Raw genomic sequence first — 286,853 nt, forward strand, 5'->3', positions numbered from 1 at the left:
CACAAAGAGTTAAAATAGACTAATGTTCTTTCCTTTCCATTACATCATATATCCTCTTTAAAGGCCCACTGGTAAAAAATAAATACATTTGTAGTAAGAAATGTGCAGGCACTTGAAAAAATTAAATGCAACATAAATAAAAGAAAAATGAAAATTCCTTTACCAAATGTAAAGGCATCTAGCTATTGATGTCCAGGAATCAAACAACATGTAGCTGTTACCAACTGAAAGATGAAAGTCCATTTTGACAGAAGGTAGAAGTTACTTGTCAAAATATCCATGAAACACCTGTATACTGAAAGAAGAACCCCTACAGACTCCAAATACCGAGCTCGTATTTTTTGTGGCATAAAGCCATCATTAACTCCTTCACAAATTTTATGAGATTTTTTTTACCTTTTCTGCTAGGATCAAAAGGTTATTCATTCATTCATAAAGGAGCTTGAAATGTGTACTGCTGCTTTGTGGGTTTTACCCCTCAGTTTCAAGAATGAATGTTGGTCCCCCTATCAACAAGAAACATCCACTCTTGTTTAGACTATGTGCACAATATATTGTAATGGAATTGAGCCTGAAATACATAAGTGAATGACTGGATGTATGAAGAGACACAATAAAGATAAGAAAATAGTTCCTGACTATTGCAGGAGTGAACCAGAAGGATTAATACAATTCACCAGTTGCACATCTAAAATAATCTTGACTGCCACACCGTAGGTCAAAAAAACTGTAGAAGCCAGCTTTTACATGACTATGGCTTTTATTTTCTTGGAAATAAAAGGTTTTCTAAAAATCCATTGTTAGCCAAAATGGTACACATTGGTACAAGAAAATACAGCCAAAACAGTAATGGCACATAGGAAATGAGGGTCACTAACAGCTAAATAGCTGTCTGACGTTCTTTATTGTGTCCCCAAAGACACACATGTCCCTAAGCCTCTTCAGATATTGTGTATATATGTATGCACACACATACACACACGCGCGCACATATAGAAAAGCAGAGAGACAGCCTATCTGGCCACCTACTGCATTAAACAGAACACAATTCAGATAAAGATGAGTGGAACTAAAGAACTAAAACTCTCATTCTAGGTAATTCCATTGATTTCCACAGCACTCATATGAGACTGTTCTGTGATTTGGATTTTTAGATTACAAAAATCATCTAAGCAGCATAAAATCAGCTCTTCCATTTTGTCATAATTTTGAAATGAGAGGGTTTAGTTTTATTCAAAACTGTAGAAACTCAGTTGAGTTTGGCCTATGTACATCTTGGAATAGGAGGGAGGGAGGATCACTGGGCACCTCTACACACACATTGGAATTTGTAGTGTGCTTTGCCTTTCTCCAAATCATAGTGAAAATAATACTAATTCCTTTGAGAGAGGCCCATTTACCTTCAACAGGTGATATGCACATAGCCTTCATTCCAGTCAAAAAGAAGAAGAACATCTCCATGTCTGGTGGCAGAAATATTAATGGGACAAAGTAGACTTGAAAGTAAGAGGACCCGGAGCTGAAACAACATTCTTCTAGAATGGTCAACTACACACACATGTCCTGTCATGCTACCTTTCTTATTTTAAACACATATAGCTTTTAAGCACTTCAGTTAGCATTTTAGCTAATGTTTCTTTATGTGTGGCTTTTCATGTAGTAGGAACAATAGAAGTACTTATTATATTTTGTGAGGGTCATTCAAATAGTTTTAATGATGTTCAATAACCTACACATCCAGACATTCTTCAACATTCTTAAAAATCCCCTACTGTTAAGCTCACAAAGATATCTCTTTACGGCTTCAAATACCTTATGTTAAATAAACATCTAAGTCTTAAAATTCAGAATTGATTTTTAGCAAATCAGTAAGAACATCCTGACTGCTTTGTGCATTTATTTAGCTGCCTGAAGTGTAATGTACCTTGTAGTTTACAGAATTATAAATTAATAATTAAAAAGGAATGTTATGGCAGCCCAAAACATATTTCATAGCAGAACTCTTATAATTCATTTTTAGATGTCAGAAATGAGTAATTAACTAGATTCATCACTTCAATGCACTACTGTTGCTTTCTGACATGCTGTTCAATCAGGTGTCAGGAGTAAGTGTTAATTTTGCCTTAGTGATAAATAATTTCCAATACTTACTAGTATTCAGCTCTCTAACAAATATATTTTAATCTATATTCAGTATTCCTAAATAAACAGTGGTATTTTTGTCTGTATATAGTAGATATCTTTCAAAATGGGTCTCAGGGTTAAATTTGGAGTAAGCACAAGGGCTATTTTACACTCACCTCCTATAACCATCAAACAGAAGTACCCACTCCTATGAGTGTCTTATGAAAGTCTTTCCCTCGATCTCCATTTGTTTTGAAGTGCTCATACCGAAACAAGTGAGTGAAACTGAACTGTGCTGTGGGAATTAAAAGCAGAAGAATGTCTGTGGCCCAAAAATTCTTCTTCCTAAGAGTTCAGTTCCTAAGTGGACAAATGTGAGGTCTGTGCACTTTGCCCACACACACAGGAGCACAATGCAACCTACCAGGGTAGCAAGGCAAGGATTTCTTTTTTTCCATATAATGGGCTTTTCTAGTTATATAAACACTGATAAATGCCATTGTTTTCCATATGGGTAGGATAAACAGTACAAAGCAAAGAAAAACAACAAGGAAATAAATACTTATATCACTGCAAGAGTCACTGGCACTGTGAATGCAGTAGAATGGCTCTGGGTGGCTCTAACTAGAAGTCCTGTCTGATAAAATCAGATTCAGCACCCAAGAAAGCAGATGCCTGGATATAATATGGATATATTTTAACTTCTTTCAAATGTGGCACATATAGAATTTCATGCATTTTTTGGTCTTTTTCCTTGAAGACTGCACCTATTTAAGATTTTGCTTAGTTTGTTTAAAGCACTGACTCTTGGTAACCTGTCAGATGGTATAAGTCTGAAGAATGCATGCCTGCTGTGATCTAGCTCAGGAAAATACATGAGAAAATTCACATACTGCTCAGGGCTGGAGTCCTTGGGAGAGGAGGATGTCTACCAAACTCAGACCAAAGGAAAGCACTCTACGTCAGTTTGGGCATCTCCCCAGTGTTCACACACAGCATCCTACTGACAGGGGCTCAGAAGGGAGTCATTAAACCCACGGAGGTTCCTGACCAAGAGGCAACCACAGAGCCCAGGCCCCAGCAGAGATGCTGATCCCAAGGTGAAGCTGTTCCCATGGAATGAGTAAGGGTCAACGCAAACCCGTGGCCCCTCGCTCCCCCTGGGGTGACTGTCTCAGGTCCCCACAGCCTAGGTGCTCAGGATCTCACCAGCAGCCCAGGAGAGTCCCCATTCTGCCTGATTCTTGTCTTGTCTTGGTTGCCACCTGTCTTGCCAGCTGGGACCCCTGTGTTAAAGGACAGCAGCCCGGCCAGCCCAGTGTTGGGCCTTGTCATCACTGAGTTTTGGTTGGTGACAAGTGGGACAGAGGAAGATGCAGAGGTGGGAACTCTGCCCTGTGGTGGACAGAGCAGCACCCCCACGGGCTGCCCTAAGCTCTCAGCTCCTGCTGGGAAAGCTCAGCTGGCTTGGCTCCCCAGTTACTGGCAGGTCCCAGCTGCTCCCTGGGTGCAGCACTGACCTGCCCCCCTCTGCAGACTGCCACCCTCTTCTCCCATTTTCAGCTGTTTCTCTAATGAAGCAGGTGTCTTGCTATGCTTGATGCCACTGAAGCCAGCAAGCAGCTGGAAACAGCTGGGCTCCTGTGGGTCCCACATGGGGTTACTGGGAGACCATGGTCTTCCCCCAGGTTAGAGAGCATGTCATTGCTCAATGCCAGGGACTTTTTCTCCATGTGCCCTGGAGAATTTGGCAGTGCCCTCTGCCACGCTGGCCTGGGGGTCCAGGTGAGTCATCTATAGTCCCTGGAGGAGGTCCCTCTGCCTGGGAGCACTGCAGAGTCACCCCAGGACTTGCTGGGGTTGCTGCAGTTTGTCTCTCAGTACCACAGAAGAAGAGTGTTTCATCATTTGTGCCCCACTCCTCCAGAGTTCACGGCTCTGTGGCTAGGCTGCAGCCACAGTGGCTCCTTGCTCCTTATCCCCTGCAGTGGTCATCTGGAGCCACCACAACACAAACATGACCCCAGTCATGAGGTCCTGCTTCCTGCTCAGCAGTCAGATACTGTGACAGGGACTGGATATTTTTTTTGCATTCCACTCCAAATCACCCTGCTGTCATTGAGACGGACATCATTTCAGCTCTGAGGAGCATCTTGATCAGCAATCACCAGCCTACAGTGCTCACACTGGCAGAAGGGAGGAGGAGGTAGGTAGGTAGACCGCAGGATAACATGCTCGGTTGCTCAGCCATTTCCTTTGACCCTTTCCTTTGCAAGATGAAATAAGGAGAAAAGAAAGGCCATAGACATCCGTGGAGATTTGCTCAAAGTACAATGAACAGTAATCAAGTCACACAGAGCCTATAGTCTAGCAGCACACAAGAGGGCAGCACCCTCAATAACAAAATTTCAAAAGAAAAAGCACAGCTTGTAGTGCCTATTCGGTGCCTTAAGGTGTTTGGCCAGTTTGCCCTAAGCCAAATTGGCCATGGCTAAGCTCTGTGGAGGAGAGCTGTCTTAATAGCTCTGCATTTCAGAACAACCACACAGGCTTCCCACCATATTATGGATTTGGATTTTAAAACTGTGGGAGGGGAAATCTCAGCCAGAGAGCTGAGCCCATGTGGTGATGAAGTGTGAATGCCAGATTCTTGTCTTCCTGTTAGAAAGAGCATACCTTTGTGTAACAAAGAAACTGCCCCTGCTCCAAAAGCTTCACATGCAAACTCATGAGCAGCCCATGGGCCCCTGAACCAGAGGAGTGGTATTTGGTCTACAGGGGTAACCACAGAACTGGTGGAAACGCAGCGATGAACCAAGAACAAAGCAAAACGATACTGCCAAATTAGAGTAAGTATCTGGGCACTGAAGATATCAGATAAACTGATCTTTGCCTGATTGTGACAGCCTCCAAGGCCTATTTTTTTTAAGACATCTGGGCAGAGACAAAAACCCTCATCTACAAATCCTCCATGGTGTTATGCATCTCAGAAGTTGCCTGCAGACAGCAGAAAAGTTAAGAGACAAACAAGGTAAAATCTCTAGCTGAGAAATAAAACTTACCCAAAGCAATATAACCTATAATACCAGAAACAGTCAACTGGAAGCACAAAATAAGTACTTAGAAATGAAATTACAACCCCATATCATTGCCAAAGCTCTGCAGCAATGACAACAACTGTTCCAAACTGACAAAATAGGTCCAGTCGTTTATGACTGCTGTGTATGAAATTGTTTGAGATAAATACATGGTGTGATCCAGACCCCAATCCCCCACCCCCTGAACACCCTGTGATACCCAAGCCCCCATCCCCTGAGCACCCTGTGATACACTCCTTGACTCAGAGGATGACAAAGTTGAAGGAGTAGCACCAAATAAGTACAACAGAAGAGCCTGATGCACTGCCAGGACAGCAACTGCCCCCTGCTACTATTAGTGCCTGTGGTTTCACTTTGCAAGAATTACCTCATTTACAGACTCAATTTGCCATGAAATCTGGAGAAACCTATGTCCATGTGAATAGTTTATTAAATTGTGCAGCAGGATGGGCCTGTATCTTACCCGTTAGTGACAAAGGAGGTAAAGATGGATGGCTTTGGGACAATGATAGCAAATTAGAAAAGGCAATATTAAAATGTGCTGTCTAAACTTGCTAAAAAGAGGAATATAGGTCAGTGGTGGACAAACTGCTCTGAATAACCCATGGTAGCAAGACGCCACCATAGGTGGACTCCATCCCATAGTAGAAGAGGCTGCTCCAAAATCTAAGCCTCCAGCACTGCCGACCATGGCAGCTGTGTGTGGGTGCCAACACTCAGTGGCCAGGAGCCCTGCAACATGTCCTGGCCATATTGTCATTATATGACAGTCCAAAAGCATCACCTAAAGTCTGAGTAACACAAACCCAGGAAAGGTCTGACACTATCCCCACAGTCACACCACCACCACCACAGGAAAGCCATGGGCAAGCCAAAAAAAGCAAACAACTTCTGATTGCTGTCAACAAGGCAGGAAGCCGGCAAGGCTGAGATAAAGGTTTAAAGCAGTTGCAGCTGCAGGGTCTTTCCATAGCTACTCTCAAACAATTAGCAGGAGAAAACGTGCCAGTGCAAAATGTCCAGGAGCTCCAACCAGCAGCTGCTTCAGCCCCACTCCTCCAGGTCCCCACCTCGACCTCAGGGACCAGGGCTGGCCAGGCCCCACTGCAGGGCTGGCAGCCATCCGAGCAGCCCACCACCATCTGAGTCCAGAAACGTTGGTCAGTGACAAGTTCTCCACTGTCTTCTTAATAGATGCTGGAGCCCAAATCTCTATGATTCATAAGGACATACATGAAGAAAGAGCCCCCCTTAAATGAAGCAAGGACTCGGTAACAGGAGAAAATGGCAAAACAGTCACATATCCCATGGTTAAGACTAATTATTTCTGCCAAATATCAGAATGGTGAAACCTCAGGTCCTGTTAGGTACCATGATTATCCTGGGGATGGACATCCTCAGAGGTCAGGCAGGGATAGACAGCTAGGGAAAATGGGAAATCATATCACCACCAGAGCATCTTAATATGAACCAAAAGGAAGCTCACACCTGTCTGCTCCAGCTTGCCCCATCTCTGAAAGCAAACCAGTATGTATCCCACAATACAGGTTACCAGTAGTACTTGCCTTGTGTCTGAACAACTAGAATGGTATGGAATAATAGAAAAGAGATATTCACCATACGATAGTCTGGTGTGGCCAGTCAAGAAACATGATGGTACTTGGCAATTATGTACTGATTGCTGAGCAAGACCTTAACCATTAACAATTAGTACAACAGGGCATGGATGTAATTACCAAACATGTCTCAACTCTAGGGATAGCAGTCCCAGACAAAAAAAGACAAGGTCCTTGTCAAAAAGTAGTGTTTGTAAGAACTAGGTATGTAGGAGGAAGAAAAATATAATTCCTCATCCTGTTTTGAATGAGATTCAAATAAAACAATAAAACAGGATTAGAAGCAGGAGTAGGCACTCTGGGTTTCTAGTGCACTCATATTTCAGGATTTAGTATATTAGCCAGATCCTTACATGTTCTTTTAAATTAAAATGCCTTTCAGCAGTGGCTTCCAAAGCATCAGGCAGCCCTAAACATGTAAAAAGATGATCAGTCTCTAGGACTTTTACACCCTTCACACCTCTTTCTGCTGGGGTGTTGTCTTCGGTCCGGCTGAGACAGAATTTGTTTTCCGCACAGCGGTCCTCATAGTGCTGTGCTGGAAGGGTGTTTGTAACTACTGTTGGTAGCTGGAAGGGTGTTGATAACACACCAGTGTGTTGGCTGCTGCTGAGCGGAGCCAAAGCATTAAGACAGCATTAAGGCTGTCTCTTGGGAGGAGACATAGCCAGGACAGCTACCCAGACTGACCAAAAGGATATTCCATGCCATATGACATCTGCTCAGTGGTAAAAGCTAGGAGAAAGGAGGAGGAGGTGGGGGGCATTCATTGTTTATGGTGTTTGTCCTCTGGAGCAACCGCTGCACATGCTAGGGCCCTGCATCCTGGGGGGTGGCCAGACATTGCCGCTGATGGGAAGTAGAGAATAAAATCTTTGTGTTTTCCTTCTGCTTTTCTACATGAAGACTTTGCTTCTGCTTTCATTAAACTGTCCTTATCTCAACCCATAAGCCTTTTGTTATATTTTCTCTCCCCCATCCAGCTGAGGAGGGGGAGTGATAGAACGGCTTTGGTGGGCACCTGTTGCCCAGCCAATGTCAACTCACCACAGGTGTTCAGAGCGAAGCAGCACCATATTTCTCTAAGCGTTTGTTTAATTGTTTCTTTATTTCTCAATACCAGAATCTGTAATTGAAAGTTTCTTAGTTGGCCATAAATTAAACTAAGGAAAATTCCTTGACTCAGAACTGGTTTGCTGCCTGCGACACCAATCATTTAACTAAAATTAATACAGTCCAAAAAGCCTGTAAGGAGTGGTTAGGAAGGTGGCTGCACAAATGGCTAGGACTTAAGGGGGTTTCAAATCTGTTTTAACACGAAGGCAAACAGGCATGTCCTGTAACACATACTTTAGCTAAACAAATAATAAGTATATTCATGCCAGTTTGTTAAACTGGGACTTGATGCATAGCCCACGGGCAACAGTATCCTAACCTGAGAAAAGGGAAAGTATTGCACAAATCTGGCAAACAGATTACACAGGCCCTTTGCGGAGGACTACCAAGGGATGGCAGCATATGCTGATGGGTAATCAGTGGCTTGGAACATGTATATCCAGCCCGAGGTGCCACAGCAGCACCTCCAATAATAGGATTAAATTAGCAGTTTGCTACACTCCCATTGTCTCAAGAAATACAGTCTGATAATGGATTCCATTTTAAAAATAAAGAAGTACATGAATAGTGTTCATCAAGATGGGTATGACAGACTATCCATCTATCATATCAACCACAGAGTAAAGGTTTGTAGAAAGACAGAATGGTCTGTTAATTAAATAAAAATTCACAATCAAAATCTCCTAAGTAGGGAAAATTCTTGTGGAAAATTTCATGCTGTTAATTAAATAAAAATTCACAATCAAAATCTCCTAAGTAGGGAAAATTCTTGTGGACAATTTCATGCTGTTAATTATATAAAAATTCACAATCAAAATCTCCTAAGTAGGGAAAATTCTTGTGGACAATTTCATGGCATTTGAACAAGCACCAAACACTCAGAGGAAGCCCCATTAATTGAGCATTTGAATTGTCAATAACCTATCCAACCCTGTGACACCAACCCCAATCTACCTAGAGGTCAGGAGATGAAATGTTAGATGTCCATGCTGCACTAGGAACCCACTGGGTTACCTTATTGTGCAACCAGGGAAAGGGAATATGGAAAGATTTGAATAAGTGTAAAGGGAAAGAATTAATAAGAGCTGAGGCTTAGATAAACTCCAAGACTGAGATTTGTTTTCTATCATTACAGGAATCAATATGAAATGGCAGATGCAGAAAAAAATCAAAATGGGAAAGGGAATGCCAATATTCCAGACTAACAGACACCCTCACAACATACCCACCATCTCCTCCTTCTCCTGCATTTGTTTTGAGTTGTCTGGGACATCTTCATTTATTAATAGGGAAAGTCACATCTACACCTTACCCTGATGTTCCACCTATTACTCAGACCCAAGAACAATAGGCAATTGGAGCCCAACCCTATGTCTGAATATACCCAACAGTACTATTGAGAGGAGACTTCTATACTCATAGCCCATATTCGTCTGACAGAAAAATCAAGACAGTATCAGATATCCCTATGGTGTACTCTGGTGCATCTGCGTTAATACAAGTGATTGGCCTGGAGCCTCTCCATGGGGAAAACAATACCACAGTATTCATGTACCAGATTCCTCTGCTATCAAATCTCTGCCTGACTTGGAACAGTTAGTGTCCAATTGTAGAAGATGAGAAATGTTACAGAATTTTTAACAAATCAATCCAAATTGTTTTCATCTGGGACATATATTCATAATATAATGGAGGGACTACAAATAGTTTTCACTCTACTTTTACATGATATAACTTGAAGTCCAGTTGTGGAACAGGCCACCATCCCTTACCCTATGCTATCTGGAATCTTTTGAGTGGTTTCTCTAAGGATCTTGATAAAATCCCCATTCTGATGTTAAGTCAAGGCCAGAGATTACAGCACAGAAATGGAGGACACTTGTACTTCTGGATTTCTGCAAATCCCACAGCTAGTAAAACTGCTCCTTCAGGAATGGGAAAACCACCTCCCAAATCTTTTGTACTCTTTCCCTCGATTTAGAGTGATATGTAACCACTGTATGGGAAACAAACATAACTAAAATATACCCATGGTACAAATTCAATTTTACTGGCTTGGGAAAATTCAGTCTCATTGCTACCTTGAGGGCAGGTCAGGGAACTGTTGGAACTCTTTGGGGATCAGCATGAACAGCTGGAGCAACCCTGAATGCTGCAGATCTTGAAGCTGTCTGGAATAAATTAACCAGGCTATGACAACTTAGCAGCCAAGCCATATAAAGACGAGTGATGACTAGAGTTGCTTATCATGAAAATCATGTTAAAACTCTCAGAATAACTATTCGGCCTTTGCAACAAATTAAAAATACCCTAGTGGCGGTAACAAACAGCACTGCCTCTGCTGTCGCATGTACCGTAATGCAATTTTTTGCTGTTTCACAATATGAGCAATCAGCATTATTGGTTAAAACTGAAAGCTTTGGAGTTCCATCAAATTCATATTCTGCATGGTGTCCTGAATGTGAAGCCCTGTTTACAAAAATTATTTTATCTGATATTACTTCTCCCTCTTGTGGGGACATCTGCACACACTCTGTACCCCAAGATGCACGAGTACACCCTCTTTATGAGTGTGTACCAGTCCCCTTATTCTTGAGAAACTGCTTTTGGTCTCCTCAGAGTTTAGCTCCTTGGCTAATCAAAGGACATTTGTCCTGGATCACTGATAGTGACAACAGTGGGGGCAAAACGAACGGATGGGTCCCCAATGAAACATCTTTCTAGATTCCTGTCAGTTATACCCAGACATTGTGGGAAAGTATATACGGGATACTGTTGTTGCTGGATGTATGTGTATAGCTGCCACCACAGGACCAGAGTAGGGCTAGCCCACAGTAACATCCCTGAAATGCTTTAAGTAGCACCAGGTAGCCCAGATCAGCTGCTTCACTCTCTAGATCTGTTCCTGTTGGAGCACATCATTACTAGCTATTGTAAACATCAGAAAGGACCTTCATTTTCATCTGACGTTATCATGAATCAAGAAACCAAGGGCAAGATATCTCCTTCCATAATCCTCTTAATTACATTTTCGACCCAGTCAACTAATTGCTTTTTAGAATTTTCTTTCGAAATCATGAGTTTAAAAAGAACAGATCATAATCTTTCAATTTTCTTTGCAGAGAACAAGTTATTTTACTGCAATATATTTAACTTTACCTTTAAGTTTTATAAGCAACCACAGTGATTTCCAGGCAATTTCTAGACCAGCACCTATATAATATCAGACAAGCTATGTCTTGTTCTCCTCAGTTATTGCAACATATACTTCCTAAAAGAAAGTAAAATTATGTTTTCGAGGTCACGTGCAGCCTAGACATTATGGAATTCATCAGAATACCCCTGAAACTACTGCAAAACTCTTGGATGGGATAAAGTGCCATGGGTTTTTTTATTAGAAAATAAACCAATCTCTTACCAAAAGTAACAACTGTATAGGGCAGAATTTAGCTCACACTGACCAAGCCTTTTCCTTCCTTTTTATTGAACAGTTTTGTGGAATGTGGGAATACGTTACACACTGAGGTTTCTAAAAAATAAATCAACACTACCTGCTGTGATGTCTCTTAACTTGGCATGTGAACCTTCTAAGGCAGCCTAAATATACAACTTGCATGCCTAGTCCCTGAGCTCCAGCTGGTAATCAGAAGTTAAGTGTTTGCAGGTGGCTATGTGGTTGTACCCACTTTTTTAGCCTTTTAATGATGAGACAAGTATTATACTAAACTTGTCAAACTGAAATATGGCAACTTAGTTTTTAGCTTTCCTGTAATAGTGTCATATAAGAAAAACTTAATTTTCTTTTTAATATTAAAAATCTACACCCCTCTTTTTAAGTGATACACAAGAAGCTCAAGAAAATGTTTAAATGGTCTCAGTTTTTATCTGCAAAACAATATGTCCAGTTATAAAAATAGAATCCTATTTAAAAAAGCTTTCCACTGCCTTGAAAAGTAAGTGGAGCTGTTTTTCCTTATGTGTTTTCATATCTTTGAGAGAGCAGAGGCCTCTGAAGACCACTGCTATAGTGAGTTTAGATTATTTATCATTTGATAATCTATCTTGCTAGCCCAAGTAAATGAGTTGTATGGTAAGCAGCTCTAGAAAGACTTTGAATCTTTACCTGGATGCTGCTAATGCCACCATTTAAGGATATACCCTCCCTATGCTGCTCTCCCCACTGCCACCTCTGCTTTCTACTGGGTGCTTAGTGCATATTGTGTGAGAAAGCATGTCTGTGCGTGTGTGTAGAACAAAGCAGCATCTTGAAGTGAAATTTCAGTACCCCTTTCATCCAGTGACAATCAGTGTAAAAGGAGGAGGAGAATCACACCCTGCCAGCATACCTCCAAGGTTATCTCAGTCTCTAGTGAAGACGACACAGCTGGAGAACCATCTTTCAGATCAGAACAAGACTGTTCATAAAAAGAATGATTATTTTTTGAAGCCACAAAAAAATTAAACCACATACAAAATGGTGCTGAAACACACCTGAACTAAAGATGTGTGATTACGGACTTACAGCAAGAAAACCCTGACTTGATTGAAGAAAAATTCCTGCATCTGCAGTTTATATTTCTGCTTCTGACTCCTCTTCATGAGAATTATCTCAGGAGTCAACACAATCTTCTACAGGCAGTAGTGGAAGGTAAGCAATGACAAAGTGCACAAATATGCGAGTGTTAAGTCACATAGGAAAGAGGAACACTGAAGAAAGTTAACCATCTAGCAATGCAATAACCTGACTGGTAGCAAGGTGGAGATAGAGTGAAGCAGTATAGCAAAACAGTCCTAAGTTCTCTGAAGCCACAAGTTTCATATCTTGAAGAATTTACTATGTTCCAGTTCACTGCCTGATCTTTCTCATCCCTTTAATTTTGTTAAACTTCTGATATTTTAGATCAGCTGGTGAGATAAGAACACCTATGAAAATGAGAAATAAGTATACATACTCTGAAAGGGCTTAGATTTTCTAATTTAGACTTTGACTACAGGAAAGGATAGTCAATACAAACAGGAATTAAATAGCTCTTGCAAGAATCTTGTACTCTGATGCCCATAATAATATGTACCACAACACTTGTAAAGATGGTACTGCTTTTCCCAAGCTGAGCACAATTGGGTTGACAGACCAACAGGATCTTACTGGAGAACTTCTGCACTTAACTCCATTCCCTGGAATTAAACAGGGCTGAAATCCCCTGGTAAAAATCCATCCTACATATGTGTCCTGGGAAACTAATAAAGCAAATTTAATGCTACTTAAGCACATGGAATTCCGTTGGTTTTTTTTATGGCAACAGTGAAAGTATGCATGTCAAACAGCACAAGAAAAATAGGACAGGGGAACCGCTGCACTAGGCTCATAGGGAAAAAAGTTTGACTCCATTGAAGATAAATCACGAATGATAACTGTTAGCTAGTACAAAACCCAATAAAATAGGACAATAAAAAACATCCATTTTTGTCTTCAGCATTATATGGAGGCACAAGGAAAGCAACATGTAGGGGTCATTCCAAGACCAAAGCCTACTCTGTGGATGCTAGCAGAAATTTCCCTGGGGACTCAAAGATAGTCTAAGGAGGATATATCAGCATCATTGCATAAATTCTCCACACCCTGTAGAATGCCGAAACATTCTTCCAGAGTTCAGACACCCAGATACTGCAAGGAGAGTGAAAGCTGAACATTTCTCCCTTTGACCTCCACTGTTAGACTGTGAAGGAGTAGTACTTTTTCTGCATTACATGGCACCTTAAAAAGCCTTCTGCAGGGAGGGAGCGAACACCTCTCCCTTAAAACTTGTCTGAGCAAAATAAGGCCACAGCACCAGAATTGCTTACAGGCTGGATTCCAAACTCATAACCAACCACCTGGACCACTTCTCTGTAGGGAAAGAAAAGAAAAGAAGAAGCAATCCCAAATTATTTTCTCTCACTCCTACACCAAAGAAAGCAAACAGGTGAACTTCATCTTAAGACTTAGTTTAGTGTGTCACCCACACTACAAAGTTCTCTGAAAGTCTATTGCCTAACATTCGTAGAGCCACTCAGAAGCAAGCAAGAAAGGCATGGAAGCTTGATAAGGGAACAGTGTATTTCAACAGATGCTTCTCTCTAGATTTCCAGAGATAATTAAAGTTATTAGAGTGCACTGAAGATTCTGTTGGAAATTATGAAAAGTAAATAAATGCATATTTCTCTACTACTTGTAACTAGGATAAAGGGTAGGGCCACATACTGGATACCAGGAAAAAAGAAAAAAAAAACAACTGAACAATTACCCACTAAGTGAGAACTGCCAATTAACTGAATGACAGAAGGGTCCTGGGTGGAGGAAATCACATGGAAGAAATGACAATCATGACTATTTCTTATTTTAGCTTATTGCACAGCTGAACTATTAGCTATATTCTCATGTAGGCAGTACTTAACCACTTCAGAGTTGGAGTTGTAGTACTGAAATTCAGATGTACCTATATCTAAGAACATACATCAGGAACACGAAAGTTGTAATGCCAAAAAATTCTCTCCAGCTGAATGTAAAAAGACTTAATGAAAGCCATTTATGGTGAGCAGTACAAGTTTCCTCATCTGAGGTGCATCTATTCCTTTGTTCCAACATTGAAATTCTACTTTCTCTACTTTTTTTTTGAGAAAGAATTGAAAAACATATTTTCTATTATATGAAAAAAAAAATATCTGTGACTGTTTCAAGAATTTCTACCCTATCTAGCAGAATAAAGGATAAAAAGAAGGACTGTGCTACCAAAAAAACCTGAAAGCCCCTTTCCCCTCCCTGCTCTCCCCCAACAACGGCCATTCAGTTTCATGTGGAATTATCAAAACTTTACCAATCACCTGGTCAAAAACAGTCTTTGTTGTGGCCTTTCTCCAGGCTCTGTGGCGCAGTCAGGTGCACCACAGTCTCACCTTCCTGTATGCAGTCCAAAGGGGGCTTTGTCTGATTTGGATCCAGGCACAGGGACATATTGTTTATTCTTCCTTTGAGCAGGAAATGTGTCCAGTCCCATTTACTCTTCTGTGACAGGCAGAGGTGGCTCTTACCCTGGTAGCATGGAGTCTACCACCAGCACAGCTTAATAAACCCCTGTAATATTGGTTTTAGATGCTTTCATTATTTTTGATAGCAATCAGGAGGCAGTGCCAGGCCAGAAGTTCTGTCGAAGGCTTTTCCATCATGATGAATTAGTCATATGTGTAGCTCTTAATGAGTGTATTCAGCATGATGGTTGTTTCTCACATTCTTCTGAATATGTGTACTCAATGTCTATTCAGAGTTCTGTGTACCCAGCTAAGCCAGAGCAATGAGTTGTTCTCCAGGTCTGGAAGAAGCAGCCAGACTATGCCATGCTGGCCGAAATACGGCCTTCCAGCATACCAAGGCCATGGCCTCTGCTCACCATGAACACAAGAGGGTGCTGGTTACCTTGTGGAGACGTTTCCTTTAGGAAATGCTGTGTCTCAGTATCGGAATGGGATATACAGAGGGAAATGTGCTGCCCTGATGAACTATGAGCTGAGAACTGAAGAGATATGACGAAGCTAAGCAGGTTGCATGAAATCTCTGAGGGAGTTAATCAAATAAGCTTCTTTAACAGTGTTGAAGTTACAGATGAACCTTATGCCTTTACTGTTTTCATCCCTCTTCCTTCTTTCTTTACCCTGCTTAAAGAGAGTAGTATTAAAAAAGGATGCAGTATCATTGTGGCGTTATAGTGTCATTGTGGCAGGATCTAGACATTTGGATAAAGTTGCTATGGATTTCTCCTGGGTGATGCCTCTGCAAAGCTACTGAAGCTCAAAAATAATGCTGAGGACCCCTCATGTCCCCAGAATTGTGAATGAGATTTTCTACTCCCTTTCGGCCTGGTTTGCTACTCATTATGAGATTATGCTCACCCAGGCACAGCTGATGAATCTACTGATGAATTCTTGCACCCTGTTTTACAAACGCAGCAGATGCAGGAAGCGATGGAGCGTGCCTGGTGTGTGTGTAGTGTTGGGGATATTTTCACAACTGATACAGAAATGGCCCTATGAACTTGCTGCATCATGTATAGGTAGGATATCTGCAGAGATGAGTAGCCGGCAGCCCTGATTAGCAGATCCCGATGATAGTGACTTCAGTAAACCTGGCACACCGTCCAAAGATGTACTGCTGAAACCAAAGTGAGTTGAGATACACAGTTTGGAAAGAATAGCAGGAATGTGAAGATGGACATGAGATGGGCATGGACTTGTGCTCTTGATGATAATTTCTTATGAACTATAGGAATTTATTAATAATTTTTTTGGTGATAAAACAGAGATAAGGTATGAAACATTCAATCTATTCATAGAAAGTGTAGCTATACCTTCTAAGGAAGAGACATTTATTTGCACTGATGGTCTATTCTTATGTTTGTGCTTCATGAAACACTAATTTTGACATGCAGAAGCTAACTGAGGAAGGAATACAAAAGCCATCAGGTTTCATGAGAAACCATCAGTTAGGGGAATCAGAATGGATCCAGCAGCCCAAGAGAGGTGAGGCTGCAGTAGCTCCATGTCCCCAGGTCCAGCTGCTAGTGAGGCTGACTGTGTGTTCCCAACAGACACATGCACACATAGTATTTATATACAATGAGTGTACGCATATTTGCACATGGCCAGCCACACAGGTAACACAGACAAACACGCAGAGCACTCACATGGACACTAATAGTGCCAACAGTCTCATCCTGCTCCTCAGAACAAGAACAGTAATATGTTATTCATAATAGGGACAGTGACAAGGGGAGATGTTTAGTTGTTTCACAGGAGGAAACAGAAGAAATGGCTAAAAATACACAGAGAAACTTGTTACAAGGTGTCCCAGCTTGGCCAAGTGTGACACATTTCCATAACATGGAGGCCATGGTGGCCTGTAGAGGCTGATTATAGCCCTGCAGGCTGTGTCAGCATCCTCTGCACCCAGAGCCATCCTGGCCCCAGGTCCCCAAACCCTGCCATAGGAATCAAGCAAGGGTATGGGGCTTCATGAGCCACGTGTAGCTAATATTCACTGCGTACCCAGAGGAAGAACGAGCCACTCAGCTGTGACCATCTCCAGTCTCTCAGGAGTGGCCCCAGACTGGGTTCCCTTTGTATGGAGAGCAATGACCAGAGCCCCGTGACTTACTTTCTTTTCAAGAGTGTTTTTTTGAAGGAGTGACCGTCATCACTGTTGAGCTCCAGTAATGATTTGGTGTTGTAATTTACTTTCTAAGTTTTAGTATTAGTTTGTGCTTCCAGTTGACTGTTTCTGGTTTTATAGGTTGCATTGCTTCGGGTAAGACTCTCTTTCTCACTTCCTAGCAAAGACATTTTACCTTGTTTGTCTCTTAACCTGTCTAACCAATGTAATCCTGACTTGCCCTTTCCTTTCTTCAATTTATTCTGATGTTTCCACCTTTTAAACCTGACCAAATTGCTACAGGATCAATTCATTTTTCCTCTACACATTTAGTAAGCCTAGTGTAGGTTATCATATCTCCCCTTTAGAAACTTTTGCCCTAAATCTTTCCATATACCACATACTCCACACTTTTACCTCATGGCAATGTTCCCAGTAATACTGGTCTTACTGCTCACTAGTATTTTTTCACCTCATGAGCCATGCTAAACACTCTTACTGGTGAGCTACAGTGGTTTGCCAGAGGGATCCTACTGACTACAGCAATTTAATGTCATGGTTCTTTATAATCCTCCCATCCAGCATACACATCACAACACAATTCTGCTTAGGTAAATCAGGTATTTATTAAGTATCTAATTAGTAAATAAATTATAATAATGATAATAATTATTATTATAATATAAAATGCTATTAGTAATACAAATAGTACTTATACTACTAATAAAATAATATTAGTAAACTTAACGATCTTACACTATCTCATGTTATCTTATGGCCTTAACAAGTCACTTGCTGCTCTCCAATTATTCTCTATTCAGGCCCAACACAATGTGGGGGTTCTCTCCCACAGGGGAGCCTGCATACGCATCATCCAGCAATGTGGGATACGAGTTCTCTGAATGCTTACTAATATGTTTGGGTTTTTTGTTAGGGCTAGATGAGAATGGCTCGGACCATAATACCCATCAGCTCCTTTTCTGTTCACGTGAACAGTACGTGCATTTTTATGCTGACTTCTGCATCTTCATCTGGCATCCCCAAAAGTCCTTCCCTTTTGTTCAGGAGCACCAGGATTCCTGCATCAGTCTGCACCAGGCAGCTGGGGAACTGAGACTCCTCTGTTGCTGCTGAGCGGATGGCCACAGACTGCAGAACATCAGATAGCCACACCAAAGCCTGGAGCATCCAGGCTCTGTCTAGACAGAAAAATCGGAGTACAGAAGTTGAGCTGACTTGTGGCTGTTTACAAACACTAGGAAAAAGAAGCCAGACAGCTGATTTCAAGTATCTCTTCTGAGTGGCCTTAAAATGCTGATATGCTATACATAATGCAACCTTGTTTCTGCTTCTAGAGGAATACTGATTGAGCTCATGGTCTCTTTTAAGATACTCTAAGTTTATGTCTGAGTTGAAGACAGACAGGACTTTGAAGAATGTATTGACATTTTCTACTGCATGTGCCCAAACATGTCATTGGAGAGATTGGTCTTGCTTTAAAAATATTTACTTTGTATGATTTTAATTGGTATTGAAGGGAATTTAATTGTTATCAGTGGATTCTCTACAGTATTATTATTTGATCTTTTTAAAAGTTCTCTTTTATCTAATTTTTCAGGCTAACTTTTCTCCTTTTTAAGTCTCTGTGAAAAGATTTCACAAATTGTCTAGTTTTCCAAAGTTTCAAAGAGCCAAAACTGAGGTCACGTGAGGTAATAAAACCATCTCAAGGTTGTGTCACAAATACCTTTGACTTTACATGCATTGTTAGTTTCACATGCTATATCAAAAGCATGTGAATGACACCTTGTCATTGTAATCTTTTTTCTTGTGTACTCCGGCTACCAGTCATTTATAATAGTCACTGCCATTTTCTGGATTGCATTGTAAACTCATCGAGACAGAATCCTATCTTTGCATTTCTGAAGTGCAAGATTTACTTAGGATGCTGACTAGGTAAATAGGTAATACCATCCATCAAGTTTGACATTCAGTAAACCTCATGTCAGCAGGACAGCTCAAACTTCCTCACATAGGGGAAAAAATATTCTGATGCCAGGAAGCAAGCTGGTTCCATCTCTGTCCTGGGGCAAATATGGGAAAGTTCTGTAATTCCTCTGATCAATGTCAATATTTGTCCCCAAGAACTCAATGGCTATAAGGAAGTTTTAAATCTTATGTTTAGAGATTCCATAAAGGAAATGTCTGTTTGGTTTGCTTCCTTGTTGACAGGGAGTTTGCTAAGTTTTTCATAGGTATGCTGATTTGAGGGTTTCTAGTCCAGGTGGCTAATAAATAAGGTTTTATTTTGAAAGCATTACATTGCTTAGCTGTAACCGACTGCCGAGTTGCTTTGTTTCTTTCCCTACCCACCCCAAAAAAGAGGGGTGGGAAGAGAGAAAGAGTGCTAAAGTAGGGTTTCATGTTTTTTTTTGTAGGGGCATGAATTCAGGAAGAGTCTTCTGTGTCAAAAGATTAAAAAAGTAAGATATACAAAGTGCCCTTTGATGATGGCTTCAAGAGATTTTTAAGCCAGACAGCAAAGGTCAAGGTCCTGACAGAATCTTCTACAGAAGACTATTAGCAACTAAAATCCTGTACTGCCACCACACACATATTGCAGTTAAATGTCATTACTACCATGTGGCTGATGCAGCATGAAAAACAACTGCTAAGGTATTCAAAAGGATGTTTTAGTGTTTAAAGACAAAGTCATACTCCTGGTTTTGCCGCTTGCTGGTTTTCAGTTTTCATATTTCGACATTTCAGAAACTTTGGGTCTCTTATCCTGAATGTGGTCCTGCAAAATACATAGTGCTCTTTCTTCGTGGTTTGTTTTTTTTTTTTTTTTTTTCTGAAGCAGGATTCAGCTTTTGTGGTCTAATAATATAACACCTTTATGTTTACTGGCACTACTTGCAATGCAATTCTCAGCAGAGACCCAGTGAAGCCACAATGCTGAAAATAGGATTTGAGAGTAGTAATTTGAGAAGTTGCTAATATGTTCCCCCTCTTGAAGTTTATGTAAAATAATTCAATATTTCAAACAGATTTGAAAGATCTTCAGAGCAGATTCTTGAAGAGTAGGAATGCATAACTGTTTAAAATCTAACATAAGAACATCACATGTGGCCATTAACTTTCTTTTTGTTACTTCAGTATGTCTATACAGGATAGCATCTCAGCTTTTGATAAGTGTTAAGGGGGTTGCTTTTTAAGACTACTAGTCATATAAAATAATTGGTTATCTGTAAAATCACAGTTTCAGTGAACTGTGTTCTAATGTGGCATGCTCACAGATAGCTGGGTCCACGACAGGTTATAAAAAAAAGCTTACTGTTCTTTTTCTCCTTGTCTATTCAGATACTTAAAAGTATAAAATTGCATTAACTAAGAAGTATTATTTCATAACTTTGTTTGACTGTGGTTATTTTTGAAAAATAAATGGGGTCTTAAAGCCAGTACATTGAGTAAACAAAGGGAAAAAAAAGGAAACAAAAAGGAAAAAAAAAGGAACAACTGCGGAGCACATGATTTTGTGAAGGTCAATATTATCTGCATATGAATAAAGTGGACAAATTCCTGCTCAGGTGCAATGTTTGGAGAAAAACAAAAAATCAATACAGAAAATTCTCTTACAGCTCTAAGATTTCCTTCCACAATAGCCTTTTTGGTTAATAAAATTCATGATTGTTAGATAACATGAAGATGAATTCTTCACTGAATTTGAGTATGTGTGTTTCCATATGTTTAAGGAGAAACAAACACTACTGCCATGGACTCTCACTATTAAAAGTACAAAAGCAATTCAAAGTTTTGTACTAGACATACTTTTATGTCTTAGGATTGATGACATAAATAGCACCAGCTGACAAGTGAGTCTAGTGACTGCAAATGCATAGAATTACTAACAGTGATTGCATTAGAAATACTATCTCCCTCTGTTAGAGCAAATCATCAATCATCTTAAAAACCTAAACCTGGATAAACCAGGGTACCGAATAACATTAAAGAAGCAAGTTATGTCATGAGCCAAGAGAAATCTGTAGAGAGTGACAAAGTGTTAAAGGAGAACAGGTCAGTATAAATCTTAAGTGACTTCACCTTAGTAGGAATGAAAAAAGGATGCTGCTTTCACCAACTAGAAATCCTACCGGTTCACTTGCAGCAACTGTATGAGGACCAATATCCTTTTCCCCATCAAGACAAACCAGCTTATTTCCTATAACTCTATTTTTTCTTAGCTATGTATATTTTCAAGCATAAGTATGAAGTTTTCCCACCTAGCATATGTATTGTTTCCATTTATTTGCAACTGTCATAGCTGTTTATATTTGAGTATGTATGTAACGAGTTGGGTGTTAAATCTAATGCTCAAATATCTTGGATAATTTGAGAGGGAGGAATGTACTTATATTTACACAGGAGATAGATAATCATATGCAAAGTATTTTACAAACATTTCTGCTGGCTTCTGAGCAGATACATGGCAGTATCTCCCTATTGACTTCAAGAAATCTAATGCTCTATATGAGAGAGAAAAGTAACTACAATCACCATTGCACAGACTGGGAAGCTAGCTAAGAAGGGTGCAGTTGCTTACCCAAAAACCAGAAAGGGACTTGGAAGCTGATGTATCCCACCATTTTGTTCATTCCTGTGACACTGCTGTTGAGCAATGAAATTCTCAGAAATGTATCTGCCAAATTACAAAGAGTAAAAATACAGCCTCTACAAGAAAGTGAACAAGTAGGCAAGCCTTTTAAATTTTCTTCAGAAATAGTAGGCCCAAAAAGTAGCTTTGTTACAGGTGTCCTGGTAGAAAAGTTACCTGCTTCAAAATAAATAAAAGAAACTATGTTAGCACATAACATCTAATACGTTTGGCCTTTCAAATGTTTGTTCCTAGTTATAAGAAGTGCTATTGATATTTAATCACTGGGTTATAAAGGTAGTCTCTATGCCAAAGGATGCACCTTCCATTTAGTGCTCATGAGATCATAGGACAACTCAGACTGGCAGGGACTGCAGGAGGTCTCCAGTCCAACCTCCTGCCCAGAGCAGGGCCACCTCTGGGCTCAGACCAGGTTGCTCAGGACTTTAGCCAATCAGAGCTTGAAAACCTTCAAGGATGGAGAAGACACAGACTTTCTGGGCCCTGGTTCACAGCTGGGCTACCCTCACAGGGAAGAAGTTTCTCCTGATGCCCTGTCTGCATCTCTCTGGTTTTAACTTATGCCTATTGCCTCTTACGCTCCCACCACACACTGCTATGAGGACCCCAGCTCTAACTCCTCAGTCCATTCCCTGTGTATGATGGGGGACTGCACACACAGGTCTCAGTAAACCTGCCTCTTCTCTAAACAAGCCTCTCCTTGCAGATCCTGTGCTCCAGCCCACAACTATCATGATTCCTCTCTACTGAACTCACTCCAGTTTATCAGCATCTTTCCTGGCCTGGGGGGGTGGGGGGGAGCAAACTAGATACAGTATCTAGATGTTGTCTAACAAGTGCTAAGAAGAAGTGACAACCCCTCACTGGGCTCTCAGGGCCATGTTCTGCTCACACTGCCCCAGGCACCGCAGGCCCTCATTGCCACCCAGGCACACAGCTGGCCCTGGCTCAGCTTGCTGTCCACCAGCATCCAGAGCCATCCCTCAGAGCTGCTCCCCAGCCCCACCAGCCCTAGCCTGTGTCACTGCAGGGCTCTGTGTTTTCAGTGCAGGACTCCATATTTATCCTTGCTGAATTTCTTCGGGTCCCTGTTGGTCCATTCTTCCCATCTGTACGGGTGCCTCTGAATGGCAGCCTTGCCTTCCACCATATCAACTGGTTGCTCCCAATTTGTTGCCATCTCCAAACTTGATGAGAGTGCTTTCCACCCACTCTTCTGAGATGTTGAACAGGACAGGTCCCATGATAGACCACTGCAGAAGCACTCTTGGTACAGGCCTCCAGGTAGGGTATGCCCCACTGGCCATGATCCTATAAGCCATTTTTTCTACCAGTTTTCTACCCCATGCAGTTGTCCTCCCATTCAGACTGTAATATCCTAACCTCAATACAAGAATACTGTAGGAGACAGGAGATTGTGTTAAAAGCCTTGTTGAAGTAGAGGTAAATGGCATCCACTGCACTTCCCTCATCTACAAATCCAGTCATTTTACCATAGAAAATGATCAGGTTGGTCAGGCATGATTTATCTTTAATAAATCCATGCTGTTTCCAGTCACTGCCTTCTCCATGTGACCAGACAAAGAACGTGCCTTGCCCCATGATATTCTGAGGGACTGAAATGGTGCTAACTGGCCTGTAGTTCCTCAGGTTAGTTTTTACCCTTTTCTGAAGATGTGTGTGACATTTGCCTTCCTCCAGTCATTGGGGGCCTCCCCCAGTATCCACAGCCTCTCAGAGCTGATGGAGAGTGGCTTTGTAAGGACATCAGTCATCTCCCTCAGCACCTTCAGGTGCAGCTTATCAGGTCTCAGGGACTCATGTGGATCAAGTATTTGAAATTAATCCCTGTCTCAGTCTTCATTGCCTGCTGGTAGCTCATCTCTCCTTGAGCCCCATCACTAGTTGCAGAGGCCTGACAGATCTTGCTGGTGGTGACAAAGGCGGCAGTGAGTACCATTACCTTACCTGTGTCCGCTGCCTCTATATCACCTGCCCCATTCAGAAACAGGCCCAAGTTGTCCTTGGTCAGCTTTTTACTGCTAACAGTAGTAGAAACTCTTCTTGTTTCTCTTAACATCTTTTGCAAACCTGAACTCCAGCTGAGCACTAGCCTCTTTGACATTACACCTGCATGGCCAGGCAATGTTTCCCAATTCCTTCCTTGTGGTCTGTCTCTAACTCCCTGTCTTGTAGGCAGTTCTTTTTGCCTAGGCATCTGCCTTCTTCTATGTCCCCTTGGTTTACTGAGTATTGGGATGGGCCATGCTTACTACATGGAGGATGCTCTCCTTTAAAGGCTGACCAGCTTTTCTGGTCTCCTTTGCCCTTCAGAGCTCACTCCCATGAAACCTCACTTGCCAGTCCTCTGAATAAGCCAAAATCTGCTCTCCTAAACCCCAGGGTCTGAGCTCTGCCACTGTCCTGCCATCCTCCCTTGCCTCAGGAACCTGACCTCCACTACATCAAAATCAGCCTGATTACCCCATCCCCAATCAATTCTTCCTTGACAGTGAACAGCAGATCCAGCTGTGCATCACCCGCTGTGATGCAGCCCCCCTTGGCCCATCCAGTACCTTGAAGTCCTCCAGAATATCTCCTGGATGGCTTGCATCCAGCCATGTTGCTCTTCCAGAGATATCAGGGATATCCTTCTCCCGAAAGAGAGTTTCTATGACACTAAGACTTCTCTGAATTTTTCAAAGATTTCATCCTTTTCCTCACTGTGATCAGTACTAACACACCCCCACCACAGTATCACAGTTAGTCATCTCTCCTCTGACCCTCACCTGCAAATTCTCATGCGTCCCATAGAGGAGTCTCACATAGCTGAGCTGCTCCTTCAGACAGAGGGCAGGCCCTGTTCCTGTCTCCTCTGCCTGTCTCTCCTGAAGGGCTTGTATCCATCTATTGCAGCACATAGTCAGGCAAGCTGTTCCGCCACATATCAGCAATAAGCCCAGATATTCCTGGTTTGGGTTACAAACGCAGCCATCATGCAAAATGTGTACGTTTCAGTTCAGTCCTCTTCTGTAAGGCCTTTGACACGCTCCCCCACATCCTTCCCTTTAAACTGGAGAGATACTGATTTGATGGATGCACTGTTCTGTGGATAAGGAATTGGCTTGATGGTCGCATCCAGAGAGTTAGTGATTCAACGGCTCAATGTCTGGATGGACATCAGTGATGAGTGGTGTCCCTCAGGGGTCCATATTGGGACCAGTGCTGTTTAATAACTTCATCAGTGACACAAAGAGTGGGATTGAGTGCATCCTCAGCAATTTTGCAGACGACACCAAGCTGAGTGGTGCGGTTGACATGCCTGCGGGACAGGATGCCATCTAGAGGGACCTGGACAAGCTCAAGAAGTGGGCCCATGTGAACCTCATGGGGTTCAACATGGCCAAGTGCAAGGTCCTGCACCTTGATTAGGGCAATCCCCCGTGTCAACACAGGCTGTGGGATGAATTGATTGAGAGCAGCCCTGTGGAGAAGGACTTGGGGGTACTGGTGGACGAAAAGCTGGACATGAGGTCACAACGTGCGCTCACAGCCGAGAAAGCCAACCATATCCTGGGCTGCATCAAAAGCAGCATGGCAGCAGATCAAGGGAGGTGGTTCTTCTCCTCTACTCTGCTCTGGTGAGACCCCATCTGGAGTACTGCGTCCAGCTCTGGAGTGCCCAGCACAAGAAAGCCATGGACCTGTTGGAGCGGGTCCAGAGGAGGGCCAGGAAGATGATCAGAGGGCTGGAACACCTCTCCTAGGAAGAAAGGCTGAGAGAGTTGGGTTTGTTCAGCCTGGAGAAGAGAAGACTCCAGGGAGACCTTACTGCAGCCTTTCAGTACTTAAAGGGGGCTTCTAAGAAAGATGGAGAGAGACTTTTTACCACAGCCTGTAGTGACAGGACAAGGGGCAATGGTTTTAAACTGAAAGAGGGTAGATTTAGGTTGGACATAAGGAAGAAATTTTTCATGAGGAGGATGGTGAGGCACTGGAACAGGTTGCCCAGAGAAGTTGCGGATACTCCATCCCTGGAAGCATTCAAAGTCAGATTGGATGGGACTTTAAGCAACCTGATCTAGTGGAAGGTGTCCCTGCCCATTGCAGGGGGCTGGACTAGATGACCTTTAAAGGTCCCTGCCAACCCAAACCGTTCTATGATTCTGTGACTCTTTGCAGTTTCAGGTACTTGGAGTGACATGGAACATGTGATGAAAAAGGATCTAGACATTTTTTCTGCTTCCCAGATTAAGACAAGTCAGTAAAAGGCTACAGAGAAAGCAATGTGCAGACCCAAAACACAGAGAACTTTGAGCTCATGAGTTAGTCATTGTAGGTTTCCATTTTTAAGACATGAAGTAACAACTTGTTGCTTTAGACTGAAAATAACTTCTTGTTCTGATGTAAGTGCTTTTTTTCTGCTTGTATTTTTCAAAGTTAAAAAGAAGAGCATGTTTGAAGAAATCAGAAATAAATGTCAAGATTTACGAGATCCCATTGACTAGATGAAGTACAGATACCCTGTTTTCACTTCTAACAAGTAAGCTGCTGGTCTGATAGGGCTGAAATCTGTCCTTTGATGGAGCACTTTTGGCTGCGTTTCGTGGATTTGGCAAGCTACGACTGGAGCATCTACTCTGAGGCCCTGAAGTATATGAACACAACATTTTCCAGTGGCTTGGTATTAGTAAGCTTTCAGCATATTTAGAGTATCCGCAATTCTGTTTTCATTTAACAGAATAAAAGGCAAAATCATACGAAGTGTCATATGTTAGCATGTGTACAATAGTCTTCAGCCTCACATATATGATTAAAGTTACATGTTTACTAATTAATGGCTGAGTTAAAGACTGGGAAGGGCATACAGTCATATGCAAGGGCAGTAGCACTTGGGCAGCCCTCTTATGCAGTCCCTGGTGTTAAAACCTATTGCTCCAAATCCTGGTCCATAAACCCTGGCATAAAGGTTGATTTGTGAGGGCTTGATTGCAAGATGGTGGTCAAGGGTGGCAGGTGATTTTTTCTTGGTAAGGAGTGATCTAAATCCTGAATCTTCAGGTAGAAAGTGAACAGAGATGCACGAAGGATGTAACTCCAAAAGCAGTCTCTCTAATGATGAATCTTCTTCTTTCTTTGTATAAGACCTTATGCGTTATTGTGACACAGTTTCCTTTCCCGAGTGCTGCAGAGGAGCGAGTGCTGTCATCTGAGCCAATGACACCTTTAACACGGCTTGTTTTCCTATAGTATTAAAAGCTCTATTTTTCATATCTGAGATTCTCTGTTTTTCGAAGTCATGTCCAGACAAGCCCAACAGGTATAAAATTGTTTTGGCTGAGCTGGTGAGAGCAGCACACACGGCCGAAGTAAATTCCGGAGTCTCTTTCCTTGAAGCGCAAGTGGAGGAGAAGGACAGACCATGGTCACAGCAAGATTTTCCCAAGGAAAACGTGGGCGAGGAAAAAGCAGACCAACGAAACTCCGCCGGGTAAAGAGATTTCTCTGCCCTTATCTTTGCTCAGACAACATGGCATCACGCACACATAGACAGACACATCGTTTTGTCTGCCAAACCTCCTCCTCTCATCGGGAAGGGTGCCAACAATGCGAAATGCAATCCACCGGTCCCCCCCCCCCCCTTCTCCCAGGAAGAGTTATTTTAAAACTTCAGGCTTACTGCTCGGTAACAACAGCGACCAAAGGAAAAAGGGCAAGGGAGGAGGGGTGGGAGGGAGCACACTGACAAGGGGAGGGGAAAACCCCGCCAGGACTAGTACAAAACGGTCCATGTAGCAGCGGCAGCAGGGAGACTCATGCCGGGACGGGACGGGGCGGGGCGGGATGGGACGGGACGGGACGGTTCTGCGGCCGGGGGAGCCCGGGGTGCGGCGGCGGGGCGGGGGCGGCGGCCGGGGGTCAGGCCAGGCACCTCGGGGCGGGCTTGATGCCGCGATCGCCCGGCGAGGAGGCGAGGTGCCGGGAGGGGAGCGCCGCAGGAAGTCGGCGCCGGGGTGGGCTGCCGCAGGGGCGGCGGAGGGGCGGCCCGGCCCGGCCCGGCCCCGCCCGGCTCGGCCCGGCCCGCCGCCAGCGGACAGCAGCGGCCGCCGCCCCCCATGTCCCTGCCGGTGGTGCTGCCGGGGTCCTGCTGCCCCGTCCCGGGGCTGGCCCCGCCGCCCCAGCCGGCGGCCGCCACCACCGCCGCCGGCCCGACGCCGCCGGCGGGCTCCCTGTCGGCCGCGGCCGCTCTGCCGCGGCCGCCGCCCCTCCGCCCCGGCGGCCGCCGCCCCCGCTTGCCGCCACACCGCGACCCGCGACCCGCCGCCCCGGCCCCGGGCGCCGGCTCGCTGCCGGCCCGACCCCTGCTCTCGCTGGGGCTGCTGCAGATCGTCCTGGGCTGCTCGCTGCTGGCGCTGAACTTCGGGGCGCTGTCGCTGAGCAGCGCCCCGCAGGTGAAGAACGCCTGTCCCTTCTGGGCCGGCTCCTCGGTAAGTCACCGCCGCCCCGCCGGGCGCCCACCCGGCCCCGTCCCGGCCTGCAGCGGACGGGAGCTGCGAGGCGGAGCCGCTGCCGGTCAGCGGGCGGCGTTTGCTCCCGCTTCGGTGAGAGCGAAGAGCTTTCTCTTACTTGGAAGTAATTCGCCGTTGGCTTTGGCTAAGGGTTGTAGCAGGGGGACGGCGTGCACCCCAGCGGGACGGCGAGCGCAGGGACAACCAGGCGGGGCATTTCTTTCCTGGTGCGCGTTTTAGCCTAAAAAAGGGGACTCGGTTATTATGCGCAGTCTTGAAACAGGATTTTCTCAAGTCGTGGTGTATGTAGATGTTGTGTATTGCTTTTGTGCGTTCTGTACCGTTGCTCTAGTGAGAGAGGGATAAAATAGCGATGTTCCTGGGGAAAAAAAATGGATGGGCTTATGACATTTTCGTAAAGAGTAGCGAGACAAGTTATTCCATCTCCTGTTGGGCCCTGCTTTAAACTTTAAATTTATAAATATGGAATATATGATAGTTTGTATTGCAGAACCTAGGCAGTAACAAGCAGAAGTTAATCGGAGACAGACAGATTGCGCCCAGTTTGAGGGCCCTTGAGCAATGAGCAAGTCATGTTCTGTGGCTGGCATGCTCTGCTCCTGCTGCTGGTGTGAACAGCATCAGCCTGTCCCTCGGTTTAAATGTTTAAATTACGTTTCCAGAGTTGTTCACAACCTGTGGAAACACGCTCGATGATCTGCCGTTTGGGGATCAAGTAGTTGCTATTCATGTGCGCAGTGTGATGCTCATCCCTGAAAGTAGAGATAGCCTTTATGCGGGATGGGGTGGGAAGGGGAGGGAACCCAGACCATCAAACACGTATGTTTGGTATCTCTCTTGTGATCTTTCATCTTTTTTTTTTTTTTTTTTTCTTACCCTAGATTAAAACAACTTTAAATATATGTAAGCTATGGACTTTATTTGAACCTTGCACACAGAACCATGCTTATGCTTTTAAAATGTTTTAAAATTGCATGTGTAAAATAGAAGTATTTGGTCTCTTAAATAATGAAGAAGGGCATTTACTTTTTTAATGCTAGCTCTGAAACAATAATATATGCAGTCGGAAAAGCTACCAAAAATGCCTTTTGGGTGTAACAGCACAAGTGAAAATTCTAGCCCAGAAGCAACCTGGAAAGGTAGAGGCAATTAAAAGCGGGAATTGAGAGTGTCTCTGTTTTTTTTTGTTTTTGTTTTTTTTTTTTCGTTTTAGATGCAACATGCTGATTACAATGCACTGGTTAAGTGCGGATCAGGAAAACTTTGAGAAAGATTTTCTTTTCCTATATCTTGAAGGTTTAACAAACGTAATGAAATAAGTCTTGCTGTCCTTAAGGCAAAACAGCAATTCACACCAGTACTGGTGTGCTTTGTTATAAAATTATGTGACTATTTTCCACACACAGAATTAAAAAAAAATAATTTGTTATGAAACTGCAGGGTTACATATGTGGTTTTGCAACACCAGTGACGATATCAGTAGGTGTTTTGGCCAAGTCATATATGCATGTTACGCTAAATCAGATTGATCATGTCAAGTGAATGAAGTTACGGAAAGGATTTATTAAAAATGCTAGTGGGCAACGTCCTGTTTGTTCTAGTCTTCTTGTTTCTTTTTAGGACAGGAGTTTGGTGTGAATTGGCTTAGTCATAAAGTCTCACGAATTAAAAGTATACCCACTTATTTGCGGGACCTGCTGAAAAACTAATTTGCCTTTCTTTATAGGGTTCCCATCCTTACTGTGAGAGAGTATTTGGGTATGCTGTTTTCTTCAGTTCTACAGCAATACTTTCTCCTTCCTTAATTGTTTTGCCCTATAAGGTGAAGAGTCATAGGGTTCAGTTCTGTGATTCAGCAAGTTTGGTGTAACGACTGCTGATGCAGAAGGGGATGCTTTTACTTTCTCCTCTTTCCTCGTGCTGATACTGGCATTCATCCGACTAAATAGCAAGTTGGTTCAGGGAGATAGTTTTGGTGCTCTTAAGTGTTTTTGGTAGGGTTCATGCTCTGGGAGTTAGTTCACCGAAATGGTCACAAGAGGGCCAGAGTCAGCACAAGGGAAGAGGCAGGAATGGGTACTCAAAGGCACATAATGAAGTGATGGAGTGATGACCGAGGGTGGGGAAGAAATAGCCAGTTTTTAGATTTGCTTAGCCATGTTGCAGAAAACAAGTACTCAGTTAGCTGAAAGTAATCTTTATCGATGATCTGCATGGGGGGACTGAGTGCACCCTCAGTAAGTTTGCAGATGACACCAAGCTGGGTGGAAGTGTCGATCTGCTGGAGGGTAGGAAGGCCCTGCAGAGGGACCTGGACAGGCTGGATCGATGGGCTGGGGCCAACTGCATGAGATTCAACAAGGCTCAGTGCCGAGTCCTGCACTTGGCTCACAACAACCCCATGCAATGCTACAGGCTGGGGGAGGAGTGGCTGGAGAGCTGCCTGGCGGAAAAGGACCTGGGGGTGTTGGTTGACAGCCGCCTGAACATGAGCCAGCAGTGTGCTCAGGTGGCCAAGAGGGCCAATGGCATCCTGGCTTGTATCAGGAATAGTGTGGCCAGCAGGACCAGGGAGGTGATAGTGCCCCTGTATTTGGTACTGGTGAGGCCGCACCTCAAGTACTGTGTTCAGTTTTGGGCCCCTCACTACAAGAAGGACATGGAGGTGCTGGAGTGTGTCCAGAGGAGGGCAATAAAGCTGGTGAAGGGTCTAGAGCACAAGTCTTATGAGGAGCGGCTGAGGGAGCTGGGGTTGTTTAGCCTGCAGAAGAGGAGCATCAGGGGAGACCTTATTGCTCTCTACAACTACCTGAAAGGAGGTTGTAGCGAGGTGGGGGTCAGTCTTTTCTCCCTAGCAACAAGCGACAGGATGAGAGGAAACAGCCTCAAGCTGCGCCAGGGGAGGTTTAGGTTGGATATTAGGAAAAGCTTCTTCCCCAAAAGGGTAGCCAGGCACTGGAACAGGCTGCCCAGGGAAGTGGTTGAGCCTCCATCCCTGGAGGTATTTAAAAGACGGGTAGACATGGTGCTTGAGGACCTGGTTTAGTGGTGGACTTGGCAGTGCTAGGTTAACCGTTGGACTCGATGATCTTAAGGGTCTTTTCCAACCTTAATTATTCTAGGATTCTATGATTTTAGGCAATTGTTGAGGTTGGAGTTGCTGGCATAACTTCTTGTCCCCATGCATGTTTTCTGGGAGGAAAAAATAAGAAAACAGCAGATTCAAATTTGATTGTGTTATTTCACAGGATGCTCTTAGCAGTGAAGAACCTCACCAGCACAGGCTCTTATTCTCTGCTTTGAAGTGCATCTTCCTGTCTTCCCAGCATTGTTGCAGTGTTCCAAAGTACCTTTCATGAGAGCAGTGACAAATACCATGTAAATGGCATTTTGTGAACAGTTGTGTGCTTCTTGGTGATGCCGTGTTTTTTGACGTTGTAGGTAATCTTGTCTGGAATTTTAGGCTTAACGACATGGAAGAGGCCGATGATGCTTTTGGTAAGTATAGATTAAAACTTGTTATAAGGAAATTATCAGAAGATGATCCTGATGTAATAGTCATCGGTTAAAAAAAAACAAAAAAACAAAACACCAAACCAAAAAAAAAAACCCAAAACCCCCAAAAAACACCCAAAAACACCCCAAACCAAGCCCCATTCCCTGCCCCCCCCCAAAAGACCCCAACACTTCTTTCTGCTTGAAAAAAATAGTCTGTTGAGTCTCTTTTTTTAAATTGTAGAATCATAATTATTGAAAGAGGAGTCAAAGCCAGTGAAAGACTGTTTTCTTTCCTGCATGGATGGAGTTCCCAGTAAGGGCAAGAGTGGACCATGTCTGGAGGAAGTGTTAATGTTGTTTACAGAGCACTTTTTGTTTTTGTGTAGATCTAAGAAAGTGCTGGTTTAGTATAAGTAATTTAGCTCTCTGAGGCAGTGCTGCTTAAGCTTAAACAGAGGAGCTGGTTTTAAAGCTTAGCTCAGTTGTACTGTTTTAGTGTCCGATAGCAGGTTTGAGATCTAACCTAAGTATTGCCCTCTTACAGTAAGTATCCAGTGTTACCGTTTCAAATGCAGTTGACATTACATCACTCTGAGAGAAGCAGATTGATGTGCGGGGTGTGTAAGCTGTTTCTGTTTGTAAGTGAAATCTGAAGCTGTGTGGCTTTCAATGTTTTAGAGTTGGGATTTGAAAAAAAAAGGTTTTGAAGTGTTTTTTTGTTTGTTTGGGTTTTTTTTTGTTTTGGTTTGGATTTTTTTTGCCTTACTGTCACTTCTGAAGACTTTTTCCAGGCCAAAGCAGTTGTTTTATTTTTATGCAGTGCTTCTTTGGAATCTGCATGGTCATCAGTGAGGAGCACCAAGGATCAGATGTGTGAGCGGTGGATGAATTGCTGTTTCTCAGTGGTGCATTGCTTAGCACAGGCAGAGCAAAGCAAGTTTTTTACCAGTTCTGTGGATAGAAAGAGGAGCTTGACGTCTGTGGCTCCCAATCTGGAAGGACCATATTTTCATGAAAATAAATGTAAATGCCATCTGTCTCAAAATGGCTGAGGCTTGCACAGTGTTCCCTGTTTCTATATTGCCTGTGTTCTGTGCTGTTTCTACAGCATGTTGTTGCTGTAGTTTCCTTTTGTCTGTTGTTGCTCTTTCACTCTTTCATAGTCTCCTTTGTATAAACCTTGTGGGCCCTTCCTAGTTTTACTTAAATATGAAAGCACCAAACTTTTCCTAATCCTTTCCTTTATATTAAATTATCTTTAGGGTGGTTGAGTGCTGGAGCAGGTTTCCCAGGGATGTTGTGCAGCAGATGGGGAAGTTTCTGAGATGAGACTGATTAAAGCCCTGAGCAGCCTGCTGTGGTCTCGTAGCTGACCCTGCTTTGAGCAGGAGGATACACTAGAGTCCTCCTGAGCTCACTTGCAGTCACAGCTATTCTACGATTATGTGATTCTATGAACCTGTTTTGTTTTTTTTTTTTTTCTTATTTATATGTGTATTTTATAGAGGTCTGATTTTTGAAAGCCAGATTGGATCGGACTTGACGTTGGGAAACATTTCTTTACTGAGAGGGTGGTCAAACACTGGAACAGGCTTCCTAGAGAGGTGATCGACACCCCCTGGCTGTCAGTGTTTAAGAGGTGTTTGGACAATGCTTTTAGTAATAGGCCTTAACTTTTGGTTGGCCCTGTATCGGTCAGGCAGTTGGACTGGATGGTTGTTGTAGGTCCCTTCCAACTGAAATATTCTATTCTGTGTGCAAAAAAGTAAATTAGCATCATGAAATGTTTAATGCTAAGGAAATCATGTATTGAACTAGCTACGGTCTATCAAAGGTGGATTGTTAGTTTCTGTGAACATATTTATTTTGGGCTAAATTTTTAATATATCTGCCCTCTAGTAACTTGAACATTTTTTCTTGGGAGTTATGAGGAGTTGTATGAGTTGTAAAAGCAAATTTCCTAAATACATAAGCAATGAGACTCCTTATACAGCCATGGCTTGGAGTTATGATGTTCATAACTAAAACTATAAAATGCATTTGGAGCTAAAACATATCCCTTTTCCAGCTGTGACTGCCTTCCTCTTTTTACTCATTATGCAAGGCCCTTTGCGCTTATTTCTTGTAAATACACTTCTAATGGATTTCTCTCTCCTGACTTCTGGACTGAATCCCTTTTCCCCTTGCTTCCACTGAGCCACCTGCCTGCTGTGAAGGAAACAGAGGTCACACAGCTGTCTGCCTTAACTCAAGCAGGTGCCAGGTGTAGAAATGCCTTTATGCAGCAAGTGAGCTTTGTGGAAAGGATTGATTGCACATGAAGGTGGCTTTATAAGATTGTTACTGAACCCAGATATTTAGCATGTTGGGTACCTGTGCTAGAGCCACGCCAGAAATCTGAGGAGTGATATCAATTACTATGTTTTATGTTGCAGCAACTTATGTCAGCATTTAGTTGTCTTTATCCAGAGACTTTGGACTGTGCTCAACAGTTAAAGTGTAAAGTTTGTGGGATTAAGTGGTCATTATTCTTTGTCATATATAGTTCTGTCTCAATCTACAAATGTTCTCTTGTTCATAAGGGCGGGCCTCATCTCATCTTTCCTTTTATGCAGAGCTGTTTTCAGTCACTTAGTTCAGTTTCATAATTTCTTCAAATTGTGCAAATACCCCCTGGAATTCTTCATATGCATCTAAATCCCCCAAAATAGCTTTGTTTTCAGCCCAAGTTGGATAATTATGTCTAGATTTTCATTTATTGTGGTGTGTACTAAAAGCTTTCAGTTTTAGCAGTTAGGCTGTAATTCAGGGTAAATGGTTGAGCTCCATCATTTAGCCCTCTCTGCTTCCCAGAGCTGGGTCTTGAACAGAATTATGGTGACTGGTGGGTGCCACACAATTTGTCCACGAGGAGGTGCCAGTCCTCAGACCTGTTTGTGCTAGGGTTTATGCTTAAGAACATGGTAATGCTGTTTCTTGTGGCTTCCTGTATTATCTTTTTCTTTTTATTGTCAGTTTGCGGTACTTATGGAATTTTATAATGAAATTCACATTTATCTGTGCCCCCTTTAAAAATACTAATTCTTTCTAAAAGAAACCTCTTTGCTACTCTGATTCAGGATTCAAGATTTTAATCTCTGAAACCTGCCGGAGCACACCTATTTGCTTGCAGTTCCTTTGCACGGCAGCAGCCTAGCTCCTCCAGTAAAAGGGTGGTGTCTCGGCTCACAAAACATTTATCTCCATCTTCCCCTTCTAGGTGATGATTTCTCACTGCCTGGGTTTGTTTCTTTGTGAACGGCCAGGCTGTCCTATGGCTGCCACTTCAATCCGAGGCCTTAGTCGTGGGGAAAAACAACCTAGCTGTTGGTTTTTTTCCATGATGGCAAGGCACTGGTGCTGGCTCTTGGAGAAAGCACAGGGCTGCAATGTCATGAGAAAGGAGCTGGGGACGGGCTGCAGTGTCAAAAGCAGAGAGGGCTGCTGTGTTTCAGTTGCTTATGTTTTTCCCTCGGAGGGGAGAAAGGAAGGGAAACCCGTTAGTTACAGCTGTAGTGGACCTTGAGTAGCACCATCTGTGAGAGGAAACCAGTCTTGAAGAGGGATGGCTTTCCAGTCATGTACAAATTAGTTGCAATCCTGTCGAATGTGCTTTTTAGGAGGCTTTCTGGTTGTGGGTTGTGTTGTTTTGTTTTGTTTTTTTCACCAACCGTAACAAAGACTTCAAGTTAAGCATATCTCTGGTGGCTGTTTGGTGCTTGTGTGCTGCTGCTAAAGAGAAGATTTAGCTGTGATCGCATGAAAAGTGACAGGAGTGCAAGCATACAGGATGACACCAGGCTGTTATGCTGGGTAGAGTGTAACTGCAGCAGCTGCAAATGCTGGGGAGCAGTTAAGTACCTGCAAATGCATGGGATCAAGAAATTAACAGAGCGGATGCAGGCTGGGTGAATGTGACTCTGGCTTTCAGCTACATCAAGTGCTTTATGATTCTGCTGTTAGCTAGCGTGCCAGCTTTTGTGTTCATACATGTTGTCAGTTTTCATGTCAAGGTTTGACTCAGAAAAATCCAAGTTGCATGTTCAGCATGAGTCATTCAATCTGGATTCTTGTAATGTTTTACAGTGTGGTAACTAACATAAGGATTTGAAATTTTATTAGAAACTTTTCTTTTTAAAATTCAGAAGTGTTAATATTTTTGGGGTTATGACAGAAATTTACAGATCTTAATTATAAAACAGAAAAGTTTATGGAACTCAAATATTTATTTAAAACTTTGAAAATTTTTGAAGTATAAATTTGTAGTAAACTTCTTATTTAATTGAAAAATTTTATCAGAAGAAAAATATGTCCCAGCAACTTTAAAATGAAGATTTTTAGGGCTAGCTACTGCCTTCTTGATATCTCTACCTTGACTAATTTGCATAGATTTAACCTAAATTTACTGTTTAGACCAAAATACTTAGTTCTGGTGCAAGTGAAGTGACGTTCATAAATTTTAGCCCTGCTAGTAACAATATAAAGCACTGTGAACAGAAGCTGCATATCATGATCCTAATGCTGGGGAAAAAAAAAAAATCTCTGTATCCGTGTTCGTCATAATAAGCAAAGTCATTTGGCTTTGGTGAGAATTACTGTAGTAGTGCCTGTTTGTCTGGATTTTAGAAGTAAAATAGCTCAACATTAACATTTGGCTCACATGCAGGTCTCTACCATTAAGTCAGTAAGTGTTATTCATACAGAGGTTTTAAAGTCAGTCTAAGCAAATAAATATGCTTTTAAGTGTGAGACTATGAAAAGCCTTAGAAAGGCTTTTAACTTTTATAATCAGGTCAAAGTCAGATTTCTTCTTATTTTTTTAATCCTATATTTTTAGGCTGAAAAAGCTTTTCTCTCATTCATATGGGGTGTTTTAATGCTGCATTTGAAGTATGTGACTTTTTTATGAAATGAATTAGTTTGTCTTTTACTTTTGTGTGGCTTTGTTTTGTTCACAGTTGTGCGGCAGGTCTTGCTAAGGTACAATAAATAGCTCTCACAATGGATAGAAAATAAGGTACCATAATTAATGCTTCATTATTGCTATTGCTGCTGTGTATATGGAAAATTAATACAGTGACTTGCCTTTTCCTAGAAGGATGTTCATAAAGTATATATGTACGACGTAAACGGATATAAGAGTTGATGATTGTGGAGCAAAAGTTTCTCTTTCATTTATTTTTTAAGTGCTTGCTTGGGCATCAGTCCTATGTGTGTATATTAAAGTGAAAGCAATTCCTCACTGGCATTAGATATTAGCTTCAATGGCTGCGGCAGCAGCAGCAGGACAACATGCAGTCTGCCCATGCAGAATGAAAGATAGGATCAGAGCCTTATCATGCAAATTTATGCTGCTGCAGAGTCCTCAAAGTGCATGATGGATTTCTTTTTTTTTACCTGGAAGAGATCATGTATCCAAGACATTAGCAAATACTGTGTCTAACACTAGAATACACTTTGTTTTACTGTAGTTTAATTCATATAAATGTTCCTCAAGACTTTCTGCAGCTGTTCACAGTCCATGTGTATCTAATGCTCAGAAGATGAGGGCTGTGAGCCAAACTAAAGCCATAATTTGAGTTGTTTCCATTTTTATCACTGCAGTTAAGACTAGTTACATCTGTTTTGGCTTTTAAAATAGCATGTTTGCCTTTGCCTATTTATTCTAAGTTCAGGAGTACTTTACTTCTGGTTTACCTGTGGGTAGGATCTTCTTTCACTGGGATAAAGTGGAACACCTGTTTTTACTTGTACGTGAATAGTGATGGAGAAGATGTTTAAATTTGGATCTGCAGGAGAATATATCTTATAAAATAAGCTGACAGAGTACACGTTAGATAAGTTGACAGTGAGGTGGATTGAAAACTGGCTGAGCAACTGGGCCCAGAGGGTTGTGATCAGTGGCACAAAGCCCAGCCAGAGGATCGTCAGCAGTGTTGTGCCCTAGGGGTGGATACTAGGGCCAATACTACTTAATATCTTAATGAAAGAGCTGTACAACGGGACAGAGTGTGCTCTCAGCAAGTTCACAGGCAATACAAAACAGGGAGGAATGGCTGATACACCAAATGTTGCCATTCAGAGGGACCTGGACAGGATGGAGAAATGGGCTGAGAGAAATCTCATGAAGTTGAACAAGGGGAAATACAAAGTCCTGTCTGTGCAGGGAAATGACCCCAGGTACCGGTACACACTGGGGAACAACTTGCTGGAAAGCAGCTCTGCAGAGAAGAACCTGGGGATCCTGGTGGATAACAAGCTGACCATGAGACAGCAAAGTGCTCTTGTGGCAAAGAAAGCTAATGGTGTCCTAGGCTGCATTAGGCAGAGACTTGCGAGCAGGCTGAGGGAGGTGAGCCTTGCCCTCTCCTTGCACTGGTGAGGCCACACCTGGAGTGCTGTGTCCAGTTCTGGGCTCCCCAGTACAAGAGAGTCATTGGACATACTGGAGCAAGTCCAGTGAAGGGCCATGAAGATGATGTGAAAGGACTGGAGCATCTCTCCTGTGAGGAGAGGCTGAGAGAGCTGGGACTGTTCAGCCTAGAGAAGAGGGCTCAGGGGGGATCTTCTCCAAGTTTATAAATAGCTGATGGGAGGGAATGAAGAAGAAGGAGCTACACGTTTCTCAGTAGTGCCCATTGACAGGACAAGAGGCTATGGGCCCAACTGAAAAAATAGGAAATTCCATCTGAACACAAAAGACAACTTTTTTCCTGTGAGAATGGTCCAAAACTGGTCTAGGTTACCCAGAGCGGTTTTGAAGTAGCCATCTGTAGAGATACTCAAAACCAACTGGTCATGGTCTTTGGCAGCCTGCTGTAGGTGGCCCTGCTTGAGCAGGGGATTGGACTAGATGGTCTCAAGAGGTCCCTTCCAACCCTGATGGTTCTGCGAAAATGCTGACCAGCGATGGAGCAGAAAGAAAAAGTATTTTATCTCTCAACACTAAAGTACAACATATTCTCTTGTCCACTATTGGATATGTAGTAGCAAATGTTACAGTTATGGTTCAGATCATGGTAGTTTTTTAGATTGTATGTAGAAGAATTATTTTTATCTTCTGCCTCTTAAATGGGATTGTCTGAATATTAGGTTACGCAGTCAAGAATAGACTATACCTATAATAAACAGATCAAGATTTCATTTTTGTATGGTAGAATTTATTAGAGCATAAATGTAGAAATTATCATCCTTGTTTTGCATATTTATAATAATGTTCCTTTTCTTCCTCTTTCTTCTTTGATTTTAACATGTTTCTTTAGAAAAATCTGTGTGCTTTGTATTCAAGATTTTGTAGACAATTACATTAGGAGTCTGGATTTTATATACAACTTTTTGTATACATGTATATAAAAATATATATATACCTGCATATATAACTTTATATACCTGTATACTCCATGTTTCTATCACAGGTTCTGTACCAAAGGAGAAAACTAATATGTGAATTTGCCTTTTTTTTTTTTTTTTATTTAAATCTTTCTTGACTTACTACTTTGGCCAAGTAACTTCTTTGCTCAGGACCTTCATTTCTTCATCAGTTGAAAGAGGATAAATGTACTTCTTGTTTTCCTTAATATTGTTTCTTAAGATTTGTACTATAAAAGTGTTTTATGTTGAAACAGCTTTTGTTTCACTTATAAAACTGGCTAATTTCTAGTTGACAGTGCCCTGTGTTGAATATAGATGAAAAGTTTTCTTTTTATGAAATACCCATGTCTACCAATTTTCTTAAAGGAGTTTTAATCGAAAGGGTAACAGATTATCTAGATAAAAGTGTAAGAAATGGTATTGATTCATTTGAGTGCTGAGCAAGGAGTTAATTTAAAAAAAAAAAAGATTAAATTCTGTATTTGTACAGAAAAACAAATGACTCTCAAAGTTCTTACTGACATTAAAAACCTCTTATCTGTGGTTTTATGATATTTACAAAGTTAGGAGAAAATACTGTTCCTCTTAATTGAGGAACTGAGTTGTTCTCAGTATGTTGAACGCAAAATAGTCCTGATCCTCTTCAGAGAAGTACTAATAGCTACCTTAATTATTGTTTTTTTTGAGGTTAAAACCTACCTAATGTGATAATGTTATGGTCAAGCTTCTGTAAAACCTAATGATAATGAGATGTTGTAATTTAAGGAATGAGCTTGCACAGTAATGCTCTTTGGCTCTCGTCCATTCAGGGGTGATTATTTTTCCCTGAACCTCAGTAAACAGGATCGTAATTTTTGCAACAGCTCTGATTTATTCTTGGTCCAGCTTCCTAGGTAGCTAACCATGGTACGTCAGCTACATTAATTTGGAAAGCGATTGTTGTCTTTGTGCATGTTTAGGAAATCCTTGTTGCTGGATCTGCTGTAAAGCTATCTGGAGCAGAACTGAGCCCGTGTCCCTTGTGATTTCCTTCTCTTCCTCAGCTTTTTGTCATCTCCTGCACTTTTAATTTAGGCCATTTTGATACAAAGGAATCTGAGTGAGCAGATTGTTACTAACAAGGATTCTTTTGGGCATTAAAGACCTGATACTTGCTTTGTAGGACTGAGTGCTTAAAATTTAAACATGTCACGAGAGGAATCTGTTATTTTTATTTGTCTCTAAAGTAGTAGTCTTACCCATAGTACACTCTCCTGAAGTACAGAAAAAAATTGCATGTGGGGACATGCAAAATCTTGAATTAGGACAGGAAAAGTTCTAATATGTGTTTAAAATCCATATCGCAAGTCTCCTCTAAGCACAGATTGCAGATCGTAAGGGCATACGTGAAAGTAGGACTTCATTTTATCCACTGCTTCTGCTTGTCCTTTTTCAAGTACTCTATTACTCCTGCCATTCCTGGTCTTTCGGATGGTTTATAAAACTGAAGGTATTGTCTGATTTATGAACGGAGGTGTTCTGGTTTTAGTAGCTAGGAGGAAATAAAATCATATAACCAAAGTCCCTTAAGTGTCTCTGTTCACACTGTACTGGGACAAATATTTTTTATTTATTTGTGCTGCAAAATAGTTTTGGAAATTCTATGCAGAATGAAAGTCATCTTAAGATATTTCCTCTTCAGGTTTCTTACTGATCTAAATGTGTTGAGAGATAAACTTGGTGGAAGGATATGACATACGATGGAAGCTGGACGGCTTGGAAATTATACTTTGCACTCCAGAAAAACCTTTAGCTGCCTGTGCTTTTCCATAGTTGCGTGTATTTTATTACCACACAACTAGTACAGAATAAGGAGGGAGAGAAAGACAAAGGTATTTGGAGTAACCATCTGCGGGGTTAAGATAAGATACCCTGGGGGACTGAAGTCATGGGGAGTTTTGAAAAGAAGGGGAGTGTCATTCCCAGCTTCAGTTTGGGAGTGGGATTTGCACTGACATAGGTTCCTTGAGTTGGGTTTGTGATTCTGTTCCCACTGCTGTTAACTTTGTTTTGCTGTTCCAGGCTAACCTATTTGTTCTGCTGTCTATCATCTGTGTTCTGCTGAACCTGGCTGGATTTATATTAGGATGTCAAGGCGTTCAGTTTGTGTCCAGTGTATCCAGATGCGATCTGGTGAGCAGACATACTGATTTACACATATTTCTTCACAGCATGCCACGTGAGCTTGCCGTGCTGGGATCACAAAATGTGCTAATGTAGAGATGCAAGTAATGCAGCTACAGCATGGTGGGGGAAAAAATAAAACTCTGTTTCCAGCCTTGAGTAATTTTAAATTGTGAACAGACTCAGTGAAATCTGCAACAGTATTTTGATTGTCTGTGTTCCTAAACACTTGGGTTTTTTTTTGAGTTGGAGTCTTCATAAGGTGGTCAGCTCCTAAAGCTGAAGACCCCAAAAGGATATGTTTTGAAAGGTTTTACTCTTCATTAGAAGAGCATACTTAGCCCAGCAATGGTTTTGTTTGACTTCATTGAAAGCTGGCCTCTGTCTTCAGGGTCCGAAGACACAGCTGATTTGGTACAAGGCTTTCTGAACAATTTTATGGGGCCATGCAGGAGGGAATCCCAAATATATCTTTAGAAAATCCCTCTTGCCAGCATTATATACTCATTTTAATAGCGTAGTAATTTAAGAACTAGCATAAAGGATTTTTATACTAATGTGATAAAGATAAACTGTTGAAAAAAGCCTGAGTGGGTACTGGTGAGCTACCTACAAAAAGCTCAGCCAGAATAATCTGTGGGTGGGATTACGTTTTCCTAGTTTGCCTCACCTAGTGAGGACAATTAGTGTTGATACCTTACAGCAAGAACTGTGAGGAAAAAATTAAGGTAGATCAAATTATACTAGCTTTCCAGAACACTTCTACTTGAGGAAGCAATCTGCACAAGAAAGGACAGAATGCAAAAGATTTTCTCAAATGGGTGTCTTTATGAACCAGGAACCTTGGAATAATTGAAATGGAAGGATACAGGGTCACTTGGTGATAAACGTGATTGTGTGTAAAGGCTTGAAGGACTTTAAGGGTTAGTGGAAAGATCTTTGAATATTTATTTTCGTTCATTTATTGCTTCAAGAAAGCTATTGTTGGTTCCTTAACATGCCAGTAGGTGTATTGCAGTGAGAGTGCAAGTTTAGAAGCACTTGGCAATCTAGATTCACCCAATATCAATGTACCGAAGCAGGACTGAGAATTGTTAACGTTATTCCAGATGAGATGGTTAAATGTTCCAGGAATTTTGGAGCCCTCTGTGGCGGGACGCATAGCATACAGCCGAAAGGCATTCCTGAAACCATAAATTATTCTGTAGAGTGGTTTATGTAGGTGGAAGACCTTTGACACTATGACTCTCTAGAGTTTGACATCTAAAAAACCAATTATCTCTAGATACAGAAGTACTGAATTTCGACCTGAAAACTAAGATGACAACATTCATTTGAAAGTTACAAACAATAGTGGTATACAGATGTAACTATTACTGATTTGACTGGGTTGAAATTATAGTTGTGGGTTTCATTCCATCCGTAGAGATGCAAAATATACTCATGAATCAAAGAAAACACATACACTCCAGATACAGTGGCTTACACATCAGTCAAAGAAAGAATTTCCAGGCTGCTATGCATCTGAAGGAGCATGGGTCCTAAAATTGCATAGTAATCAATGCAGCTTTGATTGCAGCTAAGTTGTATTTAAATGTCTTGAGCTTACCAGTAATGCTTCCTTTCAAAGAAGAATTATGCGTAATATAGCTTTATAATGCATGAATCATTGGCATACCAAACTGTACAAATTTCATTTTATGAGCCTGTATTTCCAGTCTGCTTTGCAGTCAGAAGTATAGTTTAACACATAGGCTCTATATTATGCAAGTAAAAATGTTGCACAAAACAGGTAGCAAATTAAAAGGTGGAATTTTGTGTTTTTAAAGGTGGATATGGGTGAAAACAAGATTTGTTTCTGCTGTGGAGAATTTCACCTCACTAAATGCACAGAAGAAGAGGCTGTGCTGAAGCTATACCACGTGAAGTTGTGCGGTGATGCTCACCTTCTTCTCAAGGTACTCTACACACACTGCTTAACCTGACTGCTTTGATAATGTCCACACTTGTGCGACAGTGCAGTGCTGAGGTGACTGCTGTGGTTACTGTGAAAAATTCTGTTATTTTTGTGGTCTTCCACACTGGTCAGATGCTCTTTATGGTTCTATAAAAGTTGTTTGGTGGTTTTTTTTTTCTTATCTCTGGGTTTTGACCAGTGCATTGCTGATCCAATATGGAGTTCTTGTCCCTTCTGTGTTTTATGCAACCAAAACTACAGCTGAATTCAGACAAGATTGCGTGGGTAAATATAGTGTAAATTTTAGCTAATGATTTGATGCCTTCACTGGTCTTTTGATCTTCTCAGCCTTTCTTGGCTTACAAATGCAACTTCCAAAGACAAGCATCTTCAAATATAAAAGTGCTTTAACATTTCTTTAATGGTGAATATCTCACATCTGGATTTCCCACAGAAAAGCAAAGAGGAAGGTTATAATTCTTGGATGAATAGATGGACTATAAATCACATCTGTGCAGTATTAAACCCTTCTGGATCTCTGTCAGGACACACAATAGGGCAAACCAAGTTTTTTCAAATTACTCCAATCTTGGAGGTTACCAGTCCTGACGACTTCGTCACATATTGTTTCTAAGAACTAATTGTCATGGTCAGCGTTGTGGTTTTTGTTTGGTTTTGCTTTAGTTTTTTATTATTATTATTTTGACATTTACAAATACCTTGATTTAATCTTTCAATTTCCATAATCTTTATGTTCTTCAGAAAGTGCTCTTTGCTCTTTGTGCCCTGAATGCTCTCACCGCCACAGTTTGCTTGGTAGCGGCTGCCCTGCGTTACTTACAGATTTTTGCAACAAGAAGATCATGCATAGTAAGTGAGTGCAAGGTGTTGCCTGCTATAAACAGCTGTACTGACTGTATTACTAGATTACACAGTTCAGCAATTTTTTATATCTCAGGAGGTTTTTAACAGAAGTTTCATTTGATTAGGATGATTCTCAGACTGGCGACCAAGATCACATTTTGGATCCTGATGATTTTGTCGCACCTGTGCCACCTCCCTCATATTTTGCAACTTTTTATTCTTGTACTCCACGAACAAGTCGCAGGTAAACCTCTACACTGTCTTCCTTTCTTTTAGTGTCTGTGGAAACACTGCATAATCTTCATTTTAAGACCATTTTCTCTGTTATTAACTTAAAAAGGTTGGTGACTTCAGAAAACAAACAAACAAACAAACAAAACCAGTTAGGAGACACTGTAAATATAGCGTGAGTGAGGGGTATAATTTTGTGGTTTTCACTTTAGATTCTGTAGGAACTCTTTCTGGGTAAGAGAAATACTGCAGTTTGACATGGCTGAAAACTTCCACGATGCTGTCAGGAGCAGGTCAGGGCAGTGATGGAAAGCCAGGCGCAACCTCTTGGCAAGGCTTGTGCGAGAGACCCCTGAATGGCAGCCTGGCCCCCCGCAGACCTTCCTGCCAGCATGACTCCGCTTCTCCCCCTTTGGCAATTAGGGCTGACTGGAGGGTATATTTTGATTGTACTGCCAGGCCATGGAATCACTACCCTTATCTCTGTACTCTTTGCACCTGGTGCTATTGCTGGACTTCTCTGCAGTGGCAGCTGCGGGATGGAGGAGGAGTGAGAGTGAACATGGGAGGATGAGTTCATGTATCAGAAAGAAACGGAGCATAGTCACAAGTCACTGCAATTCCGTGCCCCTCCTCCCCCCCTTTTTTTTTTAATTCATTACTACAAAGATGAGGGAAGACGGATTGGGAGGAGGATAAAATAATAGTTGTATAAATTTTCTTGTGAGTAAGAGAAAATGCGCAGAACGTTTTTATGTTGCAGAAGGCTGCCTTCTTTGGTATAGTTAGTGTTATGGAACATAAAATGTACATATGGTGGGGGGTTTCTTGTGTTGTTTTGAAGAATAGGGCTAAAAATCATTTAGCTAGTCCATTAAGTGTCAGCTCTGTTATTTTGCTGTGCTGGGACTTACTAGTGTCTATTTCTTCCAATTCAGTGGTTACTTGTGAGTTTTGTTATCCTTCATTCTGGAGATTCTGGAGGTGGTTATACACTGTTCACAGTAACTTGCAGGTTAGCTTTGTTTATTAGTTTATAACTCAGGTGGGGCTGCATTATTCTGCTGTGAACACACAATGTTTATACACAAAATATCATGATGCTGAAGCAGACTGTATCACTCTACTCTTGTTTAAAACTCCTGCTTTTTGCAGTGTGCAGGACTATTTAGTTAATTTCACTGTTTCATCAGGAATAGTGTGAATGACTTTCAACACTCTGTGGTCCTTGCAGAGGTAATTACAGATCCTGGGATTACCTAGAAAATCGTAACATGGCACAGGAATAGATTTAAGAATGAAAAAGTTGTCTAAAACACCAAAGACCAGGGTTGAATTCCAGACATTACTAAAAAACTCGTATGTGAGTCTTGGTTCAAGCTAGTTGTGAGAACAGAATGGTGTGCGTAATGATCTCTTTGGAAGATTAGGTATTTATTGAAATATGCTTGTCACAGTTCCCCTGCTTTAAAATGGGGCTGTCGTTCTTTGTCTGGCATGTCATTCTAGATGGTTATCTCCTTCCCAGCAGCAATGTTCCTCTTTGTCTATTTTCAGCGCGGCAGGGACTGCTGTACAATATTTAAGGCTTCTGCCATCTAATATTGGGTAGCCACCTCGTCCGTGACTGTGCTAAAACTTGTTCATAGTAACATTTAAGTGATGGTGACATTTTTCTGAAGTCAGGCCACTTGTTTCGAGGTGCTCAGGGTAGTTATGCAGCAGTGCAGAAGTTAAAGCAACAGACAGGCTTAATTTCCCTTCTTGGCAGATGAGGAAATATGACTCACCCCAGGCTGGATCCAGGGTGTCCAGCAGAGTGGCTGAGATGGGACCTGGCCTTCTCTCAGTCAGCCTCCTCGCACTTCTCCCTCCCCTCCCTGCCCGGTCTGTACGCCGAATGCCATGCTGTGTCTGTGACCTGGCTTTCTGTGCCGAGCTCCCACGGACCCCGCATCCAAAACCTTTGTGTGACAGGAGGGTGAGAGGAACTGCATTCCAGGGTGGCAAGCCACCATCTGCAAGCTTCACCTGGGGCGACTCCAAAACAGATACATCCCTTTGAGAAAGGAAACACTGCGGTGATCAAAACATGTGCCAAGGACATGTTTGGAACAGGTAGCCGTTCTCCTCCCTCCTTTAAATTGCAGAGCCAGAGGCACTGCTAACAAAGCCAATTCATTGGTTTGTTCATTTGTTCATCGGAAAACTTTTGCATTTGTCTTATTTAGTGGCAGACAAAACAAACTAGCATTACCAATGCCTGGTCAACTCTTACCTCTAATCTTGTTATTTCATAAATAAGGAAATAGCAATTAAGTTATTTTTCAGGATTGACACAACAACATGAACAGTTGCAGCTGAGTTCCCAGGTGAAGAAAAAAAATACAAAGTGTTATAAGGCATGTGAATTTAAGGGAAGAGGCAATCCATGTGGGGCAGCAAACCAATCACCTGCGGTCTAGAAATCTACCCCAGTCCAGTTTAAAGTACCGTTTGGGGACTAGATGCGTTTGCCAAAATGCAAATTTGCTTATCCACGTCGTATATTCTCAAATTCAGTATGTGTCTCAAATGGGATGCAGATGCTGCTGACAGTTGTTTCTTAACCACTGAATGTGTTCCTACTATTGAAACACTGAATTTTCCAGGAGGTCAAAGCCCTGGTGCTGCTGTTCAGCTGAGGTACGATTGCAGAAGGTGGGTGAGAGGTGGCTGAGGATGCGCTTTCCCCCTTCAGTGTCCTGCTTACCAGCAGCAGTACAGAGCCTCCTCATGGTTTGGAGCAGTCTCTTGGCAGTGGGGTTCCCTGAAAAAGCTCTGACTCCTCTTTCCTTCCTTCCTGTATCATTACTTCAAAAAGCTGCTGGCTTTTTGACTAACACAAAAATTCACCTTGCTTACTTAAGAAGTGAGAGTGGAAATCAAGAAATAAAGAGCAGATTGACAAACGTGCCCATCCTGGAAATGACTTTTATATTAAGTGACTTAAAAGAATGCTTTTCTAGTTGCATGTTCTGTAATAAGTTTTAACATGATGTAATTCTTGGATGCAACATTCATTTTCAAGGTGCGACTGAGCTGGGTGAGCCAGATCAGACATGTTTAAGAACAAAACTAAGGTTCAAGAAGTATATAATTTTGTGGCCTGCGTTGAATGTAAGCTCAGCATGAATGTACTGGAAAAATGTGAAGAAGTAATGTCAATGGAGCATCAATCTCCATCATACTCCAAACTTACTCTGAAGCTTTTAGGGGCAGATGAAATAGACTGAAATTAAAAACTTCTTTAACATGTTATATTTCCCCCATTTTTAAGATTAAAAAAATAAATGATCAGTTATCAAAATCTTTTCTTTCTTTCCTCAAATTTCTCCATTCATTACCTCCATTACCTCGGCAGGAGCCTTTCGCGAAAGTGCTCCCCAGTTTTCTTTTTGGAAGTTTTATTGTTTTCTTCTGTACGCAGCCTTCCATAGACATTTCCATTCACTCTGCCCCTTCCTCTCAGCTTGCAAGAAAATTTTCACAGTCATCTTTGTTCCCTCAAGCCAGTGTCCAGAGAAGCCCTAAACTGTGGGAGGAAGGACTTGCTCTTGTGTAATGTTTCTCTGTAGAGAGATCACATCAGCTAGTGATAGCTGTAAGCCTGACATGGGTCCACACAGCAAAGCGCGTAGGCTTCTGTGTGTTGCTTGGGGTTCCTGCTCAGTACCAAATCAGCAATTTAAAGGGTAATAAAAAGCAGAGAAAAACTGAGACGCTTTGGGTCACAGACTTCTCTGAAGATTGTGTGGGGAAGGTCCCCTCGGCAGCTCTGCTGTCAACCACCATGCTTTGTTCCAGTGTTAATGGGGTAATGTAAACTTATGTTATCAAAATCGATATTTGCCAAAAAGAGTTTCTCCAGACACTGTTCTGATTTCTTCCCTCTCAGAGCTACCTCCTAAGAGGAAGATGATACAGCAAAAGGTCTTTGGGATTTCTGCTGTATTTCAGGTTTCAGAAAGCTCTTTGAAAACTGAGAATTAAGGTTAATGAGGTACATTTGCCTCATGCAAGCCTTTGTGAATTGATCAACTATAATATTCTTAGCCAAGCATCATCACAAAAGTAGTGTTTGGTTTGAGTTTGCCTTTTTCTGTGCACCCGTATCTGACCATAAAACATGGGATCGGAAGTGTCTTGAATTTCAGTTGTAATTAAGAATTTAGTGGTTCACAAAAATCAGAGCGAGGCTATCACATTTTGAATTATCACCTGTATTTGAATCTCTTGAAACAAAACTGAATCTCTGAAGTAAAACTGAAATGGGTTCCCAGGCTCGGTACTGCCCAAAGACAGTTGTAGCTCTGGTGAACGCTTTGGAGAGGCACCTCCTAAGGAACAATTTCCTGCCATCTTCTGGGAAAACCTCTGCCATCTCTTGGCGAGTTCATTAGCTGTGATGGAGATCCCAAAGCCTGAGCTGGCATGGGAAAGGTAGTGGAGTTTGGTAGCTGACGACATTTTTCTGCAGCTGGAAAGCCGTACTGATGGAGCTGCTCGGTGTTGTTTGTTGCAGGATGCTTGGCTCTGATGTGATACCGTTGCCTCATATTTACGGAGCGCGAATCAAAGGTGTTGAAGTGTTCTGCCCTCTGGACCCACCTCCTCCTTATGAAGCTATCTGTAGCCAGAACAGCTCTGAGCAGGTATGGCCCACGGAGTTTAAAGTGTAACTTGTTTTTCTGCTATAAAGGTAAGGTTGCACTGAGGCACGGTAAACATGAGCCAGGTATCTTTTCAGTTCAGAATAGCAGGAGAATGTGTTTGGCTACAAACGTGGCTTGCTGTAAATTTCACGCAAGGTTTTAGTTAGTCGCTTAGCTTTACAGTTGAAAAGTTTTCCCCAGTTGGAAAACCAGGTCCGAGCACGGGAGAAGGAGCAAAATACACTGTGGAGCAGACCTGTTGCTGGTTATTCTAGAGGACCCCTGTGGTGCCTCCTTGCTTTACCTCCCTTCCACACCTGCACTCCTCCCATGTGGGACTAGTTCAGGCTTTTGGCATGCTCGCTGATTCCTTTTCACTGTTGTTTTCAGAAGACAGGTGCTTTTTCCCAGAAAATACTCAGCAGGATAAAATTGGCTGACCTGGATGATGGACATTAATTTTAGACATTCACTAGTCTTGGTTTTGCAGTGGAATTGAACACATATCACATAGTCACTGCGCAGTTAAGCAAAAGTGTTCACTTTCTAAGGTGGATGTTGCAGTTCTTAGGAAGTACCAGAAAAAAAGATGGAGGCTTGTGACTTTTCAACTTTTTTCTATTTTATTCCAGGCAGGTGCAGTACAAATAAGTGTCATGGAAGCTGTTGTTGATCCGGGGGGAGTGAGCGACAGACAGGCTTCTCAAGGTAAAAAGTACATTTTAAAGTTTATTCTAGAACAGTTATACCCAACCCAGATGACTTAATGTAACAGCAGCATTATTATTTCTGTGAAAGACAGACACCATCTTGCAAGCCAGAGATACAGATTCGTGATTGTTTTGGGGAGTAGGAACAGGGATTAATGTTTAAAATACATAAAAAGTTGTTTGCTCTTAAAATACAAAAAGAAAGATATATTTCCTTCTTAGTAATCTACAAGTTATGTCCATACGTTTTAAGAAGTGATGTCCAGGTCCAGTGCTTCCATTTGTTTTGTATAGATGATGGTGCCTGTTGACATTTTGTTGCTGATGAAAATAGGAAAAGGATAAAATAATGCTGTACTGTGTTGAGCTAAATGTGGGAATTACTCTTATTATTCAGCCTGCACTGGAAGCATTACTAAATACTTTCTGCATACTGGTATGGGACATAGGTAGACTACATGTACAGGCCACATCAAGCTTTGCTCAGCATTGTTTTAGAAAACCATGGAAATGGTTCCAGGTTGTTTTCAGCCTGATCTTTGTTGCAGCGTACACTTGTGGTTAAACATTATTGCCTCCCAGATAAGTCACAAGAAGCTTTTCCAGTACAGCGCTGGTGAAAATCTGTTCTACTTTTCATTTGAACTTGCCATTATGGGGCAGATTGTCTTTTGTGCAACAGACGGCTGTGTGCCTGTCTGCACAATGTTCACATCACAAGAATATACAGAGTAAAGACACGTGGGGGGCAGGGGAGCAAGCCCCAAATGTTATATTTGGCTGTGGCTTCTTCTCTGCCAACCTACTTCTCAAGCTATAGGAAAGTTTTGGTGTGAATTTTATCAGTTGAAATTGTCCCTACGAAGTGGTGGCAGGAAAAAAACATTGTTTACATAAAACCATACTTCAACCAAATAACAAGTCTTTCAAAGTTCCCTTACACTCTGGCAGTCTACCTGAAACCTCTGAGAACAAGCACTTGGATGCTTCTGATATCTCATCAGTTGTGATAACCAGAAAGAAATTCAGAAGACTTGTAGCAAAAAGTTTAATCGTCAAGGAGTTTGGATTGATAAAACTGCTATTGGTTTCTCTGGGCACTTTGAGCACAAACGAAAATAGGATATCAAACATAGGGCTGCATGGTGACTGCTTAAAGTTATGAGAATGGAAAACAGGAAAAGAATACTGTAGAAAATGCAACTGTTGTGAAGGAGAGTCAGGAAAGTTTTTTTAAAAAAAAAAATAAAAAAGAAAAAAGAAAAAGCCATGATGAGGCATTGTTTGAGGTATTGTTTGTATTTAAAAACTTCCTTTGCAAGCAAGCAGACGTGAGTACATGTGATAAATTGTACCCTCCTCCCCATCTTTTTGACTGGTTTGCCCATGGTTTTTGTTTTTTTTTCTTAAATGAAAAAGCCTGTAAAGAGACATTTAAATCTTAGCCTGGCTGTTACATTCAGATAAAGAAGAAAGTGAGCATCTTAATGAAGAAAATTAACACTGCCAAAGCTTCCTAGGGGCTGTGAATTCAAGAAAAGAAAATATGCTGAGCAATATCTCTTCCTTTATATTTGGAGAGGTGTACTGGGTCTGGCTGGGATGGAGTTAATTTTCTTCATAGCAGCCCATATGGTGCTGTTTTGGATTTGCGACCAAAACTGTTCCTAACACACCAATGTTTTAGCTCTTGCCAAGCAGTGCTTGCGCAGCATTGAGGCTTGCTTCATCTCTTGCTCTGCGCCCCACACCAGCGAGCAGGCTGGGGGTGCACAAGAAGCTGGGAGGGGACACAGCCGGGACAGCTGACCCCAACTGACCAAAGGGATATTCCGTACCATACGATGTTATGCTCGGCAATAAAGTCTTGTGGGGAGGTTTCCAGGGTTGCCATTGCTCAGGGACTGGCTGGGCATCAGTCAGCTGCTGGTGAGCGATTGGTTTTACATCACTTGTTTTTTCTTTGGTTTGTTTTGTTGTCGTGTGTCCCCCCTGCCCCGCCCCCAACTGTCTTTTTATCTCAACCCACCAGTTCTCTGACTTTTGCCCTTCCAATTCTCCTGCTCATCCTGCTGAGGGGGGAGTGAGTGAGCAGCTGTATGGGGCTGAGCCAACTACTGGGGCTAAACCACAGCAGGAGGGAAATACAAAATGAGGGGATATGTTGGAATTGTGGCAGAGTAACTCCCTGCGTTGTCTCAGCTGATGTAGAGTAACAGTCTATAAATAAAAGCTGAACTTTCGGTTTATGCCGGTAGTCTGTTGTGCCAGGGCATTTGTGTATGATGCCATGATTTCCTTGGCATCATCAGGACTGATCGACTAAGCGTAGGTCCCGACGGAAGTTAAAGCTATGCACTGCTCTCTGCCAGCAGAACCAGGCGAGTCCTGGCTGCCTGCTGCAGGAGGAGCTGTATGGCTCTCTGTGCCAGCTAATGTGGTTTTACTGACTTCAAAAACACTCCTGTCAAGCAAAATGGGACTTTCCCTGCTGACTGTAGTAGGAAGACATGCAACTTTCTACTGATGGCTGGGGATGCTTGGCAGCATCACATACTAGGTGGGTGCATTTCCAGTGCACACCAGCTTACGCCAGTTATCTCTGACACGTGAAACCTTAATATTATGAAGAATTATCATAAGGTTATGAAATTGGTTTGTTCATCTGTTTAGTATTTTAATAAAAACAACTTCCCCAGAGCACCAGCAGCACTGTGCCTCAAGGACTGACTGCTGGCACAACTCCACTCGTGTTAAAAAGTTTATATTGGTGATGGATTCTTTAACCCTGCCTGATTCTTGATGTGCCATGCTTTGTTGCTGGGTCCTACCTCCTAACTTTCCAGGCTGGTATCTGCTTCATATAAGTTGTGTCACTGTTTCTTTTCTTTAGAGATTTTAGGTTGCATTTGTGTAGGAGATAAGGTGCTATGCTCAATGGGTACATATCATCCAAGCTTTAATTTTCTCAAATGTTCCAGTCACTGGTACATTTCTGTTACAGTAGCAGCACAACCATTTGCCATCTTCTGAATAAGAGACTATTTACATTAATTTGTCTTTTTGCTCTTGCACGAGCAAGAACATTCCTGTTCAATATCTTCACTGATGATCTGGATGAGGGGATTGAGTGCACCCTCAGTAAGTTTGCAGGTGACACCAAGCTGGGTGGAAGTGTCGATCTGCTGGAGGGTAGGAAGGCCCTGCAGAGGGACCTGGACAGGCTGGATCGATGGGCTGGGGCCAACTGCATGAGATTCAACAAGGCTCAGTGCCGGGTCCTGCACTTGGGTCACAACAACCCCATGCAATGCTACAGGCTGGGGGAAGAGTGGCTGGAGAGCTGCCTGGCGGAAAAGGACCTGGGGGTGTTGGTTGACAGCCGCCTGAACATGAGCCAGCAGTGTGCTCAGGTGGCCAAGAGGGCCAATGGCATCCTGACTTGTATCAGGAATAGTGTGGCCAGCAGGACCAGGGAGGTGCTAGTGCCCCTGTACTTGGCACCGGGGAGGCTGCACCTCGAGTACTGTGTTCAGTTTTGGGCCCCTCACTACAAGAAGGACATGGAGGTGCTGGAGCGTGTCCAGAGGAGGGCAATAAAGCTGGTGAAGGGTCTAGAGCACAAGTCTTATGAGGAGCGGCTGAGGGAGCTGGGGTTGTTTAGCCTGCAGAAGAGGAGCATCAGGGGAGACCTTATTGCACTCTACAACTACCTGAAAGGAGGTTGTAGCGAGGTGGAGGTCAGTCTTTTCTCCCAAGTAACAAGCGATAGGACGAGAGGAAACGGCCTCAAGCTGCACCAGGGGAGGTTTAGGTTGGATATTAGGAAGAACTTCTTCCCTGAAAGGGTAGCCAGGCATTGGAACAGGCTGCCCAGGGAAGTGGTTGAGCCTCCATCCCTGGAGGTATTTAAAAGACGGGTAGACGTGGTGCTTGAGGACCTGGTTTAGTGGTGGACTTGGCAGTGCTAGGTTAACCGTTGGACTCGATGATCTTCAGGGTCTTTTCCAACCTTGACGATTCTATGATTCTGATTGTTTCCTGTAATATGCTAGGTGCTATCAGGTGAAGGTATAGAACCAGGCTTGGTGAGAAATATGCAGCTTCATCCTGTCGTGTTCACTAAAAGGCAGTTGTGGGAATCGCAGCATATAATTTCACCCTAAGGAACAGGAGGAATGTTGATTAATTGGAAAGATGAAACACATCACAAGAATTCAGGAAAATCTTTATTTTAATAAAGAACCTCATGAAACAAGATTTTTAATTCCCTGGGACTGGATTTACAAGCTATCTATTTGCAAACAGTCACTGACATTTGTGACCATATGCTGTCATATCTTGATACAACTGCTTATATGCAGGAGGATTTCAGGCTCTGTGAGATTTAGTTTTCTCTCTAAGAAAGCTTTAGCTCCCTTCTCTCTGATCAGGTAGTTTAAGGTGAGGTTTATCCTAGGCAAAGCTGTATTTTTTTTTTTTTTCTGCTCCAGTGGTATAAGGCTGAACAGGTTTCTGCAAATGTTTAAGCAGGCCTTAGAACAGTGTTACTGGTGAGTGTGGGCATATGCACACATACACGCACCTCTAGGCTTTTGTGTCCAATCATTACAGCTTGGGGGGAGGGGGCGTTAAAAAAATCAGTAATAATCTCTAATAATGGCTTCTACAGATCTGCTTTATTCTGACTACTTTTCCTTCACCTTTACTATTCCTGATTGCGCAGGTGAAGAAATTCCTGAGTCTTCCAGCAGAGCGAGCCTTTCACCTTCAAATGCAAGCTTGCTGCCTGCAGAAGGAGCCAGGAGAGCCTTCAATCCCTTGCGTAAATGGTCTAAAAGTGACCCTGTGCTGCACTGCTGGTTGCTTCAAGGTGACTTGATTTTCTCTATCAGTGCTTGTGTAATGAGTCCTTAAAAGAACATTTGTCAGAAGGTTCATACCTTGAACCTAATATCTGCAGAAATCAGCTACTGTTGCCCAACAGAGTATCAACATTACAGCAAACGGTTTGTGCTTTGCCAAATCTTATCCACCCAACACCTCAGTCTTGCTGCTCTTTTGGCTTTCACATCTAGGAACAGGGTCTGTAGCAGGCATTGCTAGTTTGGGGAGGAGGGAGGGATGGTGGAAGATGAGGAGGAGGGAGCACATAGTATTTTTCAGTGTATTCATACACTGGCATCTAAAAGCTTGCAAGGGCAGTTGTCAATGTGAGCAATTTAAAGCACAGTTAGCTTGGGTATTTGGTATTAGCCTATAAATTTGCACCCCTTTTCTTGCTCCTCATAGCATCAAAAAAAACCCAAGAACTCAACACAAAAAACCCACAGCAGAGAGCCAGTGAAGTCTGTCACAGCTGCTTTGGTGTCAGTGATCCGATTCAGTGGCTGTGGGAAAACTGCTAGTGTGGCTGCAGAGTCCTTGAGTCTGTTGACACTCTCAAAAATCCACTAGTCAAGAGTCTTGCAGTTTTTATTAGAGGACATTAGAATCCCTATAGTAGCTGCTGATACATATTAGCACTCACAAAATGTAAGCGGGGAGGGAGCATGTTAGTAGCAACTATTTACTTTGAATATTGGGAGCATGCCTGTCTGGATTACACTTACTATTTTGTGGAATGTTTTTATGTGTCTGCTACATCATGTGTTTTCTCTTTTCCTCCAACCAACTTCCACCACAGCACCCCGGAGAATCTGCTGCTGAAGCAGTAGTTACATGACACAGAGCCTATTCATAGCTGTGAAAGCGGAGCAGAGTGTTTCTGCTGTAGAGAGACTCCCATCAGTCAGAAGCATTTGGGCACTTTAGGCTTGGTGTAACTGAGGCTAGGTCTGTGCAGCACTGGACCCGAGAGTTAAATACATGAGCGCTGCAGAAAGGGAACTCGGCTGCAACAGAACAACAAAAGTTGCTTCCAGCGAGTTAGTGCTCGTCTTGCTGGAAAGTTCTGGACCTCCTCCTGGTGTTGTGTTTGGCATAAAGCCAATGCTGAAGTGCTTCTTGAACGACCTGTAGGTGCTCTTATTTGTTGTTTTTAACAGGGCCAAAACCTGATGATTGTTATTTAGACCAAAGGCAGTGGATTTTTGTTTGGACCAAAGGCAGTGGAATTGATTCTCTGCTGCCCCTTGTTTAGTCCTTGCAAGGTAATTTTGAATATTTTTTTTCATTAAATTTCCACTTTGTAGTATTACTAGCTTCCAGCTTGACAAGCAACTATTTTCAGATATTTTGTAACTAGCCCTCTAGACTGGTAATAACTGGAAGTTACAAAAAGTTTAGGAGAGATCATAAAAGCCTTCAAGCTTTGCTTAACCTGCTTGGTATAACTGTGTGTTAACATTAACACTGAACGCTCATTTCAGGTCTATTCAGAACAGAAGCAAAAGAGAAAGGAACCGATGTACAGAAAATGGCAAACAGCTTTCCCAGAAATGTCCTTCCAGACCCTTTGATATGTGATACATGCTTAACCATAGCTATGAACTACTCTGTTTTACAGGCATTTTCTCTAGTGTAAATCCAGTACAGAGGGAGCCTTGCGTGCTGCCCTGACCATGCCAGACTGTTAAGTTTTACGTGGTTAAACTGTGTGCTGCATCATCACTGAATCAGGATGGAAATCTCAGGGGATACTTGTTGAACAGTACCGTGAACCAAGTGGATTGTTTGCTTTGTTTGGTCTTTGTCTTCAGGGGCAGTGCTCAGCTGTGAAGCTGCCACGCAGACTGAAGTCAGACCACCACTCTGCGCTGTCACCTTGCGGAAGAGTTTGAGAGCAAAAGCTTTGAGGGGAAGACCCCTGTCTTTGATAGACTACAAGTCTTACACAGACACTAAACAGCTTGTGGCGTGGATCCTAGAGCAGTCCTCCTGCAGCATGAGCCCTGACGTACATGAATTGGTGGAAAATATCAAGTCTGTTTTAAAATCAGATGAGAAATATATGGCCGAAGCTGTCACCAGTGCCACCTTCCTTGAGCAGGTAGCTTTATTACTTGTATTTATCGGGTGATGTGGAAACCCAAGCTGGCCTTGGTTTGGGAGTACACATGCTTTGCTCTGTGTGTCAAAAGTTTTTGCACCCAGTTAGCTTCCTTTGGTACTTTAGTTTTATTTAGAGAGTGTGCGAGAGGCTGTGCAGCCGTGATGTCTCTTGCTCTATCAGCCATAAAGCCAGGAAGGCTTTCAGAAGACTGAATACATGTGTATTTAAAAGCTGAAGGAGATGGTCTTTTGTGGTAGAATCATGAACTGTAAATAACATGCTGGCGTTTTATGCTGAGCGTGGCAGGGGAGAGGGAAGACATGTTACAAAGCATTTACTATTATAAACTGGAAGGAATGGAGGCTGACAAGGTAATTTGTCTGTAAACCCACTAGAAGCAACTTTTTGTAATTGGCTCCCAGGATAAAAATAAGAGTACTAAAGGAAAAAAAGCAGAAAGTAGAAAATATGTGTTTACATTAATGGAATCAATATTTAGAAGTTTCAGACATTACAGACTTCATCAAACAAATGTACCTTACAGACCATTTGGATAGACAAGTTGATTCATGGTTGGTACAAGTGATTTGCTTTGACTACTGGTTTTGGTTTGAGTTCTCACACAAAACACATCGAAGATTTTAATTTAGACTCTGCAGATAAAGTGAGATTTTTCCACTGCAGCCTACAGGCAACAAAAGCCTTAAATTTGACAGAAACAGCTGAAAAAAAAATTCCTTATGAGAACTTAATTTATCACACTGGCCTGAAGCTTATTACAGTCCAGTGACTTCTGCAGGAAGCAACATTTAGATTCCTATTAAGCAATACTTGACATGCCATGGTTTGGGGTGAGCTAATTCTTGTGCAGCTTTAAAAAAAAAAGGGGGGGGGGGGCGGCAACACTCAGTCCTTTGCCCATTGGGTTTGCTTTTCCCATGCCTCCTTGACAAATAGCAGTTTTAGTCTCAGCACGACAACTAGCTTCTCCCTAGTTGGGTAAGAAACCATATTAATGGAACAAGAGCCTGAAAACAAATCTGATTTACATTTTCTTTTTTTTTTTTTTTTTTTTCCTTTTAAAGGTGATGACACCTGCCCAGCAAGCCATGTCATCACGTGACGGTGTGTTACCTTTCAGACGGCACCCTGGATTCCTGCACCTGGAGAGCTGTGGTGACCTGAGTACTTTCACCACAGATGAAGACAGGCTAGCAGAGAGCAGGATCCAGAGAGCAGAGCATGAACGGCCTCACAGTCTTATTGGTGTTGTCAGGGAAACTGTACTTTGAGCTGGTTTCTGTCTGTCTTTGAGCTGGTTTCTGTTTATTCCTCAGTAGAGCACTTCTGTCAGATATACATGCTGCACAGGAAAATCACCTCTGACAAGTGGGTGGAAGAGTGTGTTGGTAATCCATTTTTTTTATACCCTCACACTCAGACTCCTAAGGGGAGGCTCGTTCTACAAAGCCTATTAAGCAAATTGCAAGCTGGCCTTTATTGGGCTGCTCAGGTGCAACTAGTCCATGATACAGTACTGTCCTGTTGCATCTCTCTTGTCCAGCACCACTTAGGATGGTTTTACTTTTTTTACTCAGCTTTTAAACGAGAGATGGCAGAATGTCTCTATGCCTGGGTTTACTGGGGTGAGGCAAGGACAGTTAATGCATGTGTGCACTTTGTACCTCATTGGAGACCAGGGCCAGTGTCAATGCCTGCATTCATCTGGTGTGTGTTACTGTAGCTCCGCTGCTTTATTTATTTATTTATTTTCTGGCATGTAGCAATTTACTTCCTCCTGGAGGTGCTTGTTCTGTACCAGCTGCCACCCATGCAGGAAGCATGCATGCAGCCACCTCAAATCCCCTGCAGGCGTGCAGGTGACTACCTAACGTTGTGTTGGCAGTCTTAACCAGTAGGCCACAGCGACCCATGAGCTGACACCCTCTGGTTAATAAATGTATATGCCAGTTGGCTCAAGCTGTTGACTGCAGATAGTTTGTTAAGCTCTGTTCTACATGTATGCTGCTAACATGGAATACACTAAGTATTTTCAGAAGCTGGGATCAGGCACACAAGTTCTATTTGCAAGGCTAGTTGCGTACTTCTGTGTCTCAGCAGGATGGCTAAATATTCCTGCTGCTATTTTAATGATAAAGCTTCATTTAAAAATTATTAAACAGCTTTCCCACTGAAAACCAAAAAGCTTTAAAGTGAGTTATAATTAAGGTTGTTCAGAAGTTGAAACTGTGCAGTATGGCTTGACTCACTAAAGATGATACCTGGAGTAAAATAAAATGCTTTTCTCTACACTGGACTTGGTCTTTTATTTTTCCTGTCTACTAGAGGAAATACATTAGGGGTATTGAGTTCACTGGAGCACCAGCATATTGGTACATTCTGCTCTCGGAAGTAAGAGCATAGCAAGTAAAAACTGAGGGGTTTTGTCCTGGAGAAGAAAGAAAACACCACAAGAACACACTGCTTCATTATGCTAGCTTTTACCTCGGCTCTGTTACATATTTTGCAATTCCATCACATGTAAAGCTCCAACTATTCTTGTTACATGCATCATCTTATGTGGGAGTTCTTTCAGATCTTCAGTATTGGCTTTCTTTTCCCAGTTAATCATTGCCCTTCCAAAACTTGGTTGTGGAAGAGGAAAATCATGTTCACCTCATCAGTACAAACTGTACTTCCACTAGCACATGATAGCTCTTACCTTGCTGTCACACTCTATATATAAACTCCCTGCAACCCTACTGGGAGAAAAGTCTGCAAAGGTCCCTGGGTTGCAAACCAGAATGCAATGTAAGCTTATGCTTCAGAAGACTTGATCACAATTCAATTAATTGCTCGTTATCGCAGTGGAACGGGACTAACCTGAGCTAAAGTTATCAGCTATTGGACAGTGCTTCAAAAAGCAGGTACATGTTTCAGATAACAAGAGAGTAAAAATCAGTTTTCAGTAAATTATCTGCTTATTATAGCTCTTCATTTCTAACCAGGTAATTACTCTGGGATGAGTGCCACAATTATTTATAAAACCTATCAATCAAGTTATTACCCAGGTAAGCTGTTTCCTTAGTGACCTGCAGAAAACATGACCTGTTTTTCAGCTGGTTATGCTTTAACAGGCACTAAGAGAAATAATGTGGCAACAGCAGCTGTTCCATTAGAGGAAAAAGTAAAAAAAAAAAACCCACATATATATTTAGTCATCAACTTTTCTGAACAATACTCACCTTTCTGTTATCACAGGCTTCTCTAGAAGACCTGTTCCCTGTCCCAAAGGAGTGTTTCAGAGAGATGACAGCCAGGTCTATGCCCAGGGTGCACTATGGGTAACCAGTCTCACTTCATATGGTGAATGCACAAGCTGAGGCACTTTGTGTCAGGGTAGGAGCCTATCTGTTCTCCGTGTACCTCATGTAACATACCTGGAAATTTTGTAGCTGAATCAGTGTGTAAAAAATACTGAAATTCCCACATTTCTTGGAAACTAGCCTGAACACCAAGCAGGCTAGTTTCTGTAGCCAGGCTGTGCTCTTTTCTGCACCAGTGACTTGACAACCTTACTGGTTATGGACTGGATAGGCAGGTCCTTGCTATGTATCATTCAGGACTCTGTTTTGTCCACTAGCCCAGCCCCTTCAGCCACTACACCTAATAACCGCACCTTGACTGCCTTGACCTTACAGCTCGCCCCACACACCTCTCTGACTGTGGCACACCAATCCAGAAAAGATGAAATACTTTCTAGATGGGAAGCAAGTCTATTGCAAAACAATGCTCTCACAAACTGAGTAGTTTTCCAAGATGATACAAGTTAAGTTTCTCTACAAGTATTAGAACAATAACATCGCAAGTTTCAAAAAAATTACTTACCCATACACCCAAACAATGTAGCAAGGTTTAAATGAATTATCTTCAGGCACTGAGGGACACAGTAGCATAGGCAGTTTCTTAGTCATAATTAGACTCTCAGCAAGAACTAATGTCAAGGACACTTACCACACTTAATGCTATTTCAACAAGTTTAAAACATGCAAAGATTTCAAGAACTGTAATGTGTCTGCTGGCTAACTTTAATCACCACAGTTCCAGTTACAGTGCAGCCCTTAGCAACAGAAAAATAATTTTCATTTCCTAAAGTGTTTTTTATCCTCAAGGAAAAGTTTAATGCAAATGTCTTTCATCAGAATCAGTCTCCCACCAGCAGCTGCTTTAAAAAAAAAACAAAAAACAAATAACCTACCAGCTTTATGAGCTATCATATATTCAAAAGACACACTTCTCACACCTCCACACCTCTTCCCATTTGCAAATGCGGTCTCAGTTGCTGTCCAGGCAGCCTTCAGAACTAATGGCAAAGTAAGTCTCCTGTCATCAACAGCACTCTCTCAAACAGATGCCTTCACCACTCCTCCTGCAACTCTCACCCAATGGAAAAGCCACCAGTTAGAGCAATGGGACTTTATTAGTGGGTGAGATGCTGCCCTCTTAGTCCCAGACTTTCTCACTTTAAAAGAGGGGGGCACAAAACAGTGCAATCTGTCATACTGTCTCTCTGCCCACTGCTGCCCGGGTACGTCTCCTGAACTTCCATGGTCTTGCTTGAAGATGCCTTTCTGGAGAAGGAGCGTCATACACATCTATCATCTCCTCACTCAGTGGCGAAATTCACAGAAACCATGGAAGATACTGTATGGGATGGAACAGGGAGGAAAGGCAGAGCGCATGCACAGGGTAAAGATGGGAGGAAGAAGCACCAGTGGATAAGTGATAAGTGGATGCTTCTTATAAGGATAAGCATGAAAGATGGACTTAAAGTGGAAAATAAATTGTACCTGGTTTCAGGTTACTTCTCTGAAAGTCATTCATATGTCTTTGCCCTGTTCCCCCCACCCCATACATATGTGCATGCAGACGATCAATCATCAGAAATGCCAGGGAGGTGGAGGGAGAGGGCACAGGCCTGTTAGCCAATTGCCTAGGATTCAGAGGGCCATTTTTCTGCCATCTTAATTTGCTCATCAGTAAAATCATTCAGTGGGGAAAAATTCTGCACAAAATTGCTGCTGCGAAAGCATGAGAATTAGCATAAATGGTATGTTGCCTGGCTGAGCTGAAATACAAACATTTAAAATAGACTCTAGGTTTCAAGGGAGGGGAGACTTCTAGGAGAGCAGTCACGCCAGGTGGTCAGTAGCAGAGAAAATGAGGGTATCCAAAACCATCGTACTAGAGAAGGAAAAAAATGTCCCTTCTAGAGTGTTTTAAAGAAACAGAAGTAATTAGGATTGACATTTACAGCAACAATCAGCCTGTTTAAGAATGAACTACAGCACCCTTCCCATACGTGCTGCAGTTACTTTCCATTAGGTCTGAGAAGCATCTCTCTTAATCGACATGCTGTTAAAATTCTTTGGTTTCCTAAGAATGGTTGCTGTCCTCCCTCAAAAAAGTCAGCGTGCAGATTCATGGATACTGTCCTTATACATAAATGTTTGCTAGATGTATATATACACCTTATTCTTGTACACCAAGCTCATCAATATCTAACAGTTTCTCTAATGAGCTATGACTATTACATACAACTTATGACCTACAGTCACACTTCATTGTGGAGGCCAATGAAATCACTGTTCAGTGCTTGTCACATTGCTGAAAAGCCAGGAAGAACATCTAGCAGGATGCACATTCACAATCTGGGCATTTTATGTGCCACCTTATTTGAAGTTACAAAACAGAAACATTTTCTTGGCTCTGAAGTTTGGTTACTGTGCAGTTATGGGGTATGATTATACACCATTCTTGTGGAAGGAGCTATCAAAAGCAGTATCGAAGAACCTTGCAAATTATCAGTACTATGGTTTAAGTTAAAAGCTCCAGTCATAAAATGCAGACCTTCAGATACAAAGCAGGCTTTCAGTAATAACTAGTGTTCAGAGTTCTAACACTATCCTTTATAAAAGAAGGTTGTTAATTTGCAAACTGTAATTAAAATACAAACTGTCTGAAAGAAGTTCTCTTTTGGCTCAGTGACCTTCTCACTTAATGGTAAGACATTATTCTTGCCGAACTGACAGAGCCAAAACCAAAACTCCAAAGTAAATGTGTTTAACACCAGGAGGTGCTGGTTTGTTATCATCCCAGTAAGAAAGGCACTTGGACTCTGTAAAGTCTCATTTAAAATGCTATTTATTAGATCTAATGCTATAAAGAAAGAGGATAGTATAGATAATTTTATATCCCTTCAGATGCTGGGAACCCCAACTTGTGCAGCATCAAACAGGACTATGATCAGGGCACAACAAGTTGCGCAGATCCCATCCATGCAAGGTTAACCCATTTTGGTCATTTGAGCTATTACAAGATTTTCTTAAAAAAACTCCATTCATCACTTCTACTCTCAAACAAAAAGGATGTTCATGTGAGAACTTCTTGCTGCACTTCTAGACACAGGCAAGGACACACAGGTGGTGTCACCACCAGTACCAAGCCGGAGCTGGCAGCAGGCTCCTCTCCTCTAATCAATCAGCTGCCAGATTTATGCTGTGGCTAAGGGATCTCCCTGAAGGCCATGCTGTACAAGCAGCACCGACCAGCACACCACAGGCCTGGGCCTTACTCAGGTTAACTGACATGTGGACCACCAGCTCCTCCATGTACAGTGTTCTTCAAGTCAGGATTGCTACCATATGCTCCCACACTGAACATTTATCTAAATCACAATCCCAGTCCTGTTCTCAGACACCGTCAGTCCCCCCAGAGTATCAGCACCACCTCTCCAGCCTGCAAGGCACCACAGGGTGCTGGAACTGGGGTGGGGTGGGGTCTGCTCATCCTCCTCGTGTGGATCCAAACCATTAGAACACTGGAGCTGAGGGCAAGAAAAATGACCCCTGTGAAGACAGCAAATCTGTGAGATTTATATCTGTACTGCTGAAGGAAAAGTCAGACATAGGTTTATCCACTGAAATGCAGAAAAGTTTGTAATATAGAAATAGGAATGTAAAGCTTTAACAAGAATGGTAATAAACAGGAGGATGGAGGGTGGCACGCAGGAAAACACAGAAAGCAACCTCAGCCTGTCTGCTGCACCATTTATCAAAAACTTTACTATTTCTCCAATCTATCATTTGAACAAAAAAGGTAAAATACTTCATTCTCCCATATTGGCAATATTTGTATTTCACATTATGAATAGCCACTCAGTGGCTGAAGGCCCACGTTTAGTTTTCTTCTGAATCAGCTGTGGCGTATGTTTTAATTTCTGTAGTTTCAAAGTACTCACGACAACCTACGAAGCACAGAAAATCCTATGAAGCCTCACCTGAAGAAATGCCCCTTTGTTGGCTTTTGCTGGTTGACTTTCAAATACCATCATGTTTTTCATCATCAGTCTCTCATTATACAAACATTTGTTAACCTTAGCACAGGCAGTTCCAGGATTTATTCTAAGGACAGACATATTACAATTCTACTTTTTATTTATTCAAATGGTATAGGCCTTTAAGAATAAACCGTGCTGATGACCTTTGTAGAAGAAAAGTGGTTTCAGAAATTATAGTAAGTGTAAAGAATTTTTAGCAAGGCCTCATTTATGAAAAAAGCATATTTAAAGCTATTCAGACAATGAAATAATACTTTTTTCACATAAAAGGCATCCTGAAATAATTTGGTTTTGGAAGATTCAAACATGGTGATATTTCATATGGTAAAAACTAGGATGCAACCTTAAATAAGGAATCAATCAGCTTCATTTAGGAGCACTAGTGTCATTTATTACCTGAAAATAATGCTGTTTTAAAAATAAAGTTAATAGCATTGGTTCACATCTGCAGAAACACATAAAGTATTACTCCAGACTACGTGGCAAAAGAGAAGTTCAGACACCTTCCAAGCATTCATGCATTCAGTATTGGCAAGCCAACCCCTAGACCAGTATGAGCAAACTCTCAGCCTTGTCTGAGGTATTTTTGTTTTGTATTTTATTGTTGCAAATCTTACAGACATCAGCGCTCTGTTAAATAAAGGAATGTAGCACAGTAAATACATCACAACAAAATAGCTGGCCAGAAAAAAACCCACCCTGCCCCACCCAAACCAAAAAGCCCACTCCTCTCTCCCCAGCCCTCCCCCCCCAAATCAAACCACTGCAGCTTCAGTAGAGAGGTCAGAGACCTGTGGCAAAAAACATCAGAGGAATTACATTCAGTAGATGTGCAGTATCAACATTCCAGGCTCACATATATTTATATATATATTTATATTTATATATAGATATCATTAAATGTTTACAAAGAACAATATTGTTACAAATACAATACTATACTTTTCCCAACGCTTTACAATAATTTCTATTCACCCTCTTTACAGAACAATAGTACAACTTCATAGTCTAGGTACTGCGCTAAATATATACAAGAGATCTCAACCACATTGCTGTCTTCAGAAATACATTTCATTTAGAAAACAAGGAAAGCAAGCAAACTTGGAAATCCCCATTGAGTCTCAAATTCAAACAAGATTCAAAACAAATGTGTGAAACTTGCCAGTAAAAAAAAAAAAAAAAAGGGATGTTTCATCCTTAATGTAAACACTGAAGAGTTAATTAGACTGTATGAAGCAGCAAGGATGAAAAAGAATTCAGGTCTATCACTGAAGAAGGAATGTAAACCAGCAGTTTGTTCCTTTGAATCTGTTAAAAATTCACGTGTGTAATCTAACAAACCGCTGCAAAAGTCTAGAGAACCGCCAGCTTTCCCTTTCGAGCGCCTTTCTCTTGAAACTCTTTCTCTTTACAAAGTAAAATGGGATTGTTTACAAGACTGTTACCAGAAGTGTTCACACACTATGGACCTTCCAGTTTAGAAATCTTACACACACATTGTAATTAGAAAAAATCAAGATTTTTTGCTGGACTCTGATCCTGCAAGCATTCACTTGCTTAATATTAAGCACCTATTTACCACGAACTATTGAAGCACTCAAGTGCCAGTAACTTTGCAAAATCTTGGCTGCAAGATTTTCAAATAAACAGTTGTTTCATCCCAAAATACATTTGCATGTTCAGGTCTTCATCATTTTCCAGTGAAATGAGTTAAAGATCCCACCACGTGAGCTGGACAGAACCACAGAAACAAGTGAAGCTGAGGGTGTAAACACGGCAGAAACCAGAAGCATGATAACTGTGTCTTCAAGAGTTCACTGAGCTTCCTCAGGCAACTTATGGAAAGGCTGCACTGTATATAATCTTCTAAATTGTACATGGTTATATATCTTATTTACATATATTACTATATATATGGAAAGTTCTGGAAAAAAGTTCAAATGATCATAAACCAGATGTCTACAGTTAAACAATATACTCACAATTCATTCACTATCTAGTTGCATCAGTCAGGTAGCAGAGGTAAGTACTAACCTGGAATTCTAACACCGCTCACTTGTGCAATCTGCTATTCTGGAGATTGGGATTAAATCATATAACAACAAGAACTGCAGCAAAATCAAGTCATTATACATTAATCTCAACACTAAAACTTATTCACTTACTACAATAGTTTATGCACCACTTCATTATCTCCCTTAAATATTTACTGCCCACTGAAATACAAAGTTCATTCTCTACCTCTGATCACCCCATGGATATCCATGATTTCTGAAAGCCAAAAATGGACCTCTGGCAAGAGCGCTCAATGGCTCTCAGCAGTGTTTGCACCAAGTGTGCATATGCATGTACACACACCCCCCCCCCCACTTCCATGAATCTCCATAGTCATGTCTACGTACTATTACTGGACTGCAAACAACGGTTACGTTGCACAGTCCACCTCACAATAATTGAGAAACAAGTGACTGTGACCAACAGCACATTTGCAAAGCAGAAGTCGTGCGTGGCTGTGTGTGGCCTGCTCTTGTTTCCATCTCACTGAGCCTTTCTACCACAGCAAACAGCAAAAACTGTTTCTTCAAAAAAAATCAACATATTAGCCTGGACTAAATGCATGGTTCAATTTCAGCATAAACACCAGTATACAGTCCTGGTAAAAAGTAACTACAGATAATGGAGAATTTTCCTCTCTCTAGGAAGAAAAGCCATGGCTTCTTCCCCCCTGGCCCCCCCTCCCCTTATAAAAAAAAACCCAACCCAACCCCTTTTTCCCCTTTTGTCTCTAGCATGCAAGTTAGAGGCCAATCAAATCCTAGATTTCACACATCCCTACAGTTTATCATCTTCATACAAGTGCATATAGTACACACATATCTCCTTTAAGTGCCATACATATGGAAAAAAATCACAAGTTAAATTATATGACAAAATAAATAAGTTTATTCCCACCTCATCCCTTCCACTGTTATCTATATAATGAACTAAAGAGAAAGTCAATAAAATTAGACAGGTCTTTGGACAAAAATATATGTTAAAACTGGCTCAGAGAACAAAATTACTTAGAATAGTCTGCAGATCTCTTATATTCAAACTTCATAAATAGCAAGCACAATTTTAAAAATGTCTATATACACCGGCACACATGGCTGTGTGCACCAAATTCAGAATTAAGAGCCTAGAAAAAGTGTAGCTATTCAGGAAAGCCCCTCGCTATTTCTCTTGTAGATATTTAAAGATCCTCCCCCCCTCCTTTAACCTCTAAAATAGGCAAGGGACTATAAAAGACTTGTTGTATTTAAAGACAAAGTAGAAGAAAACAAAGAATTAGAAACCTGGGGGCAGAGAGGGGGAGGCAGCTGTAAAAAATGCCTCCCAAATTACTTAGTGTAAGTAATGCAAGTGTAACATGTTTCAGCAACTCACAGAGTATGTTTTGGGGTCCTACTATCATGAAGAACTGATGGCAGAGGGGAATTAAAAGGTGTGTATTTGGGCAGTCCATTTTACAACAGCAGCATTTACTGAGTCTTCATAAGTAGGAAATTCGTGCTGAGGGCAAAACTATCCTTTTGGTATTCTACTTTCCCTACAGACATAAACCTTTAATACTGAGCTCAGTGCCTGTGGGAAAATAGGGCAAGAAAAGCAAAGTCACATTCAGGATATCCAAGAGTACACTTTGCACCCTATACTTTTATCTGTTTGGTAAAGACATCTTTCATTTAGCAACATTTAATTTACTCAGTTTGTCAAATTATAGCCACAAAAATAAAACGGATTATGTAGCATGAAGCAGAGTCGATCTTCTTTGTGAATCCTGCTGAGAACAATGCTGCCGTTATTTTCCTGTTTTGCATGTGGAAGTGCATAAAGTTTCACTTGTAAAAAGACGCAACAAAATAGTCCCATAGATATATTTTGCCCCTTCCCAAAATACAGGAAAATGGTGGGGGGAAGAGGAAAAAGGGAGGGAGGAGAGAGAGACAATGTGTTTGTGTCTGTGAAGGAGAGAGAGAGAGAGAAAGAAATGTCTCTGCAGACACAGAAATGCAGCACTAGAGAGACAAGCACTAATGAGGAAAAACATCCTCCATGCACATTGTGACGGCGAGGTGTCGGCTTTAGATGTAAACTGGTTGCTCTTGTGCAGTCAACAGCCTGTACATGGCAGCTGGCATAGTCTTCATATGAATCTAGAGGAAATATGACAAGTTAATCAATGTTCCTAACATGCATACTACAACAGAGCATTGGTGAAGGAACTAGCTAAGGTCATACAGGGCAGAAGGGAATGGTAAAGCCCGAGAGTTTTCATACCCTTATTAAAGTATTGCAGGTGGTGATTTTATGAAACAGTACATTTAGTATCAACGAACCACCTAAAGTTGCAGACACTTTGTATTTTAGATTAGGGTTCATCTGAAACATAGAAGAACTACAGGTAAATAATAAAAGAAATGGTATGTTGCCTTGCTCTCACTTCCACTTTTTAGATTTGAATAGCAACAGGCTCATAGAGGTAGAATCACAGAATTATGGAACAGTTTGAGTTGGAAGGGACCTTTGAAGATCATCTAGTCCAAACCCCACTGCCATGGGCAGGCACATCTTCCACTAAATTAGGTTGCTTAAACCCCCTCCAGTCTGACTTTAAACACTTCCAGGGATGGAGCATCCACAATTTGTCTGAGCAACCTGTTCCAGTGCCTTACCATCCTCATCGTGAAAAATTTCTTCCTTAGGTCCAACCTAAATCTACCCTCTTTCAGTTTAAAACCATTGCCCCTTCTCCTGTCACTACAGGCTCTGGTAAAAAGTCTCCATCTTTCTTAGAAGCCCCCTTTAAGTACTGAAAGGCTGCAGTAAGGTCTCCCCGGAGCCTTCTCTTCTCCAGGCTGAACAACCCCAACTCTCTCACCCTTTCCTCATAGGAGAGGTGTTACAGCCCACTGATCACTTTTGTGGCCCTTCTCTGGACCCGCCCCAACAGGTCCATGTCCTTCCTGTGCTGAGGACTCCAGAGCTGGATGCAGTACTCCAGGTGGGGTCTCACCAGAGCAGAATAGAGGGGAAGAATCACTCCCTCGATCTGCTGCCTCGCTTCTTTTGATGCAGCCCAGGACACAATTGGCTTTCTGGCCTGCAAGCACACATCGCTGGCTCATGTCCAGCTTTTTGTCCACCAGTACCCCCAAGTCGTTCTCTGCAGGGCTGCTCTCAATCACTTCACCCCCCAGCCTGTATCAATGCTGGAGATTGCCTCAACCCAGGGGCAGGACCTTGCACTTGGCCTTGTTGAACTTCATGAGGGTCACATAGGGCCTCTTTTCAAGCCTGTCAAGGTCCCTCTAATGGCATCCCTTTCCTCGAGCTTATCAACTGCACCACTGAGCTTGGTGTCTTCCACAAACTTGCTGAAGGTGCACTCAATCCCACTGTCTATGTCATTGATGAAGATATTAAAAAGTATTGGTCTCAGTATGGTCCCTTGAGGGACACTACTTGTTACTGGTTTCCACTGGTTGTTACGGGTGACAGTGATGAACTATGTTATATTGCCTAGACATATTGCCTGCTCTTACCTCACCAACAGCATTTGAGAGAATGTGAACAATTTTCTCATGAGGTGTTGCTACAACACTCTGTCCATTGATTTCAATGATCCGATGGCCAACACGCACACCTCCTCGCTCTGCTATACCCCCTCTCATAAGGCTACAGATCTGGAAGGGAAAGGACAAATTTATCAGGGTCTAGATAAGGAACAGAGGCTTTAGATTACCCATTTTTGCCTGTAAACTGTAAATCAGCATTTAAACACAAAGGCTTGCAACAATTTCTAAAATGTGATTGACCACTGATTCAAAGTAAAATCTGTTAGTGACAAATAACTACTGGATATTCTCTTCCAAGAGCAGAACAAACTGTCAGAAAAGGCTGTTTGTGTTGTACCTCACAGGTGCTGTGGTTTGGAAATTTACGAGTGTATGAAAGACCACAGTTTAACAATGTTCAGGATGCAGATGCCTTACAACAAAAGAGGATCAAGGACAGTGTTTCTCTTTTGAGATCATGCTATGGCTTGGTTAGAGACATGAATGATGCAGATTGAAAGCAGCCTCTGCTACACATTTTTGTTTCTCTAATCTAAAACAGCTTTTCTGTTCCTCTGGATGACTGTAAAGTTGTGAAGTAGAGTCAAAGACAAAAAATAACTCTGATTAATTCAGCTTTTATATCTTAGACTTAACACATGTGCAAAGTCCTGCTTGCTGTAAGGGACAAAATGGCAGTTTCTCCCCTCCCACACTGAAACGTACCCACAAATGGATAAGAAGTTTTATGTATATTAAAGCTTAACCAGAGAGTGTGGAAGCTACTTACAATCCCGTTCTGCACACTGAAGCCCAACTGATATCTGAGGTCCGGTCTCCTGATCAAGACTGTGGTTACTGGAGGACACCTAACTATGTTCAGTTTAACCCGGGCCTGGTTTTTCAAACCCTGCAAAAAGAAATCACTGTGAAAAATGCTGGCGAAGACAGAGTGAAATATTCAACATAAGCACTGTGGGGGAAAAAAAAGTGTTAAAATATTGACATGGGAACAGCCCTGAATAAACAGCTCTTTGTATGCATTGTAGCAGAATCTGATCACTGAATGCCAGACAGAAGCATCAGAATATTCAGTGAATGAGTGATAAAATATAAAATTTTTCTTGCCAAGAAGCTGACACAGTTGTTTTAAGAAAACTAGCTTCCTGTTGGCAATTTCTTCATTTGATAACACAAATCATGTATAAAAAGACTATTAAACAGGTCTATGCAGCTCACCAAAAAAGCCAATGACTGTGGATGGGAAATAAAATTTTAAATAAGTAGCTAAGATGATAGTTACAAATAAGTGGCTTCCCTAATGGGATATATTAAATTCTGTCAAGCAAATGGCAGGTCCTGCTCATACCATGCTTGTATTAGGAGCAGTGCTCCTAATTTCTGTTCCTTCTCCCTTCTAAATGAGTTATATCACATTCATCATGAACTCCTTGCTAACAGAAGAAAATTGAAGGAGGAAAATTTATTTTTCCTGTCAGGGTGGTAAAACACTGGAACAGACTACCCAGAGAGGTTGTGGAGTATACAGCCTTGGAGTTATTTAAACCCTAGTCGGCACAGCCCTAAGCAACCTGCTCTACTTTGAACCAAACTGTTGGTCTAGACCAGCTTCAGCAGTGACTGCCAGCCTCAGAGACTCTCTGACTGTACAGCTCCATGAAAACTCAAAATGTAAAAAGGCAGATAACTGCAATCTGACCCCTTGTACAACTTCAAGTATTCACAGCTCTTGCAGATTGTTAAGATATTTTTCTGAAATGCTTCAGTCACACAAAGGATAAGCCATAAATAAATACATAAATAAAATCCACATCAAGAAAGAAACGTTTTATAAAGAATACAGCAACTTCTATCTTACTTAATACAACACCTACCAATTCCAGTACCTACTTCTGAATTCCTTTTGTATGTACAATTGAAATCTGGGTCCCACTACAATTAACAGGTGTCTGACACTGACTTCAGAAAGCTAATTCTGAAAAATAATTCCTACTATAGCTAAGGTAATACACTGAAGTCTCTACATCCAGTTTACTGCTGCTGATTCTGTTGAGCTGAACTCCAGATTCAGCAGTGACTTGAACAACTAGACTGGCATCCTGCCAGGGTGAACTGCCTTAGAGTCTGTTTTCTTGTCAGTGCCTTAAACTGGATGCAATCACCACCAGGGAAAGAGCTGCCCTGACTTCCACGCAGTGCTGAGCTCAGCTTGGCTCAATATTGAAAGTGGCTCCAAGAGAATGGGCATGTGAACACAAAATGACAAAGCACGTGGCTGCAGCGACTGCCTTTACTCCACTCTCAGGAGAGAGAAGGTCCGAACTCCATCTCTTCCATGACTATGGACTCCTCCACTCCGGTGAGGAGTGAGCAGCATACCACACATGCTCAAGGGCCGTTCATCTTCTATATGCAGGTCTTCACAACACCACACATAGCAGAAGACAGGGACTAATCAACCTGTACTAAAGTGTGGTTACAATGTTTATGCAAAAGTCTGAGGGGCTTTTACTTCAGCCTTCTAAATCCAGGAGGGTAGGAGTCATGCAGAGTACTGGAGATGCCCATTTCTATGAGGAATTTAGGTGTCTAACTTCAGTCATCTGAGTTCACTCAGGTTACAGGCCCTCAACAGCGTTGATATCATTGTGCTCTTACTTTCCTGATGAATGTGCAACTTATTTATATGTATTCCTTGAAAAAAAAAGTAATGTGGTCGCCAATGAATAATTTTCAAATTTTACAGAAAGTGCATATATTTCAAAAGTGGCTCATTTCCAGTATTATGCAGACTGGGAATATATGCTGATCAGAAACAAAACAATTGCATCATTTGACCAACTTATTTGCTTATCTAGTCCCCAAGTCTGCTTCTGATAGTAGCCAGCACTAGATGCTTCTGAAAAAGATACAAGTAGCATGATACAATTAAGGAATAATCACCACATATGGAAAGCTTCTTCCAAGCTCTGTCAGTTTGCAATTGGTTTATGGTCAATTAGTAGCAGAGATTACATCCATAATACTGAAATTATCTTATTTGAAGTGCTTGCAACATATTCTTCTTATGTACATAATATTCTCATCTTTTCATAGCAGCCCTTACAGCGTGCTAAAGAAATCTGCAATCCTGAGATACTTCTGCTGCATAGTGGTAGATATACTTGTTCCCAGAAGTACTATATGAACAGCTCCAGATGTATGGTTATGAAGATCTGCAGACATGCAGACTATCTTCTCTTTAGAAAGACAAAATAAATGGCTAGCAGTTCCTACGGCGACAGCAGTAAGTATCAGTGAGGAAGAGACAGGTCTGCAGAAGCTGGAAACAGCAAAGCTGGTTGTTTCTTTTTTTGAGAAAGTACAGACGAGCACAATGAAACTCCCCCTGAAAAGGCTCTGAATCAGAGAAGTGTAATTCATCACAGTTTTAGAAATAAAACTGATGTGGGTTAGGAAACAAGTATGGCTAACAAGAAAAGCCTAAATTGGCAGGGAGTTTTGTTCCAGTGAAGCTGGCACAAAGATGTTTAGTATGGGGTTTTTTTCCCCTTCCTTCACAAACATAAGACTGGTTTTGCCATGTTTTTAGTACGTTACACTTCCAGGCTATCATTTCTACTCACTGAATCTAAAATGGCTGGTTCAGTGAGTTATGCATCTATTACTCATCATAACTCAGCATTAACACTTTTGGAATACAGAATGGGAAGTCTTTATAACAAACATCTTAATGTAAGTATTAAGAAACTAATCCATAGACAAAAAATTTACTTTGTAAATTTACTTTGTAAATGCAAAATTTACTTTGCAATTTAGAAATGTACAAAATGCAAAAAAACATATTACATAATACAACTTGTTACAAGAAAATTGTCTAAATAAAAAGTTTAACAGGCATATTCCTAGAAATCAGAGAAGGATTTCTGTATAGTACACCACCAGCATTACATTACGTGTCTACATTTTATGATCTGCAAGAGCTCTGAGGGGCTATTTCGATAAATAACCAAGTCTGTATAGCTTCATCTCAAACATTCCCTAGCGATGCATCTTTCCAGCTCTTGAAACTCTGATGTTTAAATATTTATTCCCTTGTATGCTATAGCTACCCCAGACATTGTTCAGTTCCAGTTGACCTACATGCTTTTTGCAAACACATACTTTTCTGACATGTAGGAGAAAGCTCTTCTAATTAAAATATCTCATTTCGCCAAGTGAAGAGAAGCATCACACTTTCAAATAATTTGGGGAAAGTTTCTACAGAGGATAAGTATGTCTTTAATTCAAAGTTTAAAAGTTTTAAAAATAGTTATAAACAACAAAAAAAGCATCAGCTGTATTTCAGCCAGACGCTAGCAGGTATTTAAACAGCTAATATGGCCTAGGACAATATTAGGCACCTGTGCCTCCATTTGTTACATAAAATTTTAAGTTTCTTCAGAGGTATATCTGTTAATATCCTCCTTCTGAACAAAATATTCTCTTGTGGAGTGAAGTTCTGCAGAGTGAGTCCTTGTCTATACAAGTAAATGGCACAGCTCTTTTTTTGGGAGTCAGAAAATTGGTGTAGCGTAATTCCCACTGTAGTTTAAAGATCATGAGATGGAGTGCTAGACAAACATTTGGTAAGAATTTACTTAAGAGTTCTACACTTTCTGCTCTCTTATTATGTAATCCTTTTAAAAATGTGTAACTTCCAGAAACATTCTCCATACCTTTATAATGCTCTGACATGTTGAGAGTGGTAAACCAACCAAACTGGTCCCATTAATTGACATGATCTGGTCCCCTATGTTCAGCTTCCCAGACTTCTCTGCTGGTCCTCCATGCATCATATTGGCTATGATAACTGTAGGCAAAATGGATCCCCAGCCAGACTCCACAATCACTACACCTAGGATTTCTCCCTTTTGCTTTTCAATGTAAACCTGTATCGTGAGAAAAAAGTGTTTCAAAAAAAATGCTTCCTCACACCTATGGGACTAACAACCCCCATCCCAAACATTCATATAGCCAACCAACACATATCTCTCCTGAGTTGCAACCTGTATTTCTAATTCAAAGGCAAAACAAAACAGGGTACACATTTTACTACATTTCATTTGTATTCAAACACAAAATAATGAACATTACATAATATAGATTTTGCTTATTGCGACACACCCGTCACAACTTATTTCTGCATATGAGCAGAGTAAACTGGAGTGGAAGAAACCCTGGTGCCACAGGCTTCAGCGGACAAAGCTAAACTGGAAGAGATTGCAGGAGTTTATGACTGTGGATTGGAAAACCACTACCTGCGTGTTGCAGTGGTGCACTCGTTCATCTTTACTAACAAAGCTGCAAATCCTTTCAGCAAATACAGTCCCTTAAAATCTGGAATCAGCCACTTTCACAAACACCCGTGCCTCTATAAATTTTATATTGTTTACTGTAATCTGCTAAATTGTATTGCTCTGTTAATCTGTTTTAAATTCATTTCATTAACATACAATGTCACACATGTCTGAAAATTGTTTGGTAAAAGAACACAAACAGATGGTAAATCATTTCACTGCTGATAAATTTTGGGTTCGCTGTTTGCCTTTGAAGCAGAACTGATGACAGGGTGTCCTACTTGGGAGGATATTCTAGGCTCACTGAGGTCATTTACAGGAAGTATTAATGGTTTCCTGATTTCTGCCTGCGTGGGCCTGCAACTGGTACAGAGCAGCTTAATGCTGTTATGGAAAGAAATGAGACATACATCTTTGCAGTTTTCAGATTTGGAGAAGTGAATCAGGTCATCATTGTACATGTCCTGGGTATTGAGCAAGTCACTATATTCCTTCTGGCTAAGGTCTTCTGGGTTGATTCCGTTCGCCCTCAGAAATTCCTGGTAGGCCACACTAAACGCCTGACCTATGGACTGTGCAATCAGCTGTGCCTGTAGCAGTTCCCAGAGAAAAGAAAAGAAAAAAGTGAAACATTCTTATGGTCTTGTCCACTGACACTTTCTCTGTTACAATCACACTGTAAAATGGATCATCAAGTCAAGCTGACAAACCTGGAAGTCAAGTTACTACAATCCAGTTTAAAAAATATTTGTGCATTGAAAATTAATTTCAAAGACCCACAAAATGTCATCACATTCACCTGTGCCATGAATCCAGCTTGGTAAGCAATTATAAATGATAAAAATAAATAAAGCCATCCTTTGACAGGTAAAAACTGCTAATATAGATGTAAAGGTATACCCACTGCAGTGACTGTAGCTCGCACCTACAATTCTTCCCACACGTGCACCTCCCAGATGGCTCTCCCTTCTAGCAGAGGCAATGCCATTCTCTGACAAGCCAGCAGTGAAAATGAAAATGTCTGCTAGAAAACACACAACCACATTTAAGAGGATATTTCTTCCTTTTCTTACCCTCCTTTAAAACCATCACGTCCATATTGGCAGCTCCTACCTCAGTCTCAGATGAAACAGGAGCAGGTCAGCAACTAGTGACCAGATCCAGGCCTTGAAGTGACTGGAAATGGTCACACACATCTCCTTCTCCACCCTGCTACCTCCTTCAGTCTCTGCCCCCTACAATTCTTGTTTCCCTCTCTCCAAATCCCATGACTCTGCCGGTTCCCTGCCCCTTTCCTTCTCAGCCTGACCTTTGTGTGCACCCTCTTGCACCTGCAGCTTCCCATAGCCTTCTCTGCACCTAAATCCACCAAATACGCCACTCACTACACTGCATTGCTCCCACTGTGAGCTGTTCTACATATACACCAGTGGGAGAGAAATTGCGCACAAGGCAGACACGGGGAAAGCTCTGTGTCATGCAAGGTGCATGCAGCTGGAACCAGCAGACCAGAGGGATGCCTCTCTTGGAGGCAGTGACCATGGTTAGTATGAGACAGGTAATGGACAGGAGAGGAAAGCAGCATAGCAGGCTGCAGGGTATTGCTGTGCGTAACTGGGGGGATACGTGCAGCAAGCACTGTGTAGCACACAGCAGCTGGCTGGCCATGATGTGTACTGAAATAGTCCCTCGGAGCACCGTGCTGGCTGTGGCGAAGGGAGGGAAGAGGAGTGCTCCACAGCTGACAAGGTAGCCCTGGGGGAGTGCTGGTGATGAATAAATACTACTGAGGTGTACTTTTACACAGCCTACCAGCTGTATTTAAAGTCCAGTTTGGTCCCTAATTAAGGAAAGGTTCCCAACCCTGAAACAAAAAGTTGATGGTATCCCAAATCAACTCAAACTGGCGCTAAACCTGCTGATGAGAACAACATGACTGCTGTTGCTGAAAAGCCCAGTATCTAGACTGGCAGTATTTTACCCATGCTCAGATCAACCCAGTTTTGACAGCAAGAACAACAGAGCAATAAAATGGGAAAACTACACCTCCATAGGTGAGTAACCTAGGTGAGGAGACAAATGCCGACTTTACATTCATACACATATATCTTCTCTCCAAGAAGAGATCAGCTCCCATTTCGACACCCAGCATTTGGACACGTCACTAAGTTTCAGCTCATTTGAAGATCCAGCTCTAAATACAGTTGAAAATTTGGTGCTGTCCTCCTCAGATAAGGACTCTTCCAAGCAGAGACACATTCTGGCCAACACCTGCTTGAGGGCTTACAGCTTCTCTGTCAGTTACTGGGTAAATTCTTCTAAATACCCAGCTGCCTCAGAAGAAGAAAAGGTGACAATGATACATACATGAGTTTTATAATATGAACAGGCTGTACTACTCCACTGGATGTACGAAATCTTTGACGCTGCCATCTCCGTGCTGCTAACAGGTGCTACAATGTTTCCATTCTAACTATTAATCATTTGGGTATTTGAGACAAATTTTGCAAGCTATTTGTGAACTCAGGAGAGCCGATGTAATCTGCAATTTCTCAGCATATTTTCACATCACTGAGCAATGCCTTTATTGGACCTCCAGGCATGTACTTTCCAGGCCAATACCTAGTGGCACAGGCACATCTGACACAAATATGGGATGATCCAAAACACACCGCAGAAAGTAATGTCAGTGATCCCCGAAAAGCAGCATGGATTCCAGCCTGCCGACGTATTAATAGCAGCCTGGGAAACAGATCCAGGAAGTCTGGATGATAGTCAGACCACCGCATGCCGAAGGAAAATAAGCCCCAGCCTCTGGCATCTGACAGTTCGATTTTTGCTTTTTCTACTGGCCAGTAAGAGAGCCGGCAGTGTCCAAACTCGTGGCTAGAAATACAGCTACAGCAGCCTCAAAGCGGGCACCGTATCAAGTGATATTAAGCCAAAAAAACATGGGCTACTCTTTATTTTCACACCAGTTTCTTGAAAGGCTTTGCAAAACTGGCTTACATGTTATTTTGGGGAAAACAATCCGTAATTTTTTATGCTCTCTGTCAAAATTTTATTAGAGGATTACTTCTATCAGTGCTCTTGTCCTGACTTTTTAACCTCAGCGGTGGGTCGTATATGTACATTCATCTGCAACTGGATAATTTATCCACACATGGGTTTAGAACAGATTCATCATTACATAAAATCAGCTGCTTATTCAAGAAAACCTTCCCATCTCAAAGGCCTTGCCGATACACTGTAGAGTGGAAGACATATGAGGATTTTATAAGAAACTGATATTTTCACCTTACTTCTCTTAAGAAATACTCTGCTATTTGGAGGGCTCAGAACTGAGATTTTTTTTTTTCCCCAAATTATTAGGGCTAACTTGATTGTGAACCCGACAGCTACACATTAGCCACCTCAATCTGATATGTTTGATTTTACCTTTCAGTTACTAAGCATTAAAAAGTGCATAAAATCAGCAAGTTATGCCCTTTGGTTGTGAAGATAAGATACCAGTTCCTGTATAAGGTAACTTAGTAACCTGCACCATAGACTAAAATTTACTCAGCTGTGTCTCTATTCAGCATACTTTGGGATTGCTGGAATGACCAACTTTCTTTGCTGGCTTTTTGATATGATGTCAGCAACTACTCCCCAACACAAGTCCCCTCCTCCTCCTCCTCCTCCTCTTAAAAAAAAAAAAAAAAAACCAAAAAAACACCTTTCTAGTATGTATCAATGATCCTTGATGCAATACTTGGGATTAGAATTTCCCTAGGAAAATAAGCATCTCTGATAGACTTTCACTCTCACATGCAGAATCTGAGCCGGTATTTGTAAGCTGTGGCAACCGGACCCTCCTGTCGTTGTTACTGGGAGGCACTGAAGGAGCTTAAAAATGGGAAGTGTTTCTATAAACATCAATTTCATGAGTAAAATGTCAGATCCAAACATGCAAACAGAAGGCAAGTTCCTCTGTTTAGATGAAATATTTGGTTGCAGTTAATGAACAAAGAGGACCACTTTCAATGGACTTCAAGCCTACCAAAATGGGCCTACATTTCCACCCCTAGAAAATTACAAGACAGAGTAATTCCTTACATCCTCAGACTCAAAGACATGGCAAATCATTTTGTACTGCCTCTTTCCGTCTTGGGAAGGATGAGATGCTTCCACATTATCCTGGGAGTTAGACCGTGGCATTCGCCTACGAGCCATCAGAACAACTATATTTCCTATATCTGCAATGTAAGAAATGGTCCGCAGGGGATGATCCATCATGGTTTCCTGAGGAATACAAAAAACAACATGACCCACTGTTTCAGCAAAGTTCTTATTGCACACATAGTATTATGAAAAGAAACAAACGGCAATATAAGACCTTTGTTAAGTGAAGCCTGTAATACCTGTCATGCATGAAGGTAGATGCCAATAGAAAACAAGAGCTTTACTTTCCAAAAGCAAAAAGCAATTTTTACAAATTAAAGTTATGTTTTCTGTGGAAAAGCACATAAAAACCTCAGTATCAGAACCTGAATATGCTGGGTATGTATGTGCAAAGGACTATGAACTTCAAATTTTCACAACCAAACATCCTGGGCTATTCTGGGCACAATCAATACTTGACACATCATGGCTCGTAAGAAGTGAGCTGACTGCAATTAGCTTACCCACAAATTCTAATCATTTTTACAGTCAGACACACCAGAGTAATTGCAAGTATGACACAGTTCTTGACCATGGATTTCTTACTAGGAAATCCTGGAGTGAAATACAAGAGCCAGCAGTTTTTGAAGGACAAATTTTGGCAGGTAGGTGGAAGTCTATTTTAGTAGCCCACTACCACAATACTGACAAAGGCGTCTTTGTCTATACCTGTGTGTCTGCATTCAGTACTTTTATTCTCTGTGTAGAAATGAAGAGGTCCACTTCAGTCATGGGTTGAGATTCACCTTCTGGAGCCTGCAAATAAATGTATTAGAGTCAAACAAACACATTAGGCAACATACTTACTAATGATGTTAGCTCACGAACAGGGGCGCACTAAGACACAGTCACCAGAACAGCAATGCAAGGTAGAGTATTAGACTGCAGCAGCTAAAGATAAACACAAAGATATGGAAACTATATATATATACATGTGAAAGTGAATTGGATATTATTTGAAACATAGTTAACCCCATAAAAGCTTCCCTGATATTTTTCCTGATTCAGTAAAATTATACCTGACTGCAGCATGAACTATAAGAAGATTTCATTAAAATCAAAATGATTGTTCCATTTTCTCCACACTATGGATCCCACTTTAAAGAAGGTTTTTCACACAAGCCATAGAAAGGCCTAACAGTGTATCTTGCCTGAGGAATTTCTGTATAGGCTAACAGTGACTGCCAAGACCAATGGAAAAACCTGTACCACAGGTGGGTACAGTTTAAGCAATTCATAATGCAGTTCTGGTAAGAAGACCTTCACAGTCAGACAACATACTATTCAAGCACTAACACACTTTAGAAGTCATAGTTTGTTAACAGAAAGCAAACACTTGTAATTTTTTAAAAAATTAGATTTGTTAAAAGATACTTAAAAACTCCATAAACGAAACTTATTACTGAGTCAATCTCAGCATATTACTGCGTGTATATACATAATTTTTTTTTCTTTTTTGCATCCAGCAATTTGACACGTCTGTGAATCAAACAAAGCACTCTTATAGAAAGATAAAATTAAAAAAAAGACTTAATTTTAATCTATCATTTTACAGAGTTAAAACCTTTGCCATGTCAGTCCTGTTTCTTTAGTACGCATTTTGCGTACTGCCTGTAACCATTTAATAAATCCAATCTTTACTCTACTTCTAACATGAAATGGCTAATGATAAGCAACGAAAAATGGCCAATCAGGCAACTGATTTCTGAGAAATGTCAACTTGTATGGTGGCTCAGAAATAAATCTTAAAAAAAACTTGCTGGATGCAGAAAATAAAAGCACAAAATAAAAAGAAAGGCAAAAAACCCTCCCAGAAAACAAAAGAACAGGCATAACATCAAGCTGATGGAGTTTGTACTGCACCTTCTTCCTGCTTTTGGCTAATTTCTGGGCCATCTGCTTAGCATGGAACAAACAGAGACAGGAGAATAGTTAGAAAAGAACTTACAGAGACTCCAAGTCAAGCAGGAATCTGCATGCTAATGCCAGGGCTCACAGACTACTACCTGTTCTAAATCAGTCCCTGCTTAGATTAATTTCCTCCTTTTCCTTTTGGCTTAAAAAAAAAAAAATCAAAAATTTCATGTTTAGCACAATTACTCTAAAAAATGAAAAGAAACTGCACCAAAAGAGTCAGGAAGAACACAAAAGGATTTTTTTTTTTTTTCATTTAAAATGTTACTTGCAACAAACAAGGGGTTTTTTTGGTGGGTTTTTTTCTTGGGGGTTTTGTAAAGGAAAAAAAAAAATGGAGTTTTCCCTCATTTACAGCAGTGTAAACCATGAGATTACTTCTTTTGAAGCAAAAAGGTGAGAGAAGAATCTTAACCATTATCATTCCAGCTTTTCCAGATCTAAAGATTTTAGATTCAGGTTTTCTAATGCTCTCAAACTTAAACAGTCTTCAAAAAATAACCTCCCTAAAACCACACTACTTTTTCCTAGAAAAACAAAATGACAGAAGGTAACTTTCACCTCCATTTTCTCCTCCTTCTGTGCAAATATACGCATACCGATGTTAGCATTGCATATCTGGACAACAGGTTTCCCTGTGACACCTGCACAAAGATATGCCCATACTACCACATTTTTTCTAGAAGGCAGTGGAGCACGTACTTCAGTTGTACAAACACCTGAACACAGGTCTCTTGTCACTAAGTAGTTTAATTGATTTACATCCAGAGATATATCAATCCATTGCAACAAACTGATTCCTTATGTGCCACTACTGTGGCAACAGTAACACCACAAACAAGCATCATTCTTACAGTCTTGCCATCGTTCATTCAAACCAAGGTGAACTGAACTTACAGACCTGCTCACTGAAGAAATGCAACACTCACCAGGCTGGCAGATATCCTTTTACTTTGAACAGTAACAGCCTCTTATCTAATTAAATTAATAGGTGTTCTTGTGGTGGGAAGGAGGCTTACTATTACAGGCTTCCCAGAGATTCATGGCTAGCTACTTTTATGAAGAACAAACAGGAGGCCTGAATCACAAGACACATCAAATGTTTTATACTGACGGTCACAACTTAAATCTGTCAGGTTTCATCTTAACAAATCCCAAAGCAGCTACTGAAACTTTAGACTGTGCTGCTTATTTACAAATATAAACATTCTCATACCAGCTTTTAGTCACTTTTTTCAAACTAAAATATTTGATAGCATAGTGATTGCAAACTATTGCAAAAGCAATTAGAACTGCCTTATGCTGCTCTTAATTACATTAATATTAATTGACATTGGTACTCAGAAATAATATATTTATCTTCAATAACAGCTGCCTGCTATACACTAGGCAAGAGTGAGACACTCATGAGATAGAGCATTTAAACTGCTTTCCAAAATCAAACTGCCCTTCAGACAATTCCCCCCCCTCCCCAAACCCTACAGAGTGATGGACCTCACAAAAGAAGAAAAGCACAGGCCAAAAAGAAGAAAAAGGGGGAAAAATCATTGAGCTAGAGGTTTACAATGCAGAATCAAAGGTTAATCAAAATACACTATCATTCAATTTATTGAAAATTCTGCTCTGGTCTTAGTGGTATTGCAATTTTTTGAAGAATAACTTTCAAATATTTCATAAAACTAAGGTAATGATATGGAACAACCAATTTCAATAAGTGATTTAACACTGCACAGAAATGTCATAAAAGAAGTTATGGTCCATGAAAAAAACCAAATTAGGATAATTCTATGCAAGACACTTTATCAGACAAATCTTCTTTTTCACTACGTAATTTTGCTAATTTAGATCAAAAGATTCTTTCTATATTCTTAAAAAAACCAGAAAATACCTAATCTAAACAAAATATTATTTTTTTTTAATTTACAGAGTCCAGGCTTTTCATTTAAGGTAAATGAAATGTAACTATAAATCCAGTAGGAATTTCCAAAATTATAAATTGTTAAATACCAGCAAGCTTCCACTTTTGCCTCAGGGATGTCTTAAACATACCCAACTCATTTAACCTCTACAAAAAATGTACTGCAACTCAGTGAACACCGAGATGACACTGAGTAAACAAAATGTGAAGAATATTAAACTATTTCCACATATGGGTTCTATCTTAAATTACATTCAGTAATTAAATCAGTTGTTATCTAAAAATGTTCAAACCTGCCACACAGCTCATATCTGCTGATGAAAAATAAAAATGAAGGTTAATTGTTAGTTCACATACGAAACATAACAGCACAGATCAGCTGTGAATTGTAACCATGACCATCATCTCTTTTACTGTTATTAAGTATTATGGATCCACTCCAAGTAAAATGTGAAAAGGTATTTCTTTCTATGGTATCTGAACAAATGAGACTACAGTCTGAAAATGGTGAAATACCTTTTCTATTACTAAAAGTACCTCCCAGTGGAAATATGAAATAACTGTGTCTGACAAATGCCTTCAAAGCAGTGTATCTGTTTTAACTTAGCTGGACTTCACAGAGATGAACACCCAAGCAAGAAAACTCCCAACTCATGTACTTTTAACTGAAGAGATACTTGTTTAAAGAAGCAGCATGGAAAATTGTTTTCAAAATCTGTTCATATTCTAAACGAATGAATATGTGGTCTGAAGGCTCTGCTAAATGGAAGCATTAAAGCGATTATTAAATTCAAAAGGAACACACTCATATGGAAGGTATGTGTACACAGTGGGCCTTAAACAAAACTCTTTCCCCCTTTTTAATGCTCTTAACTTCCAAGTCTGAAGATTTTGAAAAGCTCATTCTTAATTCATAACCTCTGTTTTCTTTAACTAGAGAGAAATGTTTCACATGCAACACCTAACATACTCTAAACAAACATGAGTAGGGCACAAGTATCATAGTCGTTGTGCGAGCAATATTTTACACATTTGGGCTAAAGGCCATCTTATGCAGTGAGGAATCTAGCAGCAGGCACTCCATCTGTCATAATGAATTTCTCACTAAAAAAGTTTAGCTTTAATGGCAATCAGCAAGAAAATCCACCAAAACCAACCCTAATAAACCAAAGGTGCAGGGAGGTATACTTACACTACCTGAGCTTTGCCTAGAAGCAGAAAAGCAGTAACTGTCAAAGAAGTGTACAATGGTATTGTGCGCCATGCAGTAAGCCAACAGTTTTCTAAAATACACTTACGGTTTCAGAAAATTACGCACACGAGCTAGGGTTTTACCAGGTCAACAATGCAACTACTTGGGCCTCCACCCTGGGACAAATTTACTACAACCAAGAATACGCATGCCTGCTGATTTATATGGATGTATAAATTATGGGGTTTATGAGTGAAATTGCCTAAACAGATTTCTTCTGTTTTGAGGTTTAGCAGTGCTGAGGCATAACAGAATCCTCAGGAAGAACTTTATTTTGTTAAGGAATTTCTAAGAAATACATTTAGTATCAGAGAAAGATTCTACACTCTTATACCTCATAGATCCGCTTTGAATCAATTCTGTTCCAGTTTTCTGTAACATATCCCTTCAGTCTTCGTCTATTGTGTACTCCCGCAGAAGCTCTACCTCATAGGTGCGAATTTCCTGCCCAGCCACAGGCTCAAGTTCAGCTCCTGATAGCAGTTGCCTAAGACAGCTGATGCTAATCCTTCCTTTCAACTCCCAGTGATGCATCCCTCCTCGATCCAGCCTCAGCGAAGCCCTTATTTCTCTCCCTTCTCTATCTTACCTTTAGTTTCCTGTGCATTCAAATCAGATAACTTTTCTACCATGCAGCCAAGCATCAGGAAAGAACACACGGGGACTACTAAACAGACAGGCACAGCCTTACTTGCACCCAGAGCAGGAAAGAAGCAGACTCTGTAAGGGAAAGTCTCCACTGTGGCTTTGGGAAGAACCCACCAAGACCTGCTGGGGTTGAGAAAGCTGAGTGAAAAATCTTTTTAAAAAATGTCACTGAATCCAGTCTCCAATGAACACAGACAAATCACTCTTTTTCAAAAGGCTCATAGCTGCTTAAGTTTGTAGAAACTTCTACAGAGATGGCAGAAGATGACTTATCTGTAACAGGCAGGCTACGTCCCTGCCTCCTCCAAAATGCTAGAGTGTTAGTGATTCTCAGAGACAAGGTTACAAGAACTGATGTATTTGAACATCAGCAAAATTACAACTTCTGGAAGTGTCTCAATGCTTCTCGTTGGAGCTTCCCTGTGAAAGTTTCATACACAGACTGAACTGAACACCTGGCACGGAAAACATTGGAAGGAATAATAACAGTAGGAAGCATCAGGTGACCTTAATAGACAGCGCTATCGGCCTTGCTGATAACGTGCTGTCTCTCTTCCTCTCTCTCTTATACAATTGCACACAGAGTCTGAGTTGGAATTCAAAATAAACTGTACAAAAGAAGAACACACAAATATTAAACTAAGGAAAACTTTCAGATGAGATTGTGTTGGTTAGCTGAATTAGCAGAAGATGAAGTTGTGTGCCTACCACCCAGTCATGTATGGGTAGCAGGAATATTGCAGCATACTCTACAACCCTGCAATATTTCATCCATACACCTTAATTTCAGCTGACAATGTCATCATCGTAGCTTATAACAAAGCAGCATACCCATTGCTTGTTGCGGCCTGTACAGAAATCGGTGGGCATTTCTGTTTTCCAAATATTCAAAGCAAACATACCAGATTCCAGGATAAATTAATTTTTTCCATACATCTCTGTACCATCACAGGCTTTTTTTTTTCTTTTTAAATCAGCTCATAGCTGTTATGTGGTAAACAAACTAGTATCCACAGTAGGGTCAAAAATAACTTGAAATATTACCACAGTACCAGTTCCATCAAGTGCCAAGCCAGCTGCAGTACTTAGTAGTTATACCCTAAACCTGTTTTCCCTCAACACCTAGGTAATATATAACTTAGAACCATACTCACTTCAGATTCTGGCTTAGAGTACACAGCACAAGTATTACTATAGGGAATTAAAATGATCTGGTAACTTTTCCTTATCAGTCTTGTTCCAAAAGCAGCATTAAACACGTGATTTATTTTGCAGAAAGAAAGATGAGTCACTTAACCCTTCTGAAACCACAGATAAGCCCACATGAAAAAACTACCGCATGCATAAGAAGTTCATATCCACAACCTTAAGGCACCCATATGAGAAGCAGCAGGAATTACTCCTCACCTTGATCCTGCTGACAGCCTCCTGAGCTTGCATCATTCTCACATTCTTGGAGGGGGTTTTATCAGAAAGGAGTTGAGTCGAGCCAAGGTAATTGGCAGCAAAAATTATTCCATCGATTAAGTCTTCAGGATCGCAAGGTCCAGGAACTGTAACACAGGAAAGCAATCACTGAAGGAAATCATACTGAACCACAGCAAAACAGCAGCACTCTGACAACGTGAGCCTGCACCTGATGGCTGCAAATCCTCCTCTGAAATACTTCAGTTTAGCATGGTGATATGGCGCCCAGTACTTTCAAACGTACAAAACACCAAGCAAATGCTCTCAACATCTCTCCAGCAAAAGTTGTAATTGTTAATCCAGCCTGTCGCTCACGATAGCTCGTTCTTTTGTGAGCAGGGATCACCCTGGAGCAAAATAATCTCTGTGAGTTTTCGCTGTTTGAAAGGGACAGACACAGTTACTCAGCTCGCCCCTCACCCACCAAAACCGGCCTCGCGGTTCCAAGACCAACAGCCACAAGCAGGCAGAGGAAGGGCGCCATTTCATCGCAGCCGTCAGCTGCTGCTCACTCCCGTGTAGCTGCAGTTAGCGCAACAGGCGGAGGAACTCCCCGGGAATGCTTTACAGGTACAACACGGCTCCCCTTACCAAGAAGACTGACTGCCCAATTAAGCAACGTACTTTTATGCCACAGACCTTTAAAAATCATTCTTAGTCTCAACGAGGCTATTGAGGTAAAGTATGGAGTTAAATAAAAACGTTGTTAAATACACAGAGCGCGGGCTCTCCTGATGGCAAAACAACTGTCTCGGTCCCACAGATTCTTCATGATCTGACTCCCATCAACTTCTGCGGAAAGTTAGAGGGTGGTGAAGCGTTTAGTGCCTCACGATGCAAATACTTACACAGCATTTATGATGTGTAAGTGTTTTGGTGTTTGGCGACTATATCTAGAAATTATATACATAAAAATGTTCTATTTTAACACCTTGCTACGTGTTAAAATTGTCATGATCCAAAAGGGAGGCTGGTTAACCTAAGAAGCTTCTTGCTTTCTTACAAGTAAGGAAAAGCAACTGACGTTCAAGACAAATGAAAATGCAAATCATCTTAAAGAATGCTAATGGTAAAAATGTCTATATTTTATCACCAAAAAAATAAACTGTTTTCAGGTTTGCCTTTTTTTCCTCTAAGAAGAAAGTGAAAACCCTACAATATCAGAATGGAGTTTTTATTAGTTCAAGGGGTATCTTGAGATATAGGGTCATGGGGCTTAACGTTTCACATTACTCAGAATGCCAATCTTGTTCTAATTATAACAGAAGAAATTAACAACCACTCAGAATGAGCATGGGTAACTTTGGCCCCAAAGAAATGTAAGTCATTATTAAGATTAAAATAACAGAAGGAAGAGCTGGAGATAAGTATCACACTGAAACTATACACACAGACAGAAGTAGATGTATAAACCTTAAGAGCAAGCTTGTCTCCTTTACGGCTTCTTTAAATATGAAAATTTATGACTAGTAATTTTTAGATGCTCATCTCCAGTGTGCAGAATTTGTTCAGATACTATGTATTTGGAACACTCTCAAAATGAATGAGTCACTTTGAATACATGACCCAAAGAAACGGAATTTTTTCCTTAGTGAAATTTATGTATCTGGAAATACTACATATTTGCACACTCTTCCAGTCCTAAAACTATATGGCATTTTAAGTGTTGCTATTTGTTACTCTACATGTCAAGGCCTTTTCACCACTTCCACCACTACACTAGAAAGGGTACAAAACCCTTTATAGTACAATTTCTGATTAAAACACAAAAACCATAAATATAGACTGACAAAGGTGTAGGTAAGACTCACGGAAGGAAGCACAGTAAAACCAAAAAAGGTGTGTGCTCTGTTTTTATCAGAGGTGAACACACGGAAAGCACTGTTTTTTATAAGACCTCCTCCATTTATTACCTCTGACAATGAAATTATTATCTGAATGAAAGTGTAGCATAGCTGGTAGCAAGTTTTTCTTGGCCTGCTAGTGCATAAAAATGGAAAATTTGTTTTTCTAAGGAATTTTGCACTGGACCAAGATCTAAGAAAAGTTTAGTTTGCAATTTTTTTTTTTTTAAGGAGGGGAGGATTATTTAAAATAGCCCTTGACAGACAGGGCTACCACTAAGAGATGAATTTCAATTCTAAGAAAGATCCTTCATTGCTTTAAAATTCCAAAGCTCTCTTAGTTTCAAAACAATATATGAAATTTACATTATTTGACATTCTGGCCACAGACTCCACAATATGTAGCTCATACACTGAAGATGAAACCAATGATCAATTTGTAGTCTAAAGAGACTGATCACATAATTGTTTAAACACAACACACTGTAAAGCAATCCAAGGAGTTCCAAGACAGTCCAAATGATGTATCACATGAACTGTATTTCTGGCATTTCATCAAGCATAGGGAACAACTGCTACCAGAGGCAAAAAAAAAACAAAACAAATGAAACTTTGAATTTTCTGCTTCTGTCATGCTCTCAGAATGAAATAACTGGGTTTTACAGCATTCAGTCTTCCTGTGTACACAGGATGCAGACTCTTACAAAAGGTAACAGCAGTTCATGTAGCAGGTAACTTGCTTTTTCACATTGTTCTGAATAAACTCAGCACTACTACAAGCACAACCTTAACTCTAAGACAGGAAGCACTATTTAATTAGAGCACAAGTAGCTGTACAGCAGTGCAGATTTCCTCTGGCAGGCCTGCCAATTAATCCAATTAATTCAATTCTGCTAATTAATCCAACTGAGATTGGATTGAGCCTGCCAATTGGAATCAGTGCTGGAGAGAGCACTACACTCTTCTTGCCTAATGTATTTTCCTTGTCCACACACATTCACATGTGTTGTGTAAATATCATAAAAAATTAGTAGTGCTTTAAGTGATACTGATAAAGAAACGGAAGAACTGAGACAGAAACTATGAATGAAACTCACAAAAAAAATAAAAGCTCCATGTTTCTGAACTTCTGAAAGAGCATAGTAGGATTTAGCTTAGGTTCCAGATAGGACACAATTTAATCTAGATAGTATACCCAACCATAGCAGCTTTTCTATTCAGCAAATAAAAATAAAATTGTATACATTATAAATACTGGATTTTTTTTTTTTTATGTGAAAAAACATTTAGAAACTGTAAAACAATCTTACCTTCAACATAGGTTGGAAATGAAGCCAAGCTTTTTCTGGACTGTAATCAAGACAAAAAAGGATTTCAAACAGAACAGAGCATGCACAAATATGCATTAAAAATTTCTCCACGCCAAAAAAAAAAAAAGTAAAACAGCCATAGTTATTAGCAAAGGAAGATCATCATTTATTATGATTTATTATTATATGTAGTATTTTCAAACTCTAAGCACCTACTAGAGTTAAATTCATTGTATTCCATTTCTGTCATTATCTATCAGGCAAGACGCTAGGCTCAGTTTTCAGTCACTTGTTGGTGTTCAATAGTATACCAGTCAGTATACCAGGTAGACAGTCAACCGTCTACCAATAAGTGCTCTACTTCTACTAATCAAGAAGTATGCAGGAAAATACATCATATCTCAAAGACACTGCATCTTCCAACTACAAATAAATACATGCAGGAATATATAAAATTACACTATATTGTTATTATTCGTGACTGAATCTGTCAGCCCAGTCAGTTATTCATTAACAAAATTCTGTTATTGATTATCCAAATTCCATTATTCATTAGGACTGTTCTTAGATGCTCTTACATTAATACAGCCTATAAAAAGCTTTCTAAATTTTAACAGGTTAGGTAGCAACCTGTATTCTGTGGGATAACTGAATTCACTAACACTTCACCAACTATCTTTACACTGTAGCACGAAACCACACCTGGTAGCTTCAGTTTCATAAAAGGTGAACAAATAAAAAAAATCCTGACTTGCATACGTAAATACACAGTCTCAAGTAAGACTTTAATTCCAACTGCACTTTTATGTGAAAGACTCTGTGGCTAACACTTGAAACACCTGAAAGCTACAACTTTCAGTGAGTAGGACTCACCATTTTGTTATAATCCATAACATAAAAGACATATGAAAATTTATCAAAGAAAATTCTGTGTGGCAATACATAGATGGTAATAGATATATTGAAATATCCGCTGTTGCAGATAAGAATTTTGGATAGTCCAAAGATTACAAAACTTTACTGAATCTACAACTGATCATATTAGCAGTAACTCTTCCAATGGCTGCTTAATATAGTTTTATTAAAAGAAAATCTATATATGATCACAATAATGCATAATATCTTAGATAACTTCCAGTCTATTTCCAGACAATATCCATTGAAATATATGCCAAATTAGTTTCCTTTATGATGGGCAACTTACTAGGTTCTGTGTATTAGTGGAAAAAACAGGTAAACTAGGAAGGTCACAGTTACGTGACAGGTCGAGTGACTAACCCCAGGGACTGTTTTCCACTGTGACAAATAGAAAATGGATGCAACAAGTAATATTTTTCAACCAATGATGGTCGTCTTGCTATAAAATAAAACAACTTGTGAAATAAAAACAAAGGGTGCGTGACACAAACACCAGAGCCTGCGCAGCAGCCTTGAAGTACTTGCTGTTCCTTATGAAAATGACTATGCTGTAATGCCAAACCAAGAAAGCTCTCCATCAGAAATTGTACTAACATAAATAAAGATGTCAATAAACAACGATCTCCTGCTGCCAAAGCGTTTAAGCTGCTGTGAGGACACCGACATGCCTTTTCAGATCTGTGGCTCTTTCATCTCTTCAGATGAATGTTTTTACTGGACCACCTACCCATAGAGACTTCAACAATTGCTTGTAATTGCAGCTGGTGTAGCGCTAAGAGGGTGATTCGACCACTGGACTTTGACAGGCCTAGAGGACAAATCCCTTACACACCAGAGACAGCTCATGCATATAAATGCCCTTTCTATAGTACTTTTATTTATTTTATTTATTTTAAACAGAGTGAACAAAGTCTGTAATTACAGGCTTGGCAACTATTCAGCAATCTGACTAGCTGATGTAACTTCTTTTCAGGACACAGTGGTGTAAACTGTCATCATATATGCTTTAACTGCAAAAACTAACACAAAATTAAGTTTTTTTGTTCATTACCCAGGTTGAAAGACATTCTACGAAAACCACAGGAATAGTAAAGTAACAGGTAAAGTTACCAATAGGAGGAAAACTACACCTTTTAATTTTACATAGCCATAAATAATGAAACATCAAGGTCATTAATGTTTCATTACTCTTGTTAATCTTGTTGCCACCTAGTATTATAAAATCTATATTTTAAAAAAACTTTTTACTAGGACCTAAAAGTCATTCCCCAAAATTATGAGGCTGTTTTGTCACTGTTCTTGCATTGGAAGTACTAAAGCAGGCATTATTGCTCATCTGAGGGAAACAAACAGCCTGACACATCCTACAGTGAAACCTGGTTTATCACCTCTGACACTACGTACAAGCACATGCTAAAAACTGAAATAAGTAGCGTCTTCTTTGTTTTCTTACTTAGGGTAAGTTTATCGGTATCTGAAAACTGGTAAAAGTTAGGATATATATGAAGTCACAAAATCTGTACTGAAGAAAGCTAAAGGCTTTAACAAACTAACAATATAGCAGATGAAAATTTAATGGCACAAACTATTGTTGAAGGCTTTAGCACATGAAAAATTAGTTGCTTAAGTCCTTTGAAACCTTTCATTACTTTCTAAATGCAAATACAGACTAGTGCAAATACAGACTAGCACAAATACATACATGTTAGAAGCTTTTTTATTCCTTGATAATAACAAAAGAAAAAGAGAAAGAATGGATTACTAATTAGTGTTTCAATTTTAATCAGTATTTCTAGTTATAGTAGAACACTTTTTTTCATTGTGGAAAATAACTCATTCATTGCTATCAGTAACAATATGGCATCTTGTTAGACTACAGTTTCTAGATTTTTTTTAAGTTTAAAAGACAAAAAGCAAATAAACCAAATATTTGCAGATTTTTCTGTTTATAGACCCAGCCATTCTATACTAATCCAAATACTTTTCATGCCAAATTATTTTCTTTTCACACTGCAACAAGTTCTACTCACTCATTTTGTGTTGGTGGAACTACTGCAGTGTAAAAAGCTGCCAGGTGAGGGGAGAAACAAAAAAAAAAGTAAGTAAGTATTTAGCTTTATTTTGAGGAGCATGGAGTTAGGAACTGAATTCTGGCTGTGAATCACTGGCAGGTCAGTTTCTACAATGACAAAATATTAAGCAGCATAAATTACTACCTATTTAATTTTTTTTAAGCAAGCTTTTTCACCTGACTGAGAAACATTCTTTTCTTTGCGGGAAGACATTCTGCATGGAAAAAAGAAAAGGGCTTCTTCCTTTTGCCTCTAATACAGAGATGATGTTGGCTGTTTGGTAAATCAATACCTCCCAGCCTGTTAAATAAATTTAGTGGCAGCTGAACACAGAGTCAGAAATGCCATGATAAACAGTCTTAAGTAGGTTAGAAATTCAGTCAGACAGCCAGGCAAGCGTAAGGGAAAGGAGCTACAAATCAGCTTTTCAAGTCTGTTGCAATTTCAGGAGAAGGGATTGCACAGGTACAAGGGTGCAAGGAAAATAAAAAGGCATAAGCAGCATGAACAAAACTGTGGCTTTTAAAAAGATTTCACTCTACCTCTTTATTAGTGGAGGCCTCCGCTGTACTGCAGACATCCTGGTGATGTTGCCTACTTGACGATTCAGCACCCCGAGGTGAAGAGGAATCTGGAGATGGAGACTAGACATGGCAAGAAAATTAAATAATAATCTAAGTGACCGATGTAGAAACTGTTCTTTCGTATTTTCCTTTAACTTGGAAGTGCAAATAAGAGATGAGAGGGGGAAAAAAAAAGAAAAAAACAACACAAACACTTTTAAAAGGTTGTTACCCTTGCTTTTTATCATAATGATCACATATCAGTATCTCAGTGGACTTATTCTAAACAGCTAAATCTTTTTAAAAACACCTGTGGTTATTTGTCAGTAATGTATGAAATGAAGCAGTTGGAAAACAAAAAGCTGTACTCAGTGGCAAGCAGCGTTCAGCCAAAAAGTGTGTCGTAAAACTATTTTTGCAAGGTGAATGGAGGATTGTCTGATACTGGTATTAGGCCAACTGCTTACACTTACTGTCAGCATTCAACTAAGCTGCAGTTACAGGACTTTCAGTTGCACAAGTACATGCCTATTGCACGTAGGCTAATGACTGTGAGCTTACTGAAGGCTGCTTACTGAAGGCAATGCAGACTGTTGTCTTAAGCTCTGACATTCTAGGAAAGAAAAGATAAAATCACTAAGAAGTAAGCTGTGATGGGACACAGGTGAATTGACCATGACCAGAACAGAGGGATTCAGCTAAAGATTACTTACTTGTCAAATTGGGGAGAGTGAAGAAAAGACTGCAATTTCCCCATAAGCACACATGCTCTCAGGTATAATTAACATGAAGTGCTAAACTAATCTAATCTGAGCAGAGGTAGGCTGCAGTGGTTGTCCATAAATGTTATTCTGTCATCTTTGAAAACAACTTTTATAAATTGCAGAGAGTAATACTAACGTATTCAAGGACTTATGGATATATTCAAGGACTACTCAATATAAGTGTAATCAAGGACTATGATTCCTCATCCTAGATACAGCGCAAACTTGGACAATATTTCACAGTTCATGCTATGATCTTAGTATTATACATGCTCTCTAGATCAGATTTCCTCATTTTTCTCCCTGCGCCGTAAACAATTCAGTGGAGAAACTGTCTTTCCAATCATGTCCTAGTCGTTCATGATCATCAAGAATGTCATAGCACAAAAACAAAGGAACAGCATACAAAAGCAGTGTCATGGAATATTGAGATCTATGTGATCCATCAGCATGTATCTTGGTAAAGGGAAAGAATGCTTTGGGAAAGGACATTCTAATCGTAGGCAATTCCTAATGAATGGTGGTGACACTAAAAAGCTGTAGTGAGGTATCTGAAGTCCAGACCAGGGGGACTGGTATGGGAGTATGACAGAGGAACACGGAGTCTGGAATTAATGAAGGTGACCAAAACGAAAGAGAGCACAAAGCTTCAACCCAGCAGGCATTTTTAAAGGCAGATCTTAAGGAGATATCTGCAAAACATGTCAGTGCACATGCCAAAATGTGAATTCTCAAAAGAAGGTTTAGCATTTAGCTATGCAAGCTGGGTGTTTAGACCTTCAGGTCTGGCATTCTACACTCTCCTTTGACATAGGGAGCTTGGCCCTAGCTTTGCCAGCTCATCAGTTCATCACTGATGGCAAAAAGGTCAAATACTACCCTTCTCGTTTCATAAACAATTACATGATGTGGCTTTTCTCTAAGCCAATGAGTCATACCAGAAAAGGGATACACTTCCAGTGCTCTGAGCTGGCAGCAGCTCCAATCTAGGAGTGCCCTCCTGCTATGCCTCCACTCCAGCTGAAACACTGAGTTCCACAGTAGTGTGGGGGGAAAAAAAAATCTAAGTTAAACCAGTTGGTTGCTGACATCAAGAAGTTTTGCACCATTTAAAATGTATTAACAGCTACTCCAGTAGCACTACAAATACCTTTACTCAGCTGTTTTCATCTACAAAGTATCAGAATTAAGCAACCATCAACATAATCACACGGCTTTCCATGTGCTCTGCTTGAATGTCTGCTCACATTTTTCTAGGGGAAAAAACCAAAACAAAACCAAAACCCACCAAACCCAACTATCAAACATCCTATAAAGTTTGCTACATGACATGACATGAGAGCTGTCCCCAAAAATATTTGTACAAAAAATTTCAGTCTTTGAAGAATAAACACTCAGTTCTCTTCTGCATCAAAATGCATTTTTAGAAGTACCATATACAATGCACAAGGAAAGAACGCAGTCACAGCAATAACAAGAAATATTTTGATACATCATAGTGGATAGACAACTTCTATAGCTGCTCAAAACACTGCAACTGAAGTCTAAAATAAATGCTTCGTTGTCTCTTAACAAAACAAGTTTTAGAAGCCTAACAAAAATGCTGTCAGAACAAACACAGTAAGTTCATGTGAAGCACGCTGTTACTACGTAGAGAGTTCCATCAATGGAATTACAAAGTGTTTTCTTAAGTGCAGACAAAAAAGTACTAGTTACCCCAGTTTTCCTCTTGAAAATCTACTTACATTTTTCTTACGATACTCAATCTGGTACATCCAAAAATTCTCCATCTCAATTTCGGCGTTGTTTGACTCTGACTGACATGCAACCCACTCCGCCTGAGAAACCTTCCTTGCTATTGTGCAGAGGGGTTTAGTAACAGAACTTGTAACAGGAGAGGATTGTGTTGCATCCTGTTGCATCTAACCTTTCCAGGCCAACCCAGCTGGCTACTGAATAGCTCGTGAAGACAAACATAACTGACACATCTTCAGACACAACCACCTGCTCTTGTTTTATAACAGCAGTGGTGTTGTACCTGCTTTTAGCAGCAGCTTATCTGAAAAGAGTATAACCTAGTGGGTCACAGCATCACATACAAGGCTGGGACAGAGGGTATGAAATCAACAAATACTTCAGCAACACAAGATGCACTTAAACAAAAGGCCATTACTTATATGACACTTAATGTCCCCCTACAGGCTTCTTGGCAGAGGAATAGCAAATATAATCTTGTACATTAGTTCAGAGGAGACAACTGGATAAAGCAAGGCTTTTAAATTTATTTGATTTCAGTCATAAAAAGTCTTCTCAGAGGTACGCATACACATTAGACAAAGGTCAAAGCACTGTGAAACATTCAGGTCCAACATGCAAGTATAGTCAGATGCATAATTTCACAAGCACTGCCCAGTACAGCACAACTATGGCAGTAAATCTCTTACGTTTTAGCACAACTACATTGTGGCTGAATATCTACTGTGATTTGAACAGTTCAAATTCTACTCAACAAAATGTAGACTGAGACCATCAACATATGTTTACAGCTTTTAGACGGCATAAAGTACCCATAAAGGATACAGCTGAAAGCTAAATTTCCTTACAGTATAACTAAACATCATTATTGGTTGTCTTTGTTTAAACTTGCTTTAACTATAGTGTTAAAAATGGAGGGTTTGAAAAAATAAAACCAACTCAGAACTATTGTACACATATATGCATACTGTGGCACAATCTATGTAATTTAATTTATAGCTATGACATAAGGATGAGACTTAAGTTTGTACTGTAGTGTGGTGTAATGGTAATCATGGTGTAACTGCCTCTGCACATACCCAGTGAGCTTACTCATCAGGTTACTGGGTGGTCCAGGACCTGGCCCCTGCCAGTTTGTGTACAGATGATATGACCAGTTGACTTGAGACCAGGCAACTGACTGAACTGCTCACTTCTGAACAAAGCGTTTGACCAATTGCTATAGGACTTATCCACACAGGAATTTCAGGCAGCCTCAGAGATTCCCCCAGCAGGCTCCTCCTGTGCATATGGCAAGTGAGAGGCACAACTGATCACTTCAGGGTGCTAACTACCATCCTGGGCAGGGACTCTGGCTGACCCAACAGCTCCCCCACGCAGTTTCTGCTGCAAAAATGACCAAGGATGAGTAAGATACGTGCCCGTAGTCAACAGAAACTATTTCTGTAGATGCAGACAAGGTCACGTATGACAGTCTTATGTACACAGTTAACATAGGAGGTGTTTTGTATGTAGCTTAAGGTAAACTACAGCAATGAATCTTCCATGCTAGAGTGGTCATGTAGGATCACAGACCAGCTGTATGTAAGACCTGAGAACAAATGCAGTTTGGGGAGTCTTAGTTTGGGGAATCTCCCCTGATCCAGCCGACCATGCCCTGCAAGGACAGAGCCTCCTGCCACTTGCCACCATCTGGACAATGACTGACCATTCCACTTGAGAGATCTCACTGTCCACACGTTACTGTATGCAAAAACTCCAAATAAACTAGCTTTTTTAAAACAAACACACTGTCCTTGAGTGTCTGCACAACACTACTGAGTTGTAATTCTTCAGTAAAATTCATTGAAGTTACCAAAAGACAGATTTTGACTTAAGCAGTAACTGTGTACCTCTGTCAAAGTCTTTGAAGAAAGACCCCACCTGTTACTGTTATATTACTAAATCTCAGATATAAAATAAAAATATACCTAACAATACACAGAAGTTTTGATGACACAGAAAAGTCCAAGTGAGCAAACAATAAATGTAACTGAGCTTCTTTGGGCAAGATGCCCTTTATTTTGCCCATTTCAAAGAGTCTCTTGGCCATATGGGTCAGTAGCAGTAACCATGCAGTACCACAGTGACACTTTGTGAGCTGGTAACTTCTCTTTGAATGAAATCTTAGGCTGTACAGACACTGACTGCCCGTCAGATCACACACAGAGGCTATGCAGGTAGGGTCTGTCCAGCTGCATGCAAGCTGGAGGGAAGGCTGCCAGCGCAGCAGGGCTCCTGGAAGCTGGTTCAGTGCTGGCTGTTTCTCTCTCTCGAGTACAGACTTCCTTAGCTGTACTTTCACTTGAACTTGTAGTTCGAATGCAGCTTCATGTGTCAGTCTGAAAAAATTGGTATGGATCCCTCCTGTGTTTTCAAAAGACCTTAACAAGTGCTGTTCTAGTTTTCAACAGCACAGAAAAATCACTTGAAATTGCTTTCATCTTTCAATAATTAAAAAACATACTAAACCAAAAAGAAATATTCAAGGGGTTATGTATCCAGTGCCCACTGTAATTTAAAAGCCTGTCACTCATCTGGAGAATGTTTGTCTTCAAGCAGACTAATTGATAAATTTAAGCTTTTTTCTGTGTGACTGATGAATCAGCATAAAGCTTTCTGCCCTGGATATTAAAATGCTTTTTGTTTACTTTTTTTCTAAATGATTTTTGGTTTGGGGCTTTTGGGGCATTTTTTTTCTGTATAATTTTAAGACTGTGGTCTCACATAGATGATGGAAAGATGACCTGTGTTCTGTGTGCTCAATCAACAGTTTTAAAAGGTCTGCTCAGAAAAAGAAAACAATATCCTACCAATATAAACTCATCTTTTATTTAATTTCTTTTCTTTCTCTTTTTTTTCCTCCTTTGTTCACCTATTACTGAAACCTGATTAATTATTTAAAACAGACTTCTCTATTGCCTTGTTAATAATACATTACTCCTGCTGTGGAAAAAGTGAGGCAAATTCATCTCCATGAAAACCCTTCACTTCTGGAGTTATCAGAATTGAAAAAATCCTGCAACTGGGAACTCAAAGGTTTAAATAAAATATACGTAACCAAAAAGAACACAGAAGAAAAACAATGCAGCTCAGTTCTGTTCTACCTGAAAGGCTTGTCTTCAGCTCTGAATTTGTACTTCACAAATCCAAACCACCCATGTACATGGTTTTACTTTATATTAGCGTTTATTCTAACACTGCACCACCTCAAGTGACTGCAGAGGAACAGAGACTGTGAACACTGATGAGAGGCCTTTGCAAAACTGAAATATTGGTACGCTGCAACAAACCATGCCCTGCAGGTCAGCAAAACTTGGCTTTCAGATCTATAACCCCATGGATATCTGAATGGACCTCAGAAAAAGGTCATGGTATGTAGCCTCTGAAATGGCAAATTTCTCCCTCCAAACCACTGTTTTCTCCTGATTATGGCAGAAGTGAAGCAGGCAGCCTGCTTCTCTTCTCTGGACATGAGAGGACAGAAATTCTCTTTAAATCCCAGCCAAAAAAAAAATCTACTTGAGCTTTCCTGCCTTTCAGTGCTTTTCTCAGCAGGTCTCTGTACTTTCACAGCTAAGCAAGACACTGTTCTCAAAGCTCTGTGACACATTAAAGATGCTTTTTTAGACCTTCCATACTGTTTATACACCAGAATTTTTAATTGTATTCTGAGGTATTTACTACACAAAGCAATTCCCTTTTCCACTTGAACATGTGTTCATCCTTAAGTCCAGATCATGCACTGCAGATGCCTTCTATTTAGACCGTTAAACACCACTGTTTCTGTGCTTGGCTAGGCAGATTCACAGCAGGTTTCTGGTGGAGAATGTGACAGAGAAGAATGATGGGCAAGACCTACCTAAATGGGATATGGGCCTTCCCTTCCAGTGGGATAACTGTGTGCGTCTAGAAGAACACGCCTTCCTAAAAGGTATCCCCCTCCACCACTCTCTGACACATGCATACCATAAGCTCCATGCTGGTCTCCAGCTATGAACATTGTTCGGTATGATGTGAACAGATTCTCTCCCATTTCACACTCGGAAAACACAACCTAACTGCAGTTCCACAGTCTTTTCAATCATGGGTGTCAGTTTCCTGATGTCATATTTCTTGCAGTTGTGCAGCTCTAACTGCTATTGTATTTGAAAAAGATCCTCACAAGGCCATATCCACGTGATGGTCTGCTTTGGTTTAAAAAGTTTTCTGATAAACAGATTTTGGGAATATAAGTCAATTGTTCATATCTCATATGTGTGGCAAATTAAAAAAAAAAAAAACCTTACTGCATTTATTCAAAGGACAATGAGAGAATTTTTCAGCTTTTATCAAATACACAAGCACAATACCTTCCCCACAAACTACATGTCCAGACCGTCTCCTATTCAAGTGAAAGCATGCATCACTGAACCAGGGTGCACAAGGCATACAACAGCAAATACCCTCCATCGTTAAATATCAAGCAGGTACTTCAGTACACTATTTATTTATTCACAGAAGTCTGCTACCTGCCTCCTACATCACAGCCTACCAGAGTTTTTTACAATAGAACTGTCCATGGGCTGTGAGCAATTTTCTTTCTTTGTATACCTACCAAACATTTCTTGAGAATACATGGAGAAATACATAGGAATGACTGAAATTCCTAGCAGATTAAACTGTGTATAAACCAGGGGTACAGTGATCTGTAGCTTTCTTACCATCACAGTCATTGCATGTCTTTCCTAACAGTCCCAAACTATACCCAGCTGCAGGCTAGCTGAACACTTCTGGATTGTTAGCTTCTCAAAATAGTCGCTGGACACTTCCAAGTGGTATTCTACCAAACATTCTGCTGTGAATGTATCATCCAAATACTCAGCACTGGGGAGTAAATTCACTTTCTTGTGAAAAAAGGCAAAAGAAGTTGCCGTATTTAATGAGTCTCCGCTGCAATTCATTATTCTGACTTCCTGGCTTCATCGCTCTCTCGTGGAGAACGTTTAGCTGAATAAAAAGTGACTGCTGTTTGGATCTAAAGAGGTCTTACCAGTTTTAGTATCACATGATTAACAACACAAAATGACTACAAATATTTTCAAGTAAATTCTGTCTTTAAAAGCAAAACGGTTTTGTTAAAAAACAATGCGGGGACAATTTTCAAAGCGGACCTGCAAAATAACTGAAGGTAATAAAAGCACCCAATTTGCATCACTTATCTGCAGCTCCTTGATACTTCTGCGGGAAGAAAAGGGTGTTTGCCTGAAAGTATAATACTACTTATGTAATTCCTTCTTATTTCAAGGCCAATGTTGCAGATCAGACCGAATAACATCTCTGGCATATACTGGTTACACTGAAAAGCTCCTGTCTGAGATCCTATTTCTTTCTCAAGGGAGACAGAAGAAAAATCTACATTTAGATGAATGGGCTTCAACTATATTTTTATTACAATTGATCACTCATGGTCACTTAGTCAACACAACATAATTTTGCCCAATTTACTGCTAAGCAATTCTAGGAATGCTTTGTTAAAGAAAGCAGACCGTTCAGACTGTTCATGAGTTGGCATCTGAATTAAAGAATCCAGTAAAGCAAATACATACTTCAGTGAAAAACAAAATTCCTGCCCAGTCCCAAGTACCTTCCTCTACAACATGTATTCCCCTCCATCTGCTACAGATCTTCTAAACTATTTGCTTAATTTACTTCCTCTTTCTGAAAACACAGACTGTCTGCACATCTACAACCATCATTTATCTTTGCACTGAGCTATACTAACTGTCATTATACATCACTGTTTTGATTACAGCCAGCACTGAAAATCTCAGTCAGGTTCTTATCTGACAGGCTATGAAAAATATCGAATGAGAAATTAACTTTTGGAGCAAAATGGAAACCCCTATGTACTTAAATACCTAATGTAAATACAGCCCAACAGAAACACCGCTTTTGTTTACTATATGAACATACCAGGCTGAGTCCTACCAGCACACCTTAGAGAAGTTAAATTCTGCAAGGTGCAGCAAGATTTTGGAGAGCAGCTGGAGCACCTTCAAGAAGGACTCAGTGCTCTCAGGATCCTCAGCCTGGTGTCACTGAGACCATGATGGTACCGGGTGTTACAACCTGACAATCAGGGAGCAATGGGAAGTTCTTTGATCCTCCTAGATAAAGACAGCACTTACAAACACAGACAATATGGTGAACAAAATGTACAGCAAAAGAGTAATGCGATCTATTTGAAAAAGGGGAGAGAACTGTTTACAGCTTTTGGAAATTTTTGAAGAAGTTAAGTTAAAAATAATTGTTCTCCCATCTAGAATAATTTGGGAAGATTGCTTTAGCCCTCCATGTGACTGCTAATCAACTCTGTAACGGACATAGTTTTTAAAATATTTGTAGAAGTAATTTTTGCAATATAGATTTAAAAAAAAAGTTTCAATGAAACTATGAAGAAACAAAAAACCAACCCAAACATACTAATCATTGTGTGTTTCCAACAGTTTTCAAGGAAATATAAAATCTGGAAGTTACATGTCTCTATCAGCTTGTGTGTCTTTTCAGCAACTCAAACACCATGCTCCAAAAGTCTCTTCCCATTTGTAGAACACTAGCCTTCATCGTTTTGAAGGCAGATAAAAAAATCAGAAGCCTGTCATAGATCTACATGGCATGGGATCTTTTTTCACCATCTGAATTCCCTTTGCAGAGGCTGAGGTTTTTTGGATAGTTCTCATGCATTCCTAGAACATTACAATAATTCAGTTTAAAACACCAAACAACACACAAAAAGTTCTATTTTCAGTGTTCTTCCAAAAAAACAAAGGTCACAAAAAACATTCCACAGCAATAAAGAGGATGGAGCAGATGTTTGCAGTGCAGTTATCCTTCAAATAATAGCATGTGTCCCTATGACAGGCATTTTTTGGCCAGTAAATTTAGCCTACCAGCTCTTTTCATATCAGGCATAAAGTTAATGCAGTTAACAGTTGTTTATGAGTTTATTTTATTAGAAATTGAGAAAACCCATAAAACTTCACGTAAAGATTATCATACAGGCAGCTGGAACCACAAACTGGGAACTGATTCTGATCCAAGTTAAGCCTCATGCCTGAAGTACAGAGTTTAAGAAATGCTGATGCTGTAAATCTGAATGATGGCCTTCAGTACTCAGGTTGCTGGAGAGTGAATACACTTTACAGTAATAATGTAATATACTGAGGTTCATAATATATTTCTAGAGCCTGCAAGTGGACAAAAAACCTGCAGCTTTTCTGGAATACGAATCTGATCTATGATACCATCATGAGAATATTAATAGATTTCTGATGGAACTGTTAGGACTGTTATGTGACAGAAAATGAAACTTAGAAACCTAGAATTAACAGAAATGCACAAGGATAGATAATAGAAGACAAAGTGTTGGGTAGCTATTCTAAAATATCCCCATGGTAGTAAAAAATGTAACAGCATTTTCTTCAGAAAAAAACAAGTAAAGAGCTTCATGTGACAAATTCTTGTATAGTACAACTGCGGTCAGCGGCACTTCATAAAGAAAAATTTGGCCCACTGATAATGCACGTGCTTACCTCTGACATGCTCTCTAGAGTACAAATCTAAAATAGACAAAGCACTACATACTTTATTGAAGGGTGAGTCACGGAACAAGAATAAAACGAACCCTCCTTCACTGCCACGTATGTCACCATTAAAGGAACGAGACATACATAACCTGAGAGCTGAAAGCTTTGTATACTCACATCTCCATCTAGTGGCCTCTGGTCGTCAGAGTCCCTGCTTGGACTGATGTCCTGCCTCATCACCCAGATAGGCTCCTTAGGTTCATCAGGGGTATAAGGAGAACGGATGGTCCTTGTCTTCACTTCCTCAATAGCCTCTTTAATATCCTTGATGGCCAGTGAAATTGCATCTCTCTTTTCCTTGCTGTACCTCTGTACAGATTCTCCTGAGCTGGATGTAACTCGAGAACCAGCTGGGAGCTGGCCATTACTTTCATGTCCACCACCAGCAAGCGCATGACCATGCTCCAAACTCTGCTCCGCCTCTGGCATGTCTTCAGCTGCCTTGTCTAAGCTCTGGGAGCTCATGCTCTGCTTTACCTCTGCTACAATCTGATCAATGTCCTCCTCTTGTTCGTAACTATCCATTCTTGGGTAGGGCGCAAATTCTGCCTCCTTCTCAGGGCTGTCAGACTCTCCATCAGACCGTTCATCATAATGGTGAAGGCGGGCACCAAGTGCCTCCTTGCGGTAATTGTCAGCTTCCTCCCTTTCCCGCTCATACTGCTGGATCCCCTCTCTAACATCGAGGTCTGGTGTATCTCCTATCTCCTCATACACATGCTCCTGCAGTCCGTAGTCGGCGTAAGGCTCAGCATACTGTTCATCCTCTCCTCGATGGAAGAGCCGATGTGTGTAGACATAACCCGAGTAGGCTGCATTCATGGCTTCCTCATGTTCAATGGAATGGAAATGTAAGTGATTGGGCAATGTTCGATTATGAATGGCCTCGCCATGCTCGGCCTCGGCATTCTCCGTGTACTCCTCAGACTCAGGCCTGTACTGCACCGCATATGCGCTCTCATCCTCATTTTCCTGAACTCTCTCTGTGTCATAACTGTCCTCCACTGTGGCTATCACATCCCCTTCTGCAGTATCCGTGTGATTGTGGAAACCACTCTCAGTGCTGGCTGAACGAGCTAGCATCCCTTCCTCCTCCTGCCCAGACAGGCCCCCTTGGCTGCTGTTTGTATGCCTTGGGTAGCGAGTTGCATACCGCTGTTCCTCTTCCACCTCTGAGTGCTCCAGGTCAGCCTCCACTGACTCGTTCACTGCTCCATTTGCTGGCTCTTCACTTACCTCCCCCTCAGGCGGTCCAACCAAATGGTTCATGGCAAGTTCTGGTGGGTAGGTAACTTATTCTATTGACATTTTGTCTGTCACAGCTGGAAAGAAATAAATAAAAAAAACCCTCTGAAGTTACTATTAAAAAAAAGTGGAGTCAATAAGCAGAAGCAACAAAAGGCACCCTTCCTTCCCCAGCAGACAAACGTTTGACTTCATCAGCTCTGAAGTCAGAGGACAGCCAGCACAACAGTATGACCTCCCATGCAAATGATCTCCAACAGCAGCAACCAACAACAACCCCCCTGGGGACTGCACTTCTCACTTCTACAGACAAATTCTTTGTGGAAGAATCATTTCCAAGCAACTCCTTGGATATGATTCCATGGACTGCTGTGGCATTTCAATGACATTGGCAGGCACATGTTAGAAAAGCTACCTTTTGCCAGGGCCTCAACCATGGTAGAGATATGACAGAAATATTCCACCTTTGCTCCACCGCTCTCCCTACAGCTCACTAACTCGGTGCAAAGGAAGGATGCTGTAATGTAAAATGACAGACTTAGTCCCATCACAGGAGTCTGCAATTGCTCAGATACATGACAGCTATCCATACTGCACTTCTTCAGTATGGTATCTTCAGCTGAGCTAGTCTTTCTCCGCACTTTTAAAAAATCATTAGAAATAAAAATGCACTCTCAGATATCTAAAGCACCTGTTCCCTCTCCCTAGAGAAGCACATTGTCAATAATTGTAAATATACAGGCCATAGAAACAGGAAACTCCATCAGAATACAGATTAGCTTCTACAAGTTTCATAGCGCAAACAGGCCTATCTAGCTCAGAAGGTTTCATTTTTATGTAACAGCTTCAGCTATTTTGAACCTTGCCCTCTGTTTTTAAAATGTAGTGTCATAAAAAGGACATTTTATGTCCTTCTAGGTCCCTAAGTCAAGCTACATACCTGTAAGTAAAATACAGCTCTAGCCTGTGACTTATTGGTAAGTACTAAAGGAAAAGGTACCTGTTGGAAGACGTATAACTTGAAGGGTCTATAAAAGCATGTGTCAACTACCAATTAAAAAAATTTCCGTGAATGTAAAATAGAACTTGAATCAAATCTACTGAACTGCGGCAAGGAGGCTGAGGTGACACTTTGCTGACTAAATGAGCTCTCTGCAAAAGAGCGGGGGCAATAACTTCCTGTGACGAGAAACCAACAGGAATTTCAGCTGCCCTCTATTGGAAAAGTTGATAGGCAGGCAAGGTTAGGTGGGAGTTACTTGCACTATACTTCCATTGGAAATCTAGTGGGTGCAGCTTCCAGCCCAGCAAACACTCCTTATCTTTGTCACACCTAATGTTTTAGCCTTAAGACCTTAGGAGTCCTTTAAAAAAAAAAAAAAAAAGGAAACAAAATACAACTTGGCCCTTGTTCCAGACAGATCTTTTCATTTTCAGAAACAGCTTATACACAGCTTTTGCAAATCTAGCATGCTGTGTTTAACCTCTAAGACTTGCCTTTCCTACCATCATCACAAGGGAGAAAAATGTATAGTATATCATACAGTGTATCAAAAATGCAGTTGTAAAATAATAGCTAATAAATCACATTAACTGAACAGATAAAGATGTTCTACACAAACTAATCCTTTTTCAAAAGAACTATGAAAAAACTCGGTTTCTTTTTTCCGGCTAAAGAAGGTACATTAGTAAGAAGGCTTCAGTGACAAGGCAAGGTCTTTTCCAGCTAAAACTTCCAAGAAATCAGGGAAGAATGGGCAGAGTACAGGTGTGTATGCAAGTGTGTGCCAAAACTAACAAACGACTCTCCTCCCCACAGCATATGACATATTATTTAAGTAAACAAGAACAACAATACTGGAGAGCTTTCCATTTTAAGCCCACAAAAAGAAGGGTGAAAATGCCAAGGCAAAACAACCCTTTGAAAAGTCCATTCCAAGCAGGATTTCCTGCTTCCATTGAAGTCAGTTATAAAATTTCCATTGCTTTGCACATAGACAGAATTAGGCTAAAACAGAGGACTGTTTAAAAATTCTACCTTAAATCTGTTGCATTCAAAGTAGCCCCTGACTCACACCTAAGTGTCATTGGCCACCCACAGAAAAAGGGCAGTACTAGTTGAATGAAATGAAGTTACACATAAACACAGGATGATGACCAACTTTCTGAAATCTTTATCACATGTATCCTGCCACATCTTTAACTGAATTATCTTAAGTTAGAAAAGAAGGCAAAATTCAACTGCATGAAGACTAGCTATACCTCAAGTCAAATAAGGTGTCAGATGCCACAATATTTATGACAACGGATGTTCTGGTAATATCTGAAAATATGTGATCCTGTTTTAGAAGTCTTAACACAGGCTCACAATATAATGCATACAATGGACAGACAGCATCACTGACATGTCTAGCTGTGAGAAACAAAATATGGAGATCACAAACCATACAGAACATTGTTAAAAACCACCTGAGAGCCCCAATATTTTCCTTTTGCAAACTCAATGTTTCCAAAGTTCCACTTGTGAAATTGCCCTTATCTGAAGAATGATCTCGGGTTAATTTCAAATATTGATATCCTGAAATTTTCAAGATTGTGTCTTTTGAGGGGATGAGGAAGAAACTTTAAGCTTTACTTAAAGCTTTTTACTGAAAAAGGTCCTCTTCTGTTTGCCCTTCCTCCCATAATTTCAATTTAATTTCACTTCTTAATTTTGCAAACAATAAAATATTATTTTAAAATGTATTTTGAAATTTTCAAAAAAAGAGAAATTTTAATTGTTAGAAGAGAAGATAAGTTTACTTATAAAATTGTAGATCTGAATAAATGCCCTTCAGTCACCTAAGCCCAAATAACCTTCAATGAAAAGTAAGCTGCTAAGTCAAGTACATTTATTTGACTGTTTAACAATCAGTCTTCAGGACAGTAATTAAAAGAACCACCTATTAAGGTTGGAGGTTATAAGCACTAAATCCCTTTTCATATGTGGTAGCTGGAAGACTACTAAAAATTACTTTTTTTTTATTCTTAGTAGCATTTCCCTCAAGCAAATACAAGGTCTGCCTGATTTTTCTCACCCGGCCTTCAAGAAGCACTTTACTTCCAGCAAGCAAACAAAAATCAATAACCTACACAAAATGCCATAGACAGAAGAGAATATAAGCAAGAGAGGTCATCTGACCTTGGAAATAAAGACACAGCACCCATCTGAAAGATATTATACTCTCACATTAATTACTCAGAACAGCAGCTGTGCACCAGTAATCAAACATAGACGGCAAAGTGCTCTCTAAGCACTCTTAGCTTTGCACTCAGGACTTGATGGATGAATCTGTCTCCAAAATAGAGAAATCAGAGGTTGATTACTACTGCAACTAGCTGTTTGCTGAAGGTTAAACTATCTTCCTGCCTGTAAAGAAGAAAAAGCAAACATCTCCACATATTTGTCAAGCAATATAAAGAAAACGCTGGAAATTTAAGGATTTTTCTCTGCTACTTTATATTAAGAAGTATGTAAAACACAACCAAAAGGCATACTATCATCTCAGAGCAAGACTACAACATCCATGCCCAGTGCCACTCAGGAAAAGACATGCAATAAGAAAAGGTGAAAATGTGAGTGTTCAGATTCCAGTTCGGTTTTTTATTTGTTTCCCAAGTCCAGACGTATCATTGCTTTCTTGTGCCTGTAGGCAGAAATGAAGCTTTTTAAATTATTATTCCAAATATGCCTTTCAGAGTTTACTTTGTAAGAGCACTATGCATCGTATTTCCACAGTCTAATCCTGACTTTTTGTAATAAAAGATCCCACTTTCAATAGGTCTGAATACCATTGTTACTGTCTCAAAACAAACCTGTGTGCCGTGTGGAACCAAGACTACACCTACACACAGACATACGCACTGTTTTGTGTCACATGGAGGACAACAGGATAACTCGGTTAGGGAGGGACCGCAGGAGGTCTCCACTCCAAGCCCTGCCCAAAGCACAGCCAGCTCTGAACTCAGACCAGGCTGCTCAGGGCCTTACCCAGTTGGGGTGTGATAACCTCCAAGGCTGGAGAGAGCACAACCTGTCTGGCCCCCACTGCTGGGCTGTCCTTGTGGGGAAAAGGTTTCTTCCTTATAGTCAGTTTGAATTTGCCCTGTTTCAGCTTGTGCTGGCTGTCTCTAACCCACCCTCCCGCCACACACTGCTGTGAAGAGCCCAGCTGCATCTCCTCCATCCCCTGGGCTGTTGCTGGGTGACCCCGAAGCCATGCCTCCTCCCAGCTAAACCAGCCCCAGCCCTGCAGCCTCCCCTCACAGGGCAAGGGCTCCAGTCCCACCGTCTCGGTGGCCTCCCCTCACCTCCCACGAGTTTGTCAGTGTCACCCCTGCACCGGGGACCCAAAGCGGAGGCAGTACGCAGGTGGGGTCTGACAGGCGCTGAGCGGAGGGGACAGTCCCTGCCCTCCCCTGGCTCTCAGGGCCATGTCCTGTTCACACCGCCCCAGGCACCGCTGGCCCATTTTTGCTGTCCAGGCTGTGCGCCAGAGCTCCTCCTTGGCCCCACCAGCCCCAGCCTGTATCATTGTGAGTCATATTTACATACAAACATTTTTTAAATTAATTTTTTCACCTCTAAGAAGTATAACTGTTTCCTCTTATTTTGCAGAACTTTTGCAAATGAAAAGTTAGTATGCCAGGTGACCGTGTAAGCAAAAATAGTTTTGTCTTCCCTGAAAAACTTTGGACATATTTACCCATGTCTTCCATAAAAATAGCTATCCTTTGAACATATTTACCCATAACTCCAAGTCACACTAAAAGCAGAGAGATGTCTGACTGAAATTGCAAAGGCATCCCACCCCAAGTGCAGGTTGTCTTGGCACATTCTCTGATGAATTTCACAAAGCATCTATGTTTTTCCAGACTCCAGCAATACACCAGTATTTCACTTGTACAGATACAGTTATCTCAACAAACCAACATAGCCTTTTAGCAAACATGTGTCTTTGAGACACATCTTCAAAATATTTTCTTTTTTTTTTTAAAAGAGCCCCTATGGTATAAAATGGCTGAGAATTTAATAGCATATGCAATGCCCCCTTAGAGAGAATCCCCATCTCTCCTATATTACACAACTCTCTCTTTTCTGAACTGTAACCTGCTTCGGAAATCTGATTGCTTCTGCTGCCATGTGCTAAGTAAGCTCATCCAAAACAGCTTTAAACAAAAAAAAGCTGAGAAACGTATGTTTCTTGCCAGTCAGCGAAAGCAGCACCTGGAAAGTGACATTAACACCCCACCACATGCACACACATACACACATTGGTTCATACTGGTGAGGCTGAACAACTATGAACACTCATAACATCGTAACTGTAAAGCAGAAGAGCTGCACGCACAATATTGCTCTGCACACACAATTTGCTACAGGTGCCTGTGGAATCCTTGTATCACTGTAATATTTTAAACAAGTTAAACACATTATAAAAACACTATAATTTGCCTTTAGCATTTTCTGCAAAGTCTTTTACTCCAATTTTGTTCATAATAACCTTGGAAGCTTCCATTTCCGAGTTCCAGGTCTGCTGCTGAACTCAGCAGGAGCAAAGTTTAAAACACACTGCTCGGTGTTCAACAGAAAAGCCTTTTCTTGCCTGGTAAGGTATATAAATTTCACAAGGGGGTAGCTTCTACCTGCATCAGTCTTTTCTGACCACAACTAGCCTAAAAGAGTACACGGACTCCTAATAAAAAGTAAGGAAATAAATACTGTTATTAAAATAAACGAGAGCTGTACACTGGCCCATGCTTACAACATCAGCTTGGCCATGGCACCTAAAAGAAGACCTGTGCCTAACGGAAGAGCTACAACTAGCCAAAGATCAAGCACTGTGGCACAAGACTTAGTGGATTACCATTCCCGTTTCCCCACAACTGAAAGCACAGAGCGCAACAGAGGAAAATAACGCAAACCCATGAATTTATGACCAAAGAACCACTGAGCTACTAGAACATGACCGTCACAGAAGTCTGCAGCAGAAAAATAAACAAAACCTACAAATTCTGGGGAAGACATAATTACATCTATTGTTTAGATACGAGTACTTATAAACTTCATCACATATAACATGACTAAACATTATGTTATTAACACCAGAGATCCATACGGAACAATAATGAATGGAGTACACAAGCCACACTGGAATGGAAGAGAATTGGATTAAATTGCAGTGTGCACCTGAGTAACTTAAAGGCAAATCATACATCAGATTTCAGTTTCCCACTGTTTCTAAATCTACTTTGGCTCTCACCAGAATATAAAATTCTGTGGTGGAAAGGGTGACCCAGAAGCAGACTTCCTAAACCACATCATCTCAGACTAACCCTGTGATTACAGGGAATTAATCTGAATTTCTGCTTCCAATTTAAAAATTGTTTACATCAGCTCCTAAATATCTCTTTAAATTGAACTGACATCATGACTAAAGAAACCTGAACAAGTCACACAACTCTCTTGTGGAGTCTGGAAATGTCGCCACTTCCCAGGTAACAGATAACAGAGTACTAGGATCACACCATGTTTTTGCTCAACAGCCTTTTTAACTCTCTGTTTTTTAATTCTATGTACCTACTTTTGTTTTTGAACTTTTTGTTTTGATAGCACAACTTCACCCTTGCTGCAAGTCTTCAAAAGCACATTCCCATTTCATCTACTGCAGCACATAAATTGGTGAAGCCACAGAAGACCAGTTTAAAAAAATGTCAATTGATCTGATAAATGTCTTTACAACTTTTCGTAAGATTTGAAAAGTACTTTAGGAATAAAAAGATAAATTATTATATTTACAAATTTAACAGCTTATTGAAAACAGAAATTATTTACTGCCTATGCAAATCACCTCTACCTGTTTTCATAATATGGGTTTAAAACAGGTAAGAAGAATCATTTTACAAGTCTTCAATTAATAAGAAATTTTTTAGAAGAGTCATAATTAGCTTTAGGCATCCTAATTATTAAACTGAACATCTGAAAAAAAAAAAAAATCGGTTTCCAGTTCCAGTGAACGTGAGCACACTGAACAGCTGATGACTGGTACACAGTCAACGATGAAGCCAAGATAACAGACACAGGATTAAAAAAACCCCAAACCAAACAACAGCTCCTTCATTTCCTGCCCATGGGCCTACTTCCTCCAGGCCCATGCTTGCCTCCATGAAAAGAAAGGGGAGCTGAGAGAAACCTCGACCTGACATAAAAGAACCCCAAACTTTTGTTAATAGTAAACAGATCTAGAATTACCAGAGTTAGAGCTCTCAAAAAACATTTAACTTTTCTCCCCTTCCAATTCCCACCTTATTCAAAACTAAAATTTAAACTTGAGCAAGAAACACCATTCAGTAACCTTCAGTGCAGACAGGCCAGATCTTGTAATGCTTTACAGCACTGGAGAGAGAGTGCTCTGACCAGAAAAGGAACAGACCTTTCCCATCACTTTTTAATGCTGAAGGCCTGCCTACACAAGAAACAGAGCCAATGGACTCCAGGAGTATCTGAAGCCATCCATCTGCTGCCAGAGGAAAGTTAACTGATATTATGGCCCAAACAGAAGAGGCGAACCAAAAGCACTAGAGAAAAATCTTGGCAAGGATCCACAGGCAACCTCTGCAGTCAAGTATGAAAATTAGACACACTAGACCAAAGACGCATAAAAAATACAAATCACAAATCCCAGATGGAAATTGGTTGAGGGAATAAATCTGACCACTCTCACCAACCAGAATGATTAAGCACCATAAGTAAAAGTCCTATAACAGCTAAGCTAAGGAAACGTGTGTTTCTCTCTCACTCTGCTGTGATTCTCTGACAGGTTACTGCTGGTTTTGCTCCTGGGTGTATTATGGATTGCATCTTTAATTAGCGGCCAGATAATCTAAAATTTTGACCACTGAAATTGTTTCTCTGGTACTTAAATCATGGTTACTAATAAAATCCATTTCCAAAGAGAAAGAGCAATTGAAATAGTATATAAACAATGTTAAAGCAGAACAACATTTAAGATCAATATTACAATGTGAGACTAGCTTCAATCTCTGTTATAGGTACAATCATTAAAACCATATCTTTACTAAATCTGAGTATATGGTTGTTTGTAATCTACCATTTTTTCTCCTCTGTGTAAAAGGGCAGAAGTGTCTCAGGGAGCACAGTGGAAAATGCTGACTCCCCAGTGATGAATTCTGAATTCAAATGATGTTATTTTTACACTAGTGACATTTTTATAGCAATGAAAACTATGCATTTCTCTCTATTTAAACAAAGAGGGATTAGATCTATGCTACAAAAAAAAACCCAGATCGACCCAGCAAGCCCAATACCCTTTCCATTTCCTTTCAGATGCCATTAATAGTGCAATATAGAACAACTGCAGACAGAGCTAAAAAATATGATCCAGTAAGCTACCGGGCATGGCTATCCTCAAGGTGAGTAAGAATGCCTCAAGCTTCACTCACAGAGAGGGTAAGAACTAGTATGTCCGAAAAGCCCTTGGATTTTCCTCCTCTGCCTACACATAAAGACTTCATCCAGTCTTTCTGGTTAAGACAATCTTACTCAGCCGTATTCTTGGTCAGTGTTGCACAGTCTTGATGCAACATATCTTTGACATAAGTGAGACAGAAGACGTATCAGCCAAGAATCAAGATTGAGAACACTCTGCATCTGTTGAAACTTTTGAGTCACTTAGTCGTCTTGATTTAATAATGGGAAATGATGCTGTGAGGGGAAAATCAAGTTTATCAATTTTGTTATGGAAAGCAAAGTTTTCAAGTAAGTTAAACTCTAGATTTTTCAATTCTTTAATGCAAGCAAGCCACAGGTTGTGTCAGGTACAGAGAAATATTTGGATGGTGTTGAGACCACTTCAAGAAAAGGAGAAGGGTCTGCTAGAATGTAAGAGAAGGCTCTTCAGCAAATATGCAGCTTTCAGGAAAACCAAGTTAAACAACAGACAGGGAAGTCCAGCTAGTTAGTCTGTTAGTCTAATTAGCTTCCTTCAGCCAAGGGAAGCAATTTGCAGAATACTGTTTCCAGGAGAGGTTGTTTCAAAGAAAAAAAGGCTAAAGTAGTGGAACAGTACACATGTGGAGGGAAAAAAGCTTCTGGGACACCTAAGCAATAACTTTTTTACTTCTTAAATGTATCTGCAACAAGTCTAGTAGTTACCAAGACAACTGAGCAACACATCTTGATCTCAAAATCTGTTTCCTATCTTCCCAAACCCAAATCCCAAAGTACAGGATCAACTCATTGTAATGGTACAGAAATAGTGCTGAAACCCCAGTAACTCCCTAGATTCTGTCGTACGGTTGGTAAAACAATTTGTTCTGAGGAACTCATTATTACCCGAGAGCTTCAAGCTAAGGATACTCCCTCATGAAAAGCAATCATGGCTCAGACAGCATAAAAATAAGAGACCTGATCCTCCTTTAATTCATTTTATTTCACAAGTTTCAAAGGAGCTAAATCCGAGTTACGCTGGAAAAGGGGGATAGCGGGGATACAGAACTTGTTTACCTTTCATAGTATAACATGTACTTAGAAATGTACCACTGCCTGGCAACTGTAACACCTAGCTACTGAAAACACGAGGTTTTACAATCCCTCCCTCCACTGCCACCTTCATCCTAGAAAAATGAAAACCTCAAAACCAACAGCTCTTATTTCAGTTATTATTTTGATTAGACTTACACTTTACTACATAGTTTTTGACAATGACTTTTTCTAGAAAGCCTTGAAAAAGGCAATATGTAAGATGTGGTGATTTTATTCAGACTTGGGAAGAATGAGGAAGACGGAGAGATGAGGTAACTGAAATTCCAAAGTATTTGATTATGGTGGGCATATCAGCTCTTTTCCATCCACTTCTCATTATTCGAAACAACTCAGTTAACACCTTCTATCTGCCATACTATAAGCTACTTTTCAAGGACCTGATGTATGCCTGGATTGCATTATTGAGAAGAAGGTTTTACATATTAGCTAGTTTGCCTCTGCTTTCTGAGTGACAGCAAGACACCACAGCCTATACCTGCTTCCATTCACCGAAATTAGGTATGTAAGGGCTGCAGACTATGAAAACCTCATGAAAAAACAGTGAAATCCCACAAACAAAGAGATTTCATTTAAAGGTATAGTCACAGCTGAAAACTTATACAGTTACAACCCCCTCTCTGCCTCCCCCCCCCCCAAAAAAAAGATAAAATCTTAGTGGTTTCAAGCTGCAATATTGCTGGAATTAAATGCTACTTCAATAGATTTGAGCTCGTATCTACATAACTTTAATTCTCAGGAAAAAAAATAAAAATCACAAGAAACAAAAACTATGGAACAAAACAACAGATGCAAAGGAGAAGGAAGTCGGAATGCACAGATGTAGGTTACAGGAGATTAAAATTAACCTTTTTCTTTCTTTACTTGGCCAGCTTTCTCTTCTACTGTATTTTCTGTTACCATTTTAGCCCACATAGTAAGCCCAATCTCATCTCCAGCCATCAAGCTCTAATAACAGCTGCAGATCCTTTTACTTCTTCTACTTCAAGGACAAACTGCTGATTCAGTCCACTTTAAAAAAAAAACCAACAAAAAATAAACAAACCCAAAGCTGCACAGACCAGCTCATGAGTTTCCAAAGGCTTGAAGGAAAACTGATTTGAAACTTGCATTTCCTTATAGATTTGCAACTGCGTTACAGTGCTATACTGTAAAAACAGACCCCCATCCTCTCCAAAACCACATGGAAGGATGTCACACATTTACTTCCCAAGCATAGTCCTGAGCGATCAGAGAAAAAATTCTGAAGAACATCTTCCACTGCTATGACCTTTCTGAAATGCCGTGGCCACTTGTCAGCACCGGGCTAGAGGCACCACTAGGCACTACACACCAGATTTCCAGCTGCAAGGGGCCTGTCTGGCTAGACCAGCACCTCCCTGCATTTGACTGGCCTCACCAGACCTGCCTGCCTGTTCCAGGCTCCCCAACAGCAAAGTTTTTTCTAGCCTGAAACATTAACAATTTCTGCACCTTCAGTGACTTAGGAAGCAAGACACACCCTGTGCTCCTCCCCAGAGCTGATGAGAGAAGGGTTAATTACTCACACAGGGAGGACATCAACATCACTCGGTTTTCTCTGCACTGAGGCAGATCTTGACTGAGACCTACTTTTCAGCACAAGCACATTTCTGTTAGTGGAACTAGCTGCTCCAAGGCGACTACACATGAAATCTGTCCCCCAGACATAATTAAACTCTAATGGAGGCTGGCATTTCTCCACAGCTGCAGCAGAGAACAGAACTTGAAGAATATTAGTAATTGCGCTATACACAGCTCAGGGTCCTCAGATCTGTCTCTCAAACAGCAGCTTGCTCAGAAATGACAGTCTGAGGCAAGGGAGGTGGGAGCGATGCCTGGCTACAGCAACAGAGGTCCCATCAGGTTAAAAAAATAAAATTCTGTTGATGCTAATCGAGTTAACCAGATCACACACTGCTGCCAGATCATGAAAATCAAAACCAGATGCATTCTGTCAAAACCACAAAGCTTTCCATACACTTGCCAGTCTCTACCCACTAAGAAAACAAACTTACCAGAACACAATTACAGAGGAAAGAGTTCAGAAGAAAACAAAGAAAATTGAGGGGAGTCACCTAAACATATTTTACGTATCCCTATGCAACATTTACAGCTAGAACCTCCATGCAAACCAGTCCAAGTCAAGTAAATACATAGAGACATGGGAAAAAAGGATATAGTGTACCAGCATTTAAGGATGCAGTCATAAGCAAAACACAACATAAGTAAAAGATTTTCTAAACACATGTAGGGTGGCAGTTGTCTTCTTTTTTAAATTATTTCCCCGCCCCCCCCAGTGCTTCTGTCTCCCTTCCAAATAGAACTGACTTCAAAAAAAACTTCTGATGGCTCACATTTCTGTAAAAGTAGGTTACTTTGTCTTCCCTTTTAATATAGCAATACTTAGATTTTAGTAGAAGAGTATATTCCATCTAAAATATTTTTACTATGCATTCTTAACCTTATCAGATCTTTTTATACTATTAACACATCCAAGTATTGGAGTTATAGCAGAGAAAAGCAGCAACTAAAAAGGGCAGCTGTAAGGTAAAATACATTTCACATGGATAAATTTACAGGAAGAACAGTACAATCCAGAAATGTTTCAATACTTGAAGTAATTGAAATATTTACATATTCATCTATTAATATTTTTCTCATTTTTGCTTGCAGATAGTCTGATAGCCAAAGGCTCCTTTCACTTATCCTAGGAAGTTATTATTAAGGCAATGTATTTCAAAGAGACTCATGATCCTTTCTCTCCAGTAAATGGAAGCCGTAATTATTTTGCCGTATTATGTTTTATAAAGAGAAAATAAGATGCCTTTTAAATGTTCCATGAAACCTAGACAAGAGGGATTCTATAATGCCAGGGAATGGTATATTTAAAGTTATTCTGCTTTATCTTTTTATTCCTTTTCAAGGAAGGATCACCCCCCCTTACAATAGAATGTCATTCTCTTCTGACACCCAAGCTTAAGTGTGGTATTTAAGGCTCTATTCTCTAGTGGTATTTAACTCAAATAAAAACCCATGCTGGTCTGGTCTCTGCTATCCATCAGGGAAAGGTTTGGACCTCTCTTCAAGCATCTGACCTTTGCATAAATGACATAAGCATGCACATAGTAATTTCCCTTTTCTTTGCTATAGTATAGCACCATTTTGGTTTTAATTTCTTAAATTCAGGACAAAAAGTACTGAGGATGCGATCTCTTTCATGGAAACGTGCTTTAAAAGGAAGATAGGAAGCCACAGAATTAACTTGAAACATGGAAGTGGATTAAAAAAGCAATGAAAATAACAAAAGAACTATTTCTCATGGCTCTGTAGGTTGCTACAGGATTATGTTGATTACCACTTTGTTGCTCGTAATTGAGAAAACCCTCCAAACAAATGACAAAGTCCCGTTTAGAGAGCTGACATTGCTTTATTCTGCGCAGAGTGCTCGGTGGAGATTCCACAAATCAAGCACACCATCGTACAAAAACCACAACATATTTATCAGGTTAAATGATTAGTATAAACATGCCTAAATCAACACTTACTGGTTAGTGATTAACATTTCACACACTGTTGGTTAACTATATTTAAGTGAGTCTTGCTTGCTATGTAAATCAGCATGCATGCTCCTTTCGGGGGGGGGGGGGGAAGAAGGGGGGGAAGTCTTTTCGGTCCTGAATTCAGTCGGTGGTCACAATCTCCCCTCGCCGCATTTACCTTTCACCCAGTTTCTGCAGTTTTACCAGACTTCATGCTTCTCTAGCCACCGTTCAGTCTTGGGCGCCAAGACGTTCCCTTCTATCAGCTTGTTAGCTCTTCTTCAAGGTTAGAGCTGTTAATTTTCCACGGTTCGTTACATACACAAACACTTCCATATCTTTTAGCTCCCTCCCAAATTCCTTTTCCAAGGCACAGGTGGCTAGTAGTTTTGCTAATTGGAAAATTAATGATGTCCTGCAGGACATCAACTTTGCTACAGAATTTGACACTGTTTCAAATCAGACAGGCTGCTGTTGGTATGAAGTTACATGGACTTCTCCAGACAAGTAAAGCTTTTAGCTCCATAAAAGTTTTAAAAACCCATGAAAATCAGTAAATCCAGCCTCCTAAAAAGCACAAACCATTATGACCCCCTGAGCTCTTGCTTGCTTGAACTGCAGCATGAACTATTTAGAAAGACCTGCAATTTTCAAAGTTTGTCAACCCACAGAATCCATTCCATTACCCTACACAGGACTGATGTTAAGCTGTCACACTACAATTACCCAGTCATTCTTCACCTTTTAAAATACTAGCACAACATAAACTTCCTTACAGTATTTTTTGGGAAAAAAAGAGAGAAAATTGATATCTAACTTCTTTAAAGGGTATTTTAATATTCCATTTTTTACTCCTGAATATATTGTGAAATTCATTGTATGGGACCATTAGACATTGGCTAAGGTTCATCTGGTGGCACTGAAAATTTTCAAGAATCAGATTTGCCTAATTCAGTTAAAACCAGACTTCTGAAAGATCATTATTTTACAGTGGAATTGTTAAGTGAACTACAGCTCCAGTATCTTTGCATGCATGCAATGTTTCCTAACCAAAAGACTGTAACTTTCATGTAACCACATTTGAAGATGCTATCAAGAGATTCTTCTTTTATGCACCAGGGTGTGGTGGGTTGCCCTTGGCTGGCTGCCAGGTGCCCACCAAGGCGCTCTACCACTCCCCTCCTCAGCTGGACACAGGGAGAAAAATATGACAAAAGGCTCGTGGGTTGGGATAAGGACAGGGAGATCACTCAGCAATTACTGTCACGAGCAAAACAGATTCAACTCAGGGAATGTAATTAATTTATTGTCAATCAAAAGACAGTAGGATAATAAGAAATAAAACCAAATCTTAAAACACCTCCCCCCACCCCTCCCTTCTTCCCAGGCTCAACTTCACTCCTGAATTCTCTACCTCCTCCCCCCAAGTGGCGCAGGGGGATGGGAAACGGGGGTTGTGGTCAGTTCATCACACATTGTCTCTGCCACTCCTTCCTCCTCACACTCTTCCCCTGCTCCATTGTGGGCTCCCTCCCACAGCAGACAGTTCTCCATGAACTTCTCCAGCATGAGTCCTTCCCGTGGGCTGCAGTTCTTCACAAACTGCTCCAGCATGGGTGCCTTCCATGGGATGCAGTCCTTCAGGAACAGACTGCTCCAGTGTGGGGTCCTCCATGGGCTGCAGGTGGGTATCTGCTCCACTGTGAACCTCCATGGGCTGCAGGGGGACAGCCTGCCTCACTGTACTCTTCACCACGGGCTGCAGGAGAATCTCTGCTCCAGCGCCTGGAGCACCTCCTCCCCCTCCTTCTTCGCTGGTGTCTCCAGTGTTCCTCTCACATATTCTCACTCCTCTCCTCTGGCTGCTGTTGTGCCACCCCAGCAGGTTTTTTTCCCCCTTCTTAAATACGATATCACAGAGGCACGACCATGTGGTGGTGCATTCCCCTCCCTGCCCCTTCTTGTGCACTTGGCAGAGCATGGGAAGCAAACCTGCTTTACAATCCCTGTAACTCCCGTCAAAACTTGGCCTTTGTGTAACGAGTTTCGCAGTTAAGTGTCCCTGGACTGTACCAGAAACTCTTACATGGCTAAGGTGGGAGCAGCACTGTCTGTAGCAGGGAGGCAGCCCTGACAACCTTGGAACATATTTTTCATCTTTATCAATTGCCTCCTGAGAGCCTTGGGGCCTATCTTATCTGGGCTGCAACTTGGAAGGATCTGTACCAGCATCACGGGAATTTTTGAGAACTTTACTAATTTCCAACACGTGTTATGAAAGTAGAATGGAAATTTACTCGTGCCTAAAGTCAATCATCTTGTGACCCTATAAACAGCGGTACCAAGTGAGACCCTTTGAGCTCTCCTGGACCGCAGTGGGCTGCGCCAGTATCTCCCTCTGAGCAGGACGCCTCTCAGAGCTGCGAACTCTTTAAGTTTGCATACGGAGGCCTGGCGACAGGACCTGGGCTGATCTCTGGTGCTCTTTGCTCCTTGAGGTTTGACTTTCACCCAGTCTCTGGTGCTCTTTGCTCCTTGAGGTTTGACTTTTGCCCGTTGAGACAGTCATTTAAAGTGAGTATTTCACTAAACCCGGGGGGGAATTTTTATTGATGCCTTTAACTGAGCATATTTCAATAGGTACCTTCATCTGTGTATATAATGAGTATTTAGGCCTATTGTGTGTGTGTGTATCGATACAAATATTGTAGTAAACCTCATTTAATCACTTTGTAGATGATAGATTAATTAATGATTAATTATTGCTAAATTCTTGTGATTCTCTCCTTGCTGCAAACAAACCATAAACTGCTGCTAAACATATATAATCCTTAGACATAAACTGTTGACCAAGTCTGAGACTAGGATTGGATCCAGCCACACCTAGGCTCCTCTCTGAGAAGATGTTCAGAAAGCAAGGGGGTCCATTCTGAACCTCGTGACTCAATGGGAGGGCTCCCCTTTTCCTCCTTGTATTTTATTTGAACTCAATTTCCTCTTCCTTTCTCTTTATATATTTATATTCCATTCATTTAATAAGTGATAGAGTGAACCTTGTCATCCAACTTTGTTAAATCACTTTTATAGATTCTATTAAAATCACTATTTGCAAATATCTTTGGCGGTGATTCTCTGAGCAGCCTAACCACTCATCCGTGACACACCACCGTCACTGATGGGCTCAGCCGTGGCCAGCGGCGGGTCCATCTTCGAGCTGGCTGGCATTGGCTCTGTGGGGCACAAGAGTTCTCGATCCCCAGGTGCAGGAAATCAGGCAAGGAAGGGAAGAGGCCGGCATGGCTGAGCCATGACCTGTGGGTCAAACTAAAGGGCAAGAAGAGATTGCACAGGCCGTGGAAGAAGGGACTGGTACTCGTGGGAAGAGTACAGGGATGCTGCCCAGTGGTGTAAGGATGGGATAAGGCCAAGGCTTGGCTGGAGTTGAACCTGGCAACAGATGCGAAGAATAACAAGGTCTTCTCCAGGTACATTAACCAGAAAAGGAAGGTTAAGGAAAGCATACCCCCTCTTGATGAGCAACAGTGGCGAGCTGGTAACAACAGACAAGGAGAAGGCTGAGGTACTCAACAACTTTCTTGCCTCCGTCTTCACTGGCAATCTCTCTCCTCACACCTCCTGAGTCAATGGGCCATTTGATGGGGATCAGGAGGGCAGAGGTCCTCCCACTGTAAGAGAAGATCAGGTTCGTGACCACCTGAGGAACCTGAACGTACATAAGTCTATGGGTCCCAATGAGATGCATCCAGAGTCCTGAAGGAACTGGCTGATGTAGTTGCCAAGCCACTCTCCATGATATTTGAAAGGTCATGGCAGTCAGGTGAAGTCCCTGGGGACTGAAAGAGGGGGAAATATTGCCGCCATTTTTAAAAAGGGTAAAAAGGAGGACCCTGGGAATTACCGACCTGTCAGCCTCACCTCTGTGCCTGGGAAGATCATGGAACAGATCCTCCTGGAATCTGTGCTAAGGCACATGGAGGACAGGGAGGTGATTCAGGACAGTCAGCACGGCTTCACCAAGGGCAAGTCCTGCCTGACCAACCTAGTGGCCTTCTATGATGGAGTGACTACATCAGTGGATGAGGGAAGAGCTACAGATGTCATCTATCTGGACTTCTGTAAGGCCTTTGACACGGTCCCTCACAACATCCTTCTCTCTAAATTGGAAGGATATGGATTGGATGGGTGGACTGTTCGGTGGATAAGGAATTGGCTGGGTGGTCGCATCCAGAGGGTAGTGGTCAATGGCTCGATGTCCAAGTGGAGAACAGTGACGAGTGGTGTCCCTCAGCAATCCGTTCTGAGACCAGTGCTGTTCAATATCTTCATCAGTGACATAGACAGTGGGATCGAGTGCACCCTCAGCAAGTTTGCAGATGACACCAAACTGAGTGGTGCAGTCGACACGCCTGAGGGAGGGGATGCCATCCAGAGGGGTCTGGACAGGCTGGAGAGGTGAGCCTGTGTGAACCTCATGAGGTTCAACAAGGACAAGTGCAAGGTCCTGCACCTGGGTCGGGGTAATCCCTGGTACCAGTACAAGCTGGGGCATGAAGGGATTGCATGCAGCCCTGCTGAGAAAGACTTGGGGGTACCGATAGACGAAAAGCTGGACATGAGCTGGCAATGTGCTCTCGCAGCCCAGAAAGCTAACTGTATCCTGGGCTGCATCAAAAGAAGCATGGCCAGCAGGTCGAGGGAGGTGATTCTGCCCCTCTACTCTGCTCTGGTGAGACCCCACCTGGAGTACTGCATCCAGCTCTGGAGTCCTCAGCACAGGAAGGACATGGACCTGTTGGAGAGGGCCCAGAGGAGGGCCACAAAAATGATCAGAGGGATGGAGCACCTCTCTTATGAGGAAAGGCTGGAAGAGCTGGGGTTGTTCAGCCTGGAGAAGAGAAGGCTGCAGGGAGACCTTATTGCGCCCTTTCAATACTTAAAGGGGACTTAAAAGAAAGATAGGGACAGACTTTTTAGCAGGGCCAGTAGCAACAAGACAAGAGGTACTGGATTTAAACTAAAAGGGGGTAGATTCAGACTGGATATAAGGAAGAAATTTTTTACAATGAGGGTACTGAAACACCGGAATGGGTTGCCCAGAGAGGTGGTAGATGCCCCATCCCTGGAAACATTCAAGGCCAGGCTGGATGGGGCTCTGAGCAACCTGATCTAGTTGAAGATGTCCCTGCCAATTGCAGAGGGGATGGACTAGATGACCTTTAAAGGTCCCTTCCATCCCAAAGCATTCTATGATTCTATGGTTCTATGGCACAGGGGAAGCTTCTGGCAGCTTCTCACAGAAACCACCCCTGCAGCCCCCCTGCTACCAAAACCTTGCCATGCAAACACACAGGGTACAAGAGTACAGTGTACCAATTTTACCAACATAACGCTTCAGTTATGGTCAAGAAGGCACTTTTCACTACTTGAAGAACAAAACAGCTTTCTGAGTTAATTCTCTTATGCTCTTATTCCTGACAGGTAAGCACTAGTCTGCATGCATGCACACAGATTTTTTCTTAGGACCTAGTGGACCAGTAAACCATCTTGCCTGACCTCCTACGTATTACAGGCCAAAAAAAATTAATCCTGTAATTCTAGAGCAGCATTCTGTCTACATGTTGGTTTGTTTACAGGCTCCTAAGCGTACTCACACTACTCCCTAAAACGACTAATGATGCTGGCAAGATGAGGCTGCAGCACAGTCTTATGACTCTTCCCTTGTACAAGCACAAAATTATGGCCTTCAGAGCAGCTTTGGGGCAATTCTCAAAAAGACACCTACAAGCCTTAATAAGGCATTGTAATTTACCAAAAGGGTCTGATCTAACACCTCGCAATACTGCACTTCTGTAAGTAAATTTACCTCTGAACCACTGGAAGAAAACTGCTTCAAGGAACCATAAAATTAAGGAAATGCAGTGATGTCCAACAGATTAAATTCACCCCTGAAGCAACTGCACCAATTGCTCTGTCACTCTCTCACACACACACATCTTTAGGCAGAATGAAGAAGCATGGCTCGTTGTGCAGAAATTGAAACAATTTATGATGCTTTTGCATGAGATGAAACCATGCCACTCAAAACTCCTTCTCAAAACTCTTTCTTCTTTTACCTGCCAGAGTTATTCTGTCTTAACAATCACTGATGGACATCAATGGATTCTGGAAAACATTTCAGAGTTTCAACTTCTGCATCTCTTACTGTGGTACTTCTTGCATGAAGATAGAGTCAGAAATTCCACTTCGGGTCCTACCAAAATAATCTAACAGGATACCAAAAATCAGGCTGCACCTTTGCAAAAGAAAAATATCCACAACTAGATGAATGCTTAAAAGTAAAATACTTTCCCCCACGAGTTATTCCACGCAGCTTTGCAAAAAGACCAAACATTTAAGGAGAAAAAAACAAGACAAAACAAAAAAACAAACAGAAAAGGCACAAGCAGAAAAGACTTGTCCATGAAGCAGATTAGGGCTAATGACAGTGTTTTCTTTCAATATTACTTAAGATTTGACAAAGATGCATGTCTTTTTTAATAGCACTTACTTTTTAAAGCAGTGTTCGAATCCTCTTTCTCTTCTGTGTGTGGTTCTGAGCTAAGAAATGCACACGGATAGCTGCTTTAAGCTAAGCAGATCTCACTTGTTGTCAACCAAGATTACAGTAGTGTGTTATCTGGCAATATGAAAAAGGTAACACTGTCCACAGGTCAAGTCCCCAGGTTATACGATCCCTGTGATAACACAGGGGTTGGACTAGATGATCTTTCAAGGTCCCTTCCAACCCAAATCATTCTATGATTCTATAAAAAATGGGCTAAAACTAAGCTCAGTGTAGCTTCTACATCTCTATCTCACACAAAAACTCTCTTTTCCAGCCTGCAGATTGGCTTTTCTGTCCTCTGGAAACGTATTTTTTTATAGCTAGCTGCATCACAAGAGGGATTGTTAAATGTGTAAACCTCTTTCAGGAAAAAATGGAGCAATGTATGAATCTGTATTCAGACTAGGAACAGCCAACACAAGATTTGCCTACAATTTTTGCTAATATGGAGGAAGGACCCTTGTAAATACAGACATTTCTGATGTGATTTGTTTGTAGAATTATATTTATCAAAAGAAAAACTAAATTCCAAAACTTATGTGACCTATTCCCTTCTGAGTCGTACCTTCAGAATTATCTCCAGTAACAAAAAAAATAAGATGTTCCATATAAAACCAATTTTTTTACTCTTTGACTTACTAACATTCAGCTATTGTGAAGCTCAGTACGAAATTTGGTTCAAATATCTATATACCAACCACTTCACACGCTGTAAGAGATTATCAGCCCCAAAGTGGAGATAAGCAGTGGGTCCAATCTACATGGATCAAAGCATACACGTGCAAACCTCAGATCAGGTTGGAAGGTAAGTGTACAAACGAAAAGACAACAAGTGCATAACAGGCATTTGGAAGGCACTGGTCACACGATTTGACATCAGGAGGTTATTTTAATCCAATGAGACAGGCAGTCCAACACACACAGGAAAAGCTGCAGGACATTATGGATCAGAGAGTGGGAAGGGATCAAATGATATCATGTCCTGACTCCTCTAAAGCAGTTCCATTGAAGTGGAACAGACCGTTCAGATTTTCCTGCAAACTTTCCAACTAGGGATTTCACCAGGCAAAGATGCAACAGAGGGACAAACTCCAACATCACAAATCCTCTAACATTCACGCAGAAAGGAATCTCATGATGCCCTGCCATGCTGCTCTCTGGGCATGTCTTTGCAAACCCAGCATATTGAACTGTAAGCTACTCAAGAGTCACAAACACGTGAAATACTGCAGAAGCAAACACACCCCAACCAAGCTGTAAGGTGGAGGCAAGCTTTCAAAACCTTCCTCTTAAAAGCAGGTTACAAAAAACTCAAAGGGTAAAAATAACTTTTCCTCGAATAGCTCAAACTGGACTGAAGAGTCTGGCAATAGGTTTTTGCACCCTTGGGTATGATGCCAGAGTATATAAAACAAATACCAAGTATTTAAATCAGACAGTCTGGAAGCAAGCAGCAAACATTCTGCATCAGTTATATCGGTGTGCAAAGTCACCGAGAAGAAGCAAATTAGTACATATTAGCCTGATTATTTTCTCAAGGGGACAGTGTGTAACCGTAAATGGTAACACTGAAAGCTAGAAAAAGGTCAGCAATAGAAAACTGTGCAGCTAAACTCTGACCTCAATTCTTTTATCAAGTATAGAAATGGACCTATATAACAGCAGCAAAGCAAAATTCCCAACTCTGCATATGATTCCAAGCACATCAGAACAAACGTGAGCATTGCATCGCATGTGCAAAGCAAGATACATCTTATGCAAATACCTGCGCTAGCAAAATTGAGAGAAAATACAAAATAGATAAAGTTAACCTAACAGGAAAAACCTAACAGAAAAAAAATCACTGTAGTGCCAGAAAAAACTGCTACTTTATAAAAAAGAACACAGAAATCCACTTTCCTTCCTGAAGATTCAAAAAAACCCCAATTAATTCTTTGTATGACAATATTTAATTCCACATGGTTTGGGAATAACAATACCATTCATAATTCAGGTAACCAAACATGCTGAGAAGCCAAAATGCAGATTTATTTTTCAGTTTATAGGAGTAACAACATGCAAATAAACATTTTAAAGGGCTTATCCAGGAAACCTGAATATTACAAAAAATAATAAAAAAAAAAATTCAGCAAACCCACGAGTCCAATTCAAGGCACAACAAACCAGAGTGAACCGCAGAGTCAACAAGCTCAAGATTGATAATCCATACCTACCGTGACGAACTAAACCACAGGAAAATATTGCAGGAAAATAAGCAAGAGGGCATTGGTTGGGACCACACAGGGAACAACAGCATTTGAGTGAAGGCTGCCAAGCAGTGACAATACAACAGCTCCCTCGGTTCTCAGCCATGGCAAGCACAGCTAAATCCCATCCCCACATGCTCCCCGTGGGTCCCAGAGGGGTCGGCTTTGCCCGTATCAGGCTCCATAGCATCACCGCCCAGGTTTTCTTCACCTCAGACCTGTTCCTGCATTTTAGAAAATGCAGCTGTGGCTCTAAGCCTTTGCTGCCTGTTTTGCCCAGAGGAATGTGAACTCCTCAAAATAACCGCATTAAAGAAATGTGGAAACAAATTATTCCTGCTCCCCTCCTCCCCCCAAAAAAAATTTTTTTTGCTCATATGCCAACCAATTCGTCCTATGCATGTACACATATGGAGAAAGATGGGTTCCTTCTGCGAGAGCTTATCTGGACAGTGGGGACAGGGGAAGTCCATGTCCGGATCGACACCTGCAGCACCGGCTGTCGTAGGGGCACTGCCAACCACAAGCATAAGCACTCTGCTGATGGTATCGAAGGACCATCTGCAAGCACATTAGCTTCCCCAGATTTCCTACCAAGGTGGGTCTTTTGTTGTATTTTTTTCAATAAATCACACTTTCTACCCTTTTTGTCCCAAGGCCTGCATTTTTCCTGTCACTGCACAAAAAGCTCCCGCCCGGAGCCCCAGGCAGCTGCACTGCTCTCCCCTGGCAAACCCTTGTTTTACCCATGGTAGCAACTGGCAATCGATCCCTTTATCTCAACTTACAAGCTTCTCCATCTTATTTTCTCCCCACTGTTCTGTTGAGGAGGGGGAGTGAGAGAGAGGTTGGGGGCTGGGGGTGGCAGCCAAGGTCAACTCACCACATGCTCACCAAAAGGAAAAAAATATTAAGAAAAAAGTAGTAACATATATTCAACTCTCTCTAATTCAATACAGATACAGAGAGATCCAACTTCATATGAGTAGCTAACCAGGCTCTTCTCTGCAGTGTGCTCAAGACCAAGCCTTTGCAACTCTTTGTTCAAAGCAGAAGAAAACATAGATCTAGATTAGAGACTGCTAAAGGGTACACAACTTAAAATTATGGGGGAGGGTGGCAGGGTGGGGAAAATACTCAAGGTTTTTTTTTCCTTTTAAGTTCTTTCAGTACCGGTAAACACAGGTGGTATTTGTAAAAATGATACAAAAATATTAACAGAATTGAGATTTGAGTGGTGTGCTGTTGGTTTTTTTCAGTCCTCCAACTATCTTGGCACTGAAAAGCCCACTTCACAGACTGCACTGTAGGAACAAACTTAAAAAACTCCCTGAAATTGCCTCTTCTAGTTTATTATACAACAGCAACATCAGTGATTTAAATCCTCAAAATCCTTATCTACACTCTTGTCTGTTTTTCTGAGGGCCAAGTCTTGTCTTAAATAAAATCTAAATGGAGTACAGTTTGCTTATACTTTTGTGTACTTTCAGCTCTGAAGACAGTTTCTGTCACAAGACTTTCAAACACAAAGTGTGACACCTTTCTACCCAATGTAGGACTATGAAAAACGTAAAGCTGTTGTGCATCCTTACTAGAATATAATCAAAAGCAGCATCAATAAGCAGCCACAAACTCCTACGGTTCTTGCAAGTTTCATGACCATTCTCTGCTCCAGGCCATTTTACCATAGGTGGGAGTACTTCCATGCAGAATTGCTTTGCGTTTTTTTAATAGAAAGTTTCTCTAGCTATTTTATGCAGCAAAACACGAATACCATGATCTCAAAATCTTTTGGGGCTGCTCTATGGTACTGGTGACCTTCAGCTGCCTCAGACAGCAACATATGGTGATACCTTAATAGAATTGCAAACAGAAGTGAAAAGGTCAGAAAGAACTTTCAGAATTCAAAATGAAATAATAATTTTAAGCCCAGATTTATCCTTTACTTCTGTAAGAATTGCAACATTTTCTATCAGTTAAGTAAACTGCTAAACTGCAGGCATCATACACTGTGCTAAAAACAGACATCATCAGCAATATATAGATACTTACTAATTTCTTAGTAATAGGATTTTTTAAAAATAGATTGCATTACTAAGAACACCAGAGATGTTATTTTTGTCCCAGGAAGTTAATATTGACAAAACTAACAGCTTACACTCAGGCTAGAGTTAACATACTGACTACTGAGTAAAAGTTGGAGCTAGGCATAGAATTCCACAGAAGTCCAAAGTCCTAACTTTAGTTCAGTTTTTCTTGTAAGGAACATCAGACTATACAAAACGCCAAGCTGATGTCCAAATCTGATGAACTATTCAACAATATCTCACTTAAACTAAATAATGTATTATATCTGACTTTTGTTGTAGCAATCATTCTTTTTACAAACCAATTTGCAGTTTGTAAAGGCCAACATGTTTATTAAGAATTATTTTCATGTAAGTTGTTATGCTGTTACGTTTTGAGTGTCTTTTCATTAACAGCGTAAAGAATCACTGGTGCAACTTGGAAATCATTGATATACTCATGCAATTGGAGCAAACTAACAATCTCCTTGACTAAAACCCACATACTTGTCCTTATTCCAATACATTGTATCTGGTGCACTGAAGTGAAGTCAGTATACTAAATTTTCAGAAATGTATGCTACCCAGTTTGCAAGAGGAAATCAGCTTCTCCTTCAAATCCATTCCTAACCAGTTCTATGTTTCTGCATTTCTTTAAACAACAACAGGTAATTATTCTGTGACTACACATTATTTCAGCAAGAGGAAAAACAAACAACAAAAACAAACAAACAAACAAAGCACTTCCAAAAAACTACAGTTGATAAAATACGTTTTCTAGGACACCTCAGAGTAACATGCTAGTTAACTCTTGCCCCAAATAGACTGACAGATCCCATATGATTCTGTCTGCAAATATCTCATTGCAGAAACGTGTCTCAGGTCTCTGCAATTGAAGCAGGAGGACAAAAAAAGAAACCGCAGCAACCACCCAGTTAACTGGCAGAGCACAGACCACGAACATAAAGGTAACAGAATTTCCTCTGCACTCATGCTCTGAAATACAGCTGAAGACCACAGACATATTCAGAAGCACCCATGTGAACGCTACTCCCTAAGGCTCATTTTCAGAAGTGATTTAGGAAGCTTCAATACTGCATGACTTTAAGAGAGCACAGGCTTCCAAACAAACCTGTAGCATTCTGTTTTGTAATATCAACACAAGTCCATGGGGCCAGATGGGATCGACCCGAGGACACTGAGGGAGCTGGCAGAGGAGCTGGCCAAGCCACTCTCCATCATTTATCAGCAGTCCTGGTCAACCGGGGAGGTCCCGGATGACTGGAAGCTAGCAAACGTGACACCCCTCTACAAGAAGGGCTGGAAGGAGGATCCGGGACACTACAGGCCTGTCAGCCTGACCTCAGTGCCAGGGAAGGTCATGGAGCAGGTCATCTTGAGTGCCATTATGCAGCAAGTGCGGGACAACCGGGGGATCAGGCCCAGACAAAATAGGTTTATGAAAGGGAGGTCCTGCTTCACTAACCTGGTCTCTTTCTATGACAAGGTGACCCGCTTAGTGGATGAGGGGAAGGCTGTGGATGTTGTCTACTTGGACTTTAGGAAGGCCTTTGACACTGTCTCCCACAGCATTCTCCTGGAGAAGCTGGCTGCTCACGGCTTGGATGGGTGCACTCTGCGCTGGGTTAAAAACTGGCTGGACAGTCGAGCCCAGAGAGTGGTGGTGAATGGAGTCAAATCCAGTTGGCAGCTGGTCACGAGTGGTGTTCTCCAGGGCTCAGTGTTGGGGCCAGTCCTGTTCAACATCTTCACTGATGATCTGGATGAGGGGATTGAGTGCACCCTCAGTAAGTTTGCAGGTGACACCAAGTTGGGTGGAAGTGTTGATCTGCTGGAGGGTAGGAAGGCCCTGCAGAGGGACCTGGACAGGCTGGGTCATTGGGCCGGGGCCAACTGTATGAGGTTCAACAAGGCTCAGTGCCGGGTCCTGCACTTGGGTCACAACAACCCCATGCAACGCTACAGGCTGGGGGAGGAGTGGCTGGAGAGCTGCCTGGCGGAAAAGGACCTGGGGGGGTTGGTTGACAGCCGCCTGAACATGAGCCAGCAGTGTGCTCAGGTGGCCAAGAAGGCCAACAGCATCCTGGCTTGCATCAAAAATAGTGTGGCCAGCAGGACCAGGGAGGTGATAGTGCCCCTGTACTTGGTACTGGTGAGGCCGCACCTCGAGTACTGTGTTCAGTTTTGGGCCCCTCGCTACAAGAAGGACATGGAGGTGCTGGAGCGTGTCCAGAGGAGGGCAACGAAGCTGGTGAAGGGTCTAGAGCACAAGTCTTATGAGGAGCGGCTGAGGGAGCTGGGGTTGTTTAGCCTGCAGAAGAGGAGCATCAGGGGAGACCTTATCACTCTCTACAACTACCTGTAAGGAGGTTGTAGTGAGGTGGGAGTCGGTCTCTTCTCCCTAGTAACGAGTGATAGGACAAGAGGAAACGGCCTCAAGCTGTGCCAGGGGAGGTTTAGGTTGGATATTAGGAAAAACTTCTTCACCAAAAGGGTGGTCAAGCATTGGAACAGGCTGCGTAAGCAAGTGGTTGAGTCTCCATCCCTGGAGGTATTTAAAGAACGGATAGATGTGGTGCTCGAGGACATGGTATAGATGGACTTGCCAGTGATAGGTTAATGGTTGGACTCGATGATCTTAAGGGTCTTTTCCAACCTTGACGATTCTATGATTCTATGATTAAAAGCCTATTTGCTTTAAAGAGTTTAATTACCTTTCTACTGTCCCCTTTGGGGACCCTCCTGCCCTATGCTACCTAGTGACCTGGTACTAATGACATTCCCAGATATGGCTGTAACAGATCAGAAATATTTTGTTTCTAGTAGACCGTTCAAGTAATCAGAGACACAGGCGTAGCTCCCTCTTCAATCCCCTAGTCAGGTGTAAGACCCAGGTAGGGGCAGATGCATGACTGGAAATGAACATGTGGCTGCACAAACAGCATCAGCAGCGGAAGGGTTTTAATTTTCTTGACTGAGCGAGCCTGTTGGGCAAACGGAGGATGGCCCAAAAATGCAGAGATGGAGGAGCTGTTCAGAATACTAGCTCAGCAACAGCAAAAAGGCATTAAACTAGTTTTTGAGGGAACTACTGGGAAAAGCCCTTACAGATTGACAACAGTAACTTTGTCTTAGAACTAGACTCTGGGAAGCAGTTGGAAGTTACAGTAGGATTATGGAAGAAACAAAGACAATGTCAAAAGACAGCTCCCTAACCACCAATGATGTCCACACAAATGCCAAAAATTCCAAACCATCTGAGAAGTTCTTCAGTATGTCCTACCAAGCACCATTAGACTCTCTGGGACAACTAAAACCAACTGGAAAAGTAACGCAGATCGTGACAGCTTGTTCATGAAGGACAACTGTGGCAAGGAGAAAAGAGTAACAAGGTTCTATAGTGTACTTCAGGAATAGTGCATTTATTCTGAAATTCAAGAAAAGACAAAAGAGTGGACTGAAGTTAAGATGAAAGGCAGGGAAGAAAACAACAAAGGCAATATTATAGGTGAAACAGATTTTCAAATTTTGAAGCAAATACAGACATTTTTTCTTAACTAGTTATCTCAGCTACCCAGAAGACAGCCTATGATGGTAAAATACAAGAATTCATTAGCTCAGGCACTGGGTGAGAAAGTGATGCAACACAGTTACTAGAAGTATGCAAGGATCTTTGTTCCTTAAGAAAGCTGAGAAGGTTACCAAGAAAGGACATTTTATTCTGACTAAATAATAGAGGAATTAGTGTTGAAAATGTGATAGATAATTGTGTCACAATCACAAAACAATGAAGTTTAGCATTGTCAGAACAGCAGGATTCTGAGTGTGACAGGATAAGGATAATGGGCTTCTGACATGCATCAAAGAAGAACAAATAATTACAAGATGCATAGAATACAAGGCCTCTGAGAAAAGACTGAAGGAAATGAGTTTGTTCAGTCCCCTGGGAAAAAAATTATCACCTAAAAAGGCAACTAAAAATACTGAGATGAGATTTTAGGGGGAAAAAAACCCAACGAAACAAAAAAAGCAAACAATCAAAACAAACAAACAATTGTAACTTTAAAGAAAAATGAAGTTTTAAAACTGATTATTTTTGGAGGCTGTGGAATCACTTGCCTCCTTATCTGGAGACCTAAGAAGAGATTAGAAAAATATCTAATCAAAGATGATTTAAGTGATTCATCATACCTATATATAGAGGAATGAATTAGATTCACGTCTGGAAAAACCTCCTGGCCCTATACTTCCACATTAGTGATACACAGATTTCACAGCAGTAAGCTTTTATTGCTTATTAAAACATTTACAGGCTTCTTTAAGGCAAGAAAATCAAGAGATTCAGCTCTACGTCTTTCAGCACTGTACTGATTTATTTCCAAGCAGATTAAACAGAAAGACTTCAGTAAGGAATGGATTTGTATGTAAGGGAAATTGTGAGTAAGAAGTCAAACTGGAGCACAAGGCCTCACAGTAGCTAAGGCCCTAGTAAGGAACCATGATAGCCCACAGCAGAATTGTGAAAAACAAGTTACCCTGCTGCTCTGGCATGTGCTCCAGCACATACGGTAAGAACCTGATCATGACAAATTGGATCTAGGTAGAGATCTAGGGCTAAAATGGAATAATTATACCTAGCAACTGAAAAATGTAAGCCAAATCCAAACACTCTAAGCTGGTAATAATAGGTGAATTTTGGGCTGCCAAGCCACTCACACTGAGGCAATCCTGTTGGTAACACTACATAAAGCTTACATTGCCTGTATAACAATATGAAGTATGAAATCTGGGTACGGATGTAGCAAAACTGGGACTAATGTCAAAAAAGTAATTATGAGAGGGCTGTTCACTTGGGGAGAGTTTTGGCAGAGACAAAGAGGTACAAGGCTAATGAAAAGCTGGGCCTAAACTTGGAAAAAAATGGAGAATAAAATACCAAATAGAGAACAAAATGCCCAATCGAGTGGAGAACAAAGGAAGGTGGGTCTTCCAGTGGTAGGTGTATGGACATCTGCAGAGGGTAGTAATGCTGTCATGCGGATTCAGGTCCCTGGGGAGGCTGGAAGAAATCCCTTGGGCTGACATGCTGGACTCTCCATCAGGTTTATGTTCTTAAGATTTGGCGGGGGGCAGAGGGGAGGATGTGGAGGCAGGAAATAGATTTACACCTCGGTACTTAGAAAACTGTAATTTAGTAGTAATCACATACGTGATTCCTTAGAATCTGCATTCTGTATCGTTATAAAATTGTAAATTGGTATATTTGATTGCATATAGATTATTTTGCATAGACTATTTTGCTGCTCTACCTACTTCCATTTAGAGTGTTCATTAATCAATAAACAACTTAATAGTTCACATCAGCTAAGTCTGAAGTCTCCATTCTAAAGGGGGAGTGTCAAACCTTGGCAGTAACAGAAATGCATCTACATAGCAACTATTTCTGACTTTCTTACAGGATGTATGAGTGAGGTTATGTGATAAAATCTCACCCACAAAGCTGCACGGAGAGATAACGGCAGGGGTGAAGCTCAAATCATATGCTGCCCTAGCTACCCCCAGGCCCATCCCAGGAGCCATCAGCCCATCAAAGACCCACCTCCAGAAGCCCAGAGGAGTACAGAGGCATGGAATTGCAGACGGGAACGCAAACTATAGACTCCAAAGGAAGGAACACCTTGTCCGGGCCCCTCCCAGAGCTGACTCAAGGGAGCCTCAGCCCCCACGTCCAGGTGTGAAACCCACCGAGACAAGTCATTGAGAGCAGACCTCTGGATCACTTTTTGGACTACGTGGGGTCGCTGTCCAGGGGTGTGGGACATATTATGGGATGTGGGAAAAAAGCATTTGGGGATTGCACAGAACTTGTTACAGGAAGTTTAGGGGAGGAACCAAGGTCAGGAAAACGGATAGATTTAGGTGATTTGGTGAGGAACGAGTGTGGGAAGATAGAGGAGTAAGCGGATAAAAAGGGCTGGTCGCATGTCAATAGTGGGCTGGTCAGTATGCTTGTCCGGCCATGCCCTGTGCCTGGCCAGCGCAGCCTGTCCTATTTTCTTGTTAAATGCCTTCCTAACTGGTTCCCGTGTGAGGGGCTGTTTGCTTGATGCATGTGTGTGTACGGGGGTCTGGGTGCAGCAACTGGAGTCAGACCACCAGCTGGAGGGCCCGTGTGCCTGTGGTGCCAGCACTGCAGCATGTGCAAGTGTGTGATGGCCAGCAAAGATGAAGCGGGACTGGCTAGTGAGCAGGGGAAGGGGCCCGGGAGCCGGGAGCAGAGGGGCCTCTAACAGGCAGCCCTGGTGGGAGAGATCCTGTGTGTCTCCAAGGGTGAGAGCACAGCGGGGTCGGCTATGGGACCAGCGGAGTCCTGGTCAACTGTGTGTGTCTGTGCACACGTGCGTGCAAGTGACCTGGTCAGTACCAGCTCCAGCTGGAGCAGGGCTGTGGCCTCAGGGGCTTGTACGCCCTGACGCCAGCAACAGGGACCCAGGGGCAGCTACTGAGTGATGGGATCCACATTTCCCATATGTGCATATATGGGTCTCACTAGGGGAGCCAGTCCTTCCCTGCAAGAGAGAGGAGCAGGATGAGGCCCCTGGTGCTGACTGTGCTTGTGTGAGTGCTCTGTGTGTCCGTCTGATCTGGCTGTGTGTACATGCATACACGTGGTGTTCACATGTGCTACGTGCATTGTGTCTATTGGGAACCCAGGCTCAGCCTTGCTACTGGATGGACGTGGGGACACGGAGCACCAGCAGCCTCAGCTCCCTCAGGCTGCCGGATCCGGTATGATGTGTTTTCTTCTAACAGTATAGTCCTAAACCAAACATAGACAAGATCATACCTGCTCTAGAAACCTGATAAGCAAGCAATACACTGTACTCCTACCAAGCTAAATCAAAATCAGTTTGACTTATATCATTACGGGTTAAAAAAATGATTAAATAAAAATATTAACAAATATGGAGTCTTTCTACCAATCACCACTAGAAAAGCGTTTTTGAAGAAACATTGTAAAAGTCCAGTTTTCTCCATTAAACTAACAAAGAAATAAGTAGCTGCAATGCCTAAGCGATTTCTATGATAAACCTGGTGCTACTGCTTCAAGTTTGTAATATTTTGATTATTTTTGTACTGAGATAGAAAGGGATGCTCCAAGAACATAGCTAGCAGTCATAAATTCTTGATTTCTATCTAATCCCTTCCTGACAGTGGGCAAGTCACATAAAATCTCTCCTTTAGTTTTCCTATCTGTAACAAGCAAATAGCATGACACAAAAACTTATGAGGCTACTATACTGCAGAGAAAATTAATCAGTGCTTATTCTTAGTGAATTCTGAAAGTGAAAAGGACAATTTCACTTCATCAGTGAGGAGTCCTAAAATGACACAGCACTGGCAACATGAAATACAGTGGAGAAGAGGAAGAGAAACATTTTTTTTTTTAATACAATTTCTATAAGCATAGGGAACAGTTACACCCTATTTCCTTCATCTACTTTATTTTTGTAGCAGGGACAAAAATAAAACGTAAAACAAGGCCTACTTAAACGCTCAGTTTATAAATACAGAAACAATGTCATCCTGAAACAAATCTCCTGACGATAATAATCTCGGAGAATTTATGAGAAATGTGTACTTGGTACATAAGCGCATGCAACAGCAGTAATTAAATCAAACATATCTCAAGCACATTAATTATATGTGATGTGAATTTTTCACTGCAAGTTAAATCAGGCGTACTGCAGCTACTGAGATTTAAATACCTATAAATAGGGACTGTGAATTCAACTGTAAAATGTATCGCCAAATTCTCTGTGCACCCTGACAGAAATGCAGGAGGTTAGGAATAGGATTATTTTATTTTCTTTAAATCAAACTGGACAGCACTTAAAATCAGATATGCTTATAAGATAGTGAAGAGGTGTCACAAATGGAGTGAGGAGTTAGTTACTCTTCATGACACAAGATCATAAGGTCCTCCAAGCATTAAATAGCTGGCAGCAAGCTGAAATGGTACAGCTTCTTGTTTGAAATTGATGCTAAATTTTTCAGCAAGAGTATAGAATTTCTCAGTTTATATGGTTTAGGGCTGCTTGGGCAGTCCTATTTGCTGTAGCCTCGCTGAAGGGAATGGGCATCAGGAAGAGGTCACATTCCTTGTAAATGTCTCTACATATTACAGGAAACACTTCTAACAGCAGAGAGCAATTCAGCAGTTTCACAGCATGGCAGTTCCACTCCCACCGCAGGGCAGACCCAGATCCTCTTCAAAAGGCTCACAGGCCAAGACACAGACTGATCCCCTTAATCCACATATGCTCTCTATCTAATCTTGAAACTACTTTGCAAGGAAAAGTGCCAGTGGCTTCAACGAGAGCTCTAGGAGTGGCCACAAGCTCTGTCACCTGCTACAAAATATATAAAATCCAGTTCATTCTCCCTTTAAAAGTTGCTTGAAAAAATGACATCAAAATGGCAAATCCTTCTTCTGGTAGAATTCAATAATGGCATTTTATTAAGCCCACTCAGCTCAGCAGACTGGGGTGACAAAGAGAAAAGGCTGAAAAACCTTCCAAACATAAGTTTTGCATTAACAATGCCACCTTACAACCCATTAAAAAAGACTACATAGTTTTCAAGACATGGGATTTAAAAACCTATAATCTCACAGACACTGGCCTCAAAATAATGGCCCAATTCAACTTGGTTGAATTTTATCAGGGATTAACATCACCTGCTTTAAGCAATTTATTTTCTAATTCCATGGACAGTGGGGAAGGCAAGCTTGAGAGTTTGTTCCCGGAAAAAAGGATCAGATCTTTCCTTCCAAGCAGTAATCACAGATATCAGTCCCAGCTTCTCAGCTAACTACGCAATCTCAAGGGATTGGACTTTGGTGGAACCATAACGGGCAGCACATCAGTTGGCTTCCTGAAACACAGACTGCTCTTTCACACGGCAAACTTGTGCGCTGTCCTCAGAGATGGCCTACGACTATTTAAGGTATAAACAACAGGTTGTCATCCACACGTTTGCTTTATCAGCAGACATCCCCAGAGCTGAATGCACATGAAGACACGGAAAACAACTTATATTTTAACTACTTAGGATCAAAAGTTGCAGGCGCACTAGCAGGCTGAATGAGTGCAGTATACAGACAACCACGCTGTATGGAAAAACTTGCAAGGTCAAGTTTATCCATTTCACATTTCTCAAGTGCAGCTGAGTGACAAAGTAAGCTCAGTCTGCAAACTCCAGCCCCAATGACACCAGTCATGCAAGTGGACCCCACAACCCATGCTACAAACAAGCAAATCTTCGTGTATGCACAGAAGGATCTGTTCTTGTAGTTCTCCCTTTGAGTCAAGTGTCCTGCAAGGTATGAACCTTACACTGCACAGCATCTAGCTCTACATGAGGCAAATACAAACACATTGGAAAAAACAAACCCTAATTTTTTTCAGCTAATTTTAAGCATGTCTTCAAAACATACTTTCCAGAGGTGTCCTGGGAAGACTGAAAAGGCACTTTAACACCAGGGGTTTAATCTGAAATACTTTTAACGTGAAGCGGGTTAAATATAGCGTTGTGAAAAATGCTGTCAAAGTTTCTTGCTTTCTCCTCCTTGGCTCTAACTTCAGAAATACACTAAGGACCATTCTTCTGAATGCAAGTGTTGTTTTGCCATTGTATTCTGTATTTTATGTACAAGTTCAGCACTGAACAAAAACCCCCAAAGGATCAAAGTTCACATTTCAGATAAAGGTTACTAGGCACAAAGAGAAGAGGAGTACAGAATTTGCAAAAAAAAATTAATGAAATGCAAAAATCTATAGGGACCTATAAGACCAGGATAGTCAAGGTAAAGATACAATCTAGATGAATAAAATATCTAATTGGATTGATTTCATCATCTAGACTGCTTGTTTTTTGCATATTTTAAAATACTTCTAATGCCCTCTAGACTAGTGCATCTTAGGATTTACTGCTTGAGAACTAGGCATCAGTTTTAAATGCTGTAAACACATCTTTATGGGCCAAAAGGACAGTAAATATGCTCCCTCACATATTAGCCAAAGGGAAATAGTTACATGTATTCAATACAGAGGGCTCTCTCAGTCTGTGTAGCACAGGATTGCTTCTGTTTGGAGTTCGCAGGAATCGAGACCAGAATTCAAGCAGCAAACCAAACAAACTCACAACCAAACCACAAGACCTCATTCAGACCTCAGCTGGAATGTCACAGTCAGAAACAATAAACAGGTGCAGAGGCCATGCACAAGGATACAATTAGGACAAGCTTTCTAGCTCTTTACAAGAAGAGTCTAGAGGAGCTGAACTTGATCTTAACAAAATAAAAACCTGAGAAGCTGGAAATAAAAAACCCCAACCTTTTTAAACTGAAGGATGATTTTGGTAAAAGGACAACTAGGCATAAATAAAATCTGGACAGGTGTCCTGGTTTCCGCTGGGATAGAGTTAATTTTCTTCCTAGTAGCTGGTATAGTGCTGTGTTGTGGATTTAGGATGAGAATAATGTTGATAACACACTGATGTTTTAGTTGTTGCTAAGTAGTGCTTACACCAGTCAAGGACTTTTCAGCTTCCCACGCTCTGCCAGGTGCACAAGAAGCTGGGAGGGGGCACAGCCAGGACAGCTGACCCCGACTGGCCAAAGGGCTATTCCATACCATATGGCGTCATGCTCAGTATAGAAACTGGGGGAAGAAGAAGGAAGGGGGGGACAGTTGGAGTGATGGCGTTTGTCTTCCCAAATAACCGTTACACGTGATGGAGCCCTGCTGTCCTGGGGATGGCTGAGCACCTGCCTGTTGATGGGACGTAGCAAATGAATTCCTTGCTTTGCTTTGCTTGCGCACGCAGCTTTTGCTTTACCTATTAAACTGTCTTTAACTCAACCCATGAGTTTTCTCTCTTTTACTCTTCCAATTCTCTCCCCCATCCCACCCAGGGGGAGTGAGCAAGCAGCTGTGTGGTGCCTAGTTGCCGGCTGGGGTTAAACTACGACAAGAGGACATAACAAGTTGGTTCTGCAGCGGCTTTCAAATGCAAGGTCTAGTGGAAGCAACAAAACCTTCAACCCTAGCTGTTCTTGAAACACCAGAATTTTATGTACGGAATTATCTGAGACATCAGAAACTGGAGCATGGCATTTCTGTCTAAGTTTCCCTCTCTTCTTGTTTTGAAAGGATAACTCTATACTTCTGAATGAGGAAGTTCCTGAAATGCTGTGAGGTTGAGAAACCATCGCAACACACTCTCTCTGGTTTTACACTTTTTCCTAAGCATTCATGGCTAGAAATAGGACACTTGGATAATGGACTTTACTAACACTGTAAAACTATTCTTGTGGGCTTTTTTTAATCAGTGCAGTTTTGTTAGATTTTTGCAAAAATGCTACAGTAATGCGGTGTAGTTGTATATAGCTCACACTTAACTGACCGGTGTTTAGCTGATCAACATTTTCACAACATGCAACTCCACTAATAAAAGGTATATCACAAGCTGGCTTCTAACTCATTTCCTCCACTCCAGCTTGAGTTCCTCCATGGGCTGCAGTGTGTCAGGGGTGTCCCTGCCCTGGTGTGAGTCCTCCAAGACCTGTGATCTCTTGGGGCAACCTGCCCCAGTCTGGGTTGCTTGGGAGCTGCAGTCCCTTGGGAGTGACATTGGTCCAGCAGGGGTCATCTCCTGCCAACAGTGCACCTCCAGCCACATCTCCTCCGTTTCTTCTCCCTTCCAGCAGACACTCTCTGAAGTAAGTCTGAGCAGCAATGCCATGTGCTTCCCTGACTGGCTGAGGTTTTGGTGCACAACAGGTTGTTTTAATGGATTTTAGACCTGGCTAGAAGTGGCTGTGACTGGCTGTATTGGGTTTACATGGCAAGGTTTTGTTAGCAGGGGGGCTGCAGGGCTGGCCTTTGTAAGAATAGACCAGGGGCTGCCCCATGCCGTGTAACAGAGCAATCCATGAAGGACTGTATCCCATAGGAGGGACCCCACGCCGGAACAGGGGAACAGTGTAAGGAGGAAGGAGCAGCAGAGAGGAGCTGTTACGGACTGACCACAACCCCTCCCATTCCCCATCCCCCAGCACTGCAGAGTGCGGAGAAGGTACAGGAGTCATGAATGAAGGAGTGAAGTTGAGCCTAGGAAGAAGGGGGTAGGGGAAAAGTGGCCTAGTTCTGTCTTTGTTTCTCACCATCCTACTCTATTTTAAATTGGTAATAAATTAAATTCATTTTCCCCAAGTAAAGTCTGTTTTGCCCATGACACTAGTAAGTGATTTTCCTATTCTTTATCTCAATCCTGTATCATTGCCAGGGGCTCTGCCATCCCTGGAACAGGGCTCAGCCTTTGTCCTTTTAAAATTTCATCAGGTCCCTGTTGTTCAGTTCCTCTGAACAGCAGCCCTGCCCTCCAACATATCGACTAGTGCTCCCACTAAGGTGTCATTTGCTAAAATTTATGAGTGCCTTTTGTCCTCTCCTCTGGGTCACTGAGAGAGATGTTGAACACAACAGGTCCCACCTGTTGTGGGACACACCTCTCTGATACCCTTCTTGATATTGGCCTCTAGACAGCACATGACCCATTAACCATGACCTCTGAGCCCAACCATCCAAACAGTTTTTTAGCCATCTGGTTGTCCTCCCTCCCAGACTGTAAAGTCCCAGTTGGATACAAGAACATTGTAGGAGACAGGGTCAAAAACCTTGCTGAAGTCAAGGTAAGTAACATCCACTGCTCTCCCGTTGTCTGCACACCTGGTCATTTTATCACAGAAAACATCAGGTGCGTCAGGCATGATCTACCCTTGGTCATTCCATGCTCCTGTTGACTGCCGCCTCACTCATGTGGCCAGAAATATGTTAAAACAGGACTCACTCCAACATTTTTCCAGGGACAGAAGTGAGGCTAATCAGACTGTAGTTTCCATGACTGACGTTTTCTTTTGAAGATGGGTGCAATGTTTGCCTTTCTCGAGTGGGACCTTTCCCAATTTGCATGACCTTTCAAAGATGACAGAACAGCCATGCAAATCCTTCCAGATTAAAACTTGATTTCTGGAACACAGACAGTAAAAGTGACTTCTGTGTAGTCACTAACAACCCAAAACCAAAAAAAAAGATGGAAAATAGTTGTACATGAACCAGAATAATTCCTGATTGCTCATTTTTAGCACTCATTTACTTTGTATTGATTTGACATCATTGTTTTGCTTTTATACTGTAAAAGAAACTTAATTCCAATTTGAAACACTTTCATAAATTTAACTATACCACTCTCTCTGAAACGTCTAGAAACTTTATACCACAGCAGATAGAAAGATGTGCCAAGGTACAATTTGGATTGAAATTCAACCTACAGAAATGCTGAGATAAATTAATTACGGTACCCATTTATTTATACTGAGGCCCTCTGTAATACTTCAATTTACCAGATGCCTGCTGGAAATACAATACAGCAGAGAGGAGACAGTCTAGGAGGTTCCTGGAGTGTATTGAAGATAACTGCCTGACACAGCTGGTGAGGGAGCCAACTAGGGAAGGCGCCCCGCTGGACCTGTTGTTGGTGAACAGAGAAGGGCTGATGGGTGATGTGATGGTTGGAGGCCATCTTGGGCACAGCAATCGTGAAATGATAGTTTTCAATTCTTGGGGAAGTAAGGAGGGGGTCAGCAGAACTGCTGCCTTGGACTTTCGGAGGGAGACTTTGGCCTGTTTAGGAGCCTGATTGACAGAGTCCCTTGGGAAGCAGTCCTGAAGGGCAAAGGAGTCCAGGAAGGCTGGACGTTCTTCAAGAAGGAAATCTTAAAGGTGCAGGAGGGGGCCATCCCCATCTGCCGAAGGAAGAGCTGGCAGGCAAGAAGACCGGCCTGGCTGGACAGAGGGCTTTGGCTGGAACTCAGGAACAAAAGGAGAGTTTATGACCTTTGGAAGAAGGGGCAGGCAACTCTGGATGACTACAAGGATGTCGTGAGGTTATGCAGGGAGAAGATTAGAAGGGCCAAAGCCCAGCTGAAACTTAATCTGGCTACTGCTGTAAAACACAACAAAAAAAGTTTCTATAAATACATTAGCAACAAAAGGAGGGCTAAGGAGAATCTCCATCCTTTATTGGATGCTGGGGGAAACATAGTGACAAAGGACAAGGAAAAGGCTGGGGTACTTAATGCCTTCTTTGCAGCAGTCTTTAATAGTCAGACCAGTTGTTCTTGGTGTACCCAGCCCCCTGAGCTGGAAGACAGGGACGGGGTGCAGAATGAAGCCCCCATAATCCAAGGGGAAATGGTTAGCAACCTGCTACACCACTTAGAAACGCACAAGTCTATAGGGGCGGATGGGATCCACCCAAGGGTACTGAGGGAGCTGGCAGTAGTGCTCACCAAGCCACTTTCAATCCTTTATCAGCAGTCCTGGTCAACCGGGGAGGTCCCAGTTGACTGAAGGTTAGCAAATGTGATGCCCATCTACAAGAACGGCTGGAAGGAGGATCCGGGGAACTACAGGCCTGTCAGCCTGACCTCGGTGCCGGGGAAGGTCATGGAGCAGAACATCCTGAGTGCCATTACATGGCACGTATGGGAAAACCAGAGAATCAGGCCCAGTCAGCACAGGTTCATGAAGGGAAGGTCCTGCTTGACTAACCTGGTCTCCTTCTATGACACGGTGACCAGCTTAGTAGATGAGGGAAAGGCTGTGGGTGTTGTCTACCTGCACTTCAGTAAAGCCTTTGACACCATTTCCCACAGCATTCTCCTGGAGAAACTGGCTGCTCATGGCTTGGACAAGTGTACTCTTCACTAGGTAAAAAACTGGCTGGATGGCTGGGCCCAAAGAGTTGTGGGGAATGGAGTTAAATCCAGTGGGGGCTGGTCACAAGTGGTGTTCTCCAGGGCTCAGTACTGGGACCAGTTCTGTTTAATATCTTTATCAATGATCTGGATGACGGGATCAAGTGCACCCTCAGGGAGTTTGCAGATAACACCAAGTTGGCCAGGAGCATTAATCTGCTTGAGGGCAGGAAGGCTCTGCAGAGGGACCTGGACAGGCTGGATCAATGGGCCAAGGCCAACTGTATGAGGTTCAACAAGGCTCAGTGCTGGGTCCTGCACTTGGCTCACAACAACCCCATGCAACGCTACAGGCTGGGGGAGGAGTGGCTGGAGAGCTGCCTGGCAGAAAAGGACCTGGGGATATCGGTCAACAGCCAGCTGAATATGAGCCAGCAGTGGGCCCACGTGGCCAAGAGGGCCAACAGCATCCTGGCTGGTATCAGGAATAGTGTGACCAGCAGGACCAGGGAGGTGATAGTGCCCCTGTACTCGGCACCGGGGAGGCTGCACCTCGAGTACTGTGTTCAGTTTTGGGCCCCTCACTACAAGAAGGACATTGAGGTGCTGGAGCGTGTCCAAAGAAAGGCAATGAGGCTGGTGAAGGGTCTAGAGCACAAGTCTTATGAGGAGAGGCTGAGGGAGCAGGGATTGTTCAGTTTGGAGAAGAGGAGGCTGAGGGGAGACTTTATCGCCCTCTGCAACTACATGAAAGGAGGTTGTAGGGAGGTGGGGGTTGGTCTCTTCTCCCTAGTAACAAGTGATAGGACAAGAGGAGACAGCCTCAAGCTGCACCAGGGGAAGTTTAGGTTTGATATTAGGAAAAACTTCTTCCCTGAAAGCATTGTCAAGCACTGGAACAGGCTTCCCAGGGAAGTGGTTGAGTCCCCATCCCTGGAGGTATTTAAAAGACATGTAGATATGGTGCTTAGGGACATGGTTTAGGGTGGACTTGGCAGTGCTAGGTTAACAGTCGGACTTGATGATCTTAAAGGTCTTTTTTAACCTAAATGATTCTATGATTCTGCTACAAAGAGAGGCATAGCATAAGAATCTGAGCAGAATGGATTTGAGGATTATATTTGCAAAATAGAACCCAACATATTGCAGTTCACTCTCCCTTCCTGCATAAGCAATTTCTATTTGTGTTCTCTCAGGCATACTGTTCTATTTGTGACATGAACTGAATTATACTGCTATTCTCCATTACTTAGAGATATGACAGTATTTTGCACTGAACTGATCTCCTTCAAATTTCTTCATTTCCTCTGGGAATTATCTTGGACATTTTCCTTAATGTAGAATCACTCAGTAAGCAAAAAGAGAGAGCAGAGCTGGTTTTAGAGACAGGGAAATTGAGCAACAGGAACATCAGCCTACAGAACTGAGTGCTCCAGGCTTCAGTTGTGGCTTTGACATTATTAGTCTGCAAACATCTACTCTCCTTTTAAATTGCATCACAGACCTTGCATTCAAAGGGAACAGGCAGGAAACAAGCCATAATCACAGCTCACAGAGAAAATGTGTCCTAACCCAATCCGTGCTCCACCATAAATCAAAGCTTCTTGTGAGACTACCAACCACACAGGATCTGCTTCAGGTGAAAATACTTCACACGTATAAAGTGTAGAGGCTTCAGATTCTGACAGAGAGAGGCTCAGCTGATCTGAGCTTTCTGGGATTTCACATCTACTTAAGAAGCAAGAAAGCCAGACTCCTTCCACTCCACCTACGGATAACCTGTGCAAGGAGGATGCTCAGATGTGTTACAATTTCTAACCAACATGGGAGACAGCTAGCGTTCAATATAGAATACAAATTAACAGGTTTAAAACACTAATAAACAAGCAGCCATTACGTTGGGTTTACAGCCCTCACTTAAAACCATGAACCATAAACAGACCCCCTTTTCAGATGCCTCCTGGGTATATGTCGTAAGATTTCAGCTCAGCATCTAAATTATATATTGGAAATCACTGGTTACAATTTTGACAAAGCCATTGGTATTCTCTCAAACACATACATGGTTCTTACCTTGCCTGCTACAGATTATATATGAAATCTAATGAGTACAAAGGAAAAAATAATGGACAGAGTCAAGAGATGTAAAAGTAGTCATAAAACGATATGTATGAGTATTGTGATGGAGGTACTCTTTCCGTGAACACTTGGGATTACTGCTTCATGAATTCTGTTGCTCAGACAACTCAAAAGGACCTCAAATCCCTATGGCTTTCTATTCTTTGTCTTCTAAACCACCTTCTGTTATTACTACAACAAAGTTAATTCTAACACCTGAAGAAATCCTCATCAGACAAGAAACAGGTAAATCTACAATGAGTCCAGAGCTATACAAGCAATGGTTGTCCAATACACATAACTGCCTAATCAACTGGCAACTGCCAAATTTATATATAAATGAGTTCAGCTTGTTTCCTTCTCAGAGGAGAAAGTCAATGCATTTTCCCATTATCTGATCAACAGTTTCATTAAAAATGAATGGCTTTATTTATTTTTGAGGTCTCGACTCTTCCTTCAAATTTGGCTGGAACTAACCAGCAAGGGTACTGCTGGGAGACAAAAGGAAAATTGAGGCTTGTACAAATTTCTCTACTTCTTTATATTACCAAGTTGGGGGGCGGGGGGGGAAAGATGGGGCATGTTTAACCCCCCTTCAGTGGACTGATTTTACCCCTGTGTCTACAAAAAAAATCAAACCACAGAGTTATGTGACAGCAAACCAAAAACTCTGCAATCACTGAGTCATATCTTGAGATGCCATCTGACACAATCGTATCAATGTCCCTGTCCCTGAAGTCAGCATCAGTGACACTGATGACATTTCCGATATGTGTATTTACCCATTCTCAAAGGCCTCCAAGCATCCCCGGTTACTTGGTCAGATTTGAGTGTTTCAGTATGCTTACTGTTGGTAAATTCTTCCCCAAGATCTCATCTGACTCTTCACCATTTCGGTGGAAGCTGGTCAGTTATACCCAGTCCTGCCAAACCAAGCACAGATTGCCTGCCGCCTCTTTACCGCAGCTATTTTCAGTGCCCTGTACAAACCCTCTCTTCTTTGGCCTAAACAATCCCCACTTGATAGTGGGGATTCACTCTTCACGGTCTTGCCTGTCCACCTATAGACTTCCAGTACCCTCCTTCAAACTCTCTCCAGCTCTCTCCAACACAGCATGCCAAACAGGATACACCACCTGAGCCCTCACCGAGCACCTTCATGCCTCTCCTGAGGCTATACGCCTGTTCTCTCAGTACAGCAACTGCCTTTCAGTAACAATACAGCACTAACAACCCATCTCACGCTGTCATTAGCTGCAAGCCCCCACAGAGGTTTCTACAGACCTGCTACCTAGCCAGCTGCTCCCCCACCATGCATCTTGCTCTGGTCCCTGCTGAAGAGCACCCCCCTCTCCCTTCCCGCTCTGAAGACTCATTGGGATTGTTTCCCTGTCCTCCAACACCCTGGTAGGGCCGCCCAGACTGCCGCCTCTTCATTCTAGTTTTCACACCTCTAATGAAAACGTTGAGTACTACTGACAAAATCCTGCAAAATCCACCGTGATGCACGTTTCCATTTCAACAATGAGTTACTAGATTCCTCTCTGTGGTTTGCATAATAAGTCTAACAGCTGCGATTAAAATGAATCTCACAGCAAGCTCAAAGTGGAATTCACTCAGCCTCTTCCCACTGCCACTGAAACAAATAAATAAATCTAGACCAGAAATGTATCAGGAAACCTTCTGCAAAGAGAAGAAAAATACTAAATTTAATATTTAAAAAAAAAAAAATTACCCAAAAAAGTTGACTCGACTTGCAGGACGAGGATACCTTTGTACCTCACACTTACCAGAGCAAAAAAATTAAAAACATTGCCAAAATAATCAATCATCAAAACAGTCATAGTCTTTGAACAATTTTCCCTCAGGAAGTGGAATTAAAAATGTAGAAGGCAACAGACTGATAAAATCACACATTGATAAAACAAAATCAATCTTTAAAATTCTTAAAAAGGGAAAAAAGTAACTTACTATGCTCCTGCACTAGACAACCACACAGAGCTCCCATTGCTTTAATATGTAGGCACTTCACAGAAGAACAAACGCTAACAATAACTAGCAGCAGGCTAAAAATCCCTTCTTCTGCCTCTAACCAACAAGCTTTCACCCATGAAAGATGTAAGAAAAAAGGGACAAAATGCCTCAGTTCAGGTTCAGCCAGTAAACCCCACCATAGCATACATGATTCTGTGCTCCAGCAGTAAAAACCCCAGTACTTCGAGAGTGCTACTGTGTGATACCACCAAAAGGCATTCCTGCTTTCTGAGATGTAATGAAGTACCACCTCCTCCATGAACAACACTGAACAGCATCCTCTGAGAGGCATCGAAGAAACCAGCAAGTCATTCTTCGAGTCAAACAGGAATTGCAACACTAACACTACTAGAAGATGGCATACTTTTGAAGGCAGATTGTTATCTTTTCCTACAAAGATGGAGTGGGACTATTGCTTGGCACTCTTACGCCTTCTGCTTAAGTGGAATTAATAGCGATTAACTTCTGAATGAAAATTTATCAACTGGGAAAGAAAAATGGGAAATTGAGTATAAGGTCAAAGCACAGGCTAGAAAATTAAAAGAAATTCAAATCTTTTGAGATCCAAACAAGCTTAGTATTCAATCTAAAGTTTAGCATTAAACTCCTAACAAACAAACAAACGATCCACAAAAACAACCCCCCAAAAAAGTAAACAGCCTAACAGCCTCCATAGCAACTGCATATTTTCCAATATGGCAGAGTTCTTTCATACTCTACCTGAGTAATCAGACATACAGAGTGAAAACACCATGGTATTGTAGGAAAAGGATAACTATGGAGTAATTGTGCTGGCTTATTGTTTTAAGGTGGATAAAAACGCTGGCAAGAGACAAACCCAGTTATCATCATACTGCTGAGAATAAAAAATGTCCACTGTATTTTCATCTGTCAATTCAGATAACAACATCCAAGACAGAAAACAAAATACAAAAAAGAAGTCTAGATGCTATCCCTTTCCACTAAGCTATGCTAATACATTAATTTTGATCGTTTAAATTCTGTTTCATGGCAGTGAAAAGGTTATACACGAAATCAGCCTACTGTCTACCAAACCTATTTCTAACTGATGAGTTTTCCTCCCCATAGCCCACTATTTTTCCTTGTACAGCAGTAGTGGCACAACCACTACCGATGGCAGGGATTCAAAATTATTTCAAATGTTTACTGAAAAATATCAAAAGAAAATACTTTTTAAAAGCAAAAGTCTGATTAACACAAAGTTCTATATTTCTTCTAAAGTAACAGAAAATGCTCTCCAGAAGAGCTCATTCATTTGTAAAAAATTGTTTGTGCAAATAAAAATATTACTATTAACTGCATGATCTTTTTATGAAAGATCACTGCAACTGCAAAATGACAAGTGCTGAAACTAAGAAAAGCTATATAAGGTTTCTAATAATCTCCTTCAGTGATTGTTTATTCAATTAATCATAACTCAACTGTTTGTAAGAAAGAAAAAGGGAAGCAAAAAAGGAAAAAGAGGTAGTCATGGTCTGATATATAGTGTATTAAGAATTACAAAAGAAATAGTCTTTTTTAAAAGCAAAACATGTAAATTCTATTTTTAGATACATGAATCCAAACTGTATACTTCATAAAGCATCAACTCATTAAAAAAACATAAAGAACCCAAACAAAAAGTGTTCATCAAAGCCACAACCAAGAAAGAACTTCTTATAAAATATAAACCAGATGAATGGTTATTTTATCTATATGTGAGCAGTTTTGCAGAGAAGCTATCACATATGTGAAGTATATCTAATGTTTTTCTACAACTTGATATTACTCAAACAAAAATGCATAGACATAATTAAGGCTTCATTAAAGGTTTAATACATGATGTTGCTGATATTCAATTACCGTTTACCAAAAAGAAAACAAAGAACCACAGAAGCTTATAAGATTTACATCCTATGCATAATATTACGCTAAAAAAAAAACAAAACCCTATGATTAAACAGCCTGGAATGTAGGCTCTTTTATTAGGTTGATAATCCACAAACAATACTTTAATGTGATTAAACATTTCTTTATTTCTCATCCTTAACTTTTTAGCCACTGGCCAATTTTAAATTTATTTTATAAGAGTCTCAAAGATAATGGACTTCCTTTAAGTTTCATGGGCAATCCCAGTTCATCCTCCCAGTAAGAGAAAGGTGAGAAGTCTGGCAGTGGCTGGTAAACCAACCTGTGGGCACGACCGGGCCAGCAGTTCAGCAGGTCTTCAGCCTGACGTTTTCCTCACCCTCTTCTGCTTCTTGACCAATTTCCTGGCTTTCCTGGGAGATGTGTAGTAAGGATATAGGGAGTGGGACAAGAAAGCAACAGAGCAGTAAAAGAAAGGCAGACTTATGAATTCCTTATGAATCATGAAAATCAGGTTCCATGTATCCTTGTGCTTGTGTAATTCCTTACGGGTTTTCTTCTCCAAAGCACCATGGGAACTGCAGTCCTGTGGCTGTCTTCAAGTGCACCACACAGATCCCCAATGCATCACACAGATCTTCATTTAACCAGTCCTGGCTTTGGACCAGACCCAGCCCCCTGATCCTCTCATGGAAGCTCTTCCCCATAGTAGCACTTTCACGTCCATGCCTAAAACCTTGCACCTACCTGTCACTTATACTGTGGCCCTGATGCCAGCGAGAAGACCTGCCCATCCCTTCCCCAGCTTCTCCATGAGGCTACACAATAAACCTCCTACAGATTACAAAACATACCCCAAAATCCCATGGGAAAAGCCACGACATAGCCATATTCAAGAGCCACACAAGGGTTCTGCGTGGGACATGCAGAAGACATAGACAGGCCATTTAGTCTCTGGAGGGGAAAGGGGGAAGGGATTGTGCCCATTCCCTGAGAAAAGCTGTGCTAGCCACTCTTGTGCCAGGTTTCCTAAATTCACTTCCAATCATCTTCAAACATAAACTAACTGTATTGTGAATGTGAGTAGTCCAGACAGCCTGCTGCTTTGAATTATACAAGAAACTGAAAAGGCTTTAAATTTTAAAACACCTGGAGCTGACACAGTTTTACACCAGTATAGCAGGGATCAGAAGGCGTCCCACCTTCGCCTGCCAGGTGCTGATGCCAGGACAGTGGAGGAGGTATGCAACGTGGTTACAACTCATACAACAGAAGATATTCTGTTTGTCTGCTGTTTAATATAATAGATCTGCAGGTTTAATATAAGAGATTCTATAAAAACGTCCAAACATCGTACTATCCAACAGTTTAGCTCCTTCTCAGTGTACAGAATCCACCTACTTAGCAAACATTTCTTTGATGTATGATGTTTCTGCCTGCCTGTACTCCAGGACGGATTCCTTCTAAATTTTGCAACCTGCCTATTGAACTTTGCTGGGTTCTGACAAGACCACCAAATAAGGACAAACTATGACAGAAAGCAAAAGATTAACCATTAAGCACTTCTCAAATACAGAAATCCAGATTTAGTAGTGCCAATTCCTTGAAAGGACATTTTCCCATCCATCTAATTTTGACACCATTTCCCACAGCATTCTCCTGGAGAAACTGGCTGCTCATGGCTTGGACAAGTGTACTCTTCACTAGGTAAAAAACTGGCTGGATGGCTGGGCCCAAAGAGTTGTGGGGAATGGAGTTAAATCCAGTGGGGGCCGGTCACAAGTGGTGTTCTCCAGGGCTCAGTACTGGGACCAGTTCTGTTTAATATCTTTATCAATGATCTGGATGACGGGATCAAGTGCACGCTCAGGGAGTTTGCAGATGACACCAAGTTGGCCAGGAGCATTGATCTGCTTGAGGGCAGGAAGGCTCTGCAGAGGGACCTGGACAGGCTGGATCAATGGGCCAAGGCCAACTGTATGAGGTTCAACAAGGCTCAGTGCCGAGTCCTGCACTTGGGTCACGACAACTCCATGTAACGCTACAGGCTGGGGGAGGAGTGGCTGGAGAGCTGCCTGGCGGAAAAGGACCTGGGGATATCGGTCAACAGCCAGCTGAATATGAGCCAGCAGTGGGCCCACGTGGCCAAGAGGGCCAACAGCATCCTGGCTGGTATCAGGAATAGTGTGACCAGCAGGACCAGGGAGGTGATAGTGCCCCTGTACTCGGCACCGGGGAGGCTGCACCTCGAGTACTGTGTTCAGTTTTGGGCCCCTCACTACAAGAAGGACATGGAGGTGCTGGAGCGTGTCCAAAGAAAGGCAGTGAGGCTGGTGAAGGGTCTAGAGCACAAGTCTTACGAGGAGCGGCTGAGGAAGCTGGGGTTGTTCAGTTTGGAGAAGAGGAGGCTGAGGGGAGACTTTATCGCCCTCTGCAACTACGTGAAAGGAGGTTGTAGCGAGATTATATAGCAAAATTGCTTCCAAACAGAATATGGGCATATCCTCCAGAGATTTCCACAATGCTTCAAAGCCACCTCAGCTCAGTTCCCAAATAAGCCTTTGACAGTATAAATACTTAAATACTAAGGATAGACTTCCACTTTATTCTAAATAAATGTAACTCCACAAAAGTGAATACAGCTTTGTGTCACTGACAGGGTTATAGCAGAGCTACAGAGATTTAAATCAGATGCCTCTAGACTGTTTTTTCCTCATTAAAAATATTGTTTCTTCTACATTCCTGGAGCAAGTGAAAATCATTGTTTGGGACTTGGCTAGTTATGCTAGAATCAGATCAGCGAGACCTGCTAAGTCAAAGGATCTTTGAGACTCTCAGATATTTTCTATTTCCTACGCGTATACTTTTTTCAAATTCACAAGGATTTGCAACCCTGGGATCCCCAGGAAGAAATCCCACTTAGCGAAGACATAGATAAACTCGGGAAGAACGCTGTTGATATTACCCTGCACTTTAACTAATTTCCACCTCAGAGATTTTGGATGTTGCGGCTCAAAAGCACGCCCTCAGGGGCTATCCAGGGCTTACACGATGCCATGCTCTGCTAGCCTATTCATTGCTCGGAAAACACCAGCGTACTCATCTCTGTGGGGTATTTCTAGGAGCTACTCTAGAGCAAGCAGTTAGTGAAAAGGTAGACAGAAGCACACAAGGTAATAACTACTATCAAAATAAACTAAGTCCTACTTTAAACAGAACAGGTTATCTCCCACACATAGACAGGATTATCAATTCATTACTTCTACCCTTACTCCCCCAACAGTGAAGCAGCAATGCCACCTTAATTTTTTTTGGTTGCTCTACATAGAAAGAAACAAGTAGAAGGGCACTTGAAAATACTTTCATTTCCAGGTATTTGTAGCACTTGATACACGTATAAGTTAAACCTTTGCACAAGCTTCAGTGAATTTAGCCAAAAGTCATGGAAGACTGTGAATAACAAATATATATAACAAATATATAATAACAAATCCCAGGCATCAGGCAGTAGTCATTTAATTTCATGTTTTGTATTTATTGAAAAGATAAAGTTAATGTTATTCTAAACCTTAGTAGGTTCCTGGAAGTCACAAATTCTGCAGCTGAGCAGCCCTACCATTCCACCACTCTCTCAGTGACTTCTGATCTGGGTTACATATGCGGCAACAGCAACAACATCAGCAATTTTTTATCAAACGTAGAAACAAAAACCAAAACCAAATGTTGACAGTTCCCTGGCAGATCTTCTAGTGTGCCTTCAAACTCCTCAAAGCTACGGTGCATCTTCAAACTCCTCAAACTACTAACACAACACAGGAAAAGCACAGCAGTCGTGAAGCACAACTGACAGGCAGACCACCAGAACAGCAGGTAACTTCTCTGTTCCACTGAACAGACTTCCACGTCAGAAACCATCGCTGCAGCAGCCTGTTGGGTCACCTCACCAGTGAGCAACTCACACGCAGCACATGGCCGTGGGGACCACACTACCTTCTCCACCCTACTTCATCATTGTTCCAGTTCTAAAGATCTGGAAAGGTCTGGCAAATTAATGGATTTCACACAGCTTTCAAAAGCAGGGAAAAGATCTTAAAGAGATAAAATATATCAGTATCTGCTGTATACCTCTTATACAAGCTGCTTTATTGGAGATTGTACAGTTTTTCAGCTCTGACTCAAAACTTAGCCTCTTCTTTGGCAAAAAAGTTGAGGGAGAAAGGGAAGGAGAAACAATATGTACAACCTGCTAGACCATTCAATACTTGCAAGCAAAAACATCCAAGGAATCAGCTAATTCAATGGCATGCTGTACAATAATTTTCTCAATTCTGAGTAGCACTGAAGGCACAACACTAGTTCAACACAATTGCCATCACACCATTTGCAATGGAAACCTCACCACTCAGTGGAGTCAGGCTTGATGCCTAATTATTGCCTTTTGGTCCTGTGCAAGTATGGGTTGTGATTGCTCAACAGGCAGCACTGCCTGCTTTGCATGCTGAAGGTATTACAGTGATGGGTAAAATGTGCAAATGTGGGTATACGATAAAGAATATGATGAAATTCAGGATGATTACAGAGACAGCAGTAGTCTACAGAAATAATGCTAATCAGTCTTCAATTACTAACAAGCATTTGCCACAATGCCAGATTTTAAGAGCATGGGAAACAAGATTTGGAGAGAAGCGACAGTAAGAATCCTCAGGGCCACAGCGGCACTGCTTGAACTGCCTGTGGGGAAGCAAGGAGGGATGTTCTGAAATAGCTCAAGGCATCATAGTATCTACTTCATCTTTCCAGCAAAAAAAGTTTGTGTACAAACACACAGCACCTTCTTTTCATAGCCAGCTGTGGCAGCCAAAGACACCTCAGCTAGAAATTATACTCTCCCTGGAAGGAAAATCTATCAGGACCTAAAAAAATCTTTGTTGATCTATGTTAACTCCCAGATCCTATAAATAATTTCCAAACATACTCCCCAGCACTCTTTCAGTTAATCCAGCATTATTATCACAGTTTCTCCTAACATTTAGAATTATTTTTTCCAACACCTTTAACTCCCAAACATTTGTCTGTGTTTTACCACTTTCAGAAAAATTAACTAACACCCTTCCCACGCTGGACATTATTTCATTGAGGGTATTTGTACAGAGTTACCTTTTTTCTCTTAATCTCTTTTTACCCAGCACCTGTATTCTGCTCCCTCTGCCACTCCCTGTGCATCTAATCTGATCCTTACAATTTAAGTTGATTTTTCTACAGATTTTACTTTCCCTGTATTTTTTAAGGAGGAAAGGCATGTAGCACAAATTGTAGGAATGTTTGGAATTGCATCAAAGATATAGACCCATTGGTACATTGGCGCACTTTTTAGGAGCATTCCACTCACTTGCAAAGGAATAAAAAAATCGCTACAAAGCATGCCCATATGCAATTACACTATGATCACCTGTGAGACAGGTGATAACTGACTCACCAATAATTTCTGATCTCCTTTTGCAAGGATCAAACACACTCATGTTAATTCCCAGCCTTTACTATATTTTAATCAAACTTTAAATATCAACCTAAAGCAGCTGACCACCGAAAGAGTCATGGAATGCTGCTTCAAGGGCAAAACCAAAATGGGAAATAATTTGCCACATCAACAAATGGTTGGTCTCATGGAAAAAAACAGTATTAGAAAACTACATCTGGTGGCAAACAAACAAACAAAAGAAGAAAAGAAAATCTGCTTGTATCAGTTTCAAGGATGAAGTCATCCCAGATCATGAAAAGCAAAGCCACATCAAAATCCCTCAGAAAGAGATTATTCAAGGATTGCTTCCTACAGTATTGTTGAAGCCCTTGCATCACTGAGTATTCACTTCTCCAAAAATGTATCTTCCCTCACTCCCTTGGAGACTATTTCAGTCTAGCAGAACTCAGTGTTGAGATGTTTTTTCCAACACTTAGTTCTCCTTTCTGTATGTCACCCCATCATTCACAGTTAAGTCCTCCTTACCATACATCCTTCTGTTCCTGCTGCTTCTGCCAGGACTTTTCGGTTAGGAGGTAAGATTATTCCCCTTTATTAACAAAAGAGAAAGAACGTTTCAGTCCCCTCCAATTATTAAGAATCATTCGTACCCTTTGAACACCCTTGTGTTATTTATTTCAAGACAAACAACTCACTTTGTAAGAGACACACAACTAAGGCAGAGATCAGAAGTTTGTAAGTTCTTTTAAAGCAAAGAGCTTTAATGGCAAGTTAAGCTTCAACACTGGAAACTTGCTAATAAGATTCTAACATTACCTTGAACTCAGTCCCTGTATTCCCTGCTGTCTCTCTTCAATAGGTCAAAAACTGGCAGAATGAAATCTTTTTCTCACAAGAGACATTAAAAACTACTAACCTTGGACTTATGTCACGTCTCAATTCAAAGAGTTGAACAAAAAGAAAATTTGGTTTTATCGATACAGAAACAAAATGTAATGTTCATAGGGTAGACTAATAACCCAATTTCTGCTAGAAATTACTGTAATTCTTTTCTTGACAGCATACGGTTTACCAAGTAAAATGGAGAAAGTTTGCTTCTGCAATCCAGAAATGCATTTGTCCCTAATAAATCGATAAAACCACGCAAACCCTAGTATAAAGCAGTGTACAATCACAGCAGCAACAACGGGGTAACTTCCTTTGCTAACCAAACACTACAGAATTGCCATGTACTTGATATGCAGACGGTAACAAGAGAAACTGTGTCCACGCCTGTCCCAACAAAGTCTTCTATTTCTGTAATTCACTGAACATCCTTATTAGTGTGGAAGAAGAAAACCAGATGCCATCTTATTCACATATGTACTGATACCATCCCAGCAATATATTCAGCATTAATGAAAAAAACCAACCGACATAAAATTGAGAAAAATTTATTTCTTTGACCATAAATTCACTAGGCCACAGAAAATGGAAAGACTTTCCCCGAGTCTGGAGTATCAGAGCTATGCAGAATGGTAACCACCCACTGCCAAGTCTTTAGCATGAAGAGACAAAGATTTATTTAGATGTTGTGGGCCACTGGCTCCAAACTGTGGACTGTGAAGCTGTTTCTATCACAATCGTGAAGCATCTGCCAATTTTTAAGCTGTAAGGTTTTCCCTTTAACCCAGTCCATGATTCTCCTATAATTTCCAAAAGATAAAGTTATTTTTTGTCTAAAACATATGTTTCTAGATTAAATGCACACCTAAGCATGAATTCACTCAACTCTCTACCCATGTGTCCTCCATAGGTTCATCAGATCCTTTGCAAAGGCATTCTTTCTAACCTTGATCCCTTGCAGATAAAATTCCACTATTACATCATTGGTTTTTCTTAGGGAATGTGTCACACGTACTGAGAACTCATGAATGGGGCTACATTTAGAAGCAGAAGAATTAGCCTCCTCAGGACAAAGAAGAACAAGTGGAAAACATGATGACGTAACTTACAAACAAGATACAGATGGGAGAGAAGAGGAAAAAGAAGAGGATTAAATCCTCACCACACACAATTCAAAGGCATTTAAAATACAAAGTACCCACAGCAAAACTAGAACAGATACAAACCAAAATAAAATGCGTACATGAGATTACCTTCCAGACCTTGTCACAAGCGCCGTGCACTTGCAGATGAAGCTGAAGGATGACAGTGCTATCTATGCCTTACAAGAAGGAATTCAGTTTTCACATGCTACATTTAGGGACAGGAAAAATAAAATTATAACTAGCAGACAGGAAGGTTTCCTCTGAGGTACCTGGGGCTGAGCCTGAAGAATCTGCAATCATAAAGATAATCCTGGAAATACAAATAAAAGCACCATCCTGAGTCCCCAGACAGAAGCTGGCAGCAATACCACCGCCATCTCATAAAATGCAAATTGAAGTTGGTGTATTTTCACTCCATGCTTGCTTCTGACACTGAAATGCCTCTTCACAAGTGAAAGTGTGAAAAATCTCATCAGTTCTCTGTGTCAGTGCTTGGTAAGCTACAAACATCAGCAAGAACAGATCTGGGAGCCACTAAGAGACTTCAGAAACCACTGCCTGTGGGGAATGAATATCACAGCCGATAAGCAACAGAACAAAAGACTAAACTTCTAAGGCTTTAGTCTCTCCTCAGCAGAAAATGTCTTCCAGATTTACACCCTTGAAGCTTAACATGTTGATCTGTACATTTTCTCTTTAGACAGAACTGCAGCCAGATTTGCTCTTTGGATAATAAAAGCATGGTGGAGATCTTTAGGGGGATTCCTTCCTCTTGGTAAAAAAGGTTTGTATTTCATCAACATTGTTCTTAAACAGCTGTGGTCATGGGATCTTAGGGCGTCTTCAAAAGATTCAGTTAATAAACAAGCACACAAGAATAAACAGACTTCAGAAATTGTAACAGTCTGAATATATAATATTCAGGTGCAACAGCGGGTCCTTTTTATACTGTATGCTAAGTCCTTGTTATGTGTTTGGCATTGGCTTGGTTACAGCAAGTATGAGATAACTCACTAACATGCTGTGTCATCAAAACGCACCAGATGGATGCTCCAGTTACACAAAGTCTCTTCCCCTCCCCGCTCCTCTCCTCCAAAAAGGATGTAACTTTTAAGGAGCAATGACAGGCACCAACATGGAAAATCCTATGTTGATAATTACTGATGTACCAAAGTGTAATCACTGCTCCACTTAATTTAGTTAAAACTAATGGTAAAATTGGTCTTGATCTTGAAACCATTTACAAAGCTGTACCGCTGCAGTGCTTGCAAGGCTTTGGGAAGGGCTAGTTTGACCAGAATGAATGCAAAACTACGTACAACTGAAAGTCTCGCCTAAGTTTGATTTCTTCCTAAATAATCCACTCCTGCCACCAACCTCATGCAAGCTCCCCTGACACTGCCTTAACAGGTGACTGATATTTTTTTTGCATTTTCAACATTCCAATTTGTCTTCTTAGTGGGAAAAAAAAACCCAACTAGACTCCTCCCTTTCCCGTATCCTCCCCCTTACGCACACGCGTCACCTGTGGACTGCTGCCGCTGGACAGACCGACCACAGGAGTGGGGCAAGGCCTCTTCCTCGTTGGGTGGCACCAGTGGAAAACGGGTGAGTTTCCAGTGAAGCTGTGGCAACAGACATTAGCCTTGGGTTGAGCAACCCTTCTCTGCCAGCTGAGTCTTCCTTCGTAAAACCCACTAGCGTTTCAGCCGGGTCTCCCATGCTGTTCAAACTAAGTATGAATAATTATAGGTGACTTCACAGCACACCACTTCATACTTGAAAGATCTGATGACTTTGTATTTGCAAACGTGTCTTCTCTCCCTAGCATGAACCTCCACAGGTGCCACGTGAAAACCAACAAAATCCACCCAAAGACTTCATTGGATTCTTCTCAGAGCCACTAAAGCAGTGAGTTTTATCCAGATTATCAGGTATGCCCATTATTCAGCACCTCACTACATCTAAGAAGCCAACACAAAAAGGATGCCACCAAGGTTTGTACACTACTACGCCGTAATAACTGTGTGCAATATTGTGAAAGGCCATGAAGCCACAGGATTCCTGTCATACACTGGAGAGAGGAAAAGTCTTCAACAGGCAGAGCAAATAAAGTGATGGTAGATGTGCACCTAGTTGGAGGAGGTTAGTCTTTAAGGGGCGTGTATCTGATTTTTTGACACAGTAAGCGTTAATAACTGAGACAGAGAATACTATAAAAATGGAAGAATAACAGCTTTTTTGTGTACTGTCATGAAGTCCTTGCAGTTCATATGATTACTAAACCTTCAGACTGACTTTAGAAGTATCTTAACTAACTGAAAAAATATCTTCCTCTTTCCTCTCATCACAAGAAGCCCTGAAATATTCAACCCCACGCTGTGAATTCCTTCACAGTCATCTCACCCTCTGGTTTCAGGTGTAAGACACCTACAAAAGTACAGTACATATCCCTCAGTGTTTCCAGTGTCCAATGGCCCTAAAGTCACTGTTCTACATATTCTGCCATTTGAAAACACAAGGCTTTTGGACAGGCAGTTGAAAAAGTCTTCCTTTTCCAAATAAATGAAGTGCTGTTTCTTAATAAAAAAGGACCTCTCACCTTACTGCCATTTGTGCTATTCTGTTATCCAGAGTGTATCTAGTGTATGTATATAAACCACCACCACAGTGCCTGTGGATGCCACTGCTTACAAGACCATAAAACACAGTTTAACAAGGCAGATCAAAACTGACTTGTGAACTGCTCAGGTTTCAACGCAGTTTTATAGTAGAAGGAAAAAAAAAACAAAACAAAAAACAGCCAAAAAAAACCCCAACAAAAATATCTTTGGACCCTACCTAAGAAGTCATTATCTTAATGGATAAAGATGCTGAAGAAAAAGTATCTTCAATAAAATATGAATTTGCATCCCAGAAATGTGACATATAAAAATTGCCTTTGCTCCATACACAAAAAGGCTGTTCGTTGCAGTTTTAATTTCCAGAGAACCACCAAAAAGCAACCATTTTTGGAGTACTTATTACTTTTTTGAAAATTGACTAGACGAATATTAACTGTATAAAAGCTAGGATGGTGCTTTTAATATTTTCTTTTCACGTAACTGTATTTCCACACTGCCATTCAGTTCGAAATGCTTCTCTTGACTACCAGGGGGTAATTTATCCTGAGGGTGGTCTGACGGAGAACCAGATCTTCTCTAGGAAATGTTTTGTTATTCCTGGTCGACGACAGCTAACAGCTGGATACCAGTGACACAGGCACTCTCATAACCAGTGCAGCAGAAGACACCAGGTGATGCTCCATGTCACCTGTGATAACCAACATAATCCAAAGAGTTACTGATACATTACTAAGACTACTTTTTACCTAAAATAAGCAGTGATACATGCAGCTTAGAGACATCATAATCAATTTATTCTTCTCTTCTCCTTCCAGCTTACTTACTTCGCTATCATTCAGAGAAAAATTTTGTTCAAGAGGCTGGGATGTCTTGGCTCCAAAACCAGAAATAATCAAGTAGTAGCTAACAAGAAATACTAGTTCTTTTTAATAAATTAATTAGATTTGAATCCAGAACATGTTTTGATGTCATTGTATATTGAAGCATTAAATGTGTGTAACTCCTACAATATAGATGTTTTTTCTTTAGCCTTAATTACCTTTAAATTTGCATTCAAAAGCAGCTTGACCTAAGCTGAAATAAAGACATTTGGTCTTTACAGTTTTCTTAGGTAAAGAAATACAAATACATGTGGGAGTGTGTAAAGTCCCTAACTCAACTTTAACTGAAACTAAAACTGCTGATTCCAAAATCATAGAATCATAGAATTGTTAAGGTTGGAGAAGACCCTTAAGATCATCAAGTCCAACCGTTAACCTAGCACTGCCAAGTCCACCACTAAATCATGTCCCTAAGCACCACGTCTACCCGTCTTTTAAATACCTCCAGGAACGGTGACTCAACCACTTCCCTGGGCAGCCTGTTCCAATGCTTGACCACCCTTTCGGTGAAAAAGTTTTTCCTAATATCCAACCTAAACCTCCCCTGGCGCAGCTTGAGGCCGTTTCCTCTCATCCTGTCACTTGTTACTTGGGAGAAGAGACTGACCCCCACCTCGCTACAACCTCCTTTCAGGTAGTTGTAGAGTGCAATAAGGTCTCCCCTCAGCCTCCTCTTCTCCAGACTAAACAACCCCAGTTCCCTCAGCCTCTCCTCATAAGACTTGTGCTCCAGACACTTCACCAACTTCATTGCCCTCCTCTGGACACGCTCCAGCACCTCCATGTCCTTCTTGTAGTGAGGGGCCCAAAACTGAACACAGTACTCGAGGTGCGGCCTCACCAGTGCCGAGTACAGGGGCACTATCACCTCCCTGGTCCTGCTGGCCACACTATTCTTGATACCAGCCAGGATGCCATTGGCCCTCGTGGCCACCTGGGCACACTGCTGGCTCATGTTCAGGCGGCTGTCAACCAACCCCCCCAGGTCCTTTTCTGCCAGGCAGCTCTCCAGCCACTCTTCCCCCAGCCTGTAGCGTTGCATGGGGTTGTTGTGAGCCAAGTGCAGGACTCGGCACTGAGCCTTGTTGAATCTCATACAGTTGGCCTCGGCCCATCGATCCAGCCTGTCCAGGTCCCTCTGCAGGACCTTCCTACCCTCCAGCAGATCGACACTTCCACCCAGCTTGGTGTCACCTGCAAACTTACTGAGGGTGCACTCAATCCCCTCATCCAGGGGATTGGTGTGGCCCAAAGGATACCACACTCAAAATACAACCCAATAAAACTGCCTGACTTGGCCAAGACTTTAAACTAGGGCTAAGGAACCAGACTAATTATCATAAGGCTGTTCAAAGTCTAAAGCCTGGATGCTGAAGCTAACGCATAGCCAATGTTACAAAGTATGGTGCTGTCCCCTCGGACTGATGCCCAACTCCTTGCCAAGAAGGCATTGAGCTCAGATGTCTCTCCCGCGCTCCTCACAGCCCTAGCACGGTCCTGCATGAAGAAGCTGTCAAGGACTTTGGGATCTTCTCATTGTTATGAAATAAAATTAAGCATGCCAAAATCTGAATGATGTCACGGCAATCTCATAAGTGGATTACATTAATGATTTATCAGCAGGGGAAGATAATTCGTGAGTGAGAGCAGAGCCCTGAGTTCATCCCTATTTATCACTCTGAGACAAACAATACGATAGCTGTAGATACCAGAAATACATATGAAGTTCGTGGAAACAGTATGTAAAATGTCCACTGAAAATGCAATGGAATTACAAAGCTACAGATTTGTTTTACACTGACTCTTTTATTTAATACAAGTTTCTGTCAGCTCACCATAGCATGACCTGGGGAGGTTTTCTTCATTAGGTAAAAGGTAACTGCACAGCACATAATTAGTAGGAATGCTGCTTAATAAATCTCGTTTTTTAAAAATAGTGCTCTAATTTTTAAACTGTTGCAATATAATTTAACACAAAAAATGTTTTCTAAACTTCTGGATGTTACTTTTCTGTATTTTGATCATCTTAAAAATCCAATTTAAAAACAACAGAAAAAAAATTATGAGGTCACTGGATAAGCTAATACAGCAAATACACCTGTATTTCAGCCCTTTCCTGGGTGGAATGACTACAGTAAGATGGACTTAAAAACCAGTACCCATCAGGAGGTACTCGCCGTTTCTCTCACATGGTAGACGCTCTTCACCCCAACCCTCCCGTCGCCCCAACGGCAGCAGCAGAGCTAGCAGCTCTCTGCATGGCAGCTCGGCTTGCAGAGGAGGAGGGCAGGGCAGAGGAAGGCTTGCCTCCAGCAGCCGTGCCCCATCCCACCTGGGCGGTAAGCAAAACCTTCTGCACACTCGTGTGCTTGAAACGCACGAGAGGCACGGTGCTTCGGCTTCAGAGCTTCATGCTTTAGTTAAGCCAAGAGCTACAAACATGGCATACGCAGCCCTCGCCTTAGTCACCCAATTTGAGCACAGCTTAGATCAGATGGCATTTAGGGATCCTTTCCAACTCAAGTTACTCTGTGATCATAAAAAAGCTGGTGTGAGAAAGCTGTTAAGAAAAGAGAAGAAAAAAAACCCTCAGCACACACATCACACAAAATGTACCAATTTCCTCTTCCAACAGAAAAGGCAGTACCCACCCTCCCAAAAGTCACCTGAGAAAGCCAACATATAGGAAACTACTGGTTTTGCCTGCTCTTTCGATTTGAAGCGTTAGTTAAAGCATTCTGCTTACGTTAGCCTGGGGAAGACCTGGAGCAAGAGCTTTTACCCTCCACTTCCTCCCCCTGCTCTGGCGGGAGCTTTTCTAGATATTACTCTCAGTTGTTCTTTTAAAAATGTTTTTCTAATTTAAATTTATTTAGTCTAAAGAAAAGTTATATTTAAGATTTCTAAAGCACCAACATTTCAAACATGATCAAAGTCCCATCAGAATAGACACTGTATAAATACATGGTAACAGTAACATTGTTGGCAGGCATTGCAGCTCATGTATCAGAATAAATTTTAAAATAATTAAATATCCACAAATAAAACATAAGCGTATGCTAGGGGAAAAAAGTAATATTCATGTATGTTTTAAATCTTCCATTATGTTCTGATCTTTTTTCCTCCTCCTTCTTTTACCCAGCCCCTAAGTTCTTGCTCCCCTGAATACCCACCCATTTTTGAGCAAAATATGTTTCTAGTAAAAAATATTCTGAACGACCACCAGAAGAGGAACGATCAGAAACCTTTTCTCTTATGTACAAAAATTAAAATCATTGCAGAGAAACAAAATTATTTATCCAGATCAATACACGGCACCAAACCTGTATCTCCTAGTTATCGAACCAGTACCTCTACCTGAACCACACATATACAGAAAGGCAGTTCTTACCCTGGTATACATCCCCAGCATGGAAAAAATAAAGCAACAGTGAGTTAATGTAGGGTAGTTGCTCAATCGGTCTTGGTAGCACATGGCCAAGTTTTGTAGACTCCATGGCTCTGCTGTCCTCATGTTTTCCTGATCTGTGCTCGTCTTTTAGAGTTGAAAGTCTGAATATCGAATTCAGCAGGGATGCTCTTGATGCACAAAAAGGGTGCCACAGAGGTTCAGAAGAGTTTAATTAGTTGAAAAAAGAAATTACCACTAAAAGGATTCAGCCCAAATTCCAAGGATGTGCTGCTCATCTGTCACATTCACCCACAGACTTTTAATGAAGTCTCTCACTCCCTACTCTCACATTTTCCTCAGATGGGTGACAAGGTGGTCGTCTTCTTACGGAAAGTAATTTTTATTGAAGTGCTCATTAAAAAGAAAGAAGCAAGTAATGCTTAATCGCTGGCTTATGAGCAAGATTTGACAGACCAAATAGATAATCCAAGAACATCTTGGACAGCACGGGGGCAGGGTACAAGGGCTTAATAAAAACAAACAAACAAACAAACAAACAAAAAAAACACTCAATTTTTTAAACATTCTGAAATAATTGGCTAAACTTCACAGAATGTCTCCTCCTCCTTTTGCTAGGCAATGGGAAAAACAGAGGCTCCCAGCATGGTCTACCTCATCTAGACTATTTACTGTTTTAAATACTTCTAATCCACTTCTTTCACTAGTTTCCTTGATGATGTACAAAACCCCACTGCTTATCCACAAACAGTTGCTTATACAGGCTTATTGGATTATGGAAACTTCTCCCAGTAAATATTTGCAATTAGACAGAACACAGCACATGAAACATCTTGTAGGACATGATCCTGCAAGGACAACACGATGGACCAGGTGAGATGCCGCTTTCCCAGCAGCATCTCCCTACTGGCTCCTTGGAAACAGATTTGCACTCCCATTCCCACTCTTCCTCCCATGTCAAGATGGACCCTCTCCATCAGAAAGGGTCTAGTGGAAAAATACCATCCCATGGTCCTAGAGTATCCTTAGCTAAGTCCGCTGCCATCCACAGCTGTCATGTACCCATTATGCTGGTCCTGTATTTATTTCTCCAAAATTAGGACAGGTATTATCATCACTATTTGCCCACATATGTGAAAGCAGGAAATAAAGATGTTTCCCTAGGCCCCTTCAGTAAAGCAACAAACATACAGCTTTTTGAGAAGGACACAGTCTCATGCAGTGGAAACAGAAAAATAGCATTACACTGCCCTGAGCAGCTGGCTTATCAAATCAATCAATTTTGCTATGAAGCAAAAACAATCAGGCTGTTTTTCAGAAACCTTTAACCCCTATACAATATGTATTACACACAATCTATTAGAAATAAATGAGCAGACGGTTGATTGCTAGATCTCTCATTAAGCAGGAATCTTCACCTTCTGTGAAACCAGAAAAACATATTTAAAAATGCATTACTGGAACAGCAAGGCTTGACTTAAACCTACAGTAATAGGATCTTGTCCAAAGTTAAGCTTCAATTAATCAAGCTGCACTGCCTATGGACAACATGTATTAAACTATCTGAAGCACCTCTAATTCTTTCTTTCTTTTTTTTTTTTTTTTTTGAGCCTAAGAGAAAAGGTCTGATTCTTCTAATTCATAATCTCATATAAATCCAGAACAGCTATGATCAATAGCAGACAACTCATGTGCCAAGGGAAAAAATGCTGAATCTAGTCTGAAGTATACAGGCCATGAGATGCAAGTTAAAAGTTTTAGCTCTCTGTTTGATTTTTCCTTCGTTTTGTCTATTTGATGACTCTGAAGTTTGTTATTTTTTTTTTAACATGATCATTAGTTTTGGATACTAACCCTGAACTCACATACATGCAGTAACACCACAGAACCAAAGTAGTGCCTGTTTTCCCAGTCACGATTTACTATTCATTTTTCCTGATTTTGTTTGCCATAAACACTACCGCACATTGAGACAACCTAAAGCCAAACAACAAAACCACTGCAAATGCCTACTCACATTGGCCTGTTAAAAATACAAAATACGCAGCTGAACAGGAGATTCCATTTCTTTGCACCAGCATGTCTTTCATGTCAGCTCTGGCGCCAGTAGGCACTGCTTATAAAAAGAAAAGGTTACCTATGATTTGAAGATGCACATAATCCTCATATTGCAGGCTTTTTAAGTTTAAGAACATAAGCATTGTGTACGACTGTAGCTTAAAATGGTATCAAAGGAGTCAGCAGCCAATTCCTGGTCCAATTAAAATCCATCCAAATCTCATACACAAAGAACTCAGGTTTCTGGTTAGTGTTGCTTATTAGACAGACGACACAAACTTTAGCCTCAAAATTAGTAGTCCCCGATTTCAAAGCATTATGGAGTCTTTACATCCACATAGAGCAAGCAAGATGTTCAGGCTTACCTCCAAAAATCCACACCCACTTTCCCTGCCCCACAAGAATGAGGGCATGATGGACTACACCAAGATTTTCACCTCTGGCATCCACCATGCCACCACATCCAGCATCACAAAATTTCTTCCAAAGCATTACTTCCTATGGTTTAAACACATGAAGACAGTTTTAACAAATAAAAAACTGGGAATGCATTTACACTCTTCCCAACGCATAAGGAATTGCAAACTTAAAAACAAAAGATCGAGAATTATTAACTCAAGAAATTATGAAAATAATTTTATATTAAGTAACCAAAAACAGTTACACTAAAAAACTTTGGCGTCTCTCCCTCCTCTCCAACACACCAAAACTATTTTTCCTGTCTACCTAGATGTACGAAATCACCTTCCCAGCATTCTTACATTTTATAACCAAAGGGCTATAGATATAATATAATCTGTGAATACCTTTCTTTTAATAGTGTTCCCAAAGGCTGGCCTTACATCTGTTAGAAGACAGCATAGTAGCCAGAAAAATTGCTATTTTAAGTGAGGACAATGCATAAATGTAAGATAAAATTATCGCTTCAAGCTACAACCAGAAACGTCTAAGAAAACTTAGACCAATGAATTATACGATTCATAGTACACAGCCAACCTTGAACTGCCATTACTTTGTACAAATCAGTTCGGCCTAAAAATTCATAGATCTCTCAATCCCAGATCACATTTTCCAATGAAGGCAAGCTGTCTTTCACTCGGGTTTAAATTTCACTCATTAGACATCCATAACATCCATCCCAAGGTGCATCGGAACATTTAATTTTCTGCTTTTCCATATTTTCCTGTGGTCTTCCATTATTATTTACTGAGCACTGAATTTTTCAGTATAAATACACACAAATGTACAGAATTCAATGGTAACTGTTCTTCACTCCCAAACAGCATTTCTGGGCAGTCTCATCTCCCTCCACCCCCACCCCCCACCATTAGAGCAAAAGGTAAACATGCACCTCGCTTTTGGTTATCTGCATACCACTAAAATGTAGCACCTAGAGAATAAACACACTCTATGTCACCGTCAGCATTTGGGGAAATCGGGCATCACGTGCTGGTTTCAGCCAGGAGCTGCAAAGGCAGGTGCAGCTGGTCCAGATTTTAACAGCAATGCAGCAGAACCTGGAGTACTGTGACTGGAATATTTTCCAGGGCAAGTTGGTTGGGACCCCACGGGCCACAGTCACAGAGCAGACGCAAAATTGCAGCCAGCTGGGTGTACTCTTATCAGCTGGCGTAAAACGATGCATGTCAAAGACAAGAAAAATGCTACATGCCCGATCTGCCCTACACCCACATTAGCTCACTCTTAATATATGCAGAGTCAGGCAAACATCTCTGCCTTCTAGTTCCTCAGCAGCCACGAAAACAGCCGGATCTGCAACGCGCTCTCTAAAGCAAACTGCAATTCCACAGCCTCAAAAAAGCTACAACAGGGGAAAGGAAAAAGATGTTGCAGTTTTCCAGCCTAGGCCCAAGTTCCCGTCTCTCTTAAAAGGCAGATCTATAGATGATGGCAATAAAACAAGTCTTGGTAAATTGCTCCTGTTAACGCTGATCTTTCCAGAAAGCAGATGCAGCACATACGGCTGCGCTGACCGCAGCTGTGATTTAGGCATTCGCCGTATCAAACTGCTTTTCCGGGAAGAGAAGAACAAGATGCCTTCCCTTCCCTTCCCTTCCCTGAAACCAGCAGCAGATGTCAGCTCCCGCCCAGCCCAGGGATGGAGAGCAGACCAGGCAGCCCGCTGCGCCCCGCGGAGAGGACGGGAAGACCCAGGCCGCGGCGGGCTCCCTTCGGCCAGCCGGGGGCGGCCAGAGAGGCCGGCAGCACCTCCCGCAGGGGAGGGCTTCGCTCCCCGTCCCGCTGCGACCCTGACCGCTCCCTCGGCGACTGCAAAATCTCTACATCCCCCCCGTTTCTCCTTTCCCTTTTCACCACAGAAGAGAGGCGGGGTGTAGAAAAAAAATTATTAAAAATCAAACCCAGCAAACCAGTGCATTAGGGTACGCACAGCTCCACGCAGTAGTAGTCCACGCATATCCCACCAACACGAAATAAAATAGCTGAACAGATGAAATAAGCGAAGGCACGTAACTGCCCGCCGCGGCTGGAACCGAGGCGCCCCTGCCCGTGCGGATGCCGCTCCCCGCCGCCCGGGGCAGGTGCAGAGCCGCCCGCCGCTCGGAGACGCCCGGGCGGCCGCAGAGGGACCGCCGCGGACCCCCGCCGCCGGGAGCGGCCCGCACCGCCCGCCCGCACCGCCCGCGGCCCCGCCGGCCTCCCCGCCACACAACGGCGGGGGGGGCCCGACCCCAACTCCCGCTCCCGGCCGCGGCCCCTCCGCACCTGGTGCGGGTCCGCGCCGCCTCCTCAGCAGGCAGGGCGGCTCCGGCGGGGGCGGCAGCGCAGCGCAGGGCGGAAAGCCCGGCAGCCAGCCGCTCCTCCCGCCGCCACCATCTTCCTCCTGCCGCCGCCGCCGCCGCCGCCGCCGCCGCCAGCACCGCCCGGCCCGGCCCGGCCCCTCCTGCCGCGCCGCGCCGCGCCGCCCTCCCCGCGTCAGCGCGCCCGCCCCGCTCCCTCCGCCGCCCGGCGGCCTCCGCCCCGCAGGCCGCGGGCGGGCGGGCCGGGGGCCGGGCCCGCAGAGGCGGGTGAGGCCTTGAGCTGGCCCGGCGGGCTGCGGGGGGCAGAGCGCCGCGGCCGGGAGGGAGAGCGGCGCGGCTCGGCAGGAGCCAGGTGAGCGAGGGAGGCCCCGCAGGGCGCGGAGCTCCCCTTCGCCCCGGCCCGCAGCCTTGGCTCGCCCCGGGAGAGAGGAGCAGGCTCCCCCCGCGGAGCTGCAAGGTGGGAGGGCGGGTGCACCGCGGCAGGGCCTCCCCTTTGCAGCTGCCAGCCGGCCTCGGGCACCCGCCGCGGCCGCGGAGAGGCTGCGAGGGCCGCGGTGCCGCACAGCCAGCCGAAGGGTGCGAGCAGCCCGTGTGGAGGCTTATTTCCCCGCTATAGGGTTCTTACCGGTGCCTCAGTGCCGCACAAGTCGGCTACTTACCCCCATGTTCACATATATAAACATAGCACTCGTCGTTACGTTGCACCTATAGGCCAGCCTATAATAGCTGTTGTAACTGCTTCCCCAAGCAAGCGTGCTCCCCATGCTACACTGCCTCAGTGATGCCGCACGTACAAACAAAATCCTAAATTCCTCAGGGTAGTGTCTTGCGTTTTATGGTGTTTAAATCAATGTGGCTGAACAGTCATAACCAAAATACACTATTGGAAGAAATACACTTTTTTTTCCCCCAAAGCCAGATTGATATATAACCAGCTTCCCGTTTAAAAAAGGGTAGGAGGCTTTAAGATGCCTAACAACTGATGCAAAACTGTAGTATTTGCAACCTAAATTGGTACGTTTTGATGGTATTGTGCATTTGTCTCTTCAGAGAACGATAAACATCCATGAAGTGTTCAGGTATACCCCAGTGCAAACTATCATAAGTAATCTGTACATATAAAGGCTTGTAATTAATTACTATGATAACATGGTCTTAGTTTGGAATATAATTCTGTTTTTCCCCTTCCAAAAGCATACCCGAAAGAGACTTTCTGGTTCTTGGTGATAGGGTAGCGCCTATTTCCCTAGTATGGTACAGTTCAGCCACTCTGTAAGCACAGCTGTATTTTTGTATCCTAGCCAAAATGCTGCAGTACTCTGCAAATGAAGACCTTGAAAATGAGAGTATGAAAAAAAAAAATATTGTTGAAAAAGAAGGAAGAAGTTAAGAAAACATGAGTGACTTTTATTGCTTAGACAACTACCAAAATCCTTTCCTCTATTTTTAACACATTACAACACTTCATTCTTTTTCCTCCTTTGCTAATACTTTCTATTCTTTGACGTTTTTCTCTCCTATCCTGGAGACCTCTTCCAACCCGATACCTTTTGTAGCGAAAATAACAAAACCTGGAGGAGATCTTTGTTCCCTTCCTCTTTCCTATGGCCTGGATGTAGGGCCCTGGTACAGCCCCAGGTTACCGCAATTTAGGGTGTATAGAATGTGCACGAGATACTTCCAAAACTATTGATTCTTGGGTAGGTACATTAAGTAAAACACTTGTGATTAAATTCCTTCTTTCTGTCCTCCCTCTCAAAATAATGAAGCAGTTAGGCCTGAATGTGGTCTAAATTTGCCCTGCTTTAGGAGGGAGATTTGACCAGATGACCTCCAGAGGGCCTTCCCGACTTACCTTATTCTGTTATATTCTTACAATTTCAAAAGACTAATAATAGCAATCTTCATGACTGCTAAATTATATCCAAGAAAAGTTCCGTATGCTAAACGCATTTTTCTTCCAGAGCTCCACTTTACCCCATTTGCTTCACAGCTCATCGTGGCAGGTCTTCTAGTGCACAAATTGTGTGTGAACCTGGAGTGATGCTACTGCTAATGCAACAGTGTAGGTATGGTGCATTAGCATTGACCTTCAGGCTCTTACATGTTTTCAATCTGATCATCGTTACTCAGTCGATTTTTTTCTCTTTCAATTTTTGCAATTAAAATGCTGGAAATAGCGGTCCGTTTGTTTTTGAGGTAAAGCTTTCATTTATGCCCCATTATGTAAACTGCCCTTTTAGAACTGACCAGTTCACATTTAAATACAGTAAATAAAACCTGACTGAAAAACCAGCATCAAAAGCACCAAGACTAATCTGTAAAATCTGTAAAATTAAGTAATGCTGTGGATGAATCTGTACAATCTGATGGACATTAAATGATAACCTTGTGAGGGTGGCAGTTTTCTAAGTCATTGTGGTAATCTGTAACAAATGTAAATCACCCAGCTTCTGGCATATTCACTCTTGCTATGTAAATAGTGCTATTTACAGTGAACCAATTTTTCATTGTATATAGTTTCCCCCACCCCCCCGTATTTCACTTTAAAGACAAGCATTTACGTCGTCCCATGTGTCAATGGCTTTTACGGCTCAGTGCCCCCCCAGTGACCAAGACGTGCTTACCTTGGGGGAAAATGGGTGTAAAGAGGCCTTTCTTCCCAGAAGTCCTGCAGCAGCTGAGACCAGCCGTGCTGCCTCACATGCAGCTTGCAACTAGGTTCACCGCTCAGCGCTGCTGTGAAGGTAGAAAGGCAAACGGAAATTGCCAGATTTTAGAGAGCCCTCGTTCCCCTCGGTTCCTGCGTATGGGCTCCTGTGGGCTTCATGGACAGAGTTGTATGGGGTTTCTAAATCTGCTCCGCAACGCCACAGCCTGCCTTTGTTCTTGTAATATGTTAGGGTCGTTTGGCACAAGATGCTGAGTGAGTATCGGCAAAGCATCTATCTCAGGGGGAAGAGCCTGGCCCAGGTTTCATAGGCACATCTCATTAGCTGGGCCTGGATATTTCAAAGGGGAAGAAGTTACGCTGAAGGTTTCTCTTTTCAGGAAAAAAACCTGCGCTCTGTAGAGTACATTAATTGGATTCAGTATGTCTACATTCCACCTCTGTTTATATACCCATTAGCCTAGATATAAGCCTTGGCCATGGCAGCTCAGACACTTTTTACTACAGTAGTCTACTAATTTAGTCAGCTTGTATGTATTTTCAGGAATTGGACATTGCAATGATCTTAGGTCTGTAACTTGCTACTTTCAGCCTTGGGCCAAAGGCAAAACAGTTCTCGCAGGCTGAAAAGACCAGTGCAAGCTTGATGTAGTTTTAAGGTCAGATAGCTCAAGATCCATGAGGGACAGAAATGGATGCTTTTTACTGCCTGAAAGCTTGGGATTACAGCTTTCATATGTCAAAAAGCATTAATCTCTGACTCCAGTGGTGTGTGAATTACCTGTTGCTAGAAGAGCATGGGCTGTTTCAGAGGTGCTTGCTGGTAGTGAGGTAGGTGGCTTTCAGAAATGGAAATGTTTTCAAATTCTGATACTGGACCAATGAACTGAAAGAAGGCAGTTTTATGAATAAAATCTCCTGGACTCAATCAGCTTATATTCTTGATTAGCCCAGTCTGAAATAGCTAAGTCAGGAGTATGGAGTCAGACCTATGGTTTTCAAGCCTAGAAGTCACCAGTGTTGTCAAATATTCTGACTGCTCATATAACACACCTGTAAGATTTCACCATGTGTGTCTGCATCCAGTCTGTAACTCATTAGCAGCACAACAAACACTTAGGTTCCACAGGCGTTTTCCTTCATAAAGTGATTTCCCATGTCAGGGAATGATACCTTAACATATCTTCAGGCACTCCTGCATGCTAGCCAAGTGCACAAGGTGGGTGCCTGGCATTTTCCTTATCACTTGAATAGGTGTAGTCTTTAAGGCAGTACTGGAAGATCTCAAAGGCTTTATTCTCTAAATGCTTCTTCTCCCTTTGATTATTATCTTATGACACACCAGCAAGATAGCCTTTAATTAATTGGCATTCAACAGCCCTTGAAGTCTCCTAGTGCTGTTTCAAGCGTTGGTCATTGCTCCCAAAAAGTTCAGTACAGATTTCTACAAATCTTATTTTCTGATGATTCCTATCATCCCTTTGGCCAAGCTTTGGAGCAGGCGTCCCATATATTAGAATAGAAACCTTCACTTCAGTTGGGTTGTAATTATTGTAGCCGGCCCACCCACAGCCTGTAAAACCAGGTTGTCCCCTTTCTAAGCTTATAAGGATCTCAGGGGACAGGATATCACTATTTATGCTTTGAAGCATTTACTTTGCCTGAGGGGCCATATAATAAATATTTAATTAATTTAAATTATAAAGAATGCAGCCTCATCTATGAAGAGGCCTTAAATAGACAGCTGGCAAGGAGAAAGCTCTTCAGGGCACAATAAAGTAAAACTGCTGTGCCCTCCAGAATACTAAGCAGTAGACTTAATCATACAATAAATAAAATCCCAAAGATATAAAGAAAAATTTGAAAGCTTGAGGTATAATTAAAGGCAACAAATAACCAGTCAGGGATAAGTCATATGGATAATATCATGATATGTGGTAGTATTTGAGGAATTCAGCAACAACACATTGAAGCAGGCAATTTTGAAAGTTTGGAAATATGTTAAAGGAGTATCATCTACTTGAAGGTCACTCTCAATTTACGATCCCCTTTTTTTACACACTGTAGAGAATGTTGCTTCACTCTTCCCCTTCTCTAGTGAATCAGTCACATTTTCATATTGCTTTTACATTTTTTTGAGACATTAGCACAGATAAGCAATAAAGCTGATAGTGGCTCTTTATATAGAATTGTTGAATAAACCAAAACTCCATTTTTCTAAAAAGCTGTAACAGTTTAAAGACAATTTGAGAAAAACTCTTTTGTATTATAGATTGTAATATGCATTCAGACTATAACATGAACACCCTAGGACTTTTAATGACCACAGAGATGGAAAAGAAAATATATTTTCCACATATAACAGTCAGAAGAAGTATTTGTGTAGTGAATATAAAGCATCTTTCTTTATAATCAGATTGAAGAGTTTATCTGTGTAAAATACCTGGCTTCATAATGCTTTGGCTGTTTTCTTTTCTCAGAGCAGCCTTGAACAGAATGTGATATTTACCAAAGCCAACGAATTCAGAGAGAGTATCTTGCACTTAGTACACCCAACTGGGATTTTTCATATTTTTCATACAGGTGCACAAGGGAGTCTCTAGAAAAACGTACACATCAGCAACCTCTCAGAAGGAATAAAAAGGTTAAGTTAAATATGCCAGCTGCCCTTGTAGTTTTACCCTGATAGATCTTTAGTAGTTTACAGGAGCCAGCATGTGCAAACAGTGGGAAAGGGAGCACAGGGAGCCTGGAGAAGGCTGGCTTGATTTGCCTTACTTTACACTCCTGCTCAGCTACCTTCATACGGTGGGATTTTGAGAGGCTGACCTGTAGGCAGCACCCCGATTCTTTGCAGCTGCTGGAAACAAGAGTGAAGGTTTGGGGCTCCTGGTGGCAACCACAGGCATTGCCATTGTCTCCCTGTGGCTGCGTGGTACAAAGGCATTTTTCAGGCTAGAGATAAGAAATAAAGTCTTGCTGAAAATGACTTCTCTTTGCCCTCACCAAAAACTCCTGTGACATGAGTATTTTCCTTCTGAATATCTTTTGTGTTAAGCTTATTAGCAAGGACATTTCAATGTCACTTGTATTTCTTTGACTTCCCATTTTCCAGGTCTTTCTTTTCAGACCTGAATTATTTCCCTCAGCAATCTCCGCCAGCACACTGCCGAAGTGCACCAAATAGCTCCACTGCTGGTTTTATATGTTAATTTATCTGCTTATGAGATCTACAGAGTGGATGGGACAATTCAACACTACCTTGCTCTTCTCCATCTAAGACCTAGCAGGAGACAGAGACAGGACATTGTCAGTCCACCCAAGTGACCTTCTCTAACAGTGACTCTGCAGAGTCCCAGCTTGCGGTTCATGTTCATCTATACAGGGAAAAAAAGTTAAAAGAGATGCTCTGGACTGTGTGTTTTCTAGCAGTGGGATTTTGACGATAGCTTTACCTCCATTTCGTCTTTCCGTTACAGCGCAGTTTCTGAGCTATCTCAGGGAGAGGGACGTGAGCAAGTTTAAAGCCTAATTCGGAGAAGGCAGCAGTGGCGTGTGGTTTGCAAGGTTGAAAGCAGCGTAGGACTTGGCAGGGTCCGTGCCCGTTCCATCTGTTGGTGAGGTAGTGAAGCCCCTAGCCAAAGACACTTGCAGGGAGCACGGACAGTAGGAGTGCTTGCTCTACCGAATGGGAAGAACCCCAAGCGACTGTATCATTAATGAGGCAACTGGATTTTTTTTGTCGATGGAGACTTTTTATCACTTCAGCAACAAGCCAAATGGTACCCTCACCGGTGGGCTGGTTCCTGGAGTCAGGTACTTCTAGTACTGGATGCGATGCCATAGAAACCAGTCATGGCATCAGCCCAGCTGCTTGGCAAAAACAGGCTGGAATTAGGCTCAGCTCCAGTTTTTTAATCCATAGCCTCCTGCCTGCAATTTCAGGTCTTAAATTAATGACTCGGCACTGATATCCTTCATGATAGCTTTGTTTTTGCATTTCAGCAAGTGGGAAGAACCTTAGCTGAGGCACTTCCACTGGTAGCCCCAAGGAGTCCAAGAGAGAGCGAAAGGAGGTACTCCCAGTGAAGGATCCCTGGAGGCACAAACTCCCTGCTGCTAGTCATCTCCTGGACTCAGCAGATCACTTGCACGTGGGGGCTTTCAGAACGCGCCACAGGTCTTATTTTTTCAAGGTGAAGCTTGTGACAGATACCGGGTGTGATCTTTAACCATTTCTTCTTTGAAGCGCATAAATGTCGCAGTGGTAGCTATCCCATGCAAGCATATATCACATTATATCACACCTGCTGTTTGAGCACTTTGCAACTGTTTACAGCTTAGGCCTCACCACACTGCCTGGCAGGACTGGAAGTGCTCCTTTAAACACTGATTGAAAGAGAAGTGCCAGTGAAACTGGTTTGGTTTTGTTTTGTTTTGAAGTGGCCAATAATTGTATGTGATGCCTTAAGTGTCAGCCTCATGATAACTTGTGATACCTGGGCCTTGCTGACTGGAGAAATGTAATATAAGTCTGAGGGAGTCCGTGTCTTGCCTGAAGGTCAGTGAATACATAAAAACAAAACCAAAAACCCAACCTAGCCTAACTTATTCCAGATCGATGATGAAATCATCCAGGTGGGGGCCTGCATTCAGACAACAGAAGTAAATATATGAATAAAAAAGTCAACAGTTTTTATTGAAATGTGAAGCAATTGAAATACACATGAGTAACCAGACCCAACGCAAGAGAAGCTGCCATAGTAGTCAGGGATATTTGTGGGGTTTAATGATGAGTAGAATTGGATAATAAAGCCTTGTGGAAAATTGAAATAGTCTTCATGTTCTCTGAGAACACAGAAGGAACAGACTAAATGAAACACAGTGGTCTGTCTAGACTTGTGTTTATGCTAATACTTGCATTCATTCAAACTATAAGAGCTATTAATGTATCTGAAGTTTGTTATAACACGTTTTTTAAGGTGATGGCGAAGCATAAAGATAAGTCAACTTCTAAATGTTAAGTATGTTACTCTGTATGCTGAAAATGGAGCATCCTCCTTGCCGAAGTAAATTAGCCCAGGAGGAGGCCTGCTTGTTGCAATCAAGTTCAGATATGTCTGTTATATTCAGTGTAGAAAGATCCTTTTATACACTCCATTTGTAAAAGCTTCACTTAATGGGGGACTATGCATAAATGCTAGTCACCAAATGGTAGATGGCAGCGACAAATGAGATGTAAAGTCCAGTAGATATGAAGGATGATGTATTTCATGCACAGTTCCTTTCCACTGACATTTTTTCCTCTTACAAAGTAAGATTGCTGGGTCAGGTTTAAGGATGACTGACATTTAGAGAGGTGAAAAGAGTGGGCAGTACAAGTGAGTGAAAGGGGTCAGTGGATGGCTAATTGAGAAATGTTCTGGCATTAGCATATGAACCAAGTTAAGGTGAAAGGCAGCCTTATGGCTGTTGCTAAAGAAAGAGGATCTTTGATTACTTTGGTGAGGAAATTTCATCCCTGCTCAAAATATGTACATAGGTACATAAATGTATGTTCACTTCTAGCCTTTTTTTCACAAAGAAGGAAGACGGGAGGAAGAGAAAATCCTAGATCTACATTTTTGTTCCTCTTAAGAGAGTTACAGGAGACAGACATGCTTTCAAACCAGTATAGACAAATTTGAAGTATTGACAGCACAGTTCCTTTAAAAAAATGTTAGTCTTGCTGTAAAGATGTAGCCAACTGCTATGGTTACATGTACTCTCTTTGTTTTACTTTAGCTTAATTTTAGCTAAAGGTAGTCTGATATTTCTGACCTCTCTTGTGATCTTTTTGTTGTCATGGTTTTACAATATGTCACCGTAAGAATAAATTGAAGTACATTAAAAGAGTGAAGAAGGAAGGAAGCACTTTTTTTTTTTTTAGATTAACTTTTATTAAAATAAAGCCTGGTTTTATTGATTTATAGCATTATTGCTTTATATTGATCTACATTGAAAAGAATATGTTTCATTGATAATTAACGCATAGCAAGACTCCACTATTTGTAAACTGTTTGCATTATAACTGTTACGATGTAACTAATGACATGAAAAGGGAAATGGTGTCTGAAATCAGAGCTTCTGGTGTTAAGAGACCTTCCTGAGGAAAGGCTGCTGTGAAAACAGTACACGCAGACATTAATTTCACTAGCAGTTTTTGAAGCCAGCTGTGGTAGGTAGGAGTTTAAACAGTTAACCTATTAAAAGTTTTTTCTAGATGTAATATGTTCACACAAAAAGTATCAATGCTAAGACTGAATACTGTGGTTCATATGTGGTATATCAGAAAAATGCCATGGATTCTTTCCTGCAGTTACAACGTTGCAGTCTTAGTAAAAATTATGCCTATTACTCATTAATCTAAGCACTTCCCATCTACTGTTTTTGTGGAATTTAGAAACTGAAATCACAAAACATATATACATACATGCATATATATACGTGTATTACTGAAAAACATAGGAATACAAAGATCACTCAAACTGCAATAAAAATTTTCCATGCAGACTGAATTTATGTCCTTGGAGTGCATGACAGATGAGCTGTGGAGGCTAAGAGCCAGACCAGAGAGCCGTGTCCCAGGCGCCTCCTCCACAGGATTCTTGTGCAACAGTGCATTTTGTTAAATCTATGCACGTTTGTATGCCTTGGTTTCTGGGGTAGGAGCTGTGGTGTGCTAGGCAATGCAGAGCACGACCACTGAAAAGGAGTTTTGTGCTGAACGTTAGAAGGGCTATGTAAAATATGATGTATATCGTTAAGTGCTCTATATACAAAGGCCTCGGGATTTTCAAAGCAGGATCAAAATTAATGGTTATTTTTCTCAGCTTTAATCTGTAGCTTTACTGTGTTAATAACCTATGTATAAAGCATGGGCAGTATTGCTTTATTTCATAGGAAAACTGAGAAAACTACGAAATATGTAATTAAAGTACTAATAACTAGATTCATTGTCCTTAAACAAAATAAGAAATCCTATATATAAAATATCAATATCAGAATCCCATTCATTCCAATATGAAGTAAACAGATTGTAGACTCCCTGAGGACAGAGATGCCAGCTATGGCAATGTTGACTATCAAAACACTAAGCGTTGGCACTCTGAAGATCAACACCTATAAGACCAAAGAGCTTTTTTTTCCTTACTCTCTTTCCATTACCTTTGGTCATTAATAATCTGCTTTAGTATAACAAGCCCTTTCACAGCATGCGACATGACTTAAACTCTTCAGAATGAAAGTCACAGCAGCCAGGTGCTAAACACAAAAGCACAGATGAAATCCTGTCCTTCTCCTACAGATTGATCAAAACTCAAACAACAACTACAATAACAAATCACTCCTGTTTTGTGCCACAGCATACTGCTTAGCACATTTAACTACCACATATCATATTCAAACACAGTTACCGTCTTTGATTGAGTGGGAACATACTCCTTTTTCCTACTATTGAACCTTTGGCACTACAGAAATAAAAGGCAAAAACCATATTAACTGGTCCAGAAAATAACAAAGAGAGAGAAAAAGAAGTATGACAATATCTTGCAAACTAGTTACCATGCAGGAATGTGTAAGGAAAGCTCAACTTCACCGACAGAGTTAGACTTCCAGAAACACTCAGCATAAAATAGCTTTATGCTTCACAAAAGGGACAGATCAGGCTTGAGATCTTCTGACAAGCAGGTCCCTTGGCCTGCTCCCTGTAGCAGTAAAGCAGGTTTCTCACAGTGTGTGGTTACGATCCTTTGGTGGCATCCCCGTTATTAATGCAAGTACATTCTCTTTCTCACACAAGATTTGGGCTGTTGTAATTGAAGACCTACTGCTGACTGACAAAACACGAAATCTTGTAAGACAGAAAGGGAACCAATCTATTTATCTTTCATATTGTTCCCTTTCCACCTCCCTTCTAGCCCCTAAGAAACTACTTCTCACCTCTGCCACCCACTCTCATCTCCGATTCCTCAATTAGAGCAGTAGTTGCAGTTTTCCCCGTAAGATGGTGCAATCACAGATGGAGCAGCTGGAAGCATATTTTAGTCTCTGTATTAATTCAAGTCAAGCACTGCTAAACTGAATAGGCCGTGTTTGCTAGGACTGTAGGAACCAATAAATCTATTCCTTTTCAAGGCTTTTTGGAAGCTTTTACATTTTCAGTCAAATTGAAAAGGCTTCAGAAAGTGAAGAATAAAGCTGTCATGGGATATGATAAACTTCACTGAAAGGAGTTTTTCAGCCTCCCTGAAAACAGGCAAACCTGTTTGTGCAAGGGTGCGTAGAAGGAGAGCACCTCTGCTCCCTTAAGGGTATCTGGTCAAGGACCTTTTCAATACCGAAGGGGATAATAAGCGAAGGGGGAAGCCATAAACAAGAACACACAGAGGCATAAACCCAACAGATGAACTAACAGAGACAAAGGCGAGAAACAGACCTCATCAGTCACGTTAACTGATGGGTTATTAAGAAACTGCAGGCAAATGGGGAAGTTGCAACTGATGAGGATACAAACCCGAGGGCCTGGGATGCCCGAGGACATTGGTGGAACTGTGCAGACTGGTGAAGGAATGTGCAGGAGTGGGAATGGGGAGGAACAAAGCAGTGGCAGACAGCAAGGGGTACAGAAGGGGCCAGTCACCTGCAAAATGGGGCCAGACAGTACATTGTAAAGACAGCAGTTATGCATGGAGAGGAAGGTTCCCATTTCCCTTTTCCTCAGAAAAAGCCGTATTGCCCTTCAGTACTGAAGCCATGCCAACAAGGAAAGAAATTACAGTCAACAGATTATCAGTGACTACTAAATTTTCATAGCTCCACTGATTTATTTTCAGCTCTGATAAACCTCCCTGGCAAAGAACAGTCACCTCCCTAAACAACATGCATACGCAGATCTGCTAACGTGAAGTGACACTATAGAACTGGGATGGCTCATAGTCTTACTTAGCTTCATGCCTGTATGTGCTGAATTAAAGATGTATACTTTTAGCTTTAGTGTGGATGATGATAATAAACAGCTGGACTGATCTTTCTCTTCCTGCCTTCTGTTTGACTCCACTTGGTAATCACTGATTGCCATGGAAATCACTAAGTGCACCTTCAGAGATGTCACTTTCCAATCAGATGGAGGTGCCAGGCATGTTAATACTTCTGTTTAAACGAGCAAGCTTATATGGAGAAAGAAAGCAAGACTTGTGAAACCCCACCAGTTCTGCAGCTAAAAATCTTTGTTACCACTTCATCTTTTGAGCTGTAAGCCACCAGGAAACGTTACTTCGGCAAAAGAAATACTGATACTACAGGGCACAGCAGAGTTGATACAGCATATATGCAAGAGAAATTTAAAAAGCTGTCCCACAGTAAAACAGAAAACTTCCCTTGCGAACGCTCCACTTCAGATGTCGAAACATGCTGGCCCTCAAAAGGCTGTCTTCTTCCCTTAGACCCTGCTTTCCTAGCTTGTCAACATGTCTGCATGCCATAGGCAATGGTAAGACTTCGCCAAACAACAAAACTGCTTGTCATGCCTTTTTTTATGCTGTGCCCCCCCAACTTACCCCGCTCTACTGAGATATTTCTTAACATTTCCACTTCCTTTCTTTTTTTTACTTCTCTATCATATACTGCAGAAAAGTAGTTCTCAAAGGTGCTTCAACTGTTCAGTTACAGAGGAAGCGGTGAATCCATGGCTTGCTTTTCAAAGGTGTAGCAACCCCAAACAGCCCGCAGGGGAACAGCCAGGTGCTCCGTATCTCTGAGAAGCTAGACAATGCCACCACCGCCTTCTGGCATCCAGCAAAGGAGTTCTAGAGGTCTTCATGTGCTTATTAGCAGCTGGGGAACATTTATATTTATTAGAACTGGAGAACAGTGGAAGATTTGAAGGCCTATACCAGACAACAATACTACAAAGTGCAAGTAAAAGAGAATGACCATGCAGACACATCACATTTTGCATTTCTTTTCGTATGTGTTGTTAGCTCATTACTTTGCAAGTGTATCTGATGAACAAGATACCAGGACGACAAGACAATCTGAGAAACATTTAAGTAAACTTGAGAATTATTGGGCCTACAATTCCAGCCATGCACTTGTTAAGTCCCGGTCTGATTGTCAGGCTCGGGGAAGGTTTGTAACGATCCCAAGAGCGAAATTAAGACACAAACAAGGTCATATGCTGCCAATCAGATGTTTTATTGGGTAAACATAAAAGAGTAAAGCGATAGGAAAGGCAGGAAATATTAGGAGGAAATTAAGCAGGCATTCAGAGAGATAAGCGAAGCATAGTCACCACCATGGATCCGCTGGTCCTCAGTCTTCAGTTTTCGGTGGTGGATGGCCACACCCAGGTTTCGTGGTGCCGTCTTTTATTCCGTGTTGGAGAGGGGGTTTGCCCTCTTGTTTCGGTTTGGTTACCCAGGGCAACATCACATACCCAACACATGCACATCTAATCACACAATATATATTGTTGGTGGGCAAGCGGCCTGGCCTGGATACCAGTTGGTGTCCTATTCTTGGTGGTGCCCGATAAGCCAAAGAATGGCCTGCTGCTTTAGCAAGTTTGCACAAGTTTCCTTGCAAGCTAGTGGTACTTGATAAGCCAAAGAGTGGTCTGCCCTCGGGTCTTATCAGACAAAAGAGCGGTCTGCTGTCCGGTCTTATCAGATAAACACACACAAGCAAGCTTTGAGACAATTGTTCTTAACACTTCAGTCTCTTACAGCACTGTAAAATATACAGCTGTCTAACTTTATTTAAAAGAATCTTTTACATATGCTGTTACACTGAAATATCCTAATGTTGCCATTGCTTAGATTAAAAAAACCAAGCCCAACCACACAGTCTGTTAATAATATATTATTAAATATTAATATAAAAGAATATTGTAATAAATTATTAAATATTTATTTATATTGTATGAACCCCAGAATTATTTGGATAACAGCCTGGAATGAAAGCTCTTTAGAGAGCTATTGATTGCCCCGATGTACAAGGACTGGAAGCAAATTTACTGCAGCATTAACTCAAGTCTATGAAAGATACCTTAACATATAAGTCAGTTTTGATAAACAATGAACACTTTTTGATAAATGAAAGCACAAAACTATACATGAAGTAGAATGCTATTTGAGGAGCATAACTGCAGATCTAAAACTGTGAATCCAGGTGTTAATGCATATCTATTTGCATAATTAGAAAGTTTACAAAAACAGTGAGCATACCTCAAGCATCTTTTCATCCAGTTCAGATTAGGGGATTCTTCTTCAGGTAGTCTCATAAAATTTATACAGCAAAATTTATGGTCTAAAGCCAATCAACTGGGATCAAAGTACCACGCTTCTATATTATATCTATCTTCAATATGAATCAAACAAAGTATATATTTTGAACATAAGAGGGCAGTTACCTGCTTTTAAGATTTGTGAGATGTTTACGACAATTATGACAGCACAGAAATTGTATGGACCCTGGAAAGACTGGGATAAGCTATTCCAGTTGATTCCAGGTGTTGAAAAAGGCAAGCACATCACTGAACACCATGCTGAAACTTAAAGAAGTTACAGAAACATGAGCATCATTCAGCTGTCCGGAGTTCTGCAACTCTAGACAGTACAGCCAGCTGCCTATTGCCAGAAAGAAATTTCTTATACGGAAGAGCTGCTGTTCATCTCCATCCTTTCATAAACTAAGCTTGAACAAAAGATATAGGAATGCATTTGAAAAAGTCTTAACTGTCGATGTTTAAATGGACCATAAGTCTGCTGCCATCACGTAAATTCACAAGAGAAGACGCAGTTCCTGTTAAAAGAAGCTTATCACTGAAAAGAGACTAGCAAAAATTAGGAAAGGTATCTGCTGGTAAACAATGAGATTGGAGTGCAGGGTAAATATGTTGTCACAGAAAACAGAGGGTTTTAGGAGATGAAAAGTTTATTTAAAAACTGCCAACATTTAACAAAAACGATTTTACACTATTTTCCATTTTCTACAGAAATACAATAACTTAGGGCTGTGCTTAGTCCATTCTGTCACTAATACATATAAAAACAAGTCTGCTGATAAATAAGTGAAAAAAATCTATTTACCAACCACCACCACTACAATTGTACCTGTAAATTTTGGAAGACATCTGCATAGAACAGTTAGGGCTGTAGAGGTGCTCTTTTTTTTTTTTTTTTAAATATATTTTGTACTACTAGGATATGTAAAAATTCAATTAACATGCAATACAAAATATTGGAGATAAACAAGGTAAAACTCAGTGTGCACAACAGGAAAGCAGTGCTAGGATGCCCTCCTATGTTTCTAACTAGACATCAGAAAACTGAACGTTTTTATATGGCAGAATTTCAACTTCCCTTCACAGCAAAACTAGATTTATAACCATGAAGATCTATACCTGGCTAGATTCCATTGAAGATGGATTAAAGGTGTGGAGAAAATTATCTAGTACTAGATAACAACACATAATTGTAGAACATCTCAAATCAACATTAAGCAGATGCATTTTAAAAAGGAAATTAGCTGTTACCTAGTTATAATCATTTGTGAGATGACAGGGTGACAAACGTGCTATTTATTGTTGCACCATAAATGTATATAGCACACTTAGAGAACAGTAAAACTTAAGCCATTCGCTATTTATTAAGACTTTCTCCCTTCAATATTGCTTCAGTTATCACATGGCACATAAAAGCTTACCATTCATCCCTAAATATCTTGCATAAAACGCACGCATTGACCTATATGCTATTCATACGCAATACTTCCCAAACGAATGTGTTATCCTGGTTTGCACACAGGTATATTGTATGAACATTTTTCCACTACAAAAGAGGGGAAAAAAAGAGCTTTCTTAGCTATTGATACCCCATAGTACCCATATTTCTCTCTAGCTGCCCTTTTAAACCTATAATATTCCACAACCTTAACAGTTTCTCCTCAACCACAGTGCTAATGAATATATACTACCCTAACTGCTTTTTTCCTTGAAGCCATAAATATGACCATTTGCAAGAGACAAAGAAGTCACATACAATCCATCACACTAAAAAAAGTCAAAGCTACCACGTAGCCGCTGATATCCCCTCAGCAGCAGGGCCTGATCCTACGTCAGTGAAGTCAGTGGGAATTGTGTCACTCATTTTAACGGATGTAAAAATCAAGCACTCGGATCAGAAACAAACTAATGACCAGATCCTGCAACTTCTGTACAAGGACCCTGGAGCGTTTATTACTTGCTCATACTAAGCTTTCTGATTTAATGAAACCCCAAATTAAGTAAACCAAGATTGTACATATCGACTCAGGGCTTCCCTACAAACTCTACCTTCTGTCCTAGCAGCTAGTAAGATAAAACGAAAAAAACACCTCTGTGAGCACAACATGTCCTTGCTTTTTTAAGTTTTGCATTTAAGATTATGAGCAATATTTGCAGTAATGCCCTGTGATTTTTAGGTGCTCATTTTAGAACATTTGGAATGAATCACATTGTCTAGGAGACGAGAGAAAAGTTGCTAGCATTTTCCAATAAAATGGAGCCCTTTACGGAGAGCTCTCAAATCCAATAATTCAAAATCAGAAGGCATTCAAAATGATGAGTAACTTAAAAAATCTTTTTTTTTAATGTCATTCATTTTTTATAAAAAGAACATGAGAAAAATATCAAAAATAAAGTACCAAAAAGACTACTTGCTGCTTGTATTCAAATACCGACTTCAGTTGCTAGTCTCTGTCTGACATACTTCTCCCAGTCTCCTGTGATGCTGAAGCACTTCATCCAAAACATGCCTGCCTGTCCCTTCCTGGAGGACTCCTGAAAGGTGTCCCCCACGCAGGACACTGGCTGAGCACATCCCAGTTCTCCCAGCCTGCCAGACCTTACAGAATCTTTCACAGTCTCAAACGCTCCCTACAAGCACTTGGAATAAACACCACCACTAATAATTTGGTTTGTGTGTGCATACATTTGCCCAAGTATCATGAAAGGAGGGCAGACTAAGCCAGAGATGGGATGCAAGAGATCTCGCTGCTTTCAGCAAAAACCCTGACATTGGCAACGATCCTGCTAGACTCAGACTTAGGGCAGGTCTTCCACGGAAAAGTTCTGTTTGCAGATCACAGGTGTTATTTAAAAATAGCCGTACGTGGGAGATTTTGCCTTTTTCACAGGACATAACATAAATACAGTTCTGCCATCCATCCATCCGCCCATGCATACATGCACACTTATTGTGGGAGAATAAATATAGATAATTTATTCACAGATAAGCTCTCTATTGATGACAAAAAAAAGAAAACTATCCCCCTCTGAAAGGAATTAATCCTATGGCAAAGTAAGACCAGTAAAAAACAAACAATGCTTTACATTCACTATCCTGTAGAACACTGGTCATTTATCAGATTACTTTCCAGTGTCTTACTGTCCTGTCATCATTTTATTATTTCTGCTACAAAACTTACCATTTATCTAATTTATCTGCATTGGAAATCTACATAAAATTTACAATGGTCACAAATGTGTATCTGAGAATTTTTCATAGAAAAAATATTGCAAAATACTATGTTTAAAACCAACTGTATTTCCCCCAATATGAAAGCTGTGAGAATTAAATATTTTTTCCACGTATCTTGATAAAATAAGCATTTTCCCCTACAGAGAATAGTACTTTGATGAACATGACGGTGTTAGAAAATTAGTGTTTAATGGCTCACTTAAATGCTGTCACTACCTTGGATCTTAACGCTACTTAAAGCCATTCAAGACATCTACTATTTCTATTACCTTAAATTAAAGACAACATTCCCAAGCACACTTTTCAAGATGACTACCCAGTTTTAAATGTAGTCACTTCAAAAAAGCAACACTGGAACAAAGGGGAATGAACACAGTAGGTATAAATATATTTTGTCTTGCAAAAAAAAGTTCCGGTACCTTGTATCATTTATGTGTTTTTTTTTAATAACAGGGAATACTCTGTTAAAAAAACATTTATCTACTTATTCTACACAGCCATTCAGGAAATCTTACTGTATTAATGACGTACCAATTTCAAAACTTTATTCACAATGAACGTACAGGAATACCTCATCCAGGAAAAGCTCTTTGTTTCACCGTAATTATATTCTGTTCAGAAAGTCTTCCGTGAAGAAAATATGCACCTTGCTGTGGGTTCTCCCCACCTCCATCTATACAGTAGGATTAACAGCAGGTTCCAGATGGTGCAGATAAAGATGCTTAATAAACTAGACTTCAGTTAAGAGTTCTGCTCTTCAGAATAGTTGTATTGTACATAAGCGTCTGCCAGCTACCAACTACTAAAATCTTTTGCAATTCTAGTATTCAGAATCCTAACAAAAGTTTTTTAAAAAGATAAATCTAAGTTACATAGTGCATTGACACAGATACTGTAAAAATCTTCCCCATCATTACAACATGTGCCTTTGTGAGATACTGAATATCCTACTGAATAGTACTTGGGAACTCAGAGAAGTAACCCAGCAACTGTCAGGAGCTTCCTGCAAGACTGCAACATCGATTTAAGATATAGAATAACAACATGATGCAGATGAGATGGTAAGGTCTAGTGTGAATCATTAGGTACAGTATTAGCTCATGGGTAGATATAAAACACTATGCTAGACAAAAAAAATTAGAAGCCAGTTATTACATGTTTAGCATTTATGTTTTTCTTTTTTTTAATCAATAATTATAAACTGTAAAAATGTACCCTAATTCACTACAATAGACTATGCCCTGAGAAGTAACATTACACACTAAGGAAAAGCCACTAGAAAGTGTCAGGTCTATAATTCGGAAGCATAAACTGCACAAGGAATTTCTTGGAAGCACTATTTCCTCCATTTTTCAGCAATACATTGCTTCTTCAGAGGAAAAGACTAATGAAAGTTTATGCTAATTCTAGCTTTCCCAACTTTAACTACAAGGTGGTTTGGTTTGGTTTTGTCCCCCCCCCCCCCTTTCTCCTTTAAACTCTCCTGGAGAAACTAGATGGCTTCATAGATAAAGCTCTTGCTTTTCACCTCTGAAAGAGGATGTAGGCCTAGCATGAGGTTCCGAAAAAACTGAGCCTGATGAACTCCACTTAAGGACATCAATCAGAGCACTTTTTGGGAGGTAGTCAGAGTTATCTAAACATGAAATGAGGCCACCTCACCAATGCTTTGCTACATTCTTCTTTGCTGGTTGGAAGAACAGAGAAGAGGTTGGGAAGGAAACACACCTCTGAGCACATGGGAAGGAAAGAAGAAAAATTATCTTAGACAGGGATACAGAATTTCCTTTGAAATTAACTTGAATATTAAGTGCATCTGAGAATAGGCGAGTTATCCTCTTTCCTTTGTATCCAACATTAATAAAATAGTAAGATCTCATTGTAAAGACCTCTCATCACCAAATGCGTACAAGACAAACATGCATTTAAAAGTCACATCCACATTTCATTTCACTGCTTCTTTCCCCAGAATTGCTCTGGAAGATACAACTCATGAGTTGTGGTCTTTTTTACCCACGCAGTAAGTGCAACGGTTCACTTCCTACTAAATGAAAAAAACCTAAGGAACATTCTTCCCTCAGAGAAGGGAAAACAAAACTAAGCCAACAACCTTGTCCAAAAATTCAATCATCAAGTCTCTGAAGACTCACCACTTAAATTATTCTCTGGTAGTCACATTTTGTTCATTGTATTATATGAAAAAGTATGCTTGTTGAGTCTGGCTATGCAGACAAGCCTTTCCAAAACCCTTCATTTCTGCTCATCAATATTATACAGTACTGTTTTAAAAATTCATTAATTATCTACTTAGGAAAAAACTCACTCCTGTCCATAAAGACTAGCTACACATTCTAATTAAGCAGGATTAACACAAAACTGGAAATGCCAGAAATTTTGATTGTAAGACAGAATCTAAGCTTTCTCACTTCGCTTTTTTTGTCTTAAAACGAGTTTTATGTAAGGTAATTAATCAAACATTATAAACTGACAATTTACTTTTCCCCCTATTTAAAAGACACAAAGATTTGATTGTATAAAGAATAAGCAAGAAGGCAACAAAACACTAATATTGCAGGCATGAGTAGATTAACAAATATTAATCAGAGCAGCTATAGCAATGCGTTCCAATAATAACTTTATACAAGTTTATTATTGTAGCTATCTTTAATGCTGCATGTGTTGCTCCAGTGACTGTAACACACAAGATAAACCAAATGCCAATGACATAACAGTTAATGTATTTAGCAGCATGTATTTTATCCCCTTAAAGATGTGATTCCTTGTACTCTAATTTCTGTAGTTTCAAATTACATTTGTTCCCCAAAACCCTTTGTTTCTAGCACAAAGAAATTTCTACAAAGACTAATCCAATGAACAAAAAGAATTTGCATCAATTCCAATGACACATACTACAGCAGAAGATAAAAATCACTAAAGATGCTTAACTTTATATGAAGACGTTTACAGATGTACAAAGTTTGATTTTATATTTGAAGGAACTTCAGACAGTGAGTCTCTTGTATTCTGCAGCTTCTGTTGGACATTTTCTCCGCAAGAGTGTTCATTGACTACATTATAATTCTCTGACCTCTGAAATACAAAACGACTAAAAATACATTACTTAAAGAAGCTGTACTTAGTAACCTTCATGCATGTTAACTACCAATGGCCTGAAGCCACTTTTCTTTTTTTCACATGGTGCCCGAACAGGACTCTGCAGTAATGGTGAATGGTTAGACAGGTATGTTCCAAAGATCACAGTTCCAGGACATCACACAGTTGTCAGCTTAATGCAATTTGTTGGAAGTATCTCTTCAATCATTTCATGTAAGTGGCTTCAGGACATTGACAGCTTGAAGTAATTTAGTTATATATTTTCTTCTTTCATATAATTTATATTGTTACAATGAAAAAGTTAAAGCTCGATTTTGACAGCTTATTGTTTGCATTTCTCTCCAAAGGGAAGATATGACTTGTTTCAATTTCACTTTTATTGTTTAGTTTTCTGTGTGGCAGAGTCTGGTCTGCAAACATTTCTAAATGTAACTATTCTCACTGGATTAAAAAAAAAAAGGGGGGGGGGCAGTATTTCCATCAGGTGTAGGCTTTAAAAACCAACACTTAAGAGTCATACTACAGCTATCAGTGTTTTGTAAAAGTAATAAAAGTTTCAGCACCATCTCTAATCAGAGCTCTCAGAACATTTTCCAAGTATAAAAATACAATGCAACTCTGTTCAGTTACGTAGGACCAAACCTTGTTTTCCTACAAGCATGCATAACTTGTGCTGACATGAATAGGAACTGCACACATGTATATGAGGGCAGCTGTTTGATCTTAAGTGTTTATGATGGAAAGATTGTCAAATTCAATAGCACAGTACATCCACAATATAGCTCTAAGAAAGCCAACTAAGACTTCAGATTATAGTCTGGAAGAAATATATAATGGGTTTCAAGTCAGATTCTAATATAAATCTTCTCTAAAAACCTCAATCATTCCAGCGCAAGAAGAGAGCATCTCTTCGCTTCCACAGTTCACGAAATATTTCTTATCATGCTCCCACTTCCCAATCTGCTCCTGCCAATAACGTTTTTCTCATGAACAGCTAATTTTTGCCATGGTAAACAGAACACACAAGTATATTACTAACTCTCTAAGTAATCTAGGACCAAGAATGTGATCCTTAGTATATTGCCAGATGACTTCACACCTTCCAGGTTCATACTAGTCATTAATGGGATATTGTTAATCAAGCTGACCCAGGGTACTACATATGCTTCCATGTATCTTTCATACTCAAAAAACATCAGGTCCTCTGGGATGGGTAAAAGTTCTTGCTCACATTAAGTTCTTAAGTTCAGACTCCAGTTTGTACCTGAATCTACCCATTTGTCAGTGGTCATAGAGACAATATCTTATGACAAAATTACCCTCTCAAGCCATTTCCACACCTCCTTCACACATGAATTACGTTCTTCTGCAACTCAAACCATCAGCCAAGACAGCATCCCAGAGCACCTCAAAACAAACAGCCATGTAGTATGTCCCTAGCTATACAGCGGCAGCTATGGATGCACACTGAGACACAGCTTTGCCACGGAGGTGCTCAAGCCCAGGTCAGTCTTATCTAGGTACTGTAAACAGAAGAGTGTACATTTAGAAATGTCTGTTAGCTACTCTGTGCCTAAAATGATTTATGAACATACTCTCTAAGACTAGAGGTGGTCTGTTTTCATTTTGAAATGCAAGAGTAACCCCCATCCATCAAATTATTTAGAACTGTTGGAATTCCACGTTTTGAGTGCCTTTTTTCTTTCCAAATGGTACCTTTTGAGCAGGCTACCTGTTGTTTTTTTTTTTTTCTCCCTCATTGTTGCTCTCTCTGCCCAACAGAAACAGCAGCTTGAAACTTATCAGTCAGGAGGCACTTTGGGTAGGAGAAATATACAGCAATTTTGGCGAAGACTCTAGCTTGAAAATTTAATCCCCTCGGTGAATAGTCTGTTTGGAACAGAGGCGATGTTGCCATTGTACAAACTTCTACAGTCATACAATGTTTCTCCTCTGGGTCTTTGGACCAGCAAAATTCCATTAGTCTAAAAAAGTCCCTTATATAGACAAGTTCTAAGGAAATGACAAAATAAACCATTCATGTTTAAGATCACTGGGATAGAAATGTGTTTCAAATTCCCTTAAAATTTACAGTTATGTAAACAGAGATGTATGGTTGGAGAAGTGCTCTTAAGGAAGAGTCAGAAGAAAAAAAAAAACAAAACAAAACTGAAGCTCTGCAAAAGAACAGAAGTGAAGAGAGAGCTCCTTCCTGCTGTCTTTTTTTTTTTTGATTTGTGTAGTCTCAATGACCAGTCAGAAGAATTACTTTTTACTCCATCATCTATTGGACTTGCATGATCTTGGTTAAGTACAAGTTACCAATGTGTGACTTAGTAGGCTGAGATTCTGTAGTGTACACAATACATTCAGAAATGTGTATCAAGTGTCATTAATTCGGGATTGTTGCATTAAAATAAATAAATAAATACCAAGTAGGAAACGAAGGTAGTCTATTCTAAGAAAGTATTTCCAAATATAGCTCTGACTGTGAGTGTGAATGTGCGTGTGTGAACTATTTTCTGTCACATTTTCCTGTATCTGCTCTTCAGGATTTCAACTTCATACACTTCCCTATCAAACTTGTGTGACAACTAATAAGCAAACAAAACCTCAGTTACAATAGTAAAAGGCATGGCTCTAATGTTGTTACTGGAGCCTTGAGAAAGAAACACTGCAGTTTGGTGTGCTACCAAAGGTTGCTAATAAAAAAGTAATAGCACTCACCAAGTATAGCATGAATCCAATAATGTATTAGCAAGATGCCACTATAGTAAAGAGGAACAACCTGGAAACAGGTTTAGCTGACACTGACAGATCCTCCTATTCTTTTTCCAGACACTCCGTTTCAAAAGCATTTCTGACTTTTTTTTTTTTTAAAAGCCAAATGATTCAGAGTCCCCCTTAATGCAGAAGTTAAAAAATAAGAAAATGGCATGGTAGGAAGCTGACACAGAGTGATTTCTTAAAAAGATTAAAGAACAAACTGCATTTGCTTAATAAAAAGGTACGCCAGTTCTTTAATAAATAAAGTGACAGACTTCTACTCTGAATATGAGCTTTAGGACTGACCATTAAAAGAGTGAGAAACACATGGTTAACTAACACTTGCAACCAAGACATGCATTTGTGTCTGAAAAGAGAATATTGCACTAAAAGAAGAACCCTGAAGGCTTTAAACTCTTCCTTCACTGACCTAAAAAAGTAACTAACCATTTCCTATAAGCAGTAGCAAACCTGGCTTGGTCCACATCCCTACAAGTTGATAGTACTTTATCAATGAACCGGTATTCCAGTTCTGGACCAAGAGAGTCCTGCATAGGAGCACGCTTCAGGCGTTTTGTTTCTTGGGTATAACCTTGTTTGCTGCTGGATTCATTCAAACCATCAACATCCATAGCTTGTGCCATGTGACTTGTCGCAGGACTGTGGTGGGAATTATTCAGAGTTTCATCACTGCTGTCCACAGATGATACCACTGCACTCAGAAGAGGAAGTTTGTTGCTTAGGTGGTGCTGAAGGTAGAACACACACCTTCTTCAGAGGAAAAGGAAGGAAGAAAAGGAAAGAAGAAAACAAGTCATGCACTGAAAATAATCTCCTGTTGCTGCTGAACTGCTTCGGTTCATTTGCCATCCCACCAGATTCCCCCACAAACAGACATAAAATCTGCTGTCACTGCTCACACTCTACAAAAAAGGGCTCAGTGTCACTTTGGCAAATTGGCTATTACCTAGTGAGGCACATACACCCAGCCGGCAAAGCAGAGGTTTTCTGCAGTTGATCCATCCTCTGCCTATCTTTTGCTCATCTTTTGCCCTTTAAACATTTTAAGTGTGAGGAGGCTGATTAACAGTATCTTGCATCTCTTGTACAAACTTCAGTGACAAGTGGAGCTTACATCTGCAAGATACTTAAGCCCAATCAAATTTTCCATTCAATAGCTCTGATTATGCTCTTGAATGTTTTCCAGAGGCTTAAGACATGGTATCTTAGAAATCTTTTTTTGAGTGGTACCTTTTAAAATCAGAACAACAATTTGTCTGGAAACATCAGGCAAAGAACAATCCATAAATCAGAAGGACACTCTTTTGACCAAGTCCACTTACCTATGACACCACAAGGTTTCATGCCCTGGGTAAGTATCAATCAGTTCAGTGCAGAGCTCCAACTCTTCCTCTAAATGGCGGGGGAGATCCACGCTCTGCTCCTCCGCACAGGCTGCTTCTGCCCCTGCACTCTCCTCCTCCTCCTCCTTTTGAAGGTTAGGGTTTTGCTCGTTTATCATTTGATTTTGTACCAGTACACTAGTGTCAGTCACAGTTCTGCCTATCAAGGACTTGAGTAAGAACTGGCGGTAATGAAATCCACTATGGTCTGAGACATGCATGGATACCCAATATTTAGTGGATGAAAGTTCATCAAGGAGAACCTGAAACAAAAAGCAGCGACAGTTATCAATCAGTATAAAGGAGGAATTTACCACCAGTGTTTCTGTATTAAGGCAACCTCTCCTCTGGGGATTTCAGCCACTGTGGTAATAGTTTAAGAACACACACAGAAAAATTAAATAACTACTGAGCCTTTTCCACTGTGTGCTGACAAGTATTTTGGCATCCCTGCACAAAAGAAACTATACTTCTTCCAAACTCTGAAAAACGTTCCCACAGGGTGAGGGGGGAAAAACCCAAACCACTGATGATGAGAAATGAGCAGTGCTTTAAGAATCTCAAAATGGTTAGGAATAAAGACTATTTAGAGGAGGCAGAGGTAGAGGGTACACCAAAGTACATGGATATTAGTTAGAAGTATTTTAATTTTTGCCTAGTGCATTATGGCTGTCAGAGGGTGGGCGAGTTGCTTAATTAAAAAAAAAAAAAAAAAAGAGGAGGATTTAAAGTAATTCACACTTTTGTTTTCCAGGAAAGAATGTCAACCACTAACATTACGTTCCAAGTCCTAGAGTCTGTGGAATACAAAACTATTTGTCCATAATTAAGTTGCTTGACTTGGTAATTGGGGAACTCCCAGAAAGGCTTTCACAATAACTGTGGTAAATACTTACACTGGTGACTGCAGCTGTATTTGTAAAACTGCTGGCACCTATGAATTTTCTCTAAATTCTGAATGATTTTAAACCTTCAAAATTTATTTCTAGGAAGATGGGTGAGTTTGGCTACTGGGCAATGCTTCTTTTACTTTACTTTCTCCATTAGAACTAATGGCTGTATTTTTTTAAAGGCTTTAATCTCTTTCCTCACATTGCTCCTCCTCTGGAGTTTAAACTCTCCAAAGAGATCAAAACTACCTTTTCTGTTTACTTCTAAAGACTTTAGATATAACCTTACTCGTATATTCTTGCTTTTAATCTCTTTTTCTAAGCTACCTATGTCACTTAACAGGACCGGCTGATGCAAAGCAACTTTCATAGGCACAGGTCTTTCTTTTTCCTCCTGCAGCTCAAGAGGCACAGACTCCCACAAAGAAAACCATAGAAATGTGCAAGGCTAGTTATACGCCTTTTTTGTGGTGCACCTGTTCTAAAAGATATTAGAGCAGACACAAACGATATAAATAGCACCTTCTACCCGAGACACTGAACACGCTTTTTTAGGTCCTGACAAGAGATACCAGCATTGTCTTCCTTTTACAGATCAGCAAACTGAAGGGCACTATTAAATAACAGCCCACGGACAGGATTCTTAAGGGGGCTAAAACTCCCCATCTCCAGTTCTGCACTTTAAACCACAAGATCAGCTTCTCTCTTCTCAGCAGAATTGAGCCTACTGTTCTAAATTTCTGAACATTAAAATTTAAAAGCCTGTTAAAAACAACTTAAGGCTCAAGGGCAACATCAGAAAAAACAGACCAGTCTTTATTCAGCTGGAACTGATGCTACACACATTATGTCCAATTTAGATCTTGAAATAATCCTATTCATTTACCTGACGTGTTTATAAGCTACAAAGTTACAGGGGAACATTGTAATTATGCATTTTAACTCCCTGCACAAAGCAAACAGAAAGATTCCCAGCATCACTCCTTACCTGAACTAGAAAACCTCTTTTAGAAAAGCAAGACAGAAGATTGCCATTAAACCTCTTGAGATCTACAAAAAACAAAACCTCTCCTCTAGGAACCTCAGAGTAACAGTGGAAGATGCTTCAAACAACTGGAGGTAAAACGAAAAGCCAGCTAACGTCTGAATTCCAAGAGGTTCTTTCTTACCAAGCCAGTTTTCTCCATTTCCACACCGAACAGCACAAGCCCTTTGCCATTCTTCTGTGAGGCAAAGAGGAAATGATAGGAAAACGGCTCCCTCCCCACTCTTGACAACCTCTCACAAAGATCCCTCGCCTACCTTCAGTGGTGAGCCGACTACCATGGAACTGGGATCCTCCTCCAGAACAGGACATACGTGCTCAGTGACCTTTACCTCAACCTCTGGGTCTGCACTCCCTTTTACACTCTCCCTGACCCTGTGCTTGCTTTTTTGAAGTGCTTACCCACTATAAACTGCAGCCTGAAACTTCCTCCCTGGTCTGGGACACTGAGAAAATGAAAAGGAATTGTATCTGAGGAAAAAACTTTTAAGGATAACCAGATAAATATGGCAATGTCCACTCACACAAAAGACAGTTACCTTTGGAGGTCCAGTCATCCAAGAAAAAGCCAAAGCCTTACTGGGGATGTCTACAGGAAAAATTACTTTGTGTTGTTATGAACATACTTCTGTCTGCTGGGCATCACACAAGAGTGGTGTTGCCTCACAACAATCACCCCACCACTTGTTTCTTTGCTTGGTTTTTATATTGTAGGGCCTGATCAGTCACTCTCGAACCTGTAATTATGAAGTTGAGTATTCCTCTCTAAAGAAAATAAAAAAGTTTGTCCATCCTTGCTGAACTACATCCTATTTTTGTACCTGCATGATTTCTCTGAAGCATCATGATGTGTATGAATTTTAACAGACTATACCGGTATTACTCTTACTCTCATTCTCCAACTAATTACGCACCCACCTATTAGTAGGTGTCTGGTGCCCATGTTTTTCCACCATTAGTTAACTGTACTGTCACATAAGAAAGCTGAAGTCAAGCTTTCTCATCCTTTTCCGAGGTGAGTACTCCAATACCAGAAAGATTACATCGGTTTGGAACAATCTATTCTTGACAAATCCTTAATTGATATTAATGAACACTATTCAAACACTCTGTGAACTTGCTAATGTGGTTCAAATTCTGCAGGAAAAATGAACTGACATTTCTATACTCAAACAAGACAATGTTTTTTACTGTCTAGTGTAAGAAAGAAGGAACATCTACATGCTGTGAGAAAAATCTTCCTACAGGGCCAAAACTTTCTCCTCCAGTACTTTATATCTTTTGCCCAGAATTTGAACCAGGATTCAGTCTGCAGAAGCATTAGGATTACCAAACCAAAGGAAAAAACAAAAACAAAAAAACCCCCAAACCTACCAAACAACCTACTCTGTCAGACGCTCCAGTGCAGGCCAACAGTTTCATAAATGATAAACCTGTTTTGAGAAGTCTTATTTCAATGATAATACAACATATACGTTATGCTTCTGGGCCTCTGTTTGCTTGTACACCGTAATAAAAACTACCTCATACTACAAGCGAAGTTTGTATTGTAGCAGAAATGTGGCCCTAAATAATACGGGACACTCTAATTTGAGGTAACTTTGCAAGAACTAAATGGCTGTGGAATCACAGTGGCTGTTTTATCTGCTAATCTTTTCAGCACAGTTCCAGTCTTACATCTCAGTGAAATTTACCATTCTTTTCATATATTCAAACATACAAATGGCTGAAGGTACAAAATAAGACATCAAGCAAGAAAACCTGTATATTTTTGTAAAAATCCATAATGTCTGCTTTTTTCCTCACATCACATCTTGCGAATAATCACTTTGTAATTCTGCCTTTTAAGGTTTCCTAGACAAAAATTTTTATCTCAAGATTCTTGATATCTTTTATTTTCTACATTTTTTCCTAATTTTCCTGCATCCCAAACACCTTCTGCTAGGCCATCTGAAGAGATGCATTGATGATGTCATAAAAAAACCTAGAGGTAACATGGAGATTTCCCAATGGGTTAAACACGCTGCTGGAGGAACAGCAGCACCAGTGAAATTTTGCCAGAGGTAACAAAAGCAAGTTGGACAAAAATAGAGAAAACTATCACTTCCTTAGTCATCAGCCTAAAAAGAAGACCAGTAGGGGAACTGGGATGGTGGGCAAGGCAAATGGACTTGGGAGTGATCGAATAAATTTAAAACACTTCGTTCACAGGCATGCTTGTGACTTGTCACACAAAGCACTGACAACTGCCAATGAATAAACCCACCAGAATAATTCCAGCTCTGAGAAGAGTTATTTTTATCTCAATGCAATTCTTTCTGTTTATTTAAACTAGTAAGGAATAGCAAGTGCAAAAAGCACTCAGGGTATTACCCTGATCTTCAAACTACTGTTAACCAAAGCACAAAACGACTTGAGTTTTAATCAACAGTGCTAACTCTTTTTAATAAGGCTATTAAAGACTTATGTGAAAGTCCCTGTTTCCTCTTAATATAGGCCTCTAACCCTAACTTCTAACCTCCAATCTAGCCCAGTCCTGTAGTTCTTCTGAGTTTTCCATAACTACCTTTTCATACAAACTCACTAGGCAGATGAGTCCAAATTGCGGGTTGTGTCCTCTTGGAGTCTGGAACATACTTGCTATTTACTACCAATCTGATACAGCTATTTTTAAATTTTCTCAGGTGACAATTAACAGGAAACATCAGCAAAACAACATCCATTACTAGCAGCAGCTGGCCCATAAGACTTAAAAATAATGGCTATACCAACTCAACAACCTCCACTAAATTCCTCCCTCACTCCCGTATGTATTTGCAGGATGGCAAAATGCCGCAGCTGCCATTAAAAGTGTGAGTGATGTGTCACTATATTGGCCTAATATTCACAAGGAATTCACCTAACAGCTTAGAAAACACAGTATTACAAAACTGCCTATATAATTTTAGACCATGTCACATTAACTAATTCAATTTGCTGCAGGTCTCAATGTTTTAGATACTACCATGTGATCTGAAATATTCATCACTGCATTAAGATGTCCCTGCTGGAGCTGAAACAGCTTGACCAGTCCTCACTTGAAATGCTGTCACAAGATACTGTTGGAGCTGAAGAAATTAGTTACAAGCACTCTATGCTTTCTCTGAAATTCCTGCTGTCTTTACCTAATCCTTCAATATGCTGAAACCACAGATATATATACCCTGAATAAGGGTATCAAAATAAGACATCACATTACATTATCAAAACAATATTTGTCATGTATTATCTTTCTCTTTATTAGGAATTTCAAGATTAGCGCTAGAAGAACTATCTTCAGTTGCCCCTTCTTTATTTCAGCTCACACAGCCCCATCTCTGCTCCCTCCAAAAGTTCATTAACACCAAGTACCAACAGACAAACAGAACTTTGTACACGGGCAAGAAAAAAAATCTGTTCTTTCTGCTCAGCAGAACCTGCCTACACTGGCAAGAAAAATGCAAAACATACTCATTGCAATATTTTGCCTGTTTTTTTTAAAACATTCTTAGCTACTTGTGCTAACTTAATATGATATTCTCCATCCATGTCATCGGATCTGCTTGGCAAACCAATTCTTTTAGACAAAGAATTTTAAGACTTTATTCATTATTGTATTATACCTTGACAGTCAGCTTTCCCAAATGCTGTAAAACCCAGATGCGATGGGACCAGGCATTGTAGTTGCTTGGATATCTCCCAGCAGCTTCAGAGCAGACATTCATTTCCTCCTGCACTAGTCGGTGAATTCTCTCCACAGGTGCTGCTCCCAAGTTTCCTTTAGTCACAAGACTGGGCAAGGAGTTTTCCTGAATTAGCTGTTGCAGCACCCATCGTCTGGTTAAACGATGTACAGTGTTAACGGTGAGAAAGCAATTTTAAGAGAAAAAAATGTTTTTTCATATATATAAATCAATCAAACCTTTCTGATATTTCAATTATCTGAACTACACTGTAACTAGATTATGAATAAGTAGTAAACTTAACCATCTGAATTCTTCCTATACTGAAAGCTATGACTTAATGATCACACCTTAAAATAATTTAACTTTAGCTGTATTTGTTTCTTCACTCACTGTAAGTGGTCATGGCTACTTACAGCATACTAAAAGAAAAAAGAAGGAAACAGCAAATTTATGAAAAAAAATGCAAGAACTGTCTGCATGAGATTTCTCACGAGCTCTGCTTTCAGAGACTTGTATAGCACTAAACCAAAGTATCCAAAATGAGACAGAAAAAAGTGATTAGATTAAAAAAAAAATTTAACTGTGTGTTGTGAGTGAGCATTTTTCACATTTGTCAGTACAGCACACAGCAAGCCAAATTAGCTTCTGTACCTCACCAGCAGAAAGAAAGTGCAAAAGACTTATCGTTTCAAGGGCTACAGGTATAACCAAAACAAATGCTTTTACTGCCGAATTACACATATTTGATTTGAAGTGACTGAGATAAGCACAGATTCCTACATGGCTTTTTAATTTTACTTTGGACTGACTTCCAGTTGTGTTTTAGTAGTATTTTTAGATGAGTATTTTGAGGTGTCCTCAATGCTGCAGAAAACATGCATCTGCAGACCCTACACAAAGGGGTCCTACAAAAAAGGATCGCAGACGTCTAGACTTCCACGCAGCAGCATGTGTCAAGAGAACTGCAATGTGCCCATGTGGAATGCTCTGGAAAGCTGGGCATCCTCCAGTCTGCGACACAGAGGTTTTTCTGTTTTGTACTGGCTCACATTGGTTCCGAAACCAATTAAGCACTACTTTCAGAAAGGTGTCACTCCTGGTTAAGGGAAATCAATAAATAAAATTAAAATAATAAATTGATTTTCTTTAAAAAGAGAATTCTATTTTGTAATTCATATATAAAATTGCATATATATATTGCATATATTTATACATATATAAATAGATAAGCCAACCACTTAAAAAAATTTGGTCATCCATCTGTTCTTTTCTCTAATTTGAAAACTTTTATAATATTCTTGTTCACTGGTATTTTTTTTAATTTACATTGTGAGCAGTGGATTGAAGCCAGTGTTCATACACTGGCTTCCTATATAACATTTGTTTTAATGAAGATGTACAGCCAAACAAACCACACTCTTTGACTGTTGTGTAATTTTATTTTATGATATGTAGTAATTCTGAGGACTTAATTTTTGCTTTTTAAAAATGTCTTTGATCCAAACATCGCCATCTAGTATTTTTTCACTTCAATCAGCAGATTTGCAAGAAATGGGAAATTCTAAAAACGTCTAGGCATGAGACCTAAATGAGTAGAGTCATTCCTTTAACAAAAGATAAATATTGTTTCATTAACATTGACTTCTGAGAGTAAAATCATAAAAAGACAAATTATTTTGATCCTAAAATTATTTCAGTTTCTTAAAATGACTATTTTTTTATAAAATTAGGAGTACAGGTAAATTACATATACCGGAGCATGTGAAAAAATACAGACTTTATAGTCTCTGTGGCTACAACAAAAGAAAAAAATTAAAAAATTAAATCTGAGCTACGTTCTAGACTTTTTTCATGGGAAAGACAGACAAGCACAACCTCAGAAGATTTAGAATGTATTTTTGGTACCTGTTGAATATCATGGCATTGTTTTGGAGGTTTTTAAGAGAACATTTTCTCCAGTAAATTTGGAGAAAAGAAATCCAATTTCTTCTGTCACTGTATGCATGTTCCTATTACTATTACAGTTCCTGGAATTTCCGCAAATGAATGTAGGATTATTCAGTGACAATTGTGCAATTAGCAGATATACTGACTGTATATACACAAGATCTACGTGAAACCCCTCAAAACATATAGCAACAGGTCACACGGCAAAATGTATGACAAGTATTTTGATATCTTTAGTGAATGTATCTGCCATATGTAAGAAAAAAAACAACTGGGTATGTTTTACTGAATTTTATAGTTGCCCCATTCTATTTTTTTGCAATTCTGTCTGAAATTTGGTATCACAGAGGAACAGAAAACACAAGATTAATGACTATGCTGATGCAGAAAGAAAATTTTTGCACATCTTATTTTCTAACATTTATCAATCATGGTCAGCACATCCAAATCCAAGCAAAACATTCGTACAATCATTCTGAAATACATTTTACTGTGTTAAGCAAATAAGAGAAAGAACAAATCATAATGCTATTAAAATACTCCTAATTTAAGATTGCATAGAAGTGGTAGACAGAAATTTTTATTATTTCTAAGATGTAAATAAATATTAAGAACCTACCATTCTGACTAATTTAATAAAAATGTATTGATCATCATAATGATATGGATGGCACCAGGTTCAGCACTAGTTACATGCAAATAATCACAGTTTTCCAGTTTTAGCTATCATGTAGGAAAGGCTAAACCATGAGAAACTGCAAGATTTTTTCCCATTATTTCTACATACTTCCTTTTTCAAACATGAGTCAGTAGCATGGAGATTATGAAAAACAGTTGAACAACAACATCAAAAACAAACATTGCACAAATTCATCAGTGTTGTTGCTATATCAATGCTACTAAGAAAGAAATTAACAGAAATTAAGCAGATGCTTATAAGTTAAGAAATGCCTAGGAATATTCTATGTATTACATTCTAGGTTAACTTTGAGAATTTTAAGCTCATGCACTCAAAAAGAAGAGTTTACCAACAACTCCCTCTTCCAAAAATTCCTATGTTATCAGTATGACTGAAGCTTTATTTATGTTTTTGGTAAGAGTATGAATCCCCCTCATGGAGTATCAACTTTACGGTTGTCCTAATGCTCGACATGTGAAATGCAAACATTGCGAACTGCTTTCTAATGTGTTACAATCAAATGTCTTTAAGGCTGTCTATAAAAAGTCGAGTTATCCTGTGAAAAATACATCATGAAAAAATCACACACAGAGCAAGATTTTTTTTTTTTTTAAAACAAAGTTGAGCAATGGATCTATACATCACTTGGCTGTGCTACAGGCATTTTACATACACTCAGTCATGACTGAGATGGGTAGCTTTGTGCATTTGAGAAATTCTGGAGTTATCTTTTCCAAAAATGTGCTCTGTTATTTTAATATTTAGTAGTGGCGACTAAATGACATTGCTTAAGTCATCAATGGTAAAAATAAATTCACCAAAAAGACCAGTATTGGAATACAAAAGAACCCAACTTTGGTTATGAAGATTAGCTTTTACAGGTTCTTGTCTTTCTGAAATGCCTGTAGGCAAGCAATAAGTAGTAAGTTGGAGGAAGGAAAGAGGGAGAAACCCACAATGCTCAAATACTTACTATTGAATGGAATCAGAATTCTCAGGCTGAGAATTTTAGGTGCTGCAAGACATGATAAACCTTTAGGAAAATTTACCCCACCTCCAAAGTTTAATAAAAAAATATGCAGCAAAAAAGGTGCATATGATTTTAATTCTAAATATAAAATATAGGCATGTATCTTCAAAAGCCAAAGCACGGCATTTTACAATGTCTGGTTCAAAGAATCTGCTATATTTCTAGATGTCCTTCTTCATTGATGGCTCTCCTTAACCCAAGTGCAGGAAAAAAAACACGAGGAAAAACGTTTAAGTTTGGGGAGGCAACAGAAGGTAAGGGAAACAAACCTGTGAATCCATGTTTCCGGACTCTTTGGAAACTTGGTTAATGCCAGTTTTCCAAGATGCAAATCTTTAAGCGGATTTAAAGTGCCAGACAGTATTAATTCTTTCCTACAAAAGATAAAATAAATTTGTATGAATGAAAGTAGTAACCTGAAGACAGAACAGAAATCCCAATAACAAATAGCATGGCATTTCCTTTGTATTATAACAGAACTTCACTGTCAAACTACAAGAGTTTAAAAAGCCTTTGGTGCATTAACCCATTCCACTCTGCTATATATATGTGCACCCTTTTCGACCAGGCCCAATGAAGTAAGTACAGATCAAAGAACTTCATCTTAATCTGAACACATACAACCCATTGGTTCCCAAACCTACACAGAAATCACTGAGTCAACCATATTTAAGTGTGGCTCTCCATCACATTTTCTGTCACTAATTAGAAAGCCAAGGAGTTTGGGCTATACATAATGCCTGTTGAGAACAATCTTAACACAAGCAGCTTTTTTCTTTTATTTTTGTCTTTGATACAAGGGCTGCCAATAGGGTTACATATATGGCTGATCATTCCTTCTTGTAATCAAGCCCTTAGACCATTCCGTACATCGGAAAATACAGTTACTCTTCCACAGAGCCTCTCTCCCTACACACGCTTACTTTTCGTTTTCAAATATGGCTCAAGACAGAGTATCAAGGATCCCTAAATTTAGAAAGAAGTAGAAAATATTCTGTATGTGTAGAATGTTTTTCAAACTTAAAAGAAAGGCAGAAATTGCTAAATTTCCTTACGTGTAGAACAACTTTTGGTTTAAAAAAATAAAAGAATTTGCCCTAACAAAACTTCATGTTCATCCAAGGTAACCCTTCCCAGAGTACCTCTGACACAGACAGAGCAAAGTGAAAGTCTGTATTTATTCTTCTTGCCTTCTTTGCACAGAGTTCCCTGACCCATACCTTATTCTCTTTCTAGCTTTGTAACTCTTACTGACTGTCCTGAGCATGTTTGTAGTCATGACCCCATCACCAGTTACTCCCAGGACATTAAGTCTCCATATCCTATTCTCCAATCTAGTAGATAGCAGCTTTGAAATAAAGATACAGTAAGTTCCAAAGTTACCATTTGCAGACAGGAAACGGGCATATCCCAGAACCTCCAGAAGTCACAATTAAAAACTGAGAGCACAAAAAGTAGAAGTAATTTTGGCATGGGTTTGGTGTGGGTTTTCTTTTTTTTTGTTTTGAGTTGTGAGTTTGTTTGGTTTTGTTTTTATAATTTATAGCTCATCATAAATATATACATGGCACCAGATTCAGCAAGAGGAGCACTAGTAGGTGGAGAGCAGATTATCAATTTTCTGACCAAAACCAAACCACCCAAAAACGGGAAGGGGACAGGTAGGAAATACACTCTAAAAAAAGCTGCTATCCAGTAAGAAGGTAAAATTTCTCTGCAGTCTGGCACAGAACAGATTATGTGGTTTTAAAGTTATGGCCCGAGTCTCACAAATTCACATATTCCTTTAATGTGAGCACTTATTGTCATTTTCTGTCTGTTTTGGAAGTTTTCAGTAGGAAACTAACTCCACCTGGTAGGTTGGCTTTGTGTTGCTTTAATTGAACTGTATACCCGCAGCTAATGGTGGCAACACTAACAGCACACAACACATTATTTCAAATTCAAGAAAAATGGTGAGATGTATACATCTAGGCACTAGCCTAGACCCTTCTTTTGCTACCGAACCAACAGCTGAATAAATTCTCAAGGAAGTTTTGCTCCTCATATCTAGTGAAGTCAGTAGAGAACTGTCTACAGAAATCAGAAACATAGCTACTGGGACATTTGTTTTTATCTGAACCAAGTTCCAACATGCTTTGGATTGGATGCTTTTAGCAGGTGCTCAACAGGAAATCCAGGTATACCAGCCAGGAGCGGCAGACTGACCAGACTGTTGGGTGCCAGTGTGTTGACTGTTGCAAAGCAGACAAGAGAAAGATTCAGGGAATGTCAACACTGGAGCAGGTGGAATAATTGCCCCATTACTGCAATGCAAAAAGTGACATTTTGGTAAATATCACTTACCACATGGACCATGAAAAAACAGTCTAGATCAGTCTAACACTCGAAACAAATGCAGGTACATATTTAACAAAGATTTAGACTACCAGGCCACCTACCTCCCAAAACCTAAATTCCTGGTGAAGAAATTGCTCTTTCTATATTAAAGCACTAACTGTAAATAAGTGGGCTCACACATATTTACTCTTAAATTTACTCTTTTGCAAAGTTGAGGAACATTACAGACAAGATTCACTGCTGTGGTAGAAAAGCAGTTTTAAGCTTCATAGGTTTTCAAATGAGAGATCCTCCCATCCACAAGTAAGGGACTCCAATCACAGGTATGACTAAAGTATCACATACTCCCAAATAAACCTCCTCCAAGCTCTTTCAGCAAATATCCAGCTTGGGATATATGATTTCTACCTCACTTTTTTGCCATGTGGACCATAGGTAATTTTTCAGCCTTCAGAATTCTAGCTCCCATAAAAGATAATCTGAAATGATTTTGACTTGCCTTATGTTTTTGCTGACACCTTTGAAGTCTTTCATATCTGATAGGAAAAAGTTGACTTTTCAGAGCGTCTTGTTACCTAATGTCTTTTGACTTTTGATCAATTGTACGTGCCAGCAAGTGTACCAGTAAGAACAAAACCACCTATGACAAATCCTTTACAATCACTTACATAAAGGTTTTGGTTATTTTAACTTGAAAGATTTTTCAACTTCTAAAAACACAGGATAACTGAAATTATGATTAACAACTGGAGATGTCTTGTTGCCCATTCAGTATAACAAGGATTTCCCTCTGACTTCTAAGAAGCAACATGTCTCCTATTCTTTAGCATGCCTTCCTACACCATACAATTAGCTCTTGCTCAGTTCTCACGGTTCACGTTATAGTCCTTGCCCTTCTGTAGCTTCCCAGTCACTTCCAATTAAAATAAATAAATAAAAGACAAACCTATGCAGGCATATTACAATTGTTCAGAACAGCTCCAACATCAAGATAGGTTACCTATCTTTTCCTAGCAGGTAACAGTTGAAGTTTTATGTTCTCCTGTGCTTCATTACCCAGATACAATCTTCTATGATCGTCAGCTGAGCCAAAATGCTCATTAGCCTTCCACACCACCACTCCAGTCTCCTTGCTCTGCCAAGTCCTGTCTGCTTTCCAAGGAAGAGATTTCCTTTTCCCCACTCTCAAACAACCCTCTTCCTGTATCTTCAAATTCAGTGGTATTGAGTCAACCACTATCTCTGAAGCTCTCAGCAATTCAATATAGGAAAGAGGGATTATACCAGCCTAAAATGAAAGTCATTAAATTCTACAGTGCAGGGCTGCTATTCGGTAAATAACTATTACACCTTTTATTTTTTAGGCTACTTAGAGTCTTTGATGCTTTTTTCCCTTAAAATAAAGCAGTGAATTTGTGTGTGGAGAATGTAAGATGAATCTGGTGCGACAAACATCCTCTGACCAAGATGAAAACAATAATCTTGCAGCAGACTCATCATGTTCCGTAAGCAGAGTGCAAGTCCCACACAATTAGTTCCCAGCTTATACTAGCTTAGAATAAGGATTTACCACCAGCATCTGTGCAGAACACAGTCTGTCCTCTACTCTATGACTATATATGCCACACATCTGGCTAGCTTGACCTGTAATTTACTGAAGTAGGAATTTCACCGAATAGAAGCTGAAATGTTGTGCCAATTAAGTGCCTACCCTTCAAAAAAGCAAACTCCCAGCAGCAGCCTAAAACAACATACAGTCAGATTCAGCAAAGCAGTCCCTTGGCTAGAGCAGGCTCGGTGGTAAACTCCACAGCTACGGACTGGCTGGTATAACAACAGCTTCTCTCTGAATGCTAAACAGAGCTTCAAAGACAGACCGCCAACCAGGCCACTGGCCAAGAATATGGGGAGCAAGGCCACCTTCTGTAGTAATTTGTATACTTTGGTAAACCATACATGTCCTAAAAGAGAAAACAATCCTCATCTATATTCCTTAACATTTTTAATTCCCGTTACAACTTGGAACTACTCCTCGCATGTACATAAGAACAAACTCTTACAGCTGTCAGGCAGAAAAAAAGCCAGACTGATAAGGATGGACACATTTGCATTAAAAAAAAAAAAATCCACAAAACCTAAGACAAAAACCTGAATTCAGTTTTAAGTACCACAAGATTACATTACTGCAGTAGCTCTAGTACTTATACATGCTCCTAATTCCATTTTATCACTTGAAAGCTACTCAAGCTATACATTTTCATGACAGTAAGCCCTTTGCTATCACTGTCATCCCCCTTTCTTAGACCTGAGATGCTAGAAAGACACAGATCACAGCAGAATCCTTCAGAACTACAGCAGCAGTGAAAGAAGAAAGAAAAGGAAGGGGGAGGAGGGGGGAAAGAAAGCTGAATTTGCCATATCTAGGGCTGACAGCTACCTGCAGCCATCATCTTTCTAGATCATTTTGTTAATTTTTCCTACTGCAATAATGCATCTTAGCTACAAAAGTCCTCTTTTTAATGAAAGCCCTGCCAGACACTAACATACAATTTTCCGTCAGCCTTCCAGCCCTTCTAAAACTATTCCTTTAAGACTGTCTCTGGTCTTACAGAGGCAGCAGAAAGAGAATATTCCTCCACCTCTGAGATTTACACAAACATTACCAGATTGCAGGGTTGTAAAGAACTGTTGCTTCTGGGCTCCATTAAGAGTACGGAGGTAAATTCCTGCTCTTCCTCCATAATGACTCCTGGACAGGTGCTGCAGCATGACCAATGGTGAAGCTAGACTAATCCCACCAGGTACAAGAAAGGAGCAGGGTGTGGGAGAATGTCTCTGGATTAAAGGATAGCCACCTTCCTCCCCTTCTCTTGCAGTGTATCTATTGAGGGCTATTCAGCTTTGATGGGCTACACTGCTAATGGCAGCAAATTGAACTGTTATCTCAAAAGGACTCAGGTATAATATGCAAAGAGGGATAAAATGAAAACAGCGAAGACAAACAGCAGACGTGAGCTGGGCACTACGTGACTCAACGAAAAGGATATGCCCATCTAAAGGTTACAAATGGCCTTCCTTAACTGACAGAAGGAAAGAGTAGTGGCAGTTCAGTGGGACTTATATCCCGCCCAAAACGTGGGCCAAACATGTGCCTTCCCATGCAGCAGTGTAATCGTTAGCCTGCACTATAACAACAAAAAAAAAAGGCAAGGAAAAAAAGGCAGTCTGAAACCATCTGCAAGACATAGAGGATAGAAGGGATTCTTAACATTCCTTCAGCACTCCTTAGCTGAAAAGCTCTTGCTGTGTCACTAATTACCACTTAAAGCTTACAGCTGACTAGCACATAAGGCCCAGGTCTTTCTGATGTCATTCACTGAGGGCAACATACCTCACATTCCAAGCAGTGGTGAAGTCGGGGTTCAGCAGCAGCAAGGTACACGTGATATCTATCAGCTCTAAAATGATTGAACAAGAGACACAAAGATTAGTAATGATTCGCACACAGCAGCATTCCCTCTGCACTCCCTTACTCCCTGTCCTTCCTCAAAGTCTCTCCTCCACAGGCTGCTGTACCTATGGACGCCCACCTCTACAAAACACAGCGCTGTTTTGTTCCAGAAGAAACACTAGTTTAATTTAAGAGGAAGCAAAATCTGCCATGTCCTCCCTTTTCGTTACTTAAAATGATGGACTTCTGTCTTGCTAACAAGTCACACCTAAAAAGTTTGCAGCTGGAAATTTCTAACCTCTACCTGTACTGCTATAATCATACCAACATACAGTATGCCCTCAGCGAGGGACAGCCATTACATAGAATCCTTGAGTATTTAGTGATTTAAATTGCAGACACACTGTATATATCATAAACAGAGGATTCTTCAAAGAAAATCCAACTATTTCTAAATAAGAGAGTAGCATTAAAAATATACCCTACTATTTCAGTACAAGTCTGAGCTGCAGATGGCTGCCATACTCTATATTGTTAAAAAAAATACACATACTATAAAAAACCTGGAGCTAGGAAAATTAAACACCATAACCATGAATTAGGATCACGAAATAACTCTGCTATCTAACTGCACAGAAAACACTTTAAATACATTCTGAAGTGACAGCCTTGCTTCAGACTGAGGCTTTAAGACTAACTCACTAAAAAAAGAACAAACAGAACATCTGTTTATCTCTGCATTTAAGCAATGCACAGACTGTAGATTTACATATTACACTTATTTAAAAATGTCATAAAAACAAGACTGAGGTATATGGTTGCTGAGAATGGAAGAGTAATTCCATTGCAACCTAGTCTTTCCCTTTCCCTTTGCACTCCACTGCACCATTTGAGCAGTTTTGAGTCCCAGCAGGGTAACAGTGGGGATTCATGAGGCATCTCCACTTAAGCTTGAGACACTAAGGACTGTCACTGCATTGGCTCCCTTAACCTCTGCTCTCAGGGGACACAACATCAGATCATGTTAACCTGTCAACCTGTCCTGCAATCACAGTTCTTAAATTTATATGGTAATTTTGCAATTGAGTAAGAAAAAGAAACCTGCTTCAAAATTGAATGTGATTACCCAGGCTTTTACTGCCAAGAAAGTTTGGCTACATTCTCTCCTAATCATCCTGCACTTAACATACTAAATAGATTGTACTCCAGGTGATTTCCAGCAAATAAGAGGCACTTTATTACTTTTTAAGGAAAAAAAGGAAAAGGAAAAAGAGGGTCTCTCATGGAACTAGATCTCTGGTTAGTGCAGTTAATATGACTGTAAAATGCAATTTTAAAAAGTCGCTGATAAAATGCAACAATAATGGAGCATATTAATTCAAAAAGAAAACGAACATGGCTTCACGTATCTCTGAATCAAGACTTCGAGAGAAGTTAATATTTAAGTGAGTCAAAAAGTGGAACGTATATTACTGCATGATTGCTCATTCATTTATGTCCAACAAAGTAATTTTGTGTTTCCCCATGATGTTTCCACTTATGAGGAACACGTTACACCTTCATATAATGTGAGGCAGGGGAGGGCGGTGGAAGGAATTCTTCAGCGTACTTTGTCGATTTTGCACTAAGCTGTTATGGTGATGTTTTAAAAATTACTTCAGGGAACTAACTTAACTTTCTGTTTTTGTGAGTTTTAGTTGAGATTTTTTTTTTCCCCTTTAATGAAAGATTTCCTTTTAAACCCCTCTTTGTTGCCAGGGAATAAATATTTCTCATATGCACAAAGCTTCTTCCTAATTTGCTGCCTAAATATACAAAGCTTTTTCTTTTACTTACCCAATCCCTGAACCAGCAAAGTACTTCAACACCTATTTAGACAGATGAATTGCCCAGTTGAAATACCCAGGATTACTCACATATGTAAATTTAAACACCTACTAAGTGATTTGCTGGCTACTGTTTCCATTTTACATTCGAAAACTTCATTGGCAACATTATACAAAACACTAGTTTTATAAGGATCTATAGTTAAAATTGTGAGCTGTCATTGTTTCATGTTGATTTTCTATTTCACTTTCTCAAAATATTAGTACTTATTCTATATTTTAACATATCTCAATTTTATGTATCACGAATATACATAAATAAATGCTCTGATTATTCTGCTATTATTACCTTGTGTCAAAAACAATACATACAAACTGCCTTTCAAAATGCAATAGGCCAAAATGTAGTAACAATTCTTCCAAGGTAACATAAATCTTCTTCACATCAAATTCACAGTACCTACTACATAGCAACTGAGAGTTTCTTAAAGGAAAATAAAAATTAAAAAAAAAAAATAATCAGGAATTACAAGCTTTGTTGCTAACACAAAGCAAGGCTAAATACCTTTATTCAGTTAATTGCATTTTTACCCCACCCAGCCAACTTTCTCTCCAACTGGTGATTATTTACGAAAACAAACAAACAACAACAAAAAAAACCACCAAACCAAAAAAACTTTAATACTAGCTTCTCCCCTAGACAAGAAAGCCACATATATTTTAAGCTTGCTTTAAGTTATATTTAACCTAGACTGCCAGAAAATTGCTGGCTTAGTATCATTTTTGAAACATATTATGAAGAGTTCAGCACACCAAATCTAGGTCAATGGACACCTCCCATGGTGAACTTTATTTTCAGCTGCTTATCACGTTGCCAAGAGGTCAGTGGGCTGCATCTGAAGGCTCCAGTGCTCAACCACTTTAAGTATTGATGCAACAGGACTGTGCAATAAGTCTGCAGGACTTTTTCATTTGTTACAGGAGGGAAAGGTATTTGCTAGAAGAGGGAAAAGGTCAAGGAAACTGCAGTGCAGGATAAGAAGAAAAGTAAAGTTGCAGCAAAATGCTGCAACAAAGAACAGGATTACAGGCAGTTCTGAATTAAGTCATAAAAAACTTCTGAATTTTTAAGCATTGCATCTTCTAAACACAATAATGGTGTTAGTAATTATTAGGTGCTATGGTTGACAAGACATGTGAAGCAAAAACTTATTTCAGCCTAATTCAGTCTTTTGAACACTTTTTAGAAATGTATTTCATAGTCTACATGACTCCTCTTAGAACAACATAGTTCGTTTATCCTGCTAAGCCACAATTTCCAGTTAACATGACTATTCTGGTAATGTCAAAGGTCTGGAAGAGCACCAAATAGAGCTCAACTTAAACAGAAGCTTGTCTACCATTTTGTCTGTTTTCCTGCTAGAGAGGTTCACTGCATCCTGAACATTATCAAAGGAAAGAAGCAGACAAAAGGAAAATCTCAAAGCAATACCCAGTTCTTTCATGTCAATGTTCTTTGATGCTTTGTGCAAGAATTAACAGATGAAGATTGCATGAAATGTGGATTCTGAGACAGAAATGTCAAATGACACAATTTTAGTAATCTCTGAGCCACTTTTCAATAGAAAGTCTTATGACAGATCTGGCACACAATGATAATAGTTGCCAGCTAGTTCCCTTTGTGTCGATAAAAAACCCAACGTCTTCTATTTACAATTTAAAGTACATTTTAAGCAAGCTATAGCATCACAGGTGCTCACAATGTACAGGTCCTTTTGTACATGAAAGTCTCCCCGGTTGCAAAAGGACAAATATGACAATATGGTTTTAGTTCACTTTCTTTTTAAATATGGCTGCATCCAGATTTTTATTTTTGTAAGTGTATCACACCAAGATGTGCTTTTCAGAAGAGTGTTGTAGAAGTGGAAACACAGATTTTTGGGAAGTAAGGATATTCTAGGAGTATGCACAACAATACTTTGCATAAAAAGAGAGGAAGTTTGTAGCTATTTCAGAAAACCATCTTGCGATAATACAAATACAATTTTAAAAAATATTGGAGAAAGGATAAAAATATATTGTAAAATTAGGATTTCTAAACTGGAAAAATAGCAACAAGAGACGTAGTCATGATTCTGGATTCTAAGTATCCAAAAGAAACCGTAACTAAATTAAACATCTGTCCCAGTAAGCTATCAATAACTGTATAAAGCACTTCCTTCTTCCAGGATCCTGCCAGAAAAATACCAGACACCACATCTGAAAGCAGACACTTGAATCAGCACCTTGTTTTTCTTCTCTGTTCTATTTAAAACGGCTTACAGTAATTCTAGCAACACAAAAGAGGTAACGAGACTACATTTGCAATCACTGTTTATTACAAGCATTAATAGAATATGCAATTGAGTTTTGCAGCACTATCCCTTCACTACATTCAGAAGAAAACAACCACCATGCCAAATTCCAAGCGTGCACTTTTATCTACAAAAAGGAATTTGGAGGAAAATCCTTGAGGATATTTCAAACGTACAGAAAACGTAACATCTCCTGATAGAGTATGCCTGCTTACGCCACATTAGAGACAATTCTGTTAGTCCACCTGGGAAAAGACTTCCACCTTCATTCCCTCCACCACTGCAGTTCAGTTTCTGCTAAAATTTGCTATCAAATGTGAAACTCAATTATGGTAAATCACACTGAACTCCATATGCTGTACCTTGCTTTACAAACAGGTTATTAACATGGAGGTCCTGATCATGTTTTACTGTAGTGACACAAAACCTCAATAGACATGAAAACACTGTAGATCACCTATTCTCAGACATTTTAAACTGACTCTTCTAATTGAAGAAACAAAGGAGATTGGAGTTTCATTTTCAAAAGAAAAAAACCCAAACAAGTCTCAACAAACAGGCAGTAATCTAAACTTCATGCCACTCCAGTATTTACTGACACAGTTTTATGATCTGCATCTTGAGAGGAAGGGTTCTGCAAGGCTTCATCTGGGAGGGAAGCAGAGACACTTTTCAAGCAGTCGGCACACCGTACCATCCTGGCGGAACAGGCATGTGCCACAGCATCACTGCAACAAAGCGCCTGTACCAGTGTGAACGGAGCAGGGTGCCAGCACATTAGCACCCAGCTGCCTTTTTAGCTAGCAGCTATCAGCGGTCTCCAGCCTCCCAATGCAAGAGTGACACAAAATTTCAGTGGTTTGTACTTTGGCTTGAAACAAGTTTTTGTCCGTGTGGCAATTTCTAGGGGAGGACTTCTCTGTAATACTTGAGACAGAAGTGAAAATTCTCCCTGCAGAAGATCCGCAGCATAATCAAAATACACCTCACAAACTCCTACCTCAGACCTGCAAAAAACACTGCAATGAGAACAACTGGTCTTGCTAAGACTGCCTGTGCTAGCAGATTCATCTCTTTAAATGCCAAGATCTGTTTCCGGCTACATGTCAGAGTCAACATTATTTATATTCCTTATATTAAAGCTCTTTTTATTGAATTTTATAATCGTCTGCATTATAAACTCCGAATTTGCAGCCAGATCACAATCACTGGTTTCTATCAGAACTGAATGCATCAGCAGCAACTTGGTGGCAGCTATCAAAGAGATCCAGGTCTTACTAGGTCCAACCATAAACCACGAAGAGTAAATAAGAAATGGAAGTTACTTATGTTAGAAGTACACATCCCCTAGGAATAGAAGTCTTTCAAAGATGTCTCTAATGAGAAAGAATATTCAAGAAAATAAATTACATGAAAATAAAAAATAAAGGGCAATGTAAAATTTACAAAGTCCACAAAACACTTTTCCTAGATAATCACATAATGACATGACATTAACCCTTTGCGGGGGGCAGGGGCGCAGAAAACACACACACACACACAAAATCTGTTAGACAAAAATAAAATACAGACAATCAACAGGTGAGTCATACCCAAGAACACATGAAAACACTTCAACTTTTTTAAGCTGCTCTTTTGAATGAAGAATTAACTCCAAGTATCAAGCCAGTGCTTTGTTACTCCAACCCCACCAAAGGCACACAGCCAGCACTGGAATGGGTTCCTCTTGCTTGCAAAGAGGTAAAAAGTTTCTATGTGTGATCCATCCACTAGAAGGCAGGCACATTCACGCTCCTATTACAAACCTCTGCCATTTAATGCTACTCTTTTCAAAATGCTTGCGTTATATATCCATGTGTTTGTACTAAGGAATTAAAGTCTGTTTAGTAACTCTAAACCCTGCCCTCAGGCAAACAAAAGTAGGCAACATTCAGTGCCTTAAGAATGCTCCCTTGCCAAGATTCACTAAAGACCTCAATCTTCTTTCTCCATACCATCTCTGAATGTGAAAAAACTCAAGTACACATTTACAGACTCGACTAACACCATCTGACCATCCCTTACCCTACGCTTTAATGAGGGTAAGTGCACAGCTGGCTTCATCTGCTTGAAGTGAAACAGACTATAGTAATAAAAAATTAAAGAAGAGGAAAGCAAACGGCAGTTGTATCAAGAAAGAGCTGTTACTAACCAGACCTCTTTTCCTGATCTACACAGACCTACTCTCAAAACCTATCCGTTCAAGATGGTACAGCATGTTAGTTATATGATGACTAGATGCTAGAGCCTGCATCAGATGTCTGCTAGCATCCCACTATTTAAAACATAATTATTTAATTCACTAGTTCATCAAGGAACCAGGGAGACTGCCTTTGCTATAGTTGCAATCAACACAACCCAATGGATGGTGGCTGTTGGGTATGTTCCAGGAGGGGAAGACAGTCGAGATGGTAATTTTAAATCACAATGGACACAGCCAGTGCTTTATGGATTAGGTTAGTTTCATGGAAACAGAAAAAAATTAAAGTATGGTAACAGCCCCAAACTGAAACCCAGGTGCATATGATATGCTAAGGATCTGAACTCTGTGATCTGAACTCTGTAAGTGGTCAGAGAACACTTCAACAGAAAAAAGATATCCCTCTTCCTGGGACACAAAAACATGAAAAATGCCATAGCAGGTAAAGGATAGTAGAAAGAAGCTTCAAAAAGAATATGAATAAACACCAGAAATAAGACACTGAGATAAGCCTAGAGTAAGAACATCTTTCATGCTGACTGCTATTTAGAAGACCTGAAACCATGAACAAAAAAATTAGTTTCTTAAACTACAGTTACCCTTTTTCATCTTACTCTGAACAGGATGCTTTGTAAGCAGTCAAGTATCTCCCATGTCACACCTATTTATAATTCTTTAAAAAAATTAAAAATAGACAACATATACTAAAATATTTTTCATGCAAGTAAAACAAACTAAAACCCAAACCAAAACAAAAAGATGAAACAGGAAGTAAAGCTTTGTAATTACCAAGCTGTATGGACTAATGATTTCTGGTACCCCTATATCTGAAAAACACTGCACTTGTTTCTTACTTTAGATCCACGCATCACCACAGTTTTCCTTCAGACTCAGGAAAGCAGGATGAAATTCCTTCTGTAAAGATTAACATCACTTCCCTAAATCACTCACTGAAATAAGCCATCTCCCTCTAACCCTTCGAGCTTGGGCAAGAGAGAAAGGATTTACATTTTCAACTAAGCAACCCAAACGAGCAAACCCAAACAACTAAACAAGCAAAGTTGTTTAGGTTGCCAAGATGCACAATCCAAAGCCTGCCCTCCCTGCCAGTAATAGTCAGTTCTTTCAGAACAGGTTAAACTGGCTTTAAGAAGGGCCAGTGGAGTGTCAAAAAAGGTAAATGATCTGGACAAGGGGATCAAGTGCACCCTCAGTAAGTTTGCAGATGACACCAAGCTGGGTGGAAGTGTCAATCTGCTGGAGGGTAGGAAGGCTTTACAAGAAGGACCAGGCCAGGCTGGATCAATGGGCCAAGGCCAACTGTATGAGGTTCAACAAGGCTCAGTGCCGGGTCCTGCACTTGGGTCACAACAACCCCATGCAACGCTACAGGCTTGGGGAAGAGTGGCTGGAGAGCTGTCTGGCAGAAAAGGACCTGGGGATGCTGGTCAAAAGCTGGCTGAATATGAGCCAGCAGTGTGCCCAGGTGGCCAAGAGGGCCAATGGCATCCTGGCTTGTATCAGGAATAGTGTGGCCAGCAGGACCAGGGAAGTGATTGTCCCCCTGTACTCAGCATTGGTGAGGCTGCACCTCGAGTACTGTGTTCAGTTTTGGGCCCCTCACTACAAGAAGGACATGGAGGTGCTGGAGTGTGTCCAAAGAAGGGCAATGAGGCTGGTGAAGGGTCTGGAGCACAAGTCTTATGAGGAGCGGCTGAGGGAACTGAGGTTGTTTAGCCTGAAGAAAAGGAGACTCAGGGGAGACCTTATCACTCTTTACAACTACCTGAAAGGAGGTGGGGGTCGGTCTCTTCAGCCAAGTAGCAAGTGACAGGACAAGAGGAAACGGCCTCAAGTTGCGCCAGGGGAGGTTTAGACTGGATATTAGCAAAAATTTCTTCACTGAAAGGGTTGTCAAGCATTAGAACCGGTTGCCCAGGGAAGTGGTTGAGTCCCCATCCCTGGAGGTATTTAAAAGACATGTAGATGCGGTGCTTAGGGACATGGTTTAGTGGTGGACTTGGCAGTGTTAGGTTTACGGTTGGACTCGATGATCTTACAAGCTTTTTCCAATCTAAATGATTCTATGATAAATAAAAAAAGTGCATTAAGAATCACAGAAGATACTATTCTCCAACCGGGTAACTTACCATCTTTATTCAGCCATTGTTTTCTTTGTCTGTAGAGGAGAAGTTTATTGTGGACATATGGCAAAAGAAACTTGACACACCAGCTCTCCACACCAAGCTTGTTTTCTACCAGGACGATAGGGCTCCGGTTATACCTGGCTTCAGGGCAGGGTATTAATCCAATTTCATCTCTTAAAAAACAGAAAGGAATATAATTAAACTTATTTCCAGTAGATGCCAATTATTTTTCTCAATAGAGCAGACGGGCATTGCTTCCCACCCAGTCAGTCCACCATCGTTTTCCCTGATTTTACTGAAATCTGTACTCATCATCCTTAATTCACCTTCTTGATTCTTGCCAGACTGCAGGTAGAATAAAATGCATTTTCAGAAAGCCACCCTCTGCAAAACGCATGCAGTATATTAACTTGGCAAATAAATTATTCAAACATGTCTTAAGGCATGAATAAAGATTTAAGTTGAGCAAAAAAAGCAAATGTATTTTATCTCTATACAATTTATTCAGACACAATATAAAAGCCAGTTGTAGTTTTAAGATCCAGTATAAAAATTTTGTATTAGTTCCCCAACTCTGTAGTGATAGAAAACGAGAAATATTTTAAGACTTGCTGAAGACTCTGGGAGTAATAGCCATGATTAGATGAGCCAGAATTAATTCAAAATCCTTTAAATGTTCTCTAGAAGATTCCTTTTGGTGATTCTGGCTCTTCTTACCTTAAGATAAAGGGAAAAGATTTATTACATTTTTCCCAAAGATCCTAAACAAGGAAGGTTCCCTTTTTTTTTATTTTTAGATTATCACCTAAGCAGTTTTAACTCAGCTGAATTAACGTAAGTACCCCTGGCTTTGTGATGGAGATGCAATAGAGCTGTAACAACTGCTACTGCAAGCGAACAAAACACATTAACCAGTACAAGCACCTGACTGACCCAAAGCTACCCAGGTGTGCCCTCCAGCAGAGTGACCAGGTGCTCTGAAACCAAAGACCACACAAAAGAAAAATCACACAGACAGCAATGTGCGCATTTCCACATCCCATTTTTCCTTCTCCTATGCAAGGCAGCCTGCTGAACAGGGGGAAGATTTGAGACATAGAGGCCAACCTGATTAAACAGCAACTTTGTATGAGAGGCTTTAGTCAAGCCTTTAAAAAAAAAACAGGGATGGCCACAAAAATTCATACCAACAAACAAAGCAGAAGAGACTCAGCTGTTTAATTTCAAAGGACCGTACCATATTTTACTTTTTCCTCAGCTTTCTCTAGCATATGGGAAGAGCAGCTTTAAGAGCTTCTTAAAAACAAACACAGGTTGTCAAGCATTCACACTCGTTTGGACAGAAAGCAACATTATTTTATACTTTCCATTATGCATGATTTCTCCATCAACTTCTGTTTAGCGGAAAATTTTGCTGCTGAGGAGGGAGATCCTCAGATCTCAGGCAGCTAAAAAAAAAGATCTCTTGGGATCTTAGAAAGAGAATTCTCCACCTCAAATTTTCTCAATACAAGGTCTAGAGATATACTCCAAGTGTCAACCCCACAACCTCAACTCAATTATCTTAAACTAATTTTGTTACTGGACAATCCAAGTGTACCAATTTAGTTCTGTGTCCTCACTGGATTATTATTAAAGTAATCAAAAGCAACACCATGTGCTTGTTTAAGAATGTATTTGCTTGTTCAAAAATCAGATTTAGTCTTCCAAACTTCACAACATATATCACAAGCCACAAAGAGCACAAGTAGCTTGAGGTACGGTATTTGCAAATCACTTGGCTCTGTCTCCAAACACACACACACAGGTCGCTTGCCCATCCCTGGTCACGAGGGAATAGAGAGAGGAAAACCAGCGTTTTCCCACCCCACCAACTGCAAGCAATGGGTGTCAAAGCAAGATCCTCATCTCTGCTGCTCCACTTAACACAAGTTAAGCTCTTCAGGAAGCTAGTCAGATTAGACCTAAAATGACAGTCCAGCCTGCTTCTTTCAGCATGGTACCTTATAGCCTGAAGTTTGTACTTACTGCTGGCTCCTTTCTTTTATGAATGTTAAATCCAGTCCTTGGCCAAACTTTGCCTGGCCTCGCATACAGGGACATACAGGTCCCCACCAGCAATGAAGATGCAGTCATGCACAGCTTTGCTAATTAACTCCATGAATTGCCAAAAGAATTTACTACCTGTTGCTTACAAACAGTACACCAAAGGTGAAGAACAAGGAGAGAAAACAAACAAACAAACAAACCCCAACATCCACACCTTCACTTCTTACCAATTACAAAAAGCCTGACTCAGGCTAAGTTTCACAACACTGCTTTAAACATGCCCAAAATGACAGACAGGTAGGGTTTGCACAGAGCTGACAAGTCAGCCTGAAATACTCGAACTCCAGAACACACTCAGCTAGCCAAAAATCGGCACCACTATAAGACTATAAGACTAGACCACTACATAATGAAATTCACCAAGATACAGTGCAACATAAAAAATGGCTTATCTGGTAGCTACTCAGTTTTTGCTAAGATGCAAACCGGGACTTGTCATTTGGTAGAAATGTTGTCTCCAACACCTTGGTACTGTTTTTGATGACCCGTGTGGTTCAGAAATTTTATGTTGCATTCAGTTCCTGAGAAGGAACAGAATTCACAATGCAAAATACCAGGAGGGCATATTTATCTAAGGTGCGGTGCCTATCTCACAGCGAAAACAATTCATTCAAACCATCATCTATTTCTGCCCCTGAAGGCCCCTCAGATCTGCAGAAGGAGCAAGTAACGGGGCAGGTCTGTCAGTCCAGGAGACACTGCTTGAGAATGGCTGCAGCCTCCACTCCATCGTGTACCCAAAGAAAGCTTCTGTAGCAGGACTCGCATGCAGGCACCAATGAATTAGTGCTTGTAAAATGAAGCGACTGAAGTACCCTTCATCTTGCGCAAACCGTCCCGGCCATGTGACAGAAGATGTGCCTCTTCGTACGACAGGGTTGCCCAAACTGCTTGCAGGATGGAGGATGCCTACATCTAGGTCAAGTGACAGGTGCAAGCTGCTCACAATACTGAAGGAGACACCAATTGAGGGCTGCTGTTTGTCGGTATTTGGTACTATCAGAAGCACTATCTACTATGAAAGTAAGATTTAATTTCTCTCCCTAGATTTCCCAGTTTTCTGATATTGTCTCTTGAATTTTAGCAGTTATTTGGTGCTTTTACATGAATTTTCTGTGGCAGAACGGTACTGACGAACCATTGCAGAATCTGCTTCAAGAGCCCCAGTCTGCTGACTTAGCCATTCAATGGCCCTCCCCCAAAAAAACCCTAGCCAACCTACTTTCAAAACCATGATGATACTCAAAAGTTCCCTCGTTCACAAAACTGCCATACCACAGTGACTCTACAGGAGGCATTTCTTGTGATGCTACCGTGATGGACCTTCAGCTTTAGGTACCCCATGTGAAGGGACCTCCTCTGATTTTTTTCTGGAAGATCACCTTTAAAATAACCCAACCTCTCCCCACAGAATTAGACAGAGGACATTAAATAATGGCTGGGAGATCTGAATGCGTACAATCAGTGGATACAATGCAACTACAATTCTACTGACAATAAACACTGGACCTAAGTAGTCGAATATTTCTGCAATTATAAAGAGCTTTTAATACTGGAAGATGATCCAGAGAGTGGACACTTTAAAAGTGTATATTTTTACATTAAAATAAGTCTCACGAAATGACTACGTGGCTAATGAATTTACAACATCTGAAAGGTAGGGAAGAGGGGGCCTAAATCCAAGAGTTGAAATTTTTTTTTTCCTTATCGTGCAGTGCATCATATAGACATGATTCTCTCTTAGAATTTCAAATTATAAATTAATTTGCACATTATGATTAGTCATTCTTTCAGTGGTACAACCAAAACTTTTCATAAATAAAAGATCAGTAATATATTACTGAAATCCAAAGTACTTCTAGCCAATATTTGCTTCTAAAGAAGCTATAAATATGACACTTTCACTCTCTAGGAGTTTCCTTTTGTTTGCTCTCACATTAATCTCCATTTGATCGGAAATTTCTCCTGCAATAACAAAGTTGTGCACTGATGACCCCTCTCACTAAGTATTACAAGCAAATTATTTCTACTCACTATTGGTATATTTGGAACTATCAATGCTGCACAAAGGTATTAAACAATCTAACGAAAAGGACACTGGCAAGACAAATTTCATACTCGGCTACAGTAAAGACTTAAGGAAGTATGTTTCCTTCTGAATCTGCTGCAGAGAAATTTGCAATCATTCCAGGAGAAACCTTGATTTAGAGTTTCAAATCTAACAAAACAAAGTGTGGTATTTTTACTACATTAAGAATGCGATGAATTGAGACAGAAAAAATTATCTGAGCTACAGTGATATAAATGATTCTTGGCAAACCATAAATAGTGTCCTCAGATTTTGCACACAAATGGGCTACCATCTAAGAGTTTGTCTTTCCAATTACACCCATCAAATTCATGTACTTTCTTGACAAGTGAGTCAATTTCTGCTTGACTTCACCTGCACAAGAACAGCAAAGTTCAAGAAGAAAGTACACATTGATCTGCTCACTGTTGGTGATCCATTCAGTTCCACTGGGACAGCCCACATATGTGACTTTATCAGGACCTACGCTGGTAGGACTGGGCAAAAATATCTTCCAGTAAATTTCATAGCCTTACAAAATTAAAAACAAGCATGCTGACACAGTTATCCAACTGAAGAAAACTGAGCTATCAGAGAGACACAAAACCAATTTTGTGTTGTGTATTTAGTTAGAAGTAAGCTTGGCTTAAAAAGATGCACAGTCTTGCTGCAAATTTAATTTAAAGCAAAAAAAGAGAAACAACAATCCAAAGTTCTACTCTAGTCTAAAACTGTATTTTTACATTTTTAGATTTTATTTTTAGTGTTGACCAGAGACAACACCTCCTTTAAAACCTACAAAACTCTGAACCTGCCAGAACAAAACACCCATTCTGACAGATGCAAAGGGGGCAAGCAAACCAACAGTCAAAGAAAAGGGACAACAAATCCTGGAAGAGAAATGAGTAGGAGACAAAAATACGAGATGTGAATAGGAATGTCATGCACGTGTCAGATTCCTTATTTTCAGTGGGGCCAGGCGGATGCCACGTAATACCATTCAAACCTGGATCTGTGACACGGACAGGCCACTCAATTCAAGAGGGTAACACCTGTGGGGGACTGCAGCTGGTTATGACTCTCTTGGCCACCAGCAGGAAGACAAGATGTCTCCGAGATACATGGAAAACGCCTGGCCAGCATGGCTGCAACCTGGTGCTCTACAGGCAGAGAGGCATTGTAGCAAAGGACCCGCAGTCTACACCGGCTGCGCGTAGTCCCATTTCAAGTACTGCAGTTCAGAAATCTAGCAGATAGAATTGCCGCTCTTTCTACTTTAGGGGGTAAATTAGCAGTAGCCTGTGCTTCCTCACTCAAAGCATAACACAGTGCATCAGTCTCAGAGCACAAACTCTTGTAGCCTATTTTCATCTCTGAGATTGCATCTATGAAAGAAAACAGCAACTGCAGCATATTCTTCAAAAAAACAAGCTCCAAGTTTGCTACCAATAAGCAATTCCGGCAAAGGAGTAGGAACTAAGAAGAATCAGAACATTCATTCACAAACACTGGCTGTTTACGGCACATTATGCCTTACAACCTAAAAACGAAGCTTCATGGCAAAACGCAGTTCTTTTTTAGACAGCATCCATATGCTGTATTTTAAAACCTGGCCACCCACTCAAGTTGCTTACTACATTTATAGAAACATAAGGGTATTCATTCTAATCCTCTTTTAAGCAAAGGGATAAATTAAGTGCCTGTAAAATTTTGCTATGTAGTTGTTTAGCATACCATTTTCTGGAACAGATTAATAGGCCACCACCTCGGGGACTGCAGCGTTTCCCACCAACACAAATACACCGTACTTACGTTCTGAAGTTACTATCCATTACGTGCTACCTCGTTTAACCAATACGGAGTTTACATAAATAGCTAGAAAGATGCTTCCCTAAACAGTTTGTGTCTTAAAACAACAAAGGACAGGGAAGGGAAGAGAAATACGGGAGGTACCTAAATTAGGGTCTCAGAGCTGGCCAGCAGCGGAACTGAAAATAAAACACAGATCATCTGACCCCCAGATCGTTAGATAAACCCAATTCTCACAAGACAGCAATAACTGTAGCTTGTATTTGCACAGTCGTTCTGTTTGTCTCCTTCAAAACAACGCACGACGAAAAGCACTGGCGTCTCTATCAACAGATAGAGATTTGCAGGCGGCATTCATCAGACGGCGTGGTTTGTACGCGGGTGCCGTTCGGCAGCCTTCCATCCCGAGATGTGCTGCCGCCAGGGCCAACGCTCTGCCTCAGACGACACACGCAGACCCGGCTGCCTTCGGCGGGGCTCGCCGCGCCTGGCCCACCCGCAGGCAAAGGTCAACGCCACCGCGGCTACGCCGTGGCTTTAACGTTGCCAACCCTCAAATTCAAGTAGAGTTCATCTGAGGACTTGCCTTTAAAAAGACATTCACCGCTCCCAGATTTTAGAGCCCGTGCTGGTTTCCACAACGAAGGACTTGCTATTGAGGGGGCTGTTTTTGCCGGCAGGCCGACGAAGCAGCCGCACGGCCGGCAGCCGCGGGGAGGGGTGCTGCCGCAGCCGGCGCCCCGCCGGCCGCACAGGAGTTCCTCAAGCCGCCGGAGCAGGTACGGGGCCTTCTCCAGAAGCAGAGGAGGCGGCAGGAGAGCACAGAAGACAGGCGGCATCAGCGACCTGCCCGCATGAAGCAGAGGTGCCGGGGCAGCCGCCCGGCGCCGGCCCTCCCGCTGGCAGGCCGGCACGCCCCGCGGAAGGGCCGCGCTGAAGCCCCCGCGCCGGGCGGGGAATCCCGGCTGGTCACCGCGGCCCCGCACGGCGTGACCTTGGGCCCGGCACCCGGCCCTGACAGGCACCGCTGGGCGCCGGGCGGCCGCCGCGCCCCCGCCGGCGCCCCCGCACCCCCGCCCGCCCCAACGGGAGGGAGCGGGGCCGCCGCCGGCCGAAGAGCACGCACGGGGCGGAGGGCGGGCAGCGCTGCTGCTGCTGCCGCCCCGGCCCGGCCCGGCCCGGCCCCGGCCCCGGCCGCCGCCCCACTCACATGTGGGGGTTCCGCTGGAAGGCGTTGCGAATGTCCTTCACCACCCGCTGCACCAGCACCGCCACCTCCTCCGGCGACTCGGCCATCTTCCCCTCCGCAGCCGGCTCTGCCGCGCCGCGCCGCGCCGGGCCGGGCCGGGCGGGCAGAGCGCTTCCGGGTCAGCCGCCTGCGGGGAGCCGCGGGTAACGCGCGGGCAGGGCGGGGCGGGGCGGGGCGGGGCGGGCGCGGCCTCCCGCCCTCCTGAGCCCCCTCCCGGGTGCGGGGCACCGGCCGTCCCGCTGCCTCCCTCGGGAAGGGCCCCGGCCAGGCCTCAGGGGGAGGCGGAGGAGGCGGTTGTAAAATGGCCCCCGCCGTTTGCTGTGGCGGAGGGGCTTTCCTCCCGGGGCTGCGACTCGCTCTGAGGCGAGGCGGGCGGCCGGGGAAGGCGGGGGCAGCTGCTGGCCGGTAGCCCCCACCTCCCCGGGGGGGTCCCACCCGTCGGGGTGCGGCAAGTCGCCTCACGATGCCGTTCAGCGAGGCGGGGACGGGGCTGGGGGCGTCCGAGGTGGCTCCAACACAGCGAAAGGTGACTGAGGGCAAGCACCCCCTGCCCCGTCGTGTTCCTGTCACACTCGGGTTGTGCTTGTTTTCCGCCTGCCGTTCCCTTGTCTGACAGCTATTTCGGTGACAAAACAAGCAGAAGCAGCAGCGATAGTTAATTTATATATGAAACTAGCCGTTTGTACCTTTATTATTTTAATATTCATGCTAGGTTTTAAAACATAAGCGGGCATGTATAGCTTCTGCTGACTTCGAAGGGAGATGGGTGCGCTTATCTGCAGGCTGAATGTGAAGCGTGGTTCTGCTGTCTTTGGCTGTCATTTAGAAATTAATGTATTATTCCAAAACAAGTTGTTTCACAAAGCATTAACTATGCGTAATTTAGTTGTCTCACATTTCAGAGCTTGCAATGTCATCAGCAGCATCTGCTGCATTTTTACCTTTGCCACCACCACCACCACGAAGGCCTGGTAGACCCACTGTGTATTCTCCTTCAGAAAAAAAAAAAGGAGAAAGTCTGGAGAGAATGGCTCAGTCAAGGACATATGCATAAAAGAACAAATAGAAAGGTGGATGTTCCTTAGAGAAACATTGAATGTGTTCTCACATGCTGAAGTTGCCAATTTTTTGCTGGATTTGTAAGTAAACTAACCTTAAAGCAGAGATGTGTTTCATGTTGGTGCTTTCCTTTTTGGTAGTTAAATTTTGTCATATTTGTTTAGATGTGACAAATAAAAACAGAGAGGTGATGTCTGCAAGGAATTCCAAGTGAAACAAGACACTGATGGAAGCTCAGTGTTAAAAGCTGAAGAGGATGTGTCAGAAACCTCTTCAGCAGCGACTGCTGAAAGGTAACTTCTTGCTTTTTTACATTGTTTTCCATATATTCCCTGAAATAATATTTTTAGGTTTATGGATTTCTTTTTAACCTTGCTGTTCTATTTTTCTACATACATGCTTTATTTTTGTTTTCACTTACTATGGATGCAAGGTTAGTCTCATGTTCCTCCGATCAGAGGTTATGTAGTGCACATACACTGGAACTAGAATCCAGGATTTCCTGCATTTCCAGTTCCTGTGGCTTTCTTTTTTTCATTATATTACCTTCTGGACTGTGGACTGGCTACTTTGTTATAAAAATAATTTACGTAGATAGCCTAAGTGAGGATCTTTTGGTGCTGTCAGATGGGAAGCCACTATAATTGCAGAATTCTGAACCAAATGCCTTTGCAAGCAAAAGATACGCAGTACGGGTTGTGTTAGCAGCTCCAGCTGGCTCCAGTGCAGCATACTTGCCAAAACATTTTTAAGATTCTGAGAAAGTCGTTTATCACAATAACTACATAAACATTGAATTCACATACTTTTTTTCCCTTTCGGTAGCTCTTTTTACTCCGGTTCATGCCCAGAAAAAAAGAGGATGTAATAGCATGAGGTAGGTCTAAAATACCATCTTCAAAGTACTGAAGAATTGGTCTGCTTTCTTGCATTTGGTGAGAAAATGCATCATAGAATCATAGAATTGTCAAGGTTGGAAAAGACCCTTAAGATCATTGAGTCCAACCGTTAACCTATCACTGCTAAGTCCACCACTAAACCATGTCCCTAAGCACCACATCTATCCGTTCTTTAAATACCTCCAGGGATGGAGACTCAACCACTTCCCTATGCAGCCTGTTCCAATGCTTGACCACCCTTTCGGTGAAGTTTTTCCTAATATCTAACCTAAACTTCCTCTGGTGCAGCTTGAGGCCATTTCCTCTCGTCCTATCACTCGTTACTAAGGAGAAGAGACCGAGACACCCACCTCGCTACAGCCTCCTTTCAGATAGTTGTAGAGTGCAATAAGGTCTCCCCTTCTCTTCTCCAGACTAAACAACCCCAGCTCCCTCAGCCTCTCCTCATAAGACTTGTACTCTAGACCCTTCACCAGCTTCGTTGCCCTTTGGACACGCTGCAGCACCTCCATGTCCTTCTTGTAGTGAGGGGCCCAAAACTGAACACAGTATTTGAGGTGCAGCCTCCCCAGTGCTGAGTACAGGGGCACTATCACCTCCCTGGTCCTGCTGGCCGCACTATTCTTGATACCAGCCAGGATGCCATTGGCCCTCGTGGCCACCTGAGCACACTGCTGGCTCATGTTCAGGTGGCTGTCAACCAACCCCCCCAGGTCCTTTTCCGCCAGGCAGCTCTCCAGCCACTCCTCCCCCAGCCTGTAGCGTTGCATGGGGTTGTTGTGACCCAAGTGCAGGAGCCGGCACTGAGCCTTTTTGAATCTCATGCAGTTGGCCCCGGCCCAATGACCCAGCCTGTCCAGGTCCCTCTGTAGGGCCTCCTACCCTCCAGCAGATCAATACTTCCACCCAACTTGGTGTCATCTGCAGACTTACTGAGGGTGCACTCAATCCCCTCATCCAGATCATCAGTGAAGATGTTGAACAGGACTGGCCCAAACACTGAGCCCTGGGGAACACCACTCACGACCGGCCGCCAACTGGATTTGACTCCATTCACCACCACTCTCTGGGCTCGGCCGTCCAGCCAGTTTTTAACCCAGCGCAGAGTGCACCCATCCAAGCCGTGAGCAGCCAGCTTCTCCAGGAGAATGCTGTGGGAGACAGTGTCAAAGGCCTTCCTAAAGTCCAAGTAGACAACATCCACAGCCTTCCCCTCATCCACTAAGCGGGTCACCTTGTCATAGAAGGAGACCAGGTTAGTGAAACAGGATCTCCCTTTCATAAACCCATGCTGGCTGAGCCTGATCCCCCAGTTTTCCCGCATGTGCCGCATAATGGCACTCAAGATGATCTGCTCCATGACCTTCCCCGGCACCGAGGTCAGGCTGACAGGCCTGTAGTTCCCTGGATCCTCCTTCCGACCCTTCTTGTAGAGGGGCGTCACATTTGCTAGCTTAATGATGCTTTAATTCAGGAAGTTTTTTTGTATAAATGAGAAGACAAGAGCCTGTAAAATCATATGGCATTTGAAATGTGATTGTTACGTTAAAAGATTGTAGTCTCACAAATCTGGGCCTGCACAGATTTATTTGAAGGTTCAGTATGAAGGTTCAGTTTCCAAATCAGAAAACTAATTAGATATCGGAGATTTCATGGGGCCTTCTTAATAGCCCATATACTAAGTGGAAATATTTAGACTAAATAATGCTGATTTCAGATAACTGGGTTATATGGCTGTGCTGTCCTGGGTTTTCATTCACCTTATAGACTGTACAGACTGTTTTATGATGTATGGTGTCTGAAATTATTGAAGCAAGCTAATGCATTCTGGATGTCAAATAAGCAAAAATACAAATATGAGGAAAGGTATTACAACTCTTGGTGGGCACTGGGAGATAGTCTCAGCTGAAAAATCCAAATTGTTTTTTCGAAATACCTTTGATTGTTATGTTCAGCATAACCCAGAATTTTTAATTTATGCCCATTTGCCTTGCTCAGAAGGAATAAGTCAGCTTTATGTAGTTGACAGCATACCTTTTCAGACTCATTGCCTTCTCCCTTTGTCCTGTGCAATTTCTTCAGTGTACAGGCTTGTTTCAAATTTGTTAAAAGCAGCATATTTAACTTCAGTCAGGTAACACAGTGAATGAAATATTTCCAGGTGTATATGAAGTTTGAATTCCATAAAGAGGTTTTGGTGAATTAGACCTAAAAGGAACACCTTTAAGATGTCATTAGTCATGCCGAAATTACTCAATGGATTAAAAGTTTAGGGTGTTTGTTTGTTTGTTTTAGTTTTAGTATTGGCTACAAGTGAAAATCAGTCATACCAATGCACAGTTCTGTTCTGAAAGTACTGACAATTGTTACAAAACTACTAATGTACTTACAAGTTGCAAAAGCGGTTATTTAGAATAGTGCAATTAACTGACAATATACTGTGTATGACTTCATGCATGCCTTTTGAAGAGAACTGAATATTAAATTGCTATTCTTATTTAAATAGGATAATAAAATGTATTTAAATTGTATACCTTAGGTACTTATACACATTGTCAAAGCTTATAAGGCAGGCAGCGGTGTTAATATTGCACATGATAGTGTATAGTAGCTTTGGGGAGTGATTATTGAGTTGTCAGACGCACATACTTACTTGCTGCAATTTTGGGATAATTATAATAAATTATTGTGAAGATCGTTTGGGATTTTGACAGCTATGGTACCAACGCAGGAAGGCACAGCACATTTTCTTACAAAACAGAAAGCATCCATCTTCAGATTTTTCAGTGGTGTTTCTTTAACATCAAAAAATATGGTGTGTGTATATGTAGTGTTATGCTTAGTAGTTCTGCATACGTTTGCTTTTCAGGCTAGCAAACAGAACAATTGTCACCGTCTGTTTGCAACTGGTGAACTCATTCTGACCATGTTAACAGTAAGTACTTTGGTTCAGGCATCACTGACAAACAGGCCTGACTGAAATCAGCCCTGTTGGGCAAACCTTGCGAACTTGCTCTAAGTCACATCTTACCAGGAACTAACGCTCTGAGCCAAGACCACAATACCCATCTGAGCTGGAACTAGGTGGAACTAAAAATTGCTACAGTTGCACAGCTGCGCATACACCAAAGGGGAGTTTGACTACAAGCCAATTGCTTTACGCTACAAATATCTGCAGCCACCAGAGCCCACCGAGCTCTCTTACATGGCAGCGGGCTGCACGGCGATCTCCTCTTGAGCAGGGATGACTCTCAAGGTTACCCCTCGAGGTATCTGATGTCTACAACGAGAGATGATCTAAAAGATCTAGAAGTATCTTGTATATAAGCTAATTATTTGACATGTAGTAAGTAGTAGATTGTTTGACCGCCATTGAATCATTGTTTAATAAAACCTTTGGTTAACCCCACGATGATGACTCCACTCAGTAATTCTCCCATAACATTGTTACAGTGGTGCTCAGATGTCAGTTACTTCTTGAGTTACTCATCTTGAGTACTGTGTGCAGTTTTGGGCGACACAGTATAAAAAGGATACGAAGCTACTGGAGAGTGTCCAGAGGAGAGCCACGAAGATGGTGAAAGGTTTGGAAGGGAAGCCGTGTGAGAAGTGTCTGAAGTCACTTGGTCTGTTCAGCCTGGAGAAGAGGAGACTGAGAGGAGACCTCATCATGGTCTACAGCTTCCTTACAAGGAGAAGAGGAGGAGCAGGTGCTGATCTCTTCTCCCTGATGACCAATGATGGAACCCAAGGGAACGTCGGGAATATGTGCCAGGGGAGGTTTAGGTTGGACATTAGGAAAAGGTTCTTCTCCCAGAGGGTGGTGGAGCACTGGAAGAGGCTCCCCCAGGAGGCAGTCATGGCGCCAAGCCTGACAACATTCAAGAAGCAATTGGACAACACTCTCAGACATATGGTATGATTTTGGGGGTTGTCCTATGCAGGGACAGGGGTTGGATTCAATGATCCTTGTGGGTCACTTCCAACTCAAGATATTCTATTCTATTCTATTCTATTCTATTCTATTCTATTCTATTCTATTCTATTCTATTCTATTCTATTCTATTCTATGATTCTGGTTTTGCTGCAAGGAAGCTGGTTCATATGAAAAATTCATTGTAAGTTATTATTACATCAAAATTTAATATTCTAATATAATGTTTTTACTGCAATAAATTATGTTTTGTTATAATGGTTTCTTATCATTGTAGGGAATGTGGTGTGACTTAGTTCATCATGTGGTCAATGAACATCAGTGGGCTAGTATAAAAGGCATCATTGAGGGACAGTGCAAACATGGTCCTCAAATGGATGAAAGAGAAAAGGAATGGAAGCAAACCTCACACTGAAATGTGCTGAAAAATTTTGGACGAAAAGTTTCTGAGAAACATCCCAAACTTCCTACAGTTTAGGTATAATGGATTTCATTTGTGGGTATTGGTTTGTCTGTGTTTCTCCAAATTAATTCTCTTCCATTTTTATTAGAAGTAAATGTAATTGATGTGCTGAGAAAAAATTATCTCACATGTGCTGAGTTTTCATTCTCTTTTGTTGCATAGTATGAAGTTACGTAACAACTGAAGCTACTTTGATTTTAATTCTAGAGTAACCTTAAAGAAAAAAATGTTAAATTGATAAAAACTTCTACTTGTGTTTTATTAATACATATTTAATACAATGAAAGTGTTCCTCATACATTGTCATGTAAAATTTTTTTTTAAAATCAAACTGTGTATTTATTTTCATTAAGATCTGCCTTTGATCTGGAGCACTTCCAGCAGCACTTGTATATGTATGCTACCAAGTGGTCTGAGTACACCCACCCTGTCTACAGAGCGGGATGCTTTTTAGTAGCAATTGATTACAATATGCACTTGAATTGGCAAACCATGTATAATCAATAGAATCAATTACTGTAAGTAAGTCTGTCACCTTATTTTTCCTCTGTAATCTCTCTGAAGGGAAAATAATTGGTTTTAATGCTAGGTGCATACTTTCAGTCCAATGTTAGCTAAGACAAGGTTAAGATTTCTTTACAATTTCCATATCAGCAAACCCATGTTGGAACTCTTTCCCTATGTACATAGCTGAATAGTCTACCTCTAGTTTCAGTATGATTTTACTTACAATCATTAAGGATTGATACAGAGAAGTAATAAATGTGACTATTTTGTTTTCCTTCCTATTGTAGTATGAGAGTGGGATGATTGTTTTTGTAAATGAGCGTGTTTTGTGTTGTGTTTAGAATATCTTGAAATGTTTGTGCTCATTGCTAAGTGCCACTTTAGACTACTTTTGAGAATGCTTTCTTGTTTTCTAGAGAAAGACAGAGGTCAGTCTCAAGAGTATTTTCTTATATGTACGGAGCATTGATTTTATATATAATAGCCTGTGACCACTCGTTTTCCTTTTGGTGTATATTTACATACTTTAACTAATGCTTCTTCACAGCAGTCTTGTGATATAAACAAGTAAGTGAATCAGTGACAGTGGGCCTAGTTCTTGACTGATTTAAACTAAAACCCCTTGTATCCTTCATCTGGAAACTGAAGGGATAAGGAACAAATTCCTTACTGATGTCAATGTGTGTGTAATGGTCTGCTAGATTAGGACTTGGAAAGCAAAGTAAAAAAATCAGTTGTTTATAATGATCTAGTATATGATTGAGTGGATTTTTTTATTCATAAAATATTTTTCTCCCACTTCAACTTTATAATAGATATTGTGGAATATGCCATAGGGAGTCTGGAATATGGACTTTGGTACCTAAGAAAGAAGAAATGCACTATGTCTATATTGACGACATAGTGAGGAAATATTTCAGTGCTGTTTGGAGGCATGGAATGCGGTCATGGTGGAGCAGAATGCTTCAGGAATACAAAATATTCTGTGCTACTTCATCCATTCTGCCATCTAACACCACCAAATTTCTGGTTACCATAATTACTAACAATAGTGCTTGGCTCTGTAGGAGGCTATAGTTGTTTAACACTTACTCTCGGTGCAGGGAGAGGAGGAAGTGAAAATCTGTGTTAATGGAAACACTACGAATTGGGAAACCAGACGTTTTAATAAGCTTGCTAGTCTATTCTTAATTTTATATTTGTGTATAATGTTCATATGTACACAGGCTGTGTAACCGTTCAATTTTGAGGACTGTGTTTTTGAAAGTTTGGAACTATTTTATGATTAAAGTGATGTCCTGGTTTCAGCTGGGATAGAGTTAATTTTCTTCCTAGTAGATGGTGTAGTGCTGTGTTTTGGATTTAGGGTGAAAACAATGTTGATAACGCAGGGATGTTTTAGTTACTGCTGAGCAGTGCTTACACAGAGTCGAGGCCTTTTCTGCTTCTCACCCCACCCCACCAGCGAGTAGGCTGGGGGTGCACAAGAAGTTGTGAGGGGACGCGGCTGGGACAGCTGACCCCAACTGACCAAAGGGCTGTTCCATACCATATGACGTCATGCTCAGTATATAAACTGGGGGAAAAGCTGGCCAAGGGTCCACTGCTCAGGATCCACTGCTCAGGAACTGGCTGGGCACTGGTCAGTGGGTGGTGAGCAGTTGCATTGTGCATCACTTGTTTTGTATATTCTTTTACCATTATTATTATTTTCCCTTTCTTTTCTGTCCTATTAAATTGTCTTTATCTCAACCCACGAGTTTTACCTTTTTTTTTTTTCGATTCTCTCCCCCATCCCACTGGGGGCAGGTGAGCAAAAGGCTGTGTGGTGTTTAGCTGCCTGCTGGGTTAAACCACAAATGATATGCACATTCTTTGTGTGAGAAGTTATTTCTCTTATGTGTTATAAGTCAAAGGTATAATCTTGTGTATGTATTTTAAAAAAATGCAGCCAACTAGAAGATTTTTGCTGAGGTCCATTTATCTTAATATTTTAAAATTATGTTTTCAATTTCAAGTGGTCTTCATTTTCTTTTTTGTTCTAGGTTTCTGCAATGTACTTCATTAATGTAACTCTACTATTAGTATAAACTTTGGCACAAACACTGTTATATGCAAAAGGTTTGTTATTTGTTACAAACAGAAGCAGATGCCAATAGATCGGTAAATGCCCGTACCTTATAGGTCTGGTGTTGTGATAACCGCGCTGATCAGCTTGGAAATGTGTATGTGTGTTGCTGAATTAAGTGCAATCCACAGTAGCTCTGAAAGTATGTCTGTTGATGAATTTTTAGGCTGTCTCAGAAAATCTGCATAAATTTACAGACATTTACAAATCATAAAAGTAAATTTAAAGCCTTGTCCGGTAGTAGAACAACTAAGTAAACTTTCATTTAGTGAAGGTTTTACCTTATCTCTTGGTCTAGTGTAAAAAATTTCCTAAGATACTGTTTCTGTCTTTTACATTAAACAAAGTGAATATGAAGGATGGATTAGCCCTTCATATATTAGCATATATTATGCTAATATTATAATAATAATAATATTAAAATTATGTTAATGTTACAATATTATAATAATATATGCTAATATAGCATATTAGCATACTAGTGCAGTATTTACTTATAAAGCTAGAAAAACAAAATAATACAAGGAATCCTGTAATTGCTTGTACAGAGACTGCATGAGTGAATCTTTTTTTTGCTGTATTGAGAGTGGCAAAAATTAGTGTCATCGCTAAGATTGCAGATTCTTCAGTTAGTTATGTTCAGTTTGTTTCATTTTAAGAAAATGAAAACATAAACAATTTGGGGAAAAAGGAAGTTAACAAAAGTTTGAAATGGTATTGGTATGTAATCCATTATTTTCTCTGTCAATGTTAACAAGTTTTTTACTAAAAGCTCAAGAGTTAAACAATCCATTTGGGACTTGACTGCAATTGCAAAGAAGCATAATTGGGAAGCTGCATTCAGCCATCTGTAAAGGCTGATGGATGTGCTGAAACCACACGACAGCTTAAAACTGTCCTCTTGGCAGTTGTAAGGGGAGCAAACTGTATATTAACATAGTTAAAACATGTCCATGTGTTTTTAAAGCAGCATTCAGTTCTGAAAGTGAGCATTCAGTAATAAGTGGTAGCATTCTGCTCTAGAGATCTTATAATGGAGCGTGTTTATAGCTTTAGCCCATCAGTTTTAAGGGGAAAGTAAGTTTTTTTCACTTTTAATGCCAATTACACTGTAGTGGTTGGCGGGTGGTGTGCTGAGAAGTGTAGTCCAGGCAGGAGCCTCCTTGGGTCCCACAGGGAGAGTCCCTCGCTGCGCTTTGTAACAGGGACATGGCGGATCCGGGGACTTGAATTAGTCGAATGCCACTGGTCTTGCACAAGAACTTGCTCTCTGTATAGGTTAAGGTGAAGTCCAGGTGTTAGCAGCTTTAGACCAGTGATTTTTTTGTTGTTGTTTGGAGGGTGTTTTTCCTCCCCGCCCAATATTTCTGCTAGTCTCCCTGTTACTCTGCCAGATTTTCTTGACCCTCTTTTTCTTTAGCTCTTTGGTTTGAACTGACTCCCAGGCCTAAATCCATATATGGGCCTTCTCCTTAGCTCTAATTTTGCAACAGCCTGCCACATCACATTTAAGTTTAGCTTCATGCGCTGTGCTTACAGCAGTATCCGCTACATGGCAACACCTTCTGAATTCCAGTGCTGTTATCCCTCACTTATGTTTCAGCTGGAACTGAAAAAAGCTAGTTCACAGTCTTCTTGTGGCACAGCACATAATTCAGGTTAGAACTGACCTTTCTCTGGGCCAATATAACTACTCCCCATCATATAAACCCACAGAGTAGTTATAGTCTTAACCTTTAATTGCTGCCACTGATCTCAAGATGTAAGGCAAACTGACAGCAGCGTTTGTAATATCCCAGTGACTCATGCTGGTTGCAACTGTCAGTTTATCTCATCAGCTTTTTATCGTTCCTTGTCTTCTTGAGATGGCTGCGTCTTACATCTCTTAGTTGAACCAGAAATTGTCATAGCGCAGTGAACGATGGTAACAGCAACAACTAGTTTAACTGGTTGTCTTCTGAATTTCTGTGTTAATTATTTTCAGTCTGAATCCTTGCCTTACTCACAAAGCCTAATGCTAGCCTATCCCAGTGCTACTGAATGTGGTCTCTTAGTCCAGACTGTTACTAGCAGTCCACCTCCTTACTTTCTCGATTTCTTCCTCACCCTAGGGTGTTTTTTCCAGTCCTAATCCTGCTTAATGGTAAACAGATAAGAGGAAGTAAGCATTCAGAGAACTGGATAGATAAGGATTATGTTTCAAAGGAAACACCTTTTTCTTCCATGTCCCAAATTCAGATATTTTGCCTTGCTTAATCTAACCCTTATCTCTTAAATCTTTTCTTGACTCATACTAGTACCTGTGATTTCTTACAGTTCTTGTGTTGAGAGAATTCTATATTCAAAACTTTCTAGATAATAGGCATCATATTTCGCATCCACTGAAATTACATGTCCGTGGAGGTAAGTAAAGCTTTTTAGGCAGAGTATAAGCAATCTCATCTCAAGTATTCTCATGAAACACAGTTCAAAATGAAAACCCAAGGTTAAGTGTGTGCTACAAGAATGTAAGATGCCATTCTTGCTTCACTAAGAGACTAGCAGTGCTTGTAATGGTAGGGTCCAATAAAATGAAAAGGTCTGAAATTTGCTGGCAAAGCTTCTGTAAATGTGTGCAAAAATGAACTGTCGCTTCCAGTATAAATCTTACGGTTTGTTTTGCATGCATATGAAATAAGGTAACTGTAATGTGAGTAGCTACATATGTAAAAAGTATGTTGTCTTGGTAGCTCTGCATATTTTGAAACTTTTCAACCTGTAGTTTCTCAGGCAATGAGTAAAATATTAAGAAAACAGACTTGTATCCGGTTGATCCACGCCATATATCAAGTAATTTTCAAGTTCTTGTTTAGCTATTAGAATGGAGAATTACTAGCATGTAAAATTTTTTGTGCGAAGTATAGCAGCCTTATTAGCTCATCACTCACTAAACAGGTAAGAAATCAAGCCTGGTTGTCAAGTTAAATAAAGAGCTGTAATTCTAAAAATAATGTTACTTGGATTTGGGGTTTTTTTTTGGATAGAAAGCACGTTGCTTCAAGCTCTGTCTGTTTGTACTTCTTTTACATAGTGTTTAAAATGGTGCTGTACTCTGAGTCCAAAGTTTAAAGAAGTCACAGATATGTATGATTAGTTTCTTTAATACACAGTTGAAATGTTGCCAGAAGCAAATATAAGTAAAAAACCCTGGCTAACTAAGGACACTTCTGTCAGTTTTCATGTATACAAAAATTATACATTCACTGGATAGTGGCCTAGTGTATTATCCTCAAACGTTATGGAGAAGAAGCATTAAGTATGCAGGATAGCTTTCATCTTTCTGTTTCTTAATGTTGTCTGGCATTGCATTCTGGCCTTGTATCCTCGTTTGAACAACAATATTTTATGTCATAGGCGGGGATATCCTTTTCCTGGCAAGGATAAATATCTGTACTCTGGCTATATGTAAAATTCAGTTGTTACTGCTTTTTAATGACAATTTGGCCTAACAGTATGTAGACAACTTCTTTTATTAACTTACAATGTCATGGTTTCACTACATGACCAGGAACCTTGCTTGTTAAAACATTTCTGAAATACTAGATATTACAAGTGAGAACCTCTTTGCCTTTCTGAACATAATGCCCTGCTTTATTTTCTTCCAATTGTTTTCTATTCCTATCCTTATTTTAGTGTCTGAATGCTGTTAGAGTTACCTAGGGAACCCTACTGCTAACAAGAAGGCAAGGTCTGTGTTTCTTGATTGAAATACCTCCTGTAGAGTAGTTCTGCACAATTAATGTTGACAGAGACGCGAACAGTTTTCCAGAAGCCCTTGCTCCTGCCAAAGGCCCGCAGATGTTGAAAGCAATGATAAGCCCATGTTTTCCGGCTTTAGTAAAATGAAAATTCTGCGAGAATATTCTTAGTCATTTCATTCCAAATAAAAAGAACGGCAATGTGGAAAGGCTGAACAGTAACACAAAACTTAATACAAACTCATGCTTTAGAGTTCCAGATCGTGATTAAAGACTAGAGTTGTTGTAAATTAGGACATTTGGAATATACCTGCCAGTTTCCCTTCTCATTTTTTTTCCTGTTGTGCTTAAAAAAGAAAGAACACATGCTACAGCCCTGTCCCTGAAACATGACAAGGTGGTTGAACTGCTGTGTTGACCAAGGTCATGCTGCTGATTAAGCTGGGATTCTGCAGGTGATTAATGTCTCTGGAGTGTGTGCTGGGAAGCTGTGGTGCTATTTTTATCTTAGAAATCCTGTTCATGAACCAGTACCCTCCTCTGGCACTTTGAAAGTTAGCCATGATGAGATCAACCCTTCTCTGAAATTGTTTATCAGTTCTACCTCTTCCATGGAGCTGCAGTTGTTGCTATGGTTAGTAAGCACAAACCTGGGTTACTTAAGCCTCCCCAAAGATGAGACAATCAGGTTTTTGCCTACATAGCTAAAAATCAAGATACAGAAGTAACTCTACTGGTTCACACCAAGCAACTGTCTGGCTCCAAGAGTCTGTCGCTGATCAGAGGCTACAGATGGATACCCAAGGAGGGCTAAAAGGAGCTTGTGCATGTGATGCTCTCCTCTGTCTTCTTCCCCTGTTAGAGTACTCTCTTAGCTTCTGACTATTCCTCAGCTCCAGGGAAGTAAAAAGACTCTTTTGTTAGTAACCCTTAGAAGATCTTGTTAAAAAACCCTTGAGTCTTCCCTTGAACCCGTATAAATTCTTCGTCATCTCTATCTGGATGAGGTGTAGTCTCTCATTTCTCTTTTCCAGGAGGTTTAGTAGTTCAGTATTGGATGGGAGGAGCAAGTAAGGCTATACTATTGAGCTTACACTGTGTCGGTTACTGGATTCTGGCAGTCTTCAGCTGCACAGATTTTCTGAAATGTGCAATTTTGCATCATCCTCTGTTCCTGGCTTTTTCTCCCCTTTTGCTAAATCAGTGTGTGTACAAATTTTGATGGGCAAAGAAACAGTTCTTCTTTGCCCAAGGGATTAGGAAAGTTGTCTTGCATCCTTCTCACTGTGAAAAGCTCTTGCAGTGTTTTGTTTTTTTTGTCAAAGCTGTTTAAAAAAAAAGAAGTGAAAGCATAACTAGGAATGGATCACTAATTAGCAGTTTGATAGTTTTACCTGTTTACCTGTCTAGGGGAGGAAGGAGTGAAATCTAATTAACGGTATTGACATTTGCTAGATCAGTCGCAATGTCATAAAATGCACAGAATTAAAGATGAGGCTCGTCATGCAGCTGAGTTCCTCACTCCTACCTTTGTTAAATACACTTTTTGAAAATACAAATAGCTGTGCTCTTATTTTCAGAAGAATGTTGTATAAGAGAAGTTCAGGTTTCTCTTGTATGCAGAAGAGATAAGGGAATTAGATAAAATGTGGCGAATAAGTTACTGACTCTTACTGTGATTTTTGATGCGAGTATTCAGGAGTTTCTGAATTACAAATGTCATTACACTTAAAGTAACTGGTTCATTGTGACATATCAGTCAGCAGTAAAGTTATGTAAATTCAGGGAAGACAGCATTTAAGATGAATATTTTAGGGCGTGTGTGTTTTTAATACAAGTGACTGATGTGACTGCCCAAGGTTAAGTATCTCAGACGATCTGGGCTACCGCTCTGCTTTCAGTAGAAAAGCTCTGCTCTTAACAGGTAGAAGTCAAGTGACTCAATGAAAAAAGTGATTGGGAATTTTTATCTGGTGTTATTAGGGAGAGTCGACACAAGACTTCTTTTTCTGTCACTTTTTTAACACTCCTTACGCAGAAGAATAAACTTAAAGACTTTTGGGACTTAGCCCTCTGCTTTTTGCATTCTCTTTGTAGGTTTGGGCATATATTCAGATGACAGCGATACATACAGCCTCTGTTCACACATCATGTGTTCCACGCCTTGACTGCCTTGGTGACCTGGACTCTCCAGTATGTCAATGTCTTTCTTGTTTTGGGGAATGCAAAACTGGACACGGTACTCCAAATGTGGTCTTTTAAGTGCAGAATATTTAATTTGATTTGGCTTCTTGAACTGTTTTAATAAAAGGTACCAAGTAATTCCAAGTTTTAAATGGAATTTGACCTTCGGTGCGGTTACCAAACAGATTGAGAGGTATGTGTGTACCTTCTATCCTGTTCTGAGTAAAAGATCTTTTTTTTAGTAACAAGGCTTCAACTTGTGAATCCACAGCTCTCAGAAGTCAGATAATGCTGTTCACAGTAAATGCTTAAGAGTGGAACAAAACTATGTTATATATAAACTTGTTGTTCAGGAGCTTGCTTTTCAGTGACTGTAAATAAAGCTTATTCCAGGACTTTTTTAGTCCTCTCTCACTCCCCTCTCCTGGGCTAAGGTTACTCCTCTCTCTAAGCTTCTCAAAATATATTGACTTAGTAGAAGAAAAGAATTTTATTTAAGGGTGATGCATGCAAGCCTCTATTAGTTCAATCAAGCTAGATGATGTAAAAACACCTATAAGCAGAAGGCTATTGAGAATAACAGCTGTCACCTCTGAAGCCCTCAGATCCTGCAATACTCAGTCCTGGCACTTGCAACTTAAAATACCATATTGCATTATGCAGATATTAACATAGATTGCTAGAAATGGGGAGATGATATCAAGACTGAAGTTTACTTTGAGTCAGGGACTTGTTTGTTCCTTCACACTGTAAGTGGTGAAATTGCATTTTTAATTAAGTTGATGACAAAATACATGTGGACCCATAGTATGACGAATGGATGAAGTCTCGCCTTTCTTTTAAAGGCTGGGAAGCAAATAGAGGGATTCTTGGAATATGTCTGTGGTCTTGGTATCTGCGGCTGCTGTTTCAGTTCGCATCTTTTTCAGTCATGCTTTTATAGTGCTGTTGATGATTCGCATTCCAAATACCTCTTATTAAGGTAACATAGCTTTGAGGTGGTGAATAGGAGAGGGTAGGCGTTAACCTGGAGAATGTTTAAAGGATGTTGCTAGGGAAGAACCCTGCTAGGTGCACATTAACGTAGGTAAAGAGGAGTTACGATAGTTTGGGCAATATGCTATAGCTGCGTACATGTCAGCTAGTTCTGTTGCTGTTTAGTTTAGTGAACAGGAAACAGACTTCACCTTTTTATTCTTTAATGCACAAAATCCCGTTTGTCAGTAGATGTCTTGTTTACTCTGAAGGGGAGGCATAGATCTGATCTGTCATCTCTCAAGTGCAATGAGATGCAACTGCAAATGTCGTCTGAACTAAAGGTGCTATCAGAGAGAGAGTAGGGCAATAGTATTAAAAATAAGATTAGTTTTTAACCTTGGTCCTGAAACTGGAGAATGGCTCATTCTGGCTGTCCAAAAATGTGAGTTGTACTTTTTTTTTCCTTTCTTCTTGCCTTGCCTTGGCACCAAGAGGCTGATCCCAAAGACTAGGATATAAATGAGGTTCCTTTGGATTCAAGGAATTTACGCTGGTCTTATTTGATATGAGGAAATACAGAGGGAGTAAGTAATTGTGCCTTCTCCTTTGTTATAGTTCAGAAATTTAAGTGCATCTGTGAGGCCTGCTTGTAACTTCGGTTAATGAAATATGCATCTTCACGGCCTTTAGGTTTGGTTTATGCAGCAAACATAACATCTAAATGTGCACTTTCCATTCAGAAGGTTAAATGCAAATTCACTTCCATTAAACTAAGTAGCTTCTTCTCTTTATTTAAAAGACTAAAGATATATTCACTCTGTGAATAATCATGTGATGTGTACAGAAAACAAATAAGATTTTTCAAATACAGCAGACACGGCTGTACATTTTCTGGGTCAGATCTGCTGGCACATAGGAATGCCATTAAGGCAAAATGAGGAATAGGTCTACACTGCTCTACGCTGGCTAAGCAGACCTCTCTACACATAGGATACAGTATGGAGAGAAATAGAATGCAATTATGCTGAACAATTAATTGAACAAAGGTATTTGTATAGGAATTTTTCTCCAAGAAGCTGTAGTTGGCCGTGCTGCAGTTTCAAGACAACAACCCCCTGAGAGTATCTGCTGGTTTTTTTGTTCCGAGTTACTCTGTGGATCTCCTAAGCTGAGTGAATTAAGGGTCAACAGCTGGTACAGTTCTATTAGACACCTTTTTAATAATGAAACCAAACTACTTCAGCAGACTAAGTCTAAAGTAAAACATGTTTTGATTCTATATCAACTATGCATTTTACATTTCTTGCTAGGCATCTTTAAACAAACTAGTCATAATTTTTATTTGTAGTGGCCTACAAAGGTATATTATGTGATGAAGTTTTTATTTTTAGAAACATTATTATATCTGAAATACGTTAACACAAGAAATGTCAGGCTTGGACAATTTCTGAAGTGTTTTCTACAAAAAAACAAAACTGAAAAGCACTCTTTAGAAGAGAATCAAGGAGAACAGCTTACAGTTTTACATCACCTGTGTGTGGAATTTTATAACCCTTCTTCCAACTTGTCTTCAGAAACCCAATTCAGCTACATGTGAGAATAGGGCCTGACCTGTGTCTTGTTTTGTAGTAGTATGACTTAATGTGTTTGAGTGTCCTTAAGTTTATCTAAATGTTGTAACTATCACACAGAACAGTAATATAGTAAATATGAAGAATATCGGTAAATCTGCAGTAGGTGTGAGAGCTTTCCAAAGTGTCAGTGTCCGTGTTGCACTGAACCCGTGTAACATGAACATGAAACACAGCCACTGCTACTTGATGTGAAAAGGTTTCATACTTCAAAAAATGCTGTAAATGACTGCTTAAAATACTGGACAATATGAGCTTAAATCTACTCTCTACTAATCTAGCAGCACTATCATTCTTTACTGAAGACAAGTGTTTAAACCACAAGATTATGGAATTATGTTATTCTGACAAGTTTATTAATCTGAAATACTTACTATAACTTGATTAAATAAATACAGTGGTGTTCTTCATGGCAAAACTTCTTATCAAACTACTTTACTGCTCCTGAGGGCTAGGAAAATATGCTTGAACATGTGAGTGGTGGTAAAATGTAATGGAGGAGCTCTTCTGTTTTGTTTCGTCATCAGTTGAGAAGGTGGTACCATTGCTTTGACTTCATTTCGCAGGTAGGGCCAACAAAGCCCCATTTCACACTGTATCATCCGACTCATAGAAAAAGCATTTAATATGCATTGCAGAAGGGACAGATTAAAAGTTTCTCAAGTCCAGGGCAAATAGAGATAGCACATAAATTTCTGATGTGTAGCATTTCCTGCATTCCTTCTTTGTTAAATCCCAGTAATATGCTGCCATTTCTAAATGTGATAAAGAAGAAACCATGTGGCTATGTTCCATTGGAACAGCAGTTCTTACTGCAATTGTAGAAAACTGATTTATATTAGACCCTAACCTCATTTTTCAAACCTTTTTGGACTTGGGCTTAACAGCATTATGAGGTTGTGGTTTTTGGAGTAACCCCTCAATGCTTATTTTCAGAAGCAATTACTCAAGGTTTCGATCTTGCAGTGAAAGTACTAAATGCTATTTTAACGAAGTCTGAAGAAAAAAGTGAAAAATGAAAAGGCTTTTATGGTAAAAAGCACTTGCACTTACATATTTTATTATAATGTCCTGAGTTTGGCTGTGGCTGCTGGAAGATGATTTGATGTAAAAACAAGAATGACTACAAGATAATCACTTTTAAACATACAGAAGACACTAGGGGGTGCAATAAAACCTTATTGCTGATGCCTTAGAAACTTGGTGTACCTTGGCTTGAAGCTCTCATTGTAGATGAATGGATTTCCTCTATGTGCTTGTGCTAAGAAAATGCCGTGGCTGAAATACGCTCCTCTTAATGAGAATGTTCTTTAGAATACTACCTGTTGATTTACAACACGGGATCATGTTTGAATCCTAGTCTTAAACCAAAAGCAAAGAGACAGAAAAATGCACAGTATTTTGCATATTGCCCAGGGCCTCTCCTGTATTGAAATAATTTATTGCATATTCTTCTGCACCAAATAGCTTTGATTGTAGGCTTATTTACTAATGGATGAAGCGTTGATGAAGATGGTGTTTGAAATTCTGCTTTCCCCATGTGTTTAGGAACTGTAGTTTGTTAGGGAATACTCACCTGTGTCTGAAACACAGGTGAGTTTTCAGTTAGCAGTGATGGATGCCATACTGAGTAGGCCTGAGTCTGCCACTGTTCCCTGGTGGTCTTCACTTGAAATAACAACTGAATTTGGTGCGTAATATTGAGCTGGGTCTTCGGGAAGGAAAAGCACTGTGGGTAAAAAGCCACACATAGTTGTAGAGGGGTGGCCCAGAAAAAGTGAGCTCACAGCAGCCACACTAGTGTGAGAAGGTGAGAAGGGTGCAGTGAATGACGAAGGGGTGGCCTATAGCATGTGTTTTAGGAGCTGTTGTGGTACTGCTGCACATTTTAGAACATTCCGCTGGTAAATTTAATTTACACCATTGTAGAAAGTAGCATAGTCACCATCGCACTATGGCTAAAATAAACTCCTCATGCTTTCCTGAGTACAGAAACTTATATTTTTGAACTCATGGCCTGACAATTAGCTGCTCGCTGGTATTTACAGAACCACAGACTGTTTAAGGTTGGAAGGGACCTCTGCACGTCATCTGGTCCAACCCCCCTGCCTCCACTAGGGACGCCTACAGCCAGTTGCCCAGGACCATGTCCAAATGGCTTTTGAATATCTCCAGCGATGGAGACGCCACAACCTCCCTGGGCAACCTGTGCCAGCGCTCACTCATCCGCACAGCGAAAATGTGTTTCCTGATGTTCAGAGGGAACCTCCTGTGTTTCAGTTTGTGCCCGTTGCCTCTGGTCCTCTCACCGGGCCCCACTGGAAAACGCCTGGCTCCATCGCCTTTGTACCCTCCCTTCAGGTGTTTGTACCCATTAATAAGATCCCCCCTGAGCCTTCTCTGCTCCAGGCTGAACAGTCCCAGCTCTCTCCACCTCTTCTCATAGGAGAGATGCTCCAGTCCATCATCTTCATGGCCCATTGCTGGACTCTCTCCACTCTGTCCGTGTCTCTCTTGCACTGGGGAGCCCAGAACTGGACCCAGCACTCCAGGTGTGGCTTCACCAGTGCTGAGTAGAGGGAAAGGATCACCTCTCTCAACCTGCAGGTAACACTCCTCCTAGTGCAGCCCAGGATGCTGTTGGTTTTCTTATTTGCCGCCAGGGCACATTGCTGGCTCCTGGTTGACTGTATCCACCAGCATCCCCAGTTCCTTTTCTGTGAAGCTATTTTCCAGCCGGGCAGCCCCAGCATGTACTGGTGCATGGGGTTGTGCCTCCCCATGGTGCAGGACTTCTTATTGAACTTCATGAGCTTCCTGTCAGTCCATTTCTCCAGCATTCTTTGTAAAGATGTATAGATCCTCTTTTTCAGGAAAGGTGATAAAATTACAAAAATAGTTCTAGAGGTAAATAATACAGCATTCACCATAAAAACTCCACCAGATTTTGGGTTACTTCACCAGAAGATAAGTGTGTGAGTTTTCTTCTGCTTTCTTGCAGACTTGGATCATCACGTATCAAGCTCACCTTTCTCAGTCCTTCATCATTATGGAGCATAAGGAAGTTATACTGAAGAGTTCCAGAAGTCCATGCTAAATGAAAGAAAACTTCCAATGTGGTATTTCTGATAGGATAATGAGCATTTATCTCTATGTGTGTTATAGAATTCTGAACTGGACCTCTGCAATTATAATTTGTAGCATGGTGAACTGAAACAGCCTCTTCTATCCAATGTTTGAAGGACTTCATGTTTAGAATTTTCCCCTTATCAATCCAGACCTTTAACCCCTGACCTAAAGGCATGGTGATGGAGGGGGCCTGATGTGGATGAGAATGGTATATGGCCTGAAAATATGCGTAGCATTGTATGGTACAAATATGGTTAAAATATAATCTGTGTGTTTTGAGGTAAAAGTTTTCACTATGTATCAATTGGGAAGAGGGATTGTTGAAAGACAAAGAAATATTGAAATGACCAGTGTGATAATGCATGCTGAAGATGGTACTTATTAATTTGTTTTGCTGATTTTTGTACCATTTTTAGCTGTGGCAGAAGGGACAATATTTTGTGACAGATACATATTATTAAGTCTTCAGTAACAACCTTCCCTGAATGCAGGAAATAATGTGCACCTCTAACAAATTTCTGTAGATCTGTTTGGTTCAGACCAGTTTTCTATCATGAATTGTTTACTACTTAAACATTTCTTCATACCAGATGGAATGCAGTAAGTCTGGAAACTCAAACTAATAGTGATTGATTGATTTTCAGGAAACTGACAGAATGTCTTTCAGGCTCTGGAGCTATTTTCTCAGGATATCATCCAGATCGTTTTAAAGTATTCATGGTTTTCACTTTTATTCTTCCAGGTAAAGAACATCACAGATCTGTATGGTGGAAGATATCCAGCGCAGAACACAAAGTTTGGAAAGATTGCAACAAAGTTAGACACAGTGTAGTTCAGAACTCCTTTTTTTTAATCTGCTCTTGGTTGTCAGTATGTATAAGTTTCCCTTCCAAGACTGGAAAAAAGCAGTAAAAGGATGTTGACTTCCAAACTGATTCCCTCTGATATTCATGCTAGAAAAGCATAGGTGAAATATAGAAAGGCAGTTTAAATGAAAACTTAGATGCTAGAGCACAAGATGTAGTTCGCAAAGAGAGGGCCTGTGTATGTCTTTTAGTCCTCTGTTTTGTCTTCCTTTGATCTTTTGGTGCAGATATGGTCTGAGGATACCCTAGCTTCATAACTGGGTGTCAGCAATCAGATGTTCTGGTGCAACTCTTGCCAGAGATGACTTAGTACCTTATATTGCATTTTACAAATAAAGGTGGGTTTTATTTTTCTTCTTTGCATTGAAACCATCGTCATATAGGTAAAGAGCTGTCAGCGTGCTATTTGCAAATCTATTGGTTGCACAATATAATACTTCAGTATGACTGTATACCCATACTGGCAAAAACTTCTGCTAGTCTAAATGTAAAAGACCTACTACTATATAGTACTGTGACAGTATAAAAATATAGCTATAATAAAATAAAATATCACCATAATAAAAATAAATGTTACTGTCTGTAAGTCTGAAAGCACTGTAATGACTTGGAAATAAGGAACACTAATGGTGATGACTGTTTAACTGTTGGTAGGGAAGCTAGGATTTCTAACCTATTTTGGGGCATTTTACATGCTGGATCTTTTAAACTTTTGTTGGAAGATATGCATGCATCTAAACTCCTGACAAGTAATTAGTTATACTTCAGGTTTATTTTTTAGCACTTTGTTCTATTGCCCAAATCCACAAGTGTCATTCTAAACATTTCACCATGGTGAGGGAGAGCCTGCTCTGGAGAGCAGAGGCACTGCTTGTGTGACTGCTACTTCCCTACATGACACCATTTGTATGCACGGCTGTAGCTTTGTGGTATCACTGATGTAGGTAATGTAATCCTCTTTAAGGCACTACCGACCTGTTATTTAAAATATATACATATCTTGCCACAATGAGTCATTTACGGGGTTCTCAATCTAAAACGCATAGGTCAACTTACTCCATTTTCAAAGGACTTTGTGTTGAACCCCCTTTTTGCACAGATCAGGTGCCTACACTGAATAATTATTCATATCGCTCTCTGCCGTGGCTAATGCCATATTGGTGACATACCTCTAGCACTTTACTTTCTTCTTACTCTTTCTTTCCTTTCCCACCTGTACGTCACCTCCAACTAATACATACTTGAAGAAATCCAGACCAAAAAATCTAGTTAGTAACATTTCTTGAATTCATCTTGACTTTGCATCTGAATATGATTTCTCTTCCAAAGAACACTACAGTTGGTTTATAAAAACGCACACTGCCTTCTGAGAGATCGTCCTGCTAATTTGCTTCTGATAAATGAGGATGTACAGACAACTCCCTCAAAAAGAAATTCGTAGTTTATCATCACCCTAATATAAATGGTGATACAGTGAGTTAGAAAGAAGGGAGATATTGACAAAAGCCACTTTCTTATGGTATTTTACAGTAGCAAATGAGTATATGTCCCAAAAGTCTATAGATAATGAAATAGACTCATCACCACCTGCTTTCCCGCAAGCCTAGAAAGTTTAGTCAGCTTAATTTTATTGAATAAGTTTTGTGTAGTGATTGATTTCCAGGTAAGCAGCAGTGGATAATAAATCCAACACGCAGCTGTAGAAATGGAGCAGTGTAGGACCTGCAGTCCCTTAGGACTTTAACTGGTTGTTTGTGGTAAATCTTGCATAGGCAACCTGTTTCCACACACTTCATCAACTACACCATCTCTCTGGCGTAGAAACAGAAATTAAAATCAGCCTTAGTAAATACAATTGCTGTTCAGAGATTTTTTAAGTAATGAAACAGACACTGTAATGAGTGTGATTACATTGTTTTCTGTGTGCATAAGGACACGAGTGATCAGCGGTTCACTATGCAACTGAAGCCTTGAGTGAAATAAGAACTGTGTTCTCCTTGTCCTCCTTTTTCTTGATTTTTCAGTAGCCGAATGTCGGAGGACAGTTTTCAGGCATCTCTGGAAATACACGTAAAATACAGGACTTAAGAAAGAGCTGATAGGACTGAAAACATACAGGCTGTTTCATACTCTTGGATAAAGCAATTCCCTCTGATAAAACAGATGGTGGTAAATATGTGCTAGTGCCACCAGAAGCAAAGAGTTTGACATTAATTAAGAAGGTCAGATATTGACCTTGTCCTCAGCAATATCCCAGAGGAACTTTCTATCCAACTACACTCTTTTCTCTGACCCATATGAGCGTTACAGTCGTTCAGATTTCCTTATCTTGTGGTAAGCTACCTATCAAACCAAAAATGGAAAAGCAAGACTAAATCTATGTGCAATTAAGCTGGGACAAAATCAAGGTTTCTACAACTCATGAGAAAATGTGCAAGGGGAAAATGAATCCAACAAACTACTTTGAGAGCTTTACCTGGTTTTTGTGAGGGGAGGGAGGGTTTCCCCTGCTCTGCATTCTCATTTAATACAAACATCTACTACCCATACGTTTTAAGTCCAAATGACTGTAGTCCAGGTGCTGACCTGAGGCTACTAAATAGCTTTTTGGTATCCATTTGAAAGTCTAAGCAGCAGATATTTTGGACTATATTGGCCTAGCTGTTCAGGCATATTAATCATAACTTTAGGTGTCAAAGAACAAGTAAAAGCTGTAGTTTATCTCTGTGCACTGCCTTATTAAGAAAATGATGTATACATATTTTCAAAAAGCAGTAACAGAAAACAGAAGGCCCTTTCTGATTTCATTGATACAGGTGGCCTTTTGGGGATTCATAGATGCAAAATAAAGCTTAGTCACAGATTACAGTGAGCCATAGTACCCGTACTGGCCTACTGAAGAGCATGAACTACTAAATTTGACAGTCTTAGATAATTCTGCAGTTTTCTGTCTTGATTGTCAATGACTGTTAAATGGCAAAAGAGAGAGTCCCATGATCCCTGACGGGCATTTGATCAACTGAACTTAAGGTATATTGTCTTTTATATGATGTCTCCTCTAGAATCTGTGAGACAACTGCATTCAGTTTTGAGCCCCCAGCATAACAAAGATGTTGATGAACCTGAATACAGCAAGGGCCACCAAGATGGTCAGAAGCTGGAGCACAGACTCTGGGAGGAGGGGACGAGGGAGATGAGTTTGTTCAGCCTGGAGAAGAGGTGGCTTTGGGGGACCGAATGGCAGCCTTCCAATGCTGAGGAGGAGGTTACTGAGAAGACAGAGCCACACTCTGCTGAGATGCACAGCAGGAGATAGTGATAGTAAGCTAAACCAGGGAAGGTTCTAATTGGATACAAGGAAAAAAAGTCGCTACGGGGGATAATTAATTAGTAGAACAGGTTTCACAGAGATGTTGTGGTGTCTCCATCTCAGGAGGTTTTATAAACCTAACTAAACAAAGCCCAGAGCATTCTAATCTGAGTTCAGTATTGACCCTGCTTTGAGCAGGAGGCAGGACTTCTGACATCCCTTCCAACTCGAGTGATTGTATGTTCTCTGTGATGAGAGAAGAAAGATTTATACAGACAGAAATATTTCACCTTCTCATACTCTTCTCCCAGTGGGCAAAAACTGGAGTGGTCAAAGAAGGTGTTATGAAAGTTTTAAAAGGCTTTAAAACTTTGATGCCTAAGTCATAGAATCATAGAATCATAGAATCATTAAGGTTGGAAAAGACACTTAAGACACTGAGTCCAACGGTTAACCTAGCACTGCCAAGTCCACCACTAAACCATGTTCTCGAGCACCACAACTACCTGTCATTTAAATACCCCCAGGGATGGAGACTCAACCACTTCCCTGGGCAGCCTGTTCCAATGCCTGACTACTCTTTCAGGGAAGAAGTTTTTCCTAATATCCAACCTAAACCTCCCCTGGCGCAGCTTGAGGCCATTTCCTGTCATCCTGTCGCTTGTTACTAGGGAGAAGAGACCAACCCCCACCTCGCTACAACCTCCTTTCAGGTAGTTGTAGAGTGCAATAAGGTCTCCCCTCAGCCTCCTCTTCTGCAGGCTAAACAACCCCAGCTCCCTCAGCCTCTCCTCATAAGACTTGTGCTCTAGACCCTTCACCAGCCTCGTTGCCCTTCTTTGGACACGCTCCAGCACCTCCATGTCCTTCTTGTAGTGAGGGGCCCAAAACTGAACACAGTACTTGAGGTGCAGCCTCCCCAGTGCCGAGTACTGGGGCACTATCACCTCCCTGGTCCTGCTGGCCACGCTATTCCTGATACAAGTCAGGATGCCATTGGCCTTCTTGGCCACCTGAGCACACTGCTGGCTCATGTTCAGGCGGCTGTCAACCAACCCCCCCAGGTCCTTTTCTGCCAGGCAGCTCTCCAGCCACTCCTCCCCCAGCCTGTAGCGTTGCATGGGGCTGTTGTGACTGAAGTGCAGGACTCGGCACTTAGCCTTTTTGAATCTCATGCAGCTGGCCCCGGCCCAATGACCCAGCCTGTCCAGGTCCCTCTGTAGGGCCTCCTACCCTCCAGCAGCTCAGCACTTCCACCCAACTTGGTGTCACCTGCAAACTTACTGAGAGTGCGCTCAATCCCCTCATCCAGATCATCAGTGAAGATGTTGAACAGGACTGGCCCAAACACTGAGCCCTGGGGAACACCACTCGTGACCAGCTGCCAACTGGATTTGACTCCATTCACCACCACTCTCTGAGCTCGGCCGTCCAGCCAGTTTTAACCCAGCGTAGAGTTCACCCATCCAAGCCGGGAGCAGCCAGCTTCTCCAGGAGAATGCTGTGGGAGACAGTGTCAAAGGCCTTCCTAAAGTCCAAGTAGACAACATCCACAGCCTTCCCCTCATCCACTAAGCGGGTCACCTTGTCATAGAAGGAGACCAGGTTAGTGAAACAGGATCTCCCTTTCATAAACCCATGCTGGCTGAGCCTGATCCCCCAGTTTTCCCGCATGTGCCGCATAATGGCACTCAAGATGATCTGCTCCATGACCTTCCCCGGCACCGAGGTCAGGCTGACAGGCCTGTAGTTCCCTGGATCCTCCTTCCGACCCTTCTTGTAGAGGGGCATCACATTTGCTAACTTCCAGTCATCTGGGACCTCCCCGGTTGACCAGGACTGCTGATAAATGAGGGAGAGTGGCTTGGCCAGCTCCTCTGCCAGCTCCCTCAGTATCCTTGGGTGGATGCCGTCTGGCACCATGGACTTGTGAGCATCCAGGTGGAGGAGCAGGTCGGTCACTGCCACCTCTTCAACAACTGGGGCTTCATTCTGCATCCTATCTCCATCTCCCAGCTCAGGGGCCTGAAAACCCCGAGGATGACCAGTCTGGCTATTAAAGACTGAGGCAAAGAAGGCATTAAGTACCTCAGCCTTCTCCTCATCCTTCATGGCAAAGTTTCCCTCCACATCCAACAAAGGAGGAAGATTCTTCCTGGCCCTCCTTTTGTCGCTGATATATTTGTAAAAATATTTTTTGTTATCTTTAATGGCGGTGGCCAGTTTAAGTTCTAGCTGGGCCTTCACCTTTCTGATCTTCTCCCTGCATAACCTCACAACATCCTTGTAGTCCTCCTGAGTCACCCACCCCCTTCTTCCAAAGGTGGTAAGCTCTCCTTTTTTCCTGAGTTCCAGCCAAAGCTCTCTGTTCAGCCAGGCCCGTCTTCTCCCCTGCCTGCTCGACTTATGGCACATGGGGACAGCCTGTGTACTAGATTCCTCTGCATCTAATAAACTTTAAGTTTGACATTAAAGCTGTATGTGATTTATAAAGAAGCTGTCAGAAGGTTTAAGATTTATCAGAAGTTGTCTTGGATGCCTGCTATAACTGGCATACCCTTACTTTTTTACTTTTGTTAGTACTCTGTGTTTGCTTCCACTACAATTGTAGTAGAATTGAATTTTCAGCGTTTCTTGTAAATCTCCTTTCAGCATTTCAAGGTTAGGAGCTGACTGAGGAGTTGAATCATTTCATATAACAGTTAAACACCAAATCAGTTTAAGATTCCTTTGACAATTAGATTTAGACCACTCAGTTAAATTTGAGTGATGTATGTCCTATGAGAGCATTGACAGCTATGTCTTAAAATTATTATGACATATTGATAGAGTGTTTTCAAATGCCATACAAGTAATTTCATTGAGGTCAACAGAGATTAAAAGATTTATCTTAGCTGAGGGTCTGCAGACATAAATAAAATCTGTTTTCATTTGACTCCTGTCAAAATTTCATGTTCTTGTTAATTAGAAGGTAGTCAATCTTGAATGTTCTGACCATTAGAAAACTTCAGAAAACTGTAGAAAATGTTACAAAACCCATGAATGGTTGCTGTGTTTACCTAAATGGATACCCTTGAGTCTGGACTATGCGTGGCTCCATCCATCTGTAAAAGCCAGCAAGAACATGTCTTGTTAGGTTTCTCCAGCTGCAGGCAGCCACAAATCTTGGCTAATAAGGAAAGAATTTTCAAAAAGCATGTTTTTTGGAAACTATATAGTCATCTTGCTTTTGCTTCTTTTGATCTCTCAGGGTTTGCATTTTATTTGGTTTGGTTTGGTTTTTTGGCTCTTTTTTTTTTAGTGCTGTAATCACAATAACATCACACAACCAGATTTGTAACCAAAGCCAGATAACTTTGTTTTTTTTTCCCCTCCACTGTCTCATCTTGTCCCCCTGTGCTTGGCACTGGTGAGGCCGCACCTCAAGTACTGTGTTCAGTTTTGGGCCCCTCACTACAAGAAGGACATGGAGGTGCTGGAGTGTGTCCAAAGAAGGGCAACGAGGCTGGTGAAGGGTCTAGAGCACAAGTCTTATGAGTGGTTGAGGGAACTGGGGTTGTTTAGCGTGGAGAAGAGAAGGCTGAGGAGAGACCTTATCACTCTCTACAACTACCTGAAAGGAGGTTGTAGCAAGGTGGGGGTTGGTCTCTTCTCCCAAGTAGCAAACGATAGGCCAAGAGGAAACGGCCTCAAGTTGTGCCAGGGGAGGTTTAGACTGGATATTAGGAAAGGCTTCTTCATTGAAAAGGTAGTCAGGCATTGGAACAGGCTGCCCAGGGAAGTGGTTGGGTCCACATCCCTGGGGGTATTTAAAAGACAGGTAGACGTGGTGCTTAGGGACATGGTTTAGTGGTGGACTTGGCAGTGCTAGGTTAATGGTTGGACTTGATGATCTTAAAGGTCTTTTCCAACCTTAATGATTCTATGATTCTATGATTCCATCGCAGAACCAAATGGAGATATCTGAGTGTTGAGTCAAGGTGATAATAAAATCTTTCTCGTCTTGCACCCAGCAGACGGAATCTTTGCAGGACTTTAGGAAGGTATTTTCTCAGTGTTCTGTTTTTAATATGCAGATGGCTTAAGCTCAGTTCTATAGAATTAAAATAACCATGGCCCCCATCCCAAACACTGGCCACTCTGAGTTACAAATTGTAGGTTTTATTTGGGGATTTTCATATAAACATTTTATTGTGCTGTTCGTTAGTTGATTTCTTTCCTTGCAATTGAAACCTGAAAGAAGAGAAATGATTCTGCTGGCAATAACTGGAATAAGGTAGAACCTGAATTTTTTACATATCTGGAGATGTAAAAGCAGTTTGAGTGTTCTTTTTTCTTTTTCATTGCAGTATCTCGTGTATAAAGCCACTGTGCATCAATGCACTCATGTGAAGCCTAGAGAGCTCTAAATGTGATTGTGTTGAATTACTGGAGCTCTTCCAAACATGGAAACTTAATTGGCTTAAGTTTCCAACAAAACAGCGTAATATTTTAAATGGAAGATTTTCAGTCATTTCTGCTGCTGCATATTGTCTATCCAGTTACCATCAAAAGCCCCATGTATGAAATATTTCCTTCCACTGCTTATGAACTTAGCAAAAACCAGAGTAACATTTCATTTTAAACATCTTGTTAGTATGAATTTGTTTGTTCTTATAGTTAAGTTAATCCCAGTGGTAGTCATATCTGGTAAATTTGTGCATGGCATGTGTCCTTCACATGGTATTTACTGTATTTTAGAACTAGTCCAGTTATTAAACAATTTGTTACTGGAAGAAAAAATAAAACAATAATAGATGGAACACTTTTTGCTTCATCCTTACTTATTTTCTTACTTCTTTTGCAGTTTCTGTGAATGAGCAAAACTGATAGTGTTTGAACTATCCATTATTTTTCATAGATCAATGAGAGGTCATGATAAGAAGTGTGAACAGCTTCTGCTGACAACTTCTTGGAGATTAAACAAAGCATTTACAAAAAGCTTGCAACTATTGCTCTGTAATAGCTAGATGTAGAAGAAAATAAGTCTTGGTAAGTTAGCATGGAGACATACTGAACTGTTGTATACCTCCAGGTGCTTCTGAAGAAGAAATTACTGTCTCAGGAAACCAAAGAATGTTAACTGTCATGTATTTGCTATGGGCGCATCGAAAAATAAACTCTTACCTACAGGGTACTGTTATATGTTCCTTTTTTCTTTTTATTTGGAGATGGATCCAGAAAGGGAAGCAAACAGGAGAAAACAAAAATTCTGTGGGGCTTGGAAGCAAAGCTAGATCTGGACTCAGAATTTAAGTTTCTCAGAGGCTGTTTCGGGGTCTTATGTAAGAAGCCTTTCTTATTTTTATAGATGCCTTTTGTTGGGTTACATTTGCATTAGACTCATATCGTGGCAAGGACTGTATTTTCAGGGCTTTATCCTGTTTTTCAGATAATTTTGTTAGGTTTTAAGCTAATTAAAGTCTGCTTTGCAAACAGTATGAAAAAAGAGAAAGTGTGTAAAAGTGAATCCTTGAAAATCAGGTTGAGAGGTAAAAATAGAGTGCTACTTTTGAGAGAATATTGCATAGGATTAGGATATAATCATCTAAGTCTTCCACTAGATTGCCAGTGAAAAGTCAGTTGCTAAAGGTACTGTAGTTGCAGATATCCTACCATTGTTACTTCATAGGTTTAATTTCTCTTTCACGCATTTAGAGTTTAATCACATCAGAATATTCTTGCCAGAATATCAATTTATTGATCTTTCAGTTACTGTTTTACTAATGACAGACAAAGAAATCATTGCTGGTACAAGCTGGTATGATAAATGAGCATGTAATAGGTATAAAAATTAAGCAATGTTAAGGCTGATGAATTATAGTAACTATTGTTTAAAGAGATTCATTGTCATTGAATTTCCTGAAATATTTCATATTTTAATCTCATACGAACCGTAAATTATTTAGTTTCTTAATTCTGTTCTGGTCAACTATGCTGCTATAAGGGTCATTTACTATTGCCATGAGAATAAATGTATTGATTTTAGTCACAAACACTATGTGTTACTTGTGATCACGCTCAATTCAGTGAATCAGGTGTTTACATTATACCAAAGAAGCTAGACAATCCATGTCTCACAGATTCTTCGGTGTTTGATGACTACCTGCAGCAGCTTAGCCTAAAACGGGCAGAGCTGAAGGGGGGCTGAAGAGCGGAGCTGAAGGGGTTGTAGTGAACGGGACTACATCTGGCTGGCAACCGGTCGCCAGCGGTGTTCCTTGGGGTTCAATTCTAGGGCCAGTTCTGTTCAATATATTTATCAACAATCTGGATGCAGGAGTTGAATGCACCGTTACCAGGACTGCTGATGATACCAAGCTGAGAGGTGCTGTTGACTCTCTTGAGGGACAAAAGGCCTTGCAGAGGGATCTGGGTAGATTGGAGCATTGAGCTATGATTAATGGGATGAAATTTAACAAGCCCAAATGCCGGAAACTGCACCTAGGATGGAGTAACGCCGAGCACAAGCATAAATTGGGAGAGGAGTGGCTGCAGAGCAGCCCTGCAGAAAGGTTGACAGAAGGTTGACAGCAGGCTCAATATGAGCCAGCAGCGTGCCCTGGCAGCCAAGAGGGCAAATGGCATCCTGGGGTGCATCAAACACAGCATAATCAGCTGGTCAGAAGAGGTGATTATCCTGCTGTATTCAGTGTTGGTGCGGCCTCAACTTGAATACTGTGTGCAGTTCTGGGCCCCAAAATTTAAGAAGAATGTGAAGGTCCTTGAATGCATCTGGAGGAGGGCAACAAAGCTGGTGGAAGGGCTGGAAGGCATGTCCTGTGAGGAGCAGCTGAAGACTCTGAGTTTGTCTAATTTGGAGAAAAGAAGGCTGAGGGGTGACCTCATTGCTCCCTACAGCTTTCCTGAGGAGGCGAAGTGGAGAGGGAGGTGCTGATCTCTTCTCCCTGGGATCCAGTAATAGGGCACCCGTGAATGGTTCAAAGCTGCGCTGGGGAGGTTTAGACTGGACGTTAGAAAGCATTTCTTTACTGCGAACTGACATCTAAAGGCAATTCCTGGAATCATACCTGTTGGGATATGCTTATGCTTAGCAACATAGTGGTGATGAATGGAGAATGAGAAGCCAGTAACAAGATACTTATGAATGTGAGAGAGACCCCTGTATGGATTGTTCAGATCCATCTCTTCTACTCTACTCTACTCTACCTGTCCAGAAGTCAAGGTCTGTTACTGGCATTGAAAATCTCTGCAAAATTAGTGGAATTAGAAGTAGTAGAATTCTGTGGCAGCCAGCAGATGCCGTATGAATTTGATGGATAAAACCAGGGGCACAGCAGGCCATTCTTAGATTATGCCTCTTGCTTCACTGGACGAGCATAAAAGCATTGCCTGCTGAAAGGTATATGTATATATGTTCATAAGGAACAGACAGTCCATTTTTTGCGGTTGTTCGTAGCAGCACAACTCAAACTTAGGGTTTCCTTAGTGTGTTTTGCTACCTCCTGTTCTGTTCTACCTTGGGCATGTACAAGCCCAAGCATCTGGTGATAGCCATGTTAAGCCTCACACAGTCTAAAAAAGAAAAAGCTATCTTTCGATTGTGATCTGTATCCAGGTGGTTTGCTGTACCAAATAAATAAGAGTTTGCAGGGGTTGTCTCTTATGTGCATTGGCACTCATGTGGTCCTCACAGACCTTGAGGCATTTCATAACAGGCACACAATGCTCTAACTATGCTTGCTCCTTTCTTCAATACATTGCTTACCAATACACCTCAGAAAAGTGTGGTGTTGTTGACTTTGGCTTTTTCCATGACAGAATAATGATTGTAACTTGATTTTTCATTTTGGTGATGGAGAAATTTCAAAAGAAAAATTAATTTCAACTATCATTTGGACACTTAATCTCCTTTTCTTTCATTTCAAATTTCAGTTTACCATTCTCACTATTTTAAATTTTCGGTACTTCTGCTGATCCCACTCACTCTTTTTACTTTTTTCTTTTTTCCCTACCAGAAAAAACTTGCAGAGGTTTAAAAGGCAAAACATAGGAGAAAGCTTATAGTTGTCTGTAGATTTGCAGTGGCTTCAGAATGAAATCAAACAATTTTTGTGTTTCAGCTCAGAAAAAGTCCAAAGAGCATAGTTATTCAAACTGGAAGAGTTTGAAAGGACAATTTTTAAATGGGACCAAGATAGTGCAAAAAAGAAGTGTATTGCTAAAATTATAAGTTTTCTTTAACTAAAATTTCACTCTGTCTCTTCCTATACACAAATGATGACAACACTTTTAAGAAATTACTGTTTTATCCAAGCTATTCACATATGGAGGACGAGTTCTACATTTGGATAAAGAAGCAGGGCCAAATTCTCATTTTAGGCCTATGTGTTATGTATTTTGCTATGACTTTTTTTGAAGTTAGAAGAATGGAAAAAATGTCACAAGTAAATACTCATCCTAGCTGTAGTTTTCACTAAAAATAAACACTGGAAATAAGACAGATTATTTATTTAAACTGTAGAAACAAGTACTCATAATCTGGTTTAACATTTATTTTGCTCTGTTATGCTAATGAACATGGGCATTTGGAACAATTCCTATTAAACTGGAAAATAATAATGACAGTTTAACAACTCAAAACGTAGTTTAAGAGGACACAAAACATATTTCAAACTAGAACTGTTATTGTGTCTCCAACTCTGTTCCTTACACTTTGCAGCTAACAGGGACAGACTTTTATCCCTGGAGATCCCCGAGTCCTGGTTACGCTGACAGCCCATGCAGGAACAGCTCTTCTAGTAGAGATGTAGGCAGAGAGAAGGTCTCAAAGCCACCTTTGTATTCATTCTTCCCACTCTGTTCTGTTCCACTGGACTTTTCCTGTTTCATGTTGCATCAACAATTGAAATTAAAATATTTGTGGCAATGGCACACAAACCAGAGAACCCATGCAGGTGTATGAGGTGAGTAGGTAGCAAAACACATTTTTTCTTTGTAAACTCGGTTTGTCTTATTTGGGCATCTTTGGAATAGAAAATCTGAATCCTACTGTTAGTTACTTTTTACTCTAGAAAGAACTGTGCTTTAAAAATGAAAGATTTTCTCTCAAAGGGATACGCTAGGGTTATTAAGCCACATTTGTGTTACACAGTGCAAAAGATGCAGACCAAACCAAATCAATAGTGAAAGATTTACCCCCTTCTTTGTGTTTCCCTATTGCTTTTCCCCCTAATTCAAGAGGAGCTGAAGGAAAGTGGTTGTTACTTCAGTAACCTATTTTTAAAACAACTGAAGAATAATTTTTCATTTGCTGGGAAAACTATAACAGAGCAAGCCTTAAAAATGTTTCTTGCAGCTTCAAGTGTGGCATGTCTGTAAAGGCCTCTTCATTGTTCTAATGAACATGACCTAGTAAACCTAGGTCATGCCTGACCTTTTCAAGGTCTTGCAGATACATTAGCTGGAGCTTCAAGTATAATTTGAAACAAATAAACACTTACTAAATGTATGAATTATCTGCTAATAAGACTCATCTGAAGTCCCAGACCACAGGAATGTGAACTGAAACTTTTATATGGGTCACCATAACCTCACTGCAGGCATCTCAGATACCACTAGCATCTATGTTAATAATTACTTTGACATCTGGCAATAGTGACAAATAAAACTTTCAGAATACTGATATCTGATATTCTTAACAGCTGCATCAATTAGTATGATAGGGCTGGAATCTCCCTCCGGGTGATTACCATGGCTGCTGACTCAGTTGGGCCCTGATGTTTCTCTTGAGGTGCCGGCTGAGGAGACACAGCTTTTCCTGCTGCTCCGCGCATGACGAGCTTCATGGGCCCTTGCATGGGAGCAGGCTTGACTGCAGCGCAACAGCTTAAGCAGCAGGCAGGCATGCTGCGGTTGTACTGGGATTGTACCCTTCATGGCATGTAAAACAGAGCAGAACTATTGAGATCTGCATCTGAGTAGGAAAAAAGAAGTGTTGTAGCCTGGCTACCTTTGTTTTGTAGAGGAATTTTTTATGTGAGTGAGGTGTTCTTACAGCCAAGGACTGTTCAGCATGGACCTGTTCTTTTGGTGCATGTTGATAATTGAGGTTTTGTTGAGGAAACTCAGCAGGAGGAACTCCTCCACCTGGTGGGCCATGGGCCTGCAGCACATCCTCCTGCCCAGATGAGGCTGGAGCACTGGCAGCTCCACACTCCCAGGCACTTGATAGTCCCGTGGGGCTGCTTCATAGAGAAGACCGTGTGACCCCAGCAAAGTGGTATTTTATGAAGCTGCATCTTCTGGGATCCTTCACTGGTTTGGACAGTAGGAGTCAGAATCTCCATTTGCTGTATAGACAAAGCTTCATGTATGAAAAAGCTAGAGTTTGCTCTTTCTTTCTCCTTTGATTCATCTATGTACTTCTTTTTTCTGATGTTTAAATGTTACCTTCAGATGTTTCAAAAGATTTTCACATAGATTGCTCTAATATTTTCAGAGGGTTTCTCATCACCTAGTAATAACTTTCTAGTGACACATTTTGCCCACATTGTGACCTACTATGTGTAGGAAGAATTATTTCCAAGAAATTATGTCTGCTAAACCTTCTCCTGCTTCTTTTGCAGGAATTTCTTTTCTGTCTGGGACACAGGAATCTGAATTGTCTCATGCACTGGCCCAAGAGGCAGAGTAAACCATGAGAAGTGGCTGTTCTTTGTAGGAAATAAATCCATAATTGATCCTGATTATAGTATCCAACTGTGAAAGCCACCCAAGAAGAAAGACACATGGCTCCCAGCCTAGCGGCCACGAGTTCTATGTTTTCAGTGGAGACTTGAGCATCAAGAAGAAAAAAAAACTCTTGAGGACCTAGTTACAGAGTAGAATAGTATGGGGGAAACAAAAGCACATAGATTAACTTCTTTGGCATCATTTCCTCTGCCGTTAGAGCATGTATGGGAGCAAATATTCTGACAGTTTATCATAATGCCTGCTTTGCTGCAAGGACCTTATCCTATGGTTCATCATTCAGGACGTACATGTGCTAGTTTGCTCTGAAATGGGGCAAGGGAAACTTGGGCAGAGCTGGCAGGGTATTTCAATCCCAAGAGCTTTACAAACAGGCAGCACAAATACACATTGTACCACGTGTGGCTTCTCTCCCCACATGCAATCCCAGGAGGTCAGTGCATGCCTTTATGCCCTGTGCTAGGACAGGAAAAACATATCATAAGCGTGATGTTTCAGTAATACTGCAGTGGCTGGGTGTGCCCTATGCCTTTTGATTTTGTGCATAATTTGCCACCAAGAAATAGCAACTATGATTGGGACCACAGGGACAGTGCGGAGCAGTCTCAGGCCAATGGCCACGGAATGTGGGCACAGCCTTGCTGTTCTGTAGGCTGCTGGCCCTACCCAGGCTGGGTACAAGCCAGTCCTTGCCAGGCTGGCCTCCAGGCTGTGGTTGTCTCCCTGAAGCAGGTGCCAGGGACTGCAGACACAATCACTGCTGTGGCAGAGGTCTTACTAAGTTTAGACGTAGGTCTTGTGTAGCTCTGCTTTGGCCTGACCCTGAGTAGGTGGATGGAGTAACATACTTGATCAGTCTCCAGCCTGCCAGAGAGAACAACATTCCTATTTTTATACCATAATTATAGGAGACAGTCAGGTCCGTAGCAGAATCCTCCTTCTCTTTGTTCTCTTCATCTTTCACTTGGAGTATAAAATAGGTCTTTTGCTATTATGTCCCAAGATACACTCTGTGACAAAAGAGTTCACCAGTTTCTCTTAATACTGCAACAGCTGTTTTAGTTACTGCCTGGACCCCTTCACTCCTTCGCAGCTGTATTTAAATTACAGAGAAACAGATAATACATATCCCCTGATACAAGATTAATGCCTAAAAATACTCTCCATCCGAAAAATTATCAAAGACAGAGAACATGGGTTACCTGTGTTCTTAGTGGACAAAAAAAAAGTTACTTATTTAAAAAGAAGTTGTCTCTGGAACAGTGTGAGATCTCCACCTATCCCCGCTTGCCCTGTCAGTATAGGAGATGAAGCTGGTGGTGCTGACAGGTCACTGATGGAAAACTAAGTGTTTGAACAGTTAATTGAAGAAATGTTATGAGCTTTCTTAACTTGTTTGTTGTTGCTGCTGTTAAGGAAAAAGAAAATCACAAATCTGGATGCCCTTTCAGTTAATATTAACCATCTGTCTGATTTGGTCTACTTCTTTTCTGGCAGGACTTTTACTTCTGTGGTTCTTTTTCTTTTCTTCCTGATTATGAAGCAATCCCCAGTGGCATGTTAGAAATCACCACTATAAATGCTGACAATTGTTCTGGGGTTAGCTTCAAAGGCTTGTAAAACCCACAATGTTACATCTACGTCTGAAGCTGGCATAGTCATGGGCTCCAAATGACTAGTTTGTGTGCAAGTTACCCTCAATTGTGAACACCCTGCAAATTCTTTTAACACAGGAATGCTTGTCAAATGCAAATCAAAACTCAGTCTTTGGGACACCACTCCCGGGGGGGGGGGGGGCGGGGGGCAGTTTGCCAAGGACCCAGCTGAATAAAAGTGGGGTGGCTGGAGACCCACAATCACAACTGGTGAAGGTGGAGGAGGCCAGAGGTTCTTTGTACCAATAAGTGGTTGCCCTGAAGATAAGGAGGGGTAGAAACGGTAATGGTTGTCACAGCTGTACACAAACTGATTGGAAGGCAAAGGAAAAAATGTGCAAGCCTGTTTTGCGGATGGATTAGTGCTCCTGCCTAAAGAACTGGCTTCTTTTGCATGTTATTCTGCCTGCCTTGATTTCATGGGAGTTTGCTATCTTTTTTTGTCTGATTGGAAGAGACTAGAATTTAACCCACTGCCTCTTGTGTGCACCTTTTGGTTACAAAGAAAACTTAAACAGTGTGTATAGGAATAAGAATTGGGTTTAAGTTTGCATCCTAGTGAACGAGCAGCTCTTTTGCCTACAGCTGAAGTGATATTCTGAATGTGAATCTATATACTGTTGAAAGAGAAAGGCGGAGAATTTTTAATCTAGTCCTACAGGGTTTTTTAAGATATATTAGAAAATTTGAATCTCAAACCTATTTAGGAAAAAATGCACACTGAGGTAAGGAAAATAACCTATTCACACAATAATTCATTTTAAAAATACTGGTTTGTTTCTGTTCTGAAACTAGAAGTCTTTATCCTCTGCTGTGATGTTGAGGATGAGCTGAGGTAAGATGCCTTTCATAACCATTATGGATTTATTCCCTATTTGTCCTTTGGATCTTTCTTGGAGACAATTCCCAACTATGCTGCTCAGAGCATGATTTTTAAGCACAGGCTGTCTATGTTAGGACCTCTGTTGGTTTTTGCTGCCTTTTCAGTATCACCTCTGCTGGATGTCAGAGGAAAAAAATTAATAAGCATCTTTATTACTGTGTTTGGATGATCTAGTGGCTGACTGAAGATTTTTGGTGCTATTGAAACTACCTTTCTATTTCTAGTGTCAAATAGCAGTGAACAAAGCAGTATAAAATGTAACGTTCTCTTTGTTTCCCACCTAGTCTTCAAGGATACACACCTTTTCAGTTTCCAGCATCTCTAGGTGACCGAAGTCTTTTGCCTGTTTCCATTAATATCAAGAGAAGGTCTGTTTCTTCCTTCAGTGGGAGCATAGTTGAGTGATTAAGTGCAGTTTTTTGAAACCAGTGTCTGATCCTGTTTTGTTTTGTCTTTTTACTTTTTCCTCCTTATGTCTATTATAGAAATTAACCAGGTATTAATATTGTACTATTTTCTGGCCTTTTACTATGTTCATTTTCTATTTACAACATTCAATGTGTTGTTTTGGCACACTGGAATCATCAGTGGAAAGACTTAGTTAATAATATTCAGAGAATATTACAAACTAACCCAGGGAAATATATCACTATGAGACAGACTGAAGTAGGCTGACTACTTAATTCTGCCTGTGCCAAAAATTTCAGAAGTATGTTTATTGTAGCACTGGTGTTTTTCTCATCCATTTTCATCAAGAGGTTTTGAATCTTCATTGAACTGTAAATAGAGAAACATGAATGGCTAATTCTTTTTTTAAAAGCAGGAGAATGTGTAAAATGCTAGTATTGGACAGAATGTGTGACCATAGCAAAGTCAAATGTGACAGACTCTCTAGTGCTTGACATGGTTTCTGTTATTTATGCATGTCAGACTTTAGTTTCCAATTCTAACAAACTCATGTAGTTCTAGTTCTGCTTTGAATTAGCAAAAATCAGAGCTTTCCGTTCTACTCTCATTTGGTAATAACACTGGCAATTAAGGAATAAGACACCAGCCACAAACAAAGAAGCAGTTCCTGCCTTAATGAGTTTGTGGTCGGAATTCAACAGGCCTGATGGTCACCAGCTGTTTTACAGCATTGTACTTGTATTTTCTTCTTAAATTGAACTTCCTCATGAAATGTAGTTCCACTGGCTTGGGGAGGCCTTCTCCTAGTCTTCATGAGTATACTGGAGATCGGAATTAGGATTTATACATGATTTATATTTACACAAATTTGTGAAGACTCATTTACTGTATGGCTGTCTCTAAAACCAGATGCTTTCACTACTTCTGCCCACAGAAGTTTCCATTTCTGGTGGTTGTTTGGGAAATCCTCTGTTTGAAAAAAACTGCCACAGGTAGCTCTTGAGCACAAGTGATTTCAATGAAGAATTTTGTTATGTTTTCTGCATAATGTCTTTCATACAAAAATGGTATTATTTTCTGATGGGTACCACATTTCCCCACATGTCTGCAGAAAGGAACAGCTGCTGCTTTCACACTCATGTTTTGTGTGAAGCTGTCTGCAGCAATAATGAAAAGCTCCTGGCAGGACTGAATCTGAGGACTCCAAGCAGGAAGACTTTGTTGATTGTGGCATACCTTTTTGGCGTAGATTTGGACGTCTTTTCCATCGAATTTCTGGCTTCTTCAAAATGAGACAGCTTGTCTCAGTAGAAATAGACTCACTTTGCATACACACTGTAGCTTTTAGTAACCATTTTACTTTATTGCTGCCACATCCATGCCAAATACTAAACTCGCCATGGTCTTTTCAGCTCAGCTCAGACTTGTCAGCATCTTTGCATGGCATTATACCGTTAAACATGTTTCACTTTTATTTTAACTCACTCCTTATTTTGGGATACTGGATATTTTATCTCTGATTCTACAGATTCTGCACTTACTGTGACCAAAGCCTTCAAGTGTTTACAGTGCCTACTACTATGGTGAATAACTACCATGGCACCTCCTTTAATATACTTACACATAACCTAATAGGAAATCACAATGCGCAGTCAGTCTATGACTAGAAAATGTCTCATTTTAGGGAAACAAAATGCAGTCATTTCAGAGCTTGATACAAACACAGGCCCTGTGTCATGTTTTCTATCCCTGTATTCACAGCAGGAGTACGCTGTATGATTCCTGTTGGGTTGAGCAAATACCCTTTAGCAGGCAGATAACAGTACGTGGAAGTACTCTGACATATAGGAGCATAAGGACTTAATCTAAGCCTTTTATTTTTAAAAGAAATTTGTTCCTTTGGATTTTGGGTTACACTGAAACTGTTCTCTCAGAGTTTTTTGTGTTCTCGCTTGCACTGCTCCCCTGTGCTTTCTGGAGACTTCATATTGAACAGGAACCTGTCAGGACTGATCTTCAACGCCAGCACCTCGTGCCCTTGAGTGTCCTGCCACCCTGTACCATCAGAGCCCCACCACTAGTGTAAGAAAATACAGTGATTGCTAATTTCTTATGATTCAGCTTCTGCAGTCCTTGCTCAGGTCCTGATTCTTGTTTTTCTATTTCACTTGGGTGGCTGTTTGGCTGGCTGGTGTAAGCAAGAATAAATGGAGTCCTGGTGTGGTTATTAAAGCAAAATGGCCAGTGGTGTGCCCCAAATCCATAGTGTTGTTTGCGTATAAGTTAGTATTCATGGAGAATTAGGCCCTCCTAAATTTGTAATGAACTTTTTGTTTTCATCAGTGTGAATGAAAATAGTTACCCATAAATGTAAACTCAATTTAAAAAGTATTTATTTGAACCTAGTAAAGAATTAATTTAATTTTTTGAAAAGTAACTGTGAAATACAAAGATGTTATTGATATAATCCTTTAAATGGATACACCTAATATAAAGAAGAAATAAGAATATCACAAATGTCACATTGCTTTCTCTAGCAATGGGTAACTTTACTGTCCTAGAGATGATAATGCAGAGATAACTGGATACAGAGGAGCCAAACACCCTAAACAGTTTGAAAATAAATTACATTTAGTTGCATACCAAAGTAACAGAGTGTTAAGTGTTTTCAGTTTCACAGATATGCCTGCAATAATAAAAAGAATGCTATGCCTGTCTCTGAAATTACTTTGAGATAAGTGATATCTTTTCCAGATCACAAGAGTTTAGTAACTGTATTAAAGGTCCTTTATGTGTAAGGAACCTCCTATGAAAAATAGCCACAGTCTGCTCCTCTGATAGTGAGTTCAGTTCACTACTGAACAGATGAAAATATCATTTGCTGTGTGAGTTTTAATAAAAACTTTGCAGTGTTAACAAGGTTCAGGGGATTTTCTTTTTTAACCATCACATTTGTGATCTGGACGCTGTTCAAATATTAAATCCCAGATGAAACTTGTCAATCCATGATCATCAAAGCCAGACAATACCAGTAGGAATCCCTGAAACGTGAAAGTACCAAGCTCAGCCCTTCCACTAATGGCCATTCTAATGCTGAAGCCAAAAGATGTTCTAGAGAAAAGGAAATGGTGCTGTAGCTGTGGAGGTCTATGGACACAGGCAGGACAATTAAAATCTGACTTTTTCAACTGTGCCAGTGGGCTTAGTAAGAGAGAAAAATCTCTACTTGCACATCCTGTACCCACAGAACTGCATACTATATGGTCTTAAGAAGTATGAGATGTGTATACCTAATGATTCTTCTGGTTTTAACTTCAGTCACAGAAACATTAGCTGCACTTAAAAATAAACAGCTTTAGCTTAAAGTTTGCTAGTTATTGTCATTATTCAATACATGGAAAACTGCAGATTAAAATACACTTGTTGCAAATGAGTACATGTACTCAGCTGTACATGTGAAAAATAAAGCAGACAAATTAATTTTTTAGAAGCTAGTTTCCTTCCTAGCTTCTGTATTGGGAGCTTTGCTGAACAGTAATTAACAAAATATACTTTGTTTCATGGTGTATTTTGTGGTGTTTAACCTCATGAAGTTCAAAAGGAGAAGTACAAAATCCTGCACCATGGGGAGGCACAACCCCATGCACCAGTACATGCTGGGGCTGCCCGGCTGGAAAATAGCTTCACAGAAAAGGAACTGGGGATGCTGGTGGATACAGTCAACCAGGAGCCAGCAATGTGCCCTGGCGGCAAATAAGAAAACCAACAGCATCCTGGGCTGCACTAGGAGGAGTGTTACCTGCAGGTTGAGAGAGGTGATCCTTTCCCTCTACTCAGCACTGGTGAAGCCACACCTGGAGTGCTGGGTCCAGTTCTGGGCTCCCCAGTGCAAGAGAGACACGGACAGAGTGGAGAGAGTCCAGCAATGGGCCATGAAGATGATGGACTGGAGCATCTCTCCTATGAGAAGAGGTGGAGAGAGCTGGGACTGTTCAGCCTGGAGCAGAGAAGGCTCAGGGGGGATCTTATTAATGGGTACAAACACCTGAAGGGAGGGTACAAAGGCGATGGAGCCAGGCGTTTTCCAGTGGGGCCCGGTGAGAGGACCAGAGGCAACGGGCACAAACTGAAACACAGGAGGTTCCCTCTGAACATCAGGAAACACATTTTCGCTGTGCGATGAGTGAGCGCTGGCACAGGTTGCCCAGGGAGGTTGTGGCGTCTCCATCGCTGGAGATATTCAAAAGCCATTTGGACATGGTCCTGGGCAACTGGCTGTACGCGTCCCTAGTGGAGGCAGGGGGGTTGGACCAGACGACGTGCAGAGGTCCCTTCCAACCTTAAACAGTCTGTGGTTCTGTGATTCTCCTTCCTAGGGTCTTCAATCACTCATTTTGTTTTATAGACCGATTTTTACGTTGTAGAGATGTCTGTAACTGCCATTTAGAAATTTGATGTCATATCTTAATATATTATGCAGTATATAAGACAAGATTTCAAGTGAAAAACATAGAGATATGAAATTTAAAATTAACAGAGTAGCAGAAAAGGGAACGATGTAGCACGATAGCAAATATACTGAACTGGCAGGTGAGGTTGATTGCAAAAGCTTGTATGGATTAAGTGGTTGTAAACATGAAGTTATTGAATTACAGAAATAACCAAGGTCAGTTGATTTTTAAAACTTGGCATTGTTAAATGGCCCCTGTGGTTGTCTAAGATAGTTTAACTTCTGTTGGTTGTATGTAGGAAACATGCCGATCAGGATTATTCTCCATCTGCTTTTGTTCACAGTTGCTACTGTTTTGGCACACATTTCTCTTGCAAGCTGCATCTTTTCCATCAGGGCAGAAATATCTTTTAATTTTCATATTTGTTCAAAAGCCAGACGGTTTCTTTGCAAACATCACAATGTGCCAATCAGTATAACAAGGGAAAATGTGGCTGCTACATGTGATTCTATCTCATGAAAAATAGCTGCAGTACATGCTTGGATTTCTTTGCTCAGCTTCCTCTTCTGTCTGCCGTGCTGTTCTGTATGGGTTAGACCTTCCTGCCTATCCTACTACTTCATATTCCTCCCTTTTTCTAACAGTTCTCCTTCAGTCTGGCTGTTCCTTGCAATCTTACGACATCATTGACCCATAAAACCACACAGGTGCTCAAAATGCATTGTAAATATGCCTGGTGAACACAGATGTGTGCTGTGTCCTCCACCTCCCAAGAGCAACACAGCATATTCCTTTACCCAACGTGACTAGCTCTCTGCTCTGCACAGGAGAGGGTCTGGGAAGACCCATACCTGCTCTCACTCTCTGTGTCATGATCCCATGTCATGTCTTTATGTCACCGTCCCTTTGGGGCACGTCAGCTTGCAGTATTGGGAAAGTTCTCGGGGCGCTGCAATTCTGCCTGGGCTTACGGCTGCCTCACAAGCAAGGATGGAGTTTCCTTTCTCCCTACCTTTTTCCGACTGTCACTAAAACAAAAGTCAGGCATGATGTATTCTTTTAAGGTAAATTAAAACTGAAATGTAGTGATTTCCCTGAAAGGATTTATTAGACAAAATTAAGCAAGTAATTGGCTGTAGTGCTCAATTATTCCCTTGCATTCTTTGCTGTTTCTATCTAATGCCTCGTGCTTCCACATGTCTTTGAATTAAGCTGGAGGAAAAATCACAGCTCTTTGTTTATTGTATTTTTATTCCTAAAGGACTGTAAATAAGAAGGATGAAATAGAAGTTAAAATGAGATTTTTTTTTTTCACCATCTCTTTTGGAATTCATAATTTAAGCTGCAAGCACCCTTTACCATTTAATTATCCATTGCAGCATGGGGAGCAAACAGGAGGAATTGCCTGTGTGCAGTTACAAGGCTACAGTCCCAGTGCAATCACAGAAATGTACTGGGATATCTCACATGACTGGAGTGCTGTGATGGATGGATACAGGCTCATTAGGAAGGACAGGCTGGGAAAGTGAGGAGATGAAGTTGCCCTTTGTATGAGAGAGCAGCAGGAGCGCATGGAACTCTTCCTCAGGATGACAGACGCACGTGGGTGATGTTGTGGCAGGTGTCTGCCACAGAGCATATGCTCAGGAAAAAGAAGTAGATAAGGTCACCTTCAGGCAACTGGAAGAAGCTTCACTTTCACATGCCCTGGCCCTCATGGGGACGTCAGCTACCCCGATATCTGCTGGAGGGTTAATGCAGCAAAGCACAAGCAATTCAGGAATTTTCTGGACTGCACTGATGACAATTTCCTGACACAGGTGACTGAGGAGCCAAAAAGGGGAGAAGCTATGTTGCTTCTGACACTTCCACAGAAAAACTTGTTGGGAATGTGAATGCTGGGAGCAGACACACCATGAGATGGTGGAGTTCAGTGTGCATAAATACCTGACCAGGGGAATAAAGATGGAGTCAGACTCTTCTAGTGGTGCGCAGTGACAGGATAGGAAGCAGCAGGCACAAACTGAAACACGGGAAATTCCACTTAAACAGAAGAAAAAACTTTTTATTTTTTTGATGATTAAACACGGGAGCAAGTTTCTTAGGCAGGTGGTGGAGTTCCCATTCTTAGAGATACTCAAAACTCAACTGGACAACAGTCCTGGTAACCTTGCTGTAGCTGACCCTGCTTGAGCAGGAGTTTGGACTAGATCATCTCCAGAGATGCCTGCCAACCTCTGTGATTCTGTGATATGAATCTGTGATCAAAATATATTCCAAAACAGACTTCACAGGAAGCGTTAGAAAAGCTTACTTATAGAGAAATTACAAGGGGTAATCCCAGCTGACAAACCAATTCTAAAGGGTGCTTTATTTAAGATTATAGCAGCAGCATCTGCAAGATGCCCTTGTTTAATATAGCTGTTTGAAGAATTGTTCTTTGTGATAATTTGATTAAAAGAAATTCCAGGAAATTCATGCGTTACTACATGATACTTCCTGACTAATTTTGCAGGAAATTTAGCACAGCATGATCCAATTAGTCCACTGTTTAATGAAAGGCACTAAGCTATACAGTGTAAGTATTCATTTCGAGTGTTAAGCAGGTGCACAGCAGGGTATGGGAGAAGAGTGGAAGCTGCTTTCCAAGCATACAGCCAGGTGTAGTCCAGGCTCTCTCACAGATTGCTACCAAAGATGGAGAGGATGGGAGGAGGAATGGAGCTTGAAGGGTGATTGTATTTACTTCCCCTACTGTTTCCTGGCAGTCAGGAATGAATTTTAGGGGTCTTGCAGAGTCTCACAGTTGCTGGCTGCTACTTAGCAACGTCTTCAGTCACCAAACCCTTTTCCACAGAGCTGGCAAACACAGATTCCCATGGGATGATTTTTTAAATTATTCCGTCCCCCCCAAAAAAACCTTGCTTTCTGTTTGATATAGAAGCTTTTTTTAAGAAAATTGAATGAAATTACTGATTTGATCAAAATTTAATATCCTTGTTTTGGGATGTTTTTATATAAGCACAGGAAAAGCAAAAGGATGGATTATCAGAACAGAGGAGGAGGAAGCGTCCACACCCTTTCTGTGTGCAGTAACCCAGTGGTGACAGGCTAAAGTTCAAATCCTCGTTTCTTTAACCCAGCCCGCAGTCTAGAACAGAGACCTTCCCTCAGATCACTCTTACTGGTCACTGGAAGTGAGGAGAGACACCACTTTGCAGAGTATAGGGTCTCTTTACTCAGCGCTTGTTCAACCATGTCCAGAACACTGTGTCTAGTTGTGGTCCCCCCCAGTACAGGACAGACATCAATAAACTAGAGAGACTTCAGCAGAGGTGGACGAAGATAGCTAGGGGCTGGAGCTCTTGCCCTGTGAGGAGAAACTATGGGACTGGAGCTGGTTTAGCCAGGAGAAGTGATGGCTTTGGGGGCACACAACAGCAGCCCTTGCACCCACAAGGAAGTTACCAAGTGAGAGAAAATGGTCATGAACTGAAACAGGTAACGTTCAACTGGACATAACAAAAAAAAATTTCATCCAAGAGGACAGCCAATCAATGCAGCTGGGGTGCAGAGAGGTTGCATCATCCATCCTTGGAGTATTTTACACCCTGACTATACGGAGCTCTGAGCATCCCAGTCTGAGCTCAGAGCTGTCCTTGCTTTGTCAAGGGTCTTGACCAGAGAGCTCCTGTGGTCCCTGCCACCCTGACTGATTCTGTGATCCTACGATTTGCATTTATCTCCCCCATTCAAAATGTCATGTTTTCTCTACATAAAGTGAAAACCCTCCAGGACAGACTGCGAGATACTCAAACCCAAAATACCCTGTGTCCCCGTGGCAAAGGCACTCTTCCAGGAGGTGGAAGATCCCAGTTCAAATCAGACAGAAAAGAGTGCTGAACTGAGATGCTGCATTTCCCAGGGCAACACTGTAAACCTCGTTTGGTAATCACCCGACTAGCAAGATTAGTGGTGTCCACACTGCCTAGTTGGTTTTGCCATGACACTGAGTGCTTAGCCTGCAAATTCTTATTTATTGAATGAGTGATTTTGCTGAAAAAAGATTCACCTTGTCCTTGTAACAACTATTTTCTGTGTAATGACTAACATAGCGGGCTATGTTGATTTTCTCTGGTGAGCTTTCCCAGCATGTGTTCCTCCCATTCTGCTTGGTAAAGCTTAATCTCTGCTGGGATAGTCCAAGAAGCCTGATCTGAGGTGCTCCAGGATGTACCACTTCTGCCTGTGGCTGATCAGCCATAGCAACAAAAGGCAGAGAAAAGACGTGAAGAAGAACAAGGATTTTATGGCATGAGAGAAGGTCCCATATGTGACGGGTAAATGTAATGCTGATGATCAACAAGCTGGCTTTCCTTTCTTTTGTCTGTTATGCACAGTGCAATACAAATAGCAGCAGTACATGCTGCTACTTACTTTCCCATCCAGTGTGTCAAATCTAACCCGCAGGGAACACTTCTATGGCCCTTTCAGTCCATGGCTTTGCTGCTCCATAGAGGCTGATCTGAGTGACACAGTAAGCTGCCATATAACTGGGACTGATGGGCACCATCAATTCATATTATTATTAACAACCAGTTACTTGTCGGCTGGGGTGATGATTTCCAGACCCCTCAGCCAAGTTCACATCAGTATATAGGAGATCAATAGAAAGTTAATTAGGAGATGAAGGGTGCTGTGCTGACAGAGCCCAGCTCTCCTTTTTCATACCACTAGGACTGGACAAAGAAGTAAGTAAGCGCCCCAGTGCTTGGAAGAGACGGAGCACTGATGAGCAGTAGATGGCTCAGAGTCAGTCTGGAGAAACTGATGAAATTGTTGCTATGTCATGGTGACAGCTGTCAAATCTGGGTGGGAAGCCCGCTCTGGAGCTCTGCAGAAGACCAACTTGTGTTGACCTACCTGTAACTGAGTACCTTATCACTTACCCTGGTTTGCTCCCTAGCTGGCTACAGAAATTGGCACATCATAACCATAAATCTGTCTGTGAGCTTTGGCCTTGGGGGTGATACTGGGCAAACAACAGGCTGTTGTTGATGCTAGAACTAAAAATGGAATACTCCTAACCAGATGAGAACGCAACTCAAAGAGTTGCATATTTTGTAAGCCAGTCATAGGACTCAGTCCACGACAGCACATTGTTGTGGCAACCTCATAGCCAGTGTCATTAATTATTAGTCATCTTCCTCCCTGGACCTTGCCATCTACTGTAGTCCTCACTCACTGCTTTTGTCTCTACATGGTTGCAAGGAAGCCACAGATCTGTCATTTTGTTGGCAACTGAAATTTGTTTGTTTACCACGAAGTGCAAATTTTGGTGCAAAGACCACTACTTGCACATCCGATCATTTTGGCCTGGTGTGAGATGCCCAGTGTGCATACACAGATTGTTTTCAGACATTGATCAAATGAGCTGACAGTGCAAACCACAGCCTCAAGAAGGGATGTAATTTTGGCTTTTCTTTTTTTGTCTAAGTGAAAAACTCTAGAAGAAATAGCCTCATCTGTTTGCTAGCTTTAAAAACAGGAAGAAGAACTTCTAAAGTTTCTAGATTTACTTTTTTTTTGGCTGTATTTTTATATTTAGAGATGATCTGTATGACTCAGTCATTCCTTCTGCCAAGCAGGGAGAATTCATAACGTCCGACAGTTGCCCCTAATAATTCCTGGGGAACAAATATTTTAACCTGAGGAATACAGTTTTTGTCCTTGCAGATTTTCAAATTGGCAAGGCTTTTTGGTTGGAAAGCAAATCAGGAATGACAAAGTGGTGCTGTCTCTTTCACGGAACTTGGCTTTTAAAGACCAGAACATACGGGGATTTTTCTGTGCCTGTGAGGTTTAAGACATTTATGTCCATTATTTGGATCCTATACTCCCTTAACCTGGGCTACATAATGTTTTATGTTGGGAAGCCTCGCTCTCCTCACACCAACCGCAAGGTAAATCAAGAAGAACTAGACTGAAATATAAAATCAGTTTATGAAACCCCAATCAGGCCTTAAAAGTTTAAACAACATTGACAATATAAACACCTGTGTTCATTAGCATGCTTTCTTCTTGCTGAGGAATGAAATGGGTGATTCCAAACAATAAACAACCACCTCTTCTGTCCCTCTCCTTTCTTCTTCCAACAATTTCCTTTCTATACCATTGCAATAACAAGATTTTCAACACTGCATGAGCGCTGCAAAAATTCACAGGTCAAAACAAATTGGTGTAACAGGAAAACAAAGGGCCAGTTATCCCTGTGAAACAAGGCAAACATCAGGATCAATTGGAATTGCAGGAATGCTGTGGAGCTGCCATTCAGGTTTTTCATCAGGTAAGTAACAAGTTATGACCTGTAATCAAAGTAAGTGATACAGAGATCTTTCTTTGTTGTATGCAATCAGTTGAAATACTGGCATTTAACATGAACAGGCTGGGGGAGAACCCTGTGGCAATACCTGCCTGTACAGCTTTACATATACATTTATCTTGTGGTCTGTACATTTATGGTATGTGTCAAACTGAAAAACAAGGAGCAGCTGGAGTTGCTTCATTTGGAGGGTTGTAAAAGTGAAGCTGTACCTTTTGTGGTAATCCGCAATCTCCAGCGTGAGCGAGTATCCTGATTTCCTTTGCAGTTGCAGTCAGCTAGAGTATTCTTCACTTTTATATGAATTTGTAAAACTTCAGACATAGCCCCTTCAGGCAAAAGTGCCATCTGTATGTCAGCTCTCTTGTTTTTGTGGTTTGTTGCTGTTTTTTAATCTCACACACTTACTATTTGATGTTGCAACTGGAACTGATGTTGCTGGGAACAAGTCCTTCCTTTTCATATATATACCCTTGCTCTATTCAGCACGTTTCAAAAGAAGAGATGGTGCCAATGCTGGCAAAGAGAAAGTTCTGACAAAGGCAGGAGGAGATAGATACCCAGCAAAGAGATGGATTACTACATGGCTTCAAGCCACACAAAATCCTAGCCCAGCAGCCAGATGAGTGCAGTAACTTCCAGTTGTAGGACTCCAAAGCCCAAGGATATGATACTGACATGGTATCTGCCAATTCTTTGTCGACTCAGGAGAAAGAAAAGCTCCTGACATGGCTGAACGAGTCCTGGTGGCCTCTCTTAAACAGGGCAACCCTCCTCTGCAGAACTTGTGCACTGTTTTGGGCAGCTATTTTGCCCCTGCCAGGCAGATTCATTACCCTAGTGCCAGTCTTATGAAGAAGTCCCTGGAAAACTACTTTACAGCCAGATATGGAGCATGCAGATCCACTTCACGCAGTCCTGAAAAATAAAGGCTAATGGTTTTAAACAGAACTGAACAAATCTTCCTTTTCATCTGTCTCACTTCCTTTTTTTTTCCATTTTCTGTCTCTGCACATCTCCTCATATTTGGCTTTCTCCTCTGTTTCCTTCTGAGTTCTGCAGAAGTACTGTCATATGAGGGAGAAACTGACCGCAGGGGATTTATTTGTACACAAATAATATTTTACCATGGCACCCTTAAATTTTTTCATTATGCAGTCCTTTAGATGATGAAGTTGCTTTTGAACAGCTGGGCATTCCCCTGCTTCTTCTGCAGCTGGTATCTCAAAGAAATCTTAAAAATAGATTTTTACAGGCACAGAACCAATAAGGAAAAGTGACATCATCCATAGAAAAGGTTTTCTGCAATTGTCAAGGGCTTTTTGGTTTCTTCATGCCTACAAGTCAGAGTTCTTTATAAATGATCGATGATACTATTTTTCTGTTAATAGGCCTAATTATGTTTACTTTTATACCTATAGTGTAGCATCTGGTACAAATTAGCAGAGACTAGTCTCCACAGTGTTTTGTTCTTTCTGGATTGTTAAAAAAATGTTTACAAAATTTTCTCTTACCTGATTCATTCTGTAATGTCCAAAGATGATAAGGGTGTTTGAACATTGTTTAAACAAAAGAACACTTTTGTGGCACTCATCTAACTAACCTAGCCCCTACCTTTACAATTTAGCTTTCCTTGCCGGAAATAAGACCGGTTCCTGATGTGCACAGAACTACAGCCCTGGTCTGTAGCCCACGTCTCTGGGCTGAGCAGGACATTGCTGGCATTTCAGCTCCAAGGTCTTTGATTTCCCTGGCCCTAAACCCAACCCTAACCCTGTCCTTCTGCAGAGTAGATGATAAACCTCCCCTGTTCAAAATGCATGATGACCTACCACTCCATCCTGAGCCCACCTTCATCTAGCTCCCTGGGTAGAGCAGGATTTCAATGTTACTCCAACCCTGAGGATCCTTGCTTCCCAAACTCTAACCCTAATGCTATCCTTCACTATTGTGGATATCAAACCCATCCAGTTGGAAATGGTTGATGAAACCATTGTTATCCCAATCCTCCATCCTAAGCCAAATCCTCATCCTAGCTTTGGGCTGAGCCGGACTTTGCTGGAATTTTGTCTTCATGGGAAAAATTTGCCATTTGCTAGTTACAGTTACACTGTCAACCATTATATAAATGGCTGCTCCAGCATGTCTTGTTTCAGTGTACTTTAAATCCCACTTCAAGTGAAAAAGGTACTTGTGTTGAAATTTAGACTATATTTTTGCAAGAAGCTCCTATTGTGAATTTGTATACATTTAAACTCATATCTTCATGTATAGCAGAAAGGCTTGTTTATTTAGTCTAGGTATAATTAACCTTCAGTAATTGGACACTTATAGTACAGCTTTAATTGAAACATTTATTATTGTTCTCACCTGAGTAGCTGAAATATTCAGTAAAATATCTGAACCTTAAAGTAATTCTGTGGTTTTGTCGAGGAACCAAAACCTCTTTGAATACTGAACCCAAAAGAGCAAAATATGGAATACTAATATTTCCTTCTTCTTCTCTCCAAGTTCATTTTATAACTAGCTCATCTTTAGCAAAGCCTCTGGGGAATTCCACCACAGAAGGCCCCCACTTTGCCTTGTGAAGCCATCTTGTGATGGCTTCGATCTCTTGCTGGTGAAGCACAAGTGATGTTGGATTTATGTGAGGAAACTTCTTTACAGGCATGCATGTGGGAACGCTACTTTTTAGCAGGATTATCTGCAGTCGCCATGACTGTGAGGTTGCCCATCTCACTTCGGGCTCCATCTCTCCAGCTCTGGAAGGGGTGGTGCTGCTGTGGCTGCTACCTACTGGCTTCCTTTTCTCCTCAAGTGGGTGACCAGCCCGTGGCGTGAGGGTAGAGAAGGGACTCTTGTAGAGCTGCGTTCTCTGGCATGGATCAAGCACGGGTATCCTCCTCAGACACCTCCACCTGATCATATACACCAACTGCAAAATCACAGTGGCTGGCACTCTCTCTGTGGACTGAAAAAGATGGAATCAGCAGCTGAAAGCAATACCTAATGGCCTTCAGAGGCCACCACCTGCCTAGCATGCCATTAACCAGGCTTGTAGCCAATGTTTAAATACCTTACCGTCCAATCATCTGCTAACTGTCTGGTTTAAAAAAAAAACATGGAAGTCAGACCTGATAGCTGTTACAAAACACTAATTAGCTCTACAACTGAGCTTTTTATGCTAGCTATTTCCCTGGCACCTGAATGCTTTTTTCCAAAGAGGAAATTGCAGTTTGCTGGTGCCAGCAAGAGTTTTTACAAACAAAGAAAAACATCACTAGGATTTAACTGGTTTAGTAACTTCATATGCAGGTGTCATTCTTGACTGTTTCTTTTACTTCTCTTCATGAAATCATGGTGATATGCAGCAAGAGCCCGCTTCTTTCAAGCAGCTTCCTTTCCTTTACAGGGAATTAAATAAGGTCTGAAAAAGGTACTACATAATAATAAAAAAAAAAAAAGTAGGCTGATACTTCTGACATAAGAGGGGGATCCTGGAGTCTTTTTGTTGTCACTCACAAAGAAACACTCAGCTTTACTGAGCTGTGACTTCATGCCCGGTTTTACCTTTACTGAGATTGGCCTCCTGGTCTTTTTCCTACTATTAGCAGCCTGCACGTTGCAGAATCGTTAAAAAAAAAATTAAAGATTGCTCAGTTCATCCACTAACTAAATTTTTATCTGGAAGTACAGCAGCACTGACTTTACATATATACAGCAGATGCTGACTCCACATATAAAACAGATTAACCCCCTCCCGTCTGTTGTCGTGGGTCTGTGTGACCACCCTCAGCACCAGCCAACGTCACCAAGCTCAGGCACAGCGCAGTTCCCTTCGCTGCGTCCCACCAGATGAATCAGCACCAGACTGACTGCGATTGCCATTAATAAATTCAGGTGCTTCTTAAGATCAGTCACCAGCCCTCAGCAAACCAGAAGTACTGGAGAGATCCATGGTCTCCACATGAGGCTGTCAGGGTACCAATCACCAGAAGCAACTTCAGTGCACGAAAGAGTAAATATACTGAATGAAGTCACAATATGTGGGGACAACATGCCAAACACATGTACTCTGTTAGTACTAAACCACATCAGGCTGTTCAGAGCAGAGCTTTCCAAAGTGTAATACAGAACCAGTTCAACAGAATGTGAAAAAATGTCTTTTCTCTGAGCCATCCTAAAAAGCACACAGATGTACCTGCTATGCTGATATGCATGTGTGGCTCATGCCACAGATGGCAGTGGTAGGCTTTCCTCACTGCTTCAGCTGGTAGTTGCAGTTTGCTGCTAACAGTGCAATGTGACAGCAATCAGAAAAATCAAATAAAACTGTCCAGACCTTTTCCTGCTCATCCCATGGGTGCATTTCTTCTCTTGGCCTCCCAAAATGGCACATAAGCCATATGAGAGCAGAAATGGCCAACACAGTCACTGGTTGCTAGTACCTTCTACCCAGACTCTCTTTGGTTTTCTCTTAGGAATCAAATCCCTCAGAAAATTTTGAAAAAAAGAAATGAGTATGTATACTCCTTTTACTTGCGCTCACCATTACATGTCACCTCTTGGTTAGTAACACAAAAGGGGAGTCCTCATTCACTTTACTGCATTTTGTAGTGTAGCACCTTGACAGAGAAGCAAAACTTTAAGCATTTTCTGCTTGATTTATAACAGAGTTCAACCCAGAGGGTCTAACCAGGACTAAGTCCCTGGGAGCAATAGATGCATTGCATGCAAGGGCTGCAATAAAGCCAGATACCAAAACTGAACCGAATATGACTACATCACTCTGTTAGTGTCACTCTATGATGTAACGTAGTCATGTCCTCGGAAAGACTCTTATGTGGACTTGTACCTTACTCTGTGAGAAGCCCAGTGAAAGCCAATGGAAGTATTCCTACAGCATGACATAATTCCAGGGAACGGAGAAGACAGCAGCTGCAGAAACTGGCTCATAAGCAAGATCAGAATCAGTTGGTATTGTGAAGCACTGGAGACAATCAGAAAAAGACATAAGAACTATGGATACACCAGCACAATGTTAATGTGATAAGATGACCTCAGCTCAAATTATTGGTATTTTTCACTGAAGATAAATATAAAATAAAACAGATGCCTGGATTTCTGCCTAATTAGGCTTGTAAAGTGCCATGCACGATTATAGTACCATTAAAGCATATAAGGCATAAAATAATAACATTAACACATGTACATGAGGAGACTGAAATACGAACACTGAACTGTGCTACAAGACCTCATTTCCTTGTCCAGCCCTGATGTCCTTTTCCAACTGAGAACAGTACTGGTGTCCAATGTCTGAGAACAAGTGGAAAGTTTGGATGTGGCTGGGCATGCAATGAGATCTTTTTACAAAGTGTATTTTCCAGGATTTCAAAACAAACACTAGAGAGAAGAGTATCTGTAGCTAGGAGTACAGAGAATTTGGAAAAGCTCAGACTTTAATAATCGCTCTTCTGCTTCTCTGGTGTTGCAGTTAATCTGGAAATATGGAGGGAGTCAAATTAACATAAAGTAAATTGTGGCCTGTAGATCAACTTCGTCCTTAAAGCAAGCTCATTTAATAATAGGACTTAACAAGAGATGTAATTGGCCTTCTGCCTTATCCTGGATCTCTCCATTCCCTGTCTTAAAAGGCAACAAGTGCAAATACGGCTTACCTATTTCCTAGCTGGTTAGGAATGAACTGGGGAAGTGCCTATGGAATTAAATTCTGCCATTTGTAGAAGGCTTTTGTACTCCTCAAAACTCATATATAAAGATTAATGACACTTCTGACATTTGTTTTCATTTGTGAGGTAGCCTGGTTGACATATGTGTGATTATGTTATTCCCTGACATGAAGAGGACAACCTAAATAATATAGCAGCAGGAAAGGACAGGGTGGGATTTCGGGAAATGTGAGTTAATAAGGTGCAAACTGCTTTTACAAATTCATTATTAAGGAAAACGTTCTGTTCTCTTCTACACGTTTCTTGGAAGAGAGTCCAGTGGGGCACTCTGAGGTTTTACATCAGTTTCAGGAATTTTTATGCCATTTTACTATTTGCTGTCTCAAGACCTGTGCCTGGATTTTGACTCATTTTGTTTTGTCTGTCACAATTTGGCTTACCTAGGCTTTCAGAAATTCTATATCATCCTCCTCCAATTCCTCTAAATTAATCTGTAAATCTAAATTACACTTCAAAAAGCATCTTTCCTAACCATTGGTCTCCTTATCTTAAACATTTTCTCAAATCTCTCCACAAACTCTGCATCTTTGCATTTCCCTTTACCTTCCAAATATTAACCCCTATTTAGATTTCTGCTCACCTTTGTCCTTCAGAACATCACTTTCACACACATCTCTGCCATTACACATCTCCTGTTACTTCCCTGGCTCCTGAGCGGTTACAGCAACCTGGAGTTGCCCATTTAATAATCAGTAACACACGGAGCTGTAAACTTTGGTGGATGAGGAGCTGCTGCATGGTGCAGCCCAGCCATCCTTGCTAAGAGCTGTAACACCTTGAAGACCAGTAAGGAAAACAACAGAGGGCAGTAGCCACTTCAGCTGTTCTTAGTGAGTGCTTATATTGGTGAGTCACTATTATCAGTTGGCTATTTGGGCCATCAGCTCTTAAAAAGTGGTGTATACTGTATAATGCCCTATACTTGATTCTGTCTGTATATATTGTGCAAAAACGGGCATTTTTCAAGCTGCTGGAGACATTTCGCTAATCAACTGCCTTGGTATTGAAATTAATTCACGTCAGGTGCGCATATCTGGCTTCAGAAAGTTTGCCTAAAAGACCTGCCAAGAGTTTGTTGCTCTTTGAAACGGGAACAAATCCATTTATTCTAAAAGATTAAGTAGAGATATTAGTCAGCCAGCTGCCAAAATTGCTTCACAGCAGATATGTCCTGAAATGAGATCATTAAAGTCTCTGAGGATTTTAGCTATGAGAGTTTGGAGCGGGATAGAAACCTAAATCATAAGTGTGTATGGCTTTGACTAGATATATCCTAGGTAAAGTCTTCTCTCTGAGGAGGCAACAAAATGCTATTAAAATGAAAGTCTGTATTTTAAAGGTTATTGTACGCCACAAGTCAGATCTGGCAAGTATGCTGTGTCTACAGCCTAGATAGACAAATAATGCAGAATTTCAGTATTTGCAATGTAACAAATGAAGTGATCCTGATTTCTTTGTTATTTCTTATTGTTTGTGTTACCATAGCAATCAGGAACCAAAGTACCTCTATTAAACCGGGCCCCGTACAAAAACAGAAATAAAAGTAATCCTTGCCTCTCCCAAAAGTTTTCTGCCTAAGAAGAGGGAGAGTGGATAAAAAGACCCAGACAGACAGTAAATATAATGAAACAATCCTGCATGACTTGTGTTGGACACAGCACACCAGTTTCCATGTTGTTGTCAATCTTTTACAGGTCTCACAAGAAAAAAAAAAAAAACCCACAAAGAAACCACCTTTTAAGGAGGAATCTGAGGTAGAACAAGGAAGAAACCATGTGGATGATTATGGAGAGCTGCTTATATGTGAGAGGATCAAAGCGGGTACAAGCTGATGTCAATGTTGAGGAAAAGCCAGTCAGAGAGCTGGAGGTCGTGAAAGTATTTGAAAGTGAAAGCAAGCAGCCTATGTTTAACAGGATGGGAGAGGAGAGCAAATGGAGGGATGGGAAGAGAGGTGTGTGATGGTCAAAGCTAGGGAACTGATCTTCTCCGTAGCACTTGGAGTGGGTATGGCTGAGAGAAGAAGATACATTTAGTCTCAGCTGACCAATTAATATTAAAGGAAACTTGCAGCAACAGTACTGGAACACAGGAACAATAAAGTTACCAAAATAGTTTTAGGAGAAAGCAAAGTATTTCCTTTTGATTATCCTACTTCAAGTCTGGAGCTTCTGTGTACACCACTCAAAGAGTTATTTTGAATCTGTCGCTGCATTGTAATGAAACATAACATCATGCGATGTGTCAGGTTTTGTTTGCTTCTTCATCAGCAATAGGAGTCTGCTTTGGTCATCTCAAGTGAAACACGATCATTATGCAACTGGCAGCCATACCAGAGAGCAAAAATGCAAAAAGACTAAAGCAACATGATACTTCTGTCAAAAAGAGAAAAAGTCTTCAGCCTATGTTTGGATTTACCATATGTCTGAGCAAGCAACCACTTTACTGTAGTCCAACTGACCCGATTCTGAAGAAGATTCTGATGCGAACCCATCTAGTTTTGCTCGCTGTCTGGAAAAAAGTTGTAATGTGCTTTATTTAATTTCGTTTTTTAAAAATCTGTCACCTCCTTGACTTTAGGTTTGTGTATTTGTGTGGGATTTGCTCACACTGCAACAGAGATGGGAAGGCAGGGCACACAAAGGGACAGCTGCAAAAGTTGAGTGAAGATGCTACGCAGACACCATTTCAACTTCTAAGCAGGCAGCTTACAGCAAAAGCTGGCAGCTTCAGGCCTATCTCTATCTGGACTCCCTTTGCAGACAAACAATCTAATTTACAGAAGGCTGAAGGCATGGGACCTTAAGGAGTTTTTGCATCCTACCAGGACCTTTTGTCTAGAATATCAGGAATAAATTAAGCTAAGGAGTAGAGACGGGACCAGGTAGAAGCTACAGGAAAAAGGTACTCCCTGAAAACACGGACAAGCGTGCTTAATTGTGCATGCATGAGAAACAGAGCCCTGCAAAAAAAGGAAAGCTGACCTTATTTCTGAAGAAGCTGGTTCTGAAGCACTTAAAGTCTCTAACAGGTTGTGTTATTCCGCACACCGTAAAAAAATGGATTGAGGGAATGCTGTGTTTTTAAACAGAGAATGCAAAAAGAGATAAAAGACCCACAGAGTTTATGACCAGCCTGTGGCTGAAGAGCCAATATTGCATTTTGGGATTCGTCAAATTCCTGAGAATAGGCCCCTGAGAAGAGATTGGAGTCTGGTGTAGACCACTCTGCAAGAACCTACCCAAGGAGTCTGTGATGTATAAAAACAAAGCTGAAAATACAAAACTTGTAGAAAAAGCAGGGCATAAATTGAGCTAAAAATGAGCCAAGTTCTGAACCTCATCAGGACAGCACATTCCTTGAAGGAGGAGAGGGAATAGGGCACCCTGGCAGTAGAGGAAGATTTTGAGAAATTTTTCAGGGAGATAATGCAGCTTTTGACAGAGTTCAGAGCAGAGGTGAGGGAGCCCTCTCTGCTGGGATGCTTATACTCTTCCACTTTCCCTGGAGCAGAAACTGGAAGAAGGGCTGGCAGGCTCCTTGTTGCGGAAATCACAGCTCAAGCTGGAAAAAAACCCTGAAATGAGGTTACCTGTACTGGTCAAGACCACTAGTTTCATTAAAACCCCATATGAATTAGTGAATTTCTAAAGGGGGGGAAGTTTTTCCGCTACCCAGGAAGAAACATTCTGGAAGGAGCCTGTGCCAGATATTTTTGCCACCTGTTTTCTTTGCCTGATGTATCCAGAGAGGCCTGGCAGGTGTCCTTAGGAAAAGCAGAGGATATGTTTGTGGACATTCAGAAACTGTTCCTGGACACACTACTTGCACAGGCTGCATGTGGGAAGTGATTAACTGGAAAATATAACAACTTCCTGATTTTATTGTGGGTGCTAAGGCCTGTGTACATGCTGTGTTGATCTGGGATGCTAGTAGAGGAGTATGATGGAAGGTTTAGAAAGTTGAGATTGATTTTTGGCTCTCAAGCAAAAGCTAAACAAACAGCTGTAAACTCTGTATTACAGAAGTATTGTGAATACAGCAAAGAGTACAGGTGAATGACAGAGCAGACTTCAGGGCACTGCCAGTATTCTAAGCTTCTCTGGTGTCGTGGTTTAACCCCAGCCAGTAACTAAGCACCACACAGCCGCTCGCTCACTCCCCCACAGTGGGATGGGGGAGAGAATTGGAAGAGCAAAAGTGAGAAACTCGTGGGTTGAGATAAAGACAGTTTAATAGGGAAAGCAAAAGCCGCGCATGCAAGCAAAGCAAAACAAGGAATTTGTTCCCTACTTCCCGTCGGCAGGCAGGTGTTCAGCCATCCCCAGGACAGCAGGGCTTCATCATGCGTAATGGTTACTTGGGAAGACAAATGCCATCACTCTGAACATCCCCTCCTTCCTTCTTCTTCCCCCAGCTTATATACTGAGCGTGACGCCATGCGGTACGGAACAGCCCTTTGGCCAGTCGGGGTCAGCTGTCCTGGCTGTGCCCCCTCCCAGCTTCTTGTGCACCTGGCAGGGCATGGGAAGCTGAAAAGTCCTTGACTGGTGTAAGCACTACCTAGCAACAACTAAAACATCAGTGTGTTACCAGTATTATTCTCATAAATCCAAAACACAGCACTATACCAGCTACTAAGAAGAAAATCAACTCCGTCCCAGCTGAAACCAGGACATCTGGGAAAGGAAAGGGCACAAGGAATTTTTGGAAGGTGAACTGTGCAGCAAATTTTGTGTCATCTAGCTATCCAAGCAAGAAACCTGAGAATGTCACTGTCCAAACCCATGAATGAGGGATGCAAATATTATTATGTTTTTCGGGAAACTGAAGGAATCACACTAATACCCAGCAAATTCAAAATTAAATTGTCAGTGGGTGTCTCCAAGGTAGGTGCTACTCTAGTCCTCCTACTATGGAGTGGCCGAAATTAAGGACCTGTTATTTCTGCACAAGGAACAGCAACAAAAACCTGAATAACTTTATGCCAGTTACAAGACTTTCCATAAACCATCCACTGTTGTTTCCCAAAGCTAGCAAGCATGTCCTCCCCATGAGAATACAGAGTCTGTTCTTCTAGGTACAAACTAATGCCTTTCAAATCAAACAGGTTTTGGAATGATTATTAAAGAGGTAGATTATGTACATGGCTAATCTGATATTACAACCCCATCCTCCCTCCAAACCACAATAAAGACTGTCAGCCGAAAAGCTTCATGGACAAAACATGAACTGAGTGAGGGCTGGAGCGATTATCCAAGGTATCACCAGGGCTGTTAGCACAGATGACTAGATGCAGTGTCTACATCAATTTAAAGTGAACAGTTCTAGATGCTACATGGGATTCAGGAATGGTAATATGTTACGTATATTATGAAGTTACATGACAGTTACTTAGGAATATAAAAACGCAGTAAGTGTAAGAGATACCTTACTGGTTTCAAGTGACTTTGCTAGAAACCTATGGAGATTTTTGATGCATGAGAAAATTTGCCAACATTATGAAAAATAAAGGCCAAATAACTCTAACAGCCTGTGTAGGCTGTCATGCAAACCACACATTTGTTCACAATGCCTGAAGAAAAACCTTATGTAGCTGTTCTGCACTATTCCTAGTACTTCCCTGATATAGCCTTACCAAATGACCTAATATTGAAGCCAGTGATTGTACTTAGAATACCAATTTCCATGAGTAGCAAATTTTAATACAGACTGTGAGAAAACGAAGAAATATAACTAGATGTTATAACTAAGAAGAGTAGTTTGCATGAGTTAAAGCAGTTTTTGTTGAAATATAGGTCTCTATGGATTGATGCTCATTCCTGTTTCCCTGGAGCCCATGGATTGGGAGAAAGTGGTATGAGAGTAGTCCAACAAAAAGGTTCTGACATCCTACATCCTCTTGGCGACTTTTGCAATTTTGAAGGATGTTTTCAGGAAGTCAATTGTTCAAATTTCTCACTGTACCTGTTTAGTTTAGGTGATGACCCAAAAGCATGGCTGAAGTGAATTTACCTTGGGATAGACAGAGGAATCCTCTGGTCAGTTAAATTTTCCCAGACATTTCAATGGGGAACTGTGTTGCACAACAACTGCTGAAGCAAGCAAGAGGAGTGCAAAACCATTGAGCAGGGAAGACAGGGGCTTTAGTCTGTGTTACATGGGCTCAGCTGCCAGATCTGACCTGGAGGAGGGAACGGAGCGCAAGCGTGTCAAGTTTTCAGATGACACCAGACAGGGGGACCAGTGGGTATCCTGTAGGCAGGACTGCCACTGAAGTGGACCTAAAAAGGGGCTGGCAAGGACCCCAGGAAATTCAACAAGGGCAAATGCTGAGCCCAGCAAGTTGGAAGGCAGAGCCCTGCAGAGATGCAGACTGGGGCTGGCGGCACTGGGGAGCAGCTCTGGAGCATGGTCCTGGGCGCCGGTGGGCAGTGAGCTGAGCTGGGACCACCCGTGTGCCTGGGCAGCACCAAGGGCCAGCGGTGCGTGGGGTGGTGTGAGCAGGACACGACCCCAAACGCCAGGGGAGGGCAGGGACTGTCCCCTCTGCTTCGTGCCCATCAGACCCCATCTGGGTGCTGCCTCCAGTTTGGGTCCAGTTCAGGAACAACACTGAGGTGAGAGGAGGCCACCGAGGTGGTGGGGCTGGAGCCCTTGCCCTGCGAGGAGAGGCTGCAGGGGCAGGGCTGATTCAGCCAGGTGAAGGGATGGCTTTGGGGGCACCCAGCAGCATCCCCAGCACCAGCAGGAGGGATGCAGAAGATGCAGTTGGGCTCTTCACAGCAGTGTGTGGCGGGAGGGTGAGAGGCAGCAGCACAAGCTGAAACAGGGCAAATTCAAACTGACTATAAGGAAGAAACCTTTTCCCCGCAAGCACAGCCCAGCAGAGGAGCTGGGGGCCAGACAGGTTGTGCTCTCTCCAGCCTTGGAGGTTATCACACCCCAACTGGATAAGGCCCTGAGCAGCCTGGTCTGAGTTCAGAGCTGGCTGTGCTTTGGGCAGGGCTTGGAGTGGAGACGTCCTCCGGTCCCCTCCTGAGTTATCCTGTTGTCCTATGAACTACAGCTCTTGGAGCATCCCAGAAGTTCCTGCACCTTTCTTACCTAAAGAAGTGAGGGTGCCATGGCCCCCGGTATAGCAGGTTTTGTGGTGCAGTGGGACAGCAGGGCAGGTTGTGGTGGCACAGGAGCCCAGGTGGGGTGGGAGCCCCTTTGTTCTCTGCAGATGGGTGTGAGCGGTCATCTTAGTAATGAGTACAAATACCTGGTGGGAGAGTACACCAGATGGAGCCAGGCTCTTCTAGTGGTACCCAGCGACAGGAGCAAGGCAGCGGGCACAAGCTGAAACACAGGAAAACGCACCTAA

The 286,853-nt window shown here is 41.2% G+C and overlaps 3 protein-coding genes across 6 annotated transcripts; 1 reads left to right on the top strand and 2 right to left on the bottom strand.

The window, feature by feature from the left end:
- The first annotated feature begins 27,923 nt into the window (after positions 1 to 27,923).
- ENTREP1 (endosomal transmembrane epsin interactor 1) lies at positions 27,924 to 59,170 on the top strand. Its single transcript, XM_087742072.1, has 11 exons — positions 27,924 to 28,295; positions 31,779 to 31,835; positions 41,307 to 41,417; positions 43,238 to 43,366; positions 44,128 to 44,235; positions 44,355 to 44,473; positions 49,025 to 49,154; positions 49,787 to 49,862; positions 54,591 to 54,737; positions 56,566 to 56,855; positions 57,944 to 59,170. The coding sequence occupies exons 1-11, from the start codon at positions 27,924 to 27,926 to the stop codon at positions 58,148 to 58,150; spliced, it is 1,746 nt and encodes a 581-aa protein (XP_087598198.1). The 3' UTR covers positions 58,151 to 59,170.
- Positions 59,171 to 65,116: 5,946 nt separating this feature from the next.
- On the bottom strand, positions 65,117 to 169,102 carry APBA1 (amyloid beta precursor protein binding family A member 1). Of its 4 annotated transcripts, none has more exons than XM_087742321.1 (13): positions 168,945 to 169,102; positions 103,627 to 104,831; positions 93,303 to 93,404; positions 89,771 to 89,810; positions 86,557 to 86,702; positions 81,281 to 81,313; positions 80,087 to 80,173; positions 79,313 to 79,498; positions 75,625 to 75,804; positions 74,594 to 74,806; positions 70,645 to 70,764; positions 69,843 to 69,983; positions 65,117 to 68,453 (listed from the first exon to the last, which is right to left on the bottom strand). In XM_087742321.1, exons 2-13 carry the CDS (start codon positions 104,776 to 104,778, stop codon positions 68,382 to 68,384), a joined length of 2,472 nt encoding a protein of 823 aa, XP_087598447.1. In that variant the 5' UTR covers positions 104,779 to 104,831; positions 168,945 to 169,102; the 3' UTR covers positions 65,117 to 68,381. The 4 variants fall into 4 exon arrangements, with proteins under 4 accessions (XP_087598447.1, XP_087598449.1, XP_087598448.1 ...); XM_087742323.1 differs by lacking the exon at positions 168,945 to 169,102 and adding an exon at positions 166,565 to 166,687; XM_087742322.1 differs by lacking the exon at positions 168,945 to 169,102 and adding an exon at positions 150,041 to 150,485.
- Positions 169,103 to 188,839: 19,737 nt separating this feature from the next.
- On the bottom strand, positions 188,840 to 224,489 carry PTAR1 (protein prenyltransferase alpha subunit repeat containing 1). The gene is made up of 7 exons (XM_087742240.1): positions 224,340 to 224,489; positions 217,147 to 217,316; positions 208,518 to 208,584; positions 203,056 to 203,160; positions 199,068 to 199,281; positions 193,432 to 193,754; positions 188,840 to 192,859 (listed from the first exon to the last, which is right to left on the bottom strand). The coding sequence occupies exons 1-7, from the start codon at positions 224,423 to 224,425 to the stop codon at positions 192,511 to 192,513; spliced, it is 1,314 nt and encodes a 437-aa protein (XP_087598366.1). The 5' UTR covers positions 224,426 to 224,489; the 3' UTR covers positions 188,840 to 192,510.
- Positions 224,490 to 286,853: the final 62,364 nt, after the last annotated feature.

Source organism: Nipponia nippon, unplaced genomic scaffold (assembly GCF_047370975.1).
Source record: "Nipponia nippon isolate SJK-2023a ecotype South Korea unplaced genomic scaffold, ASM4737097v1 scaffold_8, whole genome shotgun sequence".
NCBI classification, from domain to species: Eukaryota; Metazoa; Chordata; class Aves; order Pelecaniformes; family Threskiornithidae; genus Nipponia; species Nipponia nippon.

Coding starts and splice junctions, on each gene's coding strand:
- ENTREP1 (XM_087742072.1), top strand. CDS start 27,924: ATGTCCCTGCCGGTGGTGCTGCCGGGGTCCTGCTGCCCCGTCCCGGGG. Junction 43,367..44,127: donor ATGCTCACCTTCTTCTCAAG/GTACTCTACACA, acceptor TATGTTCTTCAG/AAAGTGCTCTTTGCTCTTTG. Junction 54,738..56,565: donor GCACTGCTGGTTGCTTCAAG/GTGACTTGATTT, acceptor CTTTGTCTTCAG/GGGCAGTGCTCAGCTGTGAA.
- APBA1 (XM_087742321.1), bottom strand. CDS start 104,778: ATGAACCATTTGGTTGGACCGCCTGAGGGGGAGGTAAGTGAAGAGCCA. Junction 93,405..103,626: donor AGAGGCCACTAGATGGAGAT/GTGAGTATACAA, acceptor TGCCATGTCTAG/TCTCCATCTCCAGATTCCTC. Junction 79,499..80,086: donor TACTGAATGCAGACACACAG/GTATAGACAAAG, acceptor TGTATTCCTCAG/GAAACCATGATGGATCATCC.
- PTAR1 (XM_087742240.1), bottom strand. CDS start 224,425: ATGGCCGAGTCGCCGGAGGAGGTGGCGGTGCTGGTGCAGCGGGTGGTG. Junction 217,317..224,339: donor TTCCAGCGGAACCCCCACAT/GTGAGTGGGGCG, acceptor CTGTTTTTTAAG/AGATGAAATTGGATTAATAC. Junction 199,282..203,055: donor CCGGAAACATGGATTCACAG/GTTTGTTTCCCT, acceptor TCGTTTAACCAG/ACGATGGGTGCTGCAACAGC.